Genomic DNA, 287,382 nt, shown 5'->3' with positions numbered 1-287,382 from the left:
CTGGTGCTCGTCTGCTGGCGTTTCTGTCCTTAGGCAGCACGTGCGCGGGCTCCGGGTAACGGGCAGGCCGCTTGGCGAGCGGGATGGTGGCCGCTGGCTGTAGGCTGTTCACAGGCGCTCCCCTGGCTGCCTTGTGAAAGGAGACTTCTCTTGGAACACCAAGATTCGGAGCAAGCTGCGGCTTAAGTATTTGAGGACGTGGCGCGTGTTTGTCCCCACGGCAGCCAGGCTGTCCTCGGGGGCGGTGGTTTTGCCTCAACTCGCTGCGTCAGGCTAGCAGGAACTCCCCCAGCGGACGGCGGTGCGCACAACCGTGGCTCGAGAGCTGCCCCCACCGCCACGTACGACGGCACTGTGCGTGGCTGACCGCTTGGGCTCTGTCGCTGCACGCCTGGGTCCCGTCTGGGTAAGAGTTTCCCTTATCCCATGGTCAAGTATCAGCTGCGAATTCCTTATCTTTCCATGCTGGATTGAATGGGGAGGAAGCTTTCTCCTGGAAGCACCACCCCATGGGTGCTGGCGGGGAGATGGGGAGCGGGGGCAGCTGGAACACCAGTATTTCAACAGAGCCGAAGGCTGAAATGCCGGCCAGATCCCAGCAGTCGTGCGTGCACGGCTCAGGTCCTGCTGGGGGCCACAGCAGCTGGTGAGTTCATTAAACGCTGTTAGGGGATTTTCACCAGGGCCTCGCTCTGCTGTGCCACGTTCAGGTGCTTGGGCTACTGCAGTAAAATCCATTGAAAAATGCAGCGGAGCATAAGCAAACAGCCAGGATGATGCTGTGTTACTGTTACAACTAGATCTAGGGTGTCTCTGTCAGGATTTTGAAGTGCCGTTGCGGGTTCATTAAACTCTTAATCACAAAAAGTAAAGCCTTGAGGGTGGTGGTTGCATCTACGTAGGCTTTCAGTGGGCAGTCAAGGCTGACCTGAGGCTACGCTGACAAAATCCAGTAGTTGAAAAGTATTTTTTGTTGGCGCTTATTATTTTTAAATCCGTCAATGTTATTTATGCGCCATAGTCGCTAGCGCGAGCACTTACCAGCCGCAGCTCGCTTGTGAAAGCCGTAGTGGCTTTGGTGGCACGCTCCTGCCGGGCAGCCTTGACTCGCTGCAGTCGGCCGGTGCCGGGAGCCGCAGCCTGGACGGTACCAGACGTGGGGTGGGTCTCGCGTGCCCCATGCACGTCTCCTTTTTCAGAGTTCATTGCTGGTGCGGTTTGCTCCTGCCTGTCGTAAGGAAGCTGGAGGTGGCTAAGGAGGCGCAGCCACAGTCAGTCCTCACCGCTTTCCATCCAGGTGCGCTTCTCCCCTGCCTTTACCAAATGAGTCCATGTGTAGCAGTTCCTCATGCAGGAAAACCAGGATCAAGCAAGCGTCCTCTCTGTGCGCTGCCTTGCCAGTGCCAACCAGGAGTCAAGAGTCCTAAAGCAAGAGAGAAGTCGCCTCGGTCCTCTGCTGAGCGCTGGTGCGTCTGTCATCCTGCAGAGCGGTGCACTACCTGCCACACGCGCGCACTGAGACGAAGTTTAAATATTCACCGGTGGGAGCAGAAGCACTTTTACGGTAAAAATAGGCTCTGTAATAACCCACCGCGATAACACTTCTACCTGCAAACCCCAGTGTAAACAGAAGTGCACCGGGCCGTGCGGCAGCACGGTGCGGCTCCCCCCGCTTTAAGCTGGATTTGTCGGGCTTGTCCCTTCAGCAGGACGGATGACAGCAGCGGGAGCCGAAAGAAACCGGCGGAGGGGCTGGGCAGCGCTCGAGCGCCGCGGAAGGCGGACGGTGTTTTTCTCCCTGGCACTCTCAGCGGTCGCGGTCCCGGAGGAAGGTTACTCGCTCTGCTCCTCTAAAAGCAGGTGGTCGGCAGTCTCGGGTGCTTCCCGCCGGCGGCGGTCGCGGGGGTGGCATATGGCAGCCGGAGCGTGCGGAAATCCGCGCTCCGCGGGGCCCCGGGCCAGGCACCTTGGAAATTTCCTGTGAGCAGGCGGCCGAGCGCAGCAGCTCGCGGCCCAGCGAGCCCGGTGCCCGGAGCCTCCCTGCCCGGCGCCTCGGCGCGGCGGCGAGCCGGGGGCCCTGCTCGTGCTGCTCGTGGTCTAGGGAACACGGGCCGGGGCAGGATGCGGCCTCCGCGCCGCTCCGGAGAGCGGCACGGCAGCGCCTTGCCTCTGCAGGCCCTCCAGAGCACGGCCTGGGGCGGCCGCGGAAGGGCACGGGCACTACCCCTGTTTGCCCCTGCGAGCTGCTGCTGAGGGGGCTGGGGGGCCCCGCAAGCGCCGCTGCGGCGCCTCGGGGGCAGCGGGGCCCCGGCGCGGGGGGAGCCCCCGGCCCCTCGCCCCGGCGGCTGCCGCTCGCCCGCCTGCCGTTCGGGCTCCGCGCTGTAGGTGGAAGTGTTGCAGAGCGGATGCACCGCCCTGTGCGTGCATGCATGCACACCACAGCGCACGCACAGCCCGGCGCACGCACGCACAGCCCTGTGTACACACTGCGGCGCACGCACAGCCCTGTGCGCACACCCCGGCCATGCACGCACACCCAGGGGCATGCGCACCCTGCTGCACGCACACCCCAGTGCACAGACACACCAGTGCGTGCATGTGCACACCCCTGTGCATGCACACACTCACCCGTGCACACACACCCCAGTGCACAGACACACTAGTGCATGCACACGCACACCCTGCATGCTCACTCTAGCGCACGCGCGCGTACACACACACACACGGTCTTGCAGCCCAGTGATTGCGCTCGGCCCTCCGCCCCGAGCTACCCCCACCACCCACGGCAGGTGACTCCTCTCCACGTTTGGCATTTGCACCCGCTCTCCACGCGTCAGCTCCTTTCGTTCGCCAGCGTTTCACCCGCCAAGGCCCCGGGGATCTCTGCTGCTTTCCTGGACTCCTTTGGGTCTGTCTTTCCAGGGCTCGGAAACGGGGAGCAGCGCTGCACGGGGTGAAGGGGAAAGCGCGCCCGGGCTGGCCGCACGCCTGGGCGCTGGTATCACGCGTCTTGCGGCCCTGCGCAAGGGCGAATGTGCTTTAAAGCCCCCCAGGCCCCGCTGAGCACGTGGTGCCCCGGAGGGGGGGGGGGAAGCGCGGGGCCCGCTGGCGCCCTCCGCTCTCCGCACACCATCTCCCGAGCCCCGGGCTGTTCCAGCCGGAGCAAGCGTCGCTGGTCCTCCGCGTGCGCGGCGGCTCGCTTACGCGTGGCTGCGGCGCTCGGGCTGGTGGCGCAGCGCTGGCGTCGGGACACCGTCGCAATCCGCCGATCCCAGCGGGCCCTGTGCCGGTCTAGGGATCTGAGGGAAGAACGCCCTTTGAGGACGAAAACGAGGGCTCGCCTGGAGTTGCACTGCTTTCCTGCATGCCGAGCTTCCTTGCAGGTGAACGAAGGCTGTAGAAGTCTAAATAAAGATACCAACTATAAAAGGAATAAATACCTTGTTGTGTAGGTTTAAAATTACCTGGGGTGCAGGGAGGGGGGACGCGCGGCGCAGGCAGGGAAGGGCCTTCCCGCAAGGCGACGCACGCAGCGAGGGCAGGCGGGGCCCAGGGCGCTGCTGCGACCGTCCCGCGCCGGGTGCTGCCGGCCACGCGGGCCCCGGGAAGGAATATTTCCGGAGCCCTGTTCAAGGGCACAAGGCAGGAGGGTTCACGTCTGAGCAGGGACAGTTAACTTTAACCCTCGCAGGATTAATCCCCCAGGATTATATTCTGCAGTTGCTTCCCAATTTGCAGTGAAATCACCCATCAAAAATGTCAGGGAAGGTGACACGATCGCACCAGTCATGTCCCACGCAGCGCCCGGCAGGAGCGGGCGGGAAGCGGCGCTCCCGCGGAGCGGCGAGCCCGGGGCCGGGGCTGGGGGGATGGGAGCCCCCGCAGCCTCCCCCCCCCGCCCCCACTGCGCTGGGGAGCAGGCAGGGATGCCTTGGGAATGCTCCTTGGGAATGCTCCTTGAGAATGCTCGTCAGTGTTTCCGCTAATAAATAAACCACGTCAGCAGAAGTCTGACGTGCACTGACCCTCAGGGCCTGCGAGCACTTACCCCAGAGGCAGAAAATGCAGCCAGAGGTGCTGTCTTCCCGTGATTTCCACTGTGCTCTGCTAAATTCATCCTCTCCCTGCGAGCCTGCATCCCTGGTGCGACTTTCCAAGCCTCCTTTGCACCGATGGTGTCTACTGGGGTAGAATTCACCGCCCGCTCCTGCGTGACGTGCCAACGTCACCGCTGGAAGCATTAAAACAGCTCCGGCTTCAGGCTGACCGCAGCGGGCTCCGCGCCGGCGCCCGGGAGCGGGGGCGAGCGCCCTGCGGCCCGGGCCGCCCTTACGCGTGCCCTTGTGTGACGGGCACCCATGGCTAGTCAGCAAATAAATAATACCTGCGGTTCAGCCGACTCTGGTTACAGAGCTCAGCTGGCCCTGGCCGCAGGCGGCGGGCGCCGCGGGGCAGCCGCTCAGCCGGGCCGCGGCGCTGCCGGCAGCCGGGTCCTTCCACGCGTCTCCTCCCTCAGAAGTTGTTCCCACAGCAGCTGGCAGCGCCACAAGGGCCCCGGCGTTGCGGCACGGCTTAACCCACCTCTGCGCAAGCAGGGGCACGAGGCAATCCCGCCCGGCGCCGGGTGCGGGGCAGCCAGCGGGGCGCAGTGCGGCTGTGCCTCCTCCCGAGGCGGATCCTCGCGGCAGCTCTCCCGCGGCAGGCTACGCTTGCCACGCTTTCTGTTTCGAGAATAATCAATTTGTCATCACGTTTCAATGTGGAATCACGACGCAACCTTCGCTGTTCAGGCCGGGCCTCCCTAGCAATCAGCCAGCCAACACGTGCAGGCACGTACACCGGCACCCCCGCAGCCGGGCCAGGCCGCTGCACCCGGAATTAATTACTGCAGAGAGGGAGCGAGCAACGTAGTGAGACCGTGTGCGAAATCTGATTGATGCATCAGCACCGAGGAAAACAGAGGCTTTCTGAGCCAGGACATGTCGCGCCGCGGCGCGCAGCTCAGCAGCGAGGCCGGGGCAGGCCGCTGAGCAGCCGGGTGCTCGCAGGAGCTCGGCTGCCGGTCGAAGCGGTGCGTGCACCCCTCCGCCAGCGACGCTGCCCGAAACGCCCTCCTGCAGTTCCGGCACCTCGCTGGCACGCCTGCGACAACCGCTGTGACCCAGCGCCGAAATCCCCGCGGCTTCGCAGGCGGGAGCGCGGCTGAGCGGTCTGCACTGACGGCGTGGCTGTACACGAAGCGTCGCTGCTGGCCGGCCCCGGGCCCAGTGCCGCCGGCTGCCGGGGGCTCCCGCAGCCGCCGGCGGGGCCCTGAGCGGAGCAGGAGCGCTGGACGCCTCGCAGAGCCGGCATGAGAAGCCCTCCCGCGCGGCGCACGCCATGCAACTCAAGCTGCTCCGCGCACTGCAGGCCAGCTAGGTGCTTCTGAGGCAGCCGTGGCTACGCCAGAAGTTGTTCCTTCTCGGAGCCTCCTCTCACCCCAGCTCGCCGTGCCCCAGCTCTCGCACAGCTGGGGGAAAGCCCTGCTGCCCCTCACCGCGTGGGAGCCCGCGGGCTGGGCCAGGAGGCTGCGGGCGAGGGGAGCGCGTACGTCTGCAAACAAAAACTCTTCTTGCAGCTGTACGTGGTGTGGAGAGAGAGGCGTCACATCTGCCGCGGCAGGCGACGCAGTGCCGGCCTCCTCTCGGTGCCCTCGGGACAGAGTAGCCTGTGGGTCCTGGAGCGTGGGAGCCGATGGCAGCCGAGCGTGGAAGGGGCGGCAGAACGCAAGGAGCAAGTCGTTTCACCTTGATGCTGGAGTAATTGTGTATAAGCCCTTTGCCGAGTACTTGAGAAAGCAAAATAGCTCTGCAGGAGTGGGGCAATTGGTGAGCAAGGAAAAAGGGCTGAACATTTCCACTAATTGGAAGGCAAAATTCATACCCGTCCTAACCACATGCAGGCTGCTTTCCTTCGAGGGCTCCGTCCGCGCTATGGATCGCACCTCTTCAGATGTGCCCGGCTCTACGTGGAACCTTTTTCTTTTTCTTTTTCCTTTTTTTTTTTTTAATTCAGTAGGCGAAAAGCATATACCACTGCAATTTGAGCTTTTTACCCTGAGGACAAAATTGCTCACTTTTAGATGACAAAGCATTATGGCTTGGAGGTGGCCACGTAGCCAGACTGCATTTGCACACACAGAGCTCAGGATATCTGGTCTTGTCCCTGGATAACGGAGCGGCAGGGATGAAAACTTGTATTCTGCTGCACAACAGCAGAGCACAAAGTGGCTCAGAAGAACTGTAAGAGAGCATAGATCAAAGAAAGGACATTTATCCATTAACTATTGCACAGCTTGTGTGCAAATCCTGAGACTGACCAACAAGTCAGAATTATTAGACTGATACTGCTGTTCTCTTCTGTCAGGAATACAATCAAAGTGGAAAAATAATCATGTAAAAAATAAGAGTTCTCCTCTCTGTTGCTCATTTTTGTGGTCTTACAAATCACTGTGTTAAAAAGTTTCTCCCCCCAGCTGTTGTAGCAAATATCCAAGTAAGCTAAGCAGATTCTTTGTCTATTTGTCAAAACTAAAAGCTGATTTAGTCTGAGGAGTAGGGCAGTTTTCAGATGTAGCTGAGTGGCATGTGCCCTCTACTGATTTAGCTTATACTGACAAGGAATCAAGAGATTACATCTATAGCAAAATGATCTTAAACCAAGTGAATCTACTTAAGGGCTTGCAAAGATTCAAATACATGTGCAGTAAAGCAGTGCAACTTCTGTTTCTAAAATGCCTACCTGACTTTGGAGCCTAAATGGGAGTCAGGTACCTAACTGCCTTTAACAGCTGCTATTAAGCCCTATTTTAAAAGTAATTTAGAGGCTTAGTAACTGAAGTGCTGTTTAAAGCCAGTAGGCTTTTATATACCACAGTACTGACTGATCCCCCCTCCCTCGAATTATCTAGTCTAATTAGATATATTTGAAAATTTAACCCTTGAACTGAGAAGACAGTTGAGCTGACAATACATATAAGACTGACATATAACTTAAGGGAAGCAAACTGAAGGGAGAAGAGTATTAGTGCTATCATATGTGTCTCTTTTAAGAGAATAAAACATTTGCTCTCCCAAATGACAGTACTTCAGCTTCCTTGTAATCTCCTGGGCGAGTCTCTCAGGAGGTCTCTGACTGGGGGCAAGCCAGAACCCCAAATAAGCATTCTTGGTATTTCATATTTTCATCTATGACAATTTTATAAACTAGTTGGACAATAAAGGATTACAGCACAGTAGTTTGCCATCAAGGAAACCGCAAGCAACAAACAAAGATGTTATCTCTAGCATATGGTTCTTATTTGAGGAAATATGTCTGGTTACATTAATTGACACAACATGACTCTAGGCTTTTTTTTTTGTTTTATAACTACTGGTGGGTTCCCCTAGCAACAGCAGAACTAATGACACTGATACCAGAGTTAAAAACAAAAAGACAGAACCAACCATCCTTCCTCCTTCTCCCCACATACATACTTTTGAGCCAAGTAGTGAGTTGGCCTCAGATGAAGGCCGGCATTGACCTTGCAAATAGATTTTGTCAGCACTCCTTAGGAAAGAGAACCATGTCAGGAAACATAATTCCTATTCAGTCTTTTCAAATTTCCCCCAAATTAAAAAAAAAAAAAAATCCAACAGAAGCTTGTGTTAGGAAAGAAAAGGGCTAGGCAAGCAGTGTCCTGGAGCCAGGAAGGTCTGCGCTCCTCCCAGCTGGCAGGTTCCAAGGGCAGCAAGCACTGTGCGCATCTATAAAAATCAGAGGCAGCCTGTGTGGGTGTTGTGTTGGACTTGTACTTCCAAGTAACATATGACACCAAGTCAGCTGCCTCCTTTTTAACCCGTATATACAGGATGTTGCGCATCTCCCCGAAGCAGTGTTGGACTCTGAGCCTGATCCAAAGTGAACTCTTCATTCTTTGCCCTGTCATACGTAAAATCGAGTACAGGGAACTTAAGACCTCTTTTCAAGAGAATTTAGGAAGCTGCTGGGTTTTTCAAAAGCATCCGAGTTCGTTAGACAGCTACTGCCCTTGGTTTCAGAAAGAGTTAGGCCCTGGATTGGCAAAAAAAGTATTTCAAGAAGTGAGTGTCTAAATCTCTTTCAGGATCTGTGCCAAAAGTAATTTACTTATTTGCACTTAACTCCCATTGAAGAGGATGGGAGTTCAGTTCCTAAACCGCACAGATGATTTTCCAAGCATTGCAGCTATCTCTTAGCAGTTTGATGTTTCTAAATATCCTCGCCAAAAGTAATTTACTTATTTGCACTTAACTCCCATTGAAGAGGATGGGAGTTCAGTTCCTAAACCGCACAGATGATTTTCCAAGCATTGCAGCTATCTTTTAGCAGTTTGATGTTTCTAAATATCCTCGCTTTCTGGGGCCACATGCCTGTAAACCATGACAGTAATATCCAGTATTGCGCATGCCTGATTACTCACAGGATTTATCCTGAAGTCAGTTGTAGCTTTAAAATGAGCACAATTAGGTCTATTCAGAAATGTGCCCACAGCATGGGCTGGAGAACTAGCTACAATTAGTCCTATTCAGAAATGTGCCTGTAGCAGTTCAGTATCTGAAGAGAAAGCAGCAGCCCAAATGACCCGGGCAGATTTTCAAACTTGGCTGACTGAAGTAAAGACTTCTTAATCCATATTTATATACTTAAATAAAGTGGTCTGATTTTCAGAAATGTCAAGTAGCTGTAGCTTTCAATGATTTCACTGAGATTTGTAATGAATGAATGTCTGAAAACTAGTTACTTTATTTTAGGTAACTAAATCAGAATTTAGGTCCCTAGCATTGGGAGTGAGATGCAAACATTTTTGGCTCCTGTGTTACAAATGAAGAGAGGGTTGCTAATAACTGCTTGGATGTTAACAGAATAATTTTTCAGAGAATCTTGCTTAAAATCCAGTGATAAGGTCTTTCTTTTTTGAGTGTTTCTGAAGGAATGAAAACCACTTTCTAGTCTCTTCATCATCACCTTCACTTGCTGATGTATCTATATACTTGCACTGTGAAGTGCTGCAGGGTTCGGTATCCAAATACTAGTAGGGAATGATCTTTCTGCCTGCAGCTGGCTGTCTTTGCAGAGAAATCATCTACACTTTTCACCCTCAAGGTAATACGAAGGTCTGTGGCAGTATCAGATGAGCTTGCATTGCATCCGTTGTCCCAGATTTGTTCTGTCAGGTAACAAAAACTTTGGCCACCAGGACCTATGACTCAGTGTCTCCCGGGGCACTCTGCCAGCCAGCTGAATTGCAGTGCTCCATCGTCACACATGAAAGGCTGAATCTGTGGCAAGCCTGAGTGTTCATGCACCTTGATTCTCACCCCAGCTCTGCCGCAAGCTCTTGGTGTGAACATGTAAGAGTCACTTCAGCCAAGAGCAGACACCCCTGTGACTAAGGGACTGGATGCATATGACTGACTGACCTGCATTTTCCCAGAAATGGCTAGTACCATCAATTCTCACTGAAGTCAACCCTTCTCACCAGGAGCTGAGGCAGGGGTGAACCCTTCAGGGCCACCCTTCATCACTGCAATGACCTCTGGCATAGCTTGTTCCATGAGAAGTCATAGTATAACACTGATATGTTCCACGCAGATGTTGAGCTAAATGATGAACAGCCAACCAAGCTGCTTGGCCACGCTACAGTACATGTCTCTATGTTGGCCTGCTGGTGCTGATGTGTAAATTATTCTGAAGTAGGGACAATAGTCTGTCTTTGCTCTAGTAGGCCTAAAAGTTAGTCACCTCAGCAGGGACTACCATTTCAGTGCAGTCACCAAAACAAGACATAGCAATATCCATAGCAAAATACTTTCTCCTCCTAGATTCATGAGAAGAAGATGTTTGCCTCTTTACACTTCCTCCATACAAAGTCTGACTATCCAGATTTGCGCTAGGAGGAAGATTCTCAGTCCGAGACAAGGACAAAAAGGTTTGGGATCCCCTTCTTAATAAGGGGATTGGCCAAAGAGAGGATGGGGCAACATATAGTGACATGTGAATATGGTCAGGGTGGTTGCAAGTAAAATTCTCATCGTAAAAAAAATATGAAGTAAAAACAGGTGTTGATATCATATCATGCAGGAAATGATATAAGAAATTCCACATCAATAAAATGAAAGCAAAGCTGAGTGGCAGGAAACTGTCTTCTCAGCTTCCTTTCCTGAGTAAGATTCAAGCTACATAAAGTCTTAAAATGCATGTTTTGAAATGTGGTGACTCATGTGAGCTGGAATGGCAGGCACATACCACAGGTGCTTTTCGTGTGGAGCAGAATCGAAAATGCAAGCTGTCACTCGGGTTTTCCTTCTTGCCAAGGCCTCCAGCCAGGATGGGGAAGTGCTGGTCATGTTCTTACCACATCTAGGGAAAGGGGAATCAATAGTCAGTCTCAAACATACTTATTCATCAGCACTGAAATCTTGGAAATAGGGGCCCTTCCACGTCCCAGGAAGTGCTGTAGTGCCCATATGCACCAGACCACTGGGGCTTCCCCAGACGAGGTGCCCATGTTTGCACTGCATCGCTCTAACAGCACAGTTTGGGCCTGACTGATCATGTTCACAGTAGTCTTGTGTAGGCTTATGTGGAGTTTCACCTTTCTTTTATCAGTATAAATGAGATCATTGACCTGATGGCATTTTCTGGAGGCAAAATTAATTTTGGACATTTTAATCTTCTCCGCTGTTTTAACGCACTCAGAAAGGGCAGCTGTCATTATTGAGCAGTGGGTAACAGTTCTTCATGCGACAATTAGCACCTGGATTCAGCTAACTGCTTTTGCCTCTGGAAAATGCCCTCAGGTCAATGATCTCTGTGAAGCTGAGGAGACTTCTAATTACTAGAGCAACAGTGTGTGACAGGACTTGGCGGAGTGCGTACACTTGCCAAAAGGCTGCACTGCTGTTCCCAGTACCTACGTGGCTTTACAGGATGCTAAAGTCATCAGCTACAAAGCCCTGGTTGATAAGGGGGGTGAGCCGGCTCGCAAAGTTGAAGGAAGAAGGAAGAGCTGTTACATCTTTTTAAGTACAAAGACGGCAGGGTTCCAAAGACTGCTTTTCAAATGGAAATTTCTAATTCCTTATTCTTGTGCTTAAAGTTTATGAAATGAAATGGTATGGAATGAGCAAATTTGTTCTATGGGAAAGCAGATCTCTCCAGGAGCTCTGTCATTTCTTGAGCCCTTGAGGGAGCTGCTTGAAAAATCTACTTTTGGCTCAGATCAAATGCTTTCAGGTTACTTCTTGTCTCATCCCTTGTCCTTACATACATTTCTAGGGAAGTAACCTGGAGCCTCAGCCTTTGTATTGAACGGTTTCATCTTGTAAGGCCAAAAAGAGATTGCAGACTCTTAGCACCTCTGGAATTTAAACATAGAAGTGCATTGGTATAATACAAGGGGGTAAAAATCACAAGCCCTATGCTTGAGAATAATTTGTATGATCCACACGATCACAAGAGCTTCATTAAGTTTTCTCATATGTTCCTCACCACACTGCACCAGGAAGCTAGCAGTGTCAAGATATTTGATCAGCCTTTAGGCTTTCTTTCCACACACAGAAACTTATTCCTTAGACACAAAGATGAATTCAAGTGGAAAGAGGAGTACAACCCCTCTGATTTTAAATTAATCATGTTCTGTTTCTCCAGCCCTGATTCTTCTTTTGAAATTCCCATTCCCAGCACAGAAGCTTGGAGGCAATGCTCTGTTTGGCCTTTCAAACTGATCACTGTAAGGTTCCTACAGCCCTCTGGGCCTCTCTACAGAGGTGGCATGTAAGGCAGATAAAGTATCTTTGTCATATTTGTATAGCTCGGGTACTGGCAAGAGTGTGGGTAAGATGCGTATTCTCCAGACTGAAGTCTTTATATATCACTGCTCGAAAATCCCCAGCAACAAGGCAGTAAACCTCACCACACCATCAGTCTGAACAAGGTGCAGCTGGTATTGCCTATAGGCCAGTGATGCAACTCTTCAAAACCCACAGGTAAAAATACCAAGATTACTAATTCATACTGATTTTTTTTAAAAAAGAATGTTCCAAAATAATTAAAAATAATATTTTCCCCATCTCTTGGTATCTTTATAATGTATGATAGATTACATTACATGAAAGTGGTAGAGGTAAGCTACCATTCTCAGTCTTTATATATACGAGACTTGATGCTTGCATCCATATTCACCACTTGCATTGTGCTTGCGTTCCAGAAGTGCTGGGCCTTCACACTGACATCTCCAAGGCTTGCAGACACTTTGTAGGCCTTTTATGTAGATGTTGAGATACCGAGATATCCAGGTTTAGGCCATCAGTTTTGATACATATTGTCCACAAACCATATAACTAACCCATAGCAGACTATATTAACAACATGAACACCACTTAAGGCATATATGATTTGACAGTCAGTCCCTGGGACTACACTGCTTGTAGACAACTGATGAAAATTAAACCAAATGAGCTGCTTTTGCACGATGTCCTGAAGGCTGCCTAAGCCAAATCATGGCAAATTAATAACAAAAGGTCCTTTCAAAGGCAGAGTCTCTCGCAGCTGGGAAAAACGTCGTCATTCCAGAGCTCAAGCCTCTGGAAGTACTGAAGATGAACAACATAAGAACATACATAGAAAGAAGACCAAGTGGGTAAATCAGTCTCAGTTTTACCAAGATAATAAAAAGAAAGTGACAGAAAATGGAATGTGGGGAGTCCAGCAAGGACGTATGTATACATGTGAGTAAGTTTGAACATACTTCCTAATGCAGGAGAATCAGGTAAAAATGAAAATTACTTAATGCCACACTAGATCCTGGAGAGCTTGATTTGCGAAATGACCTGACTTCAGACTCTTTTGCTATGCAAGCTAGCAGACTATCTACATCCCACTATTTCTCCCACAAATTGGCTTATGATGAAGTTGGATAAATTTAAGGCATGGACTGTGTAAGAAGGAAGGAGTGATGCTGATGTTAGAAATGTGATCTAGACCTTTTGTACGGCTGAGTTGTAGGCAGAGAGAAGGGAGAGGGTGCTGAGAAGGAGATTTGATCGTTGTTTGTTAATTGGATTGGTCAGGAATGAATTTTCACCCTAGATGTGTTGCTTCAAAAGACATTCCCAACCCATAAATTAATTTCCACCTTCATCTGAAGCATCTGAGATTGTCCACAGGTAAAGACAGGGTACTGGATGAGAAGTGCCAGTCCGTGACCACTGTTTCATGCTCACACTCCCAGGGTTACTGTGATCATGAGACATAAAATCTGGTAATAATTTTCCCCAGGTCAAGCTAAGAGGGATCACCGGAGATTTTTGTGGTCTGCGGTGTGGTCTGCTTTCTATAGTACTCTCCATGGAGTGTTTAACACAACCTCTTCTCTTTAAGGGACCTGTTAAAGCTCTACTCTCTCCTATTACTTATAGTTCTGGCTTTTCAGTCTTTTCCGTAGATTTAATGTTCATTATGTAGAATGTGATCTGTTCTGCGACCTTCTGCATAAACCCTCTACTGCATGAGTGACTCTACCCATCCCTTTTATTTCAACATTTCAATTACTGCAGCTAATGCATAGGAAGTGCACTCTGGTAGTCAGGCTTACATATGGTTAATATTCTTAGATGAAGTTTTTGGGCAAAGGAATGTTTCTTTATAAGGTGTATGCAGCCCTAACACAACAGCTTCGGAATATCTTGCCCGAAGATAGCCAGAGGAAAGTATTCCTACAAATTTCTGTGAATACAAATTCACAGAAAAGTCTGATCTTCTAAAGCAATCTTCTATTCTTTTGCTTTAAAGCACAGAAATTAGAAACCAGATTACTTGCTATATACAGTTTTAGCAGACAAAATTACAGTCTCATTCTAGCTCTGGTAACTGCTTCTATTACCCTCTAATGAGGAGCTACCGTTATATTTAGAAAGAATCTACAAAAACCAAAACCAAAAAGACATCAGCAAACATAATTAAGTTGGCAACTGGCAATCTATGAAAGCACTGAGGCAATACTGCTACTTGGTTACACCCATGTAAATCACACTCAATGTCTGACCTCTTTCTGGAAAATTTTCAGTTGTTGCTGATGATTCTTTTTTGGGTAGTTTTCCCAAAATGCACACGTGATTCTTTGTTCAAAACTTTATGATGATTAAAAGGGCCATTCAGTCCTGGCAACTTACAACAAATATTGCAGCTAACACAATGCTTCACATACACAGGAAACAGCTGGATAAATGGATGTTTAAATGGATTTCCATAAAAGCCAATGATTCGTGAAAACTAGCATACACATGGCAGGGTCAGCTTCAGGCTTCTCTGGAGCTCCTACCGCTCGGAGCGGACGTAAGTGTAATAACACCCCATGTGTGGTCATACAGGAGCACACGCATCCGAGAATTACGCCACTGCAGCACCACCCCATAGAGCTACTTGCAGCACCACCCCATAGAGCTACCCTAGCATCAACCCTGAGCACTACATGCAGTTTTAGCAGAATAGGAGAAATTTATAACATACAGCATTGGGGTATATTTCATGCACATTTTCTGATGCCAATTAAGCATTTCTAAGCTGGACATGGAAAAAGGTGATCTCATCTATCAAGAGAGGGTAATCCACATGCTATTAATGCTTTTCTTTGTTTGATCTCTCAGCAGCTTGAATGTAGGTTCACTGACAAGGACATCTGAGCACAACAGAAAGCCTGACTCTCAATCCAACCCATCTGCAAAGGAAAATCTGCTGTACTTTCAATGGATCTTAAGATTCCTCTCTTAGTCCCTATGCAATAATTAGATAAAAAGGACTCTTTACCCGAAGTTCAAATCATGTACTTGCCAGCTGGGTATTATTCATTATAGTAAAATGATGTTAGGCCAAAATAAATCACTTTCCATGTCGCATAAATAGGGAGATGGAAAATACCATTTAGGTCATACAGTTCATCAACTCCTGCCAGTGTGGAGTTGTTCCTGACAGTACATTTTCCATAGCTTTTTTCCTGTCCACTTTGAAATGACTCAAAGCAAAGGGGCTCCACCACTCCCCCTCAGAGACTCTTCCATGGACATTAGGACATTTTCCTTTGTAGTGCACTGAAACTTTCCTTTGCTAAATGTCATCCCATTACTCCTGTCATGGACCACCCTGAATTATTCCGCATTTTCCTTGATGTTTATCACTGTAAGTTTTTATTCTGTGCCTGTCACCATAGTATCTGAATACTTTTGATCTTCAGATACCTCCCACTATGGATAAAAGAAGGCAGGGTGCCTAGCACTTGGAGAAGTGGCCAAGGTCCTACCCCCTACACTGACACATCTCACAAAGGCACCACGCACAAACCGTCTTCAGTTTGTGGCTCTTGCAGACACACCCGGACAAGCTCTAAATCAGCAAGATGAAGTAACAAGGCTCATATGGTGTTGTAGCACAAATTTTAACCATTTGATACTTAACTAAATCCAAAAAATCAAAAATAAATAAATAAACAAACAAATCAGAAGCCTGAACTGCTATCCCTACATAGTCTGTTATAAATGATGAGGAAACAGAGTCTGGCAGCACTCTGTGGACGTTTCTTCTGACGGCACGTAAACCTCTCTCCAACCTCCCTCTCAGGGTCGGGACTGAACCCAAGCAGGCATTCATTGCTGCCCTTTGTCAACAGTGTTTGAGATGCCAGAAAGTCTCCAGAAAACAGGCATTTTCCCGTGCCTTTTTCATATGACCTAGGCATAAGTGAGAAAAGCCACAAAATAAAGGTCCTTTATGCCCTGGCTACTACACTTTGGACAATTGCTGAGTCCAGTGGGCAGAGGCAGATTTCGGAGAAATTCTGATTTGGATCTTAACAGTCTCTGTCATCTCAACAGTGACATTAGCAGGATAACACTTGCATCTTTGACATAAGGCACCATCAGTCTTCATATCTGGTGAGAAAGCTGCTTGGAGGCGAGGGGGCATACGGAGGGACGAGGGCAATAGAATGTGTAAAATCAGTCACCTGGAAACAACACCTTCTAGCCCCATCCCTTTCGCAGGACTCAGATATTTATTTATTCGTTAAGCAGAAGAGACAAGGAAAACAGCCCCATGTACTGCTTTACAGTAGTGTGACCTGAATTTGTGCTGTGCAAGTCAGCAGAAAGCAAAGGGGAATGCACCTCGTAGCAGCCACAGCTTCCTTGTTTCTGCCTTGCACTGACACTGTATCACTGCAGGGGTCATCACCAAGGTATGACACTAAATATTTATTTTCTTATATGTGACTTTTTTCTTCTTTTCCTATATTACAGTGACCAAATGGCTACCTGTCCAATGTGCCACAATCCAAGTCCAGAAGTGGAGCTGGCTAGTTTATTACCTCTAAGAAGAGCATCCTTAAGGTCCCGTCTTTGTAGGGGGTGAGAGGTGTGCTCACTGAAACTACATTCAGCACACGAAGAGGGTTCCCATTAATCTTGGCACATTAACCTAGATTTTGCATGCTCAGAACAGCCTGAAAATCTGCATGCATGAAACTACAGTCAAGCAATTTCAGTTGCAGATATTTGGGCTCTATTGGAAAATCTTGGCCCTGTAAAATAAAGATGTGGGTTGAGATGATGTGAAAAACTGGATATTCTCATGTAACAGCTGGATGCATTGCTCTGAATGAGCAAATGGTTTCAAGCCATTTGAACAAAAGGCAATAACCCTCTATGATCCCTACACGGCAGGTACTTTGAAAAACATCACCAAAAATGGCCTCAAAGTATTTCTTCTGGAGAGACAGCATGCTCTTTTCATAGACAGGAAAAATCAATACTCACAAATACACATACACAAAGCCTGATCCAAAGCGCACTGAAGTTACTGGGTTTGAGCCTGTCCCCAGTAAGCCTGAAGGAGGGCTGAGAACAGAATTTCTTCTCTGTGCCTTCAAGAAAAGATCAACACTTGTCCTTTAGCATATGCATAATGGGATGAAAAGGCAGTTACAGCTGTGCTAACTCACATGAATCTGATAATGACCGTTGGGCAAACAGGAAGGAAGACAGCTACAAAAGCACCCACACCACACCCTACCAACACCTTGCAGTCACCTCACAAAAATGAATGAGAATAAGAATTCTAGGGGAGGATGTGCGTTAGGTATTCCTGCAGCCTGCTTTTAAAAAGTTATCAATTTTCTGTGACTTTAAGGCAAAACCTCAAACTGACATTTTACTGCAAAGCTGTGATTCCTTGACCATAGCCAGAAGAAAACCAACAATGCTTCATTACGGCATGTGATGCAAGGAGGAGAAAAGATTGCTGAATGTGAAGAAGCTGGAAATATCCACTGGCCTTGCATACCCATCAAACGATCCCATAAAACGAAGCGACTCTGACATTACAAATATGCCCTTGAGGTCACGACAGATCAGGAAGAAAGAAGAGCAAAAGTGGGAGCAAGGCAGCCACAAGCTTCTTGCCCACCAGCGTCTGATACCGCGACGTGATGTGCCAAGGAATGCAGTCTGACACTATTTTCGGCATTGCTCAGATCTTCACAGGTATGCAGACACCAAATGGCTTGGAGCCAAAACCTCTGCTCAGTGGGAGTTTTGCCAGAAAAAACCTCAAGTTAAATTCAATTCAGGAACTAAAGCCAGAGGCCTTGGGTGCAACCTCTGGTTTTGTTTCACACCACAATCCAAACTCATCTTACAGCTGAAGACATGAATTAATCTTATGATACTTCTGGTGGCTGCAAAACAGAGTTTATCCTCTTTATGCCTTCAGTGGCTGCTAGCTAAGAACACTGCACCGACCCTTTCCTGCTGCTCTGCATCACCCATCACATGCCACAGTCTATTCGTACCTTTGTCTGGCCTGTTTCCATATTCCTCGGAGGATCCTCCCAGGTTTCCTCACAGAAGGACTACCAGATAGTCTGATCATTAGTGATTTCTCCCAATAATATGTTGCAGTGGTAAATGTCCTCTGCTTATCTATATATCATTCAGAAGTTTCAGCCTGGGCCGCCTGCCTCAGTTCCAGCATGGGCTTCAGCAACGACCAAGGTATGGGCTCCAGCAGGGCTCTCACATGCTCCCTGTTTCATCTGAGCCGGAATCCTACTGTTTGGCCCTGTAAAGATGCGTGTGTGCATGGACGCATGTGTGTGATCTGACAATCCTGCTGAGGAAGCTCTGTTGCAGAATGCAGAAGGTGGTGACTTAAGGTGCACTAACAGGGAGAGGAATAAAAGGAAATAACTTCTGTCTGACCAATGAAGTTTGAAGAAGTAACCTATGTGCACTAATCCTGTTTAACTGCACAATCTTTGCTATGCTGGAAGGAAATAAAAGAAGCAAAAGAAGCAAAAGACAGAAGCTTCATAATTTCACTACTCAGCTACGGCTAATCTGGAACCCTTCACCTCACAGATCTTCTTATCTCCCTCTGGGTACACATGCACATGCACATCCGACCTGCTATGACAATTTAAACACTTGGAGTTTGTTTTGCTTAACCAACACCAGAGATGCCCACACACAAAATATTTATCTGTAGCCATAGCTACAGTAAGTAACAGAACTAGAAGAACTTTTCAGTATCAGCAGAAACGGAGCTCAGGGAGTCTCCACCCTATCTCATGCATCACGTACTGGCACTGTGGCTTGGATGAAAGAAGCAGAGATCAAACAGGAAGACAGGAGTAGCCATAGCTTCCAAATTCCACTCTTAGTAAAATCCTTACATAGTGTATCAAAATGAGATACCAGTCTTGGCAAACAGTGCTCTCTAGCCTACTTTTTTCCTCACTGAGGGTAAACATGAATGGTAGCATGCACCCCAGGCCCATTCACTCTGGGCAATAACCAAGACGCTGTGCAAAACAGAGTGCAGTGTATCTCTCCTTCTGTCTTACGGACTGTGAGCTGGGAAACCACTTTTAAAATAAGGAAAGAGCGACCAGGCAGCTCTGTAGCTGCAGATCAACCTACTGTGAAACTGTGACCGGCAGCCTTGCTAGGCAGGATTCAGCCAGCTAGCTACAAACTTAATGAGATTTTCCTTCCTTACTCAGCAATGGGCATGACAGAATATCGTGAACAAAACAATCTGGCTCAAGCCTTTGTCTAGCACGAGCGTGGGAAAGGTAAATGCTCAGGTGATCGGGAGCTCAGGGCCCGTACACACTTGAGCTCAGTGGCTACGTGGAGGTGCACCTGGCCGGGAAGCAGAGGCAGAACACACCCTGCCCCTTTTGGCCCTTTGGTGGGTGCTGCAGCTCGTTAGATGTTTCTGGCTGCTGCTTTGGCCTGAGCTCTTCACTCAGGCCTGGAAACCTGGCCAGAATTCACCAGGAGCCTCTTGCTAGTATAGAGGCTCTCTGAATCTTTCATACTAAGAACTGTTGTTCAAAAGCCTGAGTAAAGGCTGAACACCTCCTGCCATGAATCCACAGAAGGGCACAGTGCACACAGCTAGGCCTTCCTTACTATGTATGTGTGTAGGTGCATCAAACCAAAGGAAATCCAACTGTTCCTTATTTCATTGGGGTTTTTTTACATTTTTATATACTACATACTGTTAACACTTGACAAAAAGGAAAAGAGCTTATTTACCACTCTATTTAAGAGTCTGTATACCTGCCAGCCCGGCCTTCCTCCTTACCAGCAGTGACCCAGGACATCCAGCAGACATGGCACTTTCAATGAACAGGAGCATTAAGTGGCGCTGGGAAATACCTAGCAATCACTAGGGAAAACAAATGCAGTAATTACCCATGAGATGTCCTAATAAGGAGAAAAACAAGGAAAGTGTTAGACAGGAGAGCAAAACTAGATATTGAACTAGGCCAGTCCATCATGGACTCAGTCCTGAGCTGGCAGTTTCCAAATTAGCAGTATTTGCCTGCTGGCACTTGGTGCTGGAGGGAGCCAGTGCTGCTGAGACTGCAACACTGTGAGATCTGCTGCCAGCACCAGCGATGGGCCTGGAACCCTCCAGAATGCAATTCCCCAAATACTGCGCTTTCCTAACTTGAAATCTGGCCAGTCTGAAATGTGGCTTCTCATCTGCACTTCTCTGCAATATGAGTAAGCAAGAGCCTTTGCGCAGCTGACGATGGCAAAGGCAAGACAAGACCTTCGGCAGACCTTGAGCAAGGCTATCATAAGGATGTTCTATCAGAAAGTCCCAGGCCTGAACATTCAGCATGCAACTGGCATCTGGGTAAGCTGAGCACACCAGCTTTCCACTGTCCTCCTGCAGACACTTTTATGCCCAGGCCTAAAATAGCTCTGTCCTCTATCACGTTCCTACAGAGTGGATCATGCTGTACTTAATGGAAATAACAAAGAACAGCAGATCCCTTAAAGGCCTCTTGTTGCACTACACACCAGTGCTATTAGCTGAGTTTATTTCAGCTTGAGCATTCCCAAAGCACACTGGACCCAAGCAACAACCATTCTTCACGTAAAATAATTTAACTGACAGGTCTTCCTAAGCTTCTAAGTGTTGGATTTGACCTGGACAGGCTAGGTTTCAGGATCTAGTGTTGGGGCTAGAAAACAGCCCGTGCCATCAGAAGGATAAGCTTTTTAGCAATAAGCTTTCACTAGAAAAGCTCACATGCAGGCAGGACATACCAACCCACTGTCATGCTGGCCTCTTGGGCAAGTTTTGGCTAGAACTGGTGAGGGACTACTTCTGGGAGGCAAAAGGGATACAGCTTGCCATAAAGACATCAGAGCCAAGTTCTCCGCAACACTCTCTCTGCAAGGCTGGAAAGAGTGAGGAGAACTAGCACTGGGTTTGAGTCCAGCAGATCTGGCACTAGTATCTTCCATTACAGGCACATTTCTCATTGAAACAAGATTTGGTTTTATTTCATAAGCGCTAGAAACTTACATGTCAAAATAGTTTTACTATTACCCCTTGCAGGTTGTTACTCTCGGGAAGAATTACTGATGTCAGAATGAAGTCATTCTTTGTGCATTTCTGTTTCATCATAAAAAGCATATGTATAAGGTGCTGCTTTCTACAGTAGCAATCAAAAGCAGACAGAATGATTTTATTTGCTTACATCCCCAAGCAACTTTCAGCAATAAAGTCACCCCAAATCTCTCCTATTTCTCAGGACCATGCTACAACAGTGGTAGATACAATTCTGATTTAAAGAGGAAAGGGGCCAGTGAATTGATATGCAACTACTTGATCTTTTTTGATACTGCAGGTTATTGTCCACAAGCTCCATGAACCGATGAAAACTGAGAGGATAGAAGGGGTCAGCAAGAATGCTACTGTACAACCTTTCTTCCTAGACAAATCTATTCCTGACTATTTGGGGGTTTTCTTTCGCTCGCTCTCAAAGCTTTGGTGTTTCTTCTGCTTCTCCCTCTCTCACATACACGCAAACAGAGCTCCCCAGCCCTAGAGCCCCACATGTGCGTTCAACCCCCATTCCAATTCTGACTAGAAAGCTAATGCTCCTAACCAACATTTCACTTCCGTTTTGGATGATGGCTCCTATTTTTCTTATCTGTTCTTCAAAAGGCTTAATTACTTCCTTCACTTATCATGAGTGAATGGTTGACATGCCCAAAAACTTCAACACTTTCCACCCAACTCCCAGTTTATTTGCAAATACAAAAGAAACATGCGAGGACTGCTAAAAGGGGAAGAAGGGAGCCAATATATTTTTTACCTCTGTTTTCTCTTATCTCCCCCCAGCTACAGCTTTCAGATTGCAGGTGGCCTAGGTCAACTTATGAAGGAGAAGGATAAATTTAGCTATTTCTGCATATGAAAATGGGGAACTGAGACTGTACAGTTTCACTGCAAAATGCTTGACTGTACATGCAACAGATTTAACAGGTACAAGACAGGCATCCGGTTTTTAAAAATCAGGCTCCAAGGAATAATATTTTGCATTAAGAAATCTATTGCTGAAGATAATAATTAGATAATAATTAACTTAGGCCAATTGCCTCAACTTTGGAAATGACTATTTAACAAGTTGCCAAGTCACTGAACAGCTTGTGACACAATAAAATATAACAGTAAGCCACAAAAGTAAACTAAAACAAACAGACACCTCCAGCTTACTTTTCTACTCTTATTATTTCCAAAAAATACTTACTCAGAAGCTTGCATAAATATAGCTAAGAGGCAGTGAAGGATGTGGTATGTTACATATTTCTCCCCTACCGAGATTTGTAGAGGATTAATTTCAATAGCAGGCTCACAATGACTTCTCAGGGCCTCTCTGGCAAAGTGAGCAGGGGTGACCCCCCTTCGAGAAACGCGTTTGGTATATAAGCTATGGATTGGTAGGGTGTAATGGGTTCTGCAGCGTGTTGTGTGAGGGCCCAGGTGCTAGACAGGAACACTCTGAAGCCTTCCTTGCAGGGCGCAGCAGGGCAGTGGTGATGTGTTTTTCCCAAATTGTCATGCAGACACTTTTTCTACCCTTAATCAAAATGAAATAATGCTCCCCAAATGGTGTTACTTGAGGAGTGAACAAGTCTGCAAACCAACATAGATTTCTTTATGCTTTCTCCCCTTAAAAGAGCACGTAACACGTGGAGCGCTCTCTTCTTGGAGCGAGGACCAGCTCCTGCGCGGGGCTGAGAGAGGGAGTGCGCAGCGCGAGCAGGGAGGGCTGGCGCCCACCACCACGCGCCCCGACCTCTCCCTCCATCTGCCTCACGCACAGGGTGTCTCCAACCACTGCACTTTAAGGAAATCTGTAATAAAGCATCTTCCGCACGCATTCCTGCCGAAGGCGGCTGCGCAGGGCTCTCGGTTCGTTCGCCTCTCCAGACACACAAGGCACTGGGCTGTCTTGACAAAACACTGTAACATTACAACAGATATACCCTATCTTGGCAGGTCCTTGACATCCTGCAGATGTGGTCTAATGAATAGCAACTTTGCTAAACAAACCTTCATGCTGAGGTTTCTCTTCAAGAGACCTAGGTGTGACTGGGTCAGGAAGCTGGGTTTTACTTTATATTTAAGACCAGCCCTATCTGAGTTGGTCATTAACCTCAAAGTGCAAAAGGCTCACAGTTGCCTTTGAAACTGGAACTTCTTGGAACACACATTTCAAACCACCTGTGTTTTGCACCAAGTCTAAATTTAAAATCTCCAGGAATGTTAACTTGGCATCCTGATTAAATTGTAGCCTAAACAATAATTACATTCTGCTCAGTACAAAGCATAGTAGCAATACTCCATTTATTCCCCATTTTGGTTTTCCTTGTTTTTCTTTAATGCGTATGAAAAAGACTGGACCTGAAGTTGTCTGCATGCTTTATTTGTGCTAACTACTAACTGCTTCCAAAATAGACCACAAAGAGACCTCTTAAAAACATATGCCTGTCATGCTTTCTGACCTATATGTTTAATTCTCTTCTTTTGTACTTTGTCCAAAAGTTGTTTACATCATTAGAGACCTTTTACACACTGTTGACTTCAGCTGGCTTTCTTTGTGTGCACAGTAATCAACTTGATATTTATACAAAATTGTTCTTTAACTTTTACATCAATGAATTCATTCAAAAGCTTTGAAGCATTTCCAGCAGCAAACAGTGTGCACCTCAGCATCAGTACGGGAGTTTATGCCTGAAGCAGACAACAGGAGGCTGTCTGGCTCTGCCGTCCGCTGTGCAGGGACGGCACATAACATTCTGCATCTTATCGTGAGCTACGGTTAGCTGAGGCTTTCAGCACAGAGTTGCACAGGATAATGTTTTCCTGTCCCATAAGAATTAAATTTCAACAAATAAGACAATGGAAAGTAAAACTTTCTGAAGTGAAATCCTGAATATTTTCATAGGCAAGAATGGTCAAATACTTGATTTGAATCACAGACTTTTTTCAGTTTTACCTATTATTATAATTAAGTTGCTAATTGAATTCTGCATTTTCTTCCAAATGGAAAAAATAGAATTTTAACATTTAATAGCGTCTAAATGAAATACTCTGATACTTTGAAAACTTTTCAACATCTTTTTGGAAATAGGAGGTTCCCCCAAAACAAACCATTTCCTGCAAATTTGTGGGTTTGATCAGCTAGCAGAAACTGATTTTGACAGGCTAAAATGGCTCCTTGCCATCACTTGTATATTCCTGACATTTGGAAATCAATTGATTTTTCAGAGAGAAAAATCCATGCTGTTTCCAAAGTAGCCAAGAAGAAGAGCAGGTAATAGGAGAGTAAGAAATAGATGGCATTTGCAGTGTGATTTGGGACTGCTTTTTTATTCTCTAGTACGTCACGACTCACAGAAAAAGACGATAGTTAAATCTGATTTTTTTGAAGAGGCTAGTTAAACTTCAGATAGCGACATTTACTTATGCAATTAGACAAGTTTCACAACGGAAATGGCTTTAGGATTAGCACATCCATTTTCTTCATAACTTTGTTTAGTGTGTGACAGTGAATATAAAATACATTTAAAAAAAATCTATTTTACTCATGATCCATGAAAATGGGAATGCTCTGACATTTCACAAGCAGACAAAACACTGCACAAAGGAAAACAGATTGCTTTAGTTTCTCTCAATTTGCCATATTTCAAAGCTGACCTGCACACAGATCAGTGCTGAATTTCAAAATGTCACTTACGCTATGTTGTAGTACATCATGCAAAGCGAATACACAGCACTTCAGTGGTGCGACAAGGCGACAGAGTAAAACCCAACAATTTATGTACTATGCAGACAGTAGTAACATGCAGAACTATAGTAAAAAGGCAAAACATGAAGGCAGCATACACCATACAGCCAACACCAATAAGGTGTTTAAAAAAATCTAAGTCTGATCATGACTTAATTTTTGTAAGTCTATTAGTTATCTGTACTTCAATTTCAGTCAGTATAGAATTATACATAGACCATGGCTACTCTCACAGCCCCACCGCAGACACCTTCAGACATTGCCAGGGTGGGAAGACTTGTAGGTGTCTCACCTCACCACAGCTTTGGGGGTGCCTGAAGCTCTTTGCCTCTTGTGGCCAGCTGAGTCCCTTGCCTGTAGGCCAGCTCTGCCTGAGCTCCATTTTAGTTCCCATTTGGCTGCCCAACACTTTTCCTATTCTTCAGCTCCATACTTAAGTCATCTGCTCCCACTTTTAAACCCTTGTTGTGTCAGATTCCCACAAATTGAAGCACAGGAAGTTCCTCCTGAACATGAGGGGGAATTTCTTCCCTGTGAGAGTGACAGAGCACTGGAACAGGTTGCCCAGAGAGGTTGTGCAGTCTCCTTCTCTGGAGATACTCAAGGCCCGCCTGAATGCAACCCTGCCTAGGTGACCCTGCTGAGCAGGGGTGTTGGACTAGATGATCTCCAGAGGTCCCTGCCAACCTTACTGATTCTGTGATTCTATGATTCTAAGTTTGTTGCTATTGAGAAAATTTCCATGTCTGAAGAATGCTGCGAATGCTAACGTGTTAGCATCATTGCTAATTTCTCAAGAAGTAAACAAAAAAAGCATACTTTCCCCCTGCACAGGATGTGTTAACTGTGAGTCACCTCTTGGACACAGCATTTGCATAGAGAAGATTCTTTAAAGCATCCTTCAGAGAGAAGTGAAGCTGCCTTTGATTCAAATGAATCACTGAAGCCCTCTTCAGTGGAAAACAAGATCTTTGGAGCGCACAAAAAGGGCTATTTCATAAAAGGGCTGGGACGAGGGTAAAATAGGCATTGTAAACATGTTTTATCCTAATTTTTTTTTAATAGAAGAATTTCTAAAAAGTTCTACATATACTTTTACTGACTTTTGCATACAAATCACATTGGGAATGACTGTCCATTTAAATTTGTGTAAAGCATACCATAACAAGTCTGTATGATACATGTATGATATATATATAATATATATATATATATATATATATATATATATTATAAGTTAACTTCAAAATAACACATACAGACTTCTGCTGGGGAAGTAATCATGGAATTGAACTTGTTTTAGCTGTAGTGTTACAATGTAACGAGATCTGGTTTATATATAATAGAAGTATCATTGCTGTAGGTTACTCAGTGATCATCCTTTGGCTTACTGGGAAGAAATATACTCACATGCTGACACTGACCTTAATTCACTAGTAATTCAAGGCTCCAGATGGAAAACTGCAACTATGGAACGTTTGTCACTCATTTATTTCAGGCGATAGGAGGGTATCTCTTGAGATACAAGCAAAAATAATCTGCTGGAACTGTCTATGCTTGCTTTGAAGATTTTTCTTCATTATCTGGGAACAATTCACTGTGCAATGCCAGATGCTCAGATATTCCATCACACAGATTATAATTCCAGTGTTAAAATCCCTTCAACATAAATCTTGTGCTGTATTCTTTTTATTATCCTACCAATATTAATCTTGTACTATGCTTTCAGGGTAGAAAAAAAACACATAAATGCTAAGCATATTTGGTTATATTATTCCATGCCATTACAGTTGCATATGGAGTTTCTACAGTAGAACAAATTTAACTGCCTAACAATTAAAGACAAAACCTATCATCAAATTTTCATTAGGTAAAAAAATCTTCCTTTAAAATAATTAAAAACAAAGATGTGGGACTTCTGTCTGGAAAATTTCCCCAAGTTCATTCTTATGCTCTTTTTTTTGTATTAAAAATGTACAGTGCTTTTTGCAGCATATTACAGACTTTAAAGGAAACCAATTATAAAATGCTGAGTCAAATCAAAAATTTAAACAGCAGCATATCTCACAGCACAACTGTTTCTTCAAATGAAAAGAAAGTCTATCTTTTCTTCTGATTAATTTATTTTAATATATATGGCATTTTGTCTGGCTCCAGTTTCTAGCTTCACATATTTTCAATAAGATACTAAGATGCTGAGATACAGCCATCTCTTTGCATTAGTGACTCCTCATGCTTGAAATAACATGCTTGGCCCTCACTGTATGTACCAGGGGCTCTGACTGTCATGAACTCTGAGTTAGGTTTGGCTTTTCCAAGCTAGTCCATGAAGTACCTGGACATAGCAGGTACTTCTAATGCTGCCAAAGAACTTTGCTCCCTGACCTCCCCTGGGTCCCAATCTCCTGATCGTCCAGGCTGCACACAGTAAGTTTATCAGTCTTTCCTTTTAGTTTCTGTCTTTCAGAGTGAACCAACAAGTTCCTTTGGAGAAATAACTATGGGACAGTTTGAGAAGAGCCAAGAACTGTCCCCAACAGCGTTACTGTCCTACTGTCCTGCAGGACAGTCCCTTGTTCAAAGCTATCCTCCTCTTCAGCACACTGGCCATGTCCATCCCGGCCAGTGTTATCTCCTGAGATGCATGCTTTTAGCTGTAAGAGGGCAGTCCCTATATTGCAGTTGCCTAATAATTGCTGGCTTGTTTCAACTGGAAGCCAAGCATCACTGCAAATACACCCTGTTTGCGTAAGGCCTTGAAGCCCTAGTCACTTCTCCAAGCTCCATCTTCAAATTTACCTCATTTGCACCTATTGTACGGACATGGGGTGGGTAAAAGCCAGGCTGAAGTTGGGGAATTGTCCCCAGTGAATGCAAAACAGTTACTTGGGCTAACACCTTAAAGCAAGCATTTAGAAAGCACACACAAAAATTGGAGGCACTCTTCCGTTGCTTCTCATGACAGAAACTCTGTGACGGCTCTGTTCTCCTTTTCCCACTTTGGCTTTGGATAGTGCCCTGTACCTTCCCATGATTCACATACAGGTATGTTTCCTCTCTCAACGAAGGCTTTACATTCAAAGAGAGACAGCTGGCCAAAACACAAAGTTTGATGCTTACACAAAACCTTCCTTAAAGAATCACACCAAGATTATTAGCTCTTAAATCTATGCCCATCTGAATCATGTTCAGTAGAGCATGCAATCCAGGGAGAGCAGGTGGCAGTATTTCACATAATTTTCCTTTGTTTTGTGAAATTAATATAATTCTTTTTAGAAGCTCATAACTGGTGAAAGAGATATTAGTATGTTTAGTTTATTGCTTAGCAGCAGGAGTTCCGGGTTTCTGCGAGGTAGGGAAAGTAAGGGAAATAATGTTCTTGACTTGGTTTGGATCTATGATTTATACACTCCCTCATGCTGGAAACATCACTTCTGTGACTGTTCTCACTAATTTATACTGCTATTTCTTTTCTTTTTAATAATTTATGAATATACAATCATTCTTTATATCTGCTGATATTACAGTATATAAACCTTGAGACAGCTGACAAGATCCCAGACTTCAAATCTGTCCTGTGTGCTCAGTAGCACAAACAGACTGAATGGTTGCTGTAACATGGAATTAGGGATCTTCTATTACAGAAGGTAGGAATTAAATCAGGATAGGTTGCTTTCCAAATCTGTGCTCTGTCTTTGCTTTAAGTACAGAGACTTCATTGCACAGTGGTGATTTCCAATCAGTGGAGCAGTCCACAGGTAAAAATGTCCAACCTTTTCTTCGATATGGAAATTCAAACATTAAACTTCAGATTGAGACATTGACTATCATGGGTTTCACCATGATACCTACATCATAGCCATACAGGTCAGTAAAATAATGTAATAGTACTTACTGTATTTACATAATTCGAGAATTCTTATAATACTGTGAAATACAACTGAAGTTCATGTAAGAATTTTATAAAAAAATCTACTCAATAGAAATCTGAAACTCACCATTTTTAGAACTGCCTTAATGAACTTCTATTACTTTGTCACATGAAGACTGCAGGTGGTAATGGAATAATGTTTTTCAAGCTCAAAGAAGCTAGGATCTTCCCTACACAAAAAAAAAAAAAAAGAAAATTAACATTGCCACCAACCATAGAAGGGGACCATCTGGCTGCCCTCAAAACAAGTTTTTGGGAGTGACATGCATCCCCTTCCTCTGTGTATTTGTGGAATTGCTGAAAAATGGATTTCATGAGTGTTGTGTTTCAGTGGAATTATTTTCACAACATCTTTGAAAATTTTATCTTTCAACACTCTTCAGATAAATATGATTTAACTGAGCAAGGGCAATAGCCCCTGTAGACCGTTTGCACCATTTCCCAGACATCCTGCTTTTCATTAGGGCTCATTGTTGCCATCGGCCAACACAATAGTCAATTGTTCTTGAACACAATCCCGTTTTAGTACAACTAGAGAAACATCCACTGAGCACACAGAGGATACCGTATAGCAGAACATACTTGGTTTCAATACTACAAGTAGGCTCTTCTGCAATTGGGAAAGCCAAGCTGGCCTAACTCATAGCAGCTCTCAGACTTCCAGCTTAGGCAAAGCCAACAAAGCTGAAAGGTGGATTTTCAGGCTATAGCTTAGACCTCCATCAAGCTGAGCTTATACTCTCTCGCAGAAAATATTTGTAGTTGATTCTAACACATTCCAGCCAAGTGACTTCTTAACAGGTTGTTTGAGGTCAATGCTTATAAAAGTTCAGATCCATTCAATTTGCTGTACGATTGCAGAGTAACTACGCTATTTCTATATGGCAGTAGCTATCAGAAGAAATGCTGAATTTTTGTTGCTTTCTTATTTTATGCATAGAGATTTTTTTAAGGTCTTACATAAACTCTGTTACTATTGAAGTCAGTTATGGTTTACTGATGGTTTCAGTGGGAAAAGAAGTTGACTAAGACTAAGCATGTTTTAAAATCTAGCTCCAGATGCTAAATCTATAATGGCTATTTCTTCCACTGGTTTTATTGCATGAAATGTACTCACTGTTGCACCACTGGATTCAGCAAAGTTTTTCTACTATACTCCTGCATGAATACAGCAGCACACTAAAGACAGGGAACACTACTGTCATTTTGCCACATATAAAACACATTGAAATCATGAGAAGGCCAAGATTCATGGTGTGATAGCAAATGCATTCAGGCTACAACTGTGCCCTATAAAGAAGCAACTCCATGACACCAAGTGAACAGTGTGCCCAGGTCTAATCTCTGAAAATCCTTAGAGCAGTTAATTTCAGTCACTCCCTCTGAGCACCTCCAAAATTTCCTCTTTTAATTTACCTTCCGTGACATTTTGGTCCAAGTCATAGCTGACAATTTCTGAAGAAGATGAATTGCAATCTTTTGAGGGAGTGACTACTAGGTTTTCACCAACAGATCTTACGTGTCTTGACTGGCCTTGCCTGGGACCTTTACCCACGTATCCTTTACCATTGGCCCAGGAGCTCAATTTAAGCTCACACCCAAGCCGCCAGTCTTGCCTAAGCAACATTGCAGGTCTACCTGTGTTCAGCTCTGTTCTCTGCTGACCCTGACTTACCAAGTGGACTTCCCAGCCTGATCTTGACCTGCTTCATTGCCTTGCATTGTCTGATGATTGCTGCACTGTCATCAGAACCTCCTACTATCACCAAGCTTCAGATAGTCTTACCTGAAAAACACTAGGTCTCTGGTGGTGTGGTAAGTAAAATCTCAGAGTGTATCTGTGTTGGCCACCACTGTTTCACTTGGCATACATGGTGCTTCATATTGGTGCAGACAAACTACTTTCAAAAGCAGAGCTGGCTTGTCAGACAAGCTGCTATTTCTACACTAATTTCTGTCTGCAGTGTTTGCACTCTATCAAAGATGTCTGGGACTTGTTTGGGGTTTTTATGTTCCAAAACAAACCACAGTCCCATGTTTCAAGTGGTAAAATAAAAATCTTGATTCTCCTTTGTAACAACTCCCTGCAAACTCTAGCACATCTACTTTCAAGCTAGAAATGATGCTTAACAAAGACACGTGATAAAGTTCAAGAAGCAACCATCTTTTAGACAAACTGTACTAAGTCTTCAACTCCTATTAATTACCATGGCTTGAAGACATGCACACAGAGCGGTAAGGAAGTTATGTCCCTAACAATGTTTAGTCTACTTCTTAGTGCTGGAATTTGCCACATTTTCATGCTGAGTGATATATTAGTCCATGACTAGTAAATCTCATTGGCCTAAGCATAACTAGTTGTAAATATAACACCACTCAATTAAACAATAGCAAAAATCTGATTCTAACCGAACAAATCACATTTTTTACAATAGAAATGAGCAATGGAATTACACTGGACAGCATCTGAAATAGAAAAATTACAGTAAAGTGGTTAAAGGAAAATAGTAGTTGAAACTGGCAATTATTTTCGTTATACCTATTGAAGATGTGCTCCTCTTGGAGAAGTAATACTTTTCTACTTTCCTCATCTTGAAATGAAGATAGTATTTAATCACATCGGTATGCCATGGATAAAGAAATATTATTGCATCAACAGTGCACGTTACACAAATTTAACTTAAAGTTGTAGAACTGCATGAATCACATTTTTTAAGATTTGGCCCCAAGGCTCCACAAGTAAATGGCCATTTAATGCACTGAAATGATTTCCGAGTGCTCTACACACAGGCTAATGCACTGTCCTTGGCATTTTTAGCTATCAGAGCTGACTCAACTGTCTTCTTATAACTGCAGCAATTCTGCTTCTGGATTCGTTCACCGAAGACGCCCTTCCTCTTGGAGGAGGTGGTGGGGTTAGAACCGGCAAACCCACATTACCATTGCTGTTACGCTTATTAGAGGTGGGTGCCTTAGGAGCTCTTGAAATACTGAACTGTCCTGAGAGATTGATTTCCTTCCCAGAGTTGGGGCCTGGGCGGCTCTTCTGTCCGTAGTTATTGACCAGAGCAGCACATGAGGTTAGGCTGCCCTGGGTAAGAGAACACTGTGATAACGGGAAGTTTCCACTGAGCTTTTTTAGTTCCAGTACTTGTTCTCTGGCTTGAGTCAAAGCTTCAGTCAGCTCATAGCGTTCTTCACACTCTCTGCGCACTGTTTCCTGGAGAAGAGTGTTCTGCAAACAGAAACAAACACTTGCTTTATGAAATGCTATTAGTCAAAAGCATGCCTATTAAATTCCTCAGGTCTAAGGCCAGGGTGACTAGAGGGTACTTGTTTGAAAACTGCATGAACCGATGCATACAGATCCTTCAATACCTCATATTATTTTGGTTTCTTTGAGAATTGCTCAAAGGACACGTATCAAAATGTACATACCCTTCACCCTCTCAGAAGACAGTGGAAAACATGAGGTAGGTTATCAGAAGTTACTTCAGATCCCCTGTCCCATCTTCTAACTAGGGGGGAAACAGGGAATCCCATTCTTGAAAAGGGAAAGCAATATACAGAGGGGAAAAAATGACAACACTGAAGCTGATGCCCATCTTTGATCACCATATAGCAAGGGTGGTGAAGGGAAAAGGGAAACATGACAAAAAGCAAGAGAGAAAAAAAGGAGGTATAGGGCAGAGAAGAAGACTGGCTTTTTTTATCTTGACTGTCAGTGTGCCAATACTTCATGCCCAGCACAACAATACGGAAGGAGAGGAAGAAGAAAGAACAGGTGAACAAAGACAGACCGTAAGAGCTGGGGATGCATACCAAACCATATGATTACAGGTGATGCGAATGGAAAAACATCTTAACACATAGGGATGGGTGCTTACTAATGATGCTTATGTATACAAAATAAAGCTACAGTGCCTAAATGCCTACTGTTGTTTAAAAAAAGTGGTTATGCAAACAGGAACAGAACCCTCAAGTGCAGACTGTTCATAATAAAAAATACAATTAAAATTTAAGCTTTCATAAAATAGATTTGCCAAATGTCTGTGAGGTCACTTGTTTAATTGGTATGCACGTTCTCCAAAACAAAACAAAACTAAGGCAAGACTGTTGACTAATACAAAATATTTGGGAAAAGAAAGTTTTGACTGGCTCAGAAGGGAGAGAATGTACATGGAGCAGAGGGTACTCATGCATGAGGAGGTATACATAAAACAGATGAGGGATGTGAGGAGAGCAATACTAGGTGTTCTCAAAGGAGACCATAACTATAAGCAATATTTGTATCCCAGGCCAGATAGTATAGTAATTACTCAATTTTGCCCTATCTGGTAAATCCCAAGAAATCTGTAATCAAATGTAACAAATTGGTGCAGTAAAATATTTCTGATCAATGCTTTAAGTTAATGTTAAGTTAAGTTAACATTAAGTTAAGTTAATGTGTAAATTGGATACAGGCTATCATACAGGAGAAAAAAATGACAGCAAAGAAAAAGCAGTCCTCAAACTTATTGTGAGGTAGCAGACACCTTGTTTTTTAAATAATTACAATTTCATCAATGTAAATACAGCTAGTTAGTGCTGGGAAACCTTGCACGACTAGAACCCCGTCTTGTAGGCAATCAGACTGTAGTGATTTCAATTAAATGAAGTGAGTCTCACTGAGAAGGAGGACCCATAAAAATGTGAGCTTATTCAGTCCCATAGACAAGGAAAAAAAGTAAAAAACTGAAGTGCTCAGTGACCCATATTGTTATTGTAGTCATTCTCAGGAATGAAGTTATGAACTATTACCAAGAAGGGAACCTCATAAATTAAAGCTGGAAATCCTGCAAATCTAGTTTACAAAACAATATTTAAAGGATAAAACATGAAATAGAAGATACAAAAGCTGAGAGAGCAAATATGAAAAGCATATTAACATGGCAAAACTTGGGAAATCATGTTGGAAATCTCAGTATTGACACAAAATAGATCTCTAGTTTTAATAATCTTTCTGTAAATGCTCTGGGTTTTGTGTTGTAGAACCTGTTTTGTTCAGTGGAAAAAGTAACTATTTTAGGGGATTTTACGAAAAGCTAAGCGTAATCCAGGAAGTCAAAAATATTTTCAGCGGAGGCAGGGCGAGCCATGTTTACTCAGTCACCAAGACTGGCTTCGCCCGTGTACCGCACGCAAAGGAAACGCACAGAACAGCTCGAGCCCACTAACTGTAACCACACGGCAGGGCAGATTTCAGAACCTCCCAGCACTGATGATATATTTGGCACTCGTGAATACATCAAAGGCACTGGCAGTCTGTGCCCTGCTACTGTTCAAACTTATTCATAGTAACGGACAAACTTTGTCACATTACTATGTGACTATTCATTATTACGAATAAAATATCCAAGAAGTTATCGTCTTCCGTATAGTAAGTAGTTGTGAACTGATTTTTGTGAATGAATTCTTTATTGATTATTATTTCCCAAATAATTTGGACAAGTGATTTTCAGTCTAGTGGTCCTCAAAAACTGTCCACTGTGATTACTGATACCCAAATAATAAGTGACTGGTGTTTGTTCCTAAGCAGATAGTTGGAGCTGTTTCAATGTAACAGAAGTCCCCAGTACACTATGTAGAACTTATTCCTGATGCTAATTTTCTCGGTTTCCAGCTGAAATAAAAAATAAATAAATAAAAAGCAACTTAATTCATAAAAATAAGGACTACTCGAAAGCACTAACACAAGCAGAAAATATCCACATATTTTCCTAATTTTACTCTTCTAAGCAAGTGATTGTAGTTGACACAAGGAGTATATGAACATGGAAGAAAGTATTTATAAAGATAGTGTCTCTCTGACACAGAGAATGAATAAGTAAAATACAGCCCCACTGCCTGTACACAAATGTTTGTATGTAAACCTCTTCAGTGTTATAAAAGTATGAGCTGTAGGCAGGATGAGATCTCGTATCATCTTTAAGTGAGGTCAAACACTTATATCTGAAATTCTCTATATGATTATGACAGTGCATATATACAGGGCAGAAAATGTGAAAAGAAATAAAATCTTGATGGTACTTTTTTGACGCTCTGAAGAGAGACTACTGCTGTCAGTAAAGTCAGAGCACAGAAACGTGCTATCTCCAAATGGAGGGTGATAAGTTCAGTTTAGCCAAAAAGAGGTTATTAAAAATATCAAACTTTGCATCTGTGTTCCTTTCAAAACCTGAAAAACTATGGAGAAAAAAACAAAGTCCATTGTTGCCCACTTATATTAAGTCACATTTGAGAATTTTATTTTGGTTAAAGCATCTGTAATAGTAAAGATCAGGAAGATAACAACAAAAAATAAATCCAAAGGAAGAAGTAATGAAGTAGTAGCAATCGAAGAGTGGAAACAGAAGTTTTGTTTATGCTATCCAACCTCTACACCAACTGCATATGAAGAAGCCACTGGGAAAGGGACATAATTATACACAGAAGTAGAAATGAGACAGACAGAAATATCCAGAATGATTTATCCTCTGAATATCTAATTCTAATGAAAACTTAATAAAACAAGGTTAGGTATTAGCTTCTTCGACATGCCGATGGTTAATGACAGTCCATAAACAAAGTCGTAAACTACCATCTGAAAGCCTGAGCAGCTATCATGGTGCAAGGTTTTTCATAAAATTAGTTTCAATTTTCAACCACACTTACCTGACCGTTTCCTAATGTGATCATATTAGGGAAGGAACAACACTTAAAGAGTGGGGAAAAAAAGAACATACGAAGAGCTAGGGGAATCTCATGATGAAGGATAACACTGTGTTCCTTATCATACTAAAGTTCCTTATCAATATTTGAAGAAGGCATATCTTTTTAAGGCTTTTTTTCCATAATTACATGACAGTATGCCTGCCAACATCCTTCTAATTTCACTAACACATTGATTCTGAACCTTTTCACAGCAAAAATAAACATCAATGCAAGACCCTTACTCATTTTAGAGTTTCATTTTCACTGTTTACCAATTTTTTCTGCTACTAATTACTTTGGAAATTCCAGTCTAATCTTATCTACTGTCACTGATTTAACTGTTCTCACATTTTTCGTACAGTAGTACAGCTCTTCCTCCTCCCTCCCATTATATTCCAAACATTCAGCAAATGGCTATAGTAAGAATATCCAGCAGTCAAATTTATCTTCACATTTGATTCTTTTTTTCATGCATTCCCACTTTACAAAATGTGGATTTACTGTAGGAGGCAGGATAAACCCACAATGGTGTGGCAAGATTTATATACATTCTCCTGCAGTAAAAGATGCAATCTCTCCTTCGTATCCTTTTGAGACCAGAACCATGTCTATTTTATATTGACAGTATGCATTTTTTTCTTATAAATCACCTCCAAAATAAGTAAGATAACAGGGAGGAACTGTCATGCTCTAAAAATAAGAAATGTCCATGTCTTCTACTCTAAAAACATGAAGAATCTTTTATGTTTATACTCACATTCATGCAGCCTGATGTGATGTGAGGCTGGAGACTAAAACTGAAATACCTTAGAGGACTTGAAAAAGTTTTTTTTTTCTTTTTTTTTTTTTTTTTTTTAATTAGAACACTAGCTGAAAGACTTGCCTAATTTAAAATTACACATATTTTGTAGTACTTTCTGTTTATGAAATTGTCATGGATTTGCTTTACAAACCATTTAATTTTAAGGAACTTTTAAACTCTGTGTATCAGAGTCCAAAAATATACACTTTGAAAGAGTTCTAGAAATCACATGTCTCTAAGTAAAAATAGGCATTTCCTCAGTCATGTTCCTACCTCCTCTTGAACTTGACTCAAATTGTGAATCAGCTGTGTTCGCTCCTTTGTTAACTTTTCCAGTTCATCTGACTTCTGTTTGATTTCTTTCCTCATATTATCCAAAAATGATTCATTATTGTTCCTTTCCATCTTCAGCTGAAATTCAAGCTCAGTAATTATACCTTTGAGGCTCTGAATATCTTTTTCCTTATCTTCATCTTTCTCTGCAAGTTTGATCTGGGCATCTTGTAGCTTCTTTTCAAGAATTTCCACTTCCGTCCTTAAGCTATTGATGGCACTGGATATTAATTCAGGTATCTGCATGACAAATATTTCATTAGTCTATATTCAGTTGGTTTCTTTAGATATGTAGAATTAAGTATCGAATAAATGTTAACTTAGAAGAAAAATGCAAATGCATACACACAGGCCCTCACAGATGTAAAAAAATGCTTTGAATTTACATAATATCTTCAGAGGATATCAGAGATCTCTACATGTACCAAAACTCAGGAAAAGAGATTAAATATTGTGTCCAAGATCAAACAAAGGAATAGTGATATAAATGGGAAAACTTAATTTCTTTACAGCAAGCCAGTATTTCTGCAGGGTTTTAAAATCCTAGTCAAATTACTGTAAATCAAGTCAAATGACTTGTAAAGTGAACTATGTTAAACTGTTATTTTCAGTTCTTTAAAACATGGTGTAATGTAGTGAATTTTAAACAAAATTTCATTGAATTTCTTTGATTTTCCAGATATCTGAAGGAACATGTTCAACTTACTGAAAACTAAAGTTACAGGTACAAATTTCAATTTCTATATAAAACTTGGAAAACCCTAGAACCGGGTAATAGGGAATGGCAAACTGCACGTGATGCAACAGCCCATACAGACAAGAGAAGCAGGTAGCTGACCACTGGATCTTAGCCCATAACTGCTGGCTTAATGCGGTAAGGGAGGAAAGTGTGCTGATGGACCTGTAACAACCTGTCATAGTCTGAAACAGTCCAAAGCCTTTTAAAAGACGACTTTGTTGTTATAAAAATAATCAGCAGCAACACTGTAAGGATATAGATGAACTCTGGGGAAAGTAAGAACTTCCACAACATTTAACTTTAACTGGATTATTTCTTAGACTGTTCCATTTGAAAAAAAAGTGAAACATATGCCATATACCAAGATTGGGAGATATGTCTTATCATGTAGATGACAACTACACAGAAAGAGGTTTTATGTAATAATATACCATTTTTCAAAGGCTTACATTATCTACCGCCACAAAAAATTTCTCGTGAGTGTTACACACCTTCTTCTGGAGCTCTTCCTGATCTCTCTGATATTTTGTGATTAACTCTTGGTGTTTTTGTCTTTCAGTGTCAAGTTCCATTCTCGCTTCTTCCTTGACTTTAAGAATAGCTTCTTTGTGCTGCGCTTCTCCTTTAGCCAAGTCAAGTTCCATCTAGGAAACAAGTGTTTTTTAATGGTATGTTCCAACTTATCTTAAAATACCTTCCAGATTCCACACTGCCATAATTAAGTGATGTGAAATTCGGCAGACTCGGATTTTGCATGCTAACCACACATAACTGAGAGACTGCAATTATGAGACTCTGGCAATTAAAAGCTCTCACTTCCCATTGACTCACAGTAGTACAGAAGTTTCCTGCTCAAAACTGCACTGAAAAACCTACCTGAGTTATATCTGGCAGCCCCAGAATGATGTCTCACAAACCCTATGGCATCTCAAGTGGTACTAGATGCTTAGGCTTAGGTGGCTGAGCCTTGCTCTAAATCACTGTGAAAATACGAAATCCTAAAATCTCTAGCTGGCTCTTGAGATAGATGCCTTTTTTTCTGGGAGCACTTGCTCTGTAAGTAAAACTCTGCTCATTATTTTCAAAGGTAGCAAATATATTTCACAGTAAATGACATACACTGTACTAAAAATAGATCATAAGTTGAACATTAAAAGTATAAAGATATTAATTCCAGCTTTCTTATAAAATAATATTTTGTTCATGCTATGCCATTCAGTTCTGTCAGCGAATAACAATTTACCATATGAATTGTTACTGTTTGCTCCCAAGGATCAAACTCAGACAGTGCACATACTTCATCTACACTATCTTACAATTTTGGAATGTGGTACATATTAGTTCTGCATTTCTATTTCCTCACATGTGCTTCCACTAAATCCAGTTTGTTACAAGTATCAAACACACAGCAGAAGGAGGATATATAGGAATACCAAGTAAATCCCACAGAATTTCTCAGTTAGTATTGCACAACGTTTTTCTCCCCAGGCACTGCCCGTACAGGTAACGTAGAGAGAGCGCTGTTGACTCCAGCTTCAAATCACAGCTGAATGCAACAGTGAGCTTCCCAGGCTAGAGGAGATGGAGGAAGCAGCTCCCAACTGCCTCATTTGGCTTTCCAGTCCAGACACCACTGCACTGATAGCATGCATGTGGGATAACTTCAGGCCCAAAAATTGGGGAAATTTAAGTGAAAGAATTGCAAATTCTGGATAAAATATTCCAGTCTCTAAGGCACAACAATATACACTTAATATTATAAATTTGAATTTGAAAATTCAGTAATGATTTCCTTACAATAAAAGCATATATTTGGAAGGAAGTACTGAAGGATTTATTCTGAAGAATATTTTCAGTAAACTAGCATGCTAATATTGTATTACTGCAGGCTTAATTTTAGTAGACTTACTTGTAATGTGCTAAGAGATCATAAGCACTATGGTAAACATGCACAATACTAAGCTAATTACTTACAATTATTAAAATCAGAAAAACCCAGAATGAGCTTAACTATAATGATCTAGTTTCATACACTAATTATAAGCTTAAGTACAAAAAAAAATCCCCTTAACTCTTTTTGAGGAAAAGAAAAATATTCACAATTCTGGACTTAGAATAAACACAAATCCCCCACTCCAAATTAGCTCAAAACTGGTATATTATAAGACCCTCAAAATAGAACATATTACTATTATTATTAATTTAGTATTATATACGTATCTTCTACATCACTAGCTACAAAAATTAGGATTCTAATTGTAGAAAATAATAGGACTTAATAACTCTACACATTATTCTAGAAGCAAATTATGTGTTGGAGGATACTTGACTATGAAGACTAATAAATACCAGCAGTATAAAAAACTGAACTCAGTTTGAAGATTATAAAAGCATTTTTTGTATTTAAATACTTGACATTAATACAGCTGGTAATCATAACAGGAAATGAAATGGCAGTTGGTCTGCAAAGACCTTGCTCTACTTGAAAGTATAATGTCTACCAGTTGCTTTAAAACCACTTGCATGCTCCTTATTAATTAAATATAAAAATTACATACAAAGGCAAATGTTTTCATCAATTTTAAAGGTTTTTTTAACATAAAAGAGATTTATTATGTTTGTTCCATCACAACAATTTAAAGGTTTATTTGCTTTTTTAAATATAAAGCTGGAACACTTGATTCTTTGGCAACAGCACACTATCCAAAGAAAAAGATAACTTTGTCACTCTGTCACATTTCTGATTCTTTTGTCTCAAAGAACATTTTTAGAGCACTTGATGTTCACATTTTAATGGCTGTGATTCCAAAGATGCAATTGCTCTCTATTCTAGTAGTCTTTATCTTACTTTAATGTCAGTTGAACAATATATTGTGATTATATAGAGAGTGTGACCTCATTCTAAAATTATATCTTCTGATAGAGAGGTTAAGAAATTTTAAAAGAAATGTAGCTGATCTTAATTGCTAGTAGACCAAAAATTTTTCTAAGACTAAATAAAACTTTCAGACACTTACCACATACTGAATGAAAAAATGATGATGAAATTTTTTTTTACAAATTTTATAAGACTTAAGTCAGAAAATTCAGACTTCCTGTTCAATAATATTTCTAATTTTTCCTTTGCAGTTATTTTAATAATTTCTTATATTCTTTTCTTTTTTAATTCACTTTGTGTGAAAGTGTTTCAGATTAAAATAAAGTTTATAGCTTATAATTAACATGAAATAAATTTCCAAATCCCAGTAAGAAACTGGAAGCTGGCTGCAAAATTCTAATTAGTCTTCAGCTCAGAACTTCACAGTACGAACAAAAATTACAGAAAAATTACACCTGCAAAAGATACTGACACCAGAGATCACTGTTATACATTGAGGCTACTGAAAGCCCAATATAAATGATGAGTGCTAGTACTGGCCTATTCCAGTGAGCTACGTAAGAGCAGTGCAGTTTACCTATTACGTAGCAACAACAAATACCTCCCAAACTTATGCAATTGCAGCAGGTAGACATACACGTATATTTCTTATATCAGCCGAAAATAATTTTCCATCTAAGACCTAAAATCCAAGGACATCCTAAAAGAAGTCTAACAAACTATAATCTTTTTAGAATGTAATTATATCAACTAAAGATGTAGCTAGCAGGAATATAAAACATTTCAAATAAGAAAAGACATATTAGGTGGATTTTATATTTGTGGAAAAGATCTGTGTAATTCTGTGCAATACTTTTCCGCCATATAGTATGAAAAATGTTGTGCTTCACATCCCTTGGAAGCCAGGTACACGGCTGAGTGAGCTTTCTATTTGCGTTACTTTCATTACGTTGGATCCTACACACATGGACCAGGACTGGACTTAATGCCTTTCTTACTCTCTGTTCTCAGTTTTCCCTGAACTCTGGGTGTCCTCCTGGCAGTATTTAATCATTCTTCTCATCCGTAACCTTAACGTTTTTTTCCTTCACTCCCTTAAATAGAGGGAAAATGAGAAGGAAAATGAGCATGCACATATGGAAGGTTTACGATTCTCCCTCACCCCTTCCCCTTCTTCCCCACCATGTAAGGACACCATCATCTCATTACCAAAAGAAACGACTCAGGAAGGTATATGAAAGTGGCTTTGCAGGATTTTGCAGGATTCAATGATTAAAATAACAAAGGATGGAACATATAATGGAGAAGTTAAGTTGTAGGAGTGTGAAAATGTTTCATTTTCAGATGGAATACGGAGATCATTTTCACTGTAAAATTCACCAAGTATTTATTTTCACACATGCTCTAATTTGAACAGAAAGCAAGTAAGAACAGCAGAGTCATTAGCAGGAGCCCATTTGGCAGAGGTGCAACTGCCTGAAAACCTGGTGGGGGTATCGTCACTAGAAAAAGCTGAAGCCTTTCTAGGGTAGTTCTGTAACTTCCACTATGCAATTTCTTTCTTTCTTTTTTTATGGGAGAACCGCCAGCTCACAGGAATGGATGAACTTCTTTTCTGCTACCGTGTCCCCCTCCAACTTCCCCAGTCTAAGCTACGTTCCTCCTCTCCTCCCCGTGCCCCCCTTTCCCTAGCCCCCAGGGGTAGCTGCCCAGGCACAACCACTTGCCTTCTGTTGCAGGGTACACCTGCTCTAACCAGCTGCGTGCTCCCCAAGCCAACACACGTTTCCCAATTAGTTCTCCGCTCAGCGTGTAGGCACGGCGTCTCTGAGCCTCTGGGCAAGCCAGGCAGAACAAGCTGCCCCTCAACCATTCACTAAAGACGCTGCTTGGAGGGTCACACAGAGCCCCCCAGCCACAGGTTGCATGTGCTTCCTTAAACCCTCAAACTTAAAACTATCGTTCCTCCAGGAAGTATTTATCATTAGCTAGATGACATTGCTGATCTGAGGCTGTCATTTTTCTCTCCATGTAGCTGCTTAATTTGTACTGACACTAGTGGGAAGTACTGTCTCATACTAAGACCACAATAAATTTCATGTGCATAGAGAACTTAGAAAGGATAAAACTGTTGCATTACTTCTTCACTTACCTATTGCTGTAAGTACAAGAATCACAGAATAGTAATAACATTAACATGTATCTGCATCATCATTGCCATAAGTACTAAGCATGTTATTAACATGAATTTTGCCTTCATCTTAAGCTCTACGTTTAAGAACTCAGCTGCGTTTTTTCATTTAACAGCTTGTGAGAGCTCCACAAGTAATATTCCACTACAAAAGCCTGTTCGTGTAACTCTATTTCGGTTTGTAAATACATATCTTTAAAGAAGCAGACATTTTAGCTCATCTGCTTACTATTTATTTTATAGATTTGTTTTACAAATAGTAACCTACCATTCGGATTCCCCTAACCCCTGTAATGCAGAAGGGTCTGTGTTCTCTCCATTTTGAGAACAATGTGCAGCCTTATTTTTCCTGTGAAAGTACTTCAAAATTAAGTTTATGCTTTTCTATGCTTCTTTCTCAGATTTGTCTGGGCAATGAACACAGCCACTGATGTGTACACACACGTAATCGTGGTTCAGGGTTCGTAACCCAGACTGTCACACAAAAAGGGATGGAGATTGCGTAAGTACATTCACCTCCCTGGAGCTTCTGCAGGGCAGTGACCTGGAAGACTGCACATTTCCCCTTGGATTCTGCCTTTCCGTATACAACAGGAATGCAAGCTGCTTGCAGTATCGGAGGTTCAGCGAGCTCGTGTTCTGCTTCTCAACCCTGGGCTTTCAGAGGGTTGCACTCTTAACACAGACACTTCACAAATACCCTGAAACCTGGAATTTCTGGATCATATCTGAACATTGGCCAAGTCTGTATATGCTCATACTAAATACTTTTCACATTCAATTCAGACCTATTTGGAGAGATCACCAATTAAAACTTCTCGCATAAAGAAGATATTTGTTTTGTTATTTGTTAGAAGTTATGTCTATTGACAAATTTGCACTTGAGGAGATAGAGATCTGGCTTACCACACAGATTCATGACAGCTGACTATGAAAAACAAATGAAAACTGTGCCAACTACACATCCAGTATTACCTTTTCCCTCCAGTTATCTTCATTTTGCATCTTCTGTCTTAACGTTTCCTGCAGATGCTCTGTTCTGTTCTGATGAGAAATCAGCATTAACTCCCTAGAAACCACAAAAACTCATATGTAAATATGTGCTCTGCCTAGATTGATGGTATGCCATTTTCTTGCAATTAAGTCCTTTGTGACAAGGGTTCATCTTTTCCTCTTTGTTTAGGATTCAGTACAGCCAGCCCTTGCAATCCTGTCTGGAACCCTAAGGCACACACAACAATAATCACTATTTAGCATTTGCATAATACTGTCACATGCTTTGGGAATTTTATTTTTTTTAAGAAAAAAGTATTAGTTGATTTTTCTTCCAAACATACTTGCGTAAATCTTAAATATCTTTATATTTCCCAAGTCAAAATTTGGAGAACATTGAATAACTGCTAAAATATTCAAAACAAATTATTGTATTTAATGAACTCAAAATATTATTACAATTAATTTAAAAATGGTAGTAGGTTTTGAATTAAAACCACTGAGTGGTTGCTATTGTTACAGATACTGTTTGTTATGTGAGGCTTGTAGAACAAGAGCCCTGGAGAGTTTAAACCATTGTACCTTAATTTCAATTTACATTACATTAAATTACAGCTTACCAACTGTAACAACTCATGTATCCATGCTTTAAGTAGAAGGGAGATAGTCTTAAATTAACATGTAATATGTTTTTAACAAGTGCTCAGGTGGAATGGATATTCAAACCCTTTAAATCTAAAGACAGGTTAATGCCTCTTGGTGCACATCACTACCTCAGAAAACACTTTACCTTCTTCAAAAGCCACTCTTCTGAATTCATTTTCCCATTCTATACCATTGAAACAGCATACTGCCACATTTTTGGCCTTAAGTAGGGGTCAGCACTTTATTTTGCCAATACAAGATAGACTGATCTATCAGTAACTGAAAAGCTATTAGGAAGATACTTCTGAATCATAACATCAAGCTTCTGATAGTTATAAACAAATCTGGATAAGTAGAATACATTCAAAGCAAAAAAAAGGGGGGGATTTACATTCTTAAGTGGAGAACTCTTAAACAAATGCTCACAAATTCGAGGCCATCTCAGAAAATAATAGACTCAGAAGCTCAGTGCTTTATTTTCCACAGTTGAAAAGTAATTACAGGGAAAACGGAAGCTTCATTGATACTTGAGGACCTTCAAAATAGGACTAGATCAGTATGAAGTTGTCCACACATTTCAGTGAATACTAGGTCATCTCCTATAAATACGCATATTGTCACATTTACAGCACTGCTGCAATTGGTAAGTTCCTAAAAATGTAATTTTGAATTTGAACTTTCCAAGGTTCTTACTCTATAATCCTCACATAACAAACAATAACCATAACATTGGCAATAAATCACTGTTTTAGTTTGGATTGAACTGAAGCCCTAGATTTTAAAATAGGGATTCTTTTTCTTTTTTTTTCTTTATAGACATTTTGTTTTTCATTCAAGTTTTGTCTATACTGAAATAATTTTAAAAAGCCATCCAATTCCAAAATTTCAGAATCTGATTTCAGGGCTGCCAAGGCTTTGAGAGTTTTGCCAGTCAGAGTAAAATAAGACCTTCCAAGTGGCAATGACAGGACAGAACTGCTCTGAATACAAAGGCTATACGGCTAGATAACAGCAGGTTATACAGGACGTGCAGCTAGAACCAGCAGGTCTTCCTCCACCCGCCCAGCTCCTGCGGCCGGGCTCCTCACACCCCTGCTCCTAGGTCCTGACGGCCGCACAAGAGGGGCTTTTCAGTCTCACAAATCTGGAGCTCAGAGACTGACACAAACCCAAACAGACGACACTATAATTCCCACGTTCAGAACCGTAGTGCCAAGGCTTAAATACAGTATACACTGTTAATAGACTCAGTGGTGATTTCTGCTTGTGTGAAACAAAAATCTTGGGAGGAGATAGAAATTCTCATCTAACATAGAAGGGTGAAATTTCCCTTTTGAGCAGTTACTGAATAATTGCCCTCCACAGAAATATTTGTACTTTTCTTTGAAGTACCTAGGAATGGCAAACATTGTATTACTCAGTATAACAACTCATATATTCTTATGATACCCCATGCACTTTGATAAGTTGATATAAGCATTCCTATCCTATAATAAAAACATTTTTAGAAAGTAAATTATTTAATTAATGAATGTGTGACATACTTGTTTCAATAACATGCAAGGTGATGTTTTACTGAACAAAATCTCTAACTTTGCGGGTGTCTCAATATTCTACTATTTTACATGCATATAAATGTTGAGATCTGTCCTTGATATCAGAATTATGTTGGAATAAATTGGAATGGTAATGGAATGAAATAGAAGAGTAGTACAGTAGAATTCCCATGGAATAAAATTACTATTGCAATGCAGATAATTTCACAGGAACTTGCAACATTTGTGTAAAAAAGTTGGGAGACTGCAAAAGTTATTTAAAACTGGACTACATTATGTGCTTCAAAATATTCTGTAGTGCAGACTTTCTTTAAGAAAAATACGGATTTAGATCAAATTTGTCTCATTTTTGCTATGGTAAATTGTTAGCTTTTATAACAAAGACTAAGTGGAAAATCATTGATAACGAGGAAAATGAAACTGATCATCACTTTCTTAATGTTTTGTTTTTTCACTAGTCGCAAGGTTAAAGTTGGCTTTTTATTATATTGCAATAACTTGGAATATAGCAGTATCACTAAAAACTATGAACACTTCTTTTACTTAAAAATTCATTGGTCTGTGGCAGCTATTCCTACGTGCTTGGCACAAGTATGTCTGATGTTTTACAGATGCTTGTGATAAAAGTAAGAAATGTTGTCTGGTAGAGGAGAAATGTTTTATTTTTAATAAATTTCCAAGAAGAAAAATTAGCCTGAATGTACAGTTAAACTACAGTATCTATGGTGACTGGTCTGATTACCTTTCTTGTTTCAACATCACCACTTCTTCTTCAGTTTGTCTAAGAAGAGATTTAAGTGTTTCTACTTCACTTTCTGATCGACTATTTCTTCTTTTTAGATCTTCTTCTTTCCTCTCTTTCTCAGCCACTTCTTCGTGTAAATGTTTGCATACTTGCTGGCAGATTAATAGTGATTCCTCCTTTTCCTTTAGCTCTTTAGTAAGTCTACAGATGAAATTAAAATGTATCAGCATCACAGTTATTATATTCTTATTTACAGACAGAAACTAAATACTGAAAACAGTAAAAAGTGCATAAAAGCTATACTAAAATCATAAAATTCTTTGCTCTCACCACTCAGAAATGCATCCATATTACATTATGCCACGTAATTTCTAAATTTACCTTGATTCAGAAATTCCATTTTCGTATTTCATTTTTTTCAGTTCATTTTGACAGACATCAACTTCTGCTGATTTCATCCTACGAAAATGTTTAAAAATGCACATTTTTCCAAAGAAATGATAGTCTTTACTTATGCAATAACTTGAACATCATTTATTAATTTATTACCTAACTTATATTTTATAGTTTAATTAAATAGAAAATCCTGAACAACCTGCTGCAAACTGTCCCTGCACTGAGAGGGGTGGATCACTTCCAAACTGTGTCATCTTATGATCCTGTGAGTCTAAGAAATGTTTTATAGGTTGTCTTTTCCTCTGCAAATCACAAAAGATAAACGTATTTCAATTTCTGCCTTAATGTACCTTGTAAGTTACATATATATAATGCATGCAACTTAGTACACATTTTTATGAAATCACTATATGGGATCACATACAGAACAACAAGTACTGTTCATGTGTTTGAGAAAGACTCTATTCTTAACTGGTGGTCAGTCCTTAGGAGATGCTAGAGAAAATGTGAGTGAAATTCAAGTTTAAATAAGCAGGCAAAGGGATTACATTTGTACTGTGTGAAAAGTAAATTGTGAAACTCATCGGATGTTTTGGAAGCTAGAAGAAAAAAATGGATTTAGAAAGAGATTAGATGAATTTATCAAAAATAGGTTCCGTAACAGGATGCAACCTCTGGTTTCAGAAGTCTCTAAACAGGTTGTTAAAAGATATATTAGGGGAAGGATCATTTCATACTTGCTCTGTTCTTGCTTTTTTCCTAAACATCTGCTAATAGCCACTGCAACAAACAGGATACAGCAGAAGATGAACTTTTAGTCTAATTTATTGTACGTAAACTTGGAATAGTCTTCCATTAACATTTGTAAATATAAATCTATAAGAAACGAATTAGTTATCTTGTTTCTAGCTATCATTAGTAATAACAGCATGTAGTACTTGTGCTAGGATAGTCCACAGAGGCTCTAATTTAGATCTGAGCCACGCTGTGTGAGCCCAGCAAGACTGTCCCAATCCCAATCTAACCAGGCAGATCAGAGGGAGGACTGGCGCACCGGCCCGGAGCAGGGTGCCGCAGCAAAGCGTGGGGCGCCTGCCAGCGCCGCCCTGCAGCTCTGCGGGCTGGCGCTGCTCGCTGCTTTTGGAAGGCTGGAATTGCGGCGAAAGGAAATACGTTAAATGAAAGGTGCAAAAGACCCTGAGTGAGAATACGGAGGTGGCAGAGGAAGGAGAATAGGGGGCTAGGGAAGAAGGTGACTTGAGTCCAAACTGAAGAGGCTGCAAAGAAAGGAGAACAAGTCTGCTTGGATCAACAGCCTAAATCAGAGAGGAAATTATTCCTGAGTGAAATCTGAAGCCATTTGCTTCTGATGACATCTGATGGGGTTTCAAGCCCCCATCCACACAGTTTCTTAGTGCTTATATCTAAGATGTTTTAAGAGTGTGTGTCTAAATGGGAAAATTTTGGAAGTTATTAAATATTTTGCTTGAGAAAGCAAAGAGTTCAAGAAATGCATCGATAGTTCAAGGAAGAAGTTTTTCAAAATGTCCAGTTAATCCTGATACATATTTTACTAACAATTCCAGACAGAAAATTTTGAAAAACTTTCCAAGAAGTTATTTATTGTAATTGAAGAACCAGATCACTTACACCAGTGTGAAACAGTAACACCTTAAAAATTCCTTAAATCTTTGTTCACACGTTCTACAAATTTACAGACTCTCCCAGCTGCAATCTGATCATGATTCCTATGGTGACCATTGCCATGGCCATCACCACAGTTAACAACATCTAACAAGGCCAGTAGTCACTAGAATGAATGCTACTCCCTTCAGTAGCCTCTGCATTTATACCTCACTGCTTTCTATTCGTAAATAAGAAAATTAGTAACATTATTCTAAGTACTCCATTGAAACTGAATTTTTTGTGAAGACTAAACAGATTACTGCTCATTATATTTCTTGATGATTATTGGATGTGAACAATCTCCTTTCCACAGAACAGCAGTTCACTGTCCTGCAGAAGAATGAGTTGGATACAGAAATTCTGACCAAATGATAAATGAATTAAAATTTTTAATTATAAAATACAAAAAAAAAATCATTCTTCTTTCTACACAGAAATTGGATTTATGTCAACACACTCATTTTAAAATAAATATATTTTCACCTTAATGCAAGGTGAAAAGATGCATAATTTGTATTTTGACTCTGCAACTGAAAAGGATGTAGAAAATTATTATTCTCAGAAAAATATATATAGGCAAAAAGCAGATAACAGAGTTCCATCAGTTCTATCTAACATTCTTAATTAATACAATTTACATTTTCAGTGTAATCTCAGGCTAATCTAGGATCATAATTCTTTTTTCTGTAAACAAGAAAGCATAACCTTGCAATACTGACAAATGTTTCAAATAAGATGTGGATAAAAATGAGCAAGTAACAATTTAGTAGGTAAGAGGGCTGGAAACTTTGAAGATTTCTCGTCATTATGTCATCATTTCACCAATTAATAACCATGGTTAAACCTTGTATTTATACTTAAACAGATATTGAATATGTTATTTTATTAAATTGTACCCATATTACATTGAAATGTTAATATTACATTTGGAAACACTTTAGTGTGTATGTAATTGTGTTCATGAAATCTTTTTTTCATACTTAATACTTGCATTATCATTAAAATACTTCGTTGCTAAGCATTCCAAATATTTGCAACTTTGCTATGATCAGATTCTCTGAATATAGGCACTGAAAACAGAAAGTACATGTCGTAAAAGAATCATTTAAATTTCAGGAAAACTTATAAAAAATGTGATAATAGCTGGTCTTAAGATTAGCCTTACTAGTTCATCACTCTTGAGTTTAATATTTCAAACGTTAACATTTATTTTCATTACTGTATGATAAAAGCTGGTGCTATTTCTAAACTATTTCCTATTCAAAAAGCAAGCAATGTGAATTCTAAATACAGAGAAGCACTCAAGTCTTTGATCCTACAGCTTAAAAGATGATGAAAATTTTTTCATTAAGCACCATAATTTAGTCTGGAAGAAACCTCTGGAGGTCATCTGGTCCAACGTCCTGCTCAAAGCAGTGTTACCTAGATCAAATTGCTCAGGGCTATGCACAGCTAAGGTTTGAGTCTCTTCAGGGACTGAGATCCGTCAATCTCTCTACACCCTTTTTGCAGCATTTGATCTCTGCCTGATGAAAAAGCTTTCCCTTTTATCCAGTCAGAATATCCCATGTTCTGAGTCGTGTCCATCTTCCCTTGTTCTACTACTGCGCTTTTCTCAGAAGAGTGCAGCAATAAAGCAAAGCAATCGCAAAGAGAAAGCGGAGCCGGACTCAGTAACTGATCTGGGCCCACGCAGTTACCGTTACGGACTTGGGGCGTCTAACACAGCTCCTACTGAAGTCAATGGAAAGCAGCCTTGTGGTGAGAAGGAAGCTTTGGAAAGCATCATTGGCTCCACTGAGTCCCCTCGTCTTGGGGAACTCATTAAGTCCATTAACAGGGAAGGTGGTTCGCAGGCAACAGCTCAAGTGGCAAGCTCCAGAGATGCTCAGGTAAGCTAATAGCCTTCCGTATATATTCCGGAGAAGATACAAACCCCTGAGTCTCCAGGTGAATGTTTTTCACAGTCATATCACTATCTCCTTCCTCCTTTCACTTTTTGAAACAGGACTGTGCTCTTTGAAAAAACAGGTATGTCGTATTGTTTTTTCCATTCCTATGTTTAAAAATTGACCCAGAAGAACGGGATGCAATAGCACAAGCAATAGTTAAAGAGCGGTGCACCTCTCCCCTTATTTCCTCAAGAACTGATAAAAGCCTCCCTTCTTCTCTCCCTTCACTTTTGGACTACAGCAGCAGCTGCGTGGCCTTCCTTCCCCAGAGAGCGGGGCTGGACGCCGAGCACTGCTGCGGTGACCCCCCGGTGCCTCCCCGTGCCAGAACGGGCACCGCGGCGTGACTGCAGCACGTACCAGTAGTTTCAGACATGCTTGCTCTTGCTCAGGCTGAGTTATTAGCAGCTCTGTGATGAGCACTCCCTCCTCAGTCAGTGGGTTTCAATACCTCTGACATGTATTTGATGATATTTTCTTTTTTCTCTGTTAATTTAGACTTTGCATACTGTTATCTGAAACTATAGGCATAACACAGTAAAATCACAAATCATAATAACATACTGATATATGTGAAATATTCACAGCAATTTTACATTTGATAACATTTTTTTAAATCACAGTCACTGATTAAATAATGTTTCTGAATAGTCTTACTACTCTCTTCCCTCCAGCCCAAGCCTATATGCTTTATACTCTCTTCCCCCTTCTCTTCCCTCTAGAATGTGAGCTACTTTTCATGTACATCTAGTCCATAAGTTATATGGGCATCAAAAAGTTTATCCTAAACTTGAGAATTAAATGAAGTGTCAGATACAGCTGATTTAACCCTTCTCTTTGCTGTATTATTAAACACAGAGAAAGAAATCCCTACATCCACAGACATGTTCAGTCAGTTACAAATACAGACTATTTAACATGAAGATAAAATATTTCCTCTATTGGTTGTAACCTTGTCAAACCACTCTGACAAGCAGCAGTACAGTTCTCTCTCTTTGCAAAAAATATTCAATTACAGCTTTATGCACAGCTGAGGAATAATCAAGCAAATGAAAATCTTACATCAGCAGCTTTTTGTAGTGGTCCATTTCAGCTGTTACTTTCTGAAGCTTGAGTCCAATTATCTCTACTTGATTTGTTAAATCTGAAATTAAAACACACTGGTGTCAGGTCTGTATTTGTATTAAAATAATTCACTTTTGTACGTAATGCTTATTTGCATCTCAGATATGTACTGCTCATTCCCCTATACAAGCTTGCCAACTCAAACAGGCAAGCCAGTTCACAGAGGCAATGCAAAATATCCATCCTTGTAAAGAGTAGTTTATGATTTTTAATATTTGAATCGATCTGTCACTGCTTACAACCATATCAGCCGGACTGTTACATTTCCTTAGGAATAACAAATTACTTCTATTGAAAAAGTTGGGAAGCTGTTGTGCTGCTAAAAACTTCATTTTAGAACAGCCTTTTAATTTTTATTCTTACGCTAGCACAGATTGAATTTATATTATGAAGCTGGTTTGATATTATTAGAGGGTTTTTAAATTCCACCAGGAAATATCAAGTTCAACTAAATGTAAATGCATAATACTTTAAATCATAAAAATTATTGCATATACTCCTGAGAGCAAAAGCATGCAGGAGGCTGGACACGAAAATAAGCTGCAAATGTTATTTCATATAAAATATGGTAATTGGTCTAATGCTCCTATATATTTTCTCTTAAACTTTTTTAGATAAATGTTATTGTCCTGAACACATTATCCATCAGTTTCAATCAGCCATTGTCCTTTTCCAATATGAATTCTAGTCCTTTTAATCTGTATGATTGGGTTAATTCTTTTTTTTCCCACTTGGAAAAAAAAAATCTTCCTAAGAAAATACTAAGTAATGATAGAAGTAGTTAAATATCACTCATTCTGTACAGTCACATTTAAACGAAAATTTGACAAATTTACTCCTAATAGCCAATGCAATGCTTTTGATTTATTAGTTTTCAATCATTTTAGTAATCCCGGTCTCTTCAAACATGGTTTTGAGGTGAAGACAGAACTCATTTCTGCACTTTGAGAGGAGTCAATCATTTTGTTGCACACTGGTAGTAACCGCATGTTATGCAGAAATACAGCCTTATTAGAACAGAATTAATTTTCTCACCATTTACAAGTAAATCTGTTATTTTGTTTGTGGGTGCAAACTAATTTTAAAAGCTTACTTAAAATCCTTTAGTTACATATATTACATCATTTTGTCTCAAACAACAAATACATTTGTATACATTTATATATCAGAGAAGTCTCATCCAGAGTTTCACCTGTGGCACGCTACCATACAATCTTAAAAATTAAATCTGAAATTTTAGCACAGTAATAACTTAAAAGATTTGAAGCCCATAACATAACCTTAACCTGACTCTGATCCTCATGAACATATCTAAGTATGTCCATGAACAAGGAGAGCTGGCTTTCAAGAAAACCTAAGACTGATCTGAAATCAAAGTTCTTTCCACAAAAAAGGCATACCCCTGGAAACAGTGTACCACAGAACACTGCAATGAACCTAGAATTGAAGAAAAAGGAAAGAACCTTCCTCAAAACACAGTACCAAACTAGGACAGCTACTTCCTCTCCAGAGGTAAACTCTAGGTACACGGAGTATCAAAATCCTCAGTTTTCAAAACCTCTTAAATATCCTCCAAGAAGCCAAATCTAATGTTGATTCAAATTCTTGAAGTTATTATTTATGACATGAGAACTTACTGAATTGCTGTAACTTTTACTATGTGCCTATTTTAATAGAAAAAGAGGTTTTGGAACAAAAGCCTTTTCAGTTGTCATCAGTCATTTGCTGCAACTATTACGACACTGGATAATCACAGAGTGGGAGTATTCACCCAGGTTTTCAGGTGCCAGTTTTGGAGTCCATAATTATATGCTGTTTTAAAAAAATGCTATTCTCAAGATTACACAAGTAATCTATCTCATTTGGAAACATAGCTGAAAGTCTAAGAGAAAATTTGAGTTTGAAATAGTTTCCTATGGGGAAAAGTGGACCTTTTCAATATCACCATGGTCGCAGCAGGAAGCACAGCCAACTTCTGCTGGAAGCCTCCCCAACCAGAGAGCAGAGTTTTTCTTATTTTTGTCCCCTCAATGACTCTGCTTCGCTGTTTGCATGCTCAGTATTCTTTTTTCCATTTCAGGGGCTATTATTTCTGAAGTAGCCTATTTTCTCATGTTTTTCTCCAAGTCTCCAACTTTCACTCTAATCTACTATACCAAATTATCTGTCTCTTTCCCCCCAGAGTATTGCAGGTCATGCTTTATAAGTAAGTGACCACTTGTGATACACTACAGCAAAGGAACACAACACTGCATAGAACAGCCAAAGGTATGCAAAAATTGACTCCAATATTTAAAAAAAAATATAAACTCCTAGAAGATTATGAACCAGTTTATTTGCTCCAATAGCTTTTTCCCTAAAGCATATAGGCTTTTTAGTCCCTTTTTAAGAACTTGTCCTATCACTGGGTGACTGGTTGTCCACAAAAAAAATAATTCAGCATCAGAACAGTATACTTTTAAATTAAGAATACATTCTTACTCACTGGCCAGACTAAACCACAGGTTTAACTTTATTTTTGCCAATTTTATGGATGTAGCAGTACTTCTGTATTAAATAGCAGAAGAACACAGACCTCAAAACTCTACTCACTGATTTCTTGAAGAAATAAATGTAGAAATGACACTTAGATCACTTCTCAGAAGATTCTTAAAAAAGGACGCTTAGAAAATGAAATCTCCGAGCAGCACAGAGGTTACCTTCTTCTCCAAAATGATTTTACAGCTCTGTACAAGAACTGCACTTTCTCACGAAGTGCTGCTAATGTGGGTGGCGAAAAGGGGTGCAGCAGGAGTTATTAGCCATGTTCTGGCCGGCGGGGGTGGCAACACGGCCCACGACAGCTGGAGGTGCGCTAAGAAGCTTTTCTTCCCTACCTCACCTACGGCTCATCTCCTAAGCAGCTGTGACACTTTCTGAGGATGCAGCATGGGAAGGAAAAGGAGAACAGTCCTCACAGTTCCGTGACGAAACATATTTCTATGAATAGCTATGAAACAGCTATGAAAAGTAGCTTATGTTTTTCTATGTATAAACATCTGGTTTTATGAAAAGCTTTTTCGTTCAAAGTTGTAGAAGGAACTACATGAAGTTGGGGAATCTGTAACCAGCACTCTAATTTTTCCATAGACTGTATTAGCAGGAGATTCACAATAAACAAGCATTTCTACATCTGAAAAATTATTTTCATGAAATCAAAAAATGGCATATTCATGCATGTTTTCTACATCCCACAGTTTTTCAGCAATAAGTGTTCTAAAAAAGAAGAAAACTGCTAAATATAAACATTTTCAGACTTACTGATGAGGTTGTTTAAAGGAATTGACATAACAGTATCGACACTGAAAACATCTTGTCATTAAAAAGTTAGAATTCACAGGTTAAAATTAAACTCTATTTATGCTCTGTTGCAATTTCTATTTGACTAATATGAAATAAGTTCCTGAAGTTTGAATAGAATGAATACTTGTTGTCTTGTAATATGTACATTATTCATCACAGATATTCACAAAATACCTTACATAGAGTTATACGAGAGGTAAAAAACTATCCTAGAAATCACAGTTCCTTACAAATATCTAAGTTAGTCACATTATTGCCTTTCCATTAATTTCTGACATCTATTTTTCAAGTGACGTATTTGAGAGGGTCTGAAGGGGGGAATGAAGTTGATGGCCTATTTCCAGGTAAATCTCTGCTATCTCAGCCCTCCTCGGTATCCCTCGCAGCACTGCCAGGTGACCAGAGGCGGTGGCAAAGAAACTCTTTGGTACCCAAGGGGTATGGGAGCCCTCCCATACTCGACAATATATGCCCAACTACACAGTATTTCTGTGAGTTATTGGGAACCATCACATTTCCATCAAATCACAGATAACTCAAAATTTCTTTTTCACATTTCATAAACTATATAATCCAAGTGAGAGTTTATTTGTACAAAATTTTCACCAGGTATATATATATTTTTTCCTGTGTGAAACTAGGAGCAAACTATCCCATATAAATGTAATAAATAAAGCCTATCCCATATAAATGTAGCCAGATCACCATAAACTGCAATGCTCCAATGCTCCCAGAAATTTTCTTTCACGGGATATTTTAAGATTTCAAGGGAGGGAGGATTTCCCTAAAACTTCAGAATGGGTGATTTACAAATACATGCACAAACATACATGAGTTTCTGGGAATTCTGCAAGTTGTATTTATTAAAAGGATGAAAACACCGTAAGTACAATAGATAATCCTTCACCATTATTTACTATTGCTGCTACCTACTAATAATAATTTACTCTTATCTATTCTCCACTCAGCAGACAGCCAATACACATTATTTACACTACACTTTCAGAAGCTTAAAAAAAAAATCAAAAGAAGCAATTAAATACATTACATCTGTTAAATACAATTAAATATGGTACCTGAGACCACCACATCTTGACATCTGGACTAAAAATGAGTCTCAAAAATCCATACAGACTGACCCTTTTCTGAATATAGGAAGAAGATACTTTCAGCTTTTCAGCCAGGTCTGTTTTCCCATGACAATACTAACAAGAAATGGAAAGTGAAAAGTTAAATTAAGTGTCACACGTACATCAAGCCAAAGTCTGGCAAAAGTTAGGTTAAACTTCATTTGCACAGAGCTCCAAATGGCATTTATTACAGCTACAGAGCCTGTACTCCTGCTGTCCTCCGTAACAACAGTGTGGATTCTGGCACAGACCCAGTGAGGGGAGCAGCACCCATTTGCGCCGTTCCCCCTGTATGAGTATGCAACGGGCTGAGGGGAAAGCCAAAAGATCTCCTGAATAGTGTATCTAAGCTATTAAAAACCACTGGTCTGTACAACAGCAGGCATAGCATATGTTCATACCATAAAATACAGTGCAGCGTAACAGCATCTGAGCTGGCAGACTTGGCAATACATGGCTTTACAGGCATTAGACAGGAATTTTCCTGAAAAGATTAAATTGCTTGAGGTTGCACAATTCCCCAGCATTTCTCATAGCATCACTTTTAAGGGTTTGTCTCAGCTGCTGAGCAAATAAGCTGGATAGGGCCATGGACTACCAGTCAGCAACAAAAAAGTGTCCTTGGCTTTTGCAGGGAAAAGCGATGGGGACTGGTACTTTCTCTCTTCCTACTTGGAATAAGGGAGTGCTATTCCCAGATCTGCACGGTTGCACCCCTGTTCTGATGCACTGAATAATGACAACACCTTGAATAATATTTACTAAATAATTTGCAGGTTGCTGCCTGCAACTGCCCCTATTTGTTGCTGCCACTCTTGCCCCGACACCAGGCTCTCAGGGCTTCGGTTTGCCTCTGTCAGATGAAATGTCAGACGAAAGCTGTCTGACATTGCTCCAGAGAGCTCTTCTCGCAGGGCTCAAACGTCTGGTAGTAAGGGCACGTGACCATGAGGAATGGTCAGAGTAGGATAACTGCTTGCCCGAGGCCCTGGGAATCACCGGTTATAATTTTTTAATGCCTTCACATTATTGTGGCTCTAAGCCTGGAAGGGTGACCAGGTTTTCACTTGGCTCCCTGCATCCAGGCTTACTGTTGGATAGAGAAGCCATGGAGATAAATCAGTGACGTCTGACTATTTAAAAACTGTTTGTGTGACAGTGCTCTTTGCCAAAACTTCCTCTCAGCTGTTCTAAAACTTCTGCAACAAAGCTCCTATTGTAATCAAAGTCCTGCAATCACCAAGTTATCTAAGTTCTGTTATCTGTATTACAAAACTGCACAAGAGACACCAAACAAAGCCACGACACTTGTTTTTCGGAGCTGGGTATCCTTGCCTTTTCTAAGAACAGGAAGCTGTGGCCAAGTACACTAAGGACAGACTAGACCACCTGCAGTCACTTTAGTTTACTTTAGTTTCTTCATCTGGGCATTCTTCAGTAATGTATTGTTCTGTACAGTCTTCCAAAGCTAAATAATTCAACTTTAATTTCCTGTCATTCATCGTCACACTGGCTTATTAAGTAAATGGCTCTGAATGCCTACAGAAAAAGGGGGAAGCTTTGGCTTCCAACACCAAGCAGATGTTAGACAGAACATGTGGGAACAATCTAAAATTTGTAACAGCAAATTCTACTGCAGTGTGACCACTTTGTTAAAACAGATTAAATTAAGAACAAATTATGGTAGATCAACAGCACAAAAGGAGAGCCTTCAGCCTTTCTTCACCTGGGGACTATGAAGCTGACAGGGTAGCGTTTCACAAACATCTGATTCTGACAATTATCTTGTCTTAAATCTGTGATTCTAGAAGATTTCTGGTAATCATCAATAACTGTGGCCTTTCTTCCTCGTTGCTAGATGTGGGAGTACGGAAATGAGTTCTGGAATAAAGGGAGAGGAAAGGGACGATGCTTATTTTGCTTTTGTACTTTGGGTGGTCTTTCAGCTGTTTTTTCTTTTATTCAATTTGTTTTGGGAAGTTTTCAGAATGACTGAGCACTGGATAGGAGATTTTCATGAATGAGTAGATGGATTCAATTATATGATTGGTTTCTGCAAGTCTTCTCTGCAGCGAGTTCCCACCGAAATCAACGGGAGCTTTTCAGCAGAAACTCAGACTCTGAGCAGAAACCTACAGAGACTGAACAGAATAGCTTTCTATCGGCTTTGAAGGATATTACAAAAATGAGGAAACTAGTAAGGAGAATGATAATGCAAATAGAAACTTATGCTGAAAACTTGCTAAATACAGAAAAATATTATATTCAAATGCTTAAGCAGCAGTGTTCTCTAGTAATGAACATGTTATGCAGAACATAAGCCAAATAAACAAAAATCATTCATGCTTTGTAATACCAACTGATACTCATTTAAAAGTTTAAGGAATATTTATTCTAAGGTCAGCATTACATTTTAAAGGAAGTTCAGTCCTGGTCAGCTCTGAATCAAATCCATCTCAATACTTTTCATGTTTAATTTTATTTATCTTTGTGTCTCACAATTTATCTTACTACAGTCACAAACTATGAAACCTTGCTGCAAGAGTGACTTTTCATAACATCAAAACCAGTTTTAATTTCTAGGTATATTTCTAAGTATATGCTAGATACCTTCCAGACACAGGACACCTCATTCCAGGCATTAAAAAAAGGAGAGACAGTGCTTCCCGGATCCTAGATAAAACCCTAGAAAATAGTTTGTTTGATTGTTTTTACTGTTATTAATCCATTCTTCTAAAGATCAGTTGAGGGTTTTTTGTTTCTTATTTTCTTCTTTTTTTTTAAATTGGTCATTTAGGGGAAGACTGGGAAAAATTGGTGTAAAAAGTCTTTTGATCTGGATAGAACCTATTATATTTAGTATATGCTTTTAACAGCATCTTCTTTTCAATGACCATTTCTATTAAAAATGTGAAAATTGGGCAGACTTTAGTGACTATTCACCTATTTTATGAAAGGCATGTGAACCTAGTGACACTGTGACGACAAGAGACTTCTGGTCACCAGTTTCAGGCATTGCATGCATTCAAGGCAGTCTTCAGAAAGGGCCAAAAGAGGTCAGAGAAGAGATTGCTTCAACCACCACCTAGCATTTCAGCAGCAGCATATTCTCTACAGAGTGTGACACTGCTGCGAGGAGGACCGAGACTGAGGTGGCACAGCACAGAGCAGTCACAAAAAAAACCCCACATCTTGAAGAACTAAGTTAGTAACTGCTTCTCCTTATCTGTGTGACTTCCCATTTTTATACGGTCTGCGGTGCCTGGAGATCACCAGGCACCGAGCTGACTGGAAACATGCTGCAGCAGTTTAGCCACCCTGCTTGCATCCTATCCAGACACTCGGTCAACAGCACAGTTTTGATATACGCCCCGGTTTCTGCTTTGTGAATAGCAAGAACAGGTAAAGTTTTCAGTGAAAAAAACAACGTGAAATACACTCACACGGAGTGAGCAGTGACTCTGGAAGCCATCAATTTTCCAGCTAATTCACAGCAGATTCACAATGATATCAGTTCAAAAGAATGTATGATGAAGCTGTGTAATTTTCTACTTTTTCTGCAAATCTTACAAAAAGACCAAGATACTTTCCGAAACTTTTGCTCTTATCTAAATAAAAGGTCGGGGTTTATGCACATATATGAAAAGGAAGACTACTTGCCAGCAACTAGATTCTCTGGAGAGGTTCATATGTCTAGCTCAAACAGCTCAAATATACATTGACACTGAAGATGCGTAGAGCTCCAGGCACTACCAGAGACCTGTCTGCCTTAGCAGCACCCGCTCAGCTGCTGGCTGAGAAACACCTCTGCCTACTTACGTCACAGCACAAATCTATCCTGTAACTATCATGAAGTCTCTGGTCTAAGACGATCGTGCCTACCTAAGAATAAATGTATGTCTAAAGAATTTATCTATGTCCAATTTTAGAAATAGAGTCCACTTCTCACCACCTATTTGGGATATCAAACTAGTGGATTTGCTGCTTTTTAGTCTACTACCATACCACAACATACAGAAAATGGCACAGAGAAAGTAGTTTCTTTTTCCTTTCTTTTTAGGCATTGTTGGGAAAAAAATGGCAGATAGTTTAGTTTAAATCAGATAAACAAGATAAGTTCTGACTCACCATACTGATCACTGATGAGAAAGAACTGCTGGGGCAGTCCCACTTACGTCCTCGCCGAGGGGAGAAAGGGCCCAAGTCTTACCGACCAGAAGTGTACAGCCTGAGCACACACGTACACAGCAGCAAAACTTACGTATGGAGGATTACTTGAAGAAGAATCACATGCTAAAGTACTTTATGAAATTTTACGAAATTCTAATCATGATTCAGCCAGTCACAAATTCATATCAAAGTCAGGGACCTCTTAAGGTTACGTAGTCCAACCTTTGAGGAAAGCAGTACTACAGACAACACCAGACTAGGTTAACTGTGGTTTTACATTGTCAGGTCTTGAAAAACGGAGATTTCACCAGCCCTCTGGGTAGCTTCTTCCTGTGCCATACTACCTTCCTACTGAAAAACCTTTTCTCAGTGTCCAGGGCTGAAGCTACCAAGCTACAAGTTGTGGCCACTGTCCCTTGACTTACCATCTGCTGCTTCCCAGAAAAGTTTAGAGCCATCATCTTCCTAACGCCGCTCCAGGTGCTTGTAGACTGCAACTGGATCACCCCTTAGCCTCCTCTTTGCTTACGAGACAAGTCCAGCTCCCACCACCCCTCCTCAAAGATCACATGCCTTGGGCCTCTGACTCCAGCAGATTCAGTCTGGCTCCAGGGCAGCCCTCCACGAAACCTGCTCCAGTTTCTCCTTCTCAAACCAAAGCTTGGGGGTCCAATGTTGGACACAATGTTCCAGGTATGGCCTCTTCAGTATCAAGTGGAGGGGGATAGTAACTTCCTTTGCTCTGACGATCTCCTTCCTCCTAGTGCAAACCAGAATATGGCTTGCTTCTGTACAGTTAATCTTGTTTTATGAATAATCTGTTTCAGAGACTTGATTCACATACTTGCACACCAGTATTCTGTGAGACACTCTCTGTATTATCTCAGATCAAGATAATATTTGTCATGCTGAGGGACTGAATGAAACCTCTCTGAGGCTGATGGGTGTGAGAACATCCTTTATTCAGGAGATTGGGAGAAGCAGTTAAGGTCTTTGGGGCATGGAAAGGATTTGCTGGAATAGAAATTCCAGTACAGGAGCCTAGATATTGTCATAATAGAACTGAGGAAAAGGGAGAAGATGCAGCCCACTAAAGTTAACAGAAATGAGCAGAAAGAAACAGAGAATCAAGTGAGTCAGGAGAACACTCATAGATTGAATCTGGGAAAAAGCTAAGAGAAAGAAAGAGAAAGCAGTACAGATTACTAGCAAAGAGAGACTGGCTCACTGACTTGTATCTACCTCCTACTGCCTTGCTTCTACAGTATATTGGGAAATGGGCGAGCATATACATTCTTTAAAAACAAACGGAATTGCACTAAAAAACTTCATTAAATTAATTGATAAGAATTTATTCATTAAGAACTGATTAAATCATCATTTTTTCTCCTTGTAGGGAGCAACCTACAAGGCCCTGAATATAGCTGATCAGTTGTGTCAAAAAAAAAATATTTCAGTTTTCTTAGACTATTAATGCTACAGCAAATGAGAACATAGATCAGGCATATATTCTTAAGTTTATTTATTTAAAATGCACAGTAGAGAAACTGTAAGATAAATATGAAATACATATATAAAAAATTACTGTGTCAGACTAAGAATAATCTATCTCACTATATGCTTTTCCTTGCAGGTACAAAACAGAAATAGTGTATGTGGGGTTTTTTAATATAATATTTCATGTACTATGCCCTTCAAGGTAAGTTACTTTTTGTATACACAAGAAAGTATCTCTTTATTTGAGAGTCTGTATTTGTGACTCACAAGCATCAAGACTGTCTGGAAAGAGCACATGAAAGGAATTCAGCCATCGAGATTACATCCTTTATAGAGACCTGAACAATGGCATCAGGAAGTCTCCAAATCACTAAAAGCTGCCAGGAACTGAGAGGATGTGCCAGGAGGGAGGGAAGGGGGGAAAAAAAGAAAAAGTGTGCTATTTCTTATCTCCCTAAGCACATGCTGCTGACCATTGCCAGGACCGGCTGGACCTCTGCTCTGACCGAGTACGTTAGTTCTTGCACGTTCTTATATAAACAAGCATTGAAAAACAAAGAGAAGAGACCAGATTCTGAATTCTTTTCAAGGTTACAAATCTAGAACACCGTCAGTGTTTTCAAGAGAACCGAGGTATTATACATGTCGTGCAAACATGATGCAAATCCTTTCTAAAACCTTATGAAGTGCTTGCTTACAGCAGCAGTAGTATCTCAGACCCATCCCCTCCCTCTCTCCCTGCTCCCCGAGCTCACTGGTGACACTTTATGTAAGCAGTTCTGAAGTCAGATTGCTTACACGGCAATGGCTCAACCACGCAATCTCAAAGGATTTGGTCCTTAAGCCTGAGTTTTCCTGGATACATTCCTGCCTTTTCAAACTCAAACTAATTAGGATCTAAGGAAGAATTGTTTTTACATACTGCTTCCTCTGTATACTACATTTGATTAGGAATACAATAATTTACCTGTTACCTAGGAAAATTATGGGTAAGAAAATAGATCTTCTGACCATAACTACTCTCCTTGAAGATGGATTTTTTTTTTTAAGTCAGTGTTCAGGCCATCATCTGTTTCATCAGATGAAACAAAATACAACAAATATGTTTTCTTTAACATGGATTCCTGTTTTTCCTGAAATAGAAGCGGAGTCCTTCTTCTATGACTAAATCATATTCTAACATAACATTTCCCAAACACCCAGTTAGAGAGAACTAGAAAGCTCTTCTTTCCATCATATTAATGTCTTTCCTCTTTCATTTTAAAATACTGCTGAAAAGTGCTAATGAGCCATTGCTTAGTCTAATCCATTTGTCACATTCTGTTCAAACACCAAGCACTGCACTCTCCAGCTCTCACCCTTCAAATTCTGAGCATCACAGCTGGAACTCATAAAAAGTATTTCAGCAGTACTTGTAGTATGAATAGTGGATATTTGAACTGCAGCCTAGCTAAAACTACAGGAAACTATTCTCTCCTTGGAATTTTCAAAGTAGACCTCTTCAAAGCAGTCTTTAAAGTGTCATTAAAGACACTTCATATACATGAAAATACTGCTCCTGCTTTCTATGAAGAGTGCTAACACTGCCTGCCCAAGCTACTCAGCTACTCCTACAGCTGCCTGCATTTTTCAATCATCTCTCATTAGTCTTATTATGTCAGCAGACCACTGCTAAGTTTATATTTAGTAACATAAACAGACTATGAAGCAGTAGCATCAAAAGATTTAAAGGACAGATTTCATGTCACATGCATAGCCAGCAATTTAGACCCATAGAGAGGTGAATCTGTAACTATAAATGGGCTAAAGAAAAACTGCAATGCCTTTGTGCAGAAAAAATATTCTGTATCTGTGATTAAGTGAAACAAAGTATTTGATTGGCAATAAAAACAAAACCAGGGATATCAGTGCCCATCTGACAGGAGCATGTGTTACTGAAGCTCCTTTGCTGCGCCTGAACCTAGCATTTAGACAGACACTGTCACAGGCATTACCACTTTTTTGCAACTCTGTCTGATTAGGCAGAGCTTATCCACCACACTTCAATCTGACTTGAGCAGTTTTAAGACTTGTCATCTCTAGCTAACCAGATGACACATTTTGACTCTGAAAAGAGTGGTATGAAATCAGCAATAAAAATGTACCTCTTTGGCAAAATCTAAGCCACAAAGACAATTTTCAGAAAATCATGTGAGGCAGGGGAACCAAGTAGCAATATTAGAAACTAATACTTATTTTCAACTTTAGTGATGACTCTCATATGAAGTATCATGCAATAACTTACAATTCAACATAAATATACAAAACAAGGATCTTCAAAATGTTGATTATAGAAGCAAAAATCCTTTCCAAACAAGTACACCACAAATCCTGAGGCTTTTTTCTTTTTGGAATATTTGAGTAGTGAACTAAAAAGAGTTAATAACTTCAAAATAGTGGAGAAAACATTCTAGATATGACTGGAATTTCCTACACACTAATTTTATGTGGTCTAAACCCACCAATTGGAACTGATTTACACTAAGATCCAAATAGGCCAAAAATATTGTCTTTTTTCCTACTCATTTATTTTAGTACAATGACAAACTAATGTTATATTTGATGATTGTTTCATGAAGAAAATCATGTTTTCAATTTCAAAAAGACTATTTTTATCATCAGTGTGTTAGCTGGCTTTACTACCCCAAACCAGCAGCAAGTTCCATACAAATGGAGCTCAAAACTGTATATAGATTTCTGTAGAAGGCATATTTAATAATCAATTTAGGAAGCAAGGGCAGAATAAAAACATCTGACCTAGCAACACACTACCCTGAAACATCCCTCCGGATATCCTTTTCAAACACCACATTGCTCCTTAAGAACTGCTTTATTTTGAAGTAATTGCTACATTTTGTCACTACTAAAAAAAATTTTAAAAAGCCTCACATAAAAAGTCAGCTTGCTTAGGTGGTGTTTTAGTTATTCAGTAATATTTTGCTAACAGAATCCAAACATTCAGTATGAATTTCATATACTATGTTGTGTTTGTGTTTTCTCTACAAGAAGTCTACTATTTCAATTTTGTATTATATGCAGTTTGAAAAAGAAACCTGACATGGGCAAAATAACTGAACAGTACGTCAAACAGAACAGCGTTATGAGCAGCGGTCACGGTGACCCTCCTGCTGCAAGTATTACACTGCTGAGATGCTAAGAATCCACAGTCATACTAACCACTGAGATAACTTTCCGTGAACTCATTACATAAACTTTTTTTCTAATCCCTCTTCTCTGTAAACACATTTGAAAAAAGAGAGCAAGCAGGAGAGATAATACTGCAGTGCACTTCACAATCTGCTTGAGGGAAGGAATACTTCTGCACGGCACCGTAAATTTTCAAGTCTCTTTATAAACATAAACTAGTTAGCTTCCAAAATATTCCTTTGAAGAGGACAGAGAAAAAGATTATTTACAGTTGTTTATTTTTATGACAAAAACATAGACAGTAGCTCTTGGATATGTCTCCTATAAATGCTGCTAGTGGAAAAATTCTGATAAAGATGTAAGCATAGATGAAACTTTTTCAGAGTATTCTAACATTTTAAGCTTTTTCTTTCACAAGCTGTGCCTTCACTTTCACTTACGTTACACGGACGTGAAAGACGGTAATTTAGTTTATCAAATCCCAACTTATTTCTCATGAAAAACAGAAACCTATCATTGCTCATCCTAATGTTGAAATCCAAGAGCAGCAAAGCCAGTGAGAGCTGCCTCAGAAATGTCCTCCCCAAGCTAACTCAGGGGAGGATTCTGGACGAAAGGAGCAATTTCTGAGCAGAGTGCCAGAACAGTAATGCTAAGGTTATATTCCATCCCTGAGATGCAATATCCCCCACCTGGGTTGCTGATTAATATGTCTTTGCTTTGCAATTTTCTGTAGAGGTCAACAGGCTTATTGGATGATACCCAAATCTTGTTACTGCTGTTTGGAAGCCACTATCATTCAGGGAGTGTTCATCATTCCTGGAGAAGCCTGCGTCCGGGTGGAAGAAATAAAGGCAAAAGGAGGCAAGCTCACAAAGTCTCCATGCTAGTAGTCATTACAGTCTCTAATGCCCAACTACGGAGGGGAATTTGGCTCCATTACTACAGAAACTACAGCACACAACTTCTTAAACCATTAATACATAACAGAAACCTCAAAAATGTAGAAACAAAATGCACCAGCAATGCTGATACAGATATAAATCCACAGGATTTATGGGACAGAGTAAAGTTTTCATCAGAAGCAGACAACTGAAAAGGCTGTGTTCATCAGCTGCTCCCTCGGCAAACACAGGACTAGCTCCTGGTGATGGAACGGAGCGGAGAGGAGCTGGAGCTTGTGCAGGAGCCTGGAAAGAAAGGCTGGCAGGGTGAGAGCACCCTCCCAGGTCCCTTTTTGTCGACATCCTTGCTCTGCTTCAGTGAGGCATCAGGCACTAATGAAAGCACACACTGTACGCTCCCTCCCTACCCCAATTCATTAACAACAGAAAAAACTAAAAACTGAAGCACCTGAGAACTCTATGGGAGTTGTTGCTCCGCTGAGGCTATAATATGCAGCAAAACATTGTCAATCTCAAGATTCACTTGGAACCAGGCCAGAGGAAAAGAGGAAAAGCCTTTTTTTTCCCCCTTCTGCATCTGCTGTGTTTGATCACATAGTATTTTGTGGCTATCTTCTCCACAAACAGTAGAAATTCTGGGGAAAGTGGTATTTCTCTGGAGCTGACTGTGGTGCAGGTGAGAACACTGACTCCAGCTCATTAGCTTTATTTCTCAACACGTACCACTGAGAGCACCCTCTTTACAGCTACCACGTAACACAAGCATCTTACTCAAATCATCTTATTTCTTTAGTATACAGCTCCATTTTCCTCCTATGAACACTCTCCCAAAATACTCTGCAATGACCATGGATTTTGGCTTGATCCAAAACAAGACTGGCACAATAGACTTAACGCCTCAAATCTAAAGGGAAACAGTTCTAATCATACTACAGCCAAAGAAAACGTATGGTCCAGGATGCAGTGCAAGATGCATACAGTATAATGCTGAAAAAATGGCATTAGCGCTTGTAGTTAAGTGCTGCAGTCAAACATAAAGATTTTTTTTCGTGCTTTACTAACTATGCATTATGAAAGACAGGCTATCCCCAGGATTCCTGCTAAGCGAGCCTCTCACGGCTCACAGCTCGGTCTGCGCTCCCTGGCTGACCTACGGAGCAGCTGCCAGCTGAGCTCCTGGACCACCCTGCCACCACGTCCTAACCTGCCTGGGGCCCTGTCCCACACTGGTTCCTATGGCATTCGCACCGGGCTGGCTCCTTTCCCACATGGCGAGGGCATGTGGCAGGGAAAGCACTGGCAGCACAGAAGAAACAACCTTCTCTTCTCCTCCGGTCTGTTGCTCAGCATCACAGCGCCCTGCAGAACAAGCGCCACGTGCAGAAGCACTGCTCCACTCCTGCAGTCTGTGGTCTAAGGAACTGCACACACAGGGAGTTTAACTGTCACACTAACAAATACCTACTGAATGCTTTTAAAGGTGTAAAAGTCAGTTTAATTTGGTCCTCTATTTCAAGCACCTTTTCAACCCTTAAGCACTTAAAATTAAGTCTTTGCTCAGAGAACAGAAGGTCCCCGTTTTTATCAATAAAAACAAAATCTTGTTTTGTAGAACAAGATTCAAACATAAAATCCAATCAGTTTTCCACACATCTCATCTTTGTGAACGTTATGACCATTTTTACTGGAATTAGTTGTTACGTTTGGTAATATTTAAGCCATTAAATATGGTGGTTTTATTATAGGAAATGTTGAGCAATTTTGGTTTACTTATACAGTAATAAGAAAAAAAAAAAAAAAAAAACAAAGAGTGGAACAGTGCCTCTAAAACAGACACTTCCTGCTAACCTTAAAGAACAGATTTTTACAAAAATTTAAAACATAAATACAACTGATTGGTGTGATGTTCTGCTGCAACATACTAGCTTAAGAAAGGAATTAAATTCAGATTCTGAGAAAATAGGCCAGAAACCCATACAGAAAAATAATCTTTAACACTTCAGAATAAGATATGCAGTTTATTCCCTTTTATCCAAAGGAAGAAATATCACTTCATTCTAATATCATTTAATTTTCCTAAAAGAAAAAATGAAATCACTGCTTTAGTATGCACACATGTTCTGAAGAAAACAGTTTTATGTCTTTAGGTAATACGTAGATTGAAATTTGTGGCAAATTAGATTTATGTTATTTGCAGAAAATACTGTATATTTTAATACAATTCATCTGGGGAAGAGGCCGATAAATCAAGTATACAAACTTTGAACTGCATAAGAAATATGATAGCAAATCAAGGTAGACAGAAATCCATGATGAACCTTTATCTAGGACTGTATATGTAGTACTGGCTACCTATCCTAAATAATATTTGCCAAATTAGCAGTTCTAAAAGGGGAAACAGGGATGACTAAGGGGGCAGAAGAGCTCCTAAACAAAGATTTTGAAAAGACTATGATTATTTACCTTAGAAAACAGACTAATAGAAGATATTACAAAAAAAAAAAATATATATATATATATATAAAAAATACATTGAACAATCTAAAAAAAATACTGACTACAAAAATCTTTCGCTGGTCTTCTAATACAAGAACACAGTAATTCTCCACGAAGTTAAAAGCTGGGAAAGACTGAGAAAGGAAACGTGTTTTTACAATGCAGGTAATTAAACTATGTAACTCACTGTTTACAGGAACTACTGAAGCAAACAAGTTTACAAAATTGAAGTAGTGGAACTCTAATTATAACTCTGGATGGTTATCATACCAGTATAAAAGTAATGACACAAATGTTTTATGTAATGATATTAAACCACATGTTTCAAATCTCAAAAGATTCCCTTATTGGGATCAAGGTCCTCCTAGATGAGATACGTGAGGAAGACAGATTACCCTGCAATTGCTATTCTAGAGTTCTTCCTTCGACCCATGCAGCATTTTTCAGCGGTGAAGGCAGGATACTGAATCAAATGGACCGTGGACTTTCTGCAGGAGCAGCTACTGCCAACACTCCAGCGCCCGCGAATGCCGGTCAACTATCATTGAGTTCACAGAGATGGCTTCACACGCCTACGCACTGTTACTGCATCGCGAAAGTTTAACTCACTAATCTGTAAAATTATCTGAGATGCATGACAACGACATGACAATTGATTTATAGAAGCAAATTCTACAGTTCTGGAAATTACTTCTACTAAAAAAGGAACTACAACAGTCTGCACAAAAGCACTATTTAATGAGTACCACCCACCATTTATTTTTTTATTTGGTAGAAAAAAAAATTAAGACATATTTCAACACAAACAGAGTATCAAAGCGTACTTGAGAGGTAGCTATTTCTGTATCAAGTTTACTTTACTTTGAAAGTTTTTTCCACCTGAAAAAGCATATAAAATATGATTATATTTTCCTCTAACTAGTTAGGCATACACCCATTTTGAAAACTGAAGAACTACAAAGGAAAGGTAAGCAACAAGTCATCTAGCTGCCTTATGACTTACCACTATTTGTGCCTACTTGTAAAAAATCAGAAGAGAAGACATTTCTACCAAGAATATGGAAATAAGTTTGCCAGTTATACTGAACATAGAAAGAAGTGAGATATTAGGGGAAAACAAGCATTTTACATGCACTGCTTCTTAGAAAAATGCAACGTCACCAAAACATGACATTACATAATGTGCATATTGGTACGTGGACTCTAAAGACGGTATCTGTGACAATCACCCATAAAAATACTCAAACTGACATATAAATAATTTTAGTTGATAAACAAATGGAGTAGACCATTCACACTGCTGTATTAATAAACTTCAGGATATTTTCTTTGCATGGCACAAGACTATATTAAAGATCAAACAAACTTTCTTTCCTTAAGTGCTACCCTATTAGCACTTTGGCATTAGTAGAGAAAGGAAAGCTTAACCAACAGCAATAAATCATTGCTGTAGGTATTATTGCAGAATCTGCAACTGATCTGCTGCTCTGAGCCAGTCACCGTGCCTATCTTACGAGAGATACTGTCTGCGTAAAAAATTTCTAGTACAACAACCTCTCAGCTCAGTCACTAGGTCTGCTAGAGCAAATACAGACAACTAATACTGAGAAACAAAATACACAGAATATTATAAAATGATTTTTTTAGATTTTTGAATCATAATGTAACTCCAATCTTAATCAAAACATACTGCTGTGGATTTAGATTAAATCCATCCTTGTGAGGGGCCTAGTGAAAACCTTACATGCTACTTTGATCTTCAAAAATAGTCCACAAAGAAAAATCTCGTTGGAGCCAAGTCTAACTGATTTTGTATTTGTTTAAAGTGTTTTGTCAATAAATACCACAAACAGGAAGACATATTAAGTCCGTATCTTTTGCGGACAGTGTCTGGAAGACACAGTAGAGCTATTTGCTCATACCTAACATTTCAAACATGTCACTGCTGAAATATTCTTAACCATGTTGTTATATAGTGACAAAATAAAGATTGCCCTCAATAATATGGGTTGATACCTCATTGAATAATACCTGTGGTCTTCTACTTTTCATTCTCAGCTTCAGTATTATCACTGTACTGTAGGATTATTGAAATTCATCATGACTAGCAGTAAGTACTACTCTTCTAAATTTGGAATTACATATTGTGCATAAGACAACCTGGTAATTACTGTGCCACTTTGGCAACTCAGAACTCTGCCTGGCACAGCACAACTTCTGTATGTTCTGCATGTCTCTAAAATGTTTTTGAGCCAGCATTATGAATGCAATACTGCTTTAAAAAGAAAACAGTTTCAACAGATACTAACATAAAAAGAATATAATATCCTTTTTGTAATGAATTACTGTCTCAATAAAGCTGAAAAGAACATAATTTTAAGTGTTATCACTACTGTTACAGTTTTCAAGAGGACCATCTAGATTCTTGAAACAAAGTATCAAGACCAAATCATTAAGACAGTTTAATGAATCTAAGAGAATATAGATTGGCTTAGGCTGACACCATTTTCACTTCAGTTGCTGATAGGCAAAACTCCTGCATGACCTTCCTGCTCTGAACAAGAGCATTTTTCATTATAGTCTCAGAGCCTTCTCCTTGATATTTTATATAAGATTGAAAAGTAACAGCACAACAGTACTATTACCATCTTCACTACTTCCCCCCCCTTCTCCATTTCTTTCACTCCATCTTCCTGACTATACAACATCAATTTTTTTTATTAGGGCCTGATTTGAGCTGATGAGTACTCTCACCGTAACAACAACTTCAGATGCTTAAAAAACTAGTAATTTTGCATTTTATTTTACTTGGAAGTTCACTTGAAGTGTCAAAATTCTCTTACCTAATGTTTCCTTTTGTAGTTCCTGACACCTATTTTGTAGCTCATTCCCTTGCTGAAGTGAAGTTTGAAGCTGCTGTGTTTTCAAGTCAACTGTATCAGCCACCAAAGTCAGATGTTTCACCTTTTCTTGGAGGGACTCATTCTCTCTCTGGGATTTTGCTAATCTTTGATTCAGTTTGGATATTTCTGAGGAGAAAAATCATATAGGTGATGGTCAAATTTACCTTCTTCACTAAAAAATATCTTACCTGATTTATGACCTCAGGACTTCTGCATTTTAGTCGGGGTATGGGCCATGGTAAGCCATTTACATCAGCAATACTTCTGCTCAGATTTGAGGGCCAAAAGAACTACCATGTGCAACACCTCTTGTATAACTTGTACTTAGCGAAACAGGTAGAATAAAATTTGTACTATTCATCAGCACTAAGTAATAATATGCATTTCCTTCAAGATCTCAAAACCAAACTAAAACATATGTATGTAAGCCAAATGAAATAACAATAGCTGACAAATATTTGAATCCAATATCTTAACAAGATATACAAACAATTGTTGACATACAAAAAAATTGTAAATCCCACTAAAATGAAATTTGAGAAGATTTCACAGTACTACACTGGAGATATTAAGGGAACTAGCCCTGATGAGCAAACTTATAGTTCAAAATACCTTTGGGCATGTGTATTAATTTTGTTTTCCCTTGTCATTATTTGGCATGACTACTGTTGTTAAAGTAATCCAAGCGCATCTTCAAAACATAGAAGACAGGCTTTTTCAATCTATCATTCATTAGCTCTTCAGTTTAGAAGTACAGTATCTCCAAGGAAGCTTCCTGGGTAGTTTCTATTGCAAAGCAAATAAGCTAGTTATGGGTGGAGTGTAATGAACCTGCTCCTACGTTTTCACAGGTTTTCCCCGAGCTTAAGTTATCCTTAATGACTATATTTAACATTTTCAAAAGCAGTTCCAATTCATTTCTCCTCTTCTCTCCAATTACAGCCCCAGAAGTTCAGTTGTCCAAAGAAGCTACACCACTTTGATTTTTATTAGTGATCACAATGTTCAAGTTAGATGAAGCCTAACTGAACTTTCAAATCATCTATTACATAATCTTTATATTCTGCCCACAGACAAATTTTAAATTATTTCTGTAGCACAAATATTTTCATTAACTACTACCTTTCCCAACTACACCACATTTAAATAAATGTATATTAACTGTTATAAATACTGAAAGATTTGAAGTTCTTATACTTCTTTCCACTTGCCATTAATTAACCAAGAGTAAAGAATGTCCACACACAAGGCTTGTTATAAGGCTTTTGCACACTAACCAAGGAAACAGGTCTATGTATAAAAAGCAGCACTTCATATACCACATTTTATTCTCCAACTCTGACACAGAAAATAAGTTTTAAAAATAACAGTGAATTACCTTACTGCAGAAATAATAAGGTAAAATGAATGAAAAGTTTACTACAAAATATAATGTTACCATATGTTACTAGGGAATAACTCATAGTATAGAGAATGAAAGTTTTAGAAAAGCACCAGCAGGCAAAAAGGAAAAAAAATAAAAGAAAAAAAAGTTGGGGGACCAAACAGTTTCAGCTAGAAAACTAGATTTAAGAAAATACATAATGTCCACAGTCTGGCACTACTCTCAATGAGATATGCTGAATGCAGTGAGAGATACATAGCACATATAATGGAGATCAGAATAACAATTGCTTAGAATTTGAGAGGGAATAATTTTCTTTGGCTAGATCTGCGCTTTCGTGTCTTCCATGAGATTTCATGGATCTAAAGGTCAAGGATAAAGCAAAAATTAATAACAAGTGAATTGTGACATTCTATAAATAAATGAACATCTGCAAAACAAATCTTACTGGAGTGAAACAATTGCATAAACAAAGCCCATGTTGTGCATACATCAATGATAAATAATTTTTATTTGGAGGATAAATGTTTAAAAGAATCTAAAAGCTCTATTTAAGAAGCATTAAAATGCTACGATTTTTTGAAAATGTCTGCAGAAATGCATCTATGTATTCTCTTTATTTATCTAGAACTAGGCAGAGAATAAGTACAGGAAGGGATGAATTCTTAGGGACATTAACGCTTTCTGTGCTCAGTCTAAGTAGGAGATGAAGTCATGCATGAAAATGCAAGATATTGACACTGACATTTAAATAAATTGTTGCAAAAACTGAATAGTAAAGGACTTTTCTTTTAACACTGTCTTCAGCAGGCAATAGTCCTCCCTTCAGGGTTCTCTGCTCCCTGGGCTCAGAACAACGTCAACACAGGAGCTGTTAGGATGGTCTGGACGGAACAGAGCCTGTAATTACACTTCCACATACTTTTCTCAGCAAAACTAATCTCTTAACTGAGGCACAGCAAAAATGGTATTCAAGGATAAATCAGAGTTGTAAAGTCCAACTGTCAGCTGGAGGACTGGATATGACCTTCCAGAACAAGAGAGCCAGTTGTTGCTTGCTCCCAGCTGCTCGTTTTCCTGCAGGCTGCCCTGGCGTGAGCAGGAAGCGGGCCGGGGGCCAAGCCAATTATTCTCACCCCCTGGGCTGCTTCAAGCCACTTCCCATCGCCAAGGCCCCTCACACAAACACACGCTCATCCTTGGAACTACTTGCTCTTATTCAGGCCCATGAGGGGGGCAGATGGCCACATATAAGGTGTGGGTTTGCTCCTATGAGGTGGCCCATGTATGCAAGGCAGCTTGAAACGTATAGCAGCAGGCTGGCCAGGGAACACGCCTGCCTGCGTAACGGGAGGAGGACCGCACTGGAGGACCATCCCGCAGCTCCACCAAAGGCAGTGCGGTATCACAGCATGTGTATGAGCGTGCACGAAAAATCTGATAATGGGAGACAGGAGGCAAATTAAAACTTCGAGTCTTTGCATTACAATCATACCCACACACTTATCATAAGTATCTTTATTACAATATTTCAACCTGACTTGGCTAACGGAACATTGAGCCAAAACAATAATCCACTAGTAACTGGACAGAGTCCAACACAGTTCACACAGTACCATTAAGAACAGAAAACAACAGTATTCTACTACTTTTGATCAGGACAAATTAATATCAGAATTTTAGAAGTGATGATTTTACCTTCTAATTTACTATAGTATACTGAACTACCAAAAGGTATTCCATCTTGCCCAAGGTATTGCAAGATGATAATTTACCTGTCAAAGCTTCTTTGCTAACAGCTTTTATCTGTAGAAAAATTTCTTCTTTCAGGGCAGCCCAGTTTTCTAGATTACCAGACACAACCTCTTTAATACTGTCTAGTTCACTTCTAATAAAAGGAAATAACGACAGCGCCTTGCTTAGAGTTGAGCAATGGTGATCCAATGTATTTCTGGAAAAGACAGAGAAAAATAAAACCAGACATACATTTGTAAAAGCAAATAAAGATATATAACTATCTTTTAATTATTTTGAACCTGATGATAACTACCCCTCTGTTATATTTTATAGTACATTCAGTTACAATAATTCAGTATATGGAATATGTTTGAGTATATTTATACTCAAATTCTCTCTTTTAAATGTTGATGTAAAACCTACATGTACAAATAAAACTGTACAAACAACTGTATAATTATTTTTTATTGTTTGAAAAATGATGGCAATACAGTTTAAATGTCTGTATATCCAGGCTTATGCTGAATCCTTACAGACAATACACGTAAAAAAATACTATATTGCCGCTGCATTACAAATGCTTCTTTCTTACTTTTTTAGCATTAATTAATATTTTCTAATTAATCATTAGCATATTAGCATTAATTAATATTTTCAAAGTTATGAAGAACATATCCTGTTGCTAATAACATCAGTAATCAGTAATGATATTTGCCAGTTACATTTGCTAACAGTACAGCATTTTACTATATTCTAGAAAAAGAAAAAATAAAATTATTCTGAACATTCTTCTCATGCACAGTATTCTTTCTGCCTCGGCCTGCTCTGACTGCACACTTTCACAGGAGGCATAACTTCTCCAATTCTATGTGAAGAAAAGCACTCTTACCTGAGCACTTGTGACTGCTTATATGCAGCTTCCTTTTCTTCTCGGAAATATCGCAAATCTTCTTTCACATTTTTTAATTCATCTTGTTTGTTTTTTAGTTCCATTGTTAGGTTTTTTATTCTATATATGTAAATAAAATAAGCAGAAAAGTATTATTTACACTATTAACCAGTCTCTATTTTTGCTTCAACTTTAAATAAAAAACTTACTAAAAATATTTTTAAAGGTGATGATTGCCTATTTTTCAACCTGAATTAACAGACCTTCAAATGAAGAGTCTTCACCACACTGTATGAGACACTTTGTAGTAAATCTTTCAAAATAACATTCATAATATAATTTGGAAAATAATATGGAAGTGTATGTGCAGTATTAGCTCATGTGATATGCAAATATCTTTTGTTCATTTACAGTTGTAACACAGAACTACTCACTTGCTTAAATTATATTCACTTTCTTACCAAAATGTTTTAATCTAATATTTTTAAACCTCAAGGGCATGAAAGAACAAGTTTAATGAAAAAAAATACAGCCGATTTTTATACATTTCCATTCTGAAATTAATAGTTATTAAAATATTTTTTGAAAAATTACAACATTCCAACATATGGAAGAATCAAAGCCAAAATCAGTTTATCATTCATCCTCGCAAAACATTTGCTGTTGTGCAAACCTCAGTGTAAAGTTCCACTTGGATCTTGATCTTAGGGGCTGCAGTACCTAAAAAGCTGCATAGGTTCCATATAAAATTGTAAACACGTGTCTTTAAAGAGCAACAGAGAGCTGAAGGGGAAGCTTTTTCAAGACACTCAACAAGGAAAACTAAATATTTGGTTACAGTCCCCACAGGTTTCCCCTCTTTCACTCAGTATGTTCATCTGTTTCTTAAATCCGGTCACAGGCCAAAAAAAAAAAAAGTGTCACAAATCCAAATTAGTCATTTTCCTTTTCTCATACACTCAGTTTCAAATTCTAGTTCTTGAGCACTGGAACTATACTTTTGCATTGCTGATTTAAAGAAAAGCATTCAATATAAATAAATAAATAAATAAAAAGCACCAAACCCAGAGTTTTATGTATTATTTTTGCTCCCATTGCTTGAGCTGAAAGGAAAAATTTTACAAAAAATGTTTCCAGCAGTCATCACTTTTATAAGCTCAGTGAAAATGACAAATTACACTGGTCAAAACTGGTCAAAACTGTTAATAAAATTATTTTCCTATCTCTTTCTTAAGGAAGACTTAAGGAAATAGTAGTTCCAAACTAGACCTAGGTTTTCATGTTCCCAGCTTGACTAATGATATGACAGAGAAAATACGCATTTCTTTTTCTGTACTTCCGCCCTTCCTTTCAGCAAAAACAAAACCACAGACCAAGCAAGCAACAAACCCCACAACAACAGATTTGGGGCCCTGGAAATAGTTAAACACAAGATGGAGGTGGCAGGTCACCACTCGGTTGCCCTGACTATTTGGCAAACGACTGGAGGGTGTCGGGCTCCCGCGGAGCCTCAGCGTCGCTCCCCGACGTCCCGCTGCGTGCCCGAAACGCGTCCTCCGGGAGGCAAGGCTCGACGGAGGCGCTTTCAGCGTGCTCTGCAAGCGGTCGCCTGGAACAGGCTGGAAAGGCTTCTCACGCTTCCTCCCCGCAGGAAAGGGGCGTGCTCCATGGAAAGAGCTTGGAACAGCAGCTTCTTTAAATTGCAGCACGGGTGAAAAGGATCGTGAATCAATCTGGGAGTAGGAAGGGAGAGAAGGAAAGCAGTGTGCAGTTATTAGGACTCATGACTCCACCGTGCATCTTCCCTCCTATTAAAAACACAAATTAACGTTTGTCACACCTGTGCTCCAGCTAGGCCTGTTTCAGTGAGACTGCAACACCATAGAAGTAGAGTATCTGTGGTAGCTTAAAAGTGAACAGAAACAGATGATAGGTGCTTACGGTTACATATGAGAGCAGAGTATTCAAAATAGGACGTCTAGTAAGTGTAAGGAGGGAAGAAACCCCCTGGCAGCCCTGAGCACCGGCAGCCTCATCTCTCAGCTACCAGCTCCCGCAGCTCAGCTGGCCGCTGGCCTCCGCCGGGGCCGGCCGGGGAAGAGGCAGCCTCCGCGCAGGGCTCTCCTCCGAGGGCGCAGGGCAGGCCGGGCAGGGGGCCTTCCCGGGCCCTCGCAGCCTTACTCCACCAGCGCAGAGGCGGACGGAGCGCGCGGGAGCCGGCGCGGCTCGCTCCCGCAGCAGCCGAGCGGCCGCGCTCCGGGGCGGCCTGCGGAGACGCCTGCCACGGACGGCTGCTCGCCACCTGCACAGACACCTGCCAACACCGCCACGGGGCTGCTTCGGAAGCATCGTATTTCCAAGTGTTAAAAAAAAAAAAAAAAAAAAAAAAAAAAAAGAAAAACCCTTAACGACTGTTAAAGGCAGTATAAGCTTGATGTCTGTTAAAGATGGTATTCACTTACAGGCATGTATAAGTTTCAACAAACTTAGCTGCAGACGAATGACTAGCTGAACAACCTTAGCGTGCCCTTCTCATTTTAACGGCTTTAAGTTTCCTTCAAGCGTGTGAAAAACGTCATTTGACGATAACACCAAGCTCACACCAAGAAAGCACTTCCAGTGGTTGGCATTAAGCCCGAAGCCGGACGACGCGCGCCCCGGCCGGCGGAGGAACGGCAAAGCCTCGCCGGCGCGCGGCGCCCTGCCAGCCGGGCCGCCCTGTGCCCGGCCCGACGCCCCCCGAGCACTGCCAGAACGAACCCTTAGGTGACACTTGGTACTGCGTAAAAACGTGCCTCTGTAATAACTATGTCACAAGAGGAACCTCCCGCATCAGGGACAGAAGCGGCATTAGGGCTTAAATAGATAACTACAAAGAAATAAAAGGCTATAACAATTTTTCTAGTAAAACATAAAGGAAAATGATGACAAAACATTTTGTTTAGAGATTTTCCATGATGCTTTAGTGCACCTCAGTATCCTGAAAGCTTTCAGAAAAAAATAATTATTTTACACATACTTAAATATCAAACAATACATTCAAAAGCTTTTATCATTTTCTTTCTTTAAAATGATTATCCTACCTCAAGAATTCAAGATCGCTGAACAAGAAAATCATAATAAGGGTCAGAAAACAAAGAAAACTGACTTTGCTAAAGAGTGCAAAGCAGTGTCTCACACAGCTCTGGCAGATTTAAGGTTTGCTGGAAATGCTTTCCCAGGAGTTCACAAACATTCATCACATTTTCCTACACAGCAGGGGTCAACTGTACTAAGATATAATGCAGTTATTTTTATCATCAGTGCAAATATGATTACCTCTGCTAAAGTTCATCTTCCTGGCTCTTTCCTTCTATTTACAGTATGCAGCAAACACTTTCTCTCTCTATGAATAATGGTACTTTCAATAAGTTCTCCCAAAGTAAAAAGCAACATCAAAAAAAAAAGCTATACTTTTTTTTTTTAATTGAACAATATATTAGCTTGCATGCTCCAGATCAATATGTCCTACAGAGTAAGAAAGTACTCACTCATATGTCAAGTTTGTTTCTTCTATCCATGAAAACAAAACTACATGGATCTGTACTTTTAAAAACTAGTCCTTTCCTAAGCTTTAAACGCCTCCTGTTAGTACAACACAAATGATTTTGTTTTACTGACTCATTGTCATCAGCAAATAAACAATATTTGAATCCACAAATATCATACAAAACTAGAGGGTGGTAGAGGTATGACATTAGAGTTTGCTTCAAATTTAAAAAGCAAAAGAAAAGGATAATAATTTACAGTAAAAAAAGCCCTAATATTAATGTGCATTAATTAATGTTATCAGGTGGATCATCCATAATGCATTTGCAGTAAAATGCAAAATTTAAAAATATTGCTCATAAAGAAACTTGAATTTGCAGAGTTCTGTCAAAACCAAAACTGATCATCTAGTAGTTAAAAAGTAAGTTGCTTGGGCTTAATTGTGACCACTGAAAAAATGACAGAACTGATTAAACAAGAAAAAAGAAGAAGAAATGTCGGGGTACCTTGGTAAGAAAACTTATCCATAGATGCCTATGCAATTCATTTTGAGGGACAGAAGTTAGACAGTTAAATCTTTTTGACTGCACTGGGGAGCAGAATCAGATTGGTACCTCTGACTAACAGAGAAACAGCTAACATCTTAAGAATCATGCAAACTCAAATCTTCTGTAGATAATATACAGTGTTAACTATACCCCAAGGAACAAAATGCAGTGATTGTCAAACAATAACAAATCAAAACTTTTGGATCCATGGAAAACTGGATGTTAATTTTCTATTCTTATTCATTCCAGAATGGGATTTGAAGTATTTGAAGATCTTTTGGTTTGAAAGAGGAACTTGCAAGTAAGTACAGACACATTTGCTTTCTCTTGCCACTCCACAGATTTGATATAATGCAGTTATCACAGAACTGCATATGCATAAGACAAAAGGAGATTATCAATATCTTCTGGTCATTCACACATAAAAGAACAGGTGGACAAGTCAAGACAGTTGTACTCCATCCACAGTCTATTCTGCTCCTTTTTATGATGATGACATTTTATTCTGGTGATATTTAACATGAAGGAAAGAAGTTCAAAGGATCATTAAACGCTGGCATTAAAACAGAATTATAAGAACAAAGTGATCTCATCCTCCGTCCTGTATTTCACATGAACTGTGAAAATTAACATCCTAACTTTGCAGCCAGAATACATTCTCAGTGAATATAGGAGGAAGCCTGCACAGTATGGGAGACGAATTATAATACATTAACAACCAGTGCTGACAATGACAAGAATAGCATGAGAAAAATAAAGCAGCCGCCAAAAGGGATTCTTGCCAGCAAACAAATATCCTCATTGTCCTAAAGTAATGACAAGAGCTATTACCACACTTGCTCAAATATAAGATGTCACATTTTACAGAAGTTAAGATCTGAAAATAATATCCGTATCTTCACATACTACATGGTACACAGCCCCTCTCAGTGTCCCAGAAGGACCCATTTTAGGCTGAATGAGCAATTGCATCCATGGTCACCTGCAGTCAGTAGCGAGTCTGCAGAGAAAGCTGGAGAAAATGGTCAATGGAAAAAAACTCTTTCACTACAGTATTTTCAGCTTCATGAAACTCTAAGACTAACTCAAAGCCAGTTCAAGTTGCTCATTTTCATTTCAGCATGTTTCACTCTTTTAAAAAGATGTTAGTATGCATCCCTTGTGCACTTCTTTTGGACAGCTCAAGTTGCAAAGTAGAATTAAACACATAAAAAGTAAAAAAATTTCTAAGACTTAGCATATGCTCATTCCCTAATGAAGAAAAAAAATACCACTTTAAAGGGAACTCATCTGATGCTCGCATAGAACTTCTGTAGTGTAATGAAGAACACTCATTTACTACCTTATGAATTAATTTCTTTTTAGGTGTTGGATGATACACCAACATCATTCTGAAAATACATCACAGCACTGCAGTGGTTATAATGTTTTGTTAATTAGTCATGCCTTCTAAAACAGTGAAAAGATGTGCAAGTTTTTCAAGTTGCCTACATATAATAGTAGAACTGAGTGCATGCCCTAAAGCATATCTGAAACCTCTTTAAATTATTCATCTCTTACATAGCTGCTTATGTTTGCCAGTAAGAAATTGCATCTGGAAACATCGCTGATATTTTAAACAGATCTTTCATACCTTGTTCTTAGCTTAAAAATAGGAAGAGTTCATCTAATTCTCATATTTCTTAACTAGTGACAATCTTCTAATTAAATGCCTTCCCATCACTCCACAATGACACTGCAAACATTAGATTTCTGATGAAAAAAGCAGCAAATACATATCCACTGCACTTAGATTACTTAATGACCAGAGAACATTGATAAAAGAAAACATTAAGGATAAAAGTAAAACCTGGAAGTATTTGAAAGTCCTCCATAAAAGTGTAAACTCCTTGAGGAAGGTCTGTTTATAGCTGAAACAGACCCGAGATTCTCAGGATTTTAAAAGAAACAAGCATAAGAACATTTTATTAGGACTATATTGAACACCTGGAGCAAATGAATCTTTAATAGAATAGTTCAATCTCCAAAGCAACAAACTTCAAAAGACAAACTCCAATATTACCAAGGGTCATAAAACAAAAGACTTGTCTAATGAAGACAAACTTAAACAATATGCTGAGTTTTTTTGTGGGGGAAGGTAAGCAGGTGGAAAGGTGGTTACACCCTTCCTGGTGCTATTAATGCTGAAAAAAAATCCCATAACCAAATTTATCTAACAGGCATCAACAGCTAGAAGTACTATATAAAAACTGAAAAATTTGAAGGTGTAAGGCAAAAAGAATAGGCCACGTGGGATAATTTTAATACAGTGATCTACACTGTTAAGATGTTCAGCCTTGTGAACATCTTTCTAAACTCCATTAGTTAAGTTAAGATAGAAAGATATTACAACTTCTCTGGCTAGAGAGTCTACAAGGGCAAGGAAAACTGTAAGCATTTTTTAAAAGGACCAATTGGATTTAAACACTAATCTTCAAAAAGCTGTAATACAGATGTTATCAAAACAGTTTAGTTACATTACTATTCCATGGTAATATCTTTAAATAGTAACTAGGTTTGCTAAAACACAGTTCTGAGGTGCAGACCACAGCTTAACATGGCTAACGAGGGGTCAACAAGCCCTTCCAAGGGTTCACACTGAACCAGGATGTCACAGCAATGCTCCAGGCTTGAGTCTCTTTTGCCCCTCGGTCCCAGATTGCCCTGCCCAGGACACAGGCAGCCCCGCTGGGGAGCCGGGCTGCAGATGGCTCGTCTCAGCCAGGACCGCGCGACCCCGGCAGAGCCAGACGCACGTGCCGCCCAGCGCGGCAGAGCCACGCCAGAACTACGCAGACCCTTCTTCGGAACCACAGGGCTGAAGGTAAGTATTTGCCTGTATTCACTACACCCTTTCCACATATTCCACCCGAAACACTTTACTATTGCCATTATATAGAGAATTTGTTCAAGCTCTCTCAGAGACTGCATAAATACAATGTATCGATATTTTTCTTCAGAAAAAACATATATCCTGCTAGCTTAAGTAAAAGGACAATAGCAAATAGTTTATGGTAAAGTTCCCTGTATCTATACCATGTACCATAGTAGAGACTTTTTCTAAGGTATGATTACTGCCCTGACCAAGCACACAGATTACAAAAAAAACAAGTCACAAAATTTGCAATGTTTCTCATATGGAGAGGTATTTTCCCACTTAGTAAAGGGGAAAGATTACATGATATTCTTCAGTGTCGAAGCTTCCATCTTTGTTTCTCAGACAGACAAAAAATGTGAAAAATGATACAGGCTTCTGGTCAGGAAGATGTCTATTTATGACATGTTTTATACTCGTGGAATAAACTGTACTTTGAACGATGCTCCCAAATTCTTATCCCCAATTCTTATGTCAGACATCCGGTAAAGATCACCAGTACATAGCACAAAGATGTTGCTCAGTCTATACAGATATCTTCTCAGTGTCCCAAAGAATTAGAATCAGTAGCTGGACCAAATAAGCCAGTATAAATAGACCTTTCTGGATCGCCTAATCAAAGAGATTCTATAAAAAGACAGAGAGATAAGTAATCTATATCATAACTAAAGTTCAGAGCTAGTCAGAAAGGAAATCATTTTAAAAATTACGTATTTTTCCAAAAAAGTCGTCCAGTCTGATGATAAAGCACAACAAACAATTAAATACAAAACAGAAATATTTGTATCTAATACAGTCAGATTTTGCACTCTAAAGACATTCACTGTTCATCTGACTATCTTCTATCACACAGAGATGGCATCTGGTCATACTAGTTTAATGCAAAAAAAGGGTTTACTCCACAGAACAATTAGATCACAGTGCCTCTGAAAAATGCTGCTAGCTAAACATCTGCCACCCGTAACAAACTATAATTAATGGCAAAATACCCGCTACCTTCAGGTCAAAAGAATATTTATTAGTGTGGGGAAAAAAAATGCACATAGCCTACTAGGTTAGGTTGCTTCAATGAGCAGTATACACAAATGGAAGTGATGTAAAGCATATATAAACAGATGCAATACTAGCAAAATACCCTGGTAAGGTTTATTATTTTCATACACAAGCATCTAACATGAGAAGCTTGTAACAGCTTAGAAAAAGAAAGATTAGTTCCTTATTTCGTTGTTCATTTCATCTGGTTTTGGCTCTTAGCAATTTTGACACTAACTCAACTCCACTTTATCACTAGACTTTCAACAGAAATATACTACTAAAAGTCTAGACTTCACCAAGTCATGTAGCTGCTGTTGCTTTCCTAAGCAATCATGTTGTAAAAAGTAAGATTTATTTTAGGCAAATTCAACAGCAACGCATTTTCTACGGTATTAAATTTTGTCAACGTAGTAGGGAACTAACAAACTCAAGGTGGAGAACTCAGAAAACTGCAAAAGAATCCAAACCCAAAAATATGGAAAAATAGAGCTCCCACAAGTTAAAATATGTGAGGTTTACGTCACTTTTAAGATTTTATTATTTATGGATAAAATTTCCAACAACTACACACATTATCAGAAGGAATTATGTGTTAGTGACTATCATCAGACTTATGCCCTTGAGTAGATTTTGTAAAAGTTTTCAGGATTATATTTAAAGGCCTCGGTGACATACATCTCAGTAAGTGGTATCTACACACCTCTTCAGGTATGCATCATAAAAAATTTTGCTTCTCGTCACACATGTTACTCAGTACTACCATACCTTTAAAATACATCTTTAAGTCTATTTTAATTTTCTTACTTCAGAAGTTATAAAAATTATCATAATTTAGATTGCAAATATAATGTATACCTCCTTCAGCACTACAAATTTTTGAAACGCCCTGCCAGAGAAAAACCTGTTAATGAACTGAATGCTAGGGACTCCAGGAATCTGTGGGAGTCCCACACAGCAAGGAGGCTAAAGCTGATTATACTTGAATCTCCAATGATTTAGACAGGCAAGCCAACAAAGCGCCTGCTAGTAACACCTTTCAATGGGCAACGGACCCAAAATGCTCAGTCAGTCGAATAAAGGAGACAACAGCATTTCAGCTCAACTAAGCATAAATCATTGCTCTTGCTGATGATAACTAGTATCTTATAGAAGCAAATCTAGCAGTTCAGTCTTCAGAGCCTGTGCAGTCCTGTCTGCAGGGTCTACCTTAGTCACCATGTAAACTGACTGGCATCGTGGTATCAAGTTTGCCATATCATGACATCTCTTCAGGAACAGCTCTCATGTGGGTATTATGGAATTAAAGTGATTTTAACATGGAATAAGTATTTTCCCACAAAATACAGTGTCCAACGTAAGAATAAGATTTGAATAGCTAACTTGCACCAGTACAGTCTACTGCGTGACGGTCAGTTCCTCGTTCTGACAAAATCTCGCAGGGTAAGCAGCCGATTTCCTAGCACGCTAAAGCTCCCAGGTGGCTTTCAAGGTTAACCACAGATACAAACAATAGCAATAGTCTAACCTTAAGGAAATATAAAAGTGAAATAGCCTCATCTAAACAATAAAGATTAAATCTCTCTCAGCCTTACAAAGATGAAAAAAAGGCACATTTGGCTGCTGATAAAAACATGCAGTTTGGGAGGAATGATTTGCCAACCATGCAAGAACCAGCAGAAAGAGAGTATGTTGATTAGTTAGTTTATGCCAAAGGTATTAGGTAACAAAAGAGGCCCAGGACAGTGAAGAGCAGATAAAGAATATTTAGACAGGTTACTCAGCAAGGCACAACAGTTGATTTATGGGCTCAGTGAAAGCCTACTGAAAGTATTCCATTTGATTTCAGCAGGTTTTAAATCAAGCCAAGCCTTAGGGGGAAAATGCAGAGATAAAGTTTTCATTAACTGTTTGAGCTTTGCTACAAAAAGTCACCTAAATGAAAGTTTTGGTCCACCTCTGGCAAATGATTCTCAACAAAAAGAATGTGCTGCCACTGCACACGCTAGCACACTGAGCGCTGCCCCTGTCATTGCCACCCAGAGCCACTGCAGTACCAAGGAGCATTTGCTCTCTTAACAGCACTCTTCAAGAGTAGACTATTAAACCAAAGACAACACTGAAAAATTGGTGTGTGTGGGGGGGTGTCAGTTCATACTCAAAGCTCAAAATGAAAAAAAGATTGCAATATACAGTATGAGTAAGCTGATCCACTGTATATATAAGTTCAACTTTGTGAGAACTTCTGTGTTTTAAAGTGAAGGTTTATTAGAAATATTACCACACAAAAGTCTATTTCCAATAGTAGTTATGTTAAATTCTTATAGTATTTAGGGGGTTCGCAAAAAATGTAAATAGATTATAAAGTGCTGCATCTATAGATCCGTACATGTTTCCTCTTTAGTGTTTCCAACACATTCAACCCCAGTCCTTTGAGAGAGCACCTTAATGTCCAAAAATGCTAAATATTATCAGTTTAAATCAGTTGCTAATGGCTGTAGGTCAATTATATAAGACAGACCACAATTAGGAGTCTTTAGAAGCAAAATGATGACTGACCTGATATTTAAAATTACAGTCTCATTCCTAAAAAGAGCTTCTGACAAACAATTTGATGCAGAAGAGCAAGGAATTGCCAAGAAGCTTCTGATTCCACTGCTTCTACCACATTATTCTTTCAGTAGTCAACTCAAGCAACTGCATTTTTATAGTTGGTAATTAGATTTACTTACTTTAGAGATGTAAATATTAACATTCAGATTACAGTCCCACTGTAAATAATGAATGAAATACATTAATAGATTTCAAAGTAAGACGATAGAAAATTAGGATACAGAAAAAAGTACAGAGTATTCATGTTAAATTTGATTATGGATAGTAGAAGAATACAAGAGAGAAAAGGGAAGAGCGGTTCTTTGGAACTTAAGGACTAAAAGAAGTTCAAACATTTCTTTCACAGTAGAAAACAGCAGAAAAGATACAATCTTTTGTTATGAAATCTGTTATATTGTCATGGATCACACAATGGCATAAAAGCAACAGTAGGTTAATCAGGAACTAGAGATAGTGGTTCAGAAACTCTATAGAAAAAAAAAAGAGAGAGAGAGAGAGAGAGAAAACATCCTACCCAAACTGCTAAGAATGTCTCAAAGTCTTGACATGTTCATATTGACTATAACAAGTTCCATATCAGTCCACATTCTTTGTGCAACATAAATAACTTCCAAGGATAGTAAAATCTATCATGCTTTCTTGAAGCTTGGGGTTTAGACTGATGGCATTCTAATTGTGGTGGCTACAAAAGTTTAAAAAGTTGACCACCAGGTTTTGCCACCACAACTGATGTTTGAACTGCCTCAACACCACCGCTCATGGTACTTGAGCTAGCCACGTATTTTAAAGCTAGTTTGAGTGTATCTACCTTCATAATCTATACTGTAAACCCACTGAACAGGAAAAGCATTAGAAATGATGAAAGCAAGGCAGAAAGAAGATAAAGACTATGAAACTCTCCAGTAATGCTTTGCTTTTCATATCTTCCCTAAAATGAATTTCTATATTTAGTGCAGCAAATCAGCAGTTTGGGGAACCAAAGCTATGCACAGGCCCATGAAAGAACAGGTATTTTGGAAGTATGACTTCGTGTCCTAAGTTTAAAGTTATCACGTGGTGACAAACAAGCATAAGGCAAAAGCTGGCTTGCCTATAAGTGTTAGCTGAAAGAATCCTAAATCCATAGTCTTCAGAGCCATATATACTGCAGTTCTTAAGAGTACAAAATTCCTCCTTTAGCTGAGCCCTGCAAATACTCATTAATAAGTATTTGTGAGCCCTTGTTTCTGAAGAACAAAGCCATAAGCAGTACCTGAGATTTTCATTACTATTTTAGTATTGTATCTTAGCCTTTCAGATTGTGAATTGCGAGCTCCTCAGTGTAAGAATTCTGGTATTTATCATATTACTGCATCATTGTGAGCAAAGCAGTAAGTACAAACTTCAGAACTGTGAAACTCCTAACACCCTGAAGTTTCATTTAAATATTTACCATTCTGTAATAAAAACATTCGTAAGATGAAATCCTTGATCATTTCCCCTTTAGGGGAGAGGAAAAGGAAGGGGAAGCTGGAAATACCTCTGAAATACCTTCTGGTTTTTTGTTAACTATATCGACTGTAACTAAACTATTCAAAAATTCAAGATTTGCTTCTAGAGAATACTTCAAAATATTATTTAAATTAAGTATTATAGTATATATGTTACATCTGACAAAAGAAAGACAAAGCTTTTTTGTTTTTTAAATTTCTTTGGAACTAAAATAACTAGTACATAAACATGAGAATAATATCAGACTAAGGAACACACTCTGACCTTTCTGTTTTTGACTGACTGTCAGCTCGACTGTGTTCAAGGTCTTGGCAAAGAGTCTGCAACTCTTCTTGAAGTCTTTTTTCCCGTTCTAGACTTCCTTCATAGAATTTAATCTCCTTTTCCATTGCTTTTACTTTTTCTTCCATCACCTTAAATTCATGAAGTATCAAATAGCTGACTCCACAGTACTTACATACTGTCTCATCCCGGGACATCTGAAAAAAAGATAAAAGTATGTAAGAAACAAGTTGAAGAAAAATAAAAGATTGAATGACTCTAAATAATAATAATTCTGGCTAGTTTAAACTGTTTACTGCTGTGCAGCACTTATGATCAGAAGATGTTACTGCTTTAGCAAGTAATAAACACAAAATTCTACATTAACAAAATGAAATCAAGCTGTAAGAGTACTTTCGTTTAAGGGAAAACTCAGAAGAGATACCAGCTATGCAGTTTACTACGTAGGAACTCCCACTGGAACTCTAGAAAAATAATTTAAAAAATCTACTCTAAATTATGCTTTATATATTAATTTAAAACAAAAAGAATTGTTCTGTTTTACAAAATTATTTCCTTAATGAATATCTGATTGCTTGAGCCAACAGAAATGTAATTTACTATGTTTTTGATAACTCATTTCCAATTAAATAGGCAAGCTGGAAAGTGAATAGAGTGATGTAATCCAGCAATCTTCACAAATATAATTCAAATGAGTAAGGGAATAATTATTGTGATGTAGTGTATATGGCACTTGAGTGCTGCGGAAAATATAACCGATTTGCTAGGCAGGAACTATTCATCACAGATTAAAAAAATACAGTGTGTGCAATAGACATCTAACTGAAAGATCATTTCTTAAATTGACAAATATTTTTTTAAATGATCAAATATTTGAGCAAAGCTTAATAAAAAGGAACAAGTAAATGTGCTCTAGCTTTGACACAAAACACACTGCACAGTATATCAGTTATTCCTATGTATTTTAATTTCTTTCACTTCCAGAAAAAAATTGCTTGGTTTACAAGTGATGCAAAACTGAACAAGAAACGGATCTGTTTAGTAAAACTGAGCTTTACTTTTATGACATTGTAAATATTCTTTTAAATGACAGGTAAAAGTGCATACTTCTATTCAACAGGAAGTCCTTTTTGGAAGGCCCTGCATCATGTTATTCTTATTAACTGATATAACACTAGTATCCAAAGAGGCTGCATCCTGGGTTGGGTTTTATCAAGCTAGGCAGTATACAAACTTTAGAAACCAAACAATTGTTTTAAGAGTTCATGGTCTTCTGCTTTCTATCCCATTTCCTATGAAATGAAAGGAGGGAAGGCTGTAAGAAAGCAATAACCATGACCGGCTACATGCATAACCCATAGCCCAGCTGTTTTGAAATGGGATGTTCAGGTAGGATAGGGACAATATTTGAAGCCATGAAGCTGGATAATACTTAATTAATACAAAGAGATGGTAGAAGGAGGGAGCTGGACCACAAGGAATAATGAAAAAAAGGAGAACAAAACATGTTCCAGGCTGACCAACCAACCAACCATGGGAGTCAGATGAGCAAAAGATGACAATATTTCCAAAAGATGGTATGATGAAGTATCAAAGCAACAGAAGGCTCAAAGAAGAGGAAGGATGGAGTAGGAGTACCAAGATTTGTAGAAAGAGGTCCCTGAGAGTACACATGGACTGGCTTTTCTGTCTACCCTCCAGCCCAAGTTGATCACACAGAGGCCTGCACCGGCAATGGGGAGTTCTAGTACATGACAAAAGAGATTAAAGGAACAAAAAAAAAGAGGGGGGAGAAAACAAGTTTGGTCTCATGACTATTTCAAGCACAGCTATACCAACATAACGTGTTGTGCCTTGTATTATAGGAATGATACTGAGCAGATAAACTAGCCAGATCTACTCAAGAAGGTGTGACATTCAGTATGGCACATGTAAGCATCTCCTTATCAGCACAGATCTCAGACTGTGACAGGTTCTACCCTGTTCTTGAATCACAGCACAGATGCATTTGAGAGGAGATGGTTAGAATCAAGATTAGATTAGAGGTCAGTCACAGCTGAAGACACAAGCTCAAAGCAACACACATAAGAAGCTTTGGATAAGCTTGGAGAAATGAAAGACAGAAAACAAGTGGCAGCTGAAAGAGCAGTTATATGTTTGTGTATCAAGCTTCAAACATGGTTTTGTCTTTCTTGCAATTATCAGCAGTCGTACAGACTGCAGCAATGATGTATGAAAATCAAAAAGCTGTAAAACTGCAAACAGTTTAAGAATATATAAATATCTTGTGTTACAGGAAAAAAAGTATTTCGAAACATTGGGATGAATTGAAAGAAATCCTATTTGGATGAAAGAAAACAGTTTTTCAAAACTTATCAAATATCCATTATTTCATGATTCAATAATCTTCAACACTTTAAATATAGCTTGATGAAAATGACATTTCAGGATGCCCTGGAATTACCAGGCCAAGCTTTATTTTCCAGTTTCTTAGTTTCGCCCCAATATAGAATAACCCTAGTTACAGTTACTCTGAATGAAATGAAAATTCAGGTTTATTTTTCCTGGCAGTTGCAAAATGTGCTTGGAAATATGAAACTGTTACTCAGAATAAATACCATAAAGTTCCAAAGCACTAAAATTACTATATTGAAAAAGGACAAAATGAGCTGTTATAAGGAGGACAGGAGGGGGGCTCTTATCCCAATAAGAACATTGTGCTCTCTTGCAGCAACACCACTCCTGTCTTTCAAATAAACAGTCATAGAAATATCTCTGGGTACCAGGAAAAAAAACAATCAGGGGTCTGACATAAAAATGTTTTGAGCAAGTACTATAACCTTTTAACTTTCAAAATGCACTTATCTCTTTCAATTTTGTTGCTGAACTTTAAAAAAAAAAGAGTTGTAGAACAATAAATCATTTCCACTTGAACTTAATGGGAATGGTCCCATTTCCCCCCCCCCCCCTTTTTTTTTTTTATTAAACATCAAACAACATGTACAGGAGAGTGCCTTATAAATGGTCTGTCCTGGAGAAAAGATACCATTAGAGCTTGCATCTTAGACACCAAATCATCAACTACTAGATGCCAATCTGTAGGAAAAACATTTTCATGAGTTCCTCTGCTTACAAAGCTACTTCTTGTGGAACAGTGTTATCACTGAGTTACCTTAAGAGTATGTACTATAGACACAGTGATTTATGTTTTAGGTTTCCATATTTCATGGTTCACATTTGGTCAAAAGGCTGTTGACATTTTCTCAAAAGCAAAACAGGAAAAATTCATGGAAAAAACATAGTTAGGAATAGAAAAAAAACACATCATGAATAGAAAGAGAAGAGATCAGAGTTGTAACTAGAAATGGGGCTGTGTATGCTCTCAGAAATCTGAATAAGCAGTGAATAGAAAAAAATCAATTAGGAATTTAAAAAACAGAAGCTATTTTAGCATTGGATTTTTGGTCAGCCTAGATAAAGAAACTCAGGGCAAACAAGTCATGAAAAGACTACATAAAGAGAGATTTAAAAAAATGCTATTTGAGTTAGCATTGACAGTACTGCATGTGTGACAACAATATCAACAGAAAAACAAAGACAAATTCACTGATGACAAAACGTTTAAGTGAGAAATATTCTTGATCCATAAGGTTTTTAGCTACAATTCTGACATGCATTACACCAGATGCTAGCGAGGCAGGATAAGAGCTATATTGGGAACAAATCATATCTAAAGGTAGTATTTCTAGCTATGACATTCCAGCAGCTGTTCCGCTACAGCATCTGTGGGAGTAGTTTCAACTCAGAGCGGTGTTCATTTTTGGAAGAACTAACATTATTCCATAGTTACATAGATTCCTTTAGCTACCGAGGGCAAGTGAAGAACTGAGCTAAAATGGACAGTCACTGAAATTACATTGATCTGACTCGATACTGTAAGCATCTGCAAAGCCTAAGTTGTAAGGGAAAGGATGGCTTTGCTGGTCTGGCCCATTTTTACCCTTTTGAATAACAAGCTTCTCTTCAAGCTTCTGAAATGACAAGGACTTAGGTTCTGGCTTTAAGAGCAGTGCCTGTTTATTAATTTTTCATAACTGACAATTTTAGTATCAGTGATGCATATACTGGGCATTGAAATACCAAGGCACTTATAAGTGAGTAGGTAGATTTTTCTTCTTTTAACAAGAATTTAGCTCTTTGTTCTCTAAGATTATAAATTTTGCCAGTAGAATCTGAAATATCAGAGGAGTAGCAGTGCCCAAATCTATGCTCCCTGCAGTTATTCAGCCAAGTAGAACTGATATAAATTCCTAAGTCCTCAATTAATGAGATTTTGTTTAAGCTTTGAATATGTTTCTAGTGCCAGCAAAATTAAAACTTAGAGCCATGAGCATGATAATGAAAATCTGCTGTATCCCAATACATAGTAGTAACAAACTAGGCTACTGTTACTATCTGGAAACAGACTATCCCAAACCTGCTATGGGTCAATGGCTAACCAGTCTGTCATTGAGAGCTATCCACTTCTAAGTTGTAAGATGTGGGCTCCCACCAAAAAAACCCAGGAATTTTCTAACATTTCCAAAGCTCGCTGCAGCCACTGAGGACATTCACATAGCCAGAGATCAACAAAAGCAAAATGTTAAAAATCCTATAACTAAATTCTGAAAATCTCAGTGAAGATAAAGGCAATTCATGAACACCATCTCAAGAAGCATTCATAAGGTACACGACAGCAAGCCTGAAAAGATCTCCTGCCATTCTGTGCTAAAGCAGAAATGCTGCTGCTTCTAAATCTGGATCATTATCAATATTGAAAATATTGTATGTTCATAATATTTTCACATCCTCACACTCTTCACATCTACAAAACAAGCCTGGATGCCGGACGTGGCAAATTCTATAGCCAATTCTCACAGCTGGAATTTGCCTATTTAAGAAAAATGATCTCAGGGTCAAAACAGGGAAGAAAAATTAAAGATACCATAATGTGCTCACATCTATAGCACATGTAGCAACTCTAACGAGTAACTATTTGCCACAGCAGTACATGATGTTTTGTGGATAGTGAAATACCATGGAACATTCAGTACTGATGTATAACAGAGCTTCAAAGTTTGTGTTCTGCTTTTTTTTTTTTTTTTTTTTTTAAGTTCCTATGGTAATAGAACTACTAATCTGTATAGGGTATCTTGTGCCCAACTAATTTTATGATTTGTGTTAAGCAAGGGTTATTTATTTGCCAAATAAAATATAAAATTAAATATAATGTTTTGTTATATAGACAGCTTAGGGTTCTGGCCTTGTGCTGTCTTCTGAACATTAAGCAATGGAGAGGTATGTACTAACAGGTCTTGTTTTCATGAAAGATGAATTCTAACAGTAACTTTCTGATGAAGAAAATGTTTATAATAGTGACAGAAATCTCATCTGGCAAAAACAGTCCAGTGGTTCTTCAGCAAAAGGGATGCAAGGATGATGCAGGGCTTAGAATATCCCATTCTTGTGACGCTGGCATGGTGGGAGGCTGGAAGACCAGGGAGGAACACAGTTCTTGTGCCCTATTAGACATTTACAGGATTTACATTGTGTAAAGTATGTATATTTGGGCCTGAACAGAAAACTGCCCAATATTCTGGCCCAGAACTGAGTCACAGATGCACACAGCATCCCCCTGTGCTCAGCTTCATTCAGTAATGGTCCGACCAGCTGCTCTGCCAAACCTGGATTTTGCTCCTTTCTAAGCCACTGGAACCCTTTCTGTGATCCTCTCTGCTTTTCTGTTCACTGGTGATGAGTGATACACTAATATCACAGTAGTACTGTGATTCTCAATACATGTATATACCAAAACTGTAAGGCACAATCACACTTGGTATTAACCTAATTTTGTGCCCTGTTTAGCTATCCTGTAGGCCTGCCTTGTCCCTGTGCCCTTGTCTCTTTTCTGTCTCTCTCCCAGAGTTGGTGCAATGCCCCTGCACTGTCTGTGTGTTTCAGCCAGGGAAAAGTGGAATATCTGGAGAGAAGCTGGATCCAGCACCCTCTCTTTCTTCTCTGATACTTCAAGCCCCTCCTTCCATCCAAAGTGCTTGGACAAGCAGAGATGCCATACATGTAAGGTCAGGGCATTCCACGTGGGGGACAGACAAAGAAGGTTGTTCCAGTACTAGTATAAACAGAATGAAGTCATAACAGAAAAAGTTCTGGCTTTCAGCAGGATTAAACTCGTAAAAGACCTTTCTATCCACTCATAAGCCATAAATTCTTAGTTATTCCTTGCCTAAAACACTACTGCTTGAGTTGGTGTTATCATACTTTTCAGTACGAGTATAAAGACAGACTCAAGTGGTAGGTATCACCATCATTATTGCTCACATTCCTCCCTTCCCAGCAGTAGTTCCCTGAACTCTGCACCTCTCTTTTGTATCTCTGATGATGGCAGCTATGACTAGATTATTTTCCACCCCTAGAAGTTACCTGTTCTCCTGTACATGCTGCCAAAACAGCAACAGATGTTCACAACTTTCTCCATCCACACTACTCCATCGCAGAGCTTCCTTTGAAAGGGAAAGCTTACTCCTGCTGACTACTAACACCGACAAACACTGCTCAGCGTGGTGATCAAACTGTCAATATGCAAAGTCACAACTCTATTTCTGTTTTCTAAAAACAAACCATGCTTTAATCTTCATTAATAATTAATTCCTCTGCAAATCAAAAAAAATAAAAAATAAAATAAACTTGAACAACTGACTTGTGGCTGTTTACCTGTTCTCCTCTAGCATCCATCTGGCAACAGGTATTGTGTGAAACAGGTACAACAGAAGCAGAAATCAAAGAAAAGAATAAAAAGTAGGTCATGTAAAATTCTTACATGACTTTCTTTCTAAGCCAAAATTGAGTAGATCCTGAGGAATCTAAACCCTTCTCCATCTATAAATAAATTGACAAAATACCAAGAAACAAACCTCTTTCCCTTTGCATTAAGGCTTCCCTTAAGATGTAGTAAATATAGTGGGCAACACCTACCTGGCCCAGGTTGCCAGTGGGTTAACTTGCAGCAACTTCTGCTCTGACATGTGTGCCTCTAACACTAGACAGAAAGCCCTGTTATAGACTGACAGCAGAACAGTCTGTAGAATAGGCTGTTCCAGGTCTGATGCAAGTCGCTCCCCTCCCTTTCGGTCTCCATAAAGAACCTCTTGAGGAGTGTCATTCTGGAGGCAGTGCTGTCACTGCCCAAAGCACTAATAAGCAGCTTGTGAAGCTCCACCTGGTAGGAGCATGAAAGAGTGAAGTGATTAGGGATCTGGTCTACACCCTTCACTTTGAGACACCTGCTTGGTAAGTTCTCAAGAGTACAACCCAGTCTCCTGAGCATGCAGTAGGGCAAGTCAACTCACCTAACAGTGAGTATTCTTGGTTCTGCAACTGGAATCATGATGCTCTAAGTACTCCCTCTGGACATGTACATTCTTCTGGCCAGCTAGCTGCATGTTGAAGCATGTGCTCAGCTTGGCAGAGCAATCTACAGCTGGCCCAAGTTCTGCTTATGTTAAGAGCAATTTGAAAGAAAGATGCCAGAAGAGAAGCTATAAAAATCCAAGTAGAAAATGTGAAGGGAATGAGAAGAACTGTACTTAAAAGGTAGAAGATAGAAAGGTAGAAGACTTAAAATTGTGAGAGTGACTTGTATTCAAGCACTACCCTTTTTAAACTACGCTGCAACTACACTGCAAGTTAGATAGGTGAAGAGACAAGCAGCAGCAAAGGAAATGTGAAACGAAGAGTCTTAACGGATCCTGAAATCTTGGGCTGTTGCTGCCTTAGAACTCAAGCATGAAATCTTACACCGATGAGACACAGACTTGACAAGAACTTAAGACTGTACATACACATACCTTGAAGTACTGGTGTACCTTCTGCACACAGGTCTTTTTGTTAAAGATATATCACAGGGCTGAAATAGAACTCAAGAGATTGCCTGCTCCATCCCATCACTCTAGAAGAAAAGTTTGCTCCACTTGTCCCCCACAGTGCCACTGCGGGCATTTTATAACCTCCCTAGGTGACCTATTGCAGTGCTCAACTACCCTGACACATAGTTTTCCAGCATTCAGTCAAAGTAAGTCCACTGAGGTTAGAACGAGATTAATTTGCAGTTGGAGATAGAGGAAAACCACTGCCTTCTCACACGTTAATGAAAACATTCAGCAGTACTAGCTCCAGAACAACTCCAAGATCTATCTCACCTAACACAAAACCTTCATACGACAGCAAATTTCAATGATTATTCTTTGGATGTGATCCTTTAACAACATGACTAGACCATCTCTCCCCACCTACCTGTGAAAACGTAACCTGAAACCGTGCCAGAGATCCTAACAAAGACAAGGTGCTATATTCACCAACCCTTACATTCACCAACCCACTTATACAACAATTTTGACCAATTTTATTTTGGCACAATTAGTTTTCTAGAGAAACTTGTACTGAACTTTGTTAACCACATTATCCTGTTAATGCTTGCAAACTAATTTATAAACAAACATACCTAGTATCTTTCCTGCTATCAAACACAGAGCTGAGTGTCTATACGCTTCCCAGGTTCTCCCCCACGCACTTCCTTAAGAGCGAGCGCTGCATTCCCCTTCCTTTGGCTACCTTACCCACGCTCGAACTCTCAGGAACCGTTACTGACGGTCCCGAAATTATGCCAGCAGCTTCCTTGAGTATTCAAGGGAGAACTCCCCCAGTTAGCCTGCACGTATAAAACTTCTCCGTTACTTTGGGATTATGGAAAGCACACCAGAAAATGAGGACAGAATACAGCCAAAGGAAAATTTCGTGGGGTAGCTCATGTTCCACGCGTGGGCACCAGCAAGCGCCCCACACAGGCAGCGCCGCCGCTACGTTTCCACAGCGCCAGCGCCCCGGGCTTCACGCGGAGCGACGAGGCGCAGGAACGCAGCCGCCGGGGGCCGCAGGCGGGGGCCTCCCCGCGCTGCTGCGCGCCGCCGGCGCGTCGCACCTTTCGGATCTCCTCGGGCAAGGCGTGGACGGGGACGCGCCGCTCCATGGCCTCGCCGCGGCACAACGCGCCGCCGCACGGCGCCTCGCGTCTCCTCGGCGGCTTCAGCGCCGCGGCGGCGCTCCGCGCTCCGCTCCCCGGCGGCGGCGGCAGCACGGGCGCAAACGCGGCGGCGGCGCGGCCGCCATTTCCTGCCCGCCGGCGCTGCGGCGGCCCCAACGGCTTCTGCCGTCACCGCGGCAACGGCGCGGCCCCGCCCCGCCCGCGAACGCGCGCGCGCGGCGCAGCTGGGCGCCTTTGCGTGCCGAGCGCCCGGCGCCGCCGCCTCGTTAATCCCCGCGCTGGCAGCGGCCGCGCCGCCGCCGAGCCGCTTATTTCCCCCGCCGCAGCAGGCACGCGAGCCGGGCCGGGCGAGGCCGTCGGCGCGGGCGCGGCCGCCTCCCTCGGTCGCGGCTCCGCACGCCATGGCGTGTGTGTGTGTGTGTGTGTGTGTGTGTGTGTGTGTGTGTGTGTGTGTGTGTGTGTGTGCGTGCGTGCGTGTGAACGCTCGCAGCGCCCTCGCGGGCATTAGCCGGCGTCCGAAGGTCACCCCGGGGAGGCGACGGGGGGAGAGCGGGGGGGAAGCGGCGCCGCAGCCGCAGCCCGCGCTTCCCCCCGCCGGCGGGAGGCGATGGCGAGGAGCGGCGCTGAGCGACGACGGGGGGGCGCCGCGGCAGCGCCTCGCACGCCACGGCCCGGCCGGCCCCGCGGCGGTCACGCAACGCCCGGGGGCTCGGGAGACGCGTCCCGGCCGGGGCTGAGGAGATCCTGTCCTGGTGGGGGCTGAGGAGACCTGTCCTGGCCGGGGCTGAGGAGACCTGTCCTGGCCGGGGCTGAGGAGATCCTGTCCTGGCGGGGGCTGAGGAGACCTGTCCTGGCCGGGGCTGAGGAGATCCTGTCCTGGCCGGGGCTGAGGAGATCCTGTCCTGGCCGGGGCTGAGGAGATCCTGTCCTGGCGGGGGCTGAGGAGACCTGTCCTGGCCGGGGCTGAGGAGATCCTGTCCTGGCGGGGGCTGAGGAGACCTGTCCTGGCGGGGGCTGAGGAGACCTGTCCTGGCCGGGGCTGAGGAGATCCTGTCCTGGCCGGGGCTGAGGAGACCTGTCCTGGCGGGGGCTGAGGAGATCCTGTCCTGGCCGGGGCTGAGGAGATCCTGTCCTGGCCGGGGCTGAGGAGACCTGTCCTGGCCGGGGCTGAGGAGATCCTGTCCTGGCGGGGGCTGAGGAGACCTGTCCTGGCCGGGGCTGAGGAGATCCTGTCCTGGCGGGGGCTGAGGAGACCTGTCCTGGCCGGGGCTGAGGAGATCCTGTCCTGGCGGGGGCTGAGGAGACCTGTCCTGGTGGGGGCTGAGGAGATCCTGTCCTGGTGGGGGCTGAGGAGATCCTGTCCTGGCCGGGGCTGAGGAGATCCTGTCCTGGCGGGGGCTGAGGAGACCTGTCCTGGCCGGGGCTGAGGAGACCTGTCCTGGCGGGGGCTGAGGAGATCCTGTCCCAGCTGGGGCCACAGCACCATGGTGCAGGCGCGCGTGGCTCCTGCAGGGACACCTATCACGGAGCAGGCTGCTCCAGCCGCACTCCGCTCTGGAGTGACAGTCTCTCCTTCGGTACGAAGGGTGAGGATGCAGCCGGAGATCAGCCCGGCTGGTGCTGACGCTGCACACGCGACCGTGTGCAGGGCGGCTGGCGCTGCCACCGCTCCCCGGGCGCCCGGCTCCCCAGCGGCATGGCGTGGCGTGGCTGCCGTGCGTGCCAGGCCAAATTACCAGGGACCACGGGAGATCGGGTTCCAGGTGGCGCGAGCAGCTCCAAGGGCAAACGAACAGGCGAGAAATGAGTGCGTGACACGCAGCAGTCATAAGCCAGCTATTTCCATTGTTTTCCTACAGGCTTTGTACCTTCCCAAACACACGTGGAAAGCCTCCCGCTGCTCAAAAGCCCCAGCCCGGAGGAGCAAAGTCCATTCCAGTGGGCAACTAGGGAAAACAGCTAACAAGCACAAACACCCTCCCCACACAAAGCAGGAGCTGCAGGTGTGCGCGTGAGCGTGCATATGTGTGCCTGTGCCTGCGGTATTTCCCAGTCACTCCTTTTACCTGATTTTAAAAAATCGTATTTTTATATTAGCCCTCTTGTTTTGGGTCTGTCCTTTCATTTGTTCGAGATAAAGATCAGTGCAGTGCGTGGCTTTGCAGCATTATCTTGAAAGAATTCCCTCTGGGAAGCTGCTCACAATTCCAGTTGTTTTGCAAGGGAACAGCAGAGCTAAAACGCTTATCACAGACCGACGGTGCCAGAGGCGGCAAGGAGCTTTGCAGAGAAACAGGAGAGAGGTCTCCGCACTGGGGCATGCAGCAGAGGCTGACAAAACGCAGAGAGATGGCAGGAGCCGCACAGGGGGAGGGGTCAGGGGAAGGACAGGGCTTGCACTGTGTATGGCAGCGAGGTTATTTCTGGTGCTACATGCACATCGTGCCAGTTCCTGTTTTCAAGCTATATTGTTTGCTAGATTTGTTTGGTGTGCTTCCCTCCTGCTCCGCGCCCCCCCTTTACAAGTGTCACCAGGATGGGATCATCATGGGAGAGCAGTCACTGTGGAAGGATGTTTGGAGGAGGGATTTGAAAGCAAAGGCTACCTGGGAATCAAGGTCAGGCAGGTCATGCTATGCAAAGGGACAGCAATAGGGCAGAAACTCTCCAAAACAGTACGAAAATGAGAAAAGCAGGAACAGCGTAAAGGAGCCAAGGTTCTGGCAGTGTGTGTGCCGCACATCGGGGCAGCAGTAAGGTGCTGGATACAACAGGCAGTGGGACGCCAGCCCACACAGCAGAGTGAAGTAAGAGCATGCTAATGACAGTGGGGCACGCAAGGCAGGAATGGGATCAAAAGGAAGGAGATCCCAATACTTCTGTTGTGAAACTGCCAAATCAAAGGCAAGCTTTTGGCTGCAAGGACACATGAGGTGATTCAGAGAAGGAATTTGCGTGATTAAGCAGCAGCTCAGTGCCAGGAGTGAAGATGTGTCAAGGATAATATCAGGAGTGTATGTGTAGAGGATGGTGGATTTATTTGCCACGATAGAAAAGAATTTGAAAGGGAATAAAGAAGCTCATGCTGAGCTTGTGTTTGCAGCAAGAGAACTTGGGAGAGATGCCAGAAAAAGAGTCACATACACAAGAAGTGAGAAAGAAATAGGGAGCACAGAGGCAGTTTAGCAGTCGACAGGATAGGTATGGACATGAAAGCCAGGAGGACACGGACATCAGCTAACAGGACTTGGTTAAGGGAGGAGATGACCAAGCAAAAGCCCAACCCGCTGGGATATCAGTGCATAAGCGGGTCACAGTTTTCTCCCTTATCTTTAGGGCATTCAAGGCTCTGCATATCTGAAAGATCACTTAAAGCTCCGGGACAATGACCATGGTGGCACTTCTGATGGCACTTTCCTCACGCAAAACAGAACTTTTACCATAAGGGTGAAGTTCATCTGTGCAGGACTCAGCAGTTTCCCAGAGGCCTGCTAAGAAACTCCCATGGGAACACAGAAACCCCATAAATCTTTCTCCTCCCCCTCATCCACGAGCAGAGTGACCTGCTTTTTTCTAATTTTAAACACACAATCTGTAGGGAGCAAAACGTTTATATTGTTGGCTTTCAAAAAAAATCCACAAGATCCTGCCAAAAAAAAAAAAAAAAAAAACTACATTGCACACACAGCCCTCCCGACTGAAAGGGTGTGAGAGTGGATGAAGCAAGACAGATGTTACTTGCAGCCCTAATGAGCTACTGGAAGAAATTTATAACATGCAGTGATGAAGCACTACGGAATCACTGTAAAACATGAAAGGAAAGAGAACAGAAAAGAGAAAAAAACAAATGAAGGAAGCCTGAAAGTTTAGAGAAATGAGATTACTAAGAAAGATGATGTGACTGACTTGAATCTAGGAGTCAAGATTAGCATGTATACATCACTGTGAGATTCAGTGTGCAAAAATGATGCATCAGAGTCCCCCAGACTGCAATGAAGTGACTGGGATTATCCATACGAAAGGGGACTACTTGGGAGAGTCAAGGCTTTCAGGCCCTAAACTTGTATTATGATACCCACTGTTAAAATAGTTCTGGAGCTGTTCTAGGTCTCCACCACATCTTCTGATGCTATGGATGGACTCAGTTTTTTTAAATACTAAATAAGAGCAAACAATACCTTGCAGTAGATTAACCTACTGCTTCATCCACTTCTCATTATTACTTCATGATTTGAGATTGCAGTGTAATGTCCTGGCACATCCTGATAGGAAAATGCAAATGCTGCATTTCCATGGCATGGCCTGACAATCTTAATTTATCTCCCACAAAGAGATAACAGCATGTGCAGGTTGATTGCGTGCTGTTGCTACAACCTTGTTGTTAAAATACAGCCATACCCTTATATCTTGGAGTGTGGATCTCAGGTGAAAATATTACACAGTAAGAATTTTCTTGCTCTACTTTTGAACCTGACTTGTTTTCTGTTACATTCATCTGTTAAAAACACTGACTTCGAACAAGACAAGCTTAAGACCCTATCCAAAATGGGGGGCTGTGCTTTTGCTACCCAAAATACAGGTACAGGACTGAAGTGCAAACATGGCTATTTTTGCAGTCTAAAAAATACAGAGGTAGACTGGGCCAAGTGAGCTTGGCTTGATTCTGCTCACTTATCCCTGTGCACAGTTGTGACCAGCTGCACTGCCGTCAGCATGTGCAGGAAGCAAACGGCGGCGGCTCAGAAGCACAGCCCATGGCCATCTAAGGTAACGTGCATCATGTTGCTGCGCTGATACTGGTTAAGCTGACAGCTCAAGAGAGCTTATGCAGTTAAATGAGCTGTGGCTGGTATCATCACGCAAGTTGGTTTATGGCAGATCTGGGACAGAAATCCACAGAAGAACTAAAATTTCTTCTGTTAAGACATAATTGCTTCAGATCTCTTACAGCACATAACAAGAGCATGATGACCTGCTCAGCACAACAATTAATTTAGTTAATTTAGCTCTCACTTCTGTGAATTATCTGTGAGCAAGTCATGATTTCCATAATGTTTGCTACTTGTAATTGTTCTGAATGGTTTGAAAGGCAAATTTTAGACAATAAATTATTTGCTTTGTAAGCTCTTGGCTTCTTTGTCATTTGTCCTGAAAAAAACTACTGAAGGATTTGGCACAGCTGTCAGTAAAGGCCCAAACTATTGAGAAGCTTGGGAGCACAAGTGGAGACTATGTTATCAGCACTGCACACAAAGAAGTGTTTATTGTTCCTGCTACGAGTATATCTAGTGCCAGCCAGGCTCTGGACACAGCCTTTCTTCAGCAGCGTATCCCCTCCGTCAGGCTGCAAGAGACGTTCAGCACGTGGAATGACTTTAGTTCTGCTGTCTGATTTCTGCACCGCTTCCCTTCTAGATAAGGTCCGGGCTGGGTTAGCCTCCAGCTGTCTCACCTTACGGGCTAAATTTTAGCTGCCTTGCAGCTAGAATATTTCTAGGGAGAAGCAGGTCAGCAGTCTGGAGGCAGCCCGACATCATGGACTGGGTATGTCACGGTGTGCAGCACACTGCAAGTGCAAAGCACCGTCAAGGGCTGGCTCCAGCTTGGCTTACTCACTTGACAGCAGTGGACCTAGTCTGGCAAATAAAACTCGGCCCTTAAGAGGAAAGACATGATTGTGCAATTGCACAGCGTTTCCCTGTCACTATGGAGTTACTAAGGGAACAGGCATATTTTTTTCCTGTTTACATAATATTTCACCAGTAGCTTTGCACCAGTCACTGGTGAACCATGTCACAATTCCTGAGCTCTATCAACACACGGAGGTGGTAAAACTTGCGGGAGCTTTCTTAGGGATTGCTCGACAATAACGAGGCTCCCTGGGAGGTGCAGAGCTGGCTGTCCTGATCCTGTGCTCGCTGCAGGATCCCTCAGTGCGGGAGAAGGTCTGAGGGGGCATCAGGACGGGCTCGGGGAGACGGAGCCACAGCCATCCCGCGTGCTGAAAGCCCGCTGAGACTGCAGTGGCTGAGGTCCAAGTTAGGGCAGACGTGAAGGTTGCACTGATACGTTGTGGGGTGAATTCTCTCCCCAGGGAACCTGGGATAGCAAGGTGCAGCCAACATTTCCTGGGTACCAGGATGAGGCTGAGCTTCACTGGGAAGTTAGGCTTGAACTGGGCTTCCACCAGTGTGAACGAGAGAGTGTGGCCACACTTTCTGGGCCATCTTACAGTGCAGTGGCTCATGGCTTAAAGGCAAAGGTATTGAATGTGCTCGCTTCTGACATTTTCTTTTAGGACAATACAGGCCTATGTCATACCACACAGGATATTCACAGTTTACTCATGATACTGTGAATACGATAAAAGTGAACATATTCACAGTCGCTGTGGTAGGTGCTTTAGCTAACTCCCATTTGCAGAATTAATTTCATTGAACACGAATTTTCATTTCATTTTCTGGTGGTGAAAAGCCATGGAGTCCCCAGCTGCACCAGTCAGAACAGCAGGCTCCAAGCACAGGGCTGTCACAGGGGATTAGTCATGTCCATAGCCACAGGAAAACTGCAGAGAAGAGCAAATCTCACATCCTACAGTTTACAGGCTCTTTGCACAGTCAATGACTTTCTTCTCCACAGAATACAAAATCACATAAAAAGTAAGCTTCCTGACCCTTTACTGAGAGCCTTTCTTACCAAACGCGAGAGCAGAGGCTGTGATTTTGTTATGCAAGGTGTGCAGAAAGCCCTCGCTAGCCAAACCAACCGTTGGCAGATGGGTGAAGGCCACTTCCCATATCCTTCCGCAAGGCCGGAGGGAGCCGGGAGGCTCAGCCGCCGGCCGGCCCCGGCCGTGCACGCAGCCCAGGGGCGGAGGGGCGGGCCACCAGTGGTTGGGAGCGCGGGGCCCCATCACGCCAGCCGCACGGGAATTTGTCCTGGCAGCTTTGCACCCTTCCTTCTTGCAGTTCCTCTGCAGGAGGCAACTTTCTTGATCCTCGTTAGTGAAATTGGACAGAGCCAACATGTGGATGGCAACATGCCAAGCAGCAGAACCCCCTTTTTTTTCCACTTGCTTAGCTGGGATTAGTGCCTCCAGAGTAAGAGCTCTATCACGCTGCCGCTTGCTCGTCGTGCAATACACCTGCGAGGGCACTCTGCAGTATCTTAGTAGATACTGTTCACAGTGTAGTATCTTTAGGCACAATAATGGCACAGCCACAGACTGAGGATCGACACTTCCTATTGGGGACACAAATCACATTCTCCACCCTAAGACTAAAGGCACATTAAATATTTATCCTGCTGTCACGCCCAGAGGCCCCATCAGGATTAAGGTCCACAGTGCTTGGTGCTCTAAAAACACATGATAAGAGCCAGTCCCTGCCCCAGAAGAACGCAGCTCGGCTCTGCCACGAACGACCAGCTGAGTTATCAGTGGTACTGGAGGGTGGAGGACTTTGTTTTAACGCTGATGCCTGGCTGCCACGTGTTTTCCAGCTGAGGACCCTCCACTATCAGGGACTGACTTCTGTAGGATGCGCCAGCCCTGAAGAGGGCAGGATGGGGGGGAATTAAGCTGGAAAAAGCAAACTAAACAGCACAGGTGATGCTTTTCCGTGTTGAAAAACAGGTCTCGTCATGAAACATGCTCTTCCTTGTTACAGGAAGAGGGTTTCCAGCAGTTAAAAGCACACAGTAGTGCCACATTCGGTCCGGTCCCCAGCTGTCCTGGGCAGGTGGCTCTGTGTCTCCCTTGCGCGCCGCCTTCGCCATCAGCTATCGCTGCCGGCGGGAGCGCAGCCGCGGAGGCGAGCCGCTCGCAGGGAGCCGGGCTGCGCGGGGGGGAGCGCGAAGCACGAGCTTGCTCGCCGCAGGTCCACCCGCCGCGGCTCCCCGCGGGGCAGGGGAGCTCAGGCGGCGGCGCGCCCGCGAGCCGCGGGGCTGGCGGCGGGCCCCTCGGCCGCGGAGCGCGGCGCGCCGGGGTGCCGGCGCGGCCCGCCGAGCCTCGCGGACGCTGCCAGCGGAGCGCAAACCGCCTGCTGCTTCCGCGGGTCCCCGCAGAGACCCCGACTCGGCGCGGAGGGCAGCGCCGGCAGGGCTGCCGGGGCGCCCGGGCGAGCACCGCGGCGCGGCACGGCCTTGGCCCTGCCACGAGAAGCGAGTTCCTCCCGGCGAGGTAAACGGCGGCGCTTTCGGCCCCCGCTCCCGGCATGGCCCCGGCACGGCCGAAGCCGACTGCGCCTTCCTGGCTCGCTCGCCTTCCCCCGGGAACCTCCACGTGCCCCGGAGCTGCCATTTGTTTATTTTAGGGATGGCAATCACTAACGTTTAGGTATTGCCTTTCACAGCTCTGAAAATAGAAGTTACAAAATGGTTGCACGTAATCCTCACCACGTAATACCTTCCCGGCCGCGAGGAAGAGAGCAGCCACAGCAGCAACAGGGCACGAACGATTTGGAAATTAACTTCTGATCCGGAGAGCGGCACAACTGCAAGTCATTTACACGGAGCCGTTTTCCTTGACAGACCACTAACTGCACAAAAAGTGGATGAAGAGAAGCATTCCCATCTCGCTGGGAAGGGAAGCTCCGTGTCTCTGGACACTCTGGATCCTGCAGCTGATTTCAGCCTATTTGATTACAACCCCCTTGATCAGTAAGCGAGAATTATACCAAAGTGTTAAAGGCAATTAGTCACGAGGCAAAAATCATTCCCATTTCCAAACACTTACACGTCCCTACAGAACTACTGCCTTTTGCAAGTTCTCCTGTAAAGGAACCAGAAAGTAGGCCATTCCCCAGTTTCCTCAGAAGTGCTGGTCCCCAGCTGCGTGCATCCTCAGGGAGGGAAGCCGGGGCAGACGCGGCCCCTCGCCTCCAGTTAAGCCCGTTATGTTATGTGGCATTACATAATACGTGAAGAAACCTACACTGCTGCTCTGGCATGTTGTTGGTGCACAAGGAAATTAAAACAAATGCGTATGTATGAAAGAAAGCCCTTTTTTGACACCAGGAATGGCCAGTCCCAGGCCGACTGCTAATGCCAAAGTGCAGATAGGCTCTTTTATCTTAGCAAAGAGGAATCCCAGCAGTTCCTGCCACAGTGCTAAAATGCAGCACGCTACAAATAGCGTAGAAAAACTGGATTAAAACCAGCAGTTACAACAAAAGAAAAACAACCCTTGCCTTTTTGTTTGCTCGCTTTTTTGAAAAAAGAGAACGTTAAATTCGATTTGCAGCGCGAAGTTCAGACAGGCCGGGCCGGACAGCCCAGCTCGGGCGCCAGCCTGGCCGCGGCTGCCCCCTCCGCGGGCGGTTTCTGCCGCCGCCGCCGCGGAGCCGGCACAGGCTCCCGCGCACCGACGAGCCGCGGGCAGCCCGAGGGTTAGGAGCGAAGACGACCGCGTGGGTCCCTTCTTCGTCCGTCAGAGCCGGCGTCTGCTGGGGGGTCGTCTGGAGGAAGCGCAGCCTGCTGCGGGCCATTTTCCGCTGTTCAACAGCCAGGATTTTCTGAGCACCATATTTAATGCAATAGCTATGGCTACCTTTGCTTTACCCACCTCAGTCCACAGGACACTTTGCAGAGAAGATGGCTGAATAAACTCAGTCACATTATTCACGCTCTAACAGTGCACGACTTAAAACAAAAAGGAAAACAAAACCAGTGCTAGAGCCTTGTATTAGGAGAGCACTTAGCATCTCTTTAACTTCACTCGTACACTTGAATTGTAGGGAAACCGGTGAGATTTAAATACCTTTCTGACATGACCCTACATGAGAACTGGAGAAACCAGTAACAAATCTCACTTGGTGATGCAGGAAGCTGCTGGCGTTGGGAGTCTTGCGGCCTTTGTACCCATCAGTTTGTGTGCAGGGTGAGACGGCTGGATCGGGGTTGGAACTGCTCCGGGGAAATGGAGAGGTGTCCAGAGCTATCAGACAGGCCCACATGGATCTGGCACAGGGATACGTTTCCCCTCACTCCAGCAGCCTTGTGCCTTTGCACAGCCTCCCTTTCCCACTAAAAAGGGGCCAGACCCTTTTACTTCAGTGCTGGAGGAGCTCTAACTAGTGCCTCCTAGACCAGGCTAGAGCAGCTTCAGTGCTCCTAGAAGGTGACTGTGGCTGAACTAAGCCGTAGGCTGAAATTTGATTGCATAACTATTCAAATAAAGTATTTCAATAACCCGAACCAATAACTGCAAACAGTCTGTGAAGTGACAGAGACGAGTCTTTCTTGAATAAGTTTCATGAGAAGGGAAGTAAAAATACAGACTGAGAAGTTTCATTTCAGTTCTGATTAAGAAGTCAACCTTCTTCAGCTGACATTCGCCCAAGCAGGACGGATCTCACTGCGCGCTGAGAGGGACAATGTTCTTCTGCTCATTTGCCGTGAAAGGAACACAAGAAACATTTGAGAAGGAGCCAAAACGTCTTTGATCTACAAGGGCCAAGACAGTGTGGTATTTCATTAGAAACCTCATGTACAAGCTGCTGCTTGCTGATAGAATACAATGCAGATGCTACCTATTGAAATACTAAATTGATTGGACATAATCCAACACACTGTCTCAAACGCAGATTCTGCACTTGCTTTGAACTCCTCTCGTTAACACAACACACAGATTTGTCTCCTGAAGCTGTACAAGCATAACTCAGACAGCAGCCACCCAGATTACTACCCAGCAAGGCCACCCGGCACCGCAGCAGCCTGCTGAAGCAGCTCGTGCTGAAGCAAAACTTACAACAGATGCAAAACTAGTCTGAGGCTTAAAAATCCATTTATGCAAAATTCACAGCAAAATTTCATTCCTAGGTAGCACACTATTTAAAAGAAATCAAGGTTGCTGTTATCATTGAAACTACCCAGCCTCGAGCAGCAGTTCAGTAACACGACTGAATTCTGTTCCTGTCTTCTAACCCACCAGCCTCTCCCGAAGGACGTCAGCAGCGGACGTGGCTCTGAACCACCATGCATCAGACTCACAGGGGACATCGTTCAAATTCACTATCGTTGAAAGGCCAAGCGGTTCGGAGGTGCCCTGAGAAGCCGGCGAGGTTTGTGAGCGCTGGTGGGGGGGCTGCTCGCTGCCTGCCTGCCGCGGGTGCTGAGGCAGGCCCGTCACCCGCGCACACCCTCGCCCCGCCGCTTGCTGCACTCACTCTTGCAAGGCAGAATCTGCGTTTTGCCACACGAGCCCACGTGGTGCATGAAATTTAATAATGAATTAGTATTTCTGGAGAAGAGGCTATCTCTAGCAAAGTGATAATTCCAGCAATTTTTGAGGGAGACAGAGACCAGGGTGAGGGAAGAAGGTCTATTACAAGTCGACGGACTGCTTCCCCTCCTGTCCCTGCAAGGAGGGTGCCAGGCCCACATACATACATCTGTGGTCCTGGGCACCTTCCAGATGCGTTTTGGAAAACGCAGGAAATTGATGCCAGGGGGCAAATATTCATTCCTCCCGTCTTCCCTCCCAGAGCAAGCGCTGCGGCTCTCTCCGGCTAGACTCGCTTCCTGCCGAATGCTGTTGCTCGCCTCAGCATCATCTGCGGCCTGGAGCTCTGGCTCAGCTTAGCGCACAGCAGAAATATGACTAAAACATGTGCAAGTGGGGAAAAACAAACAAAAAAAGCCTACCAGATGCTTGGGACACAAACCTAAAGAGCACGGGACTCACAGGAGTAGCTGACGCTTGTGTTTCACTTCCAAGCCAGGCCAGAGGAGCTGCAAACTTGTCCCTGAAGCAGGAGTGTGGTGCTTTGATGCCCCGTCCCACCAGAGCCATGACTGAGCTCGGCACATTTGTATCCTAGAGCTGTCCGGTGTAGGAGACGCTGGAGGTGATGAGAACTTCAGCCATTCGTGGCATCGAGGAAGCTCCCTCTTTATTTCTCCCTGTCCATCGGGGACGGCAGTATCCTGCACCCCCAGCTTGCTGACGGTGCTTCTCCCCGACGCCGACATGCCCAGCCGAGCCCCTGGCACGCTCCCCCTCCGTCGCCCCTCCGATGACACCCGGGGCAGGTTCACCGGGCGCGCTGTGCTCCTGGCCGTGGCGCTGACCGCCTCGGCTTCGCCGGCCCTAGCCCTAGCCTGCACCTCGTCACTGTCCTCTCTAGGCTTTGTGTCCGGCGTTGCCTCCAAGCTCCCTTCCTAGGCTCGGAGCAGCAGGCCACAGTCCCTGCAGAGGGAAGCTCGCGGATAGGAACGACCTGTTGTGGCATTTCTACATCTCGTCGTGCTTTCTTAAACTGTTAATGTATTTTTGAAGTGTGAAGTAATCAGTGAAAATCATTTATTTAGCGCTCTAGCAGCTTTTGACAGAGCCCCTCATGGGAAGCTCTTAGTAAAACATACAGTCTGCAGGGGAGAAGTAAAATCTGGCTGTGAAATAACTGCCCCGTGCGTGAGAGCACGCAGGACAGCGAGAGAGAGGAGAAATGGGCCGATACCACACGGGGAAGAGCAGCCAGGCTAAGGAGGATACTTGCTAGCATTTTTGTTAATGCTAACTTAGAAGCTGCAGCGAAGAGCCAGGTTAGTCAGCACCACGAGAGGGTTAGAAAATGGCAGGACGGTGGCAGCGGGACTGACTGAGCAGTGCGGCAGCACACGCGGCGCGGTGGGGACAGGCGGATGCTGCGTATCAGCAGAACAATCTGAACAGCTCACACACTGACTCGTAGCTGTTGTAACAACGTCTGGACATCTGGGAAGGGCGGATGAGCGTCGCGTGGTATCTAGCAAGCCTGAAGCAAGAGCCTTGGCTCGGGCTTTTGGAGCCCTTTGCTGCTGCCAGTAATTAAGTTGTTTGCATTCTGGCCCCAACAGCCAGGAGAATTTGGGGCCAGATTCCTCCTCAGCCTAATTCTACCGATCGCAGACACAAGCTGGACCCTGTAGACTCTAAGCTCACCAGCAGGGACTTAGCAGCCCCGGGATCAGAGCGCACGCCCAGCAGCAGAGGGGCGGCCCGGCGGCAGCGCCCGCGGGAGGGACCCGCGCGCCCCTCCGCCGCGGTGCTCCCCGGCGGCGGTCAGGCCTGCGCGGCGGCGGCGGCGGCGGCTCGGCTCGGCCGGCCACCTCTGCGCCTGCTGTCTAACGCTGCTGCCCCCCAACCAGCAGCAGAGAGGAGCAACGGGACCACTTTGGAGCGATGCGCCCGCTCTCCTCTTCGCCTTCTCCGGTCGCGAGCAGTAGAGGCCTGACCCCTTCTCTTTGGCTGAATAACGACCAAATCTGGGGTGGTGCTAAAAACGCTTCCCGAAGGAAGACCAACACTGATGCTAGTGCTTCGCTGTCCCTTGGTGTGCGCAGAAGCCACCTCCTTAGGGCTGCCCCCGGGAGCCGCTGCTCTGCCGCGAGACGCACAAGAGCCGCGGGACGCGTTTGCTGGGCCAGCGAGCGCTGTTTGCGTCCGGCGCTTGGTCAGCATCCGCTGCTGACTCCAGCATTAGCGTAATGGCATTAGACCGCGTCGCTTTTAAGCAACCCTCTGCCTGCAGACTTCTTCTCCCTTCCGCTGCTTGGACGCCCAAGCAGCCCCCGACAAAGCTGCTAGGTGCCGCCCGCGCGGCGCAGCGCCCCGTGCCCGAGCACGCGCCCTCCGCGCGCTCCGCAGAGCGCATCCGGCTGCACGAGCATCGCTCGGTGGCAGAGCAAGCCATCTCCCGCTGCTGTGAAGAAGACGATTTCACAGCTCGAGCAATAAATTCAACCTGCCCCCTACCATCGCCCTCTCACAAGGAAATCCTTTATTAGAGGGGTGCGATAAAAAGAATTAGCCTCCTTTTTCTGGATGATGGCCAACGCAGAGAGAGGTTAGACGTGGCAGGGAGCGACTGCGAAAGGTTAAGCGAAGTTCACTGAAAGGCCCCGTGCAGATTTGGCTGTCTCAGCATTTTAGGGCTTATGTTAAAAACCCGGAGCGCCGGAGAGCAAGCAGGAATGTTTGGTAGGTACAGCTGGTCACCATTACGAGAGCAGGTTGCCAGCAGTGCTGTTCTTCTGCCCGCTCGGAGTAGCGAATGTCTTGTAATGTTCAACTGCTGTTGTAAATGAGCCAGTGAGCCACACTGCAACGCACGGCGTGTTTGCAATACAAAACAATATTTGTCATTTAACTGGTATGCTGCTTGCAATAATTATTCATTTTTGTATATTAGAAAAGCTAAAGGCTTCCAGAACGTTGTAAAAAATGTAGACTCCTATAAACACTTCTACAGTTTTATTGCATATTTCTAAAATCTGTTTCGCATGCTTAATGCTCTGGCAATGGAAACTGTGCAGGAGTGAGAGAGGAAGAAGCTGATGCATCTCAGTAGGAGTCTTCTGACTTCCAGAGATCACAACCAAAGATTATCTGGAAAAGGCATCAGTAAGCATACTGGCCTCACACTTACCCGGGTGAAATTAAAGCCATTTAGTCCGACAAAGCAAAAGTTGAGTTCATGGGAAATAAACAAGGAATTTGATTCCATACTGGTATTTACTGAAAATTTCCTTACCAAGTCCTTCATGCAACTTGGCATGACAGGAGTTCTAGGAAGGTGTTTGCAATAAGAAGCTGTCCTGTTGGGCAAGAGTATGAACTCTTGCATAAAATTTAGTTGCTTAAGATTTTTCTGAAAAAGGTCCTAGTTCTTGTACATCTGTACATGGTTTGTCTAGGCATGCAAAACGAAGAAAACCTGCAAGTCTGCAGTGCTGAAATATCATTGCATTTAAATACCAGAATTTACTTTTTTAGGAAGAAAAGAATATAAAATGCCTTACAAACACAGGCCCGATTCACAACATTATCACAGTTGTTTAAATTCTTACCCTGCCTCCCAGCTCCTAAAATAAATTAACATGACAGCAGTGGCCCAGGCTATCCTTATACACAGTAGCTGCAGAACTGAAGATCCCAGATTCGGAGCATTTGGGGGATTTTGAAGCTGGAGCTGAATGTCTCCCTTCATACAGGGACTTCTGAGGTACACTTCCAGATTCGAGGCAGCTCTTCGCTTTAGTGGTTGGACATAAATCCAAAGGACCTGGATTCTGGCTAACGCCCCTCACGCCCGCCGCAGCAGTGCACGCGCCTCTCCCAGGACGCGGCGCGGTGACTCGCAAGACACAGCAGCACCGGGCAGGGAGGCGAGGACAGCGGGGGCTGAAAGCCCCGGGCCCTCCACGGGGCAGAGCCCCCTGCAAGGAGGTTTTGCAGCTTTTCCGCTGTTCCTTAGCACGAGCGTTTTGGCAGAGCCGTGGTTCAGGACGCAGACAGAACCTCACCTGCTGCACTACGAGCCCTCTCTCCGTGCTCCTTCGGAGATACCCTTTCTCAGGGCTGATAAAAACGCTGCTACTGCTTTTCTCCTGGCTCTGACAGGATCGGTCGTAACCTGAAGCACTCCGGCTGGAGGTAACAAACACTGAAGAATGATACTGTGCAATATTCTGGCCAAGAATGTTTCCATTGTGTTCATGGCAAAGTCTTATTTTCAGTAGCCTACTGTTTAAATGGATGAGCCTGAAACTTGGCACAGAGGGTCTGTTAAGGTGTACAATTATTCCTGTTAGTATCATTTCGCAGCGACTTTAGTTTAGCAAAGTTATTTTTGGCAGGCATGAATCCTTCTGGCTATCAGTAGCGTCAGTACGTTACGTTATCTATTTTTTGGCATGAGACTCATTTTAAGTTCTTATATTTAGGTACCACATGCCCAGTTACTATTCCTCCAGGCTGTTTCCTAGGAAATTTTACTAAACATACAAGTTCCTGCAAGAAGACAATAGCTCCGGAATGGCTGTTTATAGCAGGTGTTGGAACTGCTCCCTTCTCCGCAGTTTCAGGGTCTTTTTATATCAGCTGAATGAAGGCAAATAAATATTGCCTTGCAGAGAGCAAATTCCAAGTGCTCCTTGCACGCTGTGCACCGGCACGGTAAGACTGCCCTTTCTAAAAGCAAAGGGGCAATAATTTCACAACAGCCATCTCTAACTCGGGACTTTATTCATGTGTTTCCCTTCCAGACCTAAACACTTAGAGTTGAATTCTTCAAAGTGCTGAGCATCCACAGCCCCCAAAAGGGCAGGACAGTCCACTGATGCAGACACTCGTTTGGAAACTCACTGCTGGGCTGTGCCCACTGGGAGGACCATAAAAGAAGAGAATTTGCTACTAAGGAATAGTAGCAGGGAGATGGGCTCCCTGCTCCTAGTTCAAATTTCCTATTTCTCCATGAGAATCAGTACTGCTCCTGTGCTGGGCAGCCACCACCAAGCCCAGCTAAAGCTCTGTCAACTTTTCATGGCTTGCCTCAAGGGATTCTGTAATCCTACTAGAGTGTTTTTCAAGATTTTGTGTAGCTTCTCAGCTATACTGTGTTTGGAAGTCTGTTAACTGGCACTCTTTCCCAACCCAGGCTCAAAATACAAAGCAGGTTCAGGGCAGTCTGCACAGCATTGCTGAACTGTAATGTTTTTATCAAAGCATTTGTGTAAGATGCTCATAAACGCCTGCAAGATGTCCCCTTTTGAAGTGCACCATTTGAGGGACTACAGCAAATCTCCTTCGCTCAGATCCAATATGTATCTCTGCCACTTCATTCTGGAATAACATACAGGAATTCTGGCCAAAAAAAAAGCCTGTCTACCGCTTTCCTGCATGAATTAAAGGGTCTCCTTATAGGGGCTGAAGGCAGCACATTCAAATTCTGCAGCGTTGTCACAGCTCCGCTCTGGTATGCTGAAGAGCCGGAGTTCATGCGGCCAGGGGAAGGGGCAGGGACCGTAAAGGGTCTTCTCTGCTCTCCCTTCTCTGCTGCTCTGGCCCGTGAGTCCCCAGCTAGTTGCACTGCTGTCGAGCGCCCTGCACAGGAGTCAGGCAGGGCTGGGCTAAACATGGTTCTCAAGGGCCACTTCAGGCTCCATTAGCTTAGGTATTGCATACCTGGAAAAAAAAGAAAAAAGAAAACGCTATCACAGCTATCAGAGCATTCAGCCTCCATCGCAACTACTCACGCAAACGCGGCGAGCAAAACCAGGCCCTGGCAGCGTGGTCCTCCAAATTCGAAACCTTTTTCAGCAAACATTCCTTGGGACTAGGCGAGTTGTGCCTAGGTGTGCGCTGCAACCACACTAGACCACTCGTGTCAACTCTTTTGATTAAGCATATATACAGGCGAGTTTGGTGAGCAAACTGTAAAAAATCAGTGTATGTTTGAAGTGGTAGCTGACGGGATTGGGGGAGGTACTGTCACAAAACTGAAATTAGCTTGGCCTTCTGGATATGCAGCCACTAGAAAAACCAAAATGAAAGGTTTCCATCAAGTGGGGAGGTCAGCCTTCCATTTCCCACAGCTGAGATACTGCAGAAGTTGGAGAACTGGGGGACGGAGGCGGGGGGTGGAGAAACCTGCTCGTTAGGTGGCATTACAGTAGAGCGCACTGCGTCACACATCCCAGCACATCTGACACGAAGCAGAGAAGAAAAAATCCCCGCAGAGAGGATTTGGTAAGATTCTGCAAGGAATCGACGAGGCTTGCCTCCCAGCATGTTGTTGCCTATCAATTTCAGAGAGAGGAAACTCAAGAAAAATATTCATTTTTCAAAAAAAGACAAGAGCACCAGCACAGCTGTTCCCTGGGAAGCTCTTGGGGTAACTAACTGGTCCTTCCCTGTAGTGCATGGGGGACTGGAGCCACACGGTCCTTGGAGGTGGCCCCTACAATGCCCACAAACCCACGGCGTGTCAGCCGTGCCAGAGCCCACACTTGCAATTGCTCCTCTGTTAGAGCATGTGGGACCGCACATGAGATGGCCACACCAGAAAAGGGGTGGGGTGAGACGCAAGCACTTACAGCCAGTCTAGAGACCTCTTCTTCACAGGAGGGCATCTTCACAGAAACAAGACAGACCACAAGATACAAAGATTTTTCACTAGACATGACCTGAGCCTCAAGAAGGTTTCATACTCTTCTGTGTTTCTTGTGCTCTCCTCCGAACATCTGCTATTGGGGGCAGCAGAGTGCCAGGTGGACCTTCGGCACGATCCAGTACAGCCGTTCTTACAGGACATCAGGTGCTGAGGCCATGGGCTGTCTTGATGGAGCACTCTGAAAGCGCAGACCAGGCTGAGGAGAAAGCACCTGCATGTAGTACTAATGTAGGTCTTGCTGCTCCAACGCCTGTGCATAAAGAAATACATCAGAGTATTTACCAAAAATTGCCGGTGTGTAAGCTATAATTTAAGGGGACTGGCAGCAGAGCTAATCCATATATGCATATTTCAATTTGAGAGCTGTTTTGACAGCTCTTTGGTAACATCCCATTTTAGGTTCGCTCTGCGAACACTGTTCAGCAGGAACTATTTATAGATGAGTAAACAACGCGTCATATGCAATCTGCAGGCGAACAATTATGGTAAAGAGCGGTTTGTCCGAGCTGACTGTGGCTGTTATCTTTCTGCAGCGGATTAAAGTGGTTCCGACCTACTGCAGAGCTGATCTGCGGATTAAGGTTGAGCACGAACCTGCGCTCCTGGCGAGGGGAAGGGCTCGCTGGCCAGCACAGTCAGCTGGCTGCACTGCGGCCACGGAAATACCGAATACCACGGAAATCCCTCCTCACCCCCCAAGCAGGCCCTCGGCGGGGAGGCCGCTCCGCCGGCGGAAGCGTGCGCGTGAGCAGCTGCCCCGCGGCGAAACGAGGGCCCTGCGGTTGGGCCCTTGCTGCGGAGGGACCGGAGCGATGCCGGGCTTTTGCAGAGGAGACGAGCACGCCCGCAGGTCGTCGGAGCGGGTCGCTCGGCCGCTGCTCTGCGGCCGCTAGCGCTAAAACGCAGAGGGAAGGCTCCGCCGGGGAAGCGCAGTCGCGCCTCGCCCCCGGATCACCGACCGCCGCTCGCACGCAGCCCGCGCTCGTCTAAGCTCTTCAGCCAGTAAGAGTTTCCACTGGAAACGTCACCTCTCTCCACATCTTCCCCGTCCCGAGGGCGCACGCACAACTGCCCCCTCGCCGCTAGGCCAGCCGCCGAGGCGGGCCGCGCCGGCGCCGAGGGAGCGCGCGTGCGCGCGGCGCTGGCACCGCCCGCCGCTCCTTGCCTCCGCGTCTTTCCTTGATGTCAGATTTAACCGGACAGCAATGGATTTCACGTGAAAAGCGCCCTCCTGCCAGAAACACGTGCACTCAGGAGGCGCAGGGCCGGACGGGACGGACAGTCCTTCCTCTGCTCCTCCCTGCGTGACAGCACAGCAGTGAGGTTAAGCAGCAGAAGGGCAGAGCTGCAAGGTCATTTTCCTGTTGAGAGTCTTTCCTTGGCAAACAAGAGTGGTTTTCACGTGATCGCGGAGCTCACCCCCCCCCACACACACAGTGCTTGTGTGTTTAAGCGGCAGTGTCACTATGTCACTCCCTTTTCCATCTGTTAACCTCCAATAAAGCTGTTTTTAATAGTCTGTTGATACTGAATTAATAAGGACGCTTGTTAAATTCAAATTCACTACGCATTTAAAATGCAGCTATTTGCAAGCGCGCATCCTCCATACGTGAGGCGGCTGCGCGTGCGGACCTGCCGCAGGCTCTGGTCACCGCCGGGCACCTCGCGCGTCTCGGCGCCGCGGAGAGGCGTTGCTCACGAGCGAGGCATCGGGGCTCTCGGCACGCAAGGGGAAGTGTGCTCCTCACTGGAAAAGCACGGACCCAGGCGTTATTTGCGTTACAGCTGTGCCCAGGGGCTCAACAGACCTCGGGGCTCCCGGGCGCCAGGCACGGACAAGCACACGGCCAGAAGCGCTGTCCCGAAGAGCTCCGGGCTGAGGATGCAGGCAGGCTACGGGGAGGAAACGGCGGGCGGCAAGGGGACGTGACTCAGGCGGGATCAGCAGCAAAGCTGGAAACCTGGAACAAGACCGCGGTTTCCCGATTCACAGGCGATCGTCCCTCTAACCACGCCGCGCGGCACGGGTAGTTACACTGCAGCAGCCTCGCAGCGTGCCCCTGCCACGCAGTCCCGCCCCGACGATCATCAATTCCGGTATAATTTAGTTGCAGATCACAAACTCAGCATGAGTCAGTAACGGCAGCTCTTGCAAAAAAAGAGCAAACAACAAATTTGTTTTGTATAAATACAGGAATTGCTGAAGGATACGTGAAGCAATCCTTCGGCTGCTCTCAGCTCCACAGGGCCGCAGCCTGGGGCTCCAGGCATGAAAGAAGGTACAACCCCCCCTGGGAAAACTAAGAGAAGGGAAAGAGAAATGATGGGAGCTCTGACGAGCCCGACCTGTGGGGAAAGGCTGAGAGAACTGGGTTTGTTTAGGCTACAGAAGATAAGACTGAGGCACAACATGACAGCACTTTTAAGTATGCAAAAAGTGGCTGCAAAAAAAAGGGGGGTGTAAACGGCCAGTGACTATTGTGGAAAGGACAAGTAATAACAGGTTCACATTTCAGCAAATCAAAGTTAGGTTAGTCAACTCTAATAACTGCACTAGATATTCAGGAGGCTTCTGAGTTTTCCGTCTCCAAATGATTTCAGGAATATGCTGCACTGACTTCAATCAAGATGAGTTTGGAAGTTAATCCTGCCTTAGGACAGGCAAACCTTGAGGTCTTTTCTGGCCCTGTTTTTCATGACACTTGAAATATACTCTCACTTCTTAGCAGGGCAGACTTATAACCCATTTACTACAACATGCCACAAAGCAGTCTAGATGCAGACCTGGTAGAAGCCTGAAGGCATCTTTCAGAGAAGGAAAGAGAAAGAATAATCCTGATGTCTCATAATGAGACTACGTAAGACTGCACTGGACATACTCTAGGTATAAGCCAAATGTTGTCCCTCTGACAGCAAGGCATTAAAATGGCATTGAGACTTTGTTCATTACTGCAAGTGGTTGCCCTTGCAAACGTTTGCAGTTAGATGATGCCCATTCCACCTCTGCCAATCTGCACTTGAGAGCTGATGCTTTCCTTGTCTCATGTTACCTGTAACATTCTGCTATCCAGAAAATACCTGCAGCTACACAAATGAAATCCCCTTGATTAGTACAACATAAGTAACTGCAACCTAGTCAGCTCTCTTACTGCTATGCAAGGATGTCAGCTCATCCTTAGCAACGTGCTTATTTTTGTTCTCCAGTGAGGACATTGTTGGTTATGATGATGCATTTTTGCAGAACAAAAACACTGACAAGTCACTGTGTGTGCATCTAGAAAGTTATTTCCAGTATTACGATCTGGAAAAACAGCAGTAGGAACTCACACCAGGCAGCGGTTTCATGGTTTCCATTTCCTTTTGCAGAAGGCGTAGCCTTACAAAAAGGGCAGGTATAGAGATATCTGATCTCACACACAGATTTGCCACTTGCTGGTTTCTCTTCAGAAAACTGAAGCATGTTGACTTTGTCCAGGCAAAATAAGACAGGGTTCACACCTGCAAGGAAAAGGAAATCTACCCCAAATTCATAGGTCCAGACTAGCCTTCCAAACACCTGCTGCTCTGCTCGTCCTCCAGGCTGGCAGAGGGCTGCTGCCCAACTACCCCCAGCAAAACGGCACGTCTGACTCTGCCAAGGTCCCTGCTGGAAACTCTCGTCTTGTTGCCCTACAGCAGCTCCACGTCCTGCTCCATGCAGCTCCAGCGCAGGGCCGGGGCCTCAGCCACGTGTCCCCCCAGGGCGCAGGAAACCCTGAACAGGTTAGGTGCAAAATGTCAAGCTCCCCAGTTAGTTGCAAAGGTGTGCAGAGCTGTTTCTAAGCTTTGAGTAACACCTCCCTCTTGTTTTTGTGCTGTTTGTAAGGGCAGCAGTGAAGAGCTCAGATCCTACATGGAGCCTGTGCTATACAAGCAGGAGCCGTCCTTTTTGCGAGCTCTTTTCCCCCTGCTCTCAGAGCAACCTGGGAAACAAAACCTGAGCACAGGTTTATGGTCCCTGCCAGGCCCAACACTAACCCACGCGGTTACTGCATGCTAAATTTATAGACTTGGGCTCCCAGCCTCACCTGGGCCCTCCAGGTCACCCAGAGCCAACTTCCTCCTGCAGCTCTGAGATGGTCAGAGAACTGCACAACTTCTTTTCACTGCTTTTTCAAAGGCAGACGCAGGTCTTCATGTGCTTTTAGACACTTTGTTTCATGTCCCATTTGTTTTTCACAAGTTGGGTATTGTAAAAGCAGCTGAGGATGCGCATATGAAATTACTCTCTGTTTGTGGAAAAGTTCTGGTCTCCATTTCTATGCTGCTGTGTTCATTCATAGGACCAGCACGGGTGAAAGGCCACGAAGCTCTACACTGCACAAACAAAACAGTAAGCAGTTTCCCCTAGCTTAGATATAGAAAGGTCTCTGCAGCAGCTTTTTATTTATACTTGATTCTGCTCATGCCACCTTCGCATTTCTTGCTGAGAAATGGCAAGATGTAATTACAGCAGAAGTTCTTGCGGGAGGATAATGGAGAATTTGGAGAGTAGGTGGGATAAGCGCAGCAGGCAGATGGCTGCTCTGCCAAGCAGAAAGTGTTCCTCTGGATCCTGCTGTCGCTGCTCGTTTCAGAGAGCACATCCTCTGCAAGCAGCCTGCAGCCTGCACGTGCACGGTCACCTTTTTGTCAGCTCCAGATTAACTCGGCTAGACAGGAGGCTGCAGTGCCCACGTAGCAGCACCAGTGCACACCAGAGACCTCCCTGCAACCCCCCTACCTGAGCTGGCCATGGGGCAGGGTTAAAATTGGGCACGTCAGTGAGCTGTGGTCTGGTGCCCGATGGGCGCAGGACCGTCCGAGCTGGAGCAGTGTCTGAAGGGGCTCGAGCCGAAGTGGCACCAAGGAGGGGCTTCCTCCGGAGCAGCCCCGGATGCCAGAGCAGGACTTGCTCCCAGTCAGGCCAGAGCTCTGCAACAAACTCTTCCAGGATCTAAGAGCAATCATGGCATTCATGCTAAGCATATTTCTTTGACCTTGCCATATCAAACATAAATATACAACTCCACAGATATTTGCAAAATAAACCAGAACATGCCCAAACAAGAATCTGCCGGCCTTCCTCCAGCTCCAGGGGGGCAGACCCTGCACCAGCAGACAGAGTATTCCTTCTGCTTCGCCCTCCACCATTGCCAGCTGCTCACTCTGCAGCTCAGCAGCCGTGGAAAAGGCTGCCCAGGACAGCCCAGCATCCTGGCCCAGGCAAAGCACACCCGGACTCAACCTGCCAGCGCCCCAGCTTATGTTACTGGAGTTCGTGCAGAGTCTCGATATTAGCAGAACTGGGAGCAGGGCTTGGCCTTTAAAAACTGATCCAAAGCCAAGTGAGTCCAGTAAAAGCCTTCACTCATGATAAACATTAATGAAAAGGGGACCTTTGAGTGGTATGAACAGCTGTAGCAAATAGAAAGTTTCACCCCAGCTTGGTCTTATTTCTGTTGCAGGCACGGTAATATTTTATTTGTTAGGGATCAATTGTAGCGAGCTCTTGGGCAAGGACTAAGTCCGTGTTTGCCTCAACCAACTCCAGCATGAAACACAAAGCTTTCGAACAGCCCACCCACACGTGTTTCCACATGGATCCAATTTCCCTTTGGGGAGCATCCATCCCCACATATACCCTGACTCCCATTTAAATATTCACAGACATCCTGCTTTCTCTCTCTCTCTCTCATTAATTCAAGTTTTCAGAGCCAGCTCTTGCAGAAAGCGCCCGTCCAAGGGCCGCCAAGGCTGTCACAAGCCGGCCGCTCTGGAGAAAGCCTTGCAAACCCTGTTCAAGGCAGCGATTCTCCAGGAGCGTCAGCAGGCTGTTCCTGCCCGCAGCAGAGAGGCACCCTCGGAGCGTGCCCTGCCAGGAGAGGCCGTGCTGCGGCACCGCTCGGCGGGCACGTGGCAGCGCCTCCGGGCTGGGATAGCACCAAGGGGGAAGGCACTTCTCAGCAGCAGCTGCCAAGGCCACGTTTGCGGTGCCTGGGTAAACCTGGGACCATAGCATAGGCTTTGGCAAACTGAGAGCGAGACGTGGATTACTCAGAAGGTCAAAAGCTCTCCTTGTTTTTTCCCCATACCCTGTCATTCTCTAGGAGCACCTACAGGAGGGTGCAGCACCCCAGGGCTACGTTCCCCTTCTCGCGAGGCGCCGAGGGAACTGCTGCGTGCGCAGGCTTGGCCTCCGAGGACGGCCGCAGCAGCGGCCCACAACCCTGCTACCAAGGCTTGCTGTCGCGAACACAGCTGCTCCCAGGAACTGGTACATTTTTCTAGCTTGTTTTCCAAATAATAAGAAATATGGAACTTTTTAAAAACAATTCACACTCGTATTTCAGAAAAAGCCCCAGCTGAAAACAACACGAGCGGAGCGATCGTCTATGAGAGCAAAACCCAACTTTTGCTCTCGCTGCGAGTTGGGCACTGAACTTTTAACTTTACCAAACTTCTGTTTCATTTAATTCCCGGCCGCCAAGAGCAAAAAGAATTTTTTTTGAATTTTCTGGAAGCACTCTGAAACAAGAATATTTTCTTATAAATTATTCCTCAGGCAACTCCCTGATATGAATTCCTCAAAGTGAAAGACTGGACAAGGCTTTTCACTGTCTTGCCTGTTTGCACGCAGGACAAGGTGAACATCAGTCTAAGTACAGTTAAGGAAAATCAGAAGAAAAAGATATCAGTGTGTTAGTATGATTGCATCCTGTATAAGCCTAAACCCAAACAAAGCTTTCTCTTGGGGAACAGTTTCCACTCAGTTCTCCGCAGGGCACCCTTACGGTTCGGCCCTTCCGACACGCTCAGGCAGGAAGGGAAGCTACAGGCGCGCGTGGGAACGTGCCGCGGGGAGCTGGACGGGAGCCGCCCGCAGCCCGGCCCCGACGCACGCTGCGCTGCCGGGGGGACGCGCGCAGCCCCCCGGCCCAGGCCTCTGCCTCCCACCGCGCAGCACGGGGGCTCGGGGGGTTTCAAAGGCAGAGTCGAGAAGTTCACACTGTGAATGCTCTCTCAGCATCAGCTTGACATAGCCCAGCTTCTGAGCACAGGAGTTTGAGCGGGCAACCTTGATGCTGGGTAAACAGCCAAGAGAGACCTGCACCCGCCCAGCCGCTCCGGTCGCAGCTCGGAAGGTGTGTTTGCGCAAAATTTGCACCTGGGGTACACGGCAGCAATAAACCCATAAAACGTTAATCTGTCAACCAGCACTCTCCTATGGGGATTTAGCCACTCTGCTTCAAGAAGCTAATGATGTGAAAGAACTCGTAAATTTACTTGATACATAAAACAGGGACCTTTCTGCTTTATTTGCAACATCCATTAGCTTAATTGCTAACTACAAGTATACGTTAGAGGACAGAGAGTGTGGTCCAGTGTATAGTCTGCTAGGTAATCCTAACTCACTGTTTTTTTCCTTAAAGGTTTAATAAAGGAAGTGTGGCCTTATCCAGTGTAGAGTGGCTATAGTTGAATTCAATTAATTATTTTTTAAATCCAGACTAAGAGGCAACATTTTTCAAAAGTCTCCCCAAAAATAAACAAAAGACAAATGTTTTACGGTGTGCCCACAAATTCCTAGCCAGTCTTTCTAAACACTCGACATAGTCATTAGAAGACTGTGTGAAAAATAACAGTCATGCAAGAAACTACGTGCATGAACAACTTCAGCAGCTGCTCCTGTGTTCTGGTACAGAGTGTATATTTGCATATTCTAATGTGATGCCACAAGTTGAATGGAAAAACACAAAACAAAACAAAAGCTTCCTTTTGAGAGTCATGCCCTCTCGCAAAGTGAATAAGCAGCAGGTTAACGATCGCTCGCTGGATCACTCGCTTTTCCTGATTTCCAGGAGAGCCAAGGAGGGAATGGGTCCTTTCAGCATTCACTGCTTCCCAGGAAGCTAATGTGGAACAGTTTGCTCTACGTACCCACTGCAAAACACTTAAAATGGTTATCACACACTTTTTAGAGGATGTGAGAAAGGCAAGACAGAATTATTTGCCCTCTTGCAGAGGTGAAGTGACAGCATGCACAGCACCGGAGCTCGCCTTCGCAAGAGCGTTAAGGAGAACCTAACTCGCTCAAGACACCCACTGCACGAGAGACTGCTTCTCCCTCCAGGCCACGCCGCGGCTGCCAGCCTCTCAGCATTAGCAGGCATCGGGGAGAGACCCCGGAGCACGTGAGTGTATGTAAAGCAGCACCTGGTTTCACAGAGACAACCCCCTCACGATAAACACCAGTAACCACACCTGTGGGTTTGGACTTCTGTGGGTTTTTGCATACTCTTATTTAGCCAGCTCTGTTGGTGTTTTCTTACAGTTGGCTTACAGCTAATTCATTTCCATTTCCTAGGTTTCTTCTCCTCCCTCTCTCAATTTCTGTTAGGGTTTTTTCCCCATTGGTTTCCTGATGGCCATTTCCTTGAGCACGTCTTATTGTTCTGTCCCGTTTTTGTTCCCACTCCTTACCGGCCGCCTTTCACTCTCCCTTCCTCCTCCTCACAAAAACCAATTCTCACTTTTCTTAGATCACTTCCTTGTTTCCTTTTCACTCTCCTCTCCTCCTACTCCCATCTCAGGAGTTTCATCTAGGGCTTTTAATAACCTGCCCATTTCTCCCACAACCCAGTGCTGGTTCCCAGCTCTGGTGGCTTTGGCAGGAAATTCTGTGCCAGGCTGTCCCAGACGGAGCGCCAGCCCGTGTGCCGGGGCCACGGCGCTAATTAGAAGAGCTGTGCTGGGTTTTAACAAAGACCCCTTGGTGCAGCAGCAAAGGGAGCCTTCAGCAGAGCAGTAACAGAGCAGTCTTTGCAGGGAGGGGAAGAGCGCAGCCACCTTTCAGAAGCAGCAGAACAACCTTGGAGGAAGAAGGAGGTTTCCTGGGGCGGGCAGGCACATTGTCCTCGGCTCTCTCCAGGCGCTGGTGACAGCCACTGTAACTGGCAGTTTGCAGCCAAACCATGAACTTACATGACCCAGCCCCAACACCCAGAGCTTGCTCTAAACTTCCTTCCACCCAGCGCTTTGTGAGCTGATGAGAGGAAGGAGAAGGAAGAAGAAGAAGAAAGAAAAAAAAAAGACTCCTACCTCTGCAGACTGCTGGGGCAGCATTTTATTATTATTATTATTATTATTATTATTAAACTCCATTAGAAAGCAGGGGTGGTTTGGCAAATTCCCACACCATGGCACACAGCCAGGGAGCTCGAGTCTGGCAAGCTGCACTTGCTAGGCCAGCAAGGTTGCATACCTCACGCAGCGAGTATCGGCCTGCTTTGTACCAGGGACTCGGCTCCCTCCCAGCAGGCGCTTCTCAAAGGGCCAGCGCAGAAAGGACCTGTCCGTCACATGGCCTGGATGAGTGAAGGCACAGCATCAAAAAGGTGCATTAGGCTGCTTGCCAACTAGGCATGATAAGGGGCTGGTGGACACACACGGATTAAACCCCCTTAAAAACCTGGAGGGCAGCGGACAACGTAGGTCTCTGCTGAGCTGCAGTTTGCAGGGTAAGGCTGACCCAGAAACCGTCAAGAGAGAGCTTGAGCCGATTCCATCAGGAAGTGTCACTGATGTCATCTGGGCAAGCGCTGACGTATCCTGTGAAGCCCCAAATCAAAAGGAAACGCACTATTAAATTTGAATTGCAATGCCTAATTATTCCATCAGTTTTTGTGAAGGTCTGAGAAATCATAAAGCTATCAAGCCTGGGTACACATCTGACCTTGCACTGTGAGCAGCTGGCACACTGTATGGCAGCCTCTTGACATATGTGTTCCCAAAGGCAAAGCTTATTCTCTAGATCAGCACTGGGGTTGGAAGTAGGTAGAGCAGGAATCTCTTAAAGAGGCTTAATGACGTGAGTGCCTGTACCGGCAGAGGACTAGACTTGATGATTCAGATCCCTCTTTGTACTGCGTTCCTACTCCTAAAGCTTGTGCTTCCTTGACATGCAGAAGATTTGCAAATTGCTCACACAAGGCAAGGGCTAGGCAGGAAATTTGAGTAACACATCACCGTGAATGTGCAGATAACCCATGGCCCTGAGCAGAAACATCTGGTTGCCAAAGTCCTAGATCCACCACAGGACACTCAAAATGTGTTAGTCACCAGCACATGCATCTGCAAAGCACACTGGAGGATCTGTGTGTGGCAACTGAATCAAAGTGAAAATGTAACTTGGCTAACGCACTAGTACATGGTGTACTCCAGCACAGAGAGCAGAGTTTCAGAAGCAGGAATGCCCATCCGTGTCAAACATAGCTGTTAACACAGTGCATTTCTCCCTCTGACTGCTTTGCTTTATTCTCAACTAAAGTTCATTCTGTTGTTGCTAAAGGATACAACCAACTGTTTAGAGTCCTGCTGGACTGGTAGCAACCCTCCAAGCATGACAGGAAGGGAAGCCTGGTAGGAAAGGACCTCTGCAGTGGACAGATGCTGCTGTTTGTCTCAAGCTACACTGTTGATCTGCAGGAAAAAAGCTGGCTTGCTATGATAGTGCCACATCAATGCCACAGCCTGCCAAAGGTTGAAGGTGGTTTAACAATCACCTGGGAAGGAGTTTGCCCTCCTCTGGTATGTGCACAGGACAGAAAGCTCACAGCTGAGACCAAAAGCCTTAAGAAACAGGCTTATTTTCATCCACTACAAGACTTACTCAGGCAGGCTATGCCAAAATGGTATTTTTGTACAGGTAATTAGAGACAGCCCCTTCCTCTCAGCTATCTAAAAGACACTGCTGGGCCTGTATGTGTTTTCAGTTCATACGTTTTCTCCCTCCCTCTCTCGTAAGATTAAAAAGAGGCCCCATATTTAACAGCAAATCAGCAGGAGTCCCGAAGGGCATGTCCACATTGCAGCCATTTTGCCCCATTGCTCTGTCAAACTAGACATTAGGTATCAAAGCAGATGCAGAATTCCTTCCCCATTCAGGTTATGTTGTTTGATGGGAATGCCAGCATCTCTAACCTGCACTGTACCTTAAGGCTGTGCCTAGACTGCAGTATGGACAGGTGAATGCAGGAGAGGTTCACTAGGAAAACCAACAAGGCAGGTACAGCTGGGCACCAACACTGGGACACAGCATCACTGATAACACTTGACTTGGATGGATTGCTTCTAAGGTAAAGAAAGAGAGAAGTTCAGTCTTGAAGCCCATCCATGCCTTGGTCAGTCACAGCTGAGGCAGTCAAGAAGTCCAACATGTGTCCATGTAAACAGCAAACAAGAACAACTTCCTTCATGTCTAGTAACCTGAGTCAGTGTCCTGTCATGAGTACATCATGGTGTTACTGTAGGTCCAGAAACCTATGATATTTAGATGCACAGCTTATTCATCTTTAAAACACTGCTGAGGAAGATCTCAAATCCATCCTGGATGGAGTTCGGTAAACATTTTAGGCTGGTTAGCTTCAGAGGTAAGAAGACTGCATAAATTCTAACAGAAAAGAAGCAAAACAAAATAAATCCAAGTGCAGTATCAATGCATGAGAATGTGTTCCTTGTGAAAGACAAAAAAAAAAAAAAAAAAAAAAAAAAAAGGAGAACATTTATAATAGCCTAATTACATCTGAAACAACTTGTACCCAGATAGCTGAAGAGAAGGGAGCCCAAAAGAAATTTAGGAAAGAATAAAGAATAATCCTTAGGTCAATTTGACATTTGTTGTCCTGTGTATGGAAAAATATTCTCATAAAAACAAACTTCCTAGCCATATGAGAATAAAAAAATAATTCAGAGAACCTTTTTTGGTTGTCATCATGTTAGTGTGGAGATGATGTTGTTGACCATTATTGACAGTGACAAAGAACCACAATCTCAGAAAGAGATGCTTTCTAATTCTGTAACTAAGTCCCCAAATCTTGTCACCATGCAAGAATCACAACTTTTCACAGATGGGGAGAGGGGAAAGGTGCTAGGAAAAATGCACTGTGTGCACTACCAGGAAGCATAAAACTCCTTCTGCTTTTATGTTTTGTTTCAGTCTAATGAATTGCATGCAATAGCTTGACTTTTTGTAGCCTGACTCATGAAGTTTCAGCACTTAGAGCTGGCAATATTGTATTCCCCTCCAATAGGGGGGAACACTGGAACAGAGTGTGACCGGTCTACCATGACACTGACTGCAAAAGAGTCTCATGTCAGGGAAGACAGCACACCCGACTCGACAGAAGAGATCACGCCACAAAGCCTGGGAAAGGAGAGGCCTTCGCGTTCTACCAGAGAGCAGCTTTACGTCACCACCTTTTGTTTTAACATCACTCCGAGAATGCAAGTTACTATAGCAATGAGTTGAGATTTTAAGCTCTGGTATGCCTTTGATCAAGGTATACTTTGTTCTCGTATCCATTTCCCTGCCACCCCCTGTTCTCTGGGAAGACAATCGGCAAAATCCGTAACCCTGCAGAAGCCCAAGAACACAGTGTTGGAGGATTGTTCCACATACTAATCCAGGGAGCAGCGCTGGGCTCGTGCAGGGGATCCTTTCAGTCACGTCTCTCAGTTGTTATGCACTGCTGTTCCTATCATGGCTGAGGTTTTGTGGAAGTCACTGGGAGAGCTACTGCACATTAACCCTTACAATCTTCTGTCAAGAACTGCATCGATTCATGGTCTCACTTGTCACCACCACTACTTCTAAATCCCTCTGCACTAAGTTTGGAAATGAAATGATTCCATTTCCAATCTATACACAACAAAAACTGATAATGGGGCAGGATGATCTTGGATATAAGGATAAGGAGAAACTTCTTCACAATGAGGACAGTCAGGCAGTGGAACTGGACAGTAGGTTGCCCAGAGAGTTGTGCAGACTCCATCCTTGCAGGTTTTCAAGACCAGGTTGGTTAAATCCCTTAGCAGCCTGGTCTGAACTCATAGGTGACCCTGCTTTGAGCAGAAGGTTAGACTAGAGCCCTCTTGATTCTTAATTCTCATCTGAATTATCCTATGACCTACTACGATGTTTCTTCAAACCACTCCACCTCCCAAAATATTCCTGATGGAGTACAGTAGTCTTCAAAAAATCTGTAAGGAGAGGATGGGGAATATTACACTCAAAGATTATTTCTCTTTAAAGAAATCTAGCTTTATGGCCCCTGGATATCACCAGAACAAGACACAAATGCCAAAATAGAACCATGTCTGGGGCCCCAACCCAAACATTTTACAGCCCAACTAGACACAAACCTCTGTTAGGAAACAGATTCATACTGACAGTGAGCAAAGGGTCCGCAAGTGAATGAAGAACGGATTGGAATTACAATGATCTGGCTGTTTATACTCAACATTTCAGGTAGCTGGCAATTAAGTGTCACCTTAATAAGCAGTATTTTGATCTACTGCCCAGCTGCCAACTCAGAACATAGTTTAAAACTGTTTCCTGTGCAGTTACTGAAACTCCGTTGGCCTTATGTTCAGTACAGTTCGTTTTATGACAACGTTCTCAGTCATAGCTTCATTGTACTCAGACATCCACCAGTGACTGAAGCAGATGTAACCACATTTCTCACTACGGCCTAAGTAAGAATTTGAACTTCTGCTTCCAGATGTAGAAGCCCAAAGCGTTAACCTGGCAGGTTTCCTGAAGTACACACTGTAAGTTAATGGAGCCCTCCTGGGATCCAGATCTGCCAGTGTACACACAACATTTTACAGTCTGTGCTCCAGTTTCCCCGTAAGTCTGGAAATAACTACAATCTAGCCAAGCCTGGCAGTCCCACCCTGGCTAGAAACTCCCTCTCAGCAAACACATGTTGATTATTGACATCTCCAGATGGACCACCTGCGCTATAAGTTACACTGATTGGCCTTTGATAATGATTTTGCTTTACTCAAAGCTTGTCATCACCCCCTATTTAAATAACGTGATATTGAGATCTTTATTGCAAATATTCATTTTTGTCTAGTTTCATCCTTGAATTGCTGACAAGTGACTATCCAAAATAGGACAAGAAAGCATTATTATTTATTTGTGCAGTGTTAAATCCAGAGACACTATTCAGAAGTCACAGCACAGCATTGTGCAGGGTCCTGCACATCTACAGAAGGTAACAAATCCTGCCTCAGAAAATTTGTGCTCTAATACAGACAAAAGTTCACTTCAATAACAAACAGTAAGGGGGAAGTGGGAAGGGTGAGAAACAGAATAACAATTATTTAAATAGACAATCTGTGATCACTGCATGAGGGTTTCAGTTCAGTTATATTTTGCATATTTTATACATATGCACACACACACACATAGGGAGAATTGCAATAGCCCCCACCGGTTCTCCAAGCCTCTGTTGAAAAACCTAGCAGGAATCTCCCATTAATGAGGTTTGGATCAGGCCCAGTCTCTATTCTCTGATTAGAATTGGTTCCCAAGGAGGATTTAGTAATAGCTAGTTTCTCAGAGCACTCTGCTGAGCTGTGCCTTAAGCAACTGGTGATATGGAAAGAACTGTGCTGATGCATGTAGGAGGTAATTAACAGTGTACTTAGTGATTACGGGCATGTTCTGTTCCTGCTAGATTCTACCCTGACACTCATGCAACTCCATTGATTCTGTCAAGGTCCTGCTATGTAAGCAGGCCTGAAGGCAGGTTTCGGTCTCCCAGATGAACTTGCTGTAAGAAAGAGAACTTTGTAAAATGACTATTTATGTTAATCAAGGTGGGTGACTGACCTCCTGGTTTGAACTTTGGGTTAGCTTACCCAGGGTGCGGCAGGCTGCAAATCTGAGCACACGTTCTCCTTGGTGTGGCACACACCCATTTCCGGCAGGAAGTCGGACAGGCTTCCTCCCAGGCTTTTTTTTTTTTTTTTGTCTTTACAGATGAAAGCCAAGATTATTCTTCTACTAACTCTGGGAGATTATAGGAAGACACTGGCGCATTGTCCGCATCCAGCTGGTTTGCCTTGCGTTCACAGTGCAAGGCGAACCACGACACCTCTTCTAGGAGGCCCTCCTTCCTGCAGGCCAGCCATACCATATTTAGTAGCTGTGAAAGGCTGGCGTCCGAGCAGCGACTAAGGGTGCAGCAACATGAGTTAACAGTACAGTGAAGAGGCTGATTCGGACACCGCAAGTCTATGACTGCGGCTAGGGACTTATTTCTTCTTTTGTGTTCGCATAACTGATCTTGACCATGCAACTTCAAACTTACACAAGCATGAAAGGGGAAATCAAGTCCTTCGCCCTCAACAGAGGGCCATGTGATTCTATCTGCCTATGGTAAGGAGCTGCTGGTTTCACAAGCCTTTGTGAGATGATTTATACTTTTGGAATAGGTTGGCATGGAAACTACAAATATATTGACAATATATTATCAGCGGCATATTGGCAAAGCTTGTTATTATCTTCAACCCTTGCTTACGATGAAAGTCTAAAGATGTCAAAGTAGAGGAAAACTGCCATAAGAACATTACAAGGCAGTGAGCACATTGCTCTGGGAGCAGTGCAGTGAACAAATCATCCTGAGAGTCTTAACTGTAGAATTTGCCAATTTAAGACACAAGCAAAACTTTATTTTACACAATAGTCTCCACAGAAGAGTTTTGGCTGGAGATTGTACAAAGTCTAGTAGAGCAAAATCAGTTGTTTCAGTTGTTCAGAGGAGGAGGTGGTGGTTTTTCCTAGCAGCCTGACAGTGAACAGCATTAAATATAACTGTATTGCTTCTAGTCTTAGAGTCAGAACTTCTGCCTTTTAATGGCAGCTGATTGTCTGGTGGTGTTGGAGACTACCTACAAGCAGCCTCTAGCTTGACCTTAATGGCTTACTCTCAGGGCAGTGTCTGCAGAGCATCATCAGCTCTAGAGTTTTGATGAAATCCCTTTGTCTTGTCAAAAAACACATCTTTCCTCAGGCTGGTAAGAGCCTGAGGGAGAATGAGAGCAAAGGATCGTTCCGGGGAGGTTTGTTATAACCTCTCTACAGAGATTCTGCTACTGTATTACCTGTGCATATGGCCGGGGTTGGCAGCGTGACTATCATTCCTTGAGTCTGTCTGAGACAGGGGAATGCAGAGGAGCTGCTATGCTCCCAGTCCTGAGGCAGTCCAGCACAGAGCTGCAAGGGGAAATTGTACAGGCAGTAGGACTGCATTCAACAACTCAGGAGGCCCCACTCAGTCCAGCATGTTCACACTAGGCCTCTCATGTCCTAACCTTAGTTCACTTTATGGAGAGATGAGTTGGAAGACAGAGGGATTCCTATGGATCTTGTTAATCTAGCACACACACACACAGGAAAGCACAGTTTTAAAATGCAAATAAGAGACAATATTGTGGTTAATTGATCTGAGCTAACATTTGAGGACAAATAATAAGAACTATCCATTACCAACACCTCCTGCCTTCTTAGGCGGGAAGTTGCTGGTAGAAGACAAATACTCCTACACTCCAACTGCTATAAAAGCCCTTTGGGAACAGGAGGGACAAAACAATGTGATCTTCTAGAAGACAAAAACTCCATTACAGCATCTGAGAAAAAATATGACTGATTTCCCCAGCAGTTGCTTGAGAACTGAGGGAAGTCTTCACTTCCCAGCATGAGACTTTGTATTCTTGTAATGTACCCTGTATAACAGATGAGTCTTCCCACTCTCAGCAGCAGTTTCATGTTCCATAGTGATCCTGTTTATCTGAGTTATAAAATTGGCCAGAAGCCATTGATGGGGGGTAGGGTACTACTAAACATGAAAGCCACAAGAACATCAACCTCTTTATCAAAAAGATGAAAAAGCAAACAGCTGGAGCCAGTTTCCTTCTCACTGAACAGCAGATTTACTTCCATATGTCTCCCTAGCAACATTATGGAGTTTCTCATCTCCTTGCTACTGATGTAGATTGGGAGTTTCTGCAGTTCACTGAATGTTGTTATACCTGGAGCTTAGCAACTTTATCACCTGGAAGTATAAGAAGATTGAAGCATTTCCTTGCTCTGCATATGTATTAAAATGCTGTTTGTGTAGAACAAAGTAAAAGAAGGAACAATTTTAAGTTTAGGAAGTTGTCATACAATTTGGTTAAGAAATTAAATATGCTATGTTCTATTCATGCATGTCTATTTATAGTGAAAATTGGTAACTTGTATGTGCCAGAATGCAAACAGTGGAAGGGCTTAGAGGTACCTTACAGGATAGCTTATCACAGGACTGACAGAACCACTCTATATCTGTGTGTCCATGTGCATACATATATACACACATTATAAACTATAAATGTAATATAGTGTCCTCAAGCCAATCGGTTTAGCAAATAGAGCCTTATTTACTGCTGGATCAGTTCCCAGCCTGTCACCCTCCAAGGTGTTGCCACAGTCTCCAAGAGCAGGAATGTGCATTAAGCGTTACTCATGAAACACCTTGACAATACAACACCCTTCTACTCCTTGCAATAGCAACCACCCTGCTTCCCTCCACCTCTTCCACCTGGACAGCAGTGCTTGTGCTGCAGCAGACAGTATTCTTTCCATAATCTAGAGGCTGCGCAAACAATTGGTGACAAACATACAGTTTCATCTTTCTACCCCAATTCCATTATAGTCAAACAAAATGCACTCATCAGTGCACTACCACCTTAGAGCACTGGGATTCCCAAGCTATTGCTTCAGCTACTGCAGGAAAGCCTGCTTATCATAGGAAAGAGAAAGTAAGCCAAAAGATTTAGCAGCTCTAAAATTGAGACAATCTAGACCTGACTTTATCACCAGCTACAATTCATTCCTCCACAAACCAACTCACATTTCTGAAATCATCCCTCGATCAAATAGGCTACAACAAATGACCACCTCATCTGGGCATCTTCACAAGGGCATCTTCTATCCTACCACACCAATGCAGATCTCCTTCCTCAACACAAACTCCCTCAGGTTTTAGTGCTCTCTTGTACTGCCAAGAGCCTCAGAAGAGATTGGTAGTTAATTGGAAACAGCTGCTTGGATTTTCCTTTCTTCTGGCCTACCAGATGGTTTGAGCTACTGCAGGTAGCAAGGAGTAACACAATGTGATGGAAACAAGTAGGAGTGTTGGTGAGAGTAACTAATTCTCTCCTATAGCAAAACAGGTTTTTATTAGGCCTCAAAGTGGATACAGAATACATTATTATAAACAAGCAGCTCCAAACTCAGCTGAAGGAGGTTTGCTGCTGAGTCACAGAAGCAACAAGCACTCTAATGCTCCCTTTACAGCAAAGAAAATCATGATACCTTCTACTTCAGTTAGCAGATACAATGGTCACTACTGCTTTGTGAACACTAGGCAAATGCTCTTAGGCCACATACATGCTAATAAAGGAGTGTATATTCTTATAATAAGATACTTAAGTAAAAAACTTAACACGGGTAGGGCATCTCAGTTTTACCTCACTGGAGCTGCTTGAGGTGAAAAATTATCAAGGTTAATTTTGCTGGGCCATGACCTATAACATGTGTCACGGAACTAAAATTTTATAGTGTTAGCCAGCCTGTGATAGCTATTGCCTTGTTAAAACCACATCGTAGAACGCAAGCTAGCAGGGACCTGAATTTGCCTGTGACAAATTTTTAATTACAAACCCAACCGACAGTCAGTAACAGAGCACACTGTGAGGAGGCAGGGAAGGTCACTCCCACGGTGGCTAGGTGGAGTCCTGTGAATTCTGAGCATGCTACTTTCACAGTGGCATGATACTTTAAATGACTCAGAAAAAACAAACTGAACTACAAATGCAAAACATGCCAAGATTTGGAATGGTGATTATTATTTACTTATCTTTTCCTGAATTTTAAATCATGATTCTGAAATTACTTACGATCCCACTTTAAAGACTGCTTTTTTCATAAAGCATAACTAGGTAAGAAATATATATATAATGATTTCAGATATTCCAACTGGAATATGCAAGTTCAATGGGTGGAACTCCAAATCAGTTCCATTAGCATTGGAGACCTGTGCCTTAAGCCTATGATGCTACTGCTAGTGTAGATTCTTTTAGTTTAACAGCATTCTAGTATAAGTTTCCTGTTCTACAACTCTGTACTACATACTGTTTCTCTTCCTGCCTTCAAAATACAAATATATGATCTTGCATCCAGATGCATAAGAACACATGTTGTTTAAAAGAGCTTACCTTACCAAGCAATACAGGCTGCTTTGAATGACTGACCTATTTCATTATTTATCATTTCTGGTTTTGGGTCACTTGCAAATATTACTGATGATTTTGTATTTCTTTTCCAGATCACCACTAAACACACTGAAGAGCACCTGAGCCAAGCATAGCTGCCTGGAAAAAACAAAAACACCCTAATTAAATGAGGATTACGTGTTCATAGTTATTTTAAATGTATCAATCAATTTTTAATTTATTTAATATCAGCTTCATTAGTTTTAAGTGACGTTAACAAAAATCATCCTTTATCAAATTTTAAGATCTCATTTAAAAGAGAGTTTGAGGTTTCTTTTCCAAGATGTATGTTCCATAAAGCTATACTCCTTTAAATCAGAATGTCTGAAAGTAATGAGGACTGGATGGCACATACCCAGCTGTGCACAGGTTCAATAGCATGGACATGTCTTTCGATAGCTTCCCATATGGCGTTCCCATCCCCACCACAATGCCAGAGCAGAGAAAAATGATAAACTTGTTCAGCCATAAGCTGCTGTAAAGCCACACTGCTTTAGACCCTCACGGACTGTATTCCATACTAACCTTTTCTTAATTTAGAATTGATGTCAAAAATGATGCATTTATTTGTATTGTCAAGTTTAATAATCTGAAGTATGAGCAGAATGTTAGTTTTCTGATCCCCCTCCATCTTTCTGCATGCTTTGCTTAGCTCTCTAAATAATTTAATAAAAACTAATGGTTGGCAGAATCTCTTATTTAATATTCTTGGGGCAAAATTTATCTGGTTTGATTATTTAGAAATGGCTGTCTGTCAGATTTCAAGACCATGGCATAAAAAATTTTCTCACCACTGTAATACACACATAACAATTGAAATTATATGCACAAACATTTTTAAGCATGAATATTTACTAACATAAATAAACAGTGTTTTTTAACAAAAGGCAAAGATTTTCAACTATAAACAATGGAAAGATATTTACAATTTGCACATACATAATCAAACAGCAAGTACACAATTGGTCACTTCAGATCTTTTTTGTATTTTGAGACTTCCTTCCTTCCAATCAAGTAATGTCAATCAATTCTACAATGTCCAATTTTTTTCCACAAAAACTGCTACAAATGTCAGATAATAGAGTTTATTAAAATGAATAATTTAGCAGCACAGATTTTCAAATAGAGACAGTGTTGCTAACTTCTTCATATTGGATAATAAAATAAGGGTAGCTCTGATCATCATTAAAAATGACAAATATCTGAGGCTCAAAGTAATTGTCCACACAAGAGTCATAGAGGTCACTAGTAATGCTGCCAGGGTTCACAGGTGGAGGTCTCCTCATGGTGTGATTGCCCACTGTGTATCTTCCTGTCAGTACTTTAGCCAAAAACATGTAATGAACTCCTTTGGGTGACCTTTTGGAAAAGTTATGAGAATAGCTTGCCTTTCTGGCAAAGTAACTGCCTTGTCCAAACATGGTGGCATGCTTCCCACAGACACGTGGGTCAAAGTTGTGCTTGCAGATTCCATCCACTACATCCTGGGAGGTGCCATGGAACAAATGCCTTTCATTCATTATTCTGTCAAGTCCAGTCATTTTTTTAGACATATATTCCTTTTTCCTGGAATACAAAATGAAAAGCACAGATGAATATTCACTGTAGTTCTGCACATGAAAATGAATTTTCACTGCAGTTCTTAAAGTAAAAAGTATCGGTATTATCCTCTGGAATACAAGAGCTGTAAGAGGAGACATGAGAATATTTCTGCATATATAACAGGACTGGTCTTCTGTTTTAAAATGAAACTTTTGTGTGCATTTAGTATTTTTGAAAGGTCCTGAACAGTGATACTGCTGGAGGCTGGAGTTCTGTCATTTGTACAGCAGCAGAGGCAAAGTAGCCTGAGAAGTGCTGCTTACCTTTGTATGTCACCTTGAATGTGGAAAGAACTCCTCTTAAGAGCAAAAACAATGTCTGTGCAAGGATTAAACTATGGCTTCAGAAGAAATCCCACAGAGATATTACTGTCAGACAGGGGGGATGAAGATTCTCTGTAGTGGCATTAATACTGTAAGAATTAATATTGTAAGTCTCTGTGCTCACACAACCCATCCTTTGATTTCTCCTGAGATTTTGCGTTTCTTGAGAAGGGACAGAGAATCCACAAATCTAATTTCATATCAATTACTATCAATGACCAATGGATGATAACTTTGAAACACATCATCTTAGGTTTGGATGGGACTGACTGACGTAAAATTTCAGCTTTGCTGGAGCACTGTCAGATCCTGGGTTGCCATGTCCTGGGGAACCAAGACACAAATGGCTATTTTTAAAATGGACCTTATTTGATGAAGAGAGTTTCTTCTTGGCTGGCTTGTAAGTTGAATGGAAAGAACATCCTTATATTTTTCAGATAGACACTATAGATTTAAATATATTGTATATATTTATACAAAATATATATTGTATAAACTTATTAATAGCACATAAAACCTCTTACATGAGATTTCTGGATGGGCAATCAGCAATATTTATTTTTCAAAGTTATTCAATAGAAGACTCCTTCAGAAATCTGGAGTTTTTGCATTCAGCTTAATGATCAATTTATATTTTACAGCCCCAATCACCAATTTTAGGGTACCTCCCCACTATTGTAAAAAAAAAAAGGTATTTGCATTATCTTACCTTTTATATTTTTCCCAAAGAAACTGATTTTGCACTCTCAGAATTTTCAAAATTTTGTATTTGGTCTCTGGTACAGTCTTGTGAAATAGATTATAAATGGTTCTATAGCTTTTATCTTCCTTTGAAACAGGCACTTGGATGAAGTCCTGAGATGGATCCATACTAATCCAAGTCTCAGGGTAGAAGTTTGGAGAGGTAACAGCAGTTGGAGATAAGACTTGTGAAGGAACTGGTTCAGTTGGTGGAGAGGGAACTGGAGAATTGCCACCTAAAGTCCTAGTTTGGGAAGGAGAAAGAGTTTCTACTTAAACATTCACAAACAGAAATTCAAATTACATTTATTTAGTCATCAACATATCTTAAACAATTGCTGCTCTTTAGTTCTGTAGTAATTTACATATCTTTAATACTTGTTTAAAAAGAACATGCCAACTATTTCTTCTATTTTAATAACTCCTGCATTCATTAAAATTAATAACAACATTTCGGCTTTCATGGATGCAGTTCCACTTACAGAAATGATACAGACTGGTGACGACTTAAAAGCCTATCATCATCATCATCATTATTCACATTCTAGGCTGGCGACAAGAGTGGTGGTTATACAACTAGAGTGCAGGCTGAATGCTACCACATACAACTATTTTACAAATTGGCTACATCCTATTAATGGTTTTAATGTATAGCATAAGACATACAGAATAAGAAAAGAATATTAATTTGTCAACATTTGACCTCATTTCCTTAGAATACCATACGAGAAGTAGAAACATACATACCTTCTGGTACAGTATAAACAATGAATGACCCTAATTAATAACACTTCACAGGTAAAACTTGCATTATTTTGCTATATTATGTATAAGAAGAGATAATACGTTTTTAGTACTACCTAGTGTCATACTGAGGAACACTTTCTTATTTTCATTTGCACAGAGCCCTATGTAGATTTGCATTTGCAGTTGCTTATTTCCATGTGAGAGACCAGCCCTTCCTTTTTGGGAATGCTGCCAGGTAAGCAGCCAGAAGAGGGAGAAGGAGGATTGCTGATGCCTGTAACAGCTACAGCAGAAAAGCAAAATGTATGCCAGAAAGAGGAGAAATGACTATAGTAAAATCAATTTGATTTCAACACTGATTTTGGAACTGGCAAGATTGCACTCTTAATATAACTAAACCTTTGTGGAATGTTTCAGACTTCTGAACTGTTACATGTAATACCTGCTAAATTTAGATAAAGAGTATGGAATCCGTGGCTTATGTTCACCTGATTAAAATCTGAACAAGCAAGCCTTACTCAACTGAATAATCCTTACTTATTGGAGTTGTCCCTGTTACGTCAATAAAAATACTTTGAACATGTAAAGCTTGCAGATTCAGGCTCTGGTTTTCAAACTTCAGGTACGTAGATCTTCAGCTCCTACAAGCTGGTAAAGTTCCCTTTAAGTTGCAAGAATAAATGGAACTATCTCAAATTTCACCAGATGAATATTTTACTAAAGTATTCTTATAGACAAAGGTGCTACTGACTCCTGGACAAACCACCAACAAAAACAGATGTGTTAAGTACAATCAGAAGTAGACAATTCTACTCTGCTCAGGAAAGATTATAAAGTCACTGGTATCCACTGTCTGTGGTGGGTATTTTGTGTGTGTGGAATAGCTGATCTTAACCATGTGCATTAAGTTTCTTAGGTCACTTTTACTCTGCTTACATATCAAAATCAAAATGTAAGGAGAAAGTCTGTTCTGATTAGGAGAAAATGAAGAAAGAAAATGCTTGTGTAGCCATCTTAGGCAAGCTGAGTTTTGGCAACTCCAAGGCCAAATCCTACCTCCCTGAGTATATGCTACTGGATTTAGCATACAAGAATGATAGGCAAACTTACTCTCTCATCTTTGTAGAAAGTAAGTTTACTATGAGACACATAAAATCTCAAAGTTTTGCTAACGGCAGATTTTCTAGAGTCAATGTTCTGGAATCAATCTTCTGTTCAAATGTGATTCTATCTGAACAACTATGTAAAACTGGTACTTCCTTAATCAACCAGTCTGTCCTTAAGGAATGCTAAGATTCTCAGGTGCACTAAGAAACAATTACAGAGGAACTTCTGATTCTAAATGTAACTATAGATAGACAACAATTCTATTGCTGTTCGCATCTCAACCACAAAAATATCAGTTAAGATCTCCTTTCAGAATCTTTAATGCTGGTGATACGTGAGCCTCAAAGAACCTTGTGTGACCCAGAAATAATTTCATATGATTTTCTGATTGCAGGTTGAGCTTTTCAGGTCTAGATTAAAAGTTGGAAAAAAAAAAAAAAGGTATTTTTAAATTGAAACATTTGATTTGGATGACAGAGTAAACTGTAACACCACTTACACTCTTTAGAGCACAAATACTCTTTAAAATTTTGTTCACAGAGCTTTCACCTGCTGTACAAAACTAAAAGGAGACCTCAATTGATTTGCATTGATTTAACTGAACTCAAAATTCTTCTCTGTTTATTAATAGTTTAAAAGAAACCCAGAATATGGATTTTTCTAATAATCATTATTAAAATAGCAGCTACAACATTACAACATGTATTTATTTATTACGGTTTTTTCCTCTTAAAGTCAATGGTAACAACATTGCTGTAGAACTTCACTCATTCACAGTATTGAGAAAGTGCACATCAACGCAAGTTATGAATTAGTAAGGCAACAAATACAATAAAAGCATCGCATCTCTAGGTGCACTTTGTTCATTTATTCTGACTAGTTTAAATTAATTATCATGATTTATTATACAGGGAGAGCCATTAAAAAGTTAACACTTGTCAATCACTACCACGTATTAACCACTGTTTCTATTTCAAGTATTCTTTTGTAATTTCATATCTGATTTGGGAGAGGGGACGGAACCTCAGGTGTGACTGTGTGATAAGTGGGGGCAAATACTGACTTTTTAAAGACACTCCCATACTTTATTGCAAAATCTTAACAGTTTTTAAAATACTGTGTTGTCCCTGCTAAGAATTGCTGGACTTCTAAGTGAGAATTACAAGGTCTTTGTATAAGGAAAATAAAAATGAGGTTTACTGCAGAACAATAGAAATTTTAGAACTTAATTTACAGATTTTGTAGCTGCTTTAAATAGTTATGATCAAACCCTTATGGGTGTAGAACACTCAATGGTCCACTAAAGTTAGCTGGAGTTACGTGAGTTTAGCATCTCTCAAAATCATAGACTTAAACTGTAGTAAAACAGTCACTGCTAGCAAAGCATCAGGAAAATACCTTAAATCTTTATTTTTCACTACGATAACCAGAAAGTTATTTTTCACTAAGACAACCAGTCTGCAATAACCAGAAAGTTCATGCTTGCTCTTATCACATGCATCCTCCCAATATTTCTTTAATGTTTTTTTTATTTTCTTCCTGTAAGACTGTATCTAAAAATATTTCCAACAACAACTTGTTTTGAGACTCTGACCAAATTCACTTTCACCTCACAGTTAGATGCTGTAACAATTCAGCAAACTAATGAGCGTTCTAGCCCTAATGCAGCAGCTAAATCTCCTTTGATTGGCCCAGCATGCCAAGCTGCCAGTTTAATGACAAATGACTTCCACTCCTTTGCTAACAGGACAATATGTTCCTAACTACTGGACTCTAACAATAATGCTTCCAGCTGTGCTGGTGAGATCACAAAAATGGCATTTTTATGAGTTCTAATCAAAAATGACTACAATGCAACACTTTCCTCACTCCGCCTTTGATGGGTGAACACATTCACCCCCAGTTGCAATGACAATAAAAACAACAGAATGCTTTAACTGATCTTGAAAATTATAAAATGTTTTTGAACAATCATTTTCATGGGACCTACAGCTGATGGCCTGGTGATCACTAAAGAGGGTGAGAAGTAGGAAGCTGGACAATAATTTGGCAAACAAAATGTATCTCTACTTCTGATGTCCCAAGACCCAAAAGGTACATTATAACCTTCAAATAACAAACAGAGCCTACTGGTAAGGAGTTCCTCAGATTACGTTTCTCCTGAAAAGTGGTGAGTGAGTAGTTGCCAAAATTGTGAAAGGCTTGGAGGTCACGGATCTCCAAATAAAGTGTGCAACTGGGAATGGAGAAATGCCCCAAAACAGAAGGGCTGTGATGGCATAAACTTTATTTTATGCAAACATAGACTTAGAGAGTATTTCAGAAGTTCTGCAGTTCTGAAACTTGGTTCAAACCCATGGAGACCTCAAGTTCTGATAGTCTCTTAGCTTCTAACCTAGTGAGCTTTCCTTTGAAGCTGCAGGCCTCTCAGCCTTGTCCTCCTTCAACTTTGGGGATAAGATTCCACTTCCTCCTTTTGTTGCAACAGTTCCAGCTTGTATCAGAACACACAGAGAAAGGAAAACATGTTAAAGCCTACTTATGACCAGTGCCATCTAGCAGCATAGTGACAGCGCCCTAAATTGACAGTGCCTAGAAACAAGACATCCAGAAATCACATCACTCCGTGCATGCTGTTGACCCCCGTGTGACAATTTTTGAAGGTACTGACTTCTAGTAGCTGTTAGAACAGAATTTGGCAAACTTCCCTTCCTATAGCTGCAACATACACTAAATGATGGTTTAAGACTGATATTTTTAAAGTAACTGAGCAACTACAACAGCTGTTGAGAGTGGCATACAGGATGTTCTTCCAAAGAGGACTGCCCAGTTTCTAGTAGGAGAGCTCCAAAGAAGAATGGAATACAAGGCTCCTCACATATTCTACCAAATCTGTATGACTGGCAAGGCTCTGCACAACAGGGTATTTGGGTTTTAGTATAGTATGTATACATAGTTTTAAAGAAACAAGTTAAAACTCAGACTATATTCATTACAAACGAAATCTGACCTCAAGGTATTAGGAATGCTAAAGCACCACTTTGCCATGTCCAGTCCTAAGTGTGAGGCCAGAATTGATTGCAAGCTGCTTCTTCACACTGATCCTAAAAAATTTACAGCAAGTCTGCCCATTGTGTATCAGCCCCTATTATATTCTATACAGACGCACTTCTGGTCTGACTTTGGAAGAGAAGAACTTACAATTATCGGCTTTCACCTTTTACCTTTCTTTAAATTTCTATCCTGCTCTACGGATCACAGAAGAGCAGAAGTAAGCTTTAGAGGCACTCCTGGACCCTAAACTGAGCTCTGATTTACAAGCTGTTTTGAATTCACTGCTGGGATGATGTCCATTATTTATGTCAAAAGTCACTTCAGAACTGATGCTGAGTATTTTTACTATTTCTATTAAAGTAACTAACACTATTTCTCACTGAACATTTCTAGTTTGTGACTAAGGAAGTCTACAATTTGTACAAGACAACCACAGAAAACAGCTTTAGGTATATTCTGAAATTTACTCTTTTTACTTCACTGAAAATGTTCAATAGCACTGCGAAGTGTTAATCAGCAGTTACAGCATTTCACTCTACAGGAGATTACCTAAAGATGGGGTTGGGCAAAGCTGTCACTTCTATACTTTTAATATTATTGCTGAATTGTTCAAATACTCTGGAATTTTTCCAAAAAAACCTCCATGATTTTGATTAAGAAAAATTTCCACCAAACACTCATATTATATTTATTTTTACTGGAACTGAGCATATGCTCACAAAACCTCTCTCTATACAGGAATTCCTGAATTAGGACCCATATTTGTAGACAAGTAACTACTGATCTGGAAAAAAGAACATATGGTTAAATCCAAAATTTGCAAATACTTAGAGTTACATGAAATGAAGATGACTTAGGTCTTTTTATTATATCTTCTGATTTTCCTAGCAAATGATACCTATTTCCTTGTCACATCTTAAGGAATACAATTCTAATGGACAGACCAACATGAAGGAACATTTGACATTTCAAGTTTTCATTTTGCTGGGATACATACTGTAAAAACGGCATCAGCACAATGCATGAACGAAGAAGGGGTCGCCTCTTGATTTCTCTTCTGAAGCATGCATTTTGCTGGAATCCGTCTTTGATATTTAAGATATACTGATTATGCCAGGTAACAAACCGAACCTCTTTCAGACCCCGGCAGCTGGCTTCTTCTATCAGTCTTACAACGGGCTGTTTTGAGAAATATTAAGAAAACAAAAACATGTACAACACAAATTACATATTCAAAAAGAAACAAGTTTGCCAGATTAACAGATTTAACACAGACATTTAGAAAAAGGGTCCAACCTATTAGTGTATGGAAGTTCTGGAACTACCTTTCAAATGGAGCAGTGAGGACCAAAATCTGTAACTACATTTAGGATAGAGATCGACCCATTTACTAAGGTGATTGTATAACATGGTCTACGAGACAGCAAGGGACTAAACTCAATGACTCTGGAGGTTCACATCCTACTTTGTAAGATCTTTGGGGGACAGACATATAAGCTAAAAAATAAAAAGCTAAATGGTAGTGTTAAGTTTGCAGAAAGCTGTCTCCCTTGTCTTAAAACCAGGCTTCTAGAGATTAGAAATCACTTTCTTAAAATGGACACGGGCCTATTTACTCCCAAAAGTGAGTTACCTTTTATGCCTCAAATGTTATCAGGGATAATTCACGGAGCAGTCCAGCAGTGCATAGCTCTGATTCCACTGCTTTTTCTGCAAACTATGTTCAACACTGAAGTGGCTCAATTATCTTCCTTAGAAATAATTCTATTTAAATAACTTTAGGAATCCTAAATATTTAAGACTTTAGAGGAAAACAGACTGAAAATGTAAAAATATCACCAAACTTATTTTACAAACAGTTTCTAAGTACCAGGGCATTTTGAAATCACTAGTTGGAGACATGTTGGAGGTTTAGCAGCTTTGAATGATACTGAAACACTGGATTGTTCTGTAAAAGCAGTCAGATACAGCCATTTTTATTTCTCTTCAAGACAAAAATAAATGTAATCCTACAGGTTCAGACTGTACTCAGCCATCTTTCACATGAGCAGAAAAAGAAGGCTATCTCTCCCGAACAGGCGCTCCTTCTGAATGGCAGGGAACGCTTAAGGAGAATTCTAGACAATTTCCCCACTGCAGCAGAACAGATTCACATTAACTCAGTTTGGGTGCCCAGACAGCATGACTGAGTTCATCAGCTGAAATTCCATACTCCACCCCCGATGACTAAACTGAAATGAATGGGTGTTGACAGAAAAACTATGCAAGGATGGTAGATGGTCACATCAAAAATACTTAAACCCTACCTTCAGCTTGCTAGGGTCAGTGACTCAGCCTCTACTTCCTAGATGATATACCACAGTACATTCCTAAAAGTTGGATTAATATTTTAAAATCACTCTCAAACCTCTGTTCTCCAGAGACTTTCTACATACACCCTTTTTAATAGAACATGTGGGAATCTGGCTGTAGCCTGAGCTCTTCACATTTCATAAGGTGTTGAGTGAATTTAAATAATTTTGAGACAAAAACTTTGGTCTGTTATAAATTAGACCCCCAGCTGGGCAGAAGACTATCCATCTCCCTGTCAGTGAAAAGCAATGGTCCCAAATAAAGGGCATATTACATATTATGGAGCGATTACTTTTTCTTAAGAAGAGGCCAAGTCAAATTCATATCACCTGAGGATAAAATGCTAGTGCAGTTTTGCATTATAACCCAAAAGCATGATTCTGGAATGTGTTAAATACCTCAGAGTATTCTCTCCAACCAAAGTGGTCCCTGCAGAAGTATTTCCAGACTGTGTAGTAGTTCGAGCTGGAGCTGGGGCAGGAAGGTGTGGATAACCTCCGCATCTGGTCAAACTCAACAGTTTCATATAATTTCATAACATTCAAATCCACCCAAAATTCATGTCCCCTGGAAAGAACAAGAAAAATAAAAAATTCTCATCTTTTGTAATTGATTCAAAAAACATCCAGAGATACCAAAACAGACATTCAGAACTACAGTTAGCTTAGACCTCCTCAGAGGCATCCTGAGTCTGATTGTACTCACGTCACACAACCCCAATGACCATAAAGATGTTCCATAAGCTTCCACTGGGCACACAGGATCAAGTACTTAGAGTAGGACACTGAAGACCTGTTTCCCCTTTTTTTTTGACTTGTCAATGTGGAGAGCGCAGTGGAGCCTGGAGCCTAGATCTGCATATGCTTTTTATGGAAGAGAGGGCGTAGAGTTCAATCACTGTATCAAAGCTCTGAGAACACCAACAGTCATATGAATGATAGGGCAGCAGTGCTTCCACCTGCTTCTCAAAGATGTTGGCAAGTCACTGGACTACTGGTGCACTCAGAGCCCTGACACACTGCTTCCTCCACAAGGACTGTCCTGCTCTTCACTGCAAAGTGCAAATTGTCTGTACTAAACACATATGCGATAGGGTAGACTAACTCTTAAGAGGTTTCTAGACATGGTGACATATGGTGAAAAAACATGGTCTCTGGCACAGAGAAACAACAACAAAAAACAGTCTTCCTAGTCCAGTGATATTAATTCACTATGGATGAACTGTAGAAAAATCAATATACATATCCTTGACATTTTCATCATGCTATCTACATAAATACATCACACAACCATATTTGATGAAGCAGCCACATATTACTCAAAAGATTATGCTTGCGGAAGTTAGTGCTTCAGGGAAGAAAAGTAAACGTGTCTTCGGATGAGGAGCATCTGCTGCCTATCCACCAGAGAGTTCATTTATCTTTCATCACATGCAACAAAAGAGAACTGGCATAATATGAAAAGGAAAAGTGATTTCACTATTACGGAGCTTAGGCTGAGGAATATTAGCTTGTTTTCTGGCTAACTGTATCACCATTACACAATCAACGTTAATTGGCAACCTCATGTAAAGTGACTGGTGTCTCACAAGGACATAAAAAATTGGTGCTACAGATTAAGACTCAGAGACTACATGCTCCATCTAAAGGAGAAAATGAAAGGGTGCTTCCTTTTTTCCTTTACAAAGAAGTCACCTTTAACAGTGACTTTAGAATAGTTCAGCAAATAGTTCCTAATATTGTTTTATTAGTCCATGTTAAGAGAGACAAGTCAAATTTAAAAATTCTTTAAGTAAAGCATGGAGTTTTAAAACTATGCTTATCATTAGACAATTGCAATCACAAGTCCCTGGTTTACAAGCAAACAAGACCTTAAAACAAGAAATTCAAAGAAATGAAAGCAATACATTAATACCTTATAAAACTCAATTTTTAGAATAAGTAGGATTAACATATTTTCAAAATAATGCTGTTTACATAATTAGTTTTCTACTTTTATAAATTATTAACAAGTCATCAGTTTACTGGTTTTCATTAGTAGCTAATCATCTGACAACTGGAGACACAGCTTTTGAAATTACATAAAATATTCTATTTAAATTCTTAATAATAAGCAGAAATAAAGCTGATACTTGAAATCCATAATTTATTTTAAAAACTTTGGTACATTAATATCATAAACATTGAAGTACTGTGTATGAAATTTGCCACATCAAGTGACAGCTATTTTAAAAATCTATAGGACATTATGAATACTGATTTGCCTGAGAATAGCTGCAATTTTGTTAGCTATTTCACGCTGTCGCTGGTACAATCACTGAAGAGTTTTATTATAGCATTTTCATAGAAAACTAATGAAGAGTTCAGACTTTAAAACATGATGATCAGCTGCAACTATCCTTCATTCCTCTAAGAGTTGCAGGTGCTTAGTTGTTCTTAGTATCTATTATCATTTAATTGCATTTGGATCTGTGAAGTGCTAACCACATTTTGAAGTATTAATCACTTTCCTGACACACAGGAAAGGACAATATGTCCTATTCTTGTGGACTCTCAGCCAGGAGAATTGATCCAATGTTATTTGAGGAACTTTAGATTGCGCTCTCTGTTTTCAATAAGCTTTAATATAGACTTAAAAGAACAAATAGCCTCAAAAGTTGAATTAAGTGTCTTGAAAATGCAAATGTAAGAGCTACTTTAAAAATCTTTGGGAAAAAAAAACACCTGCAAAACACACTTTCTTCAAATCTGCCAAAGCCCAAACACCAAGTTAAAACCAGGATGAGTTTTGGCCAATTCATTTCAGGGGCACGACTGAGAACTTCTGATCTCTGCAGGAACAAACCTGCATGCAGTAAGAATGGCTCCAAGCAGGCAGTTCTCCTCCTCTTTATGCTGGTAAGTTACTATCCAAAAGGATCACCTTGCCAGTTCAAGGAACACGGTTCTCTAATAATTGTCATATAACACCGCTAATTAAGATGAAAATTTGTCAAGAAGACACTTTATCGCACAAAATCCGTAGAAATGTTAACAGTTTGTTCCCTGCCTGCGTCAAAGGCATACTAAATCATCACGGGCGGAATGCAAGTACGGAAAGAAAACAACTACTTCTGAGTAGGAGGTGCAGCCTTGTCACCGCTGCTGCATCCCACCCACAAGAAGTTTGATATACTAATTAAGGCTGACATTCCACAGCACATCTCATCAATGAATGTGGAGACACCCACGCTACTCAAAAAAGGCGTCTCTGCAGCCAGTCTTATTTAAGGGTAATAGCCTGTATCCTCCGTAACAATAGGATTAACAAGCCACAGGTCAGACACAAGTGATAAATATATTCAGAAGTAAACTAGCACTAACCAAAATAAATGACCAGTATGAAAACACTAAAATTAAATGTAGGGCTTAAAAAAAAAATACACACTTTCTGTAGCAAAAAAAGTCACCCCACCTTATTGGTATGTAGTCATTTTGTTCCATAACAGCAGACTACTATCTACATTATTTGAAAACAATGTGTGAAATCATGAGGAAATCATCTCTCCAAAATACCAAGCTGTGTTATTATCTGAAGTATTTGCAGACAACACCATGATATTTTGAGTGAATTTCTTCATGAACATATTTTAAAAGCATTTGCTTTTTCTTATCAAAGCATACACGCTGTGATCATTCTGAACTTCAGGGCCTAATAAAATCACCATTTTTGAGGAAAGCAAGTTTTGAGAGACTGATATTATATTATTCCTCTGGAGTGAATAGTTGGACTCACTGTTTTGTGGTTCTTTCTGTTTCACTTAGCAATCCAAGCCCTGAAACAAGAACCTCCCCACACTCTGTGTATTTTTTGTGAAACACATACACAAGAAGATAATTCTTAATATAAACCACATACAATCTTAGCATTCATTCTCACTTCATTCTGTTTTCAAGCCAAATACCATAACAGGGTTCCATCTACCCTGATCTCTGAGAAACTGCAATGAAATGCAAACCTTTTGTTGTATGTAAATTGTTTTCTTTTAAAGGTATAACCCAGAGTTTTAGTTAATTTTATTTTAATTTTGTGTGTTGAATTTGGTGTGCTGAAGAAGATAATGAAAAATTTTTGCAGCAGTTGTATTAACGCAGTGTAAAGTAAAGGGAAAATTGAAATATGCCTCCCTATACTCTAAACATAACAAAGGTAACCACTAGCATGCTGAGCCCTTTTAAAAGTAATCACATATTGGTTAAGACCCTAGGAAGTTAAGAAAAAAGTCCTTAAAATTTTGAATATTGCAAAAGAAACTTCACGAGTACTTGAAAAGCGGCTGGCTTCAGACACGACTTGGATATTTCTAACACATACTTAACTGTGTTAAAATACAGAATCCAGCATGCAGATGTAACTATATAGCAGAGCAACAAGAATCAAAATAAAGGTATATGAGGGAACTGCATGGAAGGAAAAACATTTTTTAAGATGAACACACTATGAGACTGCTTCTCCTAGTGCTTTTACTGCAGAGCAGGCAGATCTTCAGGACAAACTTAAAAATCTGGCTTAATGGACACATATGCAAAAAACATTTGAGCGTATACATTTTCTAATTGCAGTATTAGTGGGGAACTGTAGGGTTTTACGTAGCTTTCTTCTGGTAGTGCTATAATGAGAAAAAATTTCTTTTCCAGAGTAGGAGAAGTTTACATACAATTTCAGCAAAATAAGTTGCAATATTTTTTTCCTACAGTAAATAAAATTCACCCACAGCTTCAAGACTTACAATATTGGTAGCTAATGACAGCTTATGCTGAAAATAGTTTTGCTTAAAGCTAAGCGTTTTTTCAGCAAAACCTGTAGTGAACTTGCCAAATTATTTTTTTCTCTACTAAAAATGCAACAATTCAGTCTGGTGTTTGAGGTTTGGTTTTTTTAATGTTCCTGTAGCTCACTGCTTGCTGCCTCTTCTTTATCAGATCCATCTCCCCTTTAAGCAAATTGGGAACAGAGTGGCCACCGTTCTGTGACATATGTTGACAATTCACCGTAACAAGAACGCAGGTATCGGGCACCAAGAGTGGGTTATTACCCTTTCAAATATTTTTCTTGAAAGTGTATGTACAACCTGAATTTGAAGAATTTGAATACAATGCATTGAATGTTCTTATTTTTTCCTTTCTAAATAGAAAGGATCAATTTATCTGACTGTAAAGGTCATAGTGTTTCTCTACGCAACTCATCTTTCAATGGTTGCCTGTTATACAGATATAGTCCTCTCGGGACACCCATATATCTAAGGCTTTCTTTCAAGTTGTGTAAAATACTAATCGGTCATTGTGCAATTAAAAGATAGAGACACCAGCTCTTGTGCAGTTACTACTTGGGCTTACTTAAAAGTTTTTCTGATAGTAAGAATTCCTGATTAGAAACCAAAACCATTCTTTTTCAATATGTCTTGAAGAAAAAAAAATGTGGTCAAGATCTTTCTGAGCCACATACAATATAAAAATTGGTATGGCATCCTCTATCCATTTCCCTTAGCTGTGCATAGGAAAAGGCTCAGCAGTTTCTTTCAGAATATAACACAACAGACTCTTCCTGAAACTAAAACTTGTGTTAAACTAGAAATGCTTTTAAAAATAGTATTTTTATTTTCAAAGTCAGTGAAGGACTTAGAATCTACTTCCCAATAATTTTCATGGAAAATTGGGTGAACAAAGTACCTGAATATGCTGAAATCTACTCAACAGTATTTTAGTTTTTCCCTGAATACTTTGCCTTAAAACTCCAGACACATTTTCTACCTAACATCATTTGGAATAACACTGCATTATTTTATAGAGCTGAAGAATTTTAGACAAATGCACATGAGTGACTACATCAGAAAACCAGACTTTGTGTCCACCCTCTATGTGATTTTTTTTCCCTGTCATTGGGAATAAAGACTCTTTCTTTAAAACTTTGACTCATATAAAATGTATTTTACTACAATGTTTATTTACATTCTTCAATGATTTATCTCTGCATTCATATGCATTTGTCTTTTTAAATTTTAACATGTACAGGCATTCATGCTCAGAAATGTGAAAAGATATTCAGGAAGTTGTTTAATAATAGCTCTTTAGTTAAAGCATATCCTCTGTCTATTAAAAAGCCTATTGCAAGTTTATATAATGGAAAGCCATGAAAAGAAATGAATTGTGATTACAGCAGGTGATTGCATGATTAAATTCCTGGTTTCAACTAAGATACCACTGATAATAGCAAATGCGACAAACGTACCTCTCAACTGCCCAAGGCCTAAATATGGGACAAAGACCCCAAATTTAGGATTGAAGAAAGTAAGAAAGCTAGATGCTTACAATTATGCCCGATCTGTTCATTAGCATATCATTCACTTTAAATGATTTACTGCTTCTGAGGTATAATGTAAGCATGAAACAAAGTTTTGAGGTAAAATAAAGGACATCCTGCATAAAGTATAGATTGTGGATAACAAATGGATTGCGGGGGCGGCAGAAACAAAAACAAATGAGCGAGACACGCTTTGCAGTGTTCTGTTCCCTGAAGGGAACATGAGGGAACAAGTAACCCATAATAGCCACGTGACTGCCCAGCTAAACGAACCACAGGGAGATGCTTCGCATTCAGTGGTGAGGAAACACCTGAATGCTATGACCATGACAGCAGCACAAGAAATGCACGCAAAAATAGGAATTAAAATCCCTTCTTGTGAGCAGAGATGGCACAGATCCATCCCAAGCATTTCTCCGAATTGCCTCCAAAAGATGAGTTCCACAGAACGGAGTCCAATGCTCTTTATACTTTTCTAAGGCAGCCTGTAGGAAGGCAAAGGAGAGTTTTAAGGCAGCCTGTAGGAAGGCAAAGGAGAGTTTTATGGCTAACATGACAAAAAATTCTCCAGTGTTGTTCCTTGTAGCCTGTGAAGTCTATATCTGGAAGCATCAGTGTATGGAGAACAGTGAAAAAGAAGATGAAGACTGAAGTTCGTTAGATGTTTGGGAAAGCAGGGAATTTATTCAAATACCTTGATGGAGCAAAGTGTTATTTCCATCGTGTCATGCAGCAGGAACAGCCTTCAGTATAGCTTAAAACTAGTAATAAAAATAATGCTTTTTTTCTACAGCACCTTCCAGCGGAAAATACTAAACCTCTCTAAAACACCATAAAACTTTGCCTCATCCTGCTTCTGAAGTATACAGTTACTATCTCCATTTTACCCTAAAAAGACAGAAGCAGAGAGAAACTTAAACAGCTTCTCCAAAGTCACACTGAGAACCTATGACAGAGATGGGAACAGAGATTTCTTAAGAACTTCTCTTCAACAACTAACCAAATAAAAGTCTCTGTTTATTATATAAAGCAGTTCAATGGAATTATTTCCACGAAAAGAATGAACATATTGAACCCTATCAAGAATATGGAAAACATACAAGGAAAACCAAATCCTGTACTGTATAACAGCAGCAATTCACAGTAAAATTTCACAGATGTTCTTACAAACAGAGTCTGGTCCCCTGAATAAGTTACTTTTTTTTCTGTACCCTTACTATAAAAAATAACACAATGGAATAATTTATTCAGGACACTGAACTGGGTAACTATCCATTCCATCAAGTTGCAATATTGCTTAAAATATCATCTTTTGTTAGATGAAGGCAGCCTGCTAAAATAAGGATGATCTGGTCTCATTCTTCCTTGCATTCTTCTTACGAATTCTTAAGAACTTAAGAAGTTCTTTAAGTTCTTAAGAACTTAAATCTAACGTGCGATTCCTCTATGCTCTTTCCATTTAATAATACAAATCTTGTATATATCTTATGTAAAAATAGATGATGAGGAAAAATATTTTTTGTAAATGCTACGAAAATGCATGTGATTTCAAACTCTTCTCCTAAGTTCAGTTACATGTCATGCATCTTGCCACAGAGTTCAGGGGAAAAAAAGTGAGGAAAAAAAAAAAAAAAAAAAGGAAACTCAGTTCCCATAAGAACAGCTGTGATGCAAAGCAAGATTGAGAGCTAAACACTACTTAGATGATGAAACTGTTGATTTTCTCTCTGTGATTAAACCAGTTCCTCTCTGAAATAGCAATAATCTAAAAACCACTCAAGAGAACAGATGAACTTAAAAGATCCAAACAGGTATGAAGATCCTTCACGCTTAAGTTTGCAACATGAGTTAAATCAAATTCAGTTACTGTGAGAGAGACAAAAAATAGGCATTTATACTTTCTGGTGACTGAAAATTGGTAACATTTCATCTTTTGGGGGGCAGTCTGAAGCTGTTGGCTGTAGTCCAGCTTTGGGTGGGACATCATAGGGGTTTATAATTCCAGAGGTGTTTAAAATCAGAGCAGTCTGTATGAAAATATTTCACTTAAGGTATGTTGTCTTAATAAAATCTCTCTTTCTAAGCAGAGGTACTGGTAGTTTGAAATAGGAACATCAGATTGAGACAAGAGCAGCCCAGATTTTCTGGTAGTGAAACAGACACTGACTCTGCAGGAGTAATAATAAGTCAGCACCTGGTTAATACAGAGTGCAGTGACGTTCTTTGAAACTTTTTCAGAACTTAGCAATAAAAATACAATCGAATCCTAGATAGCTGCTGTAAGAGCATGAAAGAGAAACAGTATCTTTCCCTTAGAGCAGCATTACTTTGCATCACAGCAAGAATGAAAACACAGTAAACAGGGTAAATAGGATCTACAGTCTTGATCTTATCAGCATCTCATCATTCTCCACTGGAAGAGAGGGATGGCAGGTAAAAGGACAGAAAATTAGTTTGGTATTTTAGTTACTTTGTCCTCACCTCACATCACAGTGCTTCTCTCAGCTATGACTGTAAGCCATGCAGATCATATACAGTAAGAAAGATTCAGAAAAAATAACAATGCTACAGAAAGATGATTTATATCCACAGCTAAAGGCTCCATCATTAGAAAAATCTTTTTGCTATTGGTACAGTAGTTTTACTGCTTATCCTATATTTTACAAAAACAGTTGAAAATCAGGGGTTTCTAACTTTAAATAATGATGAATGGTTGTGCTTGAAAACAGCGTTCTATAATTTTTACACAGCGAGCGGGTCCAACTGCAGCTGTGTATTTATAATTCTGAAACAACTATTGGGATATTTGTCCTGATGTATATAGACAGCTTAGACGAAAGTCTGGCCCAATCTTTTTCTGGCAGAAAGAAAACACACACAAAGATACCATCTCTGGATCAGGAGGTCAGAGAGGCGTAGACTGCTGGAAGAGAGGAGAGCGCACCAGGGAAGTATCAGTGCAAGTTTGTTCTGTTCTTACACTCTTCACAAGAAACCCACTGTCGGTCACTTTTGGACATGAGGTACTGAGTTAAAATTGCCCTTCGGTGTGAACTGCTATTAAGTTCTTAAAAATCTGGAGCAATGTGAATTTCCAATACATTCAGATCTTCCAAGGATTACTGCATGTACCATATTTCATAATTCAAATCCAAGTTGCACCTTCTATTTGTATTAGAGGATAAACATGGATGTCCTTATCTGAGGTACATGGCTGGTTTCAAAGTTTCAAAGGTCTCCTACCCGCACCAGATGAGGGTATATTTCGTAGAAGGTTTTTGTTTGTTTGTTTTAATTTTTGTATCATTGCAGCAACACAAAATAGCCATAAAACTGATAGGCTGAGTTTGCTGCTGCTCCAGGGCACCAGAATCAACTAACCCATTTGACCCAATACAAAAGTTTAAAAAAGAACATTTATTTTAGGGTTTGGAAGACAGCGTAATGAAACACACTAAGTGCTCTCTATATATGTATGCTTGTGTGTATGTATGTATATACACACACACACGTGCGTGTGTGTGTGCGTGTGTAAGCAAAAGGAAAAGGGTTTCTATTGCTTCAATGACTTTTCTACCATCTTAGAAGTATAACCTCCTTATTTGAAAATGTAATGAACAGAATTTTTTTTTTCCCATTTTCTGTAGGATCAGGAATCTGTGGTAATTCTAGAGACTGCACGTGCACAACCCTGACTGGCAAGCAACAGAGCTGCTAAAGGACAGGGCTTTCAAACTGCTCAAGAGAAACACTCCTTTTTAAAAAGCTGCAGTGAGGAATACATTCTAAAGCACTTAAGTGACTTAAGAGGTTAAAGCCTCATTTTTTGAAAATATATATGTGCCCGTTTCCTTTTTCAGGAATTCTATCCAGGTTCAGGACTTAATTACAGAACAGTATCTGAGATGTATGACAAATAATGAAACTGCATCAATTTAATCAATACTTTACATAGCACGATCTTAGACAAGTCAAGTCTAACATTCACTGATGACCACCGGTTCTGGATGTTTCAGCTTCTGAATGTCCCAGTTGGATGTTTCAATTCATATCCTCTAAATAGGGCTGCCCAGCAAAGATACCTTCTTTGGAACGTCTGACTACAAGTAGCAAATTTTGCAATTATTACTCAAATCAAATTCCTACAAATTTCAACAAATGTGCACTAACTGAGAAGGAACTTCAGGATCACTGCTCTTGCTAAGCAAATAATGGTAACAGACTCTTTCTGTTCCTCATCCTTAATGAACTGGGCAGGCAGACAATGCTACGATACTGTGATTGCTGGATTTACCTGTAAGCAATTCTTCTGGGCAATCTGTTTTAAACAATTATAAATCTTTGTTTTAGAAAGGACTGTTTTATTAACATAAGTACACACAGAACAGACTGACCTCAACCTGAAGCCAGGTGACAGCTGTTTCCAAAACTGTCATCTGTTTACTGATGTGAAACAAGAAAAGGTACATGCGAGTGATTGCTACTAATTCCTATGACAGCTTCACGTAACACTTGTAACTTCCCCTAGATTTGTATAGCCAGAACCCAATTAGTTTTATTTCATGTGTAAATGATATTATAAAGCAGGGCAAATATGAATCCACTGAAATGTGCTCTTACAAAGCACAAGGCATACACTTTTAAACTCTCCGGTGTTATCAATAACATGAGTTATCTCATACACTGTGGCAGCTGTGCAGATCAGAAAGACAACTTTGTAAATTTAACTATTCAATCGGTCAGACCTCAGTCAGGAGTCCCTGAATGAATGAAATGATTCCACTGGGCTGTATGCGATTTTAAAATAATGTAAGCACACTCTAACAGCATCAGAGAACAAGTTATCCTATGCACACCAGAAGCGAGGAAAGGTAGCTAGCTCCCTGTGGATTTACTTTTGTCCTCACTTTCTTTCTCTCCCCACGTCCCTCTGTACACTTGTTGGTAACTCCATTTGGTAAGAGACAGTATGTACTTTGGCTTGGTCCAAGAACCATGTATATATACCGACTAGCTACACAATCACAGCTGAGCAGAATATAGGCTATTGCAAGTTCACCTATTTTTCCCCTGAGTGGAGGAACGTGTTGCCATCTTTCTGTTCTAGCTACCAATCAATTCCATAAAACTTACGGAAATTTAATTACACTTAAATTTAAGACCTTCATTCCTCTGACTGAAATTGTATGTTAGGCTTTAGGTGTTATTCAGTACACACACAGATATAGGTGGCGGTAAAAGGAACAATCGTATCAGCTTCAGATTTTACAAACTTGGCTAAATAAGATCATAGTTTGAACTACTACACTTTATACAGGGATCTTTCTATTTTTACAGAGTGTTGCTACATAAAAAATTAAAATAACTATGAGATGCTATTGTTTCATGTGAGTTAGGATATGCTGGGGTACACACAGTAGAACAGATGCTGCAATTCCCACAGCACACAAGGACAGCTCTCTCTGCCAAGAGAGAGGGTGGAATCTCCAGCCAAAGGAAGGATATGATGGGCCAGGAATGGCACAGTTCTTTTAATCAAATCCTAATGTAGTAAGTAATGATGAGTATTGTTTTGAAAAGCAGCAAAAGTATGACTGGTCAGGTGTGTTGGGGGGGGGGGGGGAAACCTGCTCAGTTCTGCAGCCAAGTATTTCCCCTTACTAAAGGGCATCTTAAGAAATGACAGCTTGGGTACTCTCATGCTGGAAAGCAGTACTTGGCATTGTTCTGTCAAATACTTAGCTGTGATCTGGAAATTCTCCAGGGCCTCTCCTCACATGTATGGAGAAAACCGAGTGCTCTTAGGTATTTTAACCTGCTTAAGTTCATAGTTCCCCTTTATTTAGGGATCTTGATATTTGGCTATAAATACTTCATAGATTTATGAAAGGAAAAATATAAATAATTTAACATTAAACTATATAGTCAGTTTAAGGACAAACTGCAAATAGTGATTATCCAAGACAGCCTTATTACAAAGAAGGAATTAAACAACTCTACCACTTTTCCTACTTTAAGGTCATGGCCCCTTAGCTGAAAAGCAGCTGAATGTTTATGTTACATTACTCATCTAAACAACATTCATGTGAGGCAAGACTTAAATAAATAGTTACCGGAAGAAAATCATATATGTATTTAGCACTTATTCTCTAATTGACCAGTGGCCCAACACTTTCTTGAATGGCCAAGTTTTCTTGAAGTAAGTGCAGTGATGATATTATGGGTTCAGACTGTAATGATGAGTTGCTATGCCACATAAACTGCATTCAAAACAAAGGAGAATAAACAGCTACCACCCACTGGTTACCTGTCAGGCTGCCTTCTGCTTGGTCCTTCTTGGACTTGCAAATTGCTGAGAAGACATTTCCTTGTTGTATGCAATCTCTATAGATAGGCCTGTAAAGCTAGTCTGACCACAAGAGATTAATAGCTTTAGCCAAATAATGTGGTAACCATGTGAACAATGAGCTGCTCTAGCATGTTTGTGAGTCTCTCAGCAAGGTTCAACATGCTGCTATCTGCATCTTGTTGCCAGGAGACACAACATCGCCTTGGAATATAAGGAGATCCAGGTTGCAGTGACCATCAGTAAACTCCATGAAGGCTCCTACAGAGTCCAAGTAGTCCACATCTAAAGGTTTAAAAGGTTCTTCTGATGTAAGACATTGTGTAAAAGAAAATTCACTACGACACGCACTTAAACATCTCCTTTAAAACCTTGTTAAGACTAAGTTTTAAGGAATATCAGACTCACTGCTTGAAATTAGAAGCTCAAGCCTAAAAAAAAAAGAGTTTCATTTCTAAGCTCATACTCATACTTATCTAGAAACCTGAAGGTCTTTCAAGGGAAGAAATACATGCAAGAGTTACCAAATTTGCTGATAATTCCACTGTGTATATACATATTTTTTTAAACATAACCATAGAAAGGGCAGAGGATTCTATAAATTCAGAGCAAATATCTAACCTCATATTTGGGCATAATTTTGTAGCACTGATTGATGCAAATACCTTCACAATGTAATCTGAGAGAAGGAAAAGAATATAGGCTGCAGAATCAACAGCTCGATACAGAATTTCAGTTAGAAATTACTAATGTTTAAAATAATTTTTAGTCTCAATAAACTAATCTTGCCTGGAAAAGAGTCAGGCAAACATTCACAGGGTAGCTAGTTCAACTTAACCAGATGAACACTAGTTTTTTTTTATTAAAAGAATCTGTCTCTACTTCAAAAGCACAGTTTCAAACTGACCACAGAACAAGCAGTAGAGTTCTGACCCAGCACTCCCGGATTTTCTGGGATCATACTGCCTCTCTGACTTTATTCATGGTAACAGAATGTAACGAGTCTGACAATAATCCTGATAAGTTTCTTCCCAACCAGTTCAGACAGACAGAAACTCAGTGTACCAAGATGCCAAAATACTCACCAGACTGGAAATCTGCAAAATAAGTGTAAAGGCAGACAGCACTATTCAGCCAGTTCTACAATATGGATAGGACGATTAAGCAGTTATGAAGCATTGTTTCTTTTTAATCACTCTTGACTCCGTAATTTAGAACGGATAGATCATGTGTGTAGCAATGGATTCTGTTATATACGCTTAAAAAAAATAGAAAGAACTGTTCACTCATTTGCACAGTGCTCAAATTTTAATTACTTGCACGGGCTTGTCTTATTCCTTTAAACATTTGCTATTTCTGTTTTCAGAATTTTTTTAAAATACCTGGAAAAAATGGAATTCTCTCTGCTGTAAAATATAGTGGATTTACTCTCCTGTGCAGTCACAGGATTTTTTATTTTTTAGAAACTGGCATATTTTTCCAAGGCGATTCTATAAAATATGATTATTCCCTATATCGCATAAGTTATTTCTTTATTTCCTACTTCATTTTCAGTATAGAGTACCTACATTCTGGTATTATCTTCAGTAAAAATTATGAAGTCCACATGGAAATCTGTAGGTTGGTAAAGTTTGAGTTTTAACATCCAGTTAGGTCAATGTAAAGACACGCACTGACCTTGACTATTAGACTGGGTATTTGATGCCTAAGAGGAAACTTCAGCACAGTAAACGAACTAAAATAATTTTGCCCTAAAACATTAGGGAAGAAGGGATATACTCTTTCAGAAATTGGAAGGAATAAGGGACAATGAAAAAAAAAACCAAAAAGATTCAGACATCAAAGAAAAATGTGAAGCTTTTCCTATACAACTATGGAATTGTTGTTTTGAATTTGACTACTGCTAGAATTAGTTGGCACAAGAGGCTTACAGAATATGGCAGACAGAAAAGATATGAGCAATCTTATTACATACTTCCTCCAGAAAAAGAAAGTAATCAGAACTCAGAAAACAGAGTCTGCAACCCTGCGCTCACAAGAACATGGACTACATAGATCTGATGATCTTGTCAACACTGTCACTCTTCATTACTATTCATAATGGAACTACAAACTACAAAAGTTGAAAAGAGTTTTGGTTTAGATCTCAGTAGGCAGGATCTAGTCCAAAGTGAGCACATGATCAGGGAAACCTAAAAGCTGCTTGTCAACTCATTTTCTGAAACTAAAAACACTACTACACAGAGGAAACGATGACTTCTAATGCACAGTTTAATATTTTTAGGTGAAACTGCTGAAACAGTAAATCAACATTTTTGAAGGTGTTGCTCAAGTTGCTCACAGTTAATTAGCTGGAACATCACCCTAAGTTATCAACTATACAAAAGTGAACAGAACACCTAATTTTAGTTGCTTAGAATATAATTATGAAAATTGTGCTTGCAATGCATACAGTCAGTCCGGATTCACAGTGGCACAAAGCACTGCTGTATCACTCCTGTTTCAATCACTGCAAAGGTTCATTCATCCTGCCACTTTTCAAATATAGAGACAAGACTAATTAGGAATGTCAAGAACAAGTACAGTGTTGCACAACAGTCTCTGATGACTCTCAATCTTACAGAATTGAAGTTTTTTCCTTTCACATGTTCAACTCCTGCAGCTACAAATAACACTTTCCAGATATTTAGCAGCAGTTCTAATAGGTGTGCAAGAGTTTTCTGTCTGTGGCAAACTTGTTATATATTATTCAGGTAACATCACCACAGGTTTTGGAAAATACTTGTATATAACACATCAGAAAAATAAGATTCCTTAACTGCTTCTTTGCTAAGCCCTCTTGGCTTTGCATGTAAGGGAGTAAATTCTGTTACCTACCGATACTTCACTTTGATCCTGTCATTGTCAGGGTTGCAGTAGAGTCTTTCCAGATGTTCCTGGGAATCATTGGTCACACTTTGCCAACTCTGAGTTGTTGTCCTTCTCACTTGCCAGTGATATGGCAACACTGTGTGATGTTTGGGACAATCACTGCCGTAAACACAAGTGCCCTGCAGAAAATCCACACAGATTTCTACCCCCTCCTCCTGATGGGTGTGATATTGCAGTTGGTTCAAGAGTTCAAATACCAGATCAAGAGAAGCTTCTTCACTTTTATCTTGGAATATCCCAGCACTGAATTTATCACTTGGGTTCAAATTATATTGCATTGGACAGTTGTTCTCCTGGAATAAGCCAGACGTGTAGCTTTCTAGAATCTTGTCTGGGAACAATGGACAAGCTGCAGCATCGCTAGAAGGTGTATGCAAAGGATGATCCTGGAATGATTCATTACTAGTATTAGCAGCAGTTCCAGGAGTAGTTTCTGATGAGAAGCCTTGCTCTCCTGACTGGACATCCTGCTCAGCACTGGACGTCCTGCTTGCAGAAGGATGAGCTACGGGCAGTTGACTTTGTACATCTGGAGCTGTTGGCATCAACGCAGTCACATTACTTTCTGGTTGGGGGCAAGAAGAACCAAGTTCCAGAGCCTTTTTCACAGCAGGTTCACATAAATCACTATCACCACCACTTTGGCCTCGTGGCACAAAGACTCTATCCAGGGTTCCAGCTCCCAGCAAACTGGTGAAGATTGGCCGCAAAGCCCGGAGAGTTTCTGTGTCCAATCTTTTCTGCACTTGCTGCTTCTTCTTGAAGCAAGGCTTCACTGGGGGGATTTTTTCAGACAATCTTACCTGAGGAGGAAAGTCCTCTGAAGGAGGGCACTTCATTGCCGGGCAGTGAGCTTGCTGCATGACACACACTGGCTTTGGTTCAGTGTCCATTAGACACAGACTTTGCTCTTTCCAAATCACTTTCAAATGTCCCAGAGCCTCACCAGAATCAGTCTAGGGCAGAAAGGAAAACAAGACAGTTAATCTCTCTAATTGCTCATGGTTGACACGAACAAGATCACCCCTGGAGAGGATTTCAAGCCAGCAACAGCAAACTCCTCCCCTCTCTGTGACTGTGGGTAGCCCCTAGGCACGTAAAGCATGAAACCAGCTAAACTCAAGCTAATTAATCCCAAACACACACTCATTGTCTCCTCACACATGAAGTCTCAGAAACACTCAGGCACGCACAAACAGTCCCTGGAGGGGGCAGGAAGGAGGGGAATGGAACTGATGCCCTCCTCCTGTGATAATGTTTATTATTAAACAGCATTTGGTTCATTATATTCCACAAAAGTGAGCACTGCATCATTTGGTTTTGTCGCTCACCAACAGACCTGAGAACGGAAGCATTAGCAGACATGCAGCCCTGCATGTTCCCACCACACTTCAGAATACTTGTGCTCCATTTCTTCCTCTCACCAGATAAATGGATAGACCTATACATTCTAATTATATTCATATATATCTTCTCTCACATAATCTCATACTTCCCCCAGTAGCATTATTAGAGAACTGCCAGTTCCACATAAATGAGTGGCGAACTTCCTACTGACTTCAACAGGAGCAAGGATTTAATTCTCGGTTTTATAAACACAGTAGTTCAAGTACTTACACCCTGTTCCTCCTGCTACACATTCAACAACTGCAGTCTCATATGTGTCCAGACACTCCTACTTCATACACAGACATTCTCACATGCCCACACACTCTCTCACAGTCTGACTCACATGCATATACGCACTCAGTCACCCTTCTGTGACACACCAAGCTCATTTGCCTCTTGTATATTAAACCGAAGGAATTAAACTGAGCAGTAAAGATCATAAAGTGGCGTTAGTTACTTCAGAATACAGAGAATTCAATAACTAACATGGGGAACAATAAATTACTTACTAAATTAAAATAAAGAATACATCCAGTAGGTCACCAGAAAGCAAGGTGTATACCTTTTAATCAAGAATCTTGCAGTATTTTATTACATTTAATTAAACACTCTTCAGGCTCTTCACCTGTAGCCTCAAAACTTAAAGTGGAGCACATTAAGGATTACTTCCTGCAAATACACATTCCAATCAAATTCTCAGAAAACTGACATAAAAAATTAGCAGTAATTTAATGCTTAAAATTTTGTTCATCAAAATTCCCCATTTAGTCTTTTTTATTTTGGAACATTAATTTATAAGGTTTTGCGTTACCCCGTGAAAGAGCATTATCAGGACCACTAGTAAAAATGTTGTACTCTTTGATTTTGTATTTGTAGCTTAAATTTAAAACAATCAACATATTTGTTTGCCTCCTACAACAAATTCCAAAACTGCTAAAATAAAAAACTCTATTATTTTTCTACAGGCGTATCAGGCAGTTCTCTGTCTAAGCTACTACACGGCACGGTAAAAATTCAAGTAATTCCAAAGGTCTTAAATCCTCAACTGCAAAAGGAATCAGATGCTTCACTTCCATTATGCTTACTTAGGTCTAACAGCGTCTATGATATATAAGAGGATCACCCTGGGTTCAAGGAGTCCCACTGTGCCCAGGAGCCAAGTAAGTGACTTATGGTCATTTTCAGCTATATCTTTAATGCTATTTCAGTATTGTTATTGCTCTTTTCATTACTTTATTGTTCAGATTTTGCTGTTGTTTTTAAAGAATTGCTTTATCACATGGAGTTAATCTTCCAACATCTCTAAAAGATAAATAGAAATCAGCGGGAACAAATACCAGAAATTGTTGGGATTTCTATTTAAGCCTTTTAATATCCCATATCAATTAATATTATTTACAAACAACGCTAACAATCATATAGAACAATACTACGCCTGCATACTACGTTTCAACAGAAAAAGATCTTAGTTTGTGATTTCAGTCCCCAAGTACTAGCCACCTCACATGAACCACACCTCCTTCTGCTTTCCTGAAGAAAGGAAACCTAATGACCCTGCAATCTAATGGACCTACAACTTAGAAACAAGTAACACCTTCCAAAAAACGAAAAAAAAAAAAAAAAAAAAAAAAACAAACAAAAAAAAAAAAACAAACCCGACAACCACAACAAAATATACCAAAAAAATAAACAACAAGCCCTGAAGGACTAATCACCTTGCAACTTTAGGTATCCTTCAAAAAACGCGCAAGCCGGCAGGTTCTCTTGCCCCTCGGTGCCTCCGAGGCACGGCAAACACTGCAATCGGCAATACAAACAGCACAGCTCCCGGCAGCCCCCCACCGCTTTGCCCCGTAACCCAAACCGATTCTGCCCCCCCACCGCACGCACGCACGCACGCCCCGAAACCAACCAGCTGTTACTCACTTCGAGCGAGATTTTTGCATTTTGACTCAGTTTAGAGATACCTTGAAAATAAGATTAACATTCCGGTGGGAAAAATAAACTAAAAACAACAACAAAAGAGACTGCACTGACTGCTACAATCGGACGCTTACAGCCACTCTTAATATTTTCATCTCAAAAACGCCTGAATCTCAGGTTACGTCTCCCAGGTCGCTTCTCAAGTTGCCTTTCGGGTTACCTGAGAAGCCAGCAACCAAAGCGCCGCGCAGGGAGGCAGGGCAGGCCGCCAAGGCTGCTCGCGGGGGCTCAGCCGCGGCGCGGCGCGGCGCCGGGCGCTGCGGGCAGGCGCTGCCTTCCTCTCCTCGCTCTCCGCGGCGAGCAGCGCTCATCGCCTTCCTGCCCGCGGCTCGCTACGTGACAAACCGCCCATTCCGCCTCTGCGGCAGCTCCGACCCCGCCACAGCCCTCTGCTTCTCACATGTTAGCGTGGCTGTTTTAAATATTGCTTCCTGCAAGCGCCTGCCAGGCAGCTGCTCGGCTCTGGGAGGAGCTCGCAGGCGGCGGCGCATCTGCTGCGCGCCGCCCGTGCCGGGAAGGCGGCCCGCCCCCGGCGGGCTGCGGGAGGCCGAGCACGCCCGCGCCGCGCCGGCCCCGGCCCCGGCCCCGGCTCGCCCGCGGCAGAGCGCGCCGCCGCCGCCCGCCGGGGCCCCCGCGCCCGCTCCGGCCCGGCGGAGCCGCGGAAGGACGAGGCCGCTTCACGCGCGCTGAGCGCAAAGGAGCTGCTCTGCACAGCGTTCCCCAGACAACATTTCGGAAATGGGCTGTGGAAGAGAAACGTATTTCAGACTATTCGGTTGCCCTTCTAATGCGGTGCACGAGGAGGTTTTTAAGTATCCATGAAAGCGATTTATGTTCTTTTATGTTTCTGAAGTCTCTGCATGGAACTAACATTTAAAAATCATGAGAGTAACCCAAACCAAAGAATACTGAAAGCTTAGTAACTAGGTATTTTCTAACAGTAAAGGGATGACAGAGTCCTTTGCATTTGATTTGTTACCACTCGTTAAGCATTTGGCCTCAATTCCATAAACCTTACAAGCCCCAACCTCCTATCAACAAGGGGCTGCAAGGAGAACTCTGCAGCCAAAACACAGGTACAGGGCAACTGCACTGTGCTCGAATGCACGTGTGCCTGCACGCGAGGCAGCCAGACACCCCGGCCCATGCAAGTTTAACACTACCTTAGTCCTCTCAGCTTCAGTCACAGAACATGCTGGAATAAAGAGTCCTCCCTAAAGGTAACGTTCACCTTAACTTCCCAAAGTTACTAAATTTCACATTATAAATTACTCAAAGACTACTACTTAATGACTCAGAAATAATTTATACCAGGGCAAAGTGGAAGCCTATCTTGGAACAAATTCAATGCAACTCATTTGCTATATCTACACAGCATGAGCTCAGACCCCTTCTAGCGCAGGGATGACAGATTTTGGCTTACAGCATTAACTAGTTAATGCCTGTGATGCTCTGAAAAGGAAAGCATGAGGTACAGTAACTCTAATGGATTATAGTAAATTACTGTTTATTCACAAAGTAACTCCTAGAGGTGGTTTGTTAAGAACCTATTTAACTTTGCTTTTGTCCAAAAGCCCTTCGCATGCTGTCATCTTTTGGCTACATGTTGTGCATGCATGAGAACACGGTGTGTTAGTTCAGCTGCTAGTGCGATTGCTTGAGATGCTTCTCTGGTGAATCACATGCTTTATATTTCTGTAGCAAATTTCAACAGAATGTGTCCATCAATTCAAACAGGCTGACAACACCAGAATTAAATACATCTGCATCACTACCCCCTTCCCAAGTAAGTAAATTATAAGCAGGTAGATTGCTTCAAAAGCTAAAATTTATGGTGATGAAACACTTGCTATATTGCTATGTGTGTTTTTTTTTAATAAGTCACTGTTTCATTCCATATGTATATAAATGCTCAGCAATTTTATGAAATTAGGTATACAGAGAATATGGGCAGCTGGAACAAAAATGTCATTTTAAGATGATATAACTAGCCTTGCAGTACATTTTGAAAATGCTGTACAGCTGCATTTACAATGCAAAGAAAATATGCCATTCAAGAGAGCTGACTTCATATGGAATGACACAATATAGGCTGAGTAAAGGCAGCACTCATATCTAGAGGAGCTGAAAACAAATGTTCATTATAATGGTCAATAAGTGTTGATGGAACTCTTGAGTGTCTGAAACATCAGACAGGCACAACCGAACGCTCTACCTCGACTCAACAAAACAAGAGATTTACAAAGCACAGTGACTGGCAACTTGTCATATCCTCATTTTGTGAGAAAAAAAAGTATATATACACTTGCATTTATTTTAAAATTGCCAGCATAGAAATGATCTGTTTGTAATGGCTTTTTCATGCATGAGATAAATAAATAAAATATGTTCAGCTACCCAGCAAGATACGCACACCTCCTACTTCAGTGAGGCTGTAAAGATGTAGCTGAGGAAAGAACAAGGCCTAGAATAACCATCTTTCTGAAAACAAATGTATAATTAAAGGAAAAACATCATGACACAGAGCAATTTTTGAGGCTATCGCACACACACATATAAAGAAACTGACCACTCGGAAAGCATGATCTCATTTTTAAATACTTGTTTAAATCTTAAGCAGGAGAAAGAGAACTTTAATTATTTCTTTCAGATGGTAAACTGCATCAGAGTGAATGCAGTAATTTACAATTCTGACTTGCAAATAATGGAATAATTAGTATGTGCACTTCACTTACTCAGTGAGGAAAGAATGGACTTAACTTCAAAAGTGCACATTAGAAAAAAACAAAAAAGAAAGGTGTTGAGGCCCCAACACATTTTTCCTAGTGATAAAAGCAAGACTTCCTTTTGTATCCAAATATTTGCAAAATGAAAACTAATTTCTTAAGACACATCACACTACAGAAAAGTTAGTTTTCCTTTACTGATGTTTTATACCAAAATTAAATCAATAAATGTAGCTGGAACTTGGAAAGATACTGTGAAACAAGGTGCACAAAAGATATGTTGTGTGTTCTCCTTTTCTCTGAAGCTGCTCAATCTGAAGTGTATACTTTGTACATCTTTCTCAACTGCAGTATCTAGTTCAGTTATCTAACCAAAACTCTTAAGGTGTTTAGGTTTTCATTTTCTTAATTATGGGACAAGTAAATTTTGCAATTTCCAAGAAAAAAAGGCTTTGAATTTGAGTGTTATGTGGCAGATACCTTTCTATGGTATCTAAGACAGCCTTTCCAGAAAAAGTGATTCAAGGTCAGTATATAGAATAGTCTGTACATCAGGACTGTAAATAAATTTCTTTTATGCAATGCTAATTTAGTCCTCACAAAAACACATCGATTATTCCAAGAACTTTACTACTTAACACAGAATTTACATGATCAAAATTCATTCTACATAAATCTGTATTTTACAAAGTTAACTAATTTTGAGATTACTTGTATTGCATTTAGGTGGAGTCTTTTATCCATGGATTTCAAAGTATTAAAAATAAATAAATAAATGTCTTGTGAGTAATCTCAGTACTGTTGTTCCTAATGCATTTTAATCATGCAGAATATAGGAAACATACTTCACTTTATACAGCAGATAAAGACGATAATCAAGTTGACTTCCACGGCACCAATGTTTCCTCCACGAAATTCTCTGTCAGTTCTTTAGTTTAATCACTATACAAGATCTTCTTTAAAAAAAAAAAAAAAAAAAAAAAAAGCTTTCCAGCAGTGGATTTTCACTACATACAGGTAAAGAAATCAGTACTTAGTATTACTATAACATACTGAAATGTATGATTTCAGGTCTTTTTCGTTTGTATTATGTAATTGTAATTGTCTGGTGTAAATGTCAATCAAAAGTACAAAGCGAGTCACCTCCAAGGTCAAAAAATAAGTCATTGACGATGGGAAGAGGACACAGATCTCTAAACTTACACTACAGCCCTTGATACACTGGAGCAACCATCTAGCACACACATCAAACTAAAAGAATACATATATACCTCTTCCTTTGTTACGTTGCAGCATGTATAAATGCTGAAAATAACAAAAATGAATGAAAGAATTTTTGTGCTTAGTTGAACTACTCAATCATTACCATTATCTGCAGTAAGAAATATAGACTACAAAGTCCTAATTCCTTTATTTTAGTAAAAATACTAGACTTCTGACATCAATTTTGCAATAAGAACAACTATAATCTGTTAATGTTCTACACTACTGAAAAAAGATGCAAAACTTATTACATGTAAATCAATATGCAACTCAGTAATTCATATGTAGAGCTAATTTTTATTATAATCCTTTACAAATTGATCAGAAAGATGATCCTTTTCCATATCAATGCTTGATGACAATTACTAATATCATCTTCAAAACAAAAACAAACTAAAACCCCATACCTTTGCTCTGACATGAAAATGCGCCAAGTCAGGTTATATAAGTATCAAGGAAAAAGGAATGTCAATGATGGAGGCATTTTAAAAAAAATTAAGAGCTGGAAAAAGAATCTCTGATATTTCAGTTCTACCTGCTTTGAGATGTGCTGACTCTTCTATACTTAATAGATTTTGCAGAAACTGTGTAAATTTACAAAAGGTCATTTTCATCATAATACATAAAATAGGTTGAGTTTGTTGATACATAAAGCTTTCTTTTGTTCCCCTCCTTACAAGCTGTATAAATAAAATACTGATACTTATGACTTTTTAAATATGTTCCTATCCACCCTCTTAATCCTAGGCCTCCTAATCTTTTATTTTTTAGAAATAGAAAGTGCTTAATGTGTTCATATGAAGAGGAAAATTAAAGAAATTTTCAAAAATGGAAATCTACAGAGGGCAATGAAGGTTTATTAAATATATTTTAGTAGCCTATGTTGTAGTGACATCTAGCGGGATAAATCTTTTAATCTGTGTTGAAGGTTGGGAGAGGAGAAATTGCAAGATTGAAACATGATGAGGTGAAATTTTCTAATAATTAAAGTCTTCTCCCACCGGAGATGCTGAAATTTGACCAGACTTTGGCTCTGCCGGCATATATGGCTTTAGGTCAGAAGAAGGACCTCCTGGTAGCGGCGATCGCTTCATGTCGTAGCCTACAAAGCAGGCAGGGACCCTGGGGAGCAGGTATCTGTGTCATGTACCCATGTTTTAAAAATGGCTGACTTCCACACATTGCCACATTGAAGAATTGTTTCTGAAAATGCCATTAGATTAAAAACAGAGTGATCAGTAAGTAAATAAAAATAGTGATTTTTATTCCTTCTTGTCTTCTATTGCTGAGGGATGTAGCCAAAGATATTAGCTAACTAAACAGTATTGCATAACTGACCAGTAGATGTATTTGGCTCTGTGCAGCACAGCAATGATCTATAGCCACAGTGGTTCTGAAAAAATTATAAACCCACATTATTCTTCTAATACTACCCACAAGCTAGTAAAAAAATGAGGAAAAAAACCTCACCTGCTTACCCATGAAAACCTAGTCCTGGTAAATGGAAAGAAAAAGGACTACTTTATTTGCTTTAAGATAAAAGCCTAGGTAAATTATTCTTGCAAATTAAAGGACGCATATTCACTATGTGGTGCTGTTCTTCCTCAGTATAAACTTAGTATTATTCTCTTTTACATAGCTCCAAAAGTATCAAACCCAGAATAATTCCAATTAATATCCATACATGAAATGTTTTTGAATTCAGACCCAAATTCTAAATTCGCAGCTAGGTGATATCAAGTCATAGTCTCCTTTATCTCGTATTCACCTTCCTTTAGTAACTCATGCAAATAATTAAGTTTTTAGAACATCATCATTCTGTGTTTCTATTATTTAAGAAAGCCTTGCAAGTTCAGTGAAACCACCATTTCACAGAAAAGAAAAAAAAATCACGCATTGCATATATGAGTATTAGCACAGTTTGCTGTCATGTAAGATTATCTCTAAGTGACTTATGATTCATGTACTGGGACAGGGAATGCATGATTCAGAAGAAGGCCCTTTTCCTGGAAAATTTGTTATAGTTAATCATTTATACACAGATATCTTAGTATTCTAGGACTGCTGCCTTAGAGTGATGGACCTAGAACTTTGGCCTATACATCCAGCAAAACATTCTAATGCTTTTAGTATATCAGTACAGTAACACTATACAACTTACACTTAAGCTTTATTAACAGTTCCTTACTATATTATGAAACAAGTAATAATTTTATCACCAAAAAGAAACAGAAAAAAATATTATCAGTCATACTCAAGTGAACAATCATTTAAAAACTTACCCTTCTAGATGGAGTTTTCTTCTGCAGTTGTACATTTAGTGTTGCACCAGTTTGAGAGGCAAATTAATGTTTCAAAATAGCAGAATACAAAATAAAAAAATAAATTACATGCATTGAACATTTGCAGACACAATTAAGGAATAAGTTGCAGGTTTAAGTATGCTAAAAAAAAAAAGATTTTAATAGCATTTTGTGATGGGAGTCTAAAGAGAGTCTTTCACAGTGTTAACAGGACTTCTGGAAATACTGCCTTCAGTTCACAGTAGAAATACCCATGACTTCCCTACCCACAGGGTATCATTTATCCATTCACGTATCTGTTTACTGGACTGGACAAATATTCTTGTACATTAAACTGACTGAAGTTGTCTATCCAATTTTTAAGTTGATTTAGATACATGAATTAATAAACTGATAGAAAAACATGAACATTATGGCAACACTCATTTGGTTTTGATAACATTTTGCTGAACTAGTGCACCCTCTTGTGGATATTTCTTAAATTAGTCCAAGCATGCCATGTATCAATTTAGATAAGGCCAAGCTAGCTGTTAAAACACACTTTTAATTTCATAAGCATCTATACAAGTGGATTCACACAACACTCTGGTTTTGACTTTTGAGTTTTTGTGAAGGTTACTCCTGAAATGTTGGTGATTCTGGAACAGATGGGTCCTGCCACAAGGCAAGAACTAACATGTGTGTGGCAGTGCTTTGTCTTTCTCCTTTAGGCTGACTCCTATTTAAACAGGATACGAATGTTCCTTTATAATCCAGTGTTGGCCAAATAACATTAAAACAGGTTTAAAACTAACAGATCTGGTTTCATCTGAAATACCTAGGTACTTTACTGTCTACATGCGAAAAATGGCCATTCTTCAAACATAAATGTGAACAAATTCTAAAGCGACACAGTATCATAGTATTTTGCATCTGACAAAAACAGCTAAAGCCTACTCACTAGGGCAAACCTTCGTTAGAGCTTTGTAGAATCCATGCTTTGCTGGGTAACAGAAGACACGCAACACCCTTGAAAAGATGAAGGGGCATGAAGATCTGTCTGCACACATCCTTTTGAAAGGATCGAGCATTGTAACATAAAGTGGGGAGGTATTAAAAAATCTGACTCCTCCTCCCAAGCTCTGCATGATTCCAAGAGCAAGGAGAAAAACAGTAGCATCCAAATCTTAAATTAAAAATGAAGTAAATGAACAAGAAAGTCATCACTAAATTCAGCAAAACATTTTTCTTCTAAGAGTCAGTACATGAAAAACACAGAAATCTGAACTCGGGATTTATCACTAGCATTCAAACCCCCAGACGTAACTGTGCCTCCTGAAAATGGTAATAATCAATGGAAACTGTTCACAAGCATATCAAACACATCCAGCATGCTAGCTGTAGTTTCATCAGCTGTAGAAGCATGGTGAAGTTTTAACTCTGATAGATAATACAAAAACATCTGGAAGAAAAAGGGATGAGGCCTTCTCTTTCCCTAATCTCCGATCAGGAGTGTACACATTTCTTTGAATTCTTGCATATATTTCCTCAGTACTGCAAGGTATAGACTGTCCCAGCTTTGGGTCCTGAAGCCTCACTGTCATGGATAGTGTGAGCAGCTGAATACAGTCAACAAGTTGCAGAGTGTGCAACACTGTGAGATAATATACAGAAAACAGTAAAAGGATTGCTATATTCAGTAGATGCGGTTTGTCTAAAACAGACTTAAGTCACTATGAGTAGGAGAGATGCTGTGCTGTACATTCTAAATGAGAATACACACTTGAAAGATGTATTTCTTGAGAGAAGAATCTATCGTGTGGGAGTACACCCTAAATGCTTCATTTTCTAGAATTCAGAAACTTGAGTGTTGCTGAATTCAGCATTCCAGAGGGGCACAGGATACTGCCTTGCTATGAATTCTGCTAATGAAGCTTTTTCTGTTATATTTCCTAAGGTCTTTAATTTTTTTTTTTTTTTTAATGTAACTTGAAGTAATTTCCTCTAATATACATCCAGGTTGAATTTAGATATGACAGGCTAGCTAGAAAACACAAAGCTAATCCTCAGTAACCTGTTGACGGGTTAATCTCCAATCTATATGCATATGCTGTGAAATAAATGACCCTGACCCGATTCTGCTCGAAGCTAGCTCAGATCTGCTCTAAGCTCAAAATCACTCCAAGCATGTAGCTATATTGCTGCTAGGATCAGTTCTGTACAACTCTCTTACAAAAGTTTTAAATTATCCTCCCATTACATAAATTTTGTGTTAAGCTCAGCAGATCCAACGTGGAGAATCAGAACACAGCGGACTCCTAACTGGCTCTTTGTTGTTTGCCTGGGTCCTGCTGAACTCCTTAGGTCTAGCTCAGCAGCACACTCCTTGGATCCAAAACAGCTGCTGTAGAGCATATCTGCAGACACTCTATACCTGATTTTCCTTCCCAGTGGCAGGAATCCTACAAGGGCAGGCATTCCGGCAGGCTGGGTAAGCCTTTTGTTCCAGCTGGGAAAGGACACCCATAATACTGCTGCATCTGACTTGCACAGGATCATCCCAATTCCCAGTATTAGCATTAAATTAAAAAAAAAAAAATAGGAAATCTTACTAACTGTACCTCAGGTCAGCTGTTATCTAATGTCCTGTGTTGGCAGGATATGATTCCTACACACTTCTTTTCATTCTGTACAGACTGTTACAGTGAACTAGATATTAATACGAGCATAAGTGTTTGAGAATTGCAAAGGCTAGTAAAAATTATATAAACTGTGTTATATTTAATTACAAATAATCATTCAAAAGATAAAGTAGTCACAAATACCCCTTTTATTTCCTCCTCATCCAAGCATTCTTCACAAAATCCTTTAATTTCTAGTTCATCTTTCTTTCTTCAGACACTAGCATTTTAAGAGCCATCAGCACATGGGTGGCCAGCTTTTCTGACAACACATTATATGCCAAAATTCTCCGGTGGATAAGATTCAAAAGACTTTGGCCAAACTCAAGGGGCTGAAGGAAAGGGAAACACCCAGAGAAGTGGAAGGTGATATCAACTACCATGAGACTGTTAAAGGAAGGAGTGTGGGTGGGTGCCAGTATGACACACATTTCAGATTCAGAAATCCCATCTGGCTGTCTTCCTCCCACTAACAGGAATTCAGACTGTGGAACTCGGCCAGCATAATCCCACTACAGATCACTCAATACATCCCTAATGTGAAGACTACGCTCATAATCTACATGCTATTAAAGAGACAAAAAAAAGACTATTTGACTTAACATGACTGTTTCCAATTGCCTGGCGTTCTCTGCGCATGTGTGTAATCAGAGGTAGCAATTAAATGAATAGTTACAGATTTTGTTATGTAGTCTACAGCAAACCTGGGCCCTATGCCTGTGCTTCACCTATAACCAAACACTGCTTCACTCACACCATTAGCCTGTTCAGCTATCCTACTACCTACAGTCTTCTACATGTAAAACAGAGCTTGTTACATTTACCTGTATTAAAAGCTCATTCACTCTACTTCCTCAATCTCTCCATTAACGATGCAGCTCCCAGATTTACTTTCCCCCCATAATTCTGCATAATGTGTCAGAAAAGGTCAGTCTGATCTAATCTAAGAAAGGTTACAGCAACACCACAAAGCTGTGGGTTTCCCACCTAGCAAATACAGAAGAATCCTTCTGAACAGGTAAAAGTCACACTTACCAATGGCCCCTCCTAGGATCATGTCTGGCTGAAAAACATACATGTGCTATGTCATTCTACACAAACTTCTATATGACCCAGAACAGTGGATTTTGTGTTTGACCAAAATAAAATTGTAAGATATGCAAAGAGATGGAATGAAATACCATAATTTTTTATTTCCTGTTATCAAAAGTTTTCATTTGGATTATCTGCAGGATACGCCCAGGTCCCAAAGCCATATGGGAACCAAACTGTGATGTGAAAGGAATGGATGCCTGAAATCTTGAATATCATATTCATTTTCAACCATACAGGTTAGTTATTTTTCAAATATTGTATTTGATATTGTTTTCCAATGGTGTGGTCAATAGCTGAGATAAATGCTGAGCAAGTAAGCCTCTTGAGAATCTATTTGCAGATGTTATTTCATTCATTTGGTCTACACACTGAAGAACATATCAATCAAAACTTTAAAAATGCTAAAGGAAGAAATTTGAGCAGATGAGACTATTTCAAGAACACCTTTCTCAATTGACATCAAAAGTGGGTCACATATGCTACACTAAGTTCCCTTAAGATACAGGAAGTACCACAGAAATCCAGCTAAGCCAATTTCATTTTCTAGAAATTAGAGCAAAGATGGATGTAGTGATCCATTCATCTGAATACAACGTTCACAGAAGGTAAAAGAGAACAGCACTGTTTGATTTCATCTGCTCTGTTCACCTCACCTAAAATTGTCTGGAAACCACACTAGTTTAAGACAGTACCTTCCCTAACCTCCCCACCGTCTCTCCCTTCAATTGCGATAGGTTCTGCTGTTGATGAGGCTACATTCTAAACCATACTGAGGAACAGATTTGGCTGAAAAAAATAATACAACCAAATTATATCTCTAATTTTAAACCTCAGACCTCTCAGAAAGCTTAAAAAAAATTATTGCATACAGAGATAAAAGTTCAGAAGTTTCTCATTCACCTAGTTAACACTGGGACAGCAAAATCTGTTCAGATTACAAGCTTTATGCATGTTTATACAAAGAAGTTTTCCTCTGGTATTTCAACAGTCCCCAATCAGCTGATTCAAAATTCAATACAACACATTTACATCCTTTACTGCATGACAAATTTCAAAACAATCCAAGTAAACAGGGAAATTTCAGAATATTAGAAGTGCTTAATTTTGAAAAAAAAAGAGTTTTTTCAGTCTTATCTATAGTGAAGTTTTTGATCTGCTATAATTTCATTTCTGGACAAAGTTTAGTCCACTGAAACAGGAATGAATGACACTGACAAAGTTGGTTTGAATTTAGATTTAGATGTAGATATGAAATTTAGCAATTTTCAAGACTTTAGAATTCAGTTCCCAATTAACAGAAGTGTTAGTAGGAGGCAGATAAGAAGCACAGAAAAATTTATCTGCATTTATTTTAGCCAGAATGAGAAAAACACACAATTCTCCCTGGGAACTACAATAAGCAGCTGAAAGACTTAAGTCTTAGTCAAAGACTTTTTAGCCTGTATCAACACTATAAAGAAATGTTCTTAATTTTGGTGAATTAGTTAAGTTAAAACAACAGAGGATACAAAGCTTTGCAGATACATGGCAGCAAATTAAAATTCCATATCCTTGTAGCACTGAAATGGTTTGCTAGAATGATTAATCAAGTGAAAAAGGAAGTGATCATCCACAGATCACTTGACAGTAAAATGGTTATTGAAAGCAAATATGAGATATTGCTTCTTTGCCTGAGAAAATCCCTTTTAAAGAAGCAAACCAAAACAGAATGGCTCATAACTAGGCAATAAAATTCAGGGCTGCAAGATTAGCCAAGTTTATGTTTTAGCTTTGGATACAGGTTCAGAAGCAGTTGTATATGTGGGGGGGAAGCTTTTTTAGTATGAATGAGATCATTCCTCTGGCTCTAGCACAATTTAAACTAAAACACATACTGCGCTAGAACATAGATAAGGAGCTGAAAGCAATGCAAGAGACTGCACGGATGCATCTCCACATTAAAACATCAAATCCAGGGTAAATATTGACCTGAGGCTGAAGACATAGTATGATTTTTAGACTAACTTTAAAGGAAAAAAATATGCACTTTTTCCCTCCCAAAGTGTTACAGAATATATGTCACTGATACTACTGCATAAACATGTGCAAGTGATTGGAGACAACATCAAAGAAATTAGACTATTCTGTTCTAAAAGACAGCTGGACATATTGCTGACTCACAATCTGTAACTGGCAGAAAGAAACACAATTTTTAAATATCAGGTCTCTCTTACATGTATCTCTGAAGATTTACTCTGACAGCTTAATGTTATAAAAGCAAAGAACAGTGAGGATTTATCAAAGTCCATGTTGAGAACATTTGTTATGTTACAGTGATCTTAAAGGTGCGCACTGTAATTCCACGCAGCTTATAATGTTCTACTTTACTCTTACGAACATAAATTGTACAACTTCATGGAAACAGCTATAGCTACCAGTGGAGTGACAGGCATTTAATCACAAATATGATTTTCTGTGGGACTCAGAGAGGAGGTTTGTCAGGCAGTGTTTCTTTCTGATACAACTGCTACTGTTGGAATGTGATAAACCTGAAGACTCATTTTGTCTGTTTTTAAGAATTCTTCTGTTAAACAAGATGTCAGCTACCACAGTAACTAAAGACAGAACAGTTCTCTGAACAATAAGAAATACTGGAACATTCTAATAGTACTGCTAGATGACAGCAAAAGTGGTCCTATTTGGTCTGTTCATACATAATTTATTAAATTTAAGGGAGTTTTCTCGACAGGTTTTACAAGCTAAAAAACACTATCCAAAGCCCCAGAACTTAATTAGAAGAACAGTATAAATTAGCAAGCTGTAAGAGTTTTTAATCTTTTCAAAAGTGCTGTGCCAAGAAAGAACCATGGCTCAAAATGATACAGAATTTTCAATATGCTTGAGAAGTAATATTTACAGCAGTCTGTTACTCACAGAAACAATCTTGATGCATTTCTAAGGGTTTAGGTACACATAGCAGGGCAAACATAATCAGACACTGTCAAAAAGGTCACTTTGTGCAATATGAAGAAACAGAACATACATAGTTTAAAAGAACTGCTATACAAGATTCTGTAATACATGAATTTGATAGAATGCAGACTTATCTCTCTTTGAGTAACAGAAGTTAAGTAATACTTTGAAAATCCTGCTTTCATTTATATTAGACTATTGCTCAGATCTGTGCTGGGTTATCTGTTTTTCTAAAAGTCATTCAGAAAGTTTAAATTCCAAGAGCAGTCACAACAATGAAGAATGTTTGCTATATAAGCACAGCTAAATGATCTCTGATGTACAGTACATGAATGCTCAAATCCCTTTTCTCCACATACATTCCAGACACCAGTTAAATCTTAGGTGTTTATGCACTAGCCTAATGGAGATATGAAACAGAAAAGGAATCTTTATGCGGCCATGGAACAACTGTGTATTACTGTATGGTTATTTGTTACCAGAGTTACAGGGCTATGGTAACTCTTCTGTCCTAGGGCACTGATTTCTAGAGCTGTTAAGGTGATGAAAAAAGTCACAACAATAGCTTTTCGGTTCTGTTCTTGACCCATCTGAGGCTGCACTCTCCCTGTGATGTCTTCCCAGAATTTCCCTCCTGCACACTAGAATATCACTTATTCTACTTCTTTTTAGGATCTCCACACCTATAGGAAGACCAAACAAACAAACAAAAAATATCCCTAATAATAAATTACAGACTCATTGGTGCTGTTGCCTCCATACCTATTTTCTCATGCTACCTAAGCATGCAATACTAGTAGAATCCAGTAAATACTTACTTTAAGACACTCATATTAATGACAAACATTCCGAGACCACGGGATGTGAAGATTCATATTAGCATAGAAGATGACAAATATAACTTCAGTAAAGAGCAGACTTATTTACTGTAAATCATATGCACCAGAGAGTCTATTTTCCAATCCAACATAAATGTGCCTTTGAATTTACATTTTACACAGATAAACAACAACAGAATAGACAAAACAAATTCTGCTAGGAAATGTCATTAAATAATTTCAGATAGGTCCAGCTCGGAGATTTAGAGAAAGAGTCAGAAAACTAAATAAAATCCATGTATTTCCAGAATACTTACTGTTTCCTGTGTTTTATAAGACATGTATTTCACATGAAACATAGCACAAGATGGAAGAATAAGCATACACAATATTTCACTTTAGGAATAATCACAAAAGTACATTACTTTTATACATAATTAAGTGAATTATTTTTAACTTGTGTCTTATAAACAAGATTTTAGTTTCTTCTAGTCAGTGAAGAAGTGCCCAATTCTAAGCCTAATGCTTATGTACAATCAGAAAATGAATAAAAAAACCATTTGGAGAACAATAAGCATCTTAGCAAGTTGCATGTTTCTTACTAGTAGATGTGCTCTGGAGACTAGACTTTTGAAAATATGAGAATCCTCTAAACACTTAATTTTTTGTGCACATAAGTAACACAATGAACTGACTTGCCTTATGTTTCCAATGGCTTCTGAATGAGGATTCCGATGAAATGCAGTCAACACCATGCAGGTTTAGGCACTTAACAAAAACTTTGCTTTGACAGAAATCTGTGTTCCAATTTATTTCCTGTGAAGTAAATATGACATATTTAAAGTGAATATCAAGCTTCAGCGAGTTTCATTGTATGAAATGTTCTGCTTAAAGCTACAATTTGCCATTGCCAAGATTATTAAAAAAGCAAAATGACCATTTGTTTTGTCAAGAAAATTTCTCATAATTTGATGGCTCAAAACAATGCCATACTTCATCTCAACCAGGAGATATACGGTCAACAGGCAGATTTTGTTCTGAAATGATACCATCCTTCCAAGTGAACCCAAACGAAGGATAAAAAGTTAGACTTATTTGCATTCCACCACAACACAAATTAACCTAGATAAGTGAAAGGGAGAAATCTGTCCGTGTAAGAACACAGTCCGTGCTTGTACCAGAAGCTTAAAACAATCTTACACTTCATTTTTCCAGTAGTCTTCAACTACTTTGAGCAATTCAAAAATGGTATTTAATAAGAAAATTCTTATGACTAGTAATATTGATCCAGTACATAAATAGTAACTAAATTACACACTAAATATTTAGTTTTAAGGCATTTCACAAAGAGAACAAGAAATTACATTCATTCTTGCATGAGTAGCATCCTCAATATAAATTTCAGAATGCCATCTAGTGGACAAACACCATTTGCCTGCCAGAGGCATTCAAAACTGCTGCTTAAGCTATTTCAGAACAGTTTACTGTAACTCAGAGGCAGTTCATACGGAAGGGAGGTATTAGAAGGAAGATTTTCAAAGGTATCCAGCTGTTTCACGTAACAGATATTCATCCAAAAGAAATAAATCAGAAGAAGTTAGGCATGTTTAGAAGTGTAGCAAAAATATACACGCACATCTTTGAACGCTTAAAGACCTTGAAATATCAATCCACTAAAACATCTCTGATAACCTCAACACTTTCTGCAGAAAGAAAAGATATCATTCAAAAAGCCTAAGTTCCTATTCTTAACAAATTTCATAAAATTCTATTTGCAGACCACCACAGCGGTATTTAGAAATCACGGATAGAGAAAATATGGCTTGAAAAATGTTTTAATCTGATTAGGTGTGGGCGACATCACGAATGAATGCTGAACAGTTATTAAAAGCATCTACTGATGACAATGGCTAAAATTAACACCTAGACAAATGAAAGCTATAGGCTTTACAAACAGCTGAAGGCTGGTTAAATGCAGGTACATGGAGGAACACCACCACTTGCCAATTATGAATTAGATAGGCCACGTTTACAAACAATGGAATACCTTCTATGTACTCACTTCTGCATAACCTACCCCAGGAGATCCTGACTGCCCGTGCACTGACACAAGCTGAGAGGTAAACGCCCGACTGTAGGCAGGTACCACTAACCACGTGTTGAAGAGAAAGGTTATAGATGAAGGGATAAGGTTAGGTCCCAGGCTGTGGGAAGTATGGAGCTGCACGCATTCCTTCATGGCTGAACAGAGCTGGTAGCAGCCACTACTGCCATCAGTGCTCTTTGCTGTTTCTGCTGGTATTCAGAGCTAAACTAAACGTCACCTTACTGGCTGATATGTCAGCAAATTTAGTTTGGGAAACCCTGATGTAGATATATTCCAAACAAAAAAGCAGTCTCATTAGCAGAAGCAGCACTCCCTCAGTTGCCTGTAGGTAACACAACATTAGCAGTGTTTTTCTGTTGGTGTAAAATAAAAATCCATCCTCAGTTTTGACTTGGATATTTATCAAAAGGTTTCTAAGCAGAGTTCTACTGCACTTAAATGCTTTATAGACTTCTCCTCAATCATAATGAAGGGTGAGTTGTGATTATATAATTTCATTTCCAGCCAGCATCTCCCCATTACAGTGATGCACCCCCTATCTTCTCCTGCACATGAAGAATATTAGTAATTGGAGGAATTAAGCAGGAAGAACTAGTTTAACTATGTTTTTAAACGCTATAGTTTTATTAAATTGTAACTTAAATAAAGCCTCCTCAAGAATGTTATAGATAAAAATAGCAAGGAAAAAGAGCTGTTCTAGTGGACAAGGAGTATCATGGTCCCTCACACAAAGGATACCCCAGATCATAAAGAAAACATCCCTAAAGCTGTCTTACGTAAGTTGTCGCTACAAGCTTTTAACCAAGAGAGTACAATTAATCCCCCAAATTTTTGTGGGCCACCAACACACTGTTTTCACTTAACTATAGACAAGTCATTAAAAAAAATCACTGCAGATAGCCTCCTGGTTTTACAAACTCAAAGGTGTGTGTACGGGGGTGGAGATCAGAACACTCTTGGATGTGGGCAAAAGGCCCCAAGGTTAAAATAGTAAAGAAATGTTTTTAAACAGTATACTAACTAGATCTGAATGTTTTAAAAAAAGAATACAGACATATATACCAACAACTGTAGCAATCCTCTGGGAACTGTAAGCTTTTTCCCCAGCAACAAATATATAACGGGAAATAAACCTATTTCCAACAGTGCTTTTTATTCCTTCCCCAAGCCAAGCCTGGGCAACTGCTTACATGCAAGCACACATTTTAAACATGTTACAGCTCTAGCCATGGGGACCTGGCATTCGTAGGCAGAAGCTCCTCGGGGAGCATGTTCTCTGGCCTCCCTAAATGCGACCCAGAGTACTCACTTGCCTCACAAACCGCGACACCCAGTCCCGCACGCCGGCTGACTCCTGCGCTCTGGGTCACAGCAGACACGGCACAGGAACCAAGCCGGGCGGCGGCGGCCCCCTCCTCCCCAGGCCCTGCCGCCGCCGCCGCCCCACCGCGGGCAGCGGCCGCCACACGCCCGCTGGGGAGCGGGCGAGGCTCCGCGGCGCCACATCGGGGCGGGGAAAGGGCGAGGCCGCGCGAAGGTGTGTGTGTGTGTGTGAGTGTGAGGCGGGGAAGAGCGCAACGGCTCCAACGGTCATAACGGTCGCACCAGCCGCGCGCACGCGCCACAGGCGGCACCTCCCCGCCGCGCGCCCCGCGAGCCGCCGCGCGCGCTCCACGTCGGCCCGCCGCGACCCGGAAGCGCTCCCGTGCCCCCCCCCCCCCGCCGCGCTCCCCGCCGCCGCCGCCGGGCCTCGCGGCGGGCGCCCGACCCCGGAAGCAGTCGCCCCCCCCCTTCCCCCGCGCAGTGCTGACGGGGCCGCGTCTCGCCATGGCTCCCAAGGGCGGCCCCGGCGGGCGGCAGCAGTCCGAGGAGGACTTGCTCCTGCAGGACTTCAGCCGCAACCTCTCGGCCAAGTCCTCCGCCCTCTTCTTCGGCAACGCCTTCATCGTCTCCGCCATCCCCATCTGTGAGCGGCGGGGCCCCGAGGGCGGGCGACAGGCCTTGGGGGGCAGGGAGGAGCCTCCGAGGGGGGTGGTGGCAGCCTGTGAGGGGGACCGGGGGGTGCTTCCCCCCCCAAGACAGGTGGGGAGCCCCTGAGGCGAGCAGCAGCCCCCACAGCCCGGAAACAGGGCGCCTTCCGGCTCCTCGCCCGTTGCCGGTGGTTGGACGCCCCTCCAGGAGCACTGGCGACGTGGCGGACAGCAGCACAGAGGCCTCGACGGCAGCCCGCGGTGTCTGGGCTGCTCTGGGCCTTGCTGGCCTTGAGCTGGAGCCGTGCAGAGTTAGGCTGGCCGTCTCTGTACCGTGTGAGATCCAGCTTTGAAGTTGGCGCTGCTGGGGGTAGGGGATTGGGTGGTGGTTCTGTGATGTGTGAAGACGGATGAGCTGCAGACTAAACACCAATGTGCCAATGTCAAATCTCTGTACAGTCAACTGGCAGGTTTTATGCCATGCTGTTTTGGTGCTTCTGAGTTGAATTTCAGATAATCTCAGAAAACCCACATAAACCAAAAGGATTGCAGATTTTTCTTTCTCAAGGCATTTTGTAATGCAGTTCGGAGTCACTCAGATGACTTTGCAGGAGCTGGCTTTGGTCCAGCAGAGCTGGTGATGATGAATTAGAGCTAATAAGCTAAGCTAATTAGTTAGCTGATTAGAGCTAAGGGTTCCTGTAGAGACATTTTGCTTGAAGAGAGAAATCACTCTTCATGTCTTTTTTTGTCTTTTCTTTTAAGGGCTTTATTGGAGGATATGGCATATGGATCTTGTTCAGTCCGCAGTCCTGTATAGCGTAATGACCCTCATCAGTACCTATCTAGTAGCTTTTGCATATAAGAATGTCAAGTTTGTCCTCAAACACAAGTAAGTTTGCTGACTTTTGAAGTATGACTTAATTATTAAAGAAGCTGATGAAAACAGTATTTACAGAATTTTTTAATGAGTAAAAATAATATAATGAAGAACTACTTTGTCCTGCATTTTGCTGTGTTTTGATATTCCATTGTATTAGTTCCTGAATTGCTTCAACTCAAGACAAAATAATGAAGTGCAAACTTTGAAATTGTAGTGGGAGAGTTACGAGTCAAATGTTAAACAATCAGCTTTGCTTCTTGCGCACGCTTCTCTTGAAAGACCTTCACAACAGTTTAAGAAGCAGCACAATTAAAAATTGAACCTCCTGCTTTTGAAACAGTCTCTCCAGCAAGATAAATGGTTGCTAATACGAAAATGTTTGTGCTCAGCATGGACCGAGCAATTACTGACTTTTCTTAAAACTTGCTTATTGCCTTGAGATTGTTAAATTCAAAGTCAGAGGCCAGGACAGGGGGGAGGGCATTTTGATGAGAAATTGAGAGACTTCTTTGTTTGTTACAGTATCTCTTTTATAGTTGGTTTCTGTCATCTTTCTTGTGGTTACAGAATCAATTAGTCTTCTCAATTAGGAGTACAACAAAATAGCAAAACCACCCATATTTTCTTTGGCTATTGCCAGAAACTACATTTGACTATGTTTTTAGTAATTTGACTATTACTTACTCTCCTCTGGAAAATCTGTTCAATATCTTGGCTGATTTATTCTTCACTATAAATACAACTTGCTATAATCCATATAATTCATTTTTTAACGTTAACATAAGTGGTGCTTCTTACAGAGTAGCACAGAAAAGAGAAGATGCTGTTTCCAAAGAAGTTACTCGCAAGCTTTCTGAGGCAGACAACAGGAAGATGTCTCGTAAGGAGAAGGATGAAAGGTAATCCTCTGTTTCCTTCTTTCTTTCTTTTGCTTGTAATATCGCCAAGTATCTTCAAGCTGTAGATGGGATTCTAGAGACTGTCTGTTCGTCTGTTTTATGTATATATTCCAGTAAGAGGAAGCTGTGCTATCAGCTCTTTGTTCATCTATAAAGCTTTTTTGAGGTGAGTTATCAATGAAATATCACAGACTTTGAAACTTTTATCAGTAAGGGCTCATAAGGCAACCACTCTGTCCTTGAACTGCAAAGCAAAACACCTTTTCATACAGGCCTTTTAATAACTATCTGAAGAGTAGCATCATGGCTGTCATTAGAAATAAGAAAAGTTCCTTTTCTTAAGGACAGGCTAGTTCAGGGGTTTCCAAAGTTTGTAATGTATTTTGTGTAGCAGAGTACAAGTTCCTTCACAAGAGCATTTCCATATACTGCCAGGCTGTATTTGCTAGTCAGTATTTGTCACTCTGAATGGTTGCAACTAGCAAAATTGGATATGCAAAATTCCAATGTAATAGGTCTTATATTAATATATCCAAGTTAGTCCTGATGATATCAGGAAGCACTTACTGTCTAGTAGAGTAAAAAGGGGGCATTTAATCTAATACTAAGAATTGAACCGTTAGCTGTTTGGAAAAAAAGCCCCTTTAAGTGCCAGGCTATCTAACAGATACGAAGTCATAAAAAGAAGTGTTATTTATAGATTGCTAAGTTTGATGTGCATGATGGTAAAACAAACACAAGACAGTTACATATGTAAGTGCATAGTATATATAAGGTTTTATCTTTAACTAATGAGCTATTAGTTCTTACTGTGCCCTGTCTTTTAGAAGTGGACTATTACAAGAGCAGCAATATGTAGTTTATTACAGTTTATCAGGTGTCAGTCTCTTCATAATGCTGTGTGTGTGTGTCAGGCCACATATTTACTTACAAATGTGTGAAATAATGTCTCTACTGGTACACAGAATTCTGTGGAAGAAAAATGAAGTTGCAGATTATGAAGCAACAACTTTTTCCATCTTTTACAACAATACCCTCTTTCTGGTCTTGGTCATCATTGCTTCATTCTTTGTGTTGAAGAACTTCAACCCAACTGTGTATCCTTTATGAGTGCACTTGAAACAACTAGAATCCTATTTCTATTCGTTATCATTTGCAGCTGTGTTTGTAATCTGGGTTGTGAGATTAAGATTACTCTTTAGAGATGTGCGGGTAGCGCCTCCACTTGGAAACACTTGAACATACAAATGGAGAGTACCAAAAAACTCTCTGGCTCACACAAATGATTTGTTATCATCTGACACTAGATGTTTTAAGGGTATCACCTGGACAATCTACAGAAATTCTTGTGGTGCTGCCATTTCAGATGCAATGGTTTGTGCAATAAGGACGCAGTTTACAGTCATACGGAAACGTTGTGTTAGGGTTACTTGACACATGCTGTTACTTTACAGAATTGTTTAGTTTCAGGAAGTTCATAAGTAAAACTATCTTTTACTTAAGTAAATACATACTGCCAATAAGTGCTGCATACGTTAATGAAAGATCTGCTGTATTTAACATTTATAATATCTTTTAAATGAACAAACTAAACTTTATAAGTATTTTAATTTTAAATTTAAGTATACTTGTAAATTCAGCATCTTGCTATAGCTTGAAATACAGCCTAGAATCAAGGCTATGGTGTTGCAATGCCTATTTTAAAACTCCGACAAAGGATAACAGTTTCAATGCCTTTTTTTGTTTAGCAAATATCCTTTGCTAAAAGTTTTGTGCAAAAGAAAGTTGGTTGTGGTACCTTAAAAGTTTATATCCTTAACCTTTTCCCTACAGAAACTATATTCTTTCTATAAGCGCTTCATCGGGACTAATTGCCCTGCTATCTACAGGATCCAAGTAGACAAAAAAAAAAAAAAAAAAAAAAACAGCAGTTAATTTCTGTGGGAGGGTTCAGTTTCCTTACAAAAGTTTAAGGGTGGAAGCGGACTACTTTTTTTATAATGTGACTGCTTGAGGGTTTCAGGGGAGAGCATTTGAAAAGAAAATGAGTGAACTATATTTACTTTTGGTATCTTTACAAGGTATTATTCAATAATTGAATGAATCAGATTTGTTACTTAGCAGAGAAAGAAGGCGGCATGTGAGCAGTTACCAAGCATAACTTGTACGAAGCACTTCATAGGTGTGTTGGTACTGCATATTACGCAGTGGCACGGAACAGCCGTGCTCAGAACTGTTAACAGAATTTGGTGACTGTTACAGGAGCCGAACTCACTGATCATAAAAAGTGACAATCCGCCGTTTATCATTGTAACTTGAAAGGTTTTAATAAAAAGGAGGCTTTTTTGTCAATTAATTCTTTGTATTTCCATTCTGAATTTCTGGAAATGGAGATTTTCTTGGGCAGGCTGCATGTGTTGGTTTGTCACGTCGAAAGAGGGGTATCATCTCAAGTCAGTGTATGTACTATTTTCCTAGGAAGACTCTTCATTCTTAAACAGCTTTGAGCCGTGGACAGAACCAAAGCAGTGTCCTGGGAAAATGGTTTGGAATTGGTTTGAATGTAGTGGTTTTGTTTTTCATTTTGCTTTTTTTCATGCTATCAGTGAAACAGATGATCCACATTGTAAGTGATTAAATTGTACTAGTATTAATGTAGTGTATTATAAAAGTTACTGATATTGCCATTACAGACATAGTATCCTCAACAAGAAAGAGCGAGCCTATAATCAGATTTGAAGTAAGAATTACTGTGCTAATCTGTATACTCTAATAAGATTCATCTTCATGTAAAATGTAGTAAAACAAAGAATCAGCAGGTTGCAGTCTTAAAGTGCCCTGGCTTTAAGTATCTTGCTTGGCTTGGCTTCAAGTATGCTTAGCTTGTAAACTTTCCCATTACAAATTGAAATAATGTTTTACTGTTCTAGGTAGTCAGGTAACTTTTCAGCTTGATTAGTTTCCTAGTCTGACTTGTATCACTGGTGTGTTCTAGGGCTATTACACAAGAGGCACAAATGAGAGCTGGATTCAAATGATTTGTGACCTCAGCAGGAAAGGCAAAGAAATGTATTTCTGATACTTTTTTTGAAGTGTTCCATATCCATGTGAATTTCAAGTGTTCTGTTTCAATAATGCTATTAAAAAAAAATTTTCTTACTAAGCTAATGCTGAGGGCAGAAGAGTAATACTTGAGACATTAAAATATCCATATTTGTCAGCATTTGCAAAAGCCTGATCAAGAATTTTCCACTGTTCTTGATGTTAATCCCAAACTGCAGTCAGCAGCAAGCTAATTCTGACAAATCCAACCACAGCAGTGTCAAAAAATAGCACCTACATTTTCCAGTGCCTGTGGACTATTACATATTTCTCTCTTCAGCATCTTTTTGGAATTGTGATTGAGATTTTTTTTTTCCCTCCAGTCTTCAATTCCACTGTGTAATTTGCTTTAATTTTTTTCCCAGTAAAGATAATACTACTGATTTGTTTGTAGTCGTGAAAATTCCATTGGTTCTGGTACACTTTAGAGCTGTCAGTGAAAATTACTTTTCTATTTAGTCACTTAACACTCTGAATTATCTTGATTATTTTCCCTCAATATAGGTGGATTTTTCTTTATTATTCCTGCTTATTAGCTATTAAAAGGATATTTGCATATTACTGCTGCTTGCCTTGCATAATTGTATTTCCCTTGGCCTATCCCTTATTACACAGGATATTTTATGTGTGTGTATATATATATATATATATATACACACATATATATATACATACATATACATGTATTTTTTTCTTTTAATCAGTTAGGATTTTTAAAGTCCTCAATAAAAAATTCATTACTGCAGAAGTTAGACTGTAGTATATAGGACAGTATGAACTTAAATATGGCACTAAATATAAATATTTAGCATGTATAAAACAATTCTAACATACATTTATAAAATCATAATCAAACATAATGCCAGATTCACCATTCTGTAAGCAACTGGACTTGAAGGTTGCTGTTTTGCTTGTCATTGTTGACTTTTTTTTTCCCTCTCATAACTTCTACCAAAACTATACAGTAATTAATTCAGACACATAATAGACAATGCTGATGTTCTTTTTACTTGTCAGTGTTTGTAGAGATGAAGACTAGCTGCAGGTATTTTTCAGGAAACCTGTCATCTAGAGAAAAGTAAATTGAAGCAGCCCTTTCTTCTGCTATTACTGTCAGTTCACCGAGTCTTTTATTAACAGCTTTTCATCTTTCTTTTTTCTTTTTTTTTTTTTTTTTTTTTTTTTTTTTTTTTATAAGCAGTCCCTGAGGCCTGAAGCATATTATGTGCCAGAATTTTTTGGAGAGAAAATGTTGCAGAATTGGCAGCCTGAGACAAAAGGATTTTTTGTTGTTTGTTTTTAAAACAAAAGGCAAATCTATTCTGTGGACTTCTTCAAAAAAACTGTGATATTTTGTAATACTCACTACCAGATGCACCCAGCTTCATATGTGTGACACTGAAAGTTAGCCTAAAGCTAGGTTAATGCCTGGCATCCCGTTGTCCTCTGATGGAGTCTGAGAACAAGCTGACTTTTAGCTTTTTCAATGAGTAAGAGACAATGCCATCTCCTTTTTAGTAAAAAAAAATAAATAAAATAATAAATAAATAAATAAAAGAAAAAAAGGGGGAGTTTACTATATTTGTAATAATACACTGTTGGATTCCCATTTAGATGAGGAAGAAGAAAAGAGAACACTAAGTTGTATCCCCAGAGGTGAAAAAGGGAACAAGTCTGTTACTGGGAAAATAATTCCCTCAGTAACTGTATGAAGCCAAAGCCCATGTCTTGCTCATAAAGGTGACTTTTTTAAAAAAACACTTAAATAGTAAATTTTCATCCAGAAAATACACAGTAAGTATTGCAGTAAGATATGTGGCCCACAGCAGAGAAAATAATTGATACCTAGGAGGTGACAAGCACTTCAGTGGATGTCTCCAGCTCTGCTCCAGTGACTAACCAGCCCAGGGTCATTTTGGGAGGCGCTGACTGCTGAAGTGTAGTAGGATTTCCATGAATTATAATGGGAATGTCCTCAAGACGTTATTTGCAGGCAAAAGTATTATTTATGATTGGTGTGACTCTTAGTAGTCTAACTTTTAAAGTACCTTCTCCGAGATGTGCAGCACATGGCAAAATCAGCCCTGCAGTCAACAGCTCTGTTCCGTATTTGTGGGCAGACGTCATCTTCCCTTGTCCTAAACGGGTACAGTTAAAGATTAGCGTTTTTGCTGTGGAATGCTATGAGTTCGTTTTCAGCGTAATTCACACTACAATGGCACCGTACTTTTTAACCAGTGCGCTTCCTTTTCATAAACAGTATTACTATTAGTAATATGTCTCTTAAGTATAAAATCAGATGCACAAAATGCTTTTATTGTGTCCAAGCAGAAGTCAAAGTCAGATTGCAGTTCCTGATATACAGCAACTAAGTTCATTTACACATACCATAGCTCATTGAATTAAATACAGGAAAAGAAAAAAACAAATCAAGTATCTGTCTGTGTGGCACCAAAGTGCTGTGCACACTTTGCAGATACCATGAAGTTAAGGGAAATAGAATACAAGGGTCCTACAAATACTGTACATAATCGTACCCTTCAGGAAGTATGATTATTCAATACAAGTGTGATATATGTACTGAAATCATAGGTGCATTTTACAAAGCAAAGTCATGGTAAAAATATAATGTGGTTCTTAAAATGGGCAAATTAATGTTGACCATCAACTCCTTAGAGGGATGAAACGCTCACCAAAAACCTCCTACTCATTTAAAATGTATCTTAAAAATACTACGCATTTACTCACGCCTGATTCCAGAACAAGTTAAAGCGAAATGTAGCCCTCCACCAAAATACATACCTGATTGTTCTGGTATTTTTCAGCAGCTTTATATAATACATGTTTAAAAGTAGCTATATCCTTAAAAGCTCATGAATATTGGAACTTGCAATAATTATGTCTACAAGCAGGCAAAAGTAGAGGCAGACTTCCGTAAATTGCAAAAAACAGTATCTTATGGATTCATTGGTTTAAAATCTGCGTAGAACTAGAATTCTGCAAACAGCAGTTGTTTTCATTAACCTGCTAGGTTCAGGCTCTTACTCTGCTCTTCGGACTTGTACTCAGAAGTACTTCTTAGGAGCACTCCACGTCTGAAATAATCAGTATAGTTAGGAGTTGAGCTATAGGATTTCTAACTAATTTTCTGACTTAAGTCCCTTATTCAATTACAAACTAAATCTAAAGCCTGTATTCAGCATAAAAAAAAAAAAATGGTAAATTTGAACTTGCTCGTTCTATCTGTTAATCTAACTGAAGAAACTATAGTTGGAATTTCCCATATGTGGATTTATTAAAACCTTAAGTTGTATCTGGCTTTATTCATTGAAAAAATATATCTGTACATCCTTCTTAAATTACCAAGTACCTAAAGGTTATAAATTATTTTTTGCTTTACATGTTTTTCACAGCACAAGCATGAGGTGCTAAGAGTAAAGTAAAAACTGATGATTTCAGTTGAAGGTAAGAAAATACGAGATCATTCTCAGTTGTAAGAGAGATCAACTGTGCTTTTAAATTCCACTGCAGATTGGTAGCAACAGCACACATCTCGAAGGATCCAGTAACAGTAGACACCGAGCAGCAAGCTGCTGAATGATTCTCATGACCGGATATTAATTCAGTACTGTACTACGCGTACAGAGCACTATTAAACCATGCAGTCCAGGTAAGTCATGCATTGCATTATGATCTGTAGTCCTTCTTGCTGTAGGGCTTATTTCCCAGAATATTATCTATTTCATTTACAATATGTGATGTCATCTTTGGAAGAACCTAGGAGTAGAAGAAAACCCATGTTTAATTGAGCTTCCATTAAAAATAGTCACCGGATTTTCCAAATTTAAATCTAGATTTATCAAATAATGTCCCCTCTGTTTTCTGTGTGGGGAGATAGGTGTGACAAATATTTGTCTAGTGTCTTTTTCCTCTAAGGGAAAATGATTGTAGTACCTTGTGAAGAATCACTGAACTGCTCCCAAACTCTATATACAATGCCCGAAGTTACTCAACTGCGCTGCGAAGGAAGCCGGGGAAGGAACGTCGGAGGAAACTTACTTGTGAAAAGCGGCAGAGAAAGTTAAAGCCAGTGCACGTGAGATGGGACCTGTGGTTTTTTAGGGACCATGGTTGAAGACATAGCACAGAATATATCGTAAGATGTCCTGGGATCTGGTCATTTGCTTTTTCAAGTCAGCTTTTGATCAGTATTAGAGCAACACGTTAAGCCTGCCACTGCCACCCCCTCGTTGCTGAATATGGGTGCAACTCGCACAGTGGGCCGGCAGTCGTGGAGAAGTGCAGTCGGCTTGCCTAGCTGATGTGACTAACCCGAAGCGTAACAGGCCTGACACGAAATAGATACCAAACCTTTATGAGGAGCGTGAGGGCACTAGTTTCAAGGTATTCTAATGGCACCTTGAAATAACTCCAAAGAGAATAAAGCAGTAGCTAAAATACCAACACTTAAATTTAATTACCAGTGCTTCGATTTGTAGCCTCTGTTGGTACTTGCCTGTATGGCTCCAAGGTTCTCGATCAGCTGCTCCGGGTTGGAAGAGCCCAACAGGACAGAGCTGACCCCCTCGTTTCGCAGGCACCAGGCTGGGGGTAAAGTTACGAGAGGGTCAGGGGCACAGGGCTCCCTACAGCACCCTAGTACAGATGCTTGCCCTGAAAACTGCAAACATTGCAGACTTCAAAACAAGAGGAAAACAACTCCTTTTTGGACACCTTCCAAAGGTTTTGAACCTTTTCATCCGTAGCACCCCCCCACACACACACAAAAAAATTGTGTATAGATGCAGAGAGCCCTGCAGAGTACACGTAATGCTGCTGACAGGGACTTGCTATTTTTCATGTTTTTTCACAGACTCCTTTTATGAGGTCCGAGGACTGGTAGACTGTAGGTTGAAAGCAATTACTACAGAAAAACATGTCTATAAAGGAATTCTTTTTCTAATATTTGTCAAAGTTTCTCTCTCTATTTGAAAATAGCAACACTTTCGGAAGCTGTCAGTTTTCAGGTCACTTGAGTCATTTCTAATCCTATTAAACAGGATAATTATGTGTCATGTTGATACTTCCCTTTTCCATTTTTAAATATGCTCTTTCTTCTAGTTCTCACAGACTGAAAATTAGTAACGCTTGATTCACCGCATCTGCATCATTCACCATTTAATGTCCTTTCCTCCTTGGTCTGCCTCCTCGATCATCTAGCTCAGGGCTGCTCAGTCTGGGGAAGGCATGCCCCTAGTACTCCTCGCCTAAACTCTTTAGGGGTATGGCCTTCCTTTCCGGATGGGATGAGCAGGAAGGAAAGCAATAGTCCTGGTGGGAATGTACCACGGATTTAGTAGGGAAAGCAATTAGTAAAGATACTGGTGCTTAAATGATTCGCCCACCAGCGGAGGAGCTATACCTTTACTAGTGCGAACAAGATTTGGGTTGCGCTGGTCTTTCAGCGACCCAGAAGGCTCAGAGGTGTCGTCTCCATTTCACAGTATTTCCCTTCTCACGGCCAAGGGGCGCTGAACCGCGCGTTGCTGATGGAAGCAGAGAGGCGCAGTGAAAATCGCAACGTCCTCGTGTGACTTACCGACGGCAAGCTGAGGTAGTGTGCACCCGAGCCGCTCCGCAATGGGGCAGAGGTCTTTCAGCTTCACTTGCTGCTTTCTTCCTTCTTCGCTTACGATTTTTTCTTTTAACCACTGGTAGCACTAGAGAGCAATTACCATGCAAGCAACTGTTAGTGATAATCTTCCAAAATGGAAACTCTAGGGCAATTATTACCATCTCTTAAAAAAAACCCAAATAAACAACAAAACAAAAACAAAAAACAACAACAACAAAAAAAAAAACATATCCAACCCAGGAGTTACTTGAGCCTGAGTAACACAATGATTTGCTGCCTGAAGTAATTATGACAGGGAAAAATACGTCGTCTTTAAGATACTCCATCTGTATTTGTTTGGCATATGCACCTGAAGGACTCATACTAAAATCTGAAACTTCACCAGTTTTACTATCAGATCACTGGATCCAATTCCAGAATGGAGGGAAAAAAAAAAGAAATATTAGTTATCTCACTGACTGAAAAAAAAAATTGTTAGAGAACGTCTGATCTGGTTCAAGATTTACAATTACAAATTCAAGATTAGGAAATTGAAAGAAGCCAAAATTCCTGTTCTCCAGCTCCAAACCTGACTCTGATTCATTCTCATCCGTGTAACCTGGAGCCCTCTGAAATGCCACCTTCTTAGCTAGTTTATGGCTGGCTTCTTTTGCAAAAAGGAGGGGGAGAGAAGGAATTCAATACCGCGTTTGCGACCTCTGTGAGAAGCCAGGGCAGCCTGCCTCCTTCCTTGCAGCTGATTTGCTGAGATTTTTAAGTGGGCGTTTTCCTTCGCTAAGATTTAAATCCAGTTATTAAAACGACAAGCGATGCAGAAGGAGCCTAATTTATGCAAGCTGTTAGAAGCAAGCGGGCCTGATCCGGCGCCCGCAAGCGGCACTTGAATCCTGCTCCGCGTCGTCCGCAGGCTCCTCTGCTGCCCGTTAACGCCAACCGCTGCGAGGACGGGCGCGCCGAGGCGCCCGGGCCGGGGACCCTCGCCGCGCAGCGCCGCGCAGCGCCGCGCACCGCCGCCGGCTCAGCCCGCAGCTGCGCCCGCGCGCGTGGCCGGCCCGGCGCTGCCCGGGCGCTGCGAACGCGGCAGCTTCGCGCGGCGGGAGAGACGCGGGCAGCTGCGAGCTCCCGCCGGGACGGGAACGACAAGGCGGGGGGGGGGGGTTTCTCTTTTTCCTGCCACGCACACGGGTGATATTGGAGGCCGGGGCCGGGCGGCAGCCGCGGCGCGCTGCGGGAGAGCCGGACCCTCCCAGCGGGGCTGGGCTCCCCGAGCGCGGGACGCCCTCGCAGCCGCGGCCCGCGCCGGGAGACGGGTGGGTGGAGAAGCCGATGGCTGCGGCGGTATTGCTGCTCCCCGCGGGCGCCTTGGGCCACGCTCGGTGGCCACGGCGCGCTCCCCCGGCGCCGCGGAGCCGGAGCGTCCCGGTGACCCCGGCTCGGCGCCCAGGCACCGGCCTGGCGGCAGGCGCTTCCCGCGGGGGCAGGTACCTTCAGCGCGGCCCGCGAGCTCTCGGGGACCCCGTTCCCGTATTTCCCTGAGATGATGCCGCAGGCGAGCGGAGACCACGTCATCGCGCCGACCCCTGCGGGGAAGCAGAAGAGGCCGCGTGGCAGCCACGCCAGGACTTGGGGCGGGGGCAGCGCTCGCAGCCGCGGGCACCGGCGCCGCTTCCCGGCCCGCGCCTCACCGATCTTGTGATACAGCTCCGGCAGCTGGACCTCGACCTTCTCCCGCTGGAAGAGGTGGTACTCGGCCTGCTCGCACACCGGCGGGATCATGTTGAACTGCCTGGCCACCGAGTACGCTTCCTGCGGGGAGGCGAGCAGGAGGCGCCGCGTTGGCCGGGTCTCCTCCGGCGGCGCTCCTCGAGGGGCCCCACGCGTGGCCCGGCTGCACAGAGCACCCGCTGCACGGAGCGCCCGCTGCACGGAGCCCCGGCTGCTCCCGCTGCACAGAGCCCTGGCTGCACGGAGCACCCGCTGCACGGAGCCCCGGCTGCTCCTGCTGCATGGAGCCATGGCTGCACGGAGCGCCCACCGCACGGAGCCCCGGCTGCTCCTGCTGCACAGAGCCCTGGCTGCACGGAGCACCCGCTGCACGGAGCCCCGGCTGCTCCTGCTGCAAGGAGCCATGGCTGCACGGAGCGCCCACCGCACGGAGCCCTGGCTGCTCCCGCTGCATGGAGCCATGGCTGCACGGAGCGCCCACCGCACGGAGCCCCGGCTGCTCCTGCTGCACAGAGCCCTGGCTGCACGGAGCACCCGCTGCACGGAGCCCCGGCTGCTCCTGCTGCAAGGAGCCATGGCTGCACGGAGCGCCCACCGCACGGAGCCCTGGCTGCTCCCGCTGCATGGAGCCATGGCTGCACGGAGCGCCCACCGCACGGAGCCCCGGCTGCTCCTGCTGCACAGAGCCCTGGCTGCACGGAGCACCCGCTGCACGGAGCCCCGGCTGCTCCTGCTGCAAGGAGCCATGGCTGCACGGAGCGCCCACCGCACGGAGCCCCGGCTGCTCCTGCTGCATGGAGCCATGGCTGCACGGAGCGCCCACCGCACGGAGCCCCGGCTGCTCCTGCTGCACAGAGCCCTGGCTGCACGGAGCACCCGCTGCACGGAGCCCCGGCTGCTCCCGCTGCACGGAGCCATGGCTGCACGGAGCGCCCACCGCACGGAGCCCTGGCTGCTCCCGCTGCATGGAGCCCTGGCTGCACGGAGCACCCGCTGCACGGAGCCCCGGCTGCTCCCGCTGCACGGAGCACCCGCCGCACGGAGCCCTGGCTGCACGCAGCATCCCCCGCACGGAGCCCCGGCTGCTCCCGCTGCACAGAGCCCTGGCTGCACGGAGCACCCGCTGCACGGAGCCCCGGCTGCTCCCGCTGCATGGAGCCCTGGCTGCACGGAGCACCCGCTGCACGGAGCCCCGGCTGCTCCCGCTGCACAGAGCCCTGGCTGCACGGAGCACCCGCTGCACGGAGCCCCGGCTGCTCCCGCTGCATGGAGCCCTGGCTGCACGGAGCACCCGCTGCACGGAGCCCCGGCTGCTCCCGCTGCACGGAGCGCCCGCCGCACGGAGCCCTGGCTGCACGGAGCGCCCGCCGCATGGAGCCCCAGCTGCTCCGGGTGCACAGCGTGCCGTGCTCGCCGGCTGCTCGGCTCACCATGATCTCCATGGCGCTCCAGCGTGACGTCCCCCAGTACATCGCCATGCCCTGGTTTATCACGTGTGTCATTGCGCGCACAATTTCTAAAGAAAAGACAAAAAAAGGAGGACAGAAAAGCCTGAGCACTCCGCCGAGGCCGGTTCTCGGCCCGCACCGGCCGGCCAGTGTGCGGCGAGCCTCTCGCCTTGCGCCCCGCTGCCGCCATGCGGCACGCACGGAGGGGCACCGGGAGCGCCCGGCCTGACCCTGCACTCCTTCGGCCACTGCTCTTCCCACCGCTGGCTCACGAGATTTAAATTTAACATCCAAGGGCAGCACAGATGAAAAATAAAACGAAACTTATGGCATTAAAGAAAAAAAAAAGAAGAAAATAAAAACCAAAAAACAGCCCAGAGGCTGGATTACAGCAGCAATCTTGGCTCCCAGATTTGCTCCGGTGGCAGCGACAAGCGGCTTGCCGGCGCGGCATCCCCGTTCGCGCTCCTCAGGGGACGCCGAGGGAGGCGGCAGCGGCCCTGCGCTGGGCTCCCTCGAGCTCTTCGTAGCCTTTAGGATTAAAAGTTCCATGTCCTGGGAAATGGTGTCCTGGAATTTTGGCCTGGCAACCCCCTCCCCACACCTTCCCCGACGAACAGCGGCCAAATGCTAGAGAACGGACGTCAATGCAGAGTGCACGTGTGCGGGCACGCGCGCCCGCAGGGTTCCGCGCCCGCAGGGTTCCAGGCCTGCAGGGTTCCGCACCCGCAGGGTTCCAGGCGTGCTGGTTCCGTGCCCGCAGGGTTCCGCGCCCGCAGGGTTCCGCGCCCGCAGGGTTCCGCGCCCGCAGGGTTCCAGGCGTGCTGGTTCCGCGCCCGCAGGGTTCCGCGCCCGCAGGGTTCCAGGCCCGCAGGCAGCGTGCGTCTGCCTCGCCCCGCTTGCCCGCTGGCCGGCAGAGCTGAGACAGCCCCGTGAGAAGGGGCTGTGGTCGTTTCTAAAACTAAACCAAGATTTCAGACGCCGGAGACCAGCCTCCGGCAGCACAGGGATAATTTCACGCCGGGATGCCAAAGTGCATCTGCTAATGCGGCTTTTTTTCTTATACCTTCTGGAAAGGCTAAGCCGAGCTGGAGGAACCAAATCTTGATGGGAGGGGAAAAACAAAAAAGTTGCTCTAGGATAGCAGGGAAGGGCTCACGCGGCGCCGGCGCTGCAGAGCAAGGGGGGACGCGCGGAGCGAGTTTCCCTCAAGACGGCCGCGTCCCTTCCGCGGGGCGGCCGGGCGCGCGCGGCGGCGCTCGCCACGCAGCACCGCTCCTCGTCTGGCAGCCGCGCGCGGCCTTCCCCCCGGCGCCACTGACCTTCCATGGGGGTGTTGCTGTCCGGGCGGTTCGCAAAGACCACGTCCACGTACTCCAGCTGCAGCCTCTGCAGGGAGGCCTTCAGCCCTGCGAAGGGCAAAGCGAGAGGAAAACCCGCCGTGGCGCGGTGCAGCACGGCACGGCGCGGTGCAGGACGGTGCAGCGCCCGGCACAGTGTGGTGCAGCACGGCACGGTGCAGCACGGCACGGCGCGGTGCAGGACGGTGCAGCGCCCGGCACGGTGTGGTGCAGCACAGCATGGCGCGGTGCAGCACGGTGCAGCGCCCAGCACGGCGCAGTGCAGGACAGTGCAGCGCCCGGCACAGTGCGGCACGGCACAGCACGGTGCAGCATGGCACGGCGCGGTGCAGCGCCCAGCACAGTGTGGTGCAGCACAGCACGGCGCAGGACGGCACCCGGCACGGCCCCAGCGCAGAGCCAGGGCTGCGCGCGATGCCCCGGCAGCAGCTTTCCCACGAAATCTCCTGGGAACAGAGCGCTCTGCTGAATGCTCACGAAGAACGAGCCAAAACAGAGCAGCTGGAAGATGTTCGCTGAATTTGGGCATGAAAAATGCAGTCGGTTTTGCCAAGTGTTTCTATGGAAATGTTTGGAACGTTTCTGCGGAAAACAGCTAACATCGGCATTTGCATTATTTGCTACATTTTCTATGACGTTATGTCAGCTGCTGCCAGGATTTTTCCTGTAATTTCTGGAAATGCCACGGGGACAGAAGGAACTGGCAAGCGGGTGCTCGCGGAGCCTGGGAAGCGGCCGCGGCGACGCCGACGCCGACGCGGCGCTCGCTCTCGCCGAAGCGCAGCGCAGCGCTGCAGCGGCCGGGGGCTGCGGCGTAGACCGCGGCGGGCGCTAACCGCCTCCGATTTGTACCACGCCGCCAGAACCACCATTCTGCAGCGCTGCGGTTGCGCGAGGAGGGCGTCGCTCCGGCGGGCCGCGCCGGCGCCACGTACCTTCGATGATGTGCTTGCGCGAGAGGCCTCTCTCCGTCTCGGCCCTGCAGGGGAAGGGCGAGGGGCAGCGGCGGCGGCGGCGGGCGCCGCGGGGGCCCGCGCGTCCGCCTGCCCGACCAAAGGGTGTGCCGGCGCCTTATTTATGTTATTTATATATTCTATATATATTAATTATATATTCATATATATTCATATATATTAAATATATATTTATATATTATTTGTGTATATATATATTTATATATATATTCCCAGGCTCTGCTGGAGAAGCGGAAAGCGATGCCGCATCGCTCAGCTTTGAAACTGCATAAATAACTTTGTTCTGGTGCAAAATAATAATAATAAACCCGAAAAGCCGCCCTCGCCCCGACCCCCGGCTGTGGGGACAGGATGGGCGCTGGTTTGGAGGCAAAGCCGGTGAAAGCCGCGCAGAACCGAGCGAGCGGCTCCGGCGGCGGGGGCAGCCGGGAGGGTTTCCCGGCGGGGACCCGCGTGGGCGCCCGGGGCGAGCGGGGACGCGAGCGGGAAACGTACTTTCCGCCCCAGAACAGCTTCGTTGTGATGACCAGGCTGGACCTCCTGCGGAAGGGGAAAGGAGCAGCGTCTGCCTCCGCCCCGGCGGCCCGGCCGGCCCCGCGCCGGCCCGGCTCGGCTCGGCCCGGCCCGGCCCGGCTCGGAGGGCCGCGGCCCCGCGCCGGCCCTACCTCCAGCCCTTCTTCCGGAGGATGTTTCCCAGGATCACCTCCGCCCTGCGCACAAGGAGAGAGGAGGACGGGGAGGGAGCGCCGCGGGGCCCGCCGAGGCGGCCGCTCGCCTCCCGCGCCCGCCTCGCCGCGACGGCCTCGCCGGGCCCCGCACTCACTTGCCGGCCGCGTACACCTCGGCCGTGTCGAAGAGGTTCACGCCGCTCTCGTAGGCGATGGTCACCAGCTGCTCGGCGACCTGCGAGAACCGGGCACGGGAGAGGTGGCGGCTGCCTGGAGGGGCGGCCAGCCCGAACCCGAACCCGAGCCCGAACCTGAACCCGAACCTGAGCCCCAGCCCCAGCCCCAGCCCCAGCCCAAACCCGAGCCCCAGCCCCAGCGGGCTCCGAGCCCCAGCCCCAGCCCCAGCAGGCTCTGAGCCCCAGCCCCAGCCCCAGCCCGAACCCGAGCCCCAGCCCCAGCGGGCTCCGGCCCCCCAGAGCCACCGCTCACTCCTCAGCTCCGACTCTGCCCACCCGCCACCCTCGCGCCGGGCGTGAACAGGGTGCAGAGGCAGTCTCAAATACATTAACTGCTGCCTTAGTCAGTGCACATTCCTTTCCTTTTCTCCCCTGAAAGGACATAAATTATACCCCAGAGGCACCAGGCCAGAAGAGATTCACATCTTATAAAGGTCTGGTTAGAAATGGAAAGCGGCAGGAGCACCCAGAACACCCCCCCCCCCCCCCCCCCCCCCCCATCCCACCCTCCCCCCAGACCTGGGTGGGGTTTTTCCCTTAAATCGTTCGAAGAAGGGCTCACAGCTGCAGAGGAGCCCTCCGCCCCCCGGGGGGGGGAGCAGGCAAAGGCGGGGGCCGGGGGGCCCAGAGCCTGCTGCGAGCCCCGCCGGGGCGGCAGCCCCGCTCACCGGCAGCCCCCCGCTTGCTAACGCGACTTTAACAGTGCTACGGAAACCGCCTGGCAGCGCTGCGCAGAAGGCTATTCCCACGCTGCGATCGAGCGCGCTCTCTTTTTTTTTCCCCCTTTTTGGCCACCTGGGAGGCTTTTCCGTCATCCTGGGGCTGCGTGCGCCGAGGGAGCCCACGGCTGCAGCTGCTCCCGCGCCGGCGCCGGGCGCTTACCTCGTCGGAGATCTGCCCTCCGAAGGTGACCCACGTCCCTGGAGAGAGCGAGACGGGGTGAGGGCGCCGCGGGCTCCCCGCCGCGGGCTCCCCGCCGCGGGCTCCCCGCCACGGGCTCCCCGCGCGCCCGGCCCCCGGCTGCTCCCTCGCGGCTCCCGGAGCTGCCCCGCGGCGCGGCCACTCACCGAGGCCCAGGCACGAAACCCGCAGCCCGGATTTCCCGAGGTTTCTGGAATAAAAGGGAGCAATTAGAAATGAGGCATAAAGCGTGTAAAAAAATAATAATAAAAAAAAACCTGTAAGAATGTAAAAGCAATTTTTTAGAAAATTTGCAGCCGCTCTCGGCAGCATCTGGGCAGCGTCTCGCCTCCGGGGCCTCCCCCGGCCCCGCGCTGCAGCCTCCACCAAAGCACCCGCTCGCGCGGCTGCTCGCCCCCAGCTCGGCCGTGGCGGGAGCGCGAGGCGCCCCGACGCCACCGCCGACGGCCGCCGCCGAGCCGCGGCTGCGCCCGAGCCAGCTCTCGGCCACACGGAGGCCAAACCCGGGGCCGGTCCCTCCAGCTCCCACCGCGGGGCGGTCGCTGCACTTCCTGCCACTCCGAGCTATCTGCAGCAGAAGCGGAAACGACGGAAACCCCCCAAAACGGGACTCAGCAGGACGAAGAAGCCCCCCCGCGGGGCTGGCTCTGCAGCGGCACCCGGGCGGCGCGCGGGGCCGAGCGCTGCAGGCCGACCCGCCGCCGCCGCCTGCCCCCGAGGCTCCGGCACGACGTGCGGAAGCGGCTTTCTGCCCACGCCACAAACCCCTAAAAATAGATTTTCTTTCTTTTTTTTTTTTTTCCCTCCCTTCGGGAGGAAGACGCAGACGGGCCCCGAGGAGCAGGGACAGGGCCCCGAGCCGCCGGCGCTTGCCTCGCGGAGCAACTCCCCCCGCCGAGCCCTTCGCCGGCGCCCGGGGCGGCCTCGGCCTCGGCGGCTTCCAACGGCCAGGGAGCGCCGAAACCCGGGGCAGCGCGAGCCCGCGGCCGAGGCGGCGAGCCGGGCCCCGCGCCGCACCGCGCCGCCGCCTCCGGCGCGGGAGCTCCGGGCGCTCCTGCAAAAAGCCGCTGATCAGGACCCGGCCCCCGCTCCGGAGGCCGTCCGCGGAGCGGCCGCTGCGGCCCGATCGCGCCGAGGCCGCCTTGCAAGCAGGGAAAAGGCTGCTTAAGAAAAGGTTTCGCTCCTGCAGCCAACAGCTCCTTAGTCACCGTCGCAGCCGATTCGCAAGGTGAAGCTGGTGCCTGTGCTCCGCGGGTGGGCGAGATCACTCCCGGGCAGCGTCACTGCAGCAGCGCGGGGTTTCGGCTCGCCCAGGAGCGGCCCCGTGGCGCCGGACCCGGCGCCCCCGTGCCGGCTGCCGCGGGGAATGGGGCTGCGGGCGTGGGAAACGGTGTGGGAAACAGTGCGGGAAACAGCACAGGAAACGGTGTGGGAAACGGCGCTGCTGGCATGGGAAACAGTGCAGGAAACGGTGTGGGAAACGGCGCTGCGGGCGTGGGAAACGGTGCAGGAAACAGTGCAGGAAACGGCACTGCAGGCGTGGGGAACGACACGGGAAACAGCGCGGGAGATGGCGTGGGAAACAGCACTGTGGGTGTGGGAAACGGTGTGGGAAACGGCGCTGCGAGTGTGGGAAATGGCGCAGGAAATGGCACTCTGGGTGTGGGAAACGGTGCAGGAAATTGTGTGGGAAACAGCATGGGAAACAGCACTGCGGGTATGGGAAACAGCGTGGGAAATGGCACGGGAAACAGTGCTGCTGGCATGGGAAACAGCGCTGTGGGTGTGGGAAATGGTGTGGGAAGCAGCACAAGAAACAGTGCTGCCAGCATAGGAAATAACGTGGAAAACGGCACTGCAGGTGTGGGAAACGGCGTGGGAAAGCGCTGCGGGAGTGGGAACTGGTGGTGGGGAGCAGGCGGGCACCAGGTGCGACCGCTGCGCCCCGTGTTTTCTCCTGACCACATGGGAAATCCTAAAAAAAATCACGTTTCTGTTGCTCCGTGGCTCGGGATTCGGGTGCTGCCTGGGACCGCTTCCGTCGCAGGAGCACGTGGACGCAGCCTGGCGGGGGGCGCCGCGGCAGGGCCCCCGGGCGCTGAGCCCCCCGGGCGCTGAGCCCCCCGGGCGCTGGGCCCCCCGGGCGCTGAGCCCCCCGGGCGCTGGGCCCCCCGACGCTGAGCCCCCCGGCGCTGAGCCCCCCGGCCGCTCCGACGGCCCCTCGCCGAGCCCTGTGAGAAGCACCAAGCCAGGGACCGGGTTGCTGCTCCCACCGCAGATCAGTAACTTGCCTGAAATAGCAAAAAATTTCTCAAGACTTGGTTCTCGCCCACCGCAGGAAAATCAGACCAAGTAGGAAAAAACCCCAACACACAGCCAGGAGCCCCGGAACCGCCCGGGCGCCGGGGAGGCCTGTTCGGAGCAGAGCCCGCGAACGCGCCGCCTGCGCCGCCGCGCTGCTCCCCCGCCGCGGCGCCGGCTGCGGCGCGAGGCCGGGCGCGGGGCGACGCCGGGGCGCGGGGGAGGCCGGGGTGAGGCTGGGCTGCAGGGCGAGCCCGGGGCGCGGGGGGAGCCCGGGGCGCGGGGCGAGACTGGAGCAGGGGGCGAGGCCGGGCCGGCCCGGGGAGGACGCTGCGCCGCCGCGGCCCGGCCTCGGCGCTGCTCTGCCCGCCGACGAGCCGGGGACAGAGCCGGCGCTAGCCCGGCGCGGCACCTTGGAAGCTGCGTGTTCGCGCCCGTACGCGTACTTTTCAGCCCCCTCGTCTTGTTTCCTTGTCACCGAGACTCAGCTCCGCGGGCGCGTCGCACGGCTGCTGCCCACCGCCGCGCGGCTCCGGACAGGCCAGAGCCAGGGCGGCCGAGCAGCATTCCCGGGAGAGCTGCACCATTCCCGGGAGAGCCACGCCATTCCCGGGAGAGCTGCACCATTCCTGGGAGCCATGCCATTCCCGGGAGAGCTGTGCCATTCCCGGGAGAGCTGCACCATTCCTGGGAGCCATGCCATTCCCGGGAGAGCCACGCCATTCCCAGGAGCTGTGCCATTCCCAGGAGAGCCACGCCATTCCCGGGAGAGCCACGCCATTCCCAGGAGCTGTGCCATTCCCAGGAGAGCCACGCCATTCCCGGGAGAGCCACGCCATTCCGGGGAGAGGCTGCTGGCGCCTGCAGCACCCTGGAAACCCTCTTCCGCAGGGTGGGATCCTGCGCTTGCCAGGATGATGCCAGAACGGATAAAATTGGTGGCAAAGGTGGGAAGAAGCCGTCCTGCAGCGGGGCAGGAAGCAGCATGCCACCAGCTCCGGCACCGGCACCGCCACCAGCTCCGGCACTGGCACCGGCTCCGGCACCGCCACCAGCTCCGGCACCGCCACCAGCTCTGGCACCGGCACCGCCACCAGCTCCGGCACTGGCACCGGCTCTGGCACCGCCACCGGCTCCGGCACCGCCACCAGCTCCGGCACCGCCACCAGCTCTGGCACCGGCACCGCCACCAGCTCCGGCACTGGCACCGGCTCTGGCACCGCCACCGGCTCCGGCACCGCCACCAGCTCCGGCACCGCCACCGCCACCGGCTCTGGCACTGGCACCGCCACCGGCTCCGGCACTGCCACCAGCTCTGGCTCTGGCACCCGCTCCGGCACCGCCACCAGCTCCGGCTCCGGCTCCGGCCCGGCCGGGGACCGACTTTGGCTGAGGGCGGAGCGGAGCCGAGCGCCCGGCAGCGCCGCGCGCCCCGCACTCCCCCAGGTCCCTTCGGGAAAAGGGACGGAGGGAAGAAAGGAAAAGTCGCCGTTTCTGAAGCTTTCAGGGGGAAACCAGCGTTGCTTAGAAACGCCCCCGTCGCCGCCGAAGCCCGCGGCACTGCGCGCCCATGGGCGCGGGAAGGGGGCAAAGCGGCAGCCTGCCCGGCCCGGCGAGGCCGGCCGGCCCGGCAGCGGGAGCGGAGCGGAGAGCGCGGCCCGCCCGCGCCCCAGGGACGCTCCCTCCGCGATTCCCCGGGCGGAGGGGGAAGCGCGCTCGGGGCCTCGCCGGCTCGGGCAGACCGCGGCGAGGGCGCAGCCGCCCGGGGAGCGGCGGCAGCGGAGCGGCGAGCGCTTCTGCGAAGCTCAGACCACGAGCCCGGGAATCCGGCCCGCTTCGGAGAGCCGCCGAAACGACGTGCTCGGAAACGTGCCCAGAGGCACCGCTCTTCCTCCTCCTCCTCCTCCTCCTCCTCCCGCTCCTCTTCCTCCTCCTCCTTCCCCTGCTCTTCCTCCCCCTCCTCCTCCTCCTCCTCCTCCAGCCCGCCGGCGCTCGGGGGCTGGAAAGCGTTGGGTTAACGCTGCCGCTCAGCGCCTTACGCTTGCTGCACCCACGAATTATGTTCGCTCGCGGCTATCTGCTTCGGAAGCCGAGCGGGGGGCGCAGCCGGCCGGAGCCCTGCCGGGGCGCCGGAGCCCGCGGGAAGCCCTGCCGCCGGCTGCCCGGCCCCGGGAGCAGCGCGCTCCCCTTCCCCGAGCGAGGCCCCCAGCTCCGCGAGACGCGCCGGCCTCTTGGCAAGCAGCGCAGGAATTCGGCCCGGCTTCACCCGAACCGGGGTCCGAGCCCCATCCGGGCCGGGCACTCGGGCGCAGCGCCGGCGCCTGCACGACCCGCTGCCCCGCTGCCGGTGCCTTCTGCCCAGCGCCGCTCGCGCGCGTTACGCCCGGCGCCGCTGCAAACCCACCTACCACCCCCACCGCCCCGGCTTAGAGCCTGTGCAGGCAAACGCCTCTCGCGTGAAACATGCACGCCTGCAAAAACCCTAATGCCGGGTGCCGTTCGGCTACGCGCAGCTCTAAGCATCTGCTAAAAACCCGCAAGGATCTTTGCCCGTAAAACGGGAGCCACGCGGAAGGGCGGCTGCCCGGGCGCGCGGGGCTCGGCGGGGCTGCCGCGACCCTACCTGTACTTCATGCCAGTCTGCTTCGCGGTGGACTCCTTGAGGGAGATGTGGTGCTGCGGGGTGAAGGTGCCCAGGCTGCGGGCGATGATGGCCACGGTCCGGAACTTGGCGCGGGCGGCGCTCACCGCGCCGGCGCCGGCGGCGGGCTGCTTGCCGGCGAGCCGCTCATCCCCATTGCGACCCTTCAGGCTGTGCTCCGTGCAGGCGATGGACACTTGCATCGCGGCCGGCTAGCGCCCCGAGCGCGCCCCGAGCCCGCCGAGGGCGGCCCGCCGCCCAGGCGCCGGCCCTGTGCCGTCAGCGGCGCGCCGGCATGGTTAACGGCGAGCTTGCTTCTGCCCCGCTGCCCTGCTCGAGCGGCGCGGGCACGCTGCGCCCCGCGACCCCGGCACCGGCACGTGGGGCGGCCGATGCACGGCGAGCAAGTGGACGATGCACGGCGAGCGAGCAGATGATGCACGGCGAGCGAACGGCTGATGCACAGCAGGCAAGCGGCTGATGCACGGCAAGTGGCGGGGCGGGCTGCACGCTCAGCGTGGGGCGGGCTGCGTGCTCAGCAGTGGGGCGGGCTGCACGCTCGGCGTGGGGCGGGCTGCACGCTCGGCACAGGGTGGGCTGCACGCTCGGCAGCGGGGCGGGCTGCACACTCAGCACAGGATGGGCTGCGCCGTCAGCAGTGGGGCGGGCTGCACGCTCGGCGTGGGGCGGGCTGCACTGTCGGCAGTGGGGCGGGCTGCACGCTCAGCACAGGGTGGGCTGCACGCTCGGCGTGGGGCGGGCTGCACGCTCAGCACAGGGTGGGCTGTGTGCTTGGCAGTGGGGGGGCTGCGCCGTCGGCAGTGGGGCGGGCTGGCGGCCGGCGCCCGCCGCCGCAGCGGCTCCGCTTTGTGCTCGGCGGGGCCGGGCGCTTGGGCAGCTGCCGCGTGCAGAAGCAGCCGCCGGCGCCGCGCGGCACCCGGCGCTGCGCTCCCAGTGAGCTGCCGCTGCCCTGGGCCGACTCCGATAAAAGGGGACTAAGGCGGGGAAGGGGGCGGCGGAGGGCGGCGGGCTGCGGCGGCGCCGGGGTAACCGCCCGGCGGGGCCGGGAAGGCAGGCGCAGCCGCGCGTGTGCGCGCACGCATCTGCGCATCGCTCTACACGCGGGTGTGCACGGGTGCAGACCGGCACGCGCGCTCCCACCGCGCTGCGCTCCCACCGCGTTGCACACACACCACATTGCACTCACACCGCGCTGCACTCACACCACGCTGCACACACACCGTGTTGCACACACACCACGTTGCACTCACACCGCGCTGCACACACACCGCGCTGCGCTCCCACCGCGCTGCACACACACCGCGCTGCGCTCACACCGCGCTGCGCTCACACCGCGTTGCACACACACCGCGTTGCACTCACACCGCGCTGCACTCCCACCACGCTGCGCTCACACCGCGCTGCACACACACCGCGCTGCGCTCCCGCCGTGCTGCACTCACACCGTGTTGCACACACACCACGCTGCACTCCCGCCGCGCTGCACTCACACCGTGTTGCACACACACCACGTTGCACTCCCGCCGCGCTGCACTCACACCGCGTTGCACTCACACCGCGTTGCACTCCCGCCACGTTGCACTCACACCGCGCTGCACTCACACCGCATTGCACTCACACCGCGCTGCACTCACACCGCGCTGCGCTCCCACCGTGCTGCACTCACACCGTGTTGCACACACACCGCGCTGCACTCCCGCCGCGCTGCACTCACACCACGTTGCACTCCCGCCACGTTGCACTCACACCGCGCTGCACTCACACCGCGTTGCACTCCCGCCACGTTGCACTCCCGCCGCGCTGCACTCACACCGCGCTGCACTCACACCGCGTTGCACTCACACCGCGTTGCACTCCCGCCACGTTGCACTCACACCGCGCTGCACTCACACCGCATTGCACTCACACCACGCTGCACTCACACCGCGCTGCGCTCCCACCGTGCTGCACTCACACCGTGTTGCACACACACCGCGCTGCACTCCCGCCACGTTGCACTCACACCGCGCTGCACTCACACCGCGTTGCACTCCCGCCACGTTGCACTCCCGCCGCGCTGCACTCACACCGCGTTGCACTCACACCGCGCTGCACTCACACCGCATTGCACTCACACCACGCTGCACTCACACCGCGCTGCGCTCCCACCGTGCTGCACTCACACCGTGTTGCACACACACCGCGCTGCACTCCCGCCACGTTGCACTCACACCGCGCTGCACTCACACCGCGTTGCACTCCCGCCACGTTGCACTCACACCGCGCTGCACTCACACCGCGTTGCACTCCCGCCACGTTGCACTCCCGCCGCGCTGCACTCACACCGCGTTGCACTCACACCGCGTTGCACTCACACCGCGCTGCACTCACACCGCGTTGCACTCCCGCCACGTTGCACTCACACCGCGCTGCACTCACACCGCGCTGCACTCCCACCGCGTTGCACTCCCACCGCGCTGCGCTCCCGCCACGCTCCCCCAGCCCGGCCGGGTACTCGGGCTGTTCAGGCGCTCTGGGGCTCCGAGCGGAAAAGACCCCAGCACGCGGGGGGGGGGAGGGGGATCGTGCCGAGTTTTCCCTCCCGGCTCGGCAGCTGCACGCCCGGCCCCGCGCCCCGCCGCGGCCGGCGGCGTTTGGGCTCGGCGGAGACCGCGCCGCGCGCCGCGTGCGGCTATTTTAACGCTGCGGAGCACTGAAGCGACCCTGCCCAGGGCAAACCCCGGGGCGCGAGGGCAGAGGCTGCGGCGGCCGCGAGGCGCGGCGGCACCGGCTGCCCCCTCCGCCAGCGGCGTCCGTCGCGCTTGGGCGACGCTCAGAATAGCTTTTTCCAGGCAAAAAAGGGGATCGGTTCGCAGAGAGCAAGTCCTCGCGGCCCGTGGCTTTACCGCGGAGGCCGGTTCCGGCGGCTCGCTGTTGTAAGGGCTCGGCCCATTTCCCAGCCCTCCTTCCCGTGCCGGGCACAGCTGCAGACGCCGGTTAAATAATCAAGTGATGGATGTATCGCGACCCCGGCTAATCCCTAAACCTTCCAAAGCAGATAAACGGAGACTGAGCTCGGGAAGGGAACATATTTAAAAAGATTATAATGCAATGTCGCGGGGGGGATTTTGGCGTGGGAATGCGGATTCCCGATTCCGCTCCCGCGGCGGGAGCCGGCCCTGCGCCGGGGGGGCTCCGCCGGCTGCCGCGAGCGCCCGCTGGGTCCCCCGTTTATTTGGGGGAGAAAAACCAATTACTGAGCCCCCCGCTCCACCCTTCGCTCGGCGTCGTTAGACGTCTTTGCACTTAGCGGCGGCTTCCCCCGCCGCCCCCCGTTTCGCCCCCCGGCAGCCGGGGCCGCCGCTCGCCCCGGGCTCCTTCCCCGCGCGGCGCCTCCCGTTTCCGCCCACGTCCCGTTTTATTCCCGAGGAGCCAGGCCGGACTGCCAAGGTTTGGCCGTTAGGAGCGACTGGATTAGAGGAAATCCGGCGGCGGGGCGATCCCGCCCGCGGAGCGGCTGCTTCCCAAGCCGACGGGCGCCCGCTGCGGGCCAGGCCTGGGCAGCGAGAGGGGCGGCGGCGGCGGGCGCAACCCGGGCGCAGCGGCCGCGTCTTCCCAACCGGGGGAAAAAGAAAAAGGAACGGGAAGGAACAGGTGAAACTGCAGCCACGCCGCCCGGGCAGCTCGTGCGGGAGCCGCCCGAGCAGCCGCGCCAGCCGCGAGGCGCTCGCTCCCGCAGCCGGCGGCCGCCGGGAACGCCGAACGGGGCCGGGGAGCCCCGAGAGCCTTCGCGCGGCGCTTCCCCCAGAGCCCTCCAGGACTGCGACTCCTGTCGCTGCTGCTGCCGGTCGCGTAGCTGCTGCTGCTGCTACTGCCCTTGCTATTGCTCTTCTTGCCCTCGCTACTACCGCTCTTCTCTCGCCGTCGCTCCTGCCGCTGCCGTGCCTACCTGTGGGGCATGCCGGTGGCGTGGGCGACGGTGTGCCGGGGCGCCAGCTCGCACAGCTCCAGGTACCAGTTCATCTCCAGCTCGCGCAGCAGGGCCAGGCGGCGGGCGCGCTGCGGCGGCGGGGCGGCGCGGGGCGCCGGGGCGGCGCGGGCGGCCTCCCGCGGGCCCCGCTCCCGGCCGCCCAGCGACAGCACCGACGGCTTCCGCAGCTTCGGCGCCTCCTCGGCGGCTTTGCCGCCCACCGTGCCGGTGCGCGCCGCCAGCATGCCGCCGGGGCCGCGCCGCCGCCCTCGCAGCCTGCAAACTGATTTTCCCCGCGCGCTCCCCTCCCTCTATAACCTCCCGCCGGCTGCAAAGCCGTAATCAGATCCCTGCCGCAGGGCTTAAGCGGGAGAGGAGCTGCCACCTGGCCGGGGCGCCGCCGCGGCAAGCGGCACCGCGCCGGGGCCGCGCTGGGCGAGGGGGGCCGAGCACGGCGCCCGCCTCGTCCCGTCCCGTCCCGCCGCGCTGGGAGCGGGGCCGGAGCGCTGCAAAACGGGCTCCAGCCTCTGCGTTTCTCCCGCAAACCTCGCCGCGGGCCCCGCCGCAGCCCTCTCGCCGGCCGGCGAGGGCAGAGTGCAGCCCCCCGGGCCCCGCGCGGCTCCCCGCTCCCCACGTGCAGCAGGAGCCGCTGCTCAAGCGGCGGGCGCCGAGCGCGGGCAGGGCGCCAGGCGCTGCGGTGCGGGGTCGCCGCGCAGGGACACCCTAGCTCGCCTCATGAAAAATGCAGAGAGACGGCAGGGCCCGGCGCGGAGTTACCCGGGCGGCCCGAAACGCCGACGGCGGCTCTGCACGGCCGCGCTGGAAGGGGCAGCGGCCCCGCGCGCCCCTGGGCCTTGCCCGAGGGTTTGGAAGATCCGCCGCGCCCCTCGGGCAAGCACCGGCAAAGCAGCCGGATGCTGCGGAGAGCCACGGCGGCAGGTCTGAGCCCACGGAGAGCGGCACGCGTCCCGGCACGCATCCCGGCACAGGGCACACGTCCTGGCCCATATCCCAGCCCGAAGCACGCATCCCGACATGCATCCCAGCACATATCCCAGCAGGTATCCCAGCCCAGAGCACGCGTCCCGACATGCATCCCTGCATGGGGCTCGCATCCCGACATGCATCCCAGCACGTATCCCAGCAGGTATCCCAGCCCAGAGCACGCGTCCCGACATGCATCCCTGCATGGGGCTCGCATCCCGACATGCATCCCAGCACGTATCCCAGCACGTATCCCAGCCCAGAGCACGCATCCCGACATGCATCCCTGCGTGGGACACACATCCCGACATGCATCCCAGCCCGTATCCCAGCCTAGAGCACACATCCCGACATGCATCCCTGCGCAGGGCATGCATCCTGACATGCATCCCAGCCTGTATCCCAGCAGGTATCCCAGCCCAGAGCATGCATCCCAACATGCATCCCAGCCCGTATCCCAGCGCAACGCCGGGGCGGCACGGCAGGGCTCCCCGGGGGAAGAGAGGAGCTCTTGGGGCACGCAGCGTTCCCGAGGCGGCAGGACGCCCTGCAACGGCGGCGGGGGCCCTGCGGGGATTCGCCCACGTGCCACGGCAGCTGGGTCGAGCGCGATGCTCCGGAGTGAAAAAGGCGCGGAAAAGCCCTGTCGCACTGACATCCCGAAAGCTGCTGAGGACAAGCTCCTTCCTGGCCCCCTGGGGAGCCAAAGCACGGGCTCCTCGGCCTTAGGCCGCTCCGCACCCCTCGCCGGGGTTGGTCCGGCTCCGTCGGCTCACGCGCAAGAACCGCTGCCCCCCAGCAGCCCCTTCGGGAGAAAACGGGACAGGCAGCGCCTCTCCTCCAGCGCCAGCCCTTCATTCAGGCTCTCGGCTGAGCCGGAAAGGCCCCCGGGATGCTTTCCCATGGTTTATTTCATCCTAAATGACTGGAAAAAAAAGGGAAGAAATCCTAGAAATAGCTTCACGTTGGTCTTTGCACCCTGCAGCGCCGTGGGGGAGCCGGGAAAGGCCCTGCCCCCCCCCCCGCCTCTGCAGCTCCCCCTTTTCCCAGCTTTCTGGCCCCGGGACAAAGCACTCACGGTGCAGGAGACGCGTGGCAAGAAGGAGCCCGTGGAAAGAGCCACACGCGGCCCCGGCTCTGCCGCTCCCTGTGCTGGAAGGGAAAGGCCTGTACGCAGGAGTGGTACCGGGAAGGTCACCCGCGCTAACGTGGGCCAGAACCGGGTCTGGGGCATCAGAGAGGCCGAAGAGTTGGAAAAAATCCAGCTTCAGTAGCTGCTGCCAAAAGACAAGGAGAAAAAGCAATGCAGCCTTAAGCGTTTGTTTTTGACATCAATATTGAATGCAAATTTTCATTCAAAGGGATCCTGCAACAGTTACAGTTGACATTTTCCAAATGTTTTTTGCTTTGAAATGCCTTAAAAAAAAAAAAAAAAGAAAGAAAGAAAGAAAGAAAGAAAGAAAAGAAAAAGACAGACAGACTTTAAGAAAGCTCTTCTCTTTAAAACTTAAAAGCACTAACTCTGCAAACGAAGCGCTTCCGCAGAAGGCAGCTCTGCCTGACGTGCAATGGTCCCTCCGCGACGCACTTCAGCTCCCGCGCGGAGCAGCCTCGCCGGGCGGGATCCACAGCCGGGCCGCTGCTCCGAGTGCCGCTGCGGCCGCCGAGGCCACCTGAAACCGAATGTTAAAAATCTCTTTTGGAGCTGTGCTCGCAATAAAGCACGGATGTACATTCACATTGTAAGATAAAAACCTTTTTGTGCTTTTTGTCCCGCGCGATCAGACCGAGGACCGGGCCGGCCGAAACCCGCCTCGCGCCAGCACCGCCGGCGGCGGTCTGACAGAGGTTTGCTCAGGCTAAATATCATCAAACAAACAACTTCAGACAGGACTCCAGCGCAGAGCGCCACGAGCAAGAAATCCGGGAGCTGGCGCGCGGCAGCCGGCCCCGGCAGGGACGCGGCCCGCACCGAGAAGGCGGTTTAACCCCAAACAGGCAGCCCATTTATAAAGCAGTTCCTGTAGGGAAACCCTGAAAAATAAAAATCACACAAGCGTTCAAACATAATATTTTTATTTGTGGATAAAAATTAAGGCTCACAGTACTTTATCATTTCACAAGCAGAAAAATGTTAAAAATTGAGAATGACGGGGAATACCCCCGATACAAATTCCTCTAACCGCTGACATGTTTTACTGAAGACTTGAGGTGAACAATTGTACAGGGCAGCTACAGTTATTAGTTTGTAAACTATGTGCTAAATATGCTTTTGAAGAAATGCGAACAGTCTTAATCCGCTCTCCGCTTCCCGCTGTTCTACACACACGGATCCCACAAAAACCGCCCGAGGACTGCTGGGGCGACGCCGACCTTCCTAAGGATAACCGAACACGTCTAGCATGCCTGGCACAGCTGCTAAATCGGGGGAAAGATATTTAAAGACCACCAATTTTATTTCCGTAAGACATATTTTGTTTATAGTGCAATCGTTTATGACTAGATGTTTCAATATTTACCTTTCTGACTTAAAAGGAACAAAACCAAGGCGTACATTCCTAAAAAGCACAGGTCTTGTTATCAAGCTCCATTTCACTAAAAACATGAAAGCAACCAACATGATTAAAGATGTTAAAAGCGTATGTCAAACTTCAGCATACACACTACATACAGGTATACATTATACCTGTAGTTAAGACACAACTCAAAGTAGGACTTCCAAGTACACAACACACAGCAAATATTAGCCCTCCCCGTCCAGGTGCCTCTTCAGCTTGCAGTCAAGAGGTAACGTTAGCACGGGCCCCAAACGCTACGGGCGTGACGTTACGCGAGCTTTCTTGCCAGTCCGAACCATGAGACTATATACTGCATACTCACTCACACAGAGGCCAGCTAAGAGTGTCTCATTAGAGTTAAAGTTTTGGGTTTAAGAGGTGCCCCAAATTCTTTACCAAAAAAAAAAAAAAAAAAAAGTAATTCCTCCTTCCACTTTGCCTACTCATCCTCAAGGTACCAGACAAACTGATGGCAGCGGCAGCAATAGCAAGCCTATTTACAATAAGCAGTAACTGCTACAATATTAAAAAGCTGCAGTTTTTCTGCATCACACCAAGAAGATTTATTCCTTGTGGTTGCACCATTTACATACAAGATATCAACACAGTCAGGAAAAAAGAAAAAGAAAAAACAAAAAAACACTATCCTCAGCTTTTTCTGATGGAAAAAAAAAAGTATCATAAAGCCATAATTTACTTAGGGAGCTTTCTTTTGAACTAAAATACATTTGAAAACAAATCTGTTTTCAATAGAATCCATGCTGTAATAGATTCTGCCCCAGCAAACAACAGTTTGTAGGGTTTTTGACTGACAGCTTCTAATAGATCACAGTCCAGTAATAAAATAACATTTATATAAATAATACTTCACTTACGTAGCAAAGAGCTCACCCAAAGAGCTCAAAGAGGCTATAATGGATGTGTTAGAATTACTACCCTCATTTCATAAATGAGACAAGTGAGATACACATAGATTAAAGTTAATCTACCCAAGATACTGTATCTGCTAGGAGCAGAGCTAAGACCAGAAGGCATTTTTTTTCCTAATTCCACATTACGTGCTCCAGCCACTTGTCCGCTGCCCTCCTGTACATCTATGCTGTCAAGAGTATTTTCAAAAAAGCAGCAGAGGGCTACAATATGCCATCTCCTTCCCCAAACGAAAGACAACTTCCTAGTGACATAAGCAAAGATATAAATTTAAACAAGTTAGCCATATCCTATAAACAGAAATGAAACTAAATTTCTGTAATATAAGTGTAAATAGTAAATGTAAAAACAATAAAAAAGTGTGCAATCAAAAGAATATAAACATTTCCAACCATTATTCCAGTTCACAAATCTATTTAAGTGGAAATATAGGTAGCTACAGCCATTAAACACACCATGTTATTGAACAGTTAAAAACAAGCATCTCACTCCCATGAAACAATTTGGCAGCTGAATGAAATGCAGCTGTTCAGAAAGTGGCTAAAACAATAAACCTGGGTATATAACTAAGGTTATAACAGCCACAGGTAGCCTGTATGTACCCAGCAAGCTGCTCAGGTCCAAATCTAAAATGTTACAGAAATTATACTTTGAAAGACTGCAACTGTAGGACATTCTCAACATTCTTAGGTGCATGGAAATAGCTGGCCTTTGCCTGAAGATATCAGGAAAAGAACAAGTGTCCAAAGTAACCACATCTCACCTCTTAAATTATTGCTCACTTAACCAAACAGCGAAATAGAAAGGGCTGAAGGAATCCATGTTGATGGGTTAAGTCCGCTCTGATATCATGATTCCACACTAAATGACTATAACGTTTAAAAGCTAAGTATAATACACAGAAAAGGTGTTCCTGTAAAAGCCATGTGCAGAAAATAAACTGCTTTTCCAATATCACTCCCATTTTAACTCTTCCATCAGAATCCTCAAAAGCACACACGGACATTTCATCGTCTGCAACTTGACCTACGTATACATGCAGTAAGTGTATACTGAAGATCAGTAAGTGTATACACGTTTGTTACCAACAAACACCTATCAAGTGATGCAAGAGGGAGTGAGTACAGAAAGAAGGCAGAAGGTCATTTCATAACACTCTACATTGCTCTGTTGGAAACTCAGTGTCATTGCCATGGGCTAACACATCAAATAATAATAGAACAGGCTTAACAGTACACAATAGATACACATTAGTTCCACAACTCAACAGTACCCACCACTCCATTTGGCAAAATATTTATTTATAAGAAATCTGTCCAAAAGCAGTTGGTCACATAAAGTATTCATTATACATTTTTAGGCTGTAACAATGATTTTGGTAGAAGTAAATAAACTGTCTCTTTTACATGGTGTACAAAAACAAAGAGACATTGAAATGACAGTTAACAATAAAACACATGAAAACAGGAAGAATCAGTAAGACAAAGGCAAAAGCAATAGGAATCTGTCTGCGCACAGGCAATGCTGCCATGATTATTTACCCGTACAAATCCTCAGCCCCACTTAGTTATCCCCAACACAGCTCTTAACTGCAGATTTATGCTCCAGGAGAGGAATCAGATGTGATGTAGCAGCTCCAGTCACTCTTTTCACAGTACTGCATGTCAACACTGGGAATGGTTTCTGATATGATTTAAACTGCACACAGTACTTCAATAGAAAAAAAGTTAATTACTCCCACTCAGTAGTTCCTGGTGGTTTTGATGTCAAGTCATACATCACCCGAGAAATGCCAGGAATCTTCTTGATCTCTGCCACCATTTTTAGCACAACCTATTGTGCAAAAAAAAAAAAACACAGACTTCATGAAAGTTATCCTAGAAAAGAATAAATATATACACTTATTCATACTAATATTGTTTTCATGTGGCAGACAAAAAGCCTATAGTTATTAGCACATAGCTACCAATTAATGAATAAAAACATTTTAAAACATCTAGCTTCATGATCTCTTAAGTTATATTTGAGACTTGCTGATTTTTGGCACTGATAATAAAATACATTTCTCTCAAGGCAGCAGCTCTTCAGCTTCAAAACTTTTTTATAGAAGTTCAGCAGGAATAATAGCGCTGGCATGCTTTATTATCAATCATTTTCACAGATATTTCTCAGGCCATCATCTCCAGTTAACCCACAGTCAAACACAAAAAAATAGCCCAAGTGAAATAGTGAACTGTTAAAATGAAAAAAGGAGCTCTAAAGGTTAAGAAAAGTAAATCACAGAAAGAAAAACGTCCAAGGCAAGGACTTTCCATTGACAGTTCTCCAGAGTTCACTTCAACTAATTTTAGCAGGAGTACTTCTAGACGAGATTGGGAATTACACAGTACTTTCTTGATCATTAATAATAGTAAGTTCAGCTTCCTTGAAAATTTCACAACTCGTAGTTGTGGAACTGCAGGTTCCACACATACTTACACTATAAAACAGTGTGTCAGGTTAGACAATACACTGTTCTCCATTAGGAAAAACATTTTTTAATGATTTTTTTAAATGAAGTATGACTATTTTTCCCCTTAATACAGGTTTTCCACAGCCTCTATTCTATTATCACAGTATTGTCTACTCTTAAAATTAATATTTTACCTCTTGAATGGGTTTTGTGCAAGCTTCCAGAGTAAATGAATCCTTATTTTATATAATGGAATAGTTTACATGGTAACATAACCTTAAACCATCTCTTCTTTAAAGGCTGCTTTAAAGTAGAAGGCTTGACAGTTACACACAACTACAAAACAACGTCGATACGATCTTCAAGTATGTAGAAAAATAGAGCCAATTCTGTTGTGTTCACCTACTGCATTTCAATAGATCTAAAGTACTCAGAATTGTGCGAGTTTCGAGAAAAGATGCCTAAACTTGAACTCTCAAGTCCTTCTAGGCACTTTAACTGAAAATAGCAGGCTTTGAGATGTTAAGGAGCAGCAAGTTCCAGTAAAGTCAAAAGTGGGTATCAGCAGCAATTCTGAAAGTCAGGACATCCAATTACCTATGCAAATAAATAGCTTTAAAACCTCAGAAATGTTTGTGGTTTGGGGTGTTTGTTTTGCTTTGTCTTAATCAGTGGTATTTCAGATTAACTCTACGGGAAAGAATTTTTTTTTCTCCCCTCAAGATTGTCATACCCATCAGAAAACACTGCCAGCTTCTCATTTTATTACATATTTTCCCCAAAAAACAGTATGTTCCTTCTAACCAATACTGTAATTTTTGTCTCTTTTTCATTGTAAGATCAAATTCAAGACACAAGTAAGCAAGAACCAAAGAGGGAATAAAACCGTAACACGCCTTCCACAATGACAGATTATGTTAGAAAGAACAAATACAAAAATTCTTATTACCTCTTCTGGAACCTCATTACCAGGAGTTGCTGCAATACCAGTCATGAAATCGCTAGTAATAAAAGTTCGAATAACCACAGATCTTTGACATGAAGGTTGCTTCTGTAGGGGGTCTCGATCAAAATGTAACGGTGTCAGAATTATTGGCATCTGGCTAATTTTTCCGGCATAACCTTCAGAAAAGCAGCAATGCAAGTATTTTTGGTTTTAAACATAAACATGACAAAGATTTATGGAGTTTCTCACCTATACTTGTTATGTGATTCCTGGCCTATGCAGTTAAACCACTCAAATTGCCACTTGCAATCATCATCATCATTTATGGGCATGCAGAACAAAACCAGATAATCTCAATTCCTGTAATTCACTGATTGCAATTTAAGATCTACTTTCCTTCCCACACAATACAATCACCGGATTTCATCTATCCTCATATCAAAAATAGTCAATCACATGAACACACATCTTTGAGACACTTCTAGTCTTCATAAGAGAAATCAAGATGACAATGAATCTCTTGGTAGGGCAATTTAACTGTTAATTATTCTCACTGTTACTTCCAGAGAAAGTATCTCGGTCTCTTTGACATATTTAATCTGAATTCGACATCTGAATTGCTGGGCGTTGTTTCGGCAACTCCAGACCATTATCTCAAGTGGTCTCATGTGGCTTTTTTTCCTAATATGTCCTTCTGAAAACCAATACACAGAACCTCAAATTTCACTGTTTAAATTATTTAGAAGTTTGAGACTCAGGTATGGCAAACTGCAGAACCACTCTACCACTGACTAGTCTCATCCCTCCGCTTCCTCTAGCCCAAGCTTTTGGTGCAAGGTGAACAGTAAGAGTACAGGGAGTCACTTCATTAAATGATAACTCAAGGCTTATTTTGGGGAATGAATCATTCAATCAAACGGTAAGTGTCACCAAAACTCAGCAAGATCAAAACCTAAAATTTAACAATGACAGTGTTATCCTAAGCATTCTGAGGCTATTTTTCTACAAACTATGGTAATACAGCCTTGCAAACAGAATTTGTAATTTTCAGAGAGAAGTTTCTCAGAAATTTTCAGATCTATACTTCATAACTTTATTTATACAAAATATAAGCAAATCTGATGAACCATTTCCATGCACATCCCACCTTCAAATGTGATTAAGTAAAAAAACCTGCACCTCATAACTACTATATTCCCAGACTCACTCTTTGTAATTTATCACACAGAATTGAGTATTCCCTGGATGTCAAGGGATTAAAATATTACTGTGTGCTAGCTCGAAGGGGTTCAGTTTACAAATACAGCTTTCACTTTAAATTCAAAAATATGAAAGCACTTTGGTCACAGATAATGAGCATTATCACCATTAGAAACTTTGTATATGGGTTTCTTTACACCCTCCAACACACCCTTTGAAAGTGCATCAAATTTCTATATATAATTTATTAACTTCAAGTACATACTGATGACTCACAGCATCATGGAAGAAAAATAATTTTGCTGACTTTCAGCTGGCTAACATTAATTCTGGTTCACTCTTGCACTGCAGTGCTACATCTTACCTCAGAGCTGCGCAAAGGGTCATAAGTAAACCTTAATCCCTACCAGACGAAGGTGTTATCTAAAAGTGGAAGGTACTACAGGAGAAGCTTTTAGTTAATTATGAAGAGGCTTTATCCTGTTGTGAGAAAGATGTTATTTTCAGTTACTTTGTGAAGAACTACAAACTTAAAACCTAAAATCAATTCTGCTAGCAGAAAGTCTAGCAACTCCTGTCTTTCAGCTATCAGACTCAGGAACTTTAAGAAAAAGGCTCTTGCCTGTCATCTCACTGAAGTAATAAATTTCTGGAGATATCCAAGAGCCACGTTACAGATTCTGATTTGACTACTATAAACTATATCCAGTTAGGCTTGCAGGAATCTTGGAACATGAATCTAGTCTATGGGATAAGGCTAAATACCTACCAGACTCCCTGAGAATATTGTGAGCCTCAAAATCAGCTTGTCGTAAAGTGCTGAGGACTCCTGTTGTTAGGAAAGTGGGTGTGACATCTGTAGGAGGTTCTTTGACTGGTGGACCGAACACATACACAACTCTGGAAAACAAACCAGATAGTAGAAAAACATATTTTATGTATGTGTAGTAAAGCAGATTGCCTAAAGACTGTATCTTCAGTGCTGCAATGAAGATAATGGAACCAGGGGAAAAAAAAAACAAAAACCCAAAAAACGTAATATTGGATTTTGCTACTTATTCAATAACTAGAACTTTATATAATTTAATGCATATATTCTGTAAACATAACATGCTTGTATCAGCTTTGAAAGTCAAATGTATTAATTTATCTTGGTTTCCTAGAGACTAGCAATAGCCTCAACGTTACTTATTCAAAAGAATAATCCTTTAAAAAACAGAAATGACAACTCAGTCGTATCACAGAGGGTGTTTTTTAAAAATTTTACTTTGATGTCAGTTAAAGTTAAGATTATTTTAAGAAAACTACTTAATAAATGCTTACAATTTCTATCTCCTCTCCTGTGGAGATACCAAAAAAATATCACTAAACAAAATACTCCTCCTTATTTAGAAATAGCTGTACTTTCATCACAGGCCATTAACACTGATTTATACATTTATAACATCCATACTAAACTTCCAAATTCAAATTAGTCACATGAGCTTTATCTTTTTAATCTCCTTCACTGTGTTTTATATGTTGCAGTAAAAAGAGCAAAGTATAATATGGTCCGACTAGCCTCACAAAAAGACTTTTATTTAATATGACAAATTCATACGAGTTACTTAAAAGTCTGTAAATACAAACCAATAATACTTGTCTAAAATACAAAGCAGGAAAATACGCAAGCTTTATATTCCAGATTTTTGTTTGTAATATAAAGTCTGCAGGCATAGTTCGGAAGAAGATCAACTATTTCACTGCACAACTCAAACTGCCAGCTTCCTAAACTCCCTTCAATATCCCTATAAATATCAATGAAAAATCTGAAAAACATATCCCAGTACTGTCAAACTCCTAGAGAGGTGATATAAACAGGATAGTAGTATTAAATCTACAAATAGGTTAAAGAATACAGCAATGCTGTAAATTAAACACATACTTTCAAAATTGCGCAAGCAACTCTGATTGCAGGCCTCTTGTTCCATTTTACACAGTTTGCTGATGATGCCAAGCTGGGAGGAGTGGCTGAAACACCTGAGGGCTGTGCTGCCATTCAGAGAGACCTGGCCAGGCTGGAGAGCTGGGCAGAGAGGAACCTCCTGAGGTTCAACAAGGGCAAGTGCAGAGTCCTGCACCTAGGGAAAAATAACCCCAGGCACCAGTACAGTCTGGGGACTGACCTTCTGGAGAGCAGCTCTGCAGAGAAGGACCTGGGAGTGCTGGTGGATGACAGGTTGAGCATGACCCAGCAATGTGCCCTTGTGGCCAAGAAGGCCAATGGTCTCCTGGGGTGCACTGGGAAGAGTGTTGCCAGCAGGTGGAGGGAGGTGATCCTGCCCCTCTCCTCAGCCCTGGGGAGGCCTCCTCTCGAGTCCTATGTCCAGTTCTGGGCTCCCCAGTATCAGAGAGACATGGAGCTGCTGGAGAGAGTCCAGTGTAGGGCTACAAAGATGATCAGAGGGCTGGAGCATCTGCCCTACGAGGAACGGCTGCGAGAGCTGGGCCTCTTCAGCCTGGGGAAGAGCAGACTGAGGTGGGGTCTGATCAGTGTGTACAAGTACCTGAAGGGAGGGTGTCAAGGGGACGGGGCCAAACTCTTTTCAGTTGTCCCGTGAGACAGGACAAGAGGCAGTGGGCAGAAATTGAAGCACAGGAAGCTCCGCCTGACCGTGATGGGGAATTTCTTCCCTGTGCGAGTGACAGAGCACTGGACCAGGTTGCCCAGAGAGGTTGTGGAGTCTCTTTCTCTGGAGATCTTCAAGGCCCGCCTGGATGCAACCCTGTCTACCATGCTCTAGGTGACCCTGCTGAGCAGGGAGGTTGGACTAGATGATTTCCAGAGGTCCCTGCCAACCTTACTGATTCTATGGTCCTTAAAGGAATATCTTGCAATATAAGATTTCACATTAAGAACACTACCTGTTTCAATAGGTGTCGCTTATGCTGTAGAAGTAACTTCGCTTTAAAGAATTACAAACAGTTTTGTCTTAGAAAGTTCACAGTCAGGCAAGGAGGATATCCATTCTCCAGAATGGCATCCAAATTCCCACAGCTTCCAGCAACTCTCTCAACCTCTAAACTAACTTTCAGCAGTATAAAACCTTGTTTTCATCTCAAAGAAACTTCAGCTGCTGGAAAAATTATGCAACCAGATAACCAGAAGATGCACTCTATTCACAAGAGAGCTTAGTTAAGGTTGCACTGCCTCGATTTGGAACTTTTCTTTGTGCCATTAGAGCTAACAGTTCCCTGTAATCTTTTTTTTGGACACACACAAAAACTCTCCACACTGCATGACATTACAGTTCAGTAATAGGTTTATACAACCTGACAAGTAACACTCTGCTTAAGTTGCACTGGCTTTTATCTGATCAAAATGAGGAGATAGGCCATCCAATTATTTTTCAAGTTAGCAACTCCAGAAATAAATCTAAATGTTGGTGTGTTGTGTGTTTGTAACCTCTTTATAATACATCTGTCCAAAATACAAAAAAGTTATACCGTGGATTAAATACAAGAAGCCTAGAATGCACAAGTATTACATTCCATACATCAAATAGATCATTAGAAATAAAGATATTCAATACTGAACAGAGAATACTTACCTGTTTATATTGTGGCACATGCGTGGTATGAGTCTGGCAAGAAACATAAGAGACTCCCAGTGTGGAGCATCTTTACTAGAGATCCCACAAACATAGCTATATGAACGACAGTCGCCCTAGGAAAAAAAAAGTTTAACTTGAAATTTGCTGCCAAAATAATTTACAATACTTTCTTGTTCATCTTGTAAGCTGTAAGCTACAGACACCATACTTTGTGTCAATATTTAATAGACACTAATCTGTTGAAGTCTGTATACTTAGCAATATCAACCGAAGAAGGAAAAAAAAAAAATCACAACAGAAAACAGAATCAGAAGTAAGACCTCCCTTGAGCTAACAAAAGTGTATAAAAGAATAAGAAAGCTTTCAGAATGGATATGCATAAGGTTTCCAGAGGATAGAGCTCAATCCTGCCCTCAAATTATCAATAAATAATCTGAAGAGGGTAAGTGACGAAGTGTCTTCTTGACTACTCAAGGGATCATTAAGTTATCATATGTAGCACCATGAAAATGCCAGCTCAATGTTTAGTGAATACAAATGAAAAATATGAAATTCAAAGGACAACCCACAGAAATTCCCATAGCATTAGAAAAGGACTAAAAGGAAAAAAAAAACAATATGCCACTGTGAAGATTCAAATGTTCCCATATCCTGAATTATTTCTATTTCTCTGGTTCCTTTCCTCTCAAGGATAAGGATATAGTACAAAGTACAGGAAAAGGCAACAGGTATGATTCACGTGTAGAAAGTAGCTTTTCTGACTGACTTAGACTCAGATTCTTCATTCTTGAAAGGGCCAAGGAGATTACAGCAAAGGCCTACCAGATCAAAGTTTTGAAGAAACTGCCTGTGATAGAAGTGACCAGCATTCTTCAGCGTGTATTATTTCAGGTGACCTGATGTCCTCAAACATGATACCTGGCATGATACCTACATTTACTCAAGTTTGCTTTCAGATGCCTCGAGACTTTTGCACTACCCGAAGTGACAAATTAAAGTAACATGGTTAGCACAGTCTTTTGAAGTTCATTTTCTCAAGGCAAGCCCCTTATTTTCACTCTTACAGTACTGATTCTATGTTTAATTACAGCCTGCCAAACTGCTAGGAATAAATTTAACATCCCTAGTATTAATCCGTTTACCTGCACTCCCACAGTTTTGATTGGTAATAAGAAGGCATTCAGTGAATGTAGGCTTGTAATCTGCATCAGTTTCTCCTGGTCTTCTTCAGTTGTACATGCTTTGACCCTTTGCAACAAAGTATGTGGCTGTAAAACGATGCAGAAAAATAACTTTTAATTAAAATAAAGCCCCCCAACCACTGAAACAAAACTTATAAAATGCAAAAAAAAAAACCCAAAAAATAAAAACAAAAAACAAACAAAAAAGCCATCACTTAAACTGCTGGTTGCTTAAATTTAGACCACATTTACACCTTTAAACTATTTATAAAATACCTTTTAGTAAACAACTAAATTTGAGTAAAATCAGTTTTTATTTGGTTAGGCTGCAAGTATTTGAAGCTGAAGCTCTCCAAGGTAAGAGGTGAGGCTCTTCTATGTTCATTCTCTTTCACACAGCCGTATCTTAACACTGTTTCAGATACAGAATAAATCAATATCCTGCTGCGATACACTACAATTTAATATGCTTTAAAGGAAACTTCTGCAAATACTCCCTTTCATAGCCTGATGATGATCAGGAACACCATACACTTCAGTGTTTCTTTGAAAAGTTTTGAAAGTTGTTTTGAACTTCTGACCCAGCAGGTCTCTGCTAAGGATTTTTCAGCCCCCTTCAGCTAAGCCTAAGTGAGCTCAAGGTAATCATGATGGTCGTAACAGCTAGGAGTTAAACACTAGTGATCAAGTACTCCAGATTTTTGTTTAGGACACTTAGCAAGGAAGGAATTCTCACTTTTGCTCTTTCATCTAGGCACTCAGTGATTGCTAGCACATGCAATCCTAGAAAGTTACAATTATTTCAGGAAGCAACAATCTTTTGTTGATACTACCTGATTTGAGTATCTCCATAAAACCTCATCTGTACAAAACTTCCATTTCCTATAAGTCAGCCAACACTCACAACTGAATATGGCTCCAAAAATTCTACTGTATTGTGTAGAATGGCTTCAAGTGAACTGTACTGGAATTCATTACTCCTTAAAGACCACACAAATAATTTTAAACATTTAGCAGTTTAAACCTCATTGCAGACCAATACAGAACATTCATACTACTTTCATGCTTATTAGAATCTAATAATGTTATTACCTTTTTAACACTTGCAGAAAAGTCTGCAACTATTTTCAAAATGTTGTTTGTTTCAGGGAAGTCTTTGCACACATAAGGTTCTTCAGCACATATCACTCTGATTGCCAGACCAGGACCTGCAATGTCAAGTTAAGAAAGCATTATATTATATAACATGAAAGCAGACATTCATTAAAACAAACAAACAAACAAACAAACAAAAAGTAACAGCATCTGGAACTCCACGTTCATCACTAAATATGGTTTGTTTTGCCGTTATATCTATATTTAAATTCCCTTAGCACTTCACAAGACAAAAAGATACAAGCAAATTATTCTGAAGCAGTATTTCTGATCAGTAGATTTAATTATCTATATCTTAAGTTGGCTGGTTGTTTAAAGCAGCAGTTAGCAATAATGAAATCCTGCCATCCTTCTTGCCTTTACTAGGCAATGTAGATGAAAGTTATATCATCAAATCTTCACTGTTTTCAAAGACCCCTGAAGGCTGTTTAACTTTTTAGCTACTTAAGACAGAATTACATGCAACTTGCTGGAAATGTCTCAAGACACCAGTTTGTTTCGTTTTATGTGATGCTTGTGCATTAATAGACTAGCCTATGCATTCTGCCAGTGACTACTGCACACCCTGCAGGTCAATTTTTTAAAACATCTACAGAAAAACATGTCCTTCTTAAAAGGATTTGGACTTTGTTGTATTATATAACTTGCTGTTTTCTGGTCAAGAATTCTTGCTGTTATTTTCCATGCAATTATTCTGAAACCAGCAAATGCCCCCATAGAATGACAGGCTAGTATTTGAAGTAAAATACATTTAACTGCTGAGACAATATTTAGCTGCACTTCACTGTTAAAATCTTGTTTTGGCTTATACAACTAAAGAAATACAAGTAGAAGAAAATTCAATTATAAAACTTTTCTTTTAATCACTAAGTAATACAGCTGTTCTCCAGTCTCTTTTCCTGGAAAAAAAAATGCTTAAGCAAAACTACTGATTTTGCTCCATGTTTTACACACAAGGTTTTTATGATCCAAAATACATGTATTTTGAAGGTTAAATAAATGTGCATGGTTAATAACAGTATTAATGTCATCTATAATCTCTCACTAAATAGCATACACTGCCCTCCCATACCTGGGAAGGGATGTCTTGAAACCAGCTCTTCAGGAAGACCAAGTTCTCTCCCTAGCACTCGTACTTCATCTTTGTGGAAGTCTTTCAGTGGTTCTATTACTTTACCCTTAAAAAAAAAAAAAAAAAAAAAAAAAAAAAAAAAAAAAAAAAAAAAAAAAAAAGCAATTAGCAAGTTTACCCTCTAGCCTATGTGTTCAAATAATTTTCTAGTAAAGCCTCAAACGTTTAGGTTATGGCAGTCAAATTGGCCTGCTTTTTATAGCATCAGCTGCCAACACTTGCATAAACACTAGAAAGAAAAGGACATGTGAATATATGCTTGTATAACAGTTAGAGGACAGTGGACAAGACAAGGAAATTGAAGTTTGTGCCAGAAGTACAAATGGCTCAATCAGTGTGAGTATAGCTGTAAATAAGGCTAGCTGTGAATATCTTCAGAAATTCAGCCGTTTCTTTTCACTAGACAAAGTGATCTAAAAACCTTGAAAATATTTTGTACAATAATGAATATTATAAGTGTGCATCTTTAACAATTACTTTTTGTCCTATGGTTTATTGCTTATGTAGCACTCACTAGTAACTGAACACCTTCCAACAGGGCATTATATAACATTTGTTGGTTCCTTCTTAAGAATATTTCAAAATATAGATAAAGAACTTATTATTTTAATATTGGCCAATTTTGCCTCTTCTAATCACTTACATCACATGCTAATACTTAAGAACTTGCCATGTTTGTATCATCTTCAATCTGCTAGTCTTCATCTACAGATGTCCATGTTGGGCCATTTCAGAAAGACACGCGAGTTTGTAAAATGACAACTTCAAGCAGATTGTGTGCCATCAGTGTATACTGGCTTTTGTAATCTGATCAATTATCAGTAATGGTTAACTAGTAACTTCATACAGAGACTGCATAAGATCTCTGTGGGTACCTGAAGGAACTGTCCCTACATTTCAACCTATTTAAATGCATTGTTCTCATTCTATCTCAAGAGAGAGTAGAATACTATGATCATAATGCTGAACACTACTGGTTCAGGCAAGAGCAGTGACAGTGCTTTAGTGAAATGATAATCAGCTCCTGTTTAGAGAGATGACTGAAGCTATCCTTCTGTTATAGTAATGTGCGAGATCTGACCATCAGTACCATCGGAAAAGGTTACCCCTTATCTAGTCTTCATGACAAGATATAACAGAAGGAATAAAAGTGATCTATTACATAGTGAATTCAAACTGAACCAGACTAAATATGTTTGAAAAGTCTTAAACTAGTCTTCTACTCAAGTCATTTGGTATTGTTTTGGCTTCCTTATTAAAATAGGTGAATCTTTTCTATCCCTAAAAAAAAAAAAAAAAAGAAAAAGAAAAAAAATGTGAGGAAACAGTTTTCAGTTTAGACTACTGGTGTTCACCCCAAATGAAACTAGACTCAATCTGTTGACACTTTTACCTAATAATCAATGCTGGCCAATACTCAAATCATTTTAACAACTCTTTGAACCTAGCAACTAAGAAGTGTAATACATTAAAACATACATTACAACAGAATCTAAAGGGCCTCATTAGAATAGGGTCCCATCAAGATGGGATAGTTATTTGTGAAAACTGAGTAACTTCTGTTTCACTATCAGCTTCACATTTGTGACAAACAGAAGGATACACTCAGTATCCTCATTTTCAGTTACCTCTTCTCGTAGCTTTCTGATTAGTTCTGTGTCATTATGATGAGTTTTGATGACTTCAGCTTTGCCACTTGCAACAAGGGAAGCACTTTCAATTAGATCAGGTCTGAGGGTACCCTGAGCAAGAAAAACCTCTTCAGGTTTCAGATTCATTTCCCCAATAACTTCATTGGCAATCTGTAAGATGGAAAGAAAACAGAAAAGTGTTCTGATTTACTTTTTTAGTTACAAAAATTCTGAGGGGAGGTAACAAATTGCACCAAGAATGCAACTGAACTGCATTAAAAGCATGAGCAATAAACAAGGAAGACTCATCATTAACAGTAGCCTATTCCTGAAGGATGCCTAAAATCCCATATTTTGCTAAATATGTAAACAGTATCTTCAGAATACAGGAATATCGCTAGTCCTAGAAAGGTACAGTCTCTTTGCTTGACCATATTGATAGCTGACAAAAGAAAAATTGTGCATCTTCAGCAAAGGAACAGAAACATGTCAAAATTCACAGCACCTATCAATTTGGTAAAAGAACGTTACTTGAAAGGTTATGCAACTGAACCGAATCACCAATTACTGTATTGTATCTAAAAATGAAAATGTATCTAGTAAAATGTTGGTAACATTATTCCATCGGTTGACTTCCAAAAGTTTTAAGCTTCTTTCAGATAAGGTATCAACAGTTTGTTATGTCATCCACAATGTGTATGACCCATGTAAAGCTCTATGTGCTCAGCGATGTCAGAATGAAACAGGCCAAGACAGGAAATTTATTTAGAAGTTGTTATCACTTAAAAAAGCAAAGAATTTTAAGCATTACCTTAACAAAGGTGTCACCGATAATTTTTCTCTTTTCTTCAGGACTTGTAGTCATATTCAAGGTCTTGCTAATCCTTTTACGTGGAGTTCTATCCTCATCAGAGATTGGCAGAGTTGTTGTACCATTATAGAATGAATGGGCTGCATTTACCACTGCACGAGATTACAGGAATTTGTTGACAAAGCCAATAGAAATTAAGTAAGATTGCAAAAAAATAAGTTTTACTCTACTGTTTCAAAATTAATTCAAGTCAGTTAACTATTAACTGCATTTGATTAGTCTATTCAATAACTCACGAATTATTTGCAATGAAAGTACTTTATTTCTCTTATTAACCTATTCTACAGGGCAATTATTTTTCATGTTATAAAGCTAGGTAACAGAATAGAAGTTCAGTTCTTGTTTCCCTTCATAGATTATAAAATTTACTTGCTTTATTTATACAGTTAGTTTAGAGGATGCTATTTCCCCAAGTCCCTTCTGCAACCAAAAATGAAATAATGTATTATTTACTTATGGTACTTTATGCTTCTTAATTTAGACACTCTCAATACAGAGATCAGCTAGAAGGCTCTTTGGCATCTTTTTACCAGCACTGAAATCCAGGACATACTGGATGAGCTCTTCCAGTGAATGGATTTCCTTAGTTTGTTACTCTGGCAACCTGCCATAGTCCAGCTATATTAGTCTACAAAATGCAAGAATAAGGCACAGCTTTTTCATTAAAAAAAAAAAATCAATCAGTATGTACAGAACAAAGCCTAGATTTATTGCATCAGGATTTTGTAGTCAAATCTGCAAGATGCTAACACCAAAGCTCTCCGCACTGTTTCATACAGGCAGGCTAATGGATTGCATTGCTCATCTAATACCATGCTTCCTGACCAAAACAAAAAACAGTAGGAAAAACCCCCACAACACTAGACAACAGTATTCACACACAGCCTTACAAAAAAAATATATATATATATATATATATATATATATATATTCAGCAGCTGTATAATAAAGGTCCCATTGTCTGCACAACTCAAACATATATAGTTTGCCTTCTCTGACCTACTCAGGCATCAAAAACCCCTAATCCTTATCAGTGAAGATAAGGCACCTTCTGCACTCTCAAAATGTACTGCTTGAAATCATAAGACTGCTTTCCATCAAGTTATCCAAAAACACAACTAAAATACCCTCATAAAATACATGAAGCCAGGAGAGCAGAAAAGCCTCAGAAAGGGAATTTTGGTTATAATACTATTCAAGCACCCAAGTGAGCTCACAGTTTAAAAAGAGAAACGACAAGCAGAAAAGCCCTAGTCATCAGATGAGTTCTGGAGCAGCTGAAAGGAGTTACTTATCCATCAGCAGAAGAAAAGGCACCAATGAGCCGAAAGAGCTGCTTCATGGTGCCTTAACAACAGTGATCTGATCTCAGCAACTGAAGAGATAGGTCAGTTCATGATACACTCCAATCATCATACAAGTTAAGCTAAGTATTTTAGTCTTAAAATTTTGCGAACAAATCTAGATCATTGCAAATTGGCAACTATGCTTTGGTATGCAAATCTGAACTGTAAAGTTGATTCAAATCAATGAAATGATGTTAGACGTGCATTTTAGGAGACTAGCCACACCATTTTTACTGGTATCAAACATACATAAAAATTACAGTACCTTTAACTTGAATTCCTAGTTTTTTTAGTGCTTCTTCCACAGACTGACTTTCTCTTTTACGCATAAATCCATTATCTATGTGTACAGCTATGACCTGATCTCGGTCTAAAGCACGATTCAGGAGAGCAGTACACACTGTTGAGTCCACACCTCCACTGAGTAAAACCTAAGTAGGAGGGGAAAAAAAGGGAGAAATCCTAAATCTGTTCAGCCCTTTGGTGGGAGGGGGAAAAGAGTGTTAACTGTAATTCAGATGCAATAATGAGGACCAAAACAGGCTATTGACTTATAATCAACGATTTGGAAGAAAATGAGAAGTCAAATAGTATGTCAACCCAACTGTGCAATGAACACAAATTTTCTAAAACCACCCGTTTACTGTATTACCCAAAACATGATAATTCTGCAGTTTTCAGATGAACCAGAGTAACTGCAAGTGTCAGCCTTCCCGTCAGCCTGTTGCAACTAACCTTTCAACTTCCATTCAAGCTACTTACCAGAACTTTTGATGAACCCACTTTCTCTTTAATATCTTGAATACACTGAAGTTCTCTATTTTCCACTGTAAAGGTACCACTGCATCCAGCAATGTCATAAAGAAAATTCTTCAAGATCATTTTTCCATTCACTGTAAGGCTAACTTCAGGATGGAACTGTGCTCCATAAAGCTTTTTAGATTCATTTGCTATACCTTCATAGATGCAAGGAAATGAGCATTACAAAAAATTGGAAGTGAAATATATATCCGATAAACCCAAGCACATACTTTTTCTCTTGTATACTCAGTATTGAGTTGGCAGATTAATTCAAAATACAAGTTTTAAAAAACAGATCCAAAATTATCCTTCAATAGCCTAATAACATTCTGGATATATTCAAGATCCTTAGAGACATCTAAGATAATCCTTTTACTCAGTTAAGATATTTACACTTAAATTCAGCATGTATTACAAATTGAGGGCACGTTTACAAAATTATGCAATTCTACCATGTTTTTGAAAAGTGACAAAAATGTTCCTCATCTCCTTTCCCGTGAAGGGGTGGAAGAAAAAACCCAAGTTACCCATTTTAGACTGCTATCTAATTGAAGTTAGAGAAAAAACTGGCAAGCAAAATCCTCTCAAAGAAGCAGCACCTGAACAATTGGTGACTTCATCTACCTCGCTTGGTTCTCTGAAGGGAGCAGCGAAGAGCATTTCCAGAGGTGGCAGCTGCCTGGGGCAAGCAGCAGCAAGCGCAGACAGCCATGCCCTGCCCTCAGCTAGACGGAGCCCAGCAGCCCCGAGCACAGGGCAAACGCAGCCCGCCGCGGCCGCTTGGCAGGCTGCTCCCCACCACTTCTCCGGTGCTGGCTGCCTTAGCCCAGGCAGCTCACGGGAAGAGGCAACGCAGGTGGTTATTGCCTCTGGTCCAGAGCACTGCCTGCCTCCTAATTCACGCAGCAAGAACTTGCCGCCTTCGGCCATCAGACCTGCGTCTTCCAGCTATCCACTCGACCTGGCTTCACGTGCGGCGCCATGCAGAATGAGAGCCTACGCCGCGCGAATGGAGGAAGTGCTGCACGAAGCGTGGACTCAGTACCACAGCCACATTTACACATGGCTGTACTGCAAGGCTCTTCAATGTCCGTATTCAGGACGGCTTCCCAATAGTTACATAGCAGGCAAAACAGCAATTCATTCTGGCCCTAAGCACAGCCACTGCTCATACTTAGTTCATAACTGACATACTCCAACTACTTGTTCGTTTAAGATTGAGTGGTTATTTAAAAAAAAAAAAATCTTTTCCTGATGCTTTTTTTCTTTGCAAGTACTAAATCATCACTGGTGCATAATATACTCCTTTTGCGTAAGGAGAGCGATTGATTGGGGGGGGGCAACATTCAGCCACAATCAGTTTAAGAATTTCACTCCCATTTAGCCATTAATTAGCACTTTCATGAAATAGAAAGATTTTAAGAACAAATTAGCAGAGCTACTGAGAGATCAAAAAAAAAAAAAAAAAAAAAAAAAAAAAGATACTGCATTTATCTTATCATCCAACTGTCACTCTAATGCTCCTTGTCTCTGAAGTTTTTTGGAGATTTTTAATAGAAAACATTAAAGTTGCCCTTTTAATACAATTAATCTGAAAAATGAGTTTACATTTTACACAGTTTTTCTGCAGCTTTTTCAATACAACCATGATGTGACAGCAAAGTGAACTTTTTTGCACAATTTGTTCTGATGCATTTTTGGCACAGATCATTAACAAAAATTGAAGATATTGGTTTAAATAATGAAACAGTAACCTCATTCCTATCTAGGACATAAGAACTCTTGAGAACCAAGAAGAACACTCTGACATCCTAGGAAAACATTTTAAAAACAAAAAAGGAGTGATTATAGTCATTCTTTCCTCACCGCATCATACCTCATATAACCCTGCAGCCAGGTTAACACCTAATGTTGTACCACAATCAATACTTTGGTAAAATGCATACCATTCAAAATAAATAGCAGACAATTACCTATTAAAAAGCTCATTTTGTACACAAACTAGCCACACAGCATCCATATTAAAAGGGTTGCACTGGTTTAGCATACCAACTATGTAACTACAGGAATAAATTTATGTTTAAATACTACCTCTCCCATTTCTAATGGTCTCTGATCTCACACTAAAGCATCAGACTGTGGTTAAAAAAAGATAGTAGGAACACTGTCTAATACCACTGACCCATGTTAGACTCCCAGCACACTGCCTCACTATTTGCACTACTGAAAGTTTGGCTTTCACTCTACTAGCAGTCCATCAGTTAAAGGCACAGGGATCCACAGGCTTCTGTAAGAGCCAAAGGATATGACATAGCAAAATGCTAGATAGGAAAGGTACAATTTACTTCTAATACCTACACAAGATAGAGGTAAAGATATAAAAGGTTTGGTGAGGCTTTCCTACTTGGTACAATTTTTACTTAGCAAAACAATTTATAGAATGACCTGAATAGGAATGAGGTTTAGATCCCTTTGAAGACAAGCCAGAATATAGAAAATGCTCTGTTTAATCTTAACAACACTTTGAAAATAATCTTTCCATAACAATAAAGGTACCTTTAAATATTTTCAAAAGCAAGTTTTTTACTCAAATTAGTTACATGTCTGGTTTAAGAGCAGTCTGCAAAATACGGGTGCTGGTCTTAGGCTTTTTTCAAAAGATTTAAAATAAACCAGATGAGTAGCCTAAGATCTTAAAAAGTGGCTCAGTCAACTTAAGGCTTTTCTACCTCTCCTACCTCCTAGGAGAGGCCAGATGACTCGAAGACCCTGTTGGAGTTCAATAATTTGAGTAGCTTTCAAAAACTAAATTCTAGGGTCCTATATTACTTTCTTCTGTGACAATGTGTAATGTTTGAAACATTACTTTCAGTACTACAGTTATTTTTGATCAGTTGAACATTTATTCATTAGTTGTAAGCACACACAGAATATTTTATTCCTAAGAGAAATGATATGCATATACTTCAGAATGGTAGAAAAAGCATAAAAATCAAGCTAAGTTTTTCTTAAGCAACTAATTTAAAATAAAACTATTCCTTTTCATGTAATTTTATTCTTTCCCCTATTAGCATGACAGCATAACACAAAGAACACAGCGTTGTTTAAAACAGTTCTATTTATTTTGCAGGTAAATAATTGAAATATTTGTTTCCTATTTGGTTTTAATTAAGCACCGTGTGCCATATTTCTTTCCTTTAACAAATACTATCAAGGGAGTCTCAGTATAAAATAAATACCTGCTATAATGTTTCCAGATTGCGCAACAACTTTGAATCCATCAGCTACTTTATCCACACTATCTCCATGAGTGAGGAGGACAAGCTCTTCCTTCTGAAGGCCCCTACACAAAATTAAAAACTAGAATCAATTAAGAAAAACAAACAAACAAAGATCTAACTACCTATGGTCAGGTTTAAATAGGTAATACTGTATTGTGCACTATAAAAGTGACAAACTATACTGAAATTTTCCCAGCACTCCTCAACTTCTGCGATTCTGACTGAATATGTATTGATTTAGACTGATTGTTGTTCTAGATGTTCATTCCCAATTGGACAGGTGCCTTTGTGTGTGTGAGAGAGAGAGAGAGAGAGATGTGCCATTTTAAGTAGAACACAGCCCAACCTAGTAAGTTCTGTTTCCTTTTTTAGGCCAGTTTCCATTGCAACAGTGCCAACAGCCTGGAGAGGGAGACACATAGTGACAATGACAGCAATAAGGTCCAGCTACAGAAAGGGTTGTGAAGTACTATTCTGAGAAACAGGTTTGTCAAGCCATGATAAAAAAAACAGGCACTCTGGGATATGAATATCTTCAGGTAAAGGAATTTTAATAGTTTAAGAATAGACGATTAGATGGTCTCCTACCGTAAATCGATACATGACAATTTACAAAGCAGTATCAGAAAAAAAATCCATCTACTTCCAGTATCAAATACCTCCCCTAGTGCTAAAGCATATATTTTTTTGTGAAGGTACGTTCCAGAACTCAGGTAACCGTCTCAAAGATTTCCAATAGATGTCCCAGGGTTCCCAATAAAAGAGCATTTCAAACCGTCAAGCCCATTTTAAAAACATGCAAGATTTCCTTCCTAGGAGGAGTTCTCTCTTCAACTCAGACTTCTTCACTGGAAGGTGCATAAGTTCTTCTACAAAAGATCTGTCATGCAAAATGCATAATTTATCTGAATTCAGAATGTTCTTCTGACACCTCAGCATTAAAAAAATGCCCTTTTTGAAATTTAGAATGAAGGGAAAGAAGAATAGTACCCTACACTTTTCTTTCAAAGAGGTGAAGCTTTCTTAAGCAAATGTTTTCAGGACAAGTCAGGGTACTTTACAGTTGGGTATAAAGTTCTACAATGGCTCCACTGGAAAAGGTCATTTAAACTGGAACTCCAGGGACAAGTAAACTCTTAGGATTATAGCAAGGACCTTAAGAGGCAATGACAAATTAAAAAATAAATAAATAAATAAAAATAAAATAAAATAAATAAATAAAAATAAAAAAAGGCTTTATAGAGCATCACAAAGCAATACTAAAGGTAGGCAATACGTTTCTCAATGGTTTCAGATTTTCTATTACCTTTCAAAGATCTGGACAGTCATCAGTCAACTCACTGCAGAGCAGAATGATTCAAGAACTTCCTTAACACAGAAATTCATGCATTGCAAAACATTTAATGGTGTCTCACTAAACACTTCTTATTTTGAAATACAGGATTTATGCTATATTCCAAACAAATATATCTGTGTTTCTTGTCAACTGAGCAGATATGCCCAAGTACTTGTCTAAATACATAACTTGCCTATTCATGAACACAGCTGTAAAGGTTTTATTAGAAGTTATCAGATGATTGTGGGTGCAATCTCACTGTTTTCTTTAAAATAAGCTTTTGCTCATGCAGCCATCAATTCCAGAATGGTATTTCCAATATTATTTTGGTTATTTAAAATATCCATATACCTGAACAGTGAACATGTATTATCCAGAGTAATGCTGAACACTCCATCTTCTCTAACACTTTTTTTGTGCACAGTACCTCCAAATACCTTATTCATCATCTGTCAAAACAACAAACAAACAAAAAAAAAGCATGAAAAAAGCACCACACAATTTAGTATCACTTTAATCTTTATATCTCTCTCTCCCTATTTCTTCAACCTGACAGCTATGACAACAGATCTTGCCTGCCAATACATATCAAGTTAGTTTTTTCGTGATTACACTCATTTAGTACAACATTTTGCAAAACGGTAAGAGTTCTCTTCAAAATTAATTGTTGTTCTGCATTATTAAGCTCATTCTCTTCTGCTGGTCTTCTGTCAGCATAGCTGAGAACCACCGCTGCAGACAATGAATAACAAATAGAGATTACAAATAGAGGCAACTGGTAGAGTTTTGCCAAATTACGCATATTCAATTATGTACATATACTTGCACTTACAAACGACACTCTGCAAATCAGCTGAGTATCTAGGGCCAGCTGTCATAATAATAGGAAAGTTGCTGAGCAAACAAAAAGTGCCCTCACATCAGATAAACTCAAATTCTGGCTACTTACCTCTGGAGACAAAGTTGAAAACATTAGTCTGTTTCCTTAGCATTATTTCCATGCCCACGGAGACTCTTATTTAACCCTTGCTTAATCAGAATAGAGCAATTCTCATCCAGGTTATTTCTTTCTAAAGCCCAACTCCAAACCACAAAGTGAAGTATCTGAATTTTAGATTTCAAAAGTCGCAAGGAATTTTTCCTTACAAATATAACCGATAACTTAAACATTTTTAGAGTTTCTCCTTCCTACTGCTTTAAGTTTCAGAGATTTAAGAACTACTGCCAAACTAGATCTGAAATACTTACTGTGCTTGACAGATTTGAATCTTTTATAGCGAAGCAGAAGTCTGTTAATGCACATATTTGATTCACTTTTGTAAAGCCAGGCTTGAGGAGCTATCCTGCTTTAGGGTGCTATTTGATTTGCGGGACAATTTAGGAGAGTTCCCTTTTTAATACAGCACACGTTTCCCTTTAGAAGGATCAGCGCCAACATCGTTTCCACTATTATCAGCCTTGCTAAAGAAGTTTTTCCATCATTATTCAGCACTCTGAGGGCTTATAAAATTGCTAAACCTGGGGAAAAAAGACCCAGCCAAACAAAAAACAAAAAAAGCACAAGCAGAAGTCATGTATCTAATCTGTCCTTTGTTCCTCTGAAAGGGTTTTTTCACTCAGTTTGGATCTACTATATTGCTACAAAGTCACCAGCCAATTTTAAGTGAAATCTAAAGTTTTTTTTTTTTTTTTTTTAAGAGCTGTTAAGAACTATGTTAGAAAAATTTTACATTTGAAAAACAAAGGGACAAACTATTTCATTTGTTTACATGAAGGGAACATTTTCCAATACCAAGTAGACAGAATTAGTGAACGAGTGCCACAGTACATTTAGCATGACAAAAAAAAGGCAGTGTTACTCAAAATTAGCAGCAGTTAAACAGAGAAAAACATTTTTATGTTCTTTATATGGCAGAACCAAGAATACATAGTATGCTCTGTTTACCAATTAGCACTTAAAAATACCCTTACATATTTGGCATACTGCATATATCTGAAAAGCTAGTCCTTCAACAGTTTAACTTCAGTTAATATAAGAAATAAGACTTAAAAGACTCCCTCAGGTAAACATATCTCTAAACAGCACCTGCATGCCATAGCAAATTCCAAGGACTGGTTTTCCTATCGTAAATATTGCTGGGTCAAACCATGGTGCATCTTCTGCATATACAGAGTTTGGTCCTCCAGATATGATGATAGCTCTGCAGACAAAAGATTATTTAAATAAAGTGAATTCAAACATGTTTCATACCTTTAAAACTATTTTTAAACATTGACATCGAGTCTTGTAACACTTAGAATTTCATTTCAATTTCTACTAAAAATGTTTTAACTTTGCTATGCTACAACTAGTTACAAAACAACAACTTGCCAGAGAAGTATTTCATCAGTCTAATCAAATATAAGCCACCTTGAAATGCAATCGCAATTTAAACTCCTAGCCAGGTGTTGGCTATGTGAGAAGTGAGATGGCTAGTACAGAATGCAGACTATTAGCTGTATACGTGCGTGCAGGTGCGCACACATGTACACACACACACCTCTCATGAGCTTTGTACCATCTGGAAGAGAGATGCTTTTAAAAGCAGGTTCCTGAATTTCTAGAGCTGTTGAAAAAATGGCCCCTAATTTGTGTTGATTACAAAGCAAGATGGCACTGGCCACAGCTTGTGACCCGAAAGCCCAACTTATGAAAGCACGTAAGGTTTGAAATTAATACTTTATGCTATAACAAAAGATTGCATCTCTTCAAAGAGGAAGAGACAGCACTTGCAAACCATAATGATTTGCAAGATACTGAACTGCAAAAGTATTGGTTAGTTTAGCAATGTTTTTTGGCCTAGGCCCAGCATTGAACATTAGTGTACCAGACCTTGGACTAGCGTACTGTTTATTTCACAGAGAACAGTAAATCTGTTATTCAAAGTGAGAAATGCAAAATGGGGGGAGGGAGAATGGGACTAAATGGATCTAATAAAACTTTCTAGCATTATGAAAGTGCCTGTCATGCAAGTACTGGCAAAAGATTTCTTTTTATTATTATTTTTAACCAACAGAAATGGGTCAGGCACTTACATCTGTTACTACATGATTACATTTTGCCAGTGTTAACAAGCCTACATACACAAAATCATCTCTTAACTGCAGTCAGGGAAGGCACCTGCACTAACTGGCATACAGTTAGATCTCATTTTTTGCCATGACCATGCAAGGCTGCTCGTCTCCATCTCCCAGCTCATCCTCCCATACCTGCCACAAGGGGATGGGACTGCTGCTGCAGCCCCACACAAGGAGTAGCTGCCACTGCTAAGAGGGGCTGCTCCTTCCAACCTTTAGCAGCAGCAGCTGCCGCCACCACCACCAGCGGTGCTGGTTCGGGTTGTGGTAGGCAAAGGAAAAAGCCTGGCTGTTAGGGCTGCATTTGGTGCTCAATGCAACCATCCTCCATTTCAACCCAGGGGAAAAAGCTGCATTCCTCAGCTACTCTACCAGAGTACAGTGGTTTACAGTTTTAGAAAGATAGCATTTATTTCTTCACACTTGAATCTACAGATGAACTTTGCAATAAATAAGCCATTGACATACGTGTCTTTTTACATCCAACCTTTACCATAACAACTAAACCTGTTATACACATAGGGTCAATTCTGTTAAAAGCCTTAGACACACATGATGAATTTCCTAAACTCAGAAGCTGCTAGAAAGAGTCTGTAAAATCTTAAGGCCTGTAGTTATTATTGCTTCTAATAGGCAAATGCTTCTCTATATGGTATTAAGTGCCATATGTACAGCACACTATTTAAAGTTAAATAAAGGAAATGAAGCCACATCTTATAAGTCTTTCAGGTTGCAGAAGTCAAAATAATTAAACACTGTCCTATAAAAGATGACTGATTTAAACTTGCTTTTTCCATACCAATTAAGATTCCACGGACTACACAAAGGTTATCCAATCTCCCTGAGTACTGCAGAGAAGATACTGGGTGGAGGGAGGGGGAAGGGGCAGGGAAAGAACTGCCTAAGCTGTAACATGCATCCTCTTAACTGTCCACATCAGAAATTTGAGTAGTATGGGATGCAGACTCTGAAAGCTTTATTGAAACACCATATAGCTTCTTGTATGCATTCTTGCTTTGATACAAATACATTTTTTTTCTGGTTTAGCTTAAACCACTTCCAAAACTACCTAAACTAACTTTGGAAAGCTTATTTATAATAGCTTAAGTGAACATCAGGAACCACATCAAAACACCTACAGTAAAATACATTCATTGATATACAAACCAACTTCAGGATTCATGTCAGAATTCAGAATTGTGTCAATTCTTAGACCACCACCTGAACCCACAACTAAAGAATCTTCTCTGCTCAAAATCAGGCAACTTGGGTTAATGGCTAACACTTGCATCAAATTTAGATGAGACTTGTCACTAGAGATTGTTCTGTATCTGTAGAAATTGAGATTTTTTTTTTAATACAACAATTAAATACAACTTTGCAAAAGTTTCAATTTTCATGAGTATCTTCGACCTTCACACAGACCACGGCACACCTTCTAAGCCTATTAGATTTTAATTCTAGATGTGAAGACTTGCAACATGCAAACCAGACTACTCTGATGATATGTGGTGCACACAAGATGTTGCAGTAGAACCATTAACTCATTTTTACAAAAGTCATTAAATGAAGGCACCAGATGTCTGGTTTCCATATTTGTTGATCTTTCCTGGATGCAACTGACTGATTGAGACTGTGGTTACAAAGCTTATTGACTGATCTGGATAAGCTGCACTCATTATCTTAGCCTTGAAAAATGACCTTTTGAATGGAACTGTTTTGCCACATTTGAGAGAGCAATTATTTGAATGACAAGTCCAACAGTTTTTATTGAGAACTTCTGAAGAAATCTTCAACTGTAAATAGAAAGAGATAAAATCTTCCCACTACAAACCAATATTGATACAGTGCATGTCTGAGACTCTGTCATTAGCACTACACTACATATGAAAAAATAACAAACAGTAGATGCAGCAATTCTTACGCAGGAATACACCCATCTTTTAAATACTTGATTGTGGGAGAACTATAAACAAGTCCTAACACAAGCAAGCTATTTTTCAGAAGTGTTCTGAAAGAGAAATTATTCATACATCAGCCACCTAAGATTCAGGAGTTCCTGGGTTTTCTATGTTATCTACACTTTCAGAAGAGTTCAGTAAGTTGCTGTTTGACTCATTCAAATATGCCATTTCCTGGTTTACTAGTAATCAGTGATTACAAAAACACAATTCCACAAAAAGCATTGTACCAGCTGTTGTCTGACACAGAAGCAATGAGCACACATGCAGTGTATTACTAGTTTTACTGAACTGACAACTAAGTCATGATGCTTTGCAGACTTCAGGGCATTTATTTTCCTCACGTACAGAGGCATACCTTGGTAAGCCTAATAAAACAAGGGAATAAAAATACAAAGCATTAAATAACTGGAAGATCTTTTCTTGCTGCAAACAATGCACAGCAGTTTTTGCTTTTTCTTCTCTCCTTTTTGTTTTTAAGTTTGCTTCCCAGAAACAAGTCAGAACAATAGATCACAATGTCTCTAGCAAGCAAATTAATAAGTTTACTTAATTAATTAATTTACCTGTAGATAAATTTAAAAAAGCACCCCTTTTAACTCACAAAATTTGTTTTTCAAGTGAACTATCTTATGGTGTAACAGCTAAAGCAGGGTGATCATCTGAATTTTTGTAGATATGTATTTCAAAAGCAACCTCTTAAAATTAAATTTGCAAAAGAAAACGATTAAAGTGACATCAAAGCAAGAAGAAAATATCCAAAATAAATTTTGTTGCCAATAGTTTCCCCAGCAACACTCAAGTCTTATTTCTGTGAACACGCTAAAGATACAAATATTAGCACAGTTACTGGTATTCACAGATACTGTTACGCTGAAATAAGGGAAAAACTTCAAAACACACAGATACACACACAATTACCTACCGGAACCCCTGCTCTCTGATTGCAAAGGCTGGTGTTTCCAAAGGGAAGATCTCGGACTGAACAAAGAGCTCACGCACTCGACGATCTATGACTTTTCCATACTGTGCTCCAGCGTCGAGTATTACTACAGCTCCCTCGTAGTGATGCTGGCCATCCTTGAGCTCTCCTCCAGCGTTCTCCAGCTGTGAACATTACTTACATAAGCATCTTATGGTAACACACTGCAGAATGAGGAGTTTAAGGCAAGTCCCTTTAAATTACTAATAATTGCAAAGCTTGTTAAGAGTACACACACATTTATTTATAATTAAAATGAAAAAGTCACAGAGAAACTTTAAAACAGAGAAATCTTCAAGCTTATAAAGCTCAGCATAAGCACTGGCGCCTATGCATTAATGCAGCACATCCCTCCCAAGCAGCCACACAAACATGACTCCCTCCAAAACTACAAACCTGGTCAAAATTAGGCCAACCAAAAGAACAGTCAGTAAAGGCAGAGCTTCCCACTAACAAGAAGCAATATGCTCTGTTCACCAATACAACCATACCTGCTTTTTACGTTTTGTAGTTTCATATAAAGCCTAACATACAATATGATAAAGAAAAACACGTGCCTTTATCTCAAGCAAAGGACAATCCAAAGTCAGTAGAAATACGTGTTTTTTCCCCTATCACATTGCCGCATACTCTGAGCTTTCACTGGAAATTATCATCTGGAGAGGGCAAAAAGGAAAAACTCAGAACAAATGCAGCTGCTAAAATAATTTTAAAAGGTCTTTTGAATACAGTACTCTAACAAATTGCACATCAATTTTGTTTGAGGTTACTTCAACCAGATTCCCTTCAACCAAAGTCCAAGTGATTGTGCTCTTTGATCCCCATCATTTTTGAATTGGTTGGCCAACTTCTTCTAAACAAATAGGGCTAGAAGAAGACATGAACAAGTTTCTGGTTTCTTAAAAAGAAACTGTGAGAACAGGTGGCTACTCCGAGATAGTGCCCTTACTGAGGAATCTTCATGGAAGAATGTGAACTCAGCCACACTGTAAAACACCAGAGAATGAGTGCCAGGGAAAAAATAAATAAATAAATAAAAGAAAAAGAAAAGGAAATAAAAGTACTGCTAATGAAATTACTGTGGAGGCTATTTTTCTTGACCTACAACTTGCACTGTTTCTTTGCCAATTTAGATTTGAAGAAAGAAAAACTGGAAAGGGTTTTACTTTGGCAACACTACCTCAAAAAACATTTTTATGCTTATAACCATTTAACGTTTTAAATGTGGCATATTAGACTTGCTTTACAATCTGATGCAACAGAGAAGTCATATTTGTAGCAGGCAACACTGTCCTCAGCACATGGCACAAAGGGAAGAGGCTGCCACTGCCGCTGCTCAGGTTACCAAAGAAAGTTGACACTGCCTGCAGCAAACCTCAGCATATTGATAGAGTCAGATAGTTACATAAAAATCAAGCACAGGTCATTCTGGACAGAAAGCATCACCACTGCCATGCTGGGGCAGATTTTTCCCAACGAACACACAGCAAAGGCTGTCTTTGAATTTTTCTGCCTCAGTTACTGTGACACAATAGGTCTCAAAGACAACTGTCTTTGAAAACTTCTACATTCTATAATTAATGTAAGCTTTAGAATATAAGGTTTTTCTACTTCCCATGGGGAACACCTGTGGTTCTGGTGTCTCAAGCGGCTTGTCCTCTCTGAGGCAATATATCAATAAGGACCAGCCTTAGAGCAGAACAGACTTCTAAACAGAACACTAAAGGAACTCCCCTTCAAATGCCCAAAATATTTTTCCTGTCCAGTGGAAGGAGAAGTTCACTTTTACAGCAATTCTGCACATTTTCATCTAACAATTTCTAAATTATCCTAAGCTCTTGCAATAAAAACCAACATTCGTGTTCTCTCCTGATCCTGCCTTGTGGTGAACACTATTCCCTGTAGTGCTGTTTTGTCTTAAAAGCCTTAAATCAGATTGCTGCAGTGCTCTGTGGCTCCTGATATGTAGGGACAAAGCCCTACAGTCCTCTCAGTTTAGCATCTATTATTGTCTACTTCTACTTGTGTCAACTGGTAAGACACCAGTTGGATGCAGCCAATCTCCTTCAGATACACTGGGTGAGAGGTGATACTCACACACCGTAACCTAGCATTTCCCAGGCTGCAGACCACCTTTAAGAACCTGTATGAGAACACATACACATGAATAAAAAGGAGCTCAAAGTTGTTTGGTCTGAGTTTGAGAAACACTGCATAAGAAAGTACAAGTAGGTCTGCACCTTGAAATTGCACGTTTGGCAGTTCTGCTCAGGGAGAACAGTACATTAACATACACCCCTTTATCATGGGAATGAACCTGACAAACCTCTGCATCACAGTTTAAATCCAAACATCAGCACTCAACTCCAGCAAAGCCGGCTGGCAGCTTCCACAGAGTGGCATCTCTGTCCTTTTGTTGCACTTTTATTGTTTCTTCACTTTTATATAAAGTATAGAATCATTTCGCATGATGATTTGAGAAACTCTTTTACAGATAGCTGTACCAATATTAGGAGAATTACTTTTCAAGCAATTGCATGTATCTGGAAGATGGCTGTTTAAGGCTTCAAGTAATAGATCACAGCCAGTGTTTTGCTGGGAGTTCATTTTCACCTCCCAAAATACAGAAGCCAGAGTCTAACCATAGTTCATTTTTTTCATCAGATGATGCTAAGGGCATTTGGGCTAAAATCCAGTAAAAGCACTGCATTGCTTGAGCAATGCAGATCTACTTACAGGGAATGTCTCTTACCAGAAAAAATCCCCCTCACAAGTAGCGGCCTAATAACTTGCTGCTCCCTTTCCCAGGGTCCCTCAGGGGCAGGCCTGGAGCAAACTACAGGCTGTAACCATTTGCTCCTGCTACTGCACAGGATACCACTTACTGTCCCAGAGATGGCCTTGCAAGACATGCCCAACGTATGTCCAAACAAGCACGCATCCCATGATTTAACGCACGCAGGTTGTCCTACCACAGAAGGGACTCATGTGCGGTCCCAAGGCATGCCTCTCCACATCGGGCCACACATGTGCCTTAGCGCTACGAGAGGCGAGGGATGCCATGTGCAGTCTTCCTGCAACTAGCAAAAAGCTGTGGTTTTCATACTTCAGTTCTGAGTTAAACTGTAATGAAGTTCAACACTGAATAGAGTCCAATAGAAATGTTACCATAAATCACATAGAAGAGGAGGAAGGAAAAAGGCAGTAAGTCAAGACAGGATCTGGCTTTATTTATTTAAAGGCACAGGTCCAAAACTAGAAATTTCAAATACAAAGTTAATAAGGCAACTTTATTTAATAAAAGACAGAAACAGATGCTGTTAACATGCAGCCATCATGGCAGTTTAATATATGCATTTGTGTATCTTGTGCAGGGCAGGAGAAAGGCGAAGAGGACACGAGATGACGAGCAGTTCCAACAGGAATAGAATTTATGTAGACCAGAGAATCCTCCCTAAGAAGAGGTGTTGGAAACTGATTTCTAACAAAAGCTCATTTTCCCTCAATAGGGGTATAACTAGGGTCCCTTGTCATCTCCACAGCTGTCTATTTTCACACACAAAAAAAATGTAGAAATTACCACTTTTGAGAACTGTCAAACCTGGTTTGAAAACTGACCAAGGTGACTCAAACATTAGGACACAGTAGACAAACACAGTATACGTTCCGATCTCCTGAGAAAACAAAGACTAAGGAATACAGAGTGGGACTTAAATATCCTAAGAAAGAAGGGGAAGAAAGTCTATATTCAGCTAATTTATATCATATGAAAAACACCAAAAACCACCATATGTGAAAGACTTCCATTTTATCTATGACTGATGAACTAAATAAACCAATTACACTAACAAAATAATGTCATCTCCTGACTTTCATTTGCCTGGCATTTCTCAGACCATACAAACATTGAATGCTGAGATCTGAAGTTCAGAATCAGATCATATTTAAACGATATTACCACTTGTAAACATCTTTCATTCAAGTATTACTACTTAGTAACATTAGGGAAAAAAAAGTTTCTGTTGCCACTGTTGATTTTAGTGTCATTAAAAAATATATATATATATCTCAGTTCTGTAATTAACTGTGCTATGAGACCTGCCATCAGACTTGAATTACCAGTTAAGGACATAGCATATCTTATTTCTTGGTGTACCTTGGTAGTACTTTAAACTAAGTTTTGCAAGATTGTTAGCAGTCCATTTTTGCAGAATCAGTGAATTTTTCAACATTTTATACACTACCAAGGTCACGGGTTTGATCCCCGTATGGGCCACTCGTTTGAGGGTTGGACTAGATGATCTCCAGAGGTCCCCTCCAACCTTACTGATTCTATGATTCTATGAAGGTAAGCCTCAACAGGAAGTTCTGATCGGACATTTTCAAACCTGCATAGGTTTTATGAGAGTTTAATTGTTTTCCTGTGGTATTAAAATTAAGCAGGTATAAGAACACTTACTCGTATTTTTACAGAGTGTAACTGTTTCAGATTCAGGACATCCCTGAGATAGCTATAAAAAAAAAAAAAAAAAAAAAAAAAAAAAAAAGAAAGAAAAATCAAACCAACTCATCTCTTATCTCAAATCAACTTTAATATATATACATCGCATGCAGATTTCCAATGGCTAATGAGACTGTAGCAGTTATCTGATGCTGCTGGATTAGTAGGATCTGGCCCTGTATATTAACCACTCATTACACACAAACTATTTTCTCACAGGAAAAGGCAGACCAACTCCATGTCATAACACTCAGAGTCAATTAGCTTTTACAATCCTAGAGAAGTAGAAACCCTCAAGAAAATCACATTCACAAAAGAATTTCTCTATGCCAGGAAAAGGTATGTTAGAAAACCTTAATTCTGACCAACTAAGCACCTAAAAAAGAGTCAAAATCATGTTATATTTTAAGCTGGATAACAAGTCTAGAACAACAGCTTTGTATCGAAAGTATAGAAACAGCCTGAGAGAACTTACAGAACTTCTGTTCAGAATTTACACTTCTTCAGTTAAGACAAAACTTCTACTTCAGAAACATATACAAGTTCTTTTGCCACTCTAGCGCAAAAAGCTGACTTTAGCACACTGATGTAAATCTCTTTTGCCACTGTTACTAAAAACTGGATAAGCAGAGAAGCAGAGCAAGCAATGTGATCTCTGAGGGTCATGAGGAAAAAAATATAGTGCATCTCTTGTGTGGATTCAGCTAGTCAGGAAAGGCTTATTCCAGTTCCAGCCAATCTCTCATGTGGAAACGTGTTGCCTTCTGTAGCAATTAAGTAAACCAACTTTGCTTTAAAGTTGGCTGAATGACTTACAGTTCATATTACAATGTAATGCCAAAACACCACGGTTAACTATTAGGAAAGGTATTGCTCTTACCCCCCTACATCCCAAGGGGACCATATTTCAGCTGTTATGTTGAAAATACACAGGACACACAGGCAAAAAAACCCTGAACAGATCACTGCCTGTGTAGACTCAATGACACGATGAGCCAACATTTTTTTAAACGCTACGAAATTCAATATTGTGAAAATAAAGAAATTTACTTAGAGCGATTGTGATTTTTAATTGTGCTTTTACTAACAAGAAAACAAAGCTACAACAAGCAAACCCGGAGGTACTCAGTAACTCTTAAGAGCATAAAGCTCGGCGGGAGAAGGGGAAGAGACAGACGAGCACTCGGAAAGGCACGGGAGCTCTTACCGGAAGACTGCGGCGCTGCCATGCAGAGCCCCTTACCCCTCGCTCCCCGGGCAGGCGCCGAGCAGGGACGCCCGGCGCTCCCCGAGCGCAGGGGGCAGCGCTGCCGCCCGCACAGGCCCCGCTCGGCGACACCTGCCCGCGGCCCCACGGCGCCGCGGCCCCCGGGCGCCGCCCCGGCGAGCGGCCCCGCGAGGCGGCGCGGATGCCGCGGGGGCGCCCGGCCCAGCCCGGCCGCGCCGCGGCAGGCGCAGGCCAGGCCGGCGCCATGTGCGCGGGGAGCGGGGCCGCGCCGGTGGCGGGGCCGCCCCAGAAACACAAAGCGCCGGGCAGCGCGGCGGGCCGGGCCGGGCCGGGCCGGCGGCGTCCCGCCGCGGCGGCGCGGCGCCCCGCGGCACTGACCTTGGCGTCTCCGTTGCACAGAGCCATGGAGGCTGCTGGGGAGCGGCGCGGCCGAGCGGAGGGCAGCTCTGAGGCGGCGGCGGGGAAGAAAAGGCTGCGAGGCGCCGCGGCCGCCGCCGCGATGAGCTAATGCTGCCCGTGTGCGCCCCCGCTGCTGGGAGGAGCGGCGCCGCCCCGCGCCCGCCTCCCGCCGCTGCGGACGGCCCGGGCGCGCCGTGGCCGCCGGCGAGGCGGGCGGAAGGGGCGGAGCGCGCCGAGCGCCGGGGCCGCCGCACCGCGCCGCGCCGCGCTCCGGGGAGCGGGCGGGAGGCGAGTCCTGCGCCGCGGCGCTCCGGCCCGCTACTCCTCGCTCTGCGGCGCGCAGGGACGCGCAACCACCGTCTCTTCCGGCCAGAGTCGCCTCCTCCGCCCGCGCAGCTAACGGCAGGGGAAGGCGAGGGACGGCGAGCCCCGCGCCCCGGCAAGGCAAGGCCGCGCCGCGGGCGCCCGGTCCTCTGCTGTGGGCAGAGAAGCGACCCCGCTCGCAGACATCCGGGAAGTAGGGTGTGGTACTATCATGGAATTCGGGAAAATGCATAGAATCCCAGAGGATCGATTTTGCCTGTTCACGCTGAAAAAGTACTTCGACATTTATTGGTAACTTACTTGTGAAAGTAAGTTCTTATTTTTCAACATGGTCTATCCCCATTTTTTAATAGGAACTTCCTCTTCCTTAGGTATCAACCCCCCAATTCAACAAATGCTTATGCGTGTACTTAAGCTTGCATCTGTCATTAGCATCTCAGAATGTAAAGGAGATAATTAATGGTAGCAAAGAGAAAAAAGGATGTGACTGTTTCTGGCAGGATTTGCACTCAAGATCACAGGCTTTAAAATTTCACCATTAAGCCCTGATCTTTTAAATGCCCTTAAATTAATACAGTATGTAAGTACTTGCAGAATTCAGCCCTTATTATGTATACAGAAAACAAACCTAAGCTGTTTTAGTATTAAGGTTTCTAGATGTTTACTTTTTCCTTGTACTGTGGCAGCACGTAGGAGCCGTGGCAACGGAATGATGTTATGCTGTGCAAGACAGGATGAGCACATATCTGCAATACATTTCAGAATACATGAAGTATAAAAGCTGATTCTCAGTTGGGCTGACCTTTATAATTCCTCCTTGACTTTACTTCTTGTGAGTAATATAGCTCTCCCAAGCTTTTACAGCATAACATCTTTATTCTCCCTTCTGTATTCCTTACTTAAATTCAATGTCTCTCCTGTAACTACAAGAAGACACTTCAAAAAGGAAGCTTCTGCTAACTGAAAAAAAAATCAATCCGCAAAAATTATAATAATGAGTGCTTTATATACTTCAACATTTTTGTTGACCACGTGCTATAGTATACAAGATCAAGGCTAGTGGGAACCAAGGCAGGAATGCTGCTGTTTGTGCTTCCAGAAAGTTTATTGACACTATTGTCACATAACATACAAAATCGTATCCCCAAATTAGTGCACTAAGTAGCTGTGTTGAGCCAAAATGTTTTTTATACCTGGGATTTTAATATAGCATCTGAACTCTATTAGTGAAATTGTCCTTACTGTACATGCTTGAGCTATGTTGTTTCTTATTTTAAAACAGTAGTAACCCACTGGTAATAGTATTTGCAGTGTATTAGTAAATGAGTGTTATGGTAAAAATACTATTAATTTCAGAGCTTAGCACAATATATTTTTTTATATATACATTATATAAATGCTTCAAATTATCTAAATATTGCTATTGATTTGTACACACTTAGAATTACCTAAATACTGTTTATGGAATTGATATTTGAGAAGGAAACACCTTTGTGTCTTTGTGCATTTCAGTGAACCCAGTATATGCATCAACATTACTCACCATTTTCCAAAAAAATCATACGGCACCTCCTTGCAAAATCAGACATGTAGGTATGTTCTAGCAAATGCATTTATCACCTCTAGCATATGCCATGCTTTTAAAGTCAGAATCTGAATTCAGTTTTTGTGTACGCCCTAGCAATTGTACAACATTGGAATAAATAAAGGTACAACAGTTTCACTTCCATTTTGGTTTCCCTCTTCAGATCTCAAGTCAGCAGATTTGTACATGTTTAACACCAAGGACATTTGTCTAGCTCTTAAGAGTTTATGGCCAGTTCCTAGGAGCTTAAAATAAATGTTTCACATATCCTAGTGCACATCACATCAAGCTAACACAGTATCTGTGTCCATTAATCAGTTTATGACATTTCAGCTCCAGGTTTAATTTGAGTCCATTTTAAAGCTAAAAATGAAGAAAGGCAGAAACTGGCACTTGAAAAATCAACAAGCATTTTTCTGCATGTCAGTCTTCATGATGTAGAGTGTGCCTTCTATTCAGGTGAAACTTTTTAAAAGACACAGAGGAAGGCAACTAAATCTTATTATTGTAATGATTCCAAATATTTTTTAAACCCCTATTGGAAATTTTAAAATTATTATTCATATCATTTAAAGAGATGACAGTAGAGAAAGGTATAAGATTTAAGGTAATATGAAATCACAAACTAGTATCTAGTAGCATTGTCAGATTATAATTTCTATCCTAAGGACAATATTGCTGCACTTTTTTTCCTGAATATTATAACCATATTATGGCTATGTCTTTCAAGAATTTATAAAAAACTGAGGAACAGTAAGAATACTTCAAGCATTGCAAACAGCCAAAAGAAGAGTGAAAAACACAAGATGGCATGTGTTTCTTAGAGTCTAATTATTATGGAGCTATATAAATACTGGATAAAATAGAGAAAAGGATAACTTTTAATTACTGTAGCTTTACTCTTTCTGTTTTTCCTGTTAATACAGGACACCAAGCCAGCTAAAAATTTGGCTTTTCTTATTCATCTCTCCAGAGTTATGTTAACATAATTGCTTACCAGGCTATAACACAGTGAGTGCACACTCGCTGAAGGACGGCTAAAAGCATCCACAGGGAATTTTGTGTATGTTTATCAGAGCCCTGATACAACACATGCTCAACAGCAGCAGCTTTTTTAACCCCCTTCGGCTCAGACCCGCACCAGAGGAAGGCAGGAGTTCCGTTTTTCATGCAAACCGGGTAGTTTTCCCTTTCACCTCTAGAGGTAGCTGTGCCTTAGTCTCAGCACGATTATTATTTCATGGAATGGCAAAAAAAAAAAAAAAAAAAAAAAAAAAAAGGGGAATTTACTGAGTTTACGAGCGTTTGGGGCCTCCTTCCCTATCAGCATGCTACATCAAGCGCTTGTAGGGCTTAGGGAGAACACCCGTGGTTCTGGCGTCTCAACTGGCTTGTCCTCTCTGCGGCAAACGACGTGCGTGACAGCTATCCCCCGGCATGAGGTGGGCGTACCGCAGGTGACGCGGCCCTTATTCGTGGATTAACAACAAAGCTGCATTCCGGATTGCTTCCAAATCCCCCCCACCCCCCTCCAGGCGTGGCTGCGGCTACACACTGCACTTACTTTTCCTGGAGGCCTTTAGGCACCGGCGACAGCCCCGCCGCCGCCGCTGCCTCTCGCGCCGCCCGCCTAACGGCCGCCCAACGGCCACCCCGCCTGACGTCACCCGCCCGCGGGCCAATGAGGCGGAGCCACGCGCGGCGCGCGGGCGGAAGGGGCGGCGCCGCGCTGTGGCGGCGGCGGCCCTGCGGCGGCCGGAGGGTGCGCGGCTCCGGCCCGGTCGGGTCCGGTCCGGTCCGGTCCGCGGGGCCCGGGCACAGCGCGCCCCGCCGCCCGCCATGTCCCCCGCCGTCACGGCCAAGGAGGGCGGGCGGCAGCGGCGGGCCGGCGGCGGCCACGAGTACCTGGACGTGAGGAGCGAGGCGCCGCCCGCGCTGCGGCTCTGCGGTGACGGGGCGCCGCGCGGGCAGCCCGAGGCTGAGGCGCTGCTGCTGCCGCCGCCGGGGCCGGGCGGGCCGCGGGGCTGCCGCGCCGAGCTGGGCAGCATCCTGCTGCTGCTGGTGCTGTACGTGCTGCAGGGCATCCCGCTGGGGCTGGCGGGCAGCGTGCCGCTCATCCTGCAGAGCAAGAGCGCCAGCTACACCGACCAGGCCTTCTTCAGCTTCGTCTTCTGGCCCTTCAGCCTCAAGCTGCTCTGGGCACCCTTGGTGGACGCCGTCTACCTGCGGCGCTTCGGGCGCCGCAAGTCCTGGCTGGTGCCCACGCAGTACGTCCTGGGGCTCTTCATGCTCTACCTGTCCACGCGGGTGGACCTGCTGCTGGGCGACGGGGAGGGCCGCGGCCCCGACGTGGTGGCCCTCACCGTGGCTTTCTTCCTCTTCGAGTTCCTGGCGGCCACGCAGGACATAGCGGTGGACGGCTGGGCCCTGACCATGCTGTCGCGGGAGAACGTGGGCTACGCCTCCACCTGCAACTCCGTGGGGCAGACGGCCGGCTACTTCCTGGGCAATGTCCTCTTCCTCGCCCTCGAGTCGGCCTCCTTCTGCAACAAGTACCTGCGCTTCCAGCCCCAGCCCCGAGGAATCGTCACCCTCGCAGGTGCTGTGCTGCCGGATTCCCAGCTTCGAGCCTGTGGTGCCCCTGCCCCGGGGAGGCCCCGGAGCCCCCGGCAGCCCACATGCCCCAGCCTCCGGGGAGCGGGCAGTTGGCCCTGTCCTCCTCTCGGCTGACCCTTAGGAGAGGCTTGAGCTTTTCTTTTAATTGCCACAGGATAGATTATTGGTTTTAAAAAAAGCGTAACAGCTTTGTTGCCTTTTAAGGAGGCCTGTTAAGAGCATCTTCTTCTGGGAGAAAGGGGAAATCAACAAAACTGAATCTTCTAAGCCAGTATTCTTCTCAGAAATAGAAGTGTCAAGAGTTCAGAGTTAGTTGTGCTGCCAGTTTCCAAAGGAAGGCCCTTTCCCCTTAAACTAAGGGGCTGGGGAGTGTGGGGGTGGGATAGAGGAGAGGAGTCTTTTTTTTTTTTTTTTTCATTTATGGACTAAATGTAGTCTGATCAGATCCTAACTAAGTTTTAGTTCAGGGCCGGTTTTGAAGTTTTTCTCCTTTAGAAAGGTTATTTGTCATTACTGATACTCGAGATATTGCCTCGAAGATCCTTAAAATGTGCAAGTTTGGATGTGGCCAGATAAACTTTTAGGAGGATTGAAAAACTGGCAGTGGACTGAAAACCATTTCTGGTTTTCAACTGGCCATAGTTAATAGTGAAAAAAAATATTATTTTTTTTTAGTTTCTTTTTTCCCCATCCATACTTGAATCCCTCTGCCTGTATTGCTAAAGGGAAAGGGCATACCAAAATTGAGTTGAATTGAGATATAAAATCTAGCCTGCTCTTGCCTGTGCCTATTTTTTTGATAAGTGAGGACTTGACTTTCCAAGACTGTTGTGTTTATTTCATCTATGCAACTGCTACAGTTACTAACAACTAGCCCTTCTCTTTTCTTCCTGTTAATAATCCTGTGTCTTCTCTGTATGTTGGGAAGCGTGGAGCAGTCCTCAAGTTAACCCCAGTGGCTTATTGCTTTGTTTCTTAAGTTTTCCCCTAACGTGTAGTTCATCAGTGTTGGCTTGTCTCTCCTGTCTTGCTGCAGTGGCAGGCTGATGTCTCTCACTGCTGCAATTTGCAGCTCACTGGTGTATTTAAGAACTTGGTCTTGCTTCACTTAGGAGCAACCCGAACAGTGGAACTTTTTAATTTGTTTTATTCAGTACTATTAGTAAAAACGCATCTGTTATTACCATACCTTAAAAAAAATAACAAAAACAAACAAACAAAAAAAAAAAAACACCACCGATGCAACATGTTTAACTTCTCCTAGAGTACTAACCTGTGTGGAGTAAGAAAAGCAAATAACTCTGGCACTACACTTGCAGGATATGTTTTTATTTTTTTGGGAAGCCAAGTCAGTTTTGGAAATTTGTTACCCTCTCCACTTGGTCCTGTGCCACAGTTCACTGTGCCCATGTTTGCCCTGAATCAGCTGTGGAGCAGTATTGTAAACCATCTCACTGAAATGGCAATGTCTTGTCCTAGTGCTGGTTATCGTCAGAATTCATGGAGAGCTGGTTCAGGCAGTTAAAGCAGCAGTAAATGCAGTGTGAAAAGATGAGCAGTTTTCTGTCAGCGTAGCTCTCTGAGCCCTTTCGTCATGGGCTGAGTGCCAGTGCTAGAGAAGAGTAAGTTAAAACCTCATGATCCCAAGTCAGCTTAAAGTTGTCGAGAGGCAGCAACATTAGTTTTTCTCTGTTAAACTTGGAGAGGTAATATGAACAAATGTAAAACTATTATTCAAAACAAATTCTGTGTTACATTATTTCAAGGTAAAGTTCTAGTGGGGAAAAAAATGAGAAGTTTCATTGGGCTTACAGTTTGTGTGAGTGTGTATGAGGCATTCTCATTTTGCTGTGCAAAGGAGGGGCTTTCTAATTTTTTATTTTCAAGTTGTTGGCTGGGTTGGTTGGTTCCTATCCAGTTTGTCATGCTGTTGCATGAATACAAGTTCTGGTATGAAGGAAGCTGAGGAGTAAAGTGTGAGTGCTGGCAGAAGATGCTGGCCCCTTTCAAGGCAGCCTCAGCTTACCTGCGTTAGTGGCTGTGGCGCATCCTTCTCTCCTTGGAGATGTGTGGCTGTAGTGTTACTAAAGCTGAAGTGCTGAAATAACCCGCACATAAACCTCTTCCCTGGTTATTTTCCAGCCCAGTCATATTTCTGATCTAACCCAAAGGCATATTGGTCTGTGCAGCTGGCAGTACCATAGCAGCGGAGATGATACGGGGATAGGGGAATGGGCAGTAATGGTGGCACCAGAAACTGTTCGTGCTAGAAATTCCTTGTGTAAACTATCACAAAAGAAGTTTGAAGTTAGTAGACTGTTACTGGACCCTTGTTCTGTTTTTGAATGGAAGAATGTGTTATTTGTACATAAATTGTCTAAAACTTTTTAAAAATCTTGGATTTTTTTTTATTGGACTCTTTTTGTGTGTGGTCTTTCTTAGCTAATCCAGCCATTACTGTGTTGCAGGCTGACAGGGCTGAGCTGATTAGAAATATTCATGTGATGATGTTCAAAGCTATTTCTGTTGCAATTGTAGCACTGTTGGTTTATCACTGCGATGGTCATGTTTAGTGCTATTATTACAGTGCGGCTCCTGCCTATGTTGTGTAATTTTGATCAGTATGACTCTGAAAATGATGCCTTATTTCTGAAAGATAGGTTCAAGGTATCTATTTCTTTTCCTAAAAAGAGAGCAATCTAATAGCATTGGTTGTGTGATCTTCTCACCTTTAAAATACTTGGAAAAGAGAAAAGTGATTTGGAAGCAACAAAAATCTGAAATGCCATTTCTTTCACACTGAGAATGCTAAAGTAATCTTTCATTGCTTTCTTCCATGTTGTATTTGTCCTGTTCCTGTGAATAAGAAGCTAATAATTGGCTAAACTGTTATCTTTGCCCTTTCATCAGCTTTTGCTGCTTACTTTCAATTGTCTTGAGGCGTCTGGAGTTGCTCCTAATAAAGAAGATAAAAGACTATTTCTGTCTTACCCTCTCCCTGTTAGTGAGTTTTTTTTTCTTCCATCTTTCTTAGATGTAGGGGTTAGGATTATCTTAATCTAACTCGAACACTAATTCAGAAAGTACTTACCATGGAATACTGGTGTAGATATTGCTACTGCTGGCTTAAAACCTAATGTTTAGCAAATATTATGTCTACTTAAAATACAGCAGTTAGCGAATATAAATCCACTTAACACAGAAGTACTTGAGTGACTCTGTACTTGACAGCTCTGTAGGAAACCTGATCAGAATGTCTTTACACTCGTGAATGTAAATCTTTGTTGCCTTTGTATAGTAGATAAGTACTGTTTTGCGAGTATGGAATTGAGGCACAAAACAGCTATGTGACTACTTAGTAAATTAGTTGGAGAGTATGTGAATGCCTTCTTTCTTCAAAGTTCTTCCCATCCTGTCTTTTAACTGCTAAACTTTTTTTTTTCCTTTATTGGCTTTTAGTGGACGTTATTTCTCAAAGCTTTCATTTTCCTTCCTGCTTCCTTCTCTGTGCTCATTGTAGTAATGTGCAAAACATTAGGGAACTAGCTAAGTCTGCCATTTTTCTTCTGTGTAAGATCTTGAGCAAACACATGGGACTGAGAGAGGCTGTGTCAGTTATTGTATGTAGCTCTGTGTGTGTTTTGGTTTTGTTATGTTTTTAGGAAGGTCAATGAGCAATTCAGTTGCTAGGCCATGGACTTATATTGTTGTAAAATAAGTGCATTTTTGATAATCAGTAAACTGTTAATAAAATCTTTATAGTAGTGGTTAATTTTTTTTCTTTTCCTTCAGATTTCCTTTTTTTCTGGGGAGCTGTCTTTTTAATTACCACTACACTGGTTGCCCTTTTGAAAAAGGAGAACAAAGAATTAACACCAACAAAAGAAGAGACAAAAGGTATCACTGATACATACAAGCTGCTCTTCTCAATAATCAAGATGCCAGCAGTTCTCACTTTCTGCCTCTTGATTCTCACAGCAAAAGTAAGTAAATACACTTATGAATTGTGAGCTGGTGATGGCAGGAGAGTCTGAAAGGGAGTCCTTGTGATGTGACTTTTTGCCTTTGTCAGCGGTGGTCATCAGACTTCCAAATTTTCATGTGAGGCTTGAGCGTAGTTGCTCATACTGTTGCGCTAAGTAGGGTTGTACAGTAGACAATACTTGTTTGAGCCATTTTATGTTAAGCATATTAAAGAGAAGTTTGAATGCAGTCTGGTATTCAAATTATGTAAAACATGCATCTCTACATCCAGGCTGTTGGTGTAATCTGCAGTTAAAAGGATACAAACTGCTGCTTTTCATTTAAATCTTATTCCCAGTGTCTGTAGCTCTGTGCAGACTAAGTTTCCATGGTTTCAAGATGGCAGTCACAGATACCAATGGGTGTTTAAGGCATGGATGTGGTTGTTATTGTTATGTTTAATGTTCTTGGTGTAGTTCTGGCACTAATGGTAAAAATACTGTATGAGTGCAGAACATGCTGCAGGACTGATATGGAAATGTTTCAATTGTGTTTCTCCATGTATTTAATATCAAGTAAGCTGAACTGCTAGCCAAACTGTCACTGCTTTCCCCAGTTTATTTTGTTTAACTTATATTGCAGGTTGGATTTTCAGCAGCAGATGCTGTAACAGGACTCAAATTGGTGGAAGAGGGAGTACCTAAAGAGCACTTGGCTCTGCTAGCAGTTCCAATGGTTCCTTTACAGATAATACTGCCTCTGATTATCAGCAAATATACAGCAGGCCCCCAACCACTGAACACATTTTACAAAGCTATGCCTTTTAGGTAAAAAAACAACAAAGTGTTTTACAGAAATAAAATATTTTGTTTGTTCAGATTATGTATAGGATTTCTTCTGTAGTCTCCTTAACTTCCATGCAGAAGAAAGAACATGTTTGAATTCTCATGATAAGTTTTATCTTTGTTCCTTGTGGCTTGAGGATGATTCATGTGGGAATGCATGTAAAAGCAGAATGTGCAGTGTTCTCTGATAGGTAGATGACAGCATTAGGGCCATGCTCTGCTGCTCTTACTTAGTGGTGTTAGTACCTTATTCGTAAACTGTTCTAACTAGAACTGGGACTGTATCTGTAAAGTTTAATGTGTTTCCTAATGTAAGAATGGCAGAACATGTTGACAAGTCAAATCAAAAAAAGGGGGGGGGAACAATTATTCAGATACTTGAGGGCAGAAGAAGCTGAATTAGGGCAATGCAGACAAGGAGACATTTCATTTTCTGGTGTTAATTGTTTTATATAGGAGTTTGGCAATATAAGAATTTGCCTATGAAATTCCATAGGAGTGTAAAACTAACTAATCCAGAAAATTACCTAAGACATAGATTTGCTGAAAAATAGCATTATCTATAAAACTTAGCTATTTACTGTGTTCTTCTACAATTACCTACATTTTTCTAACAAAGTTAAGTAGATCTTGTTCCAGATGTATTCTGTTGGTATCTTGTTTGCTGCTTTTTACTTAAAGAGGACTTCAAAAGTTCAGGGTTAAGGGGCAAGGGAAGAGGCTAGTATAGGAGACCTGGCAGTGAATTTTGTTGGTATGGAAGACAACTGTTTTGGTATAAAGTGTGTGTGTGGTGTTGGTTTTTTCTCTTCTTCTTCTTTTCTTTTTTTTTTCTTTTTTTTGGTGTGTGTGTGCTTGTCGGATATCCAACTGTTTTAAGATATAATCTATTTCTAAACTAATTTAATGTGTTGTCTGTGCACAAATGCTTAATAGCTGCTTTATGTCAAAGTACAGAAACACATGGGCAAAATTACAAATCGTTATCTTTGTTATTCCTGCAGGTTACTGCTTGGACTGGAATTTGCTTTTTTGGTGTGGTGGACTCCTAAAGTAAAACATGAAGGAGGATTTCCTATGTACTACTATGCTGTAGTATTGTTGAGCTATGCTTTACATCAGGTAATGTATACTGCATGTGAGAAGGGGAGAGGGACAGGAGGGTATTTCGTATCAGCTAACTGGAGGACAATAAATGCTGTTAAATGCTTTTGTTAGTTAAAGTTAAGACTGATTTGCTGTGCTGTATGAGTTTCCTCATTTAGTTTCGATTTTTTTTAAGTTAGTTATTTAGAACATCATAGTGGACCTTATCCAAAGGCCTGGAGAACAAAAGCCCAATCCAAACAAGGCTTTAGATCAGAATAAAAATTTATAAAATGTCTTAAAAGTTGTATTTGCATATGTGTGTATATATATGTGTGTGTGTGTGTATATATTTATATATATATGTATATATATTTTTTTTTAATGCAAAAGTGTTGCATAGGCTACTTCACCTTATTGCAATTTAATTTGATAACTAAAGTGATTTCTTAGAACCTGAGGCTGGGTCCATTTTGGTATGAGCTGAAACAAACAGCAAGGCTTCTTGGTATTATATAGAGACAGACTATAAAAGTAATGTCCTTATTGTGCAATTTTAAACTGTTGAGACTATTTTTTTTCAGTTAACTTTACAAGTGATCTCTTTTAAGAGTTTTTGTGTTAGGGCTTTTAGTTTTAGTTGCTCGTAACTGAGATCTTACTTTCTTGTGGCTTTGTTACCCCTTCCATAGATAACACTGTATAGCATGTACGTTGCAATAATGGCTTTCAATGCCAAAGTTAGTGATCCACTGATCGGAGGAACCTACATGACGCTCCTAAATACTGTGTCGAATCTGGGAGGGAACTGGCCTTCCACTGTTGCACTCTGGCTTGTGGATCCACTCACAGTGAAAGAATGTGTAGGGGCCCAGGAACAGACCTGTGGAACTACAGTTGCTGCAGAAGTAAGTTGGGAGGCTGTTATGGTCTCAGTTCAATTACTGCTAAATACAATGCCTTCTAGTATTTTCACCTTTGAAAACCCTCAAAGTGCATAGTTCATGCTTAAAAATTCCTACTAATTGAGTTAATTCTTCTGTCCAATAAAACTAAGTCTGTATTCTGCATACTTTTAAATACCTAACATTCACCAAAGATCTGTAGTTGCAGAGTAATTATGCTGTGTGGTGTGTGTGCTCCCTTCCTCCCCTCTTTTTTTTTTTTTTTTCTTTCCCTTCCTCTTAGCTGAGATGGTGGTAGAAGCACTGCACTGCTGCCACATTTTCTGTAGTACCTGGAGGCTGTAGTTATATTTCTGAGTAAACTTTCCTCTGTTTGGAGTTGTGTGATTAGGTGCTCTATTCTTGGCAGGCTCTCTGTGCCCAAAGTCCCTGAAGTTTTGTGGTGGTGGTTTTGTTTTCTCTTGATGGTTTGGGTTTTTGTTTGCTTGTACTCTTTCTGTCCCTTTCTGAAGGCTTCCTATCCTGATACCTTGCACTTTTCATTGTGACAGTACTTTGCTTTCTTTGTCTTTGGTGTTCACTGTCGGTATGAAATTGAACGGTGAGACTGGCTGCGCTCCCAGTTCTGGGGAGCCCTGTGGAAGAGAACAGAGAACATACTGTGCTACTATACACAGCTCAAACAACAGGACACAGCTACATGGAAAGCAAGGTTTCAAATTCACCTCTTTGTGAGAAATTTTAACATGACTGTCTTGAAGGGTGGAAATATTTATTCCTTGCTCATGATTGAGACTTTGCTCTTGAGTGCTCTTATGTGTTTACAGGACTCTTTGGGATGTGGAGGTCCTCTAAATACACAAAGTGTTCTAGGAGTCAAATGTGACTTGTTTGAACTGGCACTACAGTTTAGTACTTGCAGAAGGAAAACTGCTTCCACCTAATGTGCTTTTTCTGCGTATTTCATGCTGGCTTGTCGCTTACCAGGTTCCCAGTGCCTTGGCTTCTGTTCAGCTTCAGTTCATCCTTCCTTCAGTTCACTCCCCTGATTTTTTTTCACATCCTCACAGTTGGTAGTGTTAGGCACACACATACCCCTCCTTATTCTTGATCTGACCTGACATGTTTGAGTAATGAAAATGCTGGCAGAGCCTCAGTTCCAAGGTTTACCTTTATCTTGAGAGTATACCAGAATTGATTGAAAGCTAAACAATAGTAGAAAGAATTGCGTGATATACTCATTCCTGTAAATGCCCATGTTGGGTAATAAAAGATACCTCGGGCATGTAGTCTGATGCCTACTGTGGGCAGCTAGGCTTGTACTGTAGTATCCATTTGCAGATTCAGTGTGGTGAGATGCAGGGGTGTAATTTCCACAGAAATGATTGGATAGCTAAAACACAAATCTTCATGGGTTTAATGGTGATTGCAGCACCTCTCCAACATAGGACAGCTGGGAGTTTGTATTTATTAGTATTAGTCCCTTGGGCCAATGTGCTTCTGCTTCCAAACCATGTCCTAGAGCATTTTACTTTCCATACTAATAGTAAGCTTGAAATCCTCTCCTACTAACTGTATAAGAAACAAGGAAGACTAACCAGATATATTTAGTTGTAACTCATAAAAATCAAGTTAAAAACAATGAATAGTCTAATGCATATTCCTAGAAAGTATGTGTTTCTGCATCTCCCAGGAAATAGTTAATGTATCAACTCTACAACAAATATCCTGCTTCTTTGTTTCAGCTCTGCACAAAAGCTGGTGGTTCCTGTGTTACTACCTTGGATGGTTACTACGTGGAATCTGTGGTTTGTGTCATTCTGGGTTTTGGCTGGTGGTTCCTACTTGGGCCAAAATTTAAAAAGCTGCAGGATGAAGGACAGTCTTCATGGAAGTGCAAGAGGACCAACTGATGCAATTTAAATACTGGATGGACTAGCAAGGTCATTTTAGTTTTTATTACAAAGACATATCCCATAATCAGTAAACAGGAATATAGGTATTTTTAAATGCCAAATTGCTGAAAAATGGGTGGCCAAGACAGTGGTATATGTACCACTTGCCTTCTCAATATGAAAACATATGTTCAGAAGGTAACCATGAAAAGAATGGCACCTATATACTACGTAATGTCTGTGCTCTAGCTTCAGAGTCATGGTTGCTGATGCAACTGACATCAGAATTTCCATATAGTAACTATGGAGGAGTGCTGTGTGTATCTAAACAGCAACATTGTCAGCTAATTTCCAGCTCTTAATTTTTCAAAGAGAAGTGATCTAGCACAGTGAGTTGACCTGGGGAAGGATGTCAGAGGCATTTTGACTTACAGGTTAAGCATGTTATACTGGATGAATTGTGGGAAGATAAAATATATGTAGCTTTTTTCTTCTCACTTTATGGACTGTAAACACTTCAAAGGATGAAATAATGTTTCAAGATTCTTTTAAATGTATTTTCTGGCTTTTATAAGCTTTAAAGATTTATAAGAAAATATTTTTATAAACAAAATTACACTTAATTTATTTCCTCTGCTTCAAAACATTTTGATTTACATTCAGGATAAACTTTGAAGAAAAACCAGTGTAGGGTAGGACTTAAATTAAGAGTAACGCACAATACTCTAAGGCTTAAATCCTGAAGAGGCAAACTGGGTAGTGTAGCAGCTAGCATAGAAAACACTGACTTCAGAAAGAGTGGGCATGCAGTTGTCCTGGAAGCATTTGTTATTTTGAGGGTGTGAAGTGGTACTGTTTGTTCCTGTATGTCATTAACATTGAACATCCAAATTAAGTGAATGGAAAAAAATATGTATATTCCAGCTAGGGGTAAGAAGAGATGATCAGTGCCTTTGGAAGTAATTTGGTGATGACAAACTTGCCAAACTCCCAGTGAGTCGGTATACAGCTTACTGCTACGTGAAGCAAACAAGCTACATCCTATGGGAGAGCTGCTATAGAAATTCATTCCTGATGCTGTATGGTAGAAACTTTCCTGTTGCATTTATCAAAAATGACTTCCCTCCTGAGTGCCTTAGTGATGTACAGCATACTGTAGGCCTAGAGAAGGGGCACTTGTATATTCTGTTGGATGGTATGGCACATCATTATCTAAAAATTGAAAGTACCTAGGAAAGGTAGAAATAAGGTTCACTTTATTTCTTTTCTTGATGACATTGAAAGTATTGCATCCTGAGCTTTGTGTTCCAAGCTGTAAGGGGAATTTGTTTTAGAAAAAAGTAAACAACTAACTTGTGACTAGCTGGAAGAGATACATGGGTGTATAAAGAGTCTATATGACTTAAGGAGTAAAGTGTCCCGAAAAGAGCAGTATGACAGAGTACTTGTTTGAGTACCAAAGACTGTTCCTCTTTCCCTCTGTCATGCCCCGAAAGCAAAACTGAGCTGCAGATTTTCCCCAGCTGTGATCTGTGGTTGCAGCGTACCAACAATATTTTGGCATTTTTTGTTTTGTTTTGAACAGAAATTTAAAAAAGCTAGCTAAAAGCACAGTTTTCATTAAGCATTTTTGTTTCCCAAACTGAGTCATCTTCCAATTAAGTTATTTCTATCCTCTGGATAAGCACAGAAATAATACATCAGACTTGTAGTCAAACATAAATATTTATTTTCAGTCATGGCCAGATCATCACCACTGGATTAAGTATGTATCTTACATTTAAAGTCTGAATTTATTGTAACCACCTGCCACTTATTTTAATAGTTGTCCATGCTTGGAATTTTTTTGATTTTGCTAACTTCAAGGGAAAAACTTAGACTGTGGAATATGAGAAATTAAATTCATAGATGTTTTACAGTTGGCTTTTTATGTTGTAATTTTGTTTTACTGTTCCTGAATGTGCCAACATGACCTGTTATTAATTTAAAAAAAAAGCTGCATTTGGAATTGCTTGATAAATTAATTTGGCAATATCAAAATTAAATCCAAAATCATAAATTGTACAATTGTTTGATTCCTCTTTCAAGCCGGAGAAACTTAGTTTAAAACTATCGGTATTGCTATTTTATAACACAAGTCAGAAATGCTACAACTCTACCAGCAGCTTGCTGAAATGAGCCAGTAATCTTTTGTCTTCCCCCTGACACAGATTTACCTTATTTTTTAAAGTGAAATGATTTCCCCTTTTGAAGGGTTAGGATTATTGTAGACTTGAATAATTTTTAATGTCAGAACTTAACCTCTAGTTGGACAATCTGTTATAAAGTAGGAACTGGAGAAAATAGATTGCACTAGTTAGTGTTACAGATTGCTTAATTGCTACAGGGACTTTGTGGCCATGCATGAACATAGGCTTCTCCCCGATACATTCAGAGAATGGGGGACTTCAGGAGTGCGTAGTGCCTGAGTGCTCGCGTGGCCAAGTTCCTCTCCTGGTGCTGGTTCAGCGTCGGGGTGCAGCGTGGTGCTCCAGCGCTGGTGGTGCACTGGCTAACCACCGCCGAACACATGGTCCTGCTGCCCTCTGCTCCCTGGCCGCATCTTCTGCCAGTTTAACTTCCTGAGGCGGCCCACCGCGCCTGCTGCGGGTCGTGCTGGAAGGAGGGGAATGGTGGAAATGACCTTTTTTTTTTTTCTTTCTTTCTTTCTTTCTTTCTTTTGGAAGGGGTTTTCCCTGGTCTAATTTTCTGAGCAGGATCAGTGTGGAGTGAGACCAAACGCAGGGCAAGGGTGGGACTGCGGGGCAGTGGGGCAGGAGACGGCTCCGTTACTTGGCCGCAGCCTCGTGCACGGGAGTCGTCACCTCCTGCCCTCTCGAATGCGACTTCCTGATGTTTCCCAAGACTTGCTTCAGAGGCAGGTCCTGTTTCTCCAGCACTCAATCCTGTGACGACAGTGCCCCGAAAGGGCGCGTGTGAGGCGAAGGGTGCGAGGTCTGGCGGGTTACGTCCAGTGCGGTTACGCTGCTGCTCCCTCCTCCTGCGTCACCGCGAGGGAGCAGCCGAGGACGGCCCAGCCCTCGGGGAACCTGCTTCTGCTGCAGCGTACAAACACTGCTGCTGTCGGTCTGATACCCATCACAACATCCTAAAATTCTTACTTTAAAATACTATCTGTATGTTTTCTCTCTGTTAGAGACATTGGAATATTTATCAGTGCTTGTCGTCAACTCTTACAGGTTTTCCATAAGGCTGTTATGTCTCATTGTCCTCTAGGGTTTTTTCAATGTAATTTTACATGATTATAAACGCTATATTAAACTGACTGATCGGAGATGGTGTTCGGATGGTCTTTGCTCTGATAAAATAGGAAGGAGTAGAGTTCTGTCACTGGACGGATAGCTGGGAGCCCCGGGAGGCTGCAGAGCACCTTCCCGAGCAGGGAACGAGCGCCTGAGGCCGTGGGAATCCCGACGTCCGCCAGAGCAGACAGCGCTTTCGCTTAGCGGAATCAACGGGATGCTTCGAAACTGAGTGCTGCTTGGATGCAAGTTCTCTTTTTGCTTAAAAAAAACAAGGTTCTGCACTCTTTAGTTATTACTTGAGATAATCTAACGCCGTGTTGCGGCCCCCCGCGGGCGGTGGCGCCATCTCGCCGCCACGCGAGGGGGCGGGCGCGCGCGCGCATGCGCTGAAGGGCGGGGCGGGGGGCGGGGCCGCGCAAGGGCTGAGGGGCGGGGCGGAGGGCGGGGTGGGGACGCGCATGCGCTGAGGGGAGGGGTGGGGCCCCACAAGGGCTAAGGGGCGGGGCGGAGGGCGGGGCGGGGACGCGCATGCGCTGAGGGGCGGGGTGGGGCCGCACAAGCGCTAAGGGGCGAGGCGGAGGGCGGGGCGGGGCCGAGCATACGCTGAGGGGCGGGGCGGAGGGCGGGGCGGGGCTGAGCATGCGCTAAGGGGCGGGGCGGCGCGCGGGGCGGCGGCCATGTCGGAGCGGCGGGGCGCGGCGGGCGAGGCCCTGTCGCGGCTCTCCGAGTGGGCGGACGCGCACCTGGGGCTCGTGCGGGTAACGGCGGCGGCGCGGGGCGGGGCGGGGGAGGCGGCGGCGCGCGCGGCGCTGACGGCGCTGCCCTCTCTCTGCCCGCAGAGCCTCAGCACCGGGCTGGCCGTGGCCGGGCTGCTCGTGCTGGCGAGGAGCGTCCGCCTGGTGAGTGCGCGCCGCGCCGCGCCGCGGAGGCGTTAGGAGGCAGCCCGCGGCCTGGATCGCGGCGGCCCCCGCGCCGCGGAGGCGTTAGGAGGCAGCCCGCGGCCTGGATCGCGGCGGCCCCCGCGCCGCGCCCGCCTCCCGTCCGTAGCCGCAGCGGCGCGGGCACCCCGCGTGCTTGCTCCGCTCTCCTGGGGGCCGCGTGTTCCGATTGCGGTTAAAATAGCCGCGGCTTCTCTGCCTCCCTTCTCCGCAAGTCCGTTTGTTCAAGCGTTTTTAAACGTGGCCCTAAATCTTCCTTCGCTCTTAAAAATAGCGATCAATTCGATACACGTAATGAAGTTACGGTGCTAGCGCCACGGCGAGCAGCCCCTTGCCTGCAGGGCGCCACCCCTGCCCGTCTGTGGGAGGGCGGCGGTGCTCTGATCTTCCTTCCTTCCCACTCCAGGGACACTTTGCTATGAGAAATCATATGTGTAAAGCTGATAACTTAAAATTTACCAGAAAGCCCGAACTATGAATAATGCTTTCTTCATTAACTTAGATACTTAAATATTTACACAGTGCTAACGGTGGTTTTTTGTTTCTTCAAAACCAAGGACTTGTGGATATATTGACCAGGCTCTTGGATTTTCCAGTGCAAATTAGATTGGATTTGAGCTGCTTCTGTTTGTCAAGCCTCCAATTGCCACCTAATTTTTGATATTCTTAGTGGTAGACTTTGCAGACCACAATAGAAAAGTTTATTGAATAAATAGCGTACAGAAAAAACCCTACAATTATACTTTAAGATCTTTTTAAAGAACTGATACACCATTGACTTCTGTGTGCGCGGTATCTGTTCTTTTATATTTACGTATAAACAGATTGGTATTCTACAAAAGGCTTCTTGCAGTGGGGGCTCTAAAATATAACGTGTTAAAATGTAAGGTTCATGCTATCTAGTGCCTATCCTTCTCCCTCCATCCCCTAAATCAAGTATCATCTTCTTCATTACTATAGTGCTACTGTTGAGCAAGTCTTTAATCTTAATAGTAGTGTTTTTTCCTGCATGTTTTCAGTATGTCTGTTCTTTTCTAGTGTGTTTGAAAACTTCTTGGCTTTCTTTCATCCGTATCCTGTCAACAGTCAGTCTGCTTTTAAAGCACTCATTCTTTCTGTGGTGAATCAGGTGAACTTGAATATGCATTGCTCATAAAATGTCGGTTTCTGTTCTTTTTCCAAAATTTCCTTTCATGGTAATCCCTAATGTTGCGAACACTGTAAAGCAGGGACCATTGCTAAGTGTCTGGAAATACTGACATAACAGGTCTTACAGCTGATGAGTGGTTTTTTTTTTTTTTTTTTTTTTTTTTTTTTTGTTAAAAAAAAAAAACTTGTGCAACAGCAAATCTGTAATTTGACAAATTATTTTTAAAAGAAGGTGGATTATTTAATGTGATCGTAACTGCCTTACATTTTGAAGGCTTTGTCTTGCTCTTCCTTCCATCAATAGACAACAAAGTTTACAAGTGTGTTGGATATACCTGTGGAATTTATAGAGAAGAATGTGAAATTGCGGGGAAAAATACATCAAGTAACTGAGAAAGGTCTAGAAGTTGAGCACATTCCCATTAGCATTCCTTTTATTACATCAATACAGAGAAAATGTAAGTAAACTTACATGGAGAACAATAATAATAATGAAAAGTTGTTCTTAATACACTATCATCTACTAGGCTAGCAAAAATACTGCTGAAACACTAAAATTGTTATTAAAGTTTAAGTTTAGCATTTTTAAGTAAATGAAACTCTTGGAAATAGATGAGCAGAAATCATTAGGAAACAAAGTATTCTGTGTACACACAAAATAGTGCTAAGCTTGAGAGAGGGTTAAGTTGCAGTTCTGGTTCTGTCTTTTGTTTTTTTTCCTGCTTTATAGATGGGAAACTGAGAATAGGAAAGACTGAGAAATATCTGTATAAAAGAACTTGCCAATATAATAGTTTCATTAATAGCATCATTATCATGATGATTTCTTGGCAGCAAAAGCTCAAGCCTATAGACAGTTCATAGAATGGAACGAAAATCATTTGTTTGCCTAACTAGTCTCATTCCTGGCAAAGTAATCTATTGATATTATATTTTTATTTACATATGAAGATCTGACAGTACACATGGAAACCTACTTTTAAGAGACAAGTCTTCAGTGACTTTTCAGACATTGCCTATCAAGTCTGAGTGTAGTAGTGTAGTCATGTTCACTTTGCAAAAACCTGCAGTTGTTTAAGGTGCTAATGCTTCTTGGCTATTTCATCTGTCTATTCAGATAAAATAATGGTGACTGCTCATGAAAACAGACCTTTCTATTTGTACACAAAATAAAACTATTTACACAGTCTTGAATTACAACAATTTTTCCTGAAGGAGACAAAAGGCTGAATTCTCAGTTGCAATTGAATAGTACTTTGGGGAACTAAAGCTGAAATGTGGTGTGAATCCATGGGAGTAAACTTATTAACAACAGCTGACAGTCCGTGCAGAGCATGAACTTTCTTCTTACTGCTATGTGCAGTATAAAAAGATATCTCTTTATACAATCAGGGCAGTCAAACAGTCTTTTGCTGATAAGACTGGCTGGAGTGGATTTGACTCCGAGTGGCATGGTCTGGTTACAGGAAGAGTTGAAACCCTCGCAAATGATATGGTTCCAACTTCTTGGAAGACAGGAATTGGCACTTGAGTGCCTTGTTTTAGTAAATAAGGTAAATACAGTAACAAAAATGTTTTTTCTTTAAATCTACAGTTTTAAGTCTGTGATTGTGCTAAGTTATCTTGGCACATACAAAGAATATTGCTACTATTTATTTAAAATTGCAAATACAATGTAATGTTTTTAAAACAAGTTTCAAGATGTGTATGTTTGTGGGTTGATTCCTGAAACAAATATATTTCTCTAACAGCTAGTGCTAAGCTATATTGTGTAGTTTGGGTCAGCTTAATATTTAGTCCATCAAATGTTTTCTCATAAATGTCTTCCATTGGTAGTATATTTTAAACATGAACTAGATACTTCTGACTAAATCTACACTCTAGCAGAAAGAGATAACAAGTTGTGAAGAAATGTCATATTTACTGTGCCTTCTTATAGGGTCGATTTCTCAGTATGTGCTTAAATGAAGAGATCTTGAGACAAGGGCTTGGCAGAACAGCACGTATTGAAGGACTACATCATGATTCTCATCTGTACTGGAAACTTCACAGAAGACTGCTTCGAGCAGAGTTAAAGGCCTTGAAGAAAAACAAAGGAATATGGAAAGAAGAAAGCTCCTTTGAAAAAATAAGAGATCATATAAGCAACAATAAATTTGTGCAGACTCTGAAACAATTTGCAAACTGGTTAAGAAGCTATATTTAAAGGTAGAATGGGCAACTTGTTTGGAAAAGTGCCATTTTTTTATGTTATATGCTTTGTATAAGGTGTTTATGGAAAAAAAAAAAAACAGTCCTGTAATTCTGGGAGTCCTGTCTTAAAGAGAAAAGCCTTAAAGTCACCTGAAGGCGTATTATAACTGTATAGCCTTGAAGTTGAGAAGCATTCAGTATACAAATTAAAATGTTCTTAAGCTAAGCTTTTCCACAGCAATTTCCTAAATTAGTCCACTTTTCCAGCTGCTGAATAACTGCACAGCTGTGTTAACTGTGGTGACAGCAGCTGACAGTTGAGTTTTTAAAAGATGGGAAATCTTAGTTCACAATGTTCTACATCTGTTACATGTCATAATTTAACAGGCATTGGTTTGAAAATTGAAATTATTAATTAGCTTTTTTCAGAGTTTGGGGATTTATTTGCATATCAGTATATTGTTTGAAATTTCTTCTTATCCCATTTCTGAGTATAATTTATGTTTTAAAAAACTTTCATCTTAAATTATGAGTTGCATTGTTAACAAGAGAAAAGATAATTTGTTACAGCTGATCAGCTGATAAGTTTGTAGCAACAGAAGTTTTTTGGAAAAAATCTGCTTGAAGTATATTAAATAGAAATGAATGTCAGTAGTTCCAATTTGTAGAACATAATCTTAACTTTGAGTTGCAGAATCTTATACTTACATCTGGGGAGAAATTTAAGCTTTTTTTTTTTCCCTTGTGGTTCTATAAACATTAAAATCAGACTGAAAGAAAACTTTAAGATGAAATTTGAGAAGGTGGACCATACTGTGCTAAAAAGGTGTCTTCATTCTTGTTTGTTTTTTTCTGAAATGAGTGTCAAGCATATAAGTTTATTATTATTTATTTTGTAAATATTCTCAGAATAAATATTGAATTTATGTCCATTGTCACATTTTGTATACCAAACACTTGGTCTTTGTTTAATCTTTCACAGTCCATATGATTATCTAAAGTGAACTGTTTTACAGAATTCTTTTTTTTCCTCTATATTACCTTAGCAGCCAAATATCAGGGAGAAGATTGCAATATAAAAACCTAACTTAATAACTGGACACTATTTGTCTGACATTAGTTGCTATGCATATTTTTTCTGCTGGTAACAATGGCAGAATTGTGAATCCTGCCATCCTGAAGCTTTTCCTTGGGTGTGAGCAGACATCAGCATTTATTACTTTTGTTCACTGGCCCTCTTGGGGATGTGACTCTTTCGCAAAGCACAGGGAAATTAGCTGGAAGTACCTGCTGCATAGATCTCATTTGGGCAAGATGCAATGGGGAGAGGGGAAGCCGCTCTACAGACAGAAGCGGGCTTTGATGGAGGTTGTCAGCCAGGTATTTGTTCATGTTTAAAGAAAAAGTCTTGAACATCTAGCTTTATGCATTGTACATTAAAGGACTTTGCCAATCATTGCTATCTTATTTGGACATAAAAGTCATACAGATGGTAAAGGATCGAGGAATATGTTGTAGCCTCCTCTTAAGCCAAACCCTGTAGCAAAGTTCACTTTTAACTCCACACTACATGTTCAGTACCAGCAACAATCCCACTTCTTCATGGTTGCTTATACATGTCCGTGTTTCTTCATCTGGCAAGTGAAAAGAGATTTTTTCAAACTAAGCAAAATTGTCCAGTTAGATATAGCCTTTTCTATGTAACTTCTTGCTGTAATCATCAAATATTTTATAAGATATCTCTACTTGGACCTTGCACTTTTGTTTTATAGATGTATCATATGAGATTATCACAAAAATACACCTTAAAGCTGAAAGAAGAAAATAAGGAAATTACATGCTACATTTTTAGCAGGCAGAGGTGAGGTATGGGTTAATGTGAACTAAGTCTGGTCAGTCACAGTCTTGCCTCTTAGTCCTTTTTAACCCTTCATGTAGTTTAACAAATCCCTAGAGATTTTTCTTTCCAGTAAATTGCAGTATTCATTCTTTTAGGCTATGGCTTATGAAGGGTTTTTTAAAGGTGGCAATACATTTGTTTCATCTTTTCTGCAGAGAAAGCCTTCCCTTAGTTTGAAGTAAATTTTGAAGGTCCCTGCCCCTGTATTCATGGCATTGAGGAAGCTTAACAGAAATACTTTTAAAAGGGCCTATGGGAAGGAATCTAATTCTTTAAATTCAGACCTTTCATCTATTTTCATGTTTGTTTATAATGTAAACTTTTATAACATAAACTTTAGATAGTGTGCCTTTAATATAGTTCCATAATTAAAATCCATGAAATTAGCTCAATCTAAGTGATCAGTGCTGTAATGGACAACAATAGCCTTAAAAAGTGTAACTGAATGCTGAGGGATTTGGGATCCTGTTGACAAGTCCACTTATAAAGCTCAACTCCTGTAGCTGTTTGTTAATGCTACTTTTCTTATTATCATTCAGGGCTTATCTGTTTAAAACAAAACTCAGTTTAGAAAAAAAAACTGATCTGCATCTGTGCAAATCTTGAAAGGTTGCATATTTTTTCTCTGTGGGAAGCCTGTCTATTCAGAAACCAGTAACAAAAGTAGAAGCAAATAGCTTTACAGATCCAAGTGATGGAACTGACTGGGAGGTCAAGGAAGAAAAAACACTGTTCTTCATTATATAATTGTGCCCTATTCTGCCTTTAAGGAGCGCTATCTGATTCCTTCAGCTGCCATAGCAGCAATGCATGTAAGGATATTTCCAGGCAGAGGATGCAATTCTTGTGTGATTGGAAATTAGAGTAAGAACAAGAAAAACTATTTAGCTCTTGCGCCCTGGCCCTTGCAACTCTGAATACACTGTGAGCAAGCCAACTTGTTAAAAAGATTAGAGTGAAAGGAGATGCCTCCAAATGGCCCACTAAGAAAAATATCTTACGGGTTGCACAGGCTTTTTATTGCCACCGCGGCGTTTAAGGCAAATGGTTGCCATAAACATTACCAGCTTTTCCAGAAGCCTACCAGAAATCTCTGCCCCTTTAATGTCCTTTCCTGAGAGACGAAACACCGAAGCTCGGCCGAGGCCCAGGGCGTGGGGGCCCTCGCTGTGCACTGTGGTAAACGTCTCCGGCCCAAGGTGCTGCCACTGCAGAAGGTCCCTCTATGGAGGGCTCCCAGCTGGAAGGGAAGAGGCAGCAAAAGGTCACCTCTCTCCGACCAGAGCTCTCGTTTATCCCTGTATTTTTCCTCTTTTCCCCATATCAGTTTGTTGATTCCGAGGTAAGACTTCTCAGTCACCAACTACATCATTAAACATTAAATAAATTATGTTTCTGAAAACAGAGTTTTTTAGAATTAGCCACCTTCATCAGAAAGGTAGCGTTCCCCCATGTCAGAAGGAAACCAAAAGCTTTTAAGTGGTCATTGATATATTGTATTTCAGGAAAGTCTGACAAGCAGCAGTTATCAGTGCTACTGCGTTTATGTTCCATTAGCTAACGTAGATGATGGTTGTTAAAGTTCACCATAGATTTTTTTTTCTAAAGGGAAATAAAATCAGTAAAACCCAATCTTTTCCTTCTCGCCAGACCACCGCCAAGACCTCCGCCCGCTCGGAGAGAAGGCGGCCACACAACCGCTTGCCTCGGCCCTTGTCGCAGCATCTCCGGCAGCCCGGAGGGAACCCCCTGAAAGACAAACAACAGGCAGAGCACTTCTAGAAACGGTGAAATTCCGTGGTGTTGCACGATTTGCTCGGTAACCGAGGGGCGCGGGCGGTTCCCTCGGGTTCCCTCAGGGGCGGCGCCGCCCGCCCCGCCCCGCCCCGCCCCGCGGCAGGTGCGCGACCGTTGCTGCCCCTGGCGCCTCCGCGTCTCCACGGCGCCCGCCGGCGGCACAGAGGCAGGTGAAAGCCCGGAGGCCGCCCCGCACCTGGCGCAGGCCCCGCCGGCGCGCCAGGGCCGAGGCGCGGCCCCGCCGCGGAGCCGCCAGCCGCGCCGCGCCGCGGGCGAGCGGCGCACAATGGAGCAGGTTGCCCGGAGCGGGGCGAGGGCCGCCGCAAAACCCGGCGCTGGATCCGCAGCCCCTTCCCGCCGCCGCGGCCGGCGAGGGGCTCCGCTCCCGGCGGGTCGCCGCTCCGGGTTTCCCGTGCGGCCGGCGGCGGAGGGCGGGGCGGGGCAGGCGAGGCAGCGCCGAGCGTTTGAACGGGAGCGCAGGTTGCGGCGGCGGCTGAGGCGCGAGACCCGCGCAGGCTCCGCTCAGCTCCGCGGTGAGTGCGCGGGGGGCCGCGCCGCGCCGCGCCGCCGCGCTCTCTGCCGGCGCGCAGGCGCTCGGCGCTGCACGAGCGGCCGCGGCGAGGGCCGCGGGGCGGCCGCGGCGGGGGCCGGCCCCGGGCGGGGGGCGCGGAGCGGCGCGGAGCCGCGGGGCCGCACAAAGGCGGCGCCATCTCGTGCCGCCGGGGCAGCCGGGCGCCGGGGGAGGCGGGCTGGTGACTCGCGCCGCCGCTTCGGCTCGCCTTAAACTTCTCCTGTGACTTTGTTAAACAGTTTTTCTCTTTTCCCCTCTTTTATTTTTATTTTTATTTTTTTTTTATTTTTTAATGCCATCTTTTAAAGCGCGAACTGAGCGTTCGCAAGGCGAAACTTGCGTGCTGGCTGGGTTTATTTCGTTGGCCGTATAGCGAGTGAGGAAATACCGATTTTCGGTGGTTTTCCCCGTCTGCGGTGGGGAGAAGGCTGCTTTTGTCCCGCCTCCCGAGGAGACTCGGAGCAGGTACCGCGCCCGGCGCGGCCGAGGGCCCGGGGGAACCGAGGGTGCCCACTGCTCTGTGGGGGGGTCTCTCTCTCTCTCTCTCTCTCTCCTTTTTTTTTTTTTTTTTTTTTCCCAGATTTTGGTCAGAAGTTGTGTTAAATGACATTTATCACGAAATCCTGGCCCTGCTGAGGTGAGTGGAAGACATCGCCTGAAGTGCGGTGTGACACTTGCAGAGAGCACCCTGGTCCCAGCCCTGTTAGAAACTGTAATCGGTGGGGTTTGAGAATGGACGGGTTCTTGCTGGATTGTCCATAAAACACCTTGTTTTATGGGAAAAATTCTACTCGATGAGTGGTTTTTTTTTTTTTTGCTTGTCTCTAAGGAAAAAAGTACGATCAGCTGAAGACTTACATTTCGCCTATGTTTTGTTACCATTAAAGCTCCTAGAATCATCCAGTTGCTTAATTTTAGCTGACTAAAAAGTGTTTTCAGAAGTGTTATTAAATTCCACGGAGAAAGATATAAGCCTTATCTGATGAACTAGTCATAGGCTCTTTGTTTAAAGTGTGCTTTAGCTCCAGAGTTGTAAGGTACAATGTTTGCCTGTTTTCTATGGGCTCTCCTGGTTTACTTGTCCTTGGGACTTCTGGCCAGTATGTTGTAAAGCTCGGAGAAAATGATTCAGGAGCGTGTTGTTCTGAAATGAGAAAGAATATCTGCAAACAACATCGACTGAGAAGATAAAGGATCTAAGCCTGCAACAACATACCTAAATTAAGGAATAAAGATATCGTGGTATATTTAAACAAACAAACAAACAAAAAAAGCAGACTTTTCAGGAGTGAGGGACAACAGAGTGCACACTGTTAAATATTTTCCTGTTTCTTTAAACAGTAACTCCCTGAAATAAGGGAGTATTTTCTTTTCCCCCCTCAAACCTCAAACTCTGAAAGATGCAGTTTCTTGGGCTGTTTGTTTTAAGTATGCTGTTAGAGCAAAATGCTTTATCAGTTGAATATACATGATTCATTAAAAGTGGGGCTGATTACAGAACATTTTCTGGTTTTATGCTATTGTCTATTAAAATGGGGATCAGCTGGTGGTTTTGGATCAAGTGGTGCACAGCTCATTATTTTAACAATACTGGCTCAGCTTGGGAGGTTGCCTAGGGAATTGATTTACTGCTTCTGTCCTTTCACCCTTTAAGGTGGGTGTCCCACAATGACTTTGATCAATATCACCAGTGTTCCCAAAAGGAAATAAAATTTTCACTCTATAGAAGCAATGGAGAGGCCACCCGCTATGAACAGATCCCAGTTTTGCCAGAGTCAATTTGCATTTAAAACACTGTCAAATACCCATAGCAGTAAAACAGTTTCACGATGAGCAGCAAAATACAGGACAAAATTTGTTTTATGTGTAGTAGTATTCACCTCCAAATGTAGTCCTCTATTCAATATTTTGTTTTCCCCAATTTCCAAGAAAGGCTTTACACAGAAGCTGAGTATTTTTGTTGCACCTACGAAGTGATCTTTCTATTAATAAAAAGCTTTTCCTTTAATGAAATCTGAATAAGCATTTCTCTGGGGAGAAGGAGTGATTTATTTTTTTGAGAAGCCCCCAAGAGCTGATGCAGTTTAACTGATAACTTAGATGGCAAAGCAGTGCCACAACTTTACAATTCTTCCTTAAATTTAAGGAAGTCCAGCAGTTAAGAAAAAAAAATAACTAAATTTAAATTCTGAAGGCAGCAGTCTGTTTGCAGGTCTTCTAGAAACCTCCTGTGTTACCTTGGATAGGACAGATTTTACTGCTAGAGTCTTCAATGGGAGTAAGACCATAAGGCATAATTGTCTTGCGGGGCTTTGCAGAAGCTTCACTCATTAGTACTTCAAATTCACTTGAATGCGTTGGAATGAGTGAAGGTGTTACGGTGTTTTCTCTTGGTATAGTAGGATGCAGAGCATATTCTAGGCAACTATCTTGGCTATTGTACTATGGAGTAGTAGTAGAGCCATCAGAAAAGTGCGTTTCCCTCAGGCCATAGAGCAGGGCTGAGCAATGCTGTGAGATGAATTGCTCCGAACCCCTGCGGTTTGAGCTGTGCTAAGGATACATCTGTCTTTCCTTCCAAGTCCAGAAGCAGAAGGCGCTCCCTGTGGAGCGCTGCTGGGGCTCACCAACATTTGTGCAGACTGATCAAATTGTCAGGAGGGTGGTTTTTGTCCAGATGCTCCAGAGGTCTGGGCTTGCCCTCTGTTTTCCTGATTTAAGAAGTCTTTTCCTGGTTGGTTGGTGTTATGTAGCACTGTTTAGTTCTACCTGAGTAGCTGTAGTATTGTGTACATTTGGGATGCTGAAAGGCAGTTTGGGAGATCCAGAAGATGATAAAAAATAACTGCCACTAAGCAGAGGCACTTTCTGAGACTCCCACAAAGGCTGTGGGAGTAAGTGTAATAGTGTGTATGCAAGAAAGGTGGGCAGAGCTGCTGAGAGTATTTTGGAAGAAGGCACTTGTTGCAGTAATAGAAAAAGCCAGGCGTGCAATGCTGGGAGGGCCACGTGTGTGCCCCTCTTGTGGCCCAGGTCCACTGCTGAGCGTTGTAAACCTGCTTCAAATGAGTTTGGTCATATGCACTAAAGCAGTGCATCATTTTCAGCAAGGTGTCTGTGCGAGTCTCTTCAACTTGAAATAATGCAAGGTTACTTGCAAGAAATTTCAAGTGAAGACAAGCTGTTATGTGAAGTAGTCCACACTCAGTTACAGACTTGATTTACTGGGAATGACAGAAAGTTCATTTACCCGTGTGCACCAAGCATGACCAAATGTGTGGCTGAGATGGAGTACTACTGGCTGTGTCAGCTGTAACTGCTCAGATCCAAAATGGGCATTGCTGAGCCTGAACAAGACCATGGTGCCTGTAGTCTTTATTCTTTGCTTGAGCTCAGTTCCATCTGTAGGTGACTGGCAGACTGATTCACAGCAAACTTGACAGTGGCCCTCCCAAGAGAAAAATGAATAATAATGTTGGTGAGTATCAGCTGTATCAGTTGATGACAAATGCAAAAGGTCTTGTTGTGGTGTGAAGAATCTATTCCCTGGGGGACTGCACCTCAGTCAGTAAGTAGCTAAACGTCACACAACATGTACATGGCGATGTTGGCATAACCCCCTTCAGGCACCTTATTTTTATCTTTATATTTTATCAAACTGAGTTGTGCCGTGCTGCAGCAGAGCAATAGCCATAGTTTCATAAATTATAGTAACAATTTTAAGTACAGAAATAACTGAAGCAGTGTTCTCCATTTTAAATAGTAGGGTCTCATCATATTAACAGTGTGTCTGAGAATTACTAACATGTCCAAATTACCAAATGTTTATTCCTCCTGGTTAGAGATGAATGCTCTCAAGCAAGGTCTTGGGTACAGTTTACTACCTGTCTTCTATAGGGTGCGTTTCTGCTGGCCTGTTGAGGAAGTCAGGTTCTTTTTAAAGCTGCAAAAGCACTTACAGGATAGAAATATTTATCTTAATTTCTGCAAACAGAGGATGATTCCAAAATAATGATCAGTAAGAACAAAGTAAGCTTATACCTCCTGTTAGTTTCCATGATATCCTTGCTTTGGTGCACCATTTAGCTGCTGAGAAAAGATCTGAAAGTTTGTGCCAGGTATTTTCAGATGCCCTTGATGATGTTTTTAACAACGATTCTCTAAAATGCTTGTGAGAGAGATTCGCTTGCCTTTCCTATTTTACACTATAGAGAGATGTGCAGGGCAAAGCAATGTTAAGCAGCGTTTCAGCTAAACGCAGTGTTGGATGTGTTCTTGAATGACCAGAGGTCTCCTTCTGCTGGTACTTTTGATAGTTTGCCCTTGGTTTCCTGCTCAATATCTGCACTGCCATATTTAGCAGTGTGGAGTTGGCAGATTTTTTTGTTGGTGGTGGTTTTTTTCTAATTTTTCTGATGTTGAAAGTGGAAAGATTTCATATAGCTTTAGTCAGATTTTCTGAGTTTGGAAAAATCTGAGAAGAGCAGTAATTGGCAGTTTGTATGGGATGGTGATCTGTCATTGCATGTAATATGTTTCTGACCTGTTGGGGGACTAGAATTCTTCTACCCTGATGGGGCATTAGAGGCTCTAACGGGCTTCAGTGATACCGGTTAAAATGCATTGGTAGCTTTAGAAAGCCACCGTACCTTCAGAGAATGTGGTTTCCACTGCAGTTATGGTATCTAGTTACCACATGAAAAACTGTCAAGTTTTGTGGTACTGAAATAATTTAGCAGAAGGGATTTTCTGCCCTCCTGTGACCTCTCAAGAACCAAAAACTTAGAGGAATAGCGTTTGACCTATGGCATCATGGAGGGAGGGAGGAAGCATGCTATACCTAAGTACAGGCCTGTGTATCCCTTGCCAGGGCTCTTTTGAAATGTTTTTATGACTGAATCAGTTCTAGTTATGTGCAAGCTCTTGAAGATACCTTGAACCTAGGAAGAATTCCAGAAAGGGATGTAAGAAGGCAGGCTAGCTGCCTGGCCCCCTGGTGCATGAACTTCACTGGGAGTTAGCATCCAGATTTAATTTTAAAAATAAACAAACAAAAAACCAGTCCCCCCAAACCCCACACTTGTCTATTGCTTCTCTTTAGCAGAATCTCTCCTTGCAATATTGGAAACCGAAGAGAAACTACTAAGTGACTGAGCAATATCAGTTTTCCTTCCAGGAGGATGGGTTCACTGTGCTTTTGTGTCTAGGGAATCTCTTGCGTTATTGCCTGTTCAAAGAAAAGGGGCCAGAACGTGGTGTCAGGTGCAATATAGAAGCACAAACTATTGTCATGGATGACCCTTAACGGTGACAGTTATGGGCTTGCTTTGCACCCCTTGCACCCTTACTCTGAAGGGAGTAGTGGTGTTTGTCCCATGGAACAAAGTGGACAAAATATACAAGGCTACAGAATCTGAAGATGCACTGTAGATGAGCAAAAATAATAACATTACCAGTTGAGATAAAGTGATTTCTCTCTATATAAAAATCGTCAGTGTAGAAAGACTATTGCATTGAACATCTCTGGAGTTCGAAAACTTCTGAGCCTCAAAATCAACAAAAGATCTGAATTATCTGGTAAGTTTGTGTACAGAGAGCTAGCAAAAGCAACTGAAAGGTATGTAGAAGACTGGAACACTTTGTAAGGAAAATTTCTGTGCACATTTACTCCTGCTATCAATTTAATATCTACTGGGACAACTGTTCTGCTGAAAGCAGAGTGTGTGAGGCAAGTGTCCTCTGAGGCAATGCCTGCTAAGTGATAGAGGCAGCAACATGCTGCCGTCCTGGAAATAATAAAACCTCTTCTTGAGGAATGGGTAGCAAATGCTAATTCCCTTTCAGGGTTTGTTGCCATGGGGAGTCGGTTCAAATCCTTTCTAATGCCTTCCTCAGCAGCTACTTGTGCTGACACACGCTTTTCATGACTTCCCAGAAGGAGCAGAGAAATGACTTGAAACAAAAGTTCCATCAGCATTAGCAGCCATGGGAAGACTGAGCTTTGCTGTTTGTTAGCTGTGGATAGGACAGATTGGAAAGATGTCCATTATATTGGCCAGTACAACTTGACTGGCCTCCTGCCTGCATTGGGTGGGCTAAATGAGGGGGAGGAGTGGGAACTGGGTAACTGTGAGCTGAACGCTGCGAGTAATGTGGCATAGCGGAGCTGACCCTTCTGAAACCTGAAAGGGCAATTTATGGGGCAGGTTGGACTTGAGTCCTCTAGCTTGGTCCAGATTAGATGCTATTAGGGTTAGACCGACTCTCATATCAGCACGTGCAATATCTGGGAGACGTGCACCTTGAGGTACATGGGAGCAGCCGCAGCCAGCTGCTCTTTGCATCCGTGGCACTGGCTCTGTGCAGTCAGGTGCTATTTCCTGAGTACCCCTGAGAGAGTGCTGGGACTGAGACAAGGCATCCAGCTAGTAAGGGATGATGAAGAGCTGTGATCTGACATGGTAATACCGATGGCAGAAGGCAACAAGTGGTGATGATGATATTTTTGGTTTGCTAATTGCTGTAAAATTTACAAAGATTTGGATACAACTCTTGGAAGCACTAATAGAAACACTTAAAAAAAAAAAAAAAAAAAAAAAAAAGCAAACTGTCGTCAGAGTCTGTCTTCATCTTGCAAAGATGTGTTTAATGCTTTGACAGAGAAATAACCAAAATACTAGTGTGCAGTATCAGGTAACTTGACATGCCTAAACTAGCATGCAATTCTATGTTAGATCTATATCCTAAACCTATACTCTCTTGTGATCTTTTTGCCTTGGATAGACAACCTTGACTTTCAACAATTTCTGATTGGTCCCAGTGAAATCCATAGGAAATTTCTTTTCTACTGAGCTGGTTTAAGCAACCTGGTCACCTTTACTGCCAGCATTGTTGTGCCAGCACAGCTGTTTTGGTAGCCTCATAGCAAATTAGATTAGGGAACTGATCTGGCAGAAAAATAACCAAAACAAATTTGTTTTTTATTTACCCAACTAATTCCTAGAGGAATAAGAGAAGGATCAGATACTAGGTGTTTTTACCTTCTGTTACCTATAAATATCACTAGCAGAAAAAAAGTATTGATATTTGGTAAGTACTTGCTGTTGAAAAATGTGTGCAGTTTTGTTGTTATCTTTTCCTTTTTTTTTGTTTGTATCACAAGATAGCTTTAAATCCTAGGAAGTATGCATATATTTGTAAAATAACTTGCTTTATATCTATATTTTTTTAATTACAAGAGCAATGCCAATTTGTGGGTGAAATTCTTTTCATATCAACACTATGAATCTCTTATCTGATATGGCTAATGGATATTTTGCCTGTTACGCACTTGTTCTATAGATGTAACTTTAGCAATGCTTATCGAAGAATGTTTATATTTGATTAATGTAGATATTTAATGTTGATTAAAGTGGAGGTTTGCACATATGATATGTGGGACCCTTAAAGTCTAGGTTTGCATGGCATTTAAGTCTAAATCTGTATGAATTTAGACCAGATTAAAAGCTTAGCAATATTGTGGTGACTGTTACTGCCTTAGTGAAATAAAAAAGAAGCCCAAGCTTGCAGATGCAGTAACTGTGTCTCATGAAAAATTGTCATGTTAAGAATTGTTTTTTCTGTTTTGGAGTTTGTTTTTCTGATCTAACTGTGGCTAACCTTTTCATTTGATAGTTGCTTTGTTTTGTGGATACTGTTCAAAGTGTGTGTGTATATATATGTGTGTATATGTATATATAAAAACATACATATACATATATATATATAGAGAGAGAGAGAGAGAGAGAGAGAGCCTTTGGCATGCAGCCATTGGTCTCTGAAAATTTGAAGGTTATTCCACCAGAGGATTGGTCGATACTTTTACTTACAAAAAACTGGACTGAAAATGTTTTTTTTTTGTATGTGTATGTTTCACTGTGAAGACATTCCTGTCTATGGCTGCTGATAAATTAAAGTGAGAGGAGTCCTCCAGCATATCGTAGCATGCTGCAGGGAAAGAAACTTGGTGGGAGCATAAACTTTTCTGGTTGCATGTTGTAGCATAGACAGAAGTGCAAATGACTTTGCTCCCTCTTTTCAGCATCTGTCATTTCATAAAATGATTGTAACAAAGGGCTGAATTGTTGGACTGTTGCTCTAATAATATATATAATAGATATGTTGTGAAGCTGAATTGCTTGGTTTTTGAATATTACTTTGAAATTCTCCAATAAAAGTGCAAAGTATTATTCCTACTCTGTTTGGTGGCTCTCCTGACCTGTTTGCGATAACTGCAACCTAACTGGATGCATGCAGTGGTGGATGGCAGAGATTCTGGGTGTCCCTGCCACAATTGTAGCTGCCAGATTAAAGAGCAGTGCTTCTCTCTGGACAAAATATTCCTGCTGCTTATTGCCAGGCAGATGGTCTTTCCATATCCGATACAGATGTCTGTAATGCTGGTAAGAGTCCTCTCTGGCCATATCTGGAATTAAGACAGTATTATTTCCAATCGCACACTTAGCGCATCTTTTGCTTGACCCTGCATAGCTCTTTGCATCTCTAACCTATTTTTCTCCATCTCTTTCCTCCCCCCTCCCCACCATTATACCTTCTGTCTTTATTTATACTAGAAGCTTGTGGCTTCTCGTATATCTTTGAACTATTTTTCTTTTGTAAAATTTGTCAGTAACAGATATTTAAAACGGCTGCAAGCTTCCGAAAATCTGGTTTCCTCTGAATATTCAGCATTTCCTCGTTTTCGTTGTCTCAGGAGAAAGGAATTGCCAGTCATATGAAGCTTTCTAACTTTGGCAGAACTTCCTACAGATTTTTTTTAACCATATAGCATTTTGCACTAAGGAGAGCAATACATTTTTTTTGTAAATTGTATTTTCAAAGCATGTTCACTGGTTAGGTAGTGGGATGATGAGCTTTGGAACTGGAGCTGTGGTTTTAGCAGAGGGTGGTAGCAGTGAACTACAGTATCTATGCTGATAGCAGGAGCCATTTGTACTATCTGATCGACTTCACAGTGGTATCTGTAGAAGTGCTTCAGAAACAAGAAGGGGAGAGGGCAACTCAGGAAAGATGAGATTAGCAGTCTCTCCATTCTGCCTTCTGCTCACTTAACTGCTAGTTAATCTAAGCATTCTCCAGAGAGCTAGGCAGCTAGGCGCAGGCTTTGAACAGAGTTTCCTTCTAGTGCTAAATAGACGTGTGCTTAATACCCTCTTCACATTAGGGACCTGAACTGTGTCCAGGTTCAATATTGCAGCTAAATATTTAGATTATGCCACTGCTTTCCGAAATGGTTTGTGCTAACCGTAACAGTCAGCCTGGGGTTGAGCAAATGTTTTGCTCCAGTGCTCTGCTCTCCCTCCGACTGCTGGTTTAATAGTGCAATGAATTCCTGCTTCTCTGCACCACTTGCTAAAATGTGTTTCTCTGTGTGAGAGGGGAAATTGCAGAATACTGTGGAACCAGGGAAGAGCTGGGTCTTACGTTCTTGATGTTAAGCCTAATAAGAAGCATCTATCACAACCTAGACAGAGTATGTGCATCTTCTGTTAAACTCAGAAGTGTGTGTGTGTATGTATCTATTTAGCTTTACAATTTTTGAAATCAACTAACTTCATAAAACATGTATATAGCAAAATTCTCCCTGTGAAAAATTTACCTACTTTGTTGGCAAAAAAAAATGATTTTCTCATTCACATATGTATTTGCATACACGTGCATATATGCGTATATGCATAACAATAACTCTTTTTATAGATGTGACAAGTCCCACTGAACTTTGAGCAAAATCAGTTTACTTCCAACAATAACACTTTCGTAAAGTACAGTTTAGCACTAATCGTAGCTAATGCTGTCCTCTTTGGAAGGACTTCTCTTATGGAGCACAGTATTGAAAATGCTAGCCTAACCCGGCTGACATATTTAATGGAAATCAATCAGCTAAAATAGAAGCAACTCTTCGGAGCTCGATTTTTCTATAGGCCATGTAATACTGTGTTAGTTAACGTACATGCTAATAGGTTGTGTGTAAATCAAACGTAGATGGATTCTTGCCATGCTGGAGTAGCATCTCCACAGTGATGTGGTGAGGTGACGATTGCTTTACCTCTTGGACTGAATGGCTTTAGGCTGGGCTCAGACCCGAACCTGTAGGAATTTTGCTTGCCAGGGGAGGGTGGCACCTCCTTAGCTGAACACTGCACAGCAGATGAATTAGCATTGCTTTCAACCCTGCTTCTGAGGGTTGCCTCATCAAGTAACCACACAAACAGTTTTGAACTTACATCTGTTAGAATTTAGGTGTGTTTTGCCAAACTGGTGATACGATCCTTTTCTATTTGAATGTAATTACTTACTGGCTTTTTCTACTCATATAAAAAAAAGATACAAGAATACTTGTATCTGTTCTGATCTATGGCATCAACCAGGGAGAAGTTGTACTTTTTTCTGCTGTATCATCAGTATTGAAATGGTACATGTTTGTGTACAGTTAAGCTATTAAGTGTTTGTTCTTTCAAAATGGTTTTGGTCCCAATATGTTCTTTGTGCAATATTGTAGGGCCTGATCCTGACTGGGCTGTCTCAAAGCTCAGAAGTAAATAACTCTGAGGATCATCTAAATAACTGCTGGTGTTTCTCGTGGAGGCTTTCTTGCAGAATATTTGTCAGCTGATGTAGCCACTTTAGGATTCTGCCTTCATCTCTGAAGTGCCAGGGAGAACCTTTGTTCTAAGAGCAGCCACGAGTGTGGGAGAATCCTTTGCGCTAAGAACAAAAGCGTATTGTATCAACAGGGGCAGTGAAAGGAGGTGGGGGTGAAGGCTTTCTTTCAGAGGAACTACTTATACCAGTAGCAATATTTTCCCCATGAATCCCCCCTACGACATGAATTCTGTGTGGGAGCTGGGCAGGACATAAGAAACTTTTTCTTCTATATAATTTCTTAGATGAATATTTGATACAATTTTATTAATGAAAGCATAGTGTTTTTTATTTTTTAATTATTTTTTAAACCTAATGTGATAAGACTAGTAGTAGGTTAGACCAAGGTGCTAGAATTATTCCAAAACTTTGAAAATACCAAACAGCTTGTTTCTTTCTAATTAATGCCAGAAAAGCGGTCTTTGTTCTGGCAAGCAATAATAAAAAGCTCATGGCTAGCAAGGGCAAAAGTCCAAGTAATGTAGAAGATGAAATCTGGCAGAAATAATGGGTAATTACTGTTTAGTGTCCCAAATGTTAGTAAAATATGCCTTTATTATAAACAATACGTGTGCTGTACCCAAAGCACCTACTGCAGTGGAGCTTGTGATGGCTTTAAGATGGAGCAAAACAAAGAAACTTTATCAGTTCATGCCTATAACAGATCATTCAGACCATCTCTTCCCTATAGAAGCAACAGGAGAGAAATCTCACACTTGCAATAGAACAACCTTCTCACAAAATCTGTAACAGAAACGCTTTAGAAATCAGATTAACACTTGTTTATCAGTCCTCTAATTGTTGCACTGATAATCTAGAAACTTTGCGCTCATTCACCTGGTTGTTGGCTGCAGCCACATTCTGGTTTGCTGCTCCTTCAGGAGAAAACACTGTCGCGTGCTGCCTGAAATGCTGCCTGGCTGAGATGTGTCTGCATAGCTGAGCTGGTCCAGGTCACAGGGTATGATCCCTTCAATGCTGATGCTCTTGGGCCTTCTCTGAGCTAATTCAGCTTGTCAGCCCTTCAGAAATGGCCTGCTTTTTCCGAGATTAGTGCATTGAATGAGCTGAGAGGAGCATGGTGACTGACAGAGGTGGGGGAGAAAGTCTGGCCATCGTGTGGAATGACCTCCCAGGTAGAGGTGGGGCTGGGGTCATTCCCCAAGAGACCAGAAACAGCTTGTAATTTTGAGCTCGTCAAGATCGGCCATGTCATCTCCAACACTGACGGAGACACTGCATTCATCACACTGAATAGGAATGAGCTTGCATGGGTAGCTCTAACAGACAAAAAGGCATTTTCCTGTCAAGGGAAAAATCTGGATTCTTCTCTTTCCTTATAGCTTAGTATGGTGGTTGGGTGCAAGGAAAAGATTGCAGTTTAACTAAAAGAAAGCTTGGAGGGTGCTAGAGTCTTGAAGGAAAAGGGTGAAGATGTGTGGGCCTACCATTATAGGTCTGCTACTGAGGAGTCATAGAATCATAGAATCAGTAAGGTTGGAAGGGACCTCTGGAGATCATCTAGTCCAACCCCCTAGCTCAGCAGGGTCACCTAGAGCATGTTAGACAGGGTTGCATCCAGGCGGGCCTTGAAGATCTCCAGAGAAGGAGACTCCACAACCTCTCTGGGCAACCTGTGCCAGTGCTCTGTCACTCTCACAGGGAAGAAATTCCCCCTCATGGTCAGGCAGAGCTTCCTGTGCTTCAATTTCTGCCCACTGCCTCTTGTCCTGTCTCACGGGACAACTGAAAAGAGTTTGTCCCCATCCCCTTGACACCCTCCCTTCAGGCACTTGTACACGTTGATCAGATCCCCCCTCAGTCTGCTCTTCCCCAGGCTGAAGAGGCCCAGCTCTCGCAGCCGTTCCTCGTAGGGCAGATGCTCCAGCCCTCTGATCATCTTTGTAGCCCTACACTGGACTGTCTCCAGCAGCTCCATGTCTCTCTTGTCCTAGGGAGCCCAGAACTGGACACAGGACTCGAGATGAGGCCTCCCCAGGGCTGAGGAGAGGGGCAGGATCACCTCCCTCCACCTGCTGGCAACACTCTTCCCAATACACACTCCAAGATACCATTGGCCTTCCTGGCCACAAGAGCACATTGCTGGCTCGTGGTCAAGTTGTCATCCACCAGCACTCCCAGGTCCTTCTCTGCAGAGCTGCTCTCCAGAAGGTCAGTCCCCAACCTGTACTGGTGCCTAGGGCTATTTTTCCCTAGGTGCAGGACCCTGCACTTGCCCTTGTTGAACCTCAGGAGGTTCCTCTCTGCCCAGCCCTCCAGCCTGGCCAGGTCTCTCTGAATGGCAGCACAGCCCTCAGGTGTCTCAGCCACTCCTCCCAGCTTGGTATCATCAGCAAACTTGCTGAGGAGGCACTCCATCCCCTCATCCAGGTCATTGATGAAGAAGTTGAACAGGATGGGACCCAGTCCTGAGCCCTGGGGGACACCACTAGCCACAGGCCTCCAACTAGACTCCATGCCACCGATGACCACCCTCTGAGCTCTGCCTTTCAGCCAGTTCTCAATCCACCTCACTGTCCACCCGTCTAACCCACACTTCCAGAGCTTCTCTAGGAGGATGTTACGGGAGACAGTGTCAAAAGCCTTGCTGAAGTCAAGGTACACAACATCCACTGTTCTCCCCTCATCTACCCAGCCAGTCATTCCATCATAGAAGGCTACCAGATTGATTAAGCAGGAGTTCCCCTTGGTGAATCCATGCTGGCTACTCCTGATCACCTTCTTTTCCTCCATAGGTCTGGAGATGACATCCAGAATGAGCTGTTCCATTACCTTTCCAGGGATGGAGGTGAGGCTGACCGGCCTATAGTTCCCTGGGTCCTCCTTCTTGAAGCCTGGAGTGACATTGGCTTTCTGCCAGCGCTCAGGCACCTCTCCAGTTCTCCAGGACCTTTCAAAGATGATGGAGAGCGGCCAGGCATCAACATCTGCCAGGTCCCTCAGTGCCCATGGGTGCATCCCATCTGGGCCCATGGACTTGTGGATGTCTAGCCTGCCCAGAAGGTATCTAACCCTATCCTCCTCAACCAAAGGAAAGTCTTCCCTTCTCCAGAGTTTCTGCCTCACGTCCAGGCTCCGGGATTCATGGGGGCTGCCCTTAGCAGTGCAGACTGAAGCAAAGAAGGCGTTCAGTAATTCTGCCTTTTTTGTATCCCTTATCACCAGGGCGCCTGCCCTATTCAGTAGCGGCCCACATTTTCCCTAGTCCTCCTCTTGCTGCTGATGTATTTGAAGAAGTCTCTCCTTAAAGAAGATAAATGGTGTACTTAGAGCATGCACTGCATCCCGAGGGAATTTGGCTTCATGTGTGTGATACAAAAGAAAGTTGTGGGCTACTGTTTCCATCCCATGTTAAGAGATGATATCCTAACTGCATCTGACCACAAGTCAATGTGGTGGAGGCAGCCTTGAATTCAGAGTAAGAGGGGCTTGGCTCTAGATTATAAAACTCTTCTGACAGAAAGAAACAAATTGAAGTTTCGAACCTGAGAGGCACTTCAGAGAATAAATTTAAATAGCATTAAAAAAAAATGCACAGCCTAGGAAGATTGCTTAATGAAGAGATAGAGAAGTATGTTCCTTCATGCACAATCTGCTATTATCTGCTGCTTTTTTCTCCTTCTCCAAGATCCTGTGTAGTTTTCTTCCTTTTATCCCTGTGAAGTTCTTCAGGAGTAGTTCTAGTAATGCATGAACACCTTTCCATCTTGTCTCCGGAATGAAACCTTGCCAGAATGCTTAGCACTTTCCACATAGGAAAAAAAAATGCATATCCAGACTCTTTGTCACTTGCTGAGTTTGTAGCTATGGAGAAGCTCCTTGCTTGCTCTGGCTGTTTGTACCCCTTTACTTGGGGGGACTGCTCAGAGGTGTTCCTAAATAGCTGAGAACCCTTCAAGTGACCACAGAAAGTGGGATTTCCTGTCTTCTGCCAAGGCTGTTTGGTTTCACCCACTGCCTTTTCTGTTACAGATGTACACCTGTGTATGGGAAGTGGGAGGAGACCCTGACATTTTGACTGTGTTCTTCTGCGGCTTTACCCAGCCTCATCAATGTGATGGCTTCAAAGGTGCATAGTAGATTAAAAAAAAAAAAAAAAAAAAAAAACAAAAACCCAGACTTCACAGGTGGCTCATGGAATCACAAGACTCCCCTTCAAATAAGGGAAGATGACGATTTCTCATTTCTGGACTCCTCACCAAAAAGCTGTCTTTCAGCTGAGTGGAAGGTGTTTGAGGTTGTGGTGTTACATTGTAATGCCTGCCTGGAGGTATAAAATGCATTTTTTTTTTAATCACTCAAGCGAAAGGTCTGCTTATTTCAGCAGACCTACAGTCTTGGCATTTAAAGCATGCTGTGCTGTTCTGTTTGGGGGCTTCTGCCACAGGGACCCTGGCAGCAGGTTGAAGAGATTTGAACAGGAACTAGGCAGTTCCTTACAGCCGGCCTGTGTCCTCCTTTGATGAAGACAGCAAGCAAGAAAGAGGGAGCTGTTTGTGGGAAGTGTGGGCAAGAAGGCAGCTGGGTTGTGATCAGAGTGAAGGCGAGAGGGGGAAACAGTGGGAGACCAAAGTGGACTTGCAATGGGAAGGGGTATCTTGAATGTTAAAATAAGCTTAAACTTCATAAAACAGTAAAGGAAAAAGGAGGAGACAGTGAAAGGATTTGTGTCAGAACACTAGACCGAGGGGTTCACGGATTTTTTGGTTTGTATTTCCAACAGCTAATATCAAAGAAGTATGAAATGCTGGTTTGCTTAGCCTTAGCCTGCATGGGGTGGGATGCTTTTTTGGAAGGTCCAACTTGCAAAACAAAAGGCTGAAATTCTTTGAATGGGAATTCAATGAAATGGCTCAAACAAATACAGCCTTGTCTTGAGATATAGCCACTAGCTTATTAATGAGGTAACTTACACTGTTTAGATCTCTGAAAAATAATTGTTCCGATTGTTTCCATCGTCCTGGGTTGCGGCAGTGGAACAGTGGGTAACTCACGGTGGAAATGCTCGCGAGCGCTGAAGGAGGGATTGTTTCATAACTGGCTTCAGCTGCTCGCGTTCCCCTCCTTCGGCTGGTCTTTGTTTTACATTGGCTTGCTGTGCTTTTACGTTTTGACGGGTTCATAAATATATTTGTCCCGATCCAAGAAAAACTGGTGGTCAGTTTGCCCTAACAGAGCTCTGGGGCCTGTGTCCAAAAAGACTGCTCTCTGTTCTGAGCACTTACTGATGGTGGCATCTGTGGCAAATTACCCATTAAAATTTTTTGGGGCATACTTCTGATGCTAATAGCATTGGAGGCAAAAATCATGCTGTGATGGTACTGGGAGCCTCAGACCTGCCTGGGCTGTTGATCTCCTGTTGAACCTTGCACAGCTTGCCCAAGATCAAGAGAAAGCCTGAACAAGGATCATGCCTGGGAGCAGCAATGGGGACTTCTGTGGGCACCTGAGAAACACACTTGGTTCAGAAGGCAATCGAGGGGGAGTGTTCAGGCTCCCCGTTGCTCTCGTGGCACTGTTGGTGTGCTGTTCAGGGGCTTCTGCCACCAGAAGTTAGGGTACCCCCACTTGTGCTGGGGTGCCCTCAGCTAACTGAATTTACTAATAAGGGCATTGCTCACATTCTTTCTATTTGGCCCTTTTAGAGATTAGCTGTGCTGTCCCTTGGCACTTGTTTTGCACAGACTTAGACCTCCTGGTGTCCCTGAGCAGAGAGGTCTCACAGGCTATCTCATTTTTTGACATGTTTACTTCTTCCTTAGTGAGCTGGATGATGGATCTTACCTGTTTTCTGGCAGCATCTGAAGCGTTCATCCACTCTGTGCCTGTGCCACTAAGTTCTTCTCAGTGCTGCTGCAGATGCTTTTATCCTTGCAGCTTTGTTTCTTGGGTTAGTTTCTGGGGAGGGAGGGTCTCTCTGATCTGGCAGGCTGCTGGAGGTGGTGGATGGAATGAGTAACCCGTAGATGGCAAACCTCATGGTTTTTGAGCACAAAGAAGCAGTGCAACATTTTGATAGAGCTTCAAAACTTGTATTAAAAAAACATGCACAGTAAATGTTGGGGGGATGTAACGGGGTAAGAAAAGATGGTGAAGCAATTTGACAGCTTATCCCGTGCTTTAGCACGGTGTAGAATTGGTGAGTGGAGCTCTGAGACGGGAATGCTTCTTCCCTGTGTGCAGTTGGGATCCTGGGGGATGAAGGACGAGAACTTCACGTGGCTGCTGCAGCCAGCCTCCCCAAAGGTGCTGCTCGTAGACAGTCTGTGCCGGTGAGAGCTCATCTCTAGCTGCAGTGAGTGGAGTCTGCGAGGGGCAGGCGTGCGCTGGCGGTGCGGGAGGAGGTGGGGTAGCGCTGAGGGCAGCGCGCGCACGTGGCACTGTCCTGCGGTCTTGAAATCGGGAGGTAACTGCCCTTGATTCAGCAGGAGCGTGCGTGCTTGTGGTTGGCTGGTTTCTTAAACGGGGAGAATTTACATTGTTTTTGTATTGTTGTGTGGCGTTTGTGTTTGCAGTTTATTTTTATGCTGGCCTATATTTAATAAATAAATAGATTAAACTGATCATCTCTCCATGGTCTCACAGTTGCCAGTGGGGCTGTGGATGTTGATTACGCTACCAGTTCTCCTGTCTGGTGCAGGGCCCATAGACTACCCAGAGCTCACCCAAGCGCCTTTAACCTCGCTAGTTTAAAGCGATGCTGACGGTCTCAGTGGAGCTCGTTGCAAGTGGTCTACCTGCACGCTTAGC

The 287,382-nt window shown here is 43.0% G+C and overlaps 7 protein-coding genes across 16 annotated transcripts; 3 read left to right on the top strand and 4 right to left on the bottom strand.

Moving 5' to 3' along the window:
* Positions 1 to 10,313: 10,313 nt before the first annotated feature.
* LEKR1 (leucine, glutamate and lysine rich 1) lies at positions 10,314 to 96,630 on the bottom strand. Of its 3 annotated transcripts, none has more exons than XR_009959272.1 (14): positions 96,501 to 96,630; positions 87,449 to 87,663; positions 75,059 to 75,178; positions 74,208 to 74,383; positions 70,989 to 71,174; positions 51,357 to 51,438; positions 46,642 to 46,719; positions 46,258 to 46,461; positions 43,297 to 43,390; positions 37,744 to 37,896; positions 36,454 to 36,753; positions 31,186 to 31,881; positions 28,714 to 28,816; positions 10,314 to 10,419 (listed from the first exon to the last, which is right to left on the bottom strand). XR_009959272.1 is itself a non-coding variant. In XM_062582711.1 (12 exons), exons 1-12 carry the CDS (start codon positions 96,546 to 96,548, stop codon positions 31,468 to 31,470), a joined length of 2,070 nt encoding a protein of 689 aa, XP_062438695.1. In that variant the 5' UTR covers positions 96,549 to 96,630; the 3' UTR covers positions 31,095 to 31,467. The 3 variants fall into 3 exon arrangements, 1 of the variants encoding a protein (XP_062438695.1); XR_009959273.1 differs by lacking the exon at positions 10,314 to 10,419 and adding an exon at positions 26,730 to 27,806; XM_062582711.1 differs by lacking the exons at positions 10,314 to 10,419; positions 28,714 to 28,816 and having other exon boundaries at positions 31,095 to 31,881.
* A 14,151-nt stretch (positions 96,631 to 110,781) lies between these two features.
* On the bottom strand, positions 110,782 to 179,934 carry TIPARP (TCDD inducible poly(ADP-ribose) polymerase). 6 transcript variants are annotated; one of them, XR_009959268.1, is made up of 10 exons: positions 179,829 to 179,934; positions 177,112 to 177,228; positions 159,170 to 160,179; positions 144,006 to 144,174; positions 142,253 to 142,434; positions 136,316 to 136,591; positions 135,070 to 135,247; positions 133,625 to 133,780; positions 114,420 to 114,746; positions 110,782 to 113,508 (listed from the first exon to the last, which is right to left on the bottom strand). XR_009959268.1 is itself a non-coding variant. In XM_062582691.1 (7 exons), exons 3-7 carry the CDS (start codon positions 160,114 to 160,116, stop codon positions 134,800 to 134,802), a joined length of 2,022 nt encoding a protein of 673 aa, XP_062438675.1. In that variant the 5' UTR covers positions 160,117 to 160,179; positions 177,112 to 177,228; positions 179,829 to 179,934; the 3' UTR covers positions 133,876 to 134,799. The 6 variants fall into 6 exon arrangements, 4 of the variants coding, with proteins under 4 accessions (XP_062438675.1, XP_062438678.1, XP_062438676.1 ...); XR_009959269.1 differs by lacking the exons at positions 110,782 to 113,508; positions 114,420 to 114,746 and adding an exon at positions 124,048 to 124,126; XM_062582691.1 differs by lacking the exons at positions 110,782 to 113,508; positions 114,420 to 114,746; positions 133,625 to 133,780 and having other exon boundaries at positions 133,876 to 135,247.
* A 362-nt stretch (positions 179,935 to 180,296) lies between these two features.
* SSR3 (signal sequence receptor subunit 3) lies at positions 180,297 to 184,627 on the top strand. The gene is made up of 5 exons (XM_062582503.1): positions 180,297 to 180,485; positions 181,255 to 181,381; positions 182,173 to 182,271; positions 183,237 to 183,368; positions 184,105 to 184,627. Exons 1-5 carry the CDS (start codon positions 180,347 to 180,349, stop codon positions 184,169 to 184,171), a joined length of 564 nt encoding a protein of 187 aa, XP_062438487.1. The 5' UTR covers positions 180,297 to 180,346; the 3' UTR covers positions 184,172 to 184,627.
* A 3,041-nt stretch (positions 184,628 to 187,668) lies between these two features.
* On the bottom strand, positions 187,669 to 203,487 carry KCNAB1 (potassium voltage-gated channel subfamily A regulatory beta subunit 1). Its single transcript, XM_062582854.1, has 14 exons — positions 203,266 to 203,487; positions 198,488 to 198,531; positions 198,303 to 198,340; positions 197,340 to 197,419; positions 197,182 to 197,226; positions 197,012 to 197,056; positions 196,478 to 196,521; positions 195,504 to 195,590; positions 194,164 to 194,249; positions 192,694 to 192,814; positions 192,494 to 192,588; positions 190,973 to 191,093; positions 189,890 to 189,978; positions 187,669 to 189,150 (listed from the first exon to the last, which is right to left on the bottom strand). The coding sequence occupies exons 1-14, from the start codon at positions 203,484 to 203,486 to the stop codon at positions 189,061 to 189,063; spliced, it is 1,206 nt and encodes a 401-aa protein (XP_062438838.1). The 5' UTR covers position 203,487; the 3' UTR covers positions 187,669 to 189,060.
* A 6,809-nt stretch (positions 203,488 to 210,296) lies between these two features.
* On the bottom strand, positions 210,297 to 244,970 carry GMPS (guanine monophosphate synthase). 2 transcript variants are annotated; one of them, XM_062582990.1, is made up of 16 exons: positions 244,818 to 244,970; positions 238,654 to 238,835; positions 234,737 to 234,851; positions 233,002 to 233,099; positions 231,273 to 231,376; positions 227,995 to 228,188; positions 227,498 to 227,663; positions 225,827 to 225,978; positions 225,013 to 225,186; positions 223,325 to 223,430; positions 222,190 to 222,305; positions 221,059 to 221,184; positions 219,914 to 220,029; positions 217,093 to 217,223; positions 215,127 to 215,299; positions 210,297 to 213,558 (listed from the first exon to the last, which is right to left on the bottom strand). In XM_062582990.1, exons 1-16 carry the CDS (start codon positions 244,842 to 244,844, stop codon positions 213,457 to 213,459), a joined length of 2,082 nt encoding a protein of 693 aa, XP_062438974.1. In that variant the 5' UTR covers positions 244,845 to 244,970; the 3' UTR covers positions 210,297 to 213,456. The 2 variants fall into 2 exon arrangements, with proteins under 2 accessions (XP_062438974.1, XP_062438975.1); XM_062582991.1 differs by lacking the exons at positions 234,737 to 234,851; positions 238,654 to 238,835; positions 244,818 to 244,970 and adding an exon at positions 233,899 to 234,051.
* A 3,540-nt stretch (positions 244,971 to 248,510) lies between these two features.
* Positions 248,511 to 259,973, top strand: SLC33A1 (solute carrier family 33 member 1). Its single transcript, XM_062582844.1, has 6 exons — positions 248,511 to 249,346; positions 253,156 to 253,346; positions 253,969 to 254,153; positions 255,176 to 255,293; positions 255,950 to 256,165; positions 257,908 to 259,973. Exons 1-6 carry the CDS (start codon positions 248,587 to 248,589, stop codon positions 258,073 to 258,075), a joined length of 1,638 nt encoding a protein of 545 aa, XP_062438828.1. The 5' UTR covers positions 248,511 to 248,586; the 3' UTR covers positions 258,076 to 259,973.
* Positions 259,974 to 262,022: 2,049 nt separating this feature from the next.
* On the top strand, positions 262,023 to 266,568 carry C9H3orf33 (chromosome 9 C3orf33 homolog). 2 transcript variants are annotated; one of them, XM_062582584.1, is made up of 5 exons: positions 262,023 to 262,120; positions 262,202 to 262,261; positions 263,754 to 263,907; positions 264,842 to 265,002; positions 265,389 to 266,568. In XM_062582584.1, exons 1-5 carry the CDS (start codon positions 262,040 to 262,042, stop codon positions 265,653 to 265,655), a joined length of 723 nt encoding a protein of 240 aa, XP_062438568.1. In that variant the 5' UTR covers positions 262,023 to 262,039; the 3' UTR covers positions 265,656 to 266,568. The 2 variants fall into 2 exon arrangements, with proteins under 2 accessions (XP_062438568.1, XP_062438569.1); XM_062582585.1 differs by lacking the exon at positions 262,202 to 262,261.
* The last annotated feature ends 20,814 nt before the right edge of the window (positions 266,569 to 287,382 follow it).

The sequence above is a fragment of the Rhea pennata genome, chromosome 9 (genome assembly GCF_028389875.1).
Source record: "Rhea pennata isolate bPtePen1 chromosome 9, bPtePen1.pri, whole genome shotgun sequence".
Taxonomy (NCBI): domain Eukaryota; kingdom Metazoa; phylum Chordata; class Aves; order Rheiformes; family Rheidae; genus Rhea; species Rhea pennata.
Note: the sequence above shows the minus strand (reverse complement) of the source record. Positions and strands in the feature narration are given on the sequence as shown.

Bases quoted from the DNA above. Each gene is read 5' to 3' on its own strand.
- LEKR1 (XM_062582711.1), bottom strand. From the start codon at position 96,548: ATGGAGCGGCGCGTCCCCGTCCACGCCTTGCCCGAGGAGATCCGAAAG. The intron at 75,179-87,448 runs GTCAGAGTGTGT...TTACATATATAG, and splicing joins AGTCAGTCAAAAACAGAAAG to AATAAAAAACCTAACAATGG. The intron at 46,462-46,641 runs GTAAATTTAGAA...TTTCATCTGTAG, and splicing joins AATGGAATTTCTGAATCAAG to ACTTACTAAAGAGCTAAAGG.
- TIPARP (XM_062582691.1), bottom strand. From the start codon at position 160,116: ATGGACACTGAACCAAAGCCAGTGTGTGTCATGCAGCAAGCTCACTGC. The intron at 144,175-159,169 runs GTAGGTAACAGA...TGTTCTTTCCAG, and splicing joins AGGATCAAAGTGAAGTATCG to GGGACATGAATTTTGGGTGG. The intron at 142,435-144,005 runs GTATTTAACACA...TTCTCAAAACAG, and splicing joins GTTGGAGAGAATACTCTGAG to CCCGTTGTAAGACTGATAGA.
- SSR3 (XM_062582503.1), top strand. From the start codon at position 180,347: ATGGCTCCCAAGGGCGGCCCCGGCGGGCGGCAGCAGTCCGAGGAGGAC. The intron at 180,486-181,254 runs GTGAGCGGCGGG...TTTTCTTTTAAG, and splicing joins CGTCTCCGCCATCCCCATCT to GGCTTTATTGGAGGATATGG. The intron at 181,382-182,172 runs GTAAGTTTGCTG...TGCTTCTTACAG, and splicing joins AAGTTTGTCCTCAAACACAA to AGTAGCACAGAAAAGAGAAG.
- KCNAB1 (XM_062582854.1), bottom strand. From the start codon at position 203,486: ATGCAAGTGTCCATCGCCTGCACGGAGCACAGCCTGAAGGGTCGCAAT. The intron at 198,341-198,487 runs GTGAGTGGCCGC...CGCTCTCTCCAG, and splicing joins GGTTTCGTGCCTGGGCCTCG to GGACGTGGGTCACCTTCGGA. The intron at 191,094-192,493 runs GTACCTGCCCCC...ATTGCTCTCTAG, and splicing joins GCTCGCGGGCCGCGCTGAAG to TGCTACCAGTGGTTAAAAGA.
- GMPS (XM_062582990.1), bottom strand. From the start codon at position 244,844: ATGGCTCTGTGCAACGGAGACGCCAAG. The intron at 228,189-231,272 runs GTATTTATTTTA...GCATCTATGAAG, and splicing joins ATCTGGAAACATTATAGCAG to GTATAGCAAATGAATCTAAA. The intron at 225,187-225,826 runs GTAATGCTTAAA...TCCATCTTACAG, and splicing joins TCGGTGACACCTTTGTTAAG to ATTGCCAATGAAGTTATTGG.
- SLC33A1 (XM_062582844.1), top strand. From the start codon at position 248,587: ATGTCCCCCGCCGTCACGGCCAAGGAGGGCGGGCGGCAGCGGCGGGCC. The intron at 249,347-253,155 runs GTGCTGTGCTGC...CTTTTCCTTCAG, and splicing joins AGGAATCGTCACCCTCGCAG to ATTTCCTTTTTTTCTGGGGA. The intron at 253,347-253,968 runs GTAAGTAAATAC...CTTATATTGCAG, and splicing joins TCTTGATTCTCACAGCAAAA to GTTGGATTTTCAGCAGCAGA.
- C9H3orf33 (XM_062582584.1), top strand. From the start codon at position 262,040: ATGTCGGAGCGGCGGGGCGCGGCGGGCGAGGCCCTGTCGCGGCTCTCC. The intron at 262,121-262,201 runs GTAACGGCGGCG...CTCTGCCCGCAG, and splicing joins CGCACCTGGGGCTCGTGCGG to AGCCTCAGCACCGGGCTGGC. The intron at 262,262-263,753 runs GTGAGTGCGCGC...TTCCATCAATAG, and splicing joins TGGCGAGGAGCGTCCGCCTG to ACAACAAAGTTTACAAGTGT.